The sequence below is a fragment of the Rhipicephalus microplus genome, chromosome 6 (assembly GCF_043290135.1).
Source record: "Rhipicephalus microplus isolate Deutch F79 chromosome 6, USDA_Rmic, whole genome shotgun sequence".
Lineage (NCBI taxonomy): Eukaryota > Metazoa > Arthropoda > Arachnida > Ixodida > Ixodidae > Rhipicephalus > Rhipicephalus microplus.
In genome coordinates, this window is record NC_134705.1 from 191442448 (window position 1) to 191724793 (window position 282346).

At 47.5% G+C, this 282346-nt stretch overlaps 11 protein-coding genes and 1 pseudogene across 18 annotated transcripts; 7 read left to right on the forward strand and 5 right to left on the reverse strand.

Annotated features, from left to right (window-relative positions):
- Window positions 1-2990: 2990 nt before the first annotated feature.
- Window positions 2991-8250, reverse strand: LOC119166744 (tetraspanin-33-like). Its single transcript, XM_075867957.1, has 5 exons — window positions 8137-8250; window positions 7023-7280; window positions 6251-6334; window positions 4695-4913; window positions 2991-3020 (listed from the first exon to the last, which is right to left on the reverse strand). Exons 1-5 carry the CDS (start codon window positions 8248-8250, stop codon window positions 2991-2993), a joined length of 705 nt encoding a protein of 234 aa, XP_075724072.1.
- A 463-nt stretch (window positions 8251-8713) lies between these two features.
- Window positions 8714-11227, forward strand: LOC142766110 (neprilysin-1-like). The gene has a single exon (XM_075867958.1). The coding sequence runs from the start codon at window positions 8714-8716 to the stop codon at window positions 11225-11227; it is 2514 nt and encodes an 837-aa protein (XP_075724073.1).
- Window positions 11228-14046: 2819 nt separating this feature from the next.
- On the reverse strand, window positions 14047-20105 carry LOC119166743 (PI-PLC X domain-containing protein 1-like). 2 transcript variants are annotated; one of them, XM_075867342.1, is made up of 3 exons: window positions 20035-20105; window positions 16870-16951; window positions 14047-15639 (listed from the first exon to the last, which is right to left on the reverse strand). In XM_075867342.1, exons 2-3 carry the CDS (start codon window positions 16949-16951, stop codon window positions 14375-14377), a joined length of 1347 nt encoding a protein of 448 aa, XP_075723457.1. In that variant the 5' UTR covers window positions 20035-20105; the 3' UTR covers window positions 14047-14374. The 2 variants fall into 2 exon arrangements, with proteins under 2 accessions (XP_075723457.1, XP_075723456.1); XM_075867341.1 differs by lacking the exon at window positions 20035-20105 and adding an exon at window positions 19378-19596.
- A 13313-nt stretch (window positions 20106-33418) lies between these two features.
- Window positions 33419-58926, forward strand: LOC119166742 (xaa-Arg dipeptidase). 2 transcript variants are annotated; one of them, XM_037418070.2, is made up of 6 exons: window positions 33419-33772; window positions 49983-50128; window positions 53810-53959; window positions 56064-56205; window positions 57418-57660; window positions 58482-58926. In XM_037418070.2, exons 1-6 carry the CDS (start codon window positions 33541-33543, stop codon window positions 58703-58705), a joined length of 1137 nt encoding a protein of 378 aa, XP_037273967.2. In that variant the 5' UTR covers window positions 33419-33540; the 3' UTR covers window positions 58706-58926. The 2 variants fall into 2 exon arrangements, with proteins under 2 accessions (XP_037273967.2, XP_037273965.2); XM_037418068.2 differs by having other exon boundaries at window positions 33422-33772; window positions 58487-58926.
- A 4836-nt stretch (window positions 58927-63762) lies between these two features.
- Window positions 63763-80415, forward strand: LOC119166741 (xaa-Arg dipeptidase-like). Its single transcript, XM_037418067.2, has 6 exons — window positions 63763-65044; window positions 71365-71510; window positions 71875-72024; window positions 74079-74220; window positions 75701-75943; window positions 78949-80415. The coding sequence occupies exons 1-6, from the start codon at window positions 64816-64818 to the stop codon at window positions 79269-79271; spliced, it is 1233 nt and encodes a 410-aa protein (XP_037273964.2). The 5' UTR covers window positions 63763-64815; the 3' UTR covers window positions 79272-80415.
- Window positions 80416-81418: 1003 nt separating this feature from the next.
- LOC119167832 (uncharacterized) lies at window positions 81419-95908 on the forward strand. The gene is made up of 6 exons (XM_037419342.2): window positions 81419-81637; window positions 82983-83171; window positions 88490-88852; window positions 89802-90052; window positions 92798-92912; window positions 94984-95908. The coding sequence occupies exons 1-6, from the start codon at window positions 81419-81421 to the stop codon at window positions 95323-95325; spliced, it is 1479 nt and encodes a 492-aa protein (XP_037275239.2). The 3' UTR covers window positions 95326-95908.
- A 4084-nt stretch (window positions 95909-99992) lies between these two features.
- Window positions 99993-127522, forward strand: LOC142765756 (uncharacterized). Its single transcript, XM_075867347.1, has 7 exons — window positions 99993-100299; window positions 103147-103487; window positions 115715-115861; window positions 117109-117334; window positions 117774-118033; window positions 119361-119475; window positions 127101-127522. The coding sequence occupies exons 1-7, from the start codon at window positions 100267-100269 to the stop codon at window positions 127452-127454; spliced, it is 1476 nt and encodes a 491-aa protein (XP_075723462.1). The 5' UTR covers window positions 99993-100266; the 3' UTR covers window positions 127455-127522.
- Window positions 127523-129353: 1831 nt separating this feature from the next.
- Window positions 129354-172964, forward strand: LOC119168157 (xaa-Arg dipeptidase-like). Of its 3 annotated transcripts, none has more exons than XM_075867349.1 (7): window positions 136550-136683; window positions 150974-151259; window positions 152717-152862; window positions 153755-153904; window positions 155083-155218; window positions 157295-157537; window positions 172838-172964. In XM_075867349.1, the coding sequence occupies exons 2-7, from the start codon at window positions 151031-151033 to the stop codon at window positions 172927-172929; spliced, it is 996 nt and encodes a 331-aa protein (XP_075723464.1). In that variant the 5' UTR covers window positions 136550-136683; window positions 150974-151030; the 3' UTR covers window positions 172930-172964. The 3 variants fall into 3 exon arrangements, with proteins under 3 accessions (XP_037275459.2, XP_075723464.1, XP_075723463.1); XM_075867348.1 differs by lacking the exon at window positions 172838-172964 and adding an exon at window positions 159177-159976; XM_037419562.2 differs by lacking the exons at window positions 150974-151259; window positions 152717-152862; window positions 153755-153904; ... (1 more) ...; window positions 157295-157537; window positions 172838-172964 and adding exons at window positions 129354-130023; window positions 132803-132948; window positions 133734-133883; window positions 135450-135591; window positions 139871-140523 and having other exon boundaries at window positions 136441-136683.
- LOC142765149 (uncharacterized) lies at window positions 165562-167144 on the reverse strand (annotated as a pseudogene).
- LOC119166740 (ribonuclease Oy) lies at window positions 172816-189402 on the forward strand. Its single transcript, XM_075867350.1, has 9 exons — window positions 172816-173063; window positions 174975-175209; window positions 179089-179135; window positions 181000-181066; window positions 181681-181751; window positions 183439-183552; window positions 184408-184456; window positions 185850-185924; window positions 188816-189402. Exons 1-9 carry the CDS (start codon window positions 172993-172995, stop codon window positions 188939-188941), a joined length of 855 nt encoding a protein of 284 aa, XP_075723465.1. The 5' UTR covers window positions 172816-172992; the 3' UTR covers window positions 188942-189402.
- A 4678-nt stretch (window positions 189403-194080) lies between these two features.
- LOC119168155 (xaa-Arg dipeptidase) lies at window positions 194081-204264 on the reverse strand. The gene is made up of 8 exons (XM_075867959.1): window positions 203985-204264; window positions 203021-203306; window positions 200891-201036; window positions 200043-200192; window positions 198745-198886; window positions 197926-198171; window positions 194766-194950; window positions 194081-194377 (listed from the first exon to the last, which is right to left on the reverse strand). Exons 2-8 carry the CDS (start codon window positions 203247-203249, stop codon window positions 194222-194224), a joined length of 1254 nt encoding a protein of 417 aa, XP_075724074.1. The 5' UTR covers window positions 203250-203306; window positions 203985-204264; the 3' UTR covers window positions 194081-194221.
- A 176-nt stretch (window positions 204265-204440) lies between these two features.
- On the reverse strand, window positions 204441-224398 carry LOC119168154 (xaa-Arg dipeptidase). 4 transcript variants are annotated; one of them, XM_075867344.1, is made up of 9 exons: window positions 224217-224397; window positions 224097-224153; window positions 220999-221235; window positions 217772-217917; window positions 213702-213851; window positions 212431-212572; window positions 209420-209662; window positions 207316-207603; window positions 204441-205138 (listed from the first exon to the last, which is right to left on the reverse strand). In XM_075867344.1, the coding sequence occupies exons 3-9, from the start codon at window positions 221231-221233 to the stop codon at window positions 205116-205118; spliced, it is 1227 nt and encodes a 408-aa protein (XP_075723459.1). In that variant the 5' UTR covers window positions 221234-221235; window positions 224097-224153; window positions 224217-224397; the 3' UTR covers window positions 204441-205115. The 4 variants fall into 4 exon arrangements, with proteins under 4 accessions (XP_075723459.1, XP_037275456.2, XP_075723461.1 ...); XM_037419559.2 differs by having other exon boundaries at window positions 207279-207603; window positions 224217-224394; XM_075867346.1 differs by lacking the exon at window positions 209420-209662 and having other exon boundaries at window positions 207279-207603; window positions 224217-224398.
- Between the last annotated feature and the right edge of the window lie 57948 nt (window positions 224399-282346).

Below are 282346 nucleotides of genomic sequence, written 5' to 3' on the forward strand. Positions count from 1 at the left end.
CATAAAAGAAGTGACCTGAGAGTAGTCACCACTAGAATCATGATTATCATACTGCAAAAATTGCCTCGTAATTTACATATTAGGGAAGCTGTAAGTGAATATTGTGTCCGCTGCGTTTACGGTGGTAGCACCACCACATATGCGTGACATAGTGAACAATACGCGCCAATTGGTATATACTTGAGCACTGCTTTGAGAAGGCAAAGCGTTCGAGTTATGCAAACGATCCTCACTTTCAAGTACGTAGCGACAATAAAATGGATTGACGTGGCAAAAGTGACGTTAGCCACAAAATTTGCACAAGCTTAACTTGTCTGCCGCCACTTGTCTTGAAAGATCCTGTTTTGAGAGCAGCTTTGAGCACTGTTTTGAGAAGACAAAGCATTCGAATTATCCAAACGATCTTCTCTTTCAAGTACGTAGCGGCAATAGGATGTATTGTCGTTGCAAAAGTGACGTTAGCCACAATATTTGTGCAAGCTTAACTTGTCCGCCACCACTTGTCTTGAAGGATCCTCAAAACATCAAGCTACTAAAAACTCTTCGGCGGATAATAGGCGAGGATAGGCTGCACCACGTAGGTCGCCATCACGGGAGATGCTGGGGACCTGCACAAAGCAATTTTTTTAGTTGTTCCTCATAAATGTTGTGCAGCAATATATTTGCAAAAATCTAGCATGAGAAACTATAACAGCATCTAAAAGACCACTTCTAAAAACCGAAACACAGATAGCAATGCACCTAACAGCTATCAATGGTTCGCAGTTTTGTCAGGCCTGTAACGCAGCAAACATTTGCCGCACTAATTAAATTAATGAGCATGCTACGAGCACAACACAAAAAACATGGATACATCTCACCGAATCCCCTAGCCTTATCAATGCTGGTGTAGCTAACGGCGCAAACATATGTGAACACGCGAATCTAGTTTCGTCTGCCTTCCAAGTGCTGCGCCTCAGGTGTCTGGATCGTCGAGGTCAAAGTAGCGTCTGTGAGCAGCGCCAAAACTCGAGAAAACATTGATGACAAAGCATCTGGTGAAGTAAGCAAGCCAGAAGAACATTGTTATTTAATTATTATCTATCTGCTACATATCTACCTGTCTGACCATGTTAGTACGACAACATTAAAAGAGCTCGTTTCTTGAAACTTCTGGCATCGGAGTTGGTGTCGTAGGTTGGGAGCGAAAAAAAAAAACGTTGTACGCGAGTGAAAATTAGGAAATAGTCGCAAATGAAGAAATTTAGAATGTTTGGCTCTGGTGGGAATCAAACGCAGAAAGAATGCGTAAAGCATGCAGGTGGTGTACCACAGAACCACGCCCGGGCTCGCAATCACTTTGGGAAATAAACACTATGTAAATGTTACGTAGTGCGAGGAGTCTAATTAGCGCGAGTAATATTGCGTGACAGAAGCGTAAAATCACACCGGGCGTCAAAACATGTCAATTGCGCAACGGGTGGTTGACTTGGAGACCCGCCAATTACAAATAACATAGGAATAAATAATCACCAACAACCGCGTGAACACTTCGTGCTGGTGCTGAGTGGGTGCCCCGCCTACTCGAAAGCGGAATAACGATGTCAGAGTGTACACTACATCATTGTACATATATACAGTAGATATTCAAGGGCGGATCGAAGTTACAAGTGCACAAAAGTTTCTTTTACAGTGTCATGGTTCAGGTGCACATCGACAGGTGAAGCCGGGATAGCGATTGAGACGGCAATGCGAACATGGTCTAATTAGGCAACTTACTCTTGAACACGAAGCACAAGCATCCTCGAAGTTTTATTAGCTCCTTCAGGGGCATAAAATAGCATGTGTACCTTTATATTGCTACATGCATGTTGACATTTTGTGGGACGATGTGCGTGTGTGTCTGACGAAGAGGACGAAGAGTGGTCTCCGATCGGTGACCGGTAGATCAGACACCGAGCGGAGACCACTCTTCGTCCTCTTCGTCGGGCACACACGCGCGTCGTCCCACAAAATGTCAACATGTTGTATCAATATCGAAGATAAAACTCACGGGCCGCGGTTGTCCGGGCTGATGGCGGGAGGCGAAACGTGCGCCGCCGTCAACCAGGCATGGCGAATGCGGTCCCGGTGCGCGGCCTTTCGCTGATGGCGGTTGTAGCGGCGCGCGATGCCTTCGATCTCTGCCTGCACCCGGGCCGCCATGCCCCTGACGAGCACCAACATGCACAGCACCACGATGCCCGCGACGGCCAGCGCGATGGACTGCTGCTGCACGTACTTAGTGAAGCTGTTCACGCAGTTTCGGGTGTGCACCTGCGCCCGTGGAGAGGGTCATGCATTGCGCTAATACATGATAATAAGGCGGCGATGGGTGCCAATGGGTACGTCTTCATGCTTGAGATGCGCTGCAGGGTGTGACACAAACCAGAAAAATGAAAAACGATACAGGGTGACGTGCAAACTAACCACTTCGTTATTTCGTTCATGGACAGCCTTATGCACGAGAAAGAAAAACGAAAAGAGGGATGAGTGTTATATCTTGCAGCGCATCACAAGCATGAAGTACTTAATCGTACACCATCTGTATGAAAAGCCCCGGAAACGCTTTCTCACTTGACATGACAGCACACTGCAGCGTGCTCACATCGCGAATTCACTGCGGTGAAAGCACGCGACCTTAAAAACGCGCTAAGAGTCAATCGTCACCTAGCACTCTCGCCAGCTATATATCGTATATTTAGTGCGCCCCTGTCAACTGACTCAGTGCAAGCGCGAAGTGAAGTGAAGGAACTAACGTGGATAAAACAGAAAATTTCGTGTGCGCTTGATGATGCTTTACTGCCTGACGATAGTAAGCGTTATTCTCCGACCTGATTACAGCCTCAAAGTGGCGCCAGCAGGTGAATTTATTTCCGGAAATGAAATCCTCCCTCAAACGACACCACCGTGGAACATTAATTGCTGTCCATGAAGCATGTACATGTGCCGCAATGACTTTCCGACGTCCGTCATTGGCAAGCGTCTGAGATGTAGAAAACCTGTTGGCAAAAGTGGACCAAAGCTCAACGGATCAGCTCTGAAGTTGCTAATACAAGTTCTTGCAAGCAAACGTTGCGTGAACGTTTTCGCGATACTTGCGCTCCAAATAATGGACGTGACATCTTATAGTAGTAATATTCGAGGTTTTAGATGCCGAAATTGCGATATTGATATGAGGCAAGCCGTGGTGGTGAGCCGCTAAAAATTTGGCCACCTCGTGTTCTTTAACACGCGTTCACATTGCACACTATATACATAGACCTGTACCATTTCGGCGTAGCCGAAATGTGTCCACGACGGCCGCTATTTTTCCCGCCATACCCTTGAGTCAGCAGCAGAGTATATCATAAGCACTGATTCATCATATCGGACACGACTTTCTGCGCAAATTACGCTGGATGAAGCTGCTCAGTGTTATTGACAAGAGCATCGCTTACCCATACTCATAGACAGAACATCATAACTTTAGCCACCGGTGTGAGAAAAACGACGGTGAGCCTAGGTATTGATATTATCTAAGTTTTCAAGATGCCGTTAGGCGAACTTGCGCAACAAAAAAAAAAGTTACAATACCGTCGTATCGTATGATTATGAGGGACGCCTTAGTGGAGTGTTCTGGATATATAGACCATCTGGTGTTCTTTAATGCGCGTAGACATCGTGCACTCCACAGGCCAGCGTTCCGTCCCCATGATCGGTAGAATGGGACCACCACAGCCGGAATCAAAGCTGCGACCTCAAGATCGGCAGCCGAGCACCCTCTTGCCAACGATCCTCTGTGGCGGACGCGTCTGCTTCGATATAATTACCTAATGTTTAGCAATTAATAATTTTGTTTGATACAAAGTAGTGTGAACAAAAGCTATACCATCAATCCTAAAAAATAGTATAGGCTGGAATCTGGTTTAATCGGCAGGGAGGGGTGCGTGATGTTTGCAGCATATATTTCACTTTGTGGATTGCCACTTTTGCCCCAATGAAAAAACTGAACTATTTTGAAATGATTTTTATTTTCAGAAACGAAATCAATTAAGGGATAACTTCGAAACAATGTTTTCTTCCTGCGATGTTTTCCTTTTATTTGGGGAGGGGGGGGTGAGGTTAACATATTCTATGTGCTTTGTTCATCATCTTTCCACACATCGGAGTCCCCGCCGCGGTGGTCTATAGTGGCTAAGGTACTCGGCTGCTGACCCACAGGTCGCGGGATAGAATCCCGGCTGCGGCGGCTGCATTTCCGATGGAGGCGGAAATGTTGTAGGCCCGTGTGCTTAGATTTGGGTGCACGTTAAAGAACCCCAGGTGGTTGAAATTTCTGGAGTCCTCCACTACGGCGTCTCCCACATTCATATGGTGGTTTTGGGACGTTAAACCCCACATATCAATCAATCAACCACACGACGGAGTTGACTGAACTATGTGATATTGTTCTTCAGAATGGACACCCGTCAATTATACTGACTGTTCTATTTATTGAACTATATTGAGAGCTGCTTACGGGCAATGACGTCTTCCAAACAAAAGCTTGTTTGATTTTGTTCTGGTTCGTTTAAACGGAGAACTTCATTAAATCGAAAACGCTCACAGAAATTGTGACGAAAGCAATAACTACGCGCGAAATGAAGCGTTGTTTCAGTAGAGTAGACGAAGCGACCCTCGTCTTGCCCACCAACCTTCGACCAGGCCTCGGTTTCGCCCATGGATAGCACGTTGCGGCCGCAGAAGCGCCGCTGGAGCACCGACTCCAAGCTCTGCTTCTCGGGTTCTCGGCAGCAAGACGGAGGCACCGAACAGCGCTCGGCGCTCGGGTTCGTCTTCGAGCAGTTGAAGTAGATGTTGCTGTTCCAGTCCAGGTACGCGGCCTCGGTAACGCCGCAGCACTTGTACTGGGACTGCACGTTGCGTCAAAGGTGCCATTAGACATCCCAGTGCAGCCTAACGGGACCCTAAAGAACTTATGAAATAGAAATAGACATCTATATACAAACAACCTGTTCGTACTGATTTAAGCAGGACACTTTAGGCCTAAGTAACCATGGCTGCCAGCAGCCCCGTTTCAGATGCCTTCGTTTTCACAGTCTTCAGTTCAGGTCGCACTGGTGCAATTTTGTCGCGAAAACGGGTGGATAAGAACAAAAATGCTTAGTGACCAAATTCGCCGTGACATTACGTGGTTATTTCGAGAAAATGCGCCTACTTCACGTTATACTAAAAAAATCTGAAATCGCTTTTCAATCCATCAGTACTCTACACACGCAAAACATAATTTTTGATGTGGTTGGGTGAAACTCCCCTTTTAACAGCTCCCTTTCCCACTATAGCTGCGCTCTAGTGCCTTGGCGAGTTTAACGACATTATTTGCAGTTATAACAGAACAAAAAACGAAATACGAGTGAAAGAAGCAGGAAATGGTGACATTGTCATTGTATTTTTCCTTGGTCCTTCAGTTTTTTTAAGCTGGCTTAACAGAGCGTATATGCCAAAAGTTCCGGTTGATGATTTCTAAAATGCCCTTCAATGGGTACGAAACATCTGCGTGACGACAGTGTTGAATAGTTACACATGACGGTGACATGGACATCAGACCTTTAGCAGATCTCTTTTGACGTTTTTGCCAATAGGTAACGCGATAAGTGCAGAAACGAAGGCACGCTTTTTTCCTATATATTTGAAAATTCTAATAAATATGCTTTTATTTGTTCGCTCTCAGTCAAAATTTGTCACAGCGTTCCCTGCAAACGCGAAAAGTTCATGCTGTGGTCAGTTTGTAGTGTCACGTTACCATCTGATTTTCAACTCATTCCTAGTGAAGTCCATTTTTCATTCTGTGGTACAGAAATGACTAAAAAAAAAAGCTGCGTTTAAAACAATTGGGTTAGTTCGTAGCCCCATAAAAATTATAAAAATAAACTAAACAGTCGAATGGGTATACAAGCACCACGGCAAACATGACAATGTGACATTTCACTGGCACTGCGCTACGACTGGGCGTGCACCACCTGGAGGTGGTTCTTTAACGTGCACCTAAATCTAAGCACGCAGGCCTAAACACACAGGCCTAAATCTAAGCACCCAGGTAAATGCGGCTGCCCCAGCGAGGATTCGATCCCGCGATGTGCGAGATCAGCATGCGAGTGCCTTAGACACTAGACCACCATGGCGGGTTCGTGTGATAGGTATAAGTCGAGAAATCGATATCAACGTATTAGTTCATTAATTCGCTGCTTACCTGAATATAGTCGACGAGCCGCGTAAAGTCTGCATTGTCTCTGTAGCGCTCGATCAGTTCAATGCTAACGACACTCTGCAGGTCCTGCGATGAGGAACATTGAAGAGAAGCTTCAGGCGTGGTGATGTTACGATGAAAAGTAAGGTGCCATTTTTTTTATCCAAGAAAACCTATCTCATGTTCGAGAATAATGTAGCTATCATAGCAACAGGATATTCACTATGATCTATATAGTGAATTCGCCGTATTTATAAAAAGCCACGAAGTAACTCGTGAATTCAACTAAGACGACTTGAAAGTGAAAGCCATGTTCTTTTTCCTTGGTTTTATCTTTTTCTGCTCTGTCCTTGAACATGTCTTTTCAATGCATTTGCATGCAACTCCTACGTTGTTTTTCAGTACTTTAATGGAAGCTAGTTCTTGTTGTGTATTGCTTTCAGAGATCAAGATTGACACTTTTCGTTTAAAGCAAGTATATCAGTGACCGCTTCTTCTTCTTTATTTTCCTTCCTCCGAAAGATTTCTGCACATTACGTGGTTATGTCTGCTTCCATGCAGCATTGCCCTTCCCCCTTGACTAATTAAGCAACGATATCACAGGACAAAGCCATAGTTTGTCGTCACGTTATTTGACTTTGTAGTGATGACATGGTGACGTCACAATGACGTGAGAAATTTCAGTGTCCGCGACGTCACGTGATCTCGTCATCACATGACGGGGATGAGTATGACTGTTCGCGTCGACTTCGCATCGCGAATTCACGTAACGCACCCTGGTGGCGAGGAACGGCATGATGATGAGCAGGACGAAAGCCACGCTGCAGGTGCACATCATGACGAAGAGCATCCAGTCGTAGCAGTAGAGGCAGCAGATGTTCTCCCTCAGGGCTCCCAGGAAGCCGAGCGAGGCGACGAAGCTCAGGTACGCGACAAACGCCAGCAGCGGCACGTCGACGTTGACCACGAGGCTGACCAGCGGCGTGCCGCGGCCCACTGACACGTCGTCCCATCGCAGGTAAATGGAGTACACCTGCACGACGAAACAACGGAAGCAGCCCCGAGTGCATATGTGAAAGGTGCGCTAGATTTGATTCGTTTGACTGAAGGTAATGTTCAGTCTTAGTAGAACAAGGACTGTAGTTATTGTCGGCATTACCCGCCAAATAAATTCAACCGCGTTCAGAACAAGCTTTACCCTATTTGGAAAAAAAGAAAGACCTCTTGGCTTATCGGAAAAGTGGAAGATAAAGCTTTGCGCGTCTGCGGACTGGACGTATTACCCTTCTTTCTTTCTTTCCTCTCTCCTTCTTTCTTTCTTTCTTTCTTTCTTTCTTTCTTTCTTTCTATTTTTCTTCTTTTATCGCAATGCCCAACACTTGCTTTCAACAACACCATGTTTTTTTTTTCTCATTTGATCTTCATTCATCAACGAGCTTAGTTAACGCAATGCTTCAGTGGCTGCCGGAAACTACAAAGGCCGTGAATTCACCTTCAGGCAACAATGAAATATACCAATAAAAAATGACAAGTAACCTCCATAAGAGATAAAACTACCAAATCAAAAATCACTGCTCGTGGACAATCCCACTATCAAGAAAGCATAAATTATTAGGAAACGCCGTATACGAATACACATGCGACCAGCGCACCTTTTTGGGTTGCATGCCCGTAGATTCGCCAATGCATAGATTTCCGCGTAAGACTGTTACACCGCAGTTGTCTAATAGATAGATAGTGCCGGGACCGCTGAAAGCTCTCGCCTGAAAGACATCGTATCCCAAATCGTCGAACATTTGTTCTAAACACTTAAAAAACGAAAAAACTTATTATATACCGAACTGAACCAAAATGAAGAAAGATCGAGTAAAATTGGGCTATGAACTTACACACATGCAGACGAACACAGTGGCGATAACAAAGATGCCCAGATTGACTAGGATGACCGGGTACCGAGTCCATGGATTGACTTCTGTCGGCGTCAGTGAGTCCTGCCTTGGCATTCTTCTGTGTTTTGCCATTTTGGGCACGCCAATCTTCCCTTAATGAGCAAGACAGGCCGAGAGGCTTTCTTCTTCTATTGCTTCGTCTGACGATGATGATACTGGTGACTGAGCCTGACCCTCTGCATGGGCGTTAATCTTTATGTTGGGCATATCCTGTTGGTGTTATGTCCAAGGAACCAGTTAAAATTTTGCACGTCTGTTCCTTTTCAAAACATCGCTCATGTTTTCGCTTCACTACAATCTACTTTTTCAACTTCTTTCTTTTCTCACGTCTTACGGCCACATGATACATGGCCGTTCCCCAGTGGTGGGTCAAGCCATTCTTGTAGAAACGAGCTAGCCAACCAATCAGGCGCAAGCAAGCGGGCCTCGAGCGGCTCGTGGGTACACTCCGCTAAGCCGACAAGAAGAAGACAGCAGCCGTACAGGCAGCAAGGATCCAGCCAGCCTGCTTCAAGATATGAAGGACTCAGCAAAAGGACGCACCCCGGCAAGAGATCCGAGAGCTTTCTCGCCTCTCTCGCGTCCACTATCTCCCCAGGCCCGGACCTGGAACCCGAGGCTCCCAAGTGGAGCCAGCACACCATGGTCACCGGCGACCGCCACCAGGGCACGGCGGCCGAACGTCCTGTCACCTAGAACTCCCGTACGACCACGGCAGGACGTCCGGGTGGCAAAACTAGAACCTCCTTCTCGGGCGACGGGGCGATCCCCGCAAGGCAACAGTGGTCAGACACCCTTGTCTCCAACCCCAGAGTCTACTACGCTTCACCAGACAACGGACGCCAAATCCACTGAGCAGAGCAAGTTGGCCGAAAATAAACAGCGCCTCTTCTTTGGTATTTTCGCCGACGACGAAGAAGGCTCGCTCGAGTATTCGGTCCACATGGCGGCCTGCACAATCGGATTCTCCACGGCGCTGTTCTTTATCACGTTCGCCGCGAGCGCCTACTTCCCGCACTGCGACGATCCCGTGCGCTGTTTCGACCTGGCCAGCGAGCTGCACGGAAGCAGAGATGTCGACGTCGACCCCTGCGACGACTTGTTCGAGCACGTCTGCGGCCGCTGGACCAGCATGTACCCCGAGCAGCAAGACCTGTTCGAGATCCTCAACAACAGGCTGCGAGTGTCTCTCCTCGAGCACGTCGAACGTGTAACTGCCGATTCCAACAGCGCCGTCGACAAGGTGGCCGCCGCTATAACTGCGTGCATGAGCGTTCCGGAAGCCGGTATCGATCACAGGCAAACTATTCGCGACGTGCTACGGCAACGCGGATTAACGTTTCCATCCCAAGAAGTCCGCTCTACGCACCAAGTGTTTGGAATCCTCGTCGCGCTCACCCTACAAGACCTTTTGGGTGTTTTCTTCCAACTCAAGTTGACGCCCTACTTGAAAGAACACGACAGGCTTGTCTTTGAGCTCAAGTACGCCGAGACCATGTATAGGTACGTGTCGGAGGTGGAGGTCCTGGAACGGTGCATCCTTGCCTATGAGCCTAATCTACAAGACGTCCAAGACTTGGCAGAGAGGCTTCACAACGTGGAGACCGACGTCAAGACCATCACTATGATGCACACCAGTGACAATGAGCAGCCACAGTACCGCAAGTTCTCAGACATTGACGATATTTATGGCAGTAGGATTCAGCAGGATACCGGCATGAAGGCGCAGTGGTGGGTGGATGAAATCAATGAACACATCCCTAAAGATGCAGCCATGACTTTGGAATCCGACTTCCTCCTGAGGCACCCTTATGCCTTACTTCTGACCTTTGATGTGCTGAGGGCATATTCCACCAGTAGCTTAGAGCTTCAGACTTACATAGCCTGGAAAGTCATCAAGTACCTCTCTTACGCTGCGTCAAGCAAGATGTCTAGCTGCCACTTCCCAGAGGACACGGTGCACTGGTCGAGCACTTTCGCGAAAACACTCCAACGATGCACCAACTACGTCAAGCTGGTCGCACCCCACGCCCTGCTCAAGCTGCAGACTCAAAGTGTCCTGGACGACGAAACCATAAACTACACCATCACGATCGCTAACCGGATCCAACACCATTTAGAGCTGTCGTACAATTTCTCATGGTTCGACCCAGAGTCGGCATTAGGCGTGATAAACCGACTCCGCTCCGTCCACCAGATCATCGGCATGGCCTCTAAACTCCGAAGTAACGCAGCGCTCAATTCCTACTACAGTCATATACCGAAATATGAAGCACAGCTAAAGTTTGTGGAATGGTTCGTCCGTTCTTTGCGCGCGGTCGCGGCGCACAAGAAACGCTTCTTGCAACCGACCCCCGGTAGTCCGGCAGCCTCAATTAACAGAGATGACTGGGATTTGTCTGCAATATCGGTGGGCGCCTACTACGTCATAGTATACCACATAATCTATTTACCGGGCAGCATACTCATGCCACCGTTCATGGTTCCGTATGGCCCAGACCCGTACAACTACGGTGCCATCGGAAAGGTCATCGGTCATGAACTGACCCACGCATTCGATCCCAAGTTCATTGACGTCAGCCCGAAAGGCGAGAAGCACATCTTTTACTCGCCTAAATTTGCTCAGAAGCTCGCGGAACTTCAGGAATGCATCATCCTACAGGCCAACAAGTTGACCGAGAGCGCTGTCGCCGGAAACAACTCCGTAAGCGAGGCGTTTGCCGACAGCGCCGGAGTTGAAGTGGCGCACTTGGCCTACAGTGCGCTGCCGGAACCGGACCGCAAGGCTGGAGCTGGCCAGTACACGGCGGACCAGACTTTCTTTGCCGGCACCTGCTACATGTTCTGCCAGGCATCGGCGGAATACTCGGAGTTTAGTATCTACTTGCCGCACAGGATTCGCTGCAAGCAACCCTGCCTCAATACGCAGGAATTCGCGAAAGCTTTTGGCTGCAAAGAAGGGTCGCCAATGTTTCCGCGCCACCGGTGCGACGCGCACGACTTCCTTGGGTTCGCGCAAACAGGACGCTAGCACTCGGTCGACAGTTTTCTGTGTTCTTTGAATTCGGGACACTGTGTTTTGTTGGTTGTGTCGTTCCACTACCATTTTGTTTCGAATGCAGGAGGTTCTTACAAGCCCATTTGATGAATGGGCTTGTAATTCCCCCCACAATAACAATATTGTTTTAACTTATGATTGACTATAATTTTCAGCTTTAGATGTGATTATTGCAATGAGGGCGCGTTCATTGTGTCTTCTGCGCTTGTAAATGTAAATACGCAAAGTGCTCCACAAAATCTATATTTCTTCTGGGTGTCTGTATCGGTGTTAACATATCTGGATGTTATCCATACCGTCATCCATCACTTGCCTTAGTTGGTAATCACGTAAAGTCAATGCGAATTTCACCTAAACCCTAATTCCTTGATATATATTTGATGACCTCGTATAGCGAAGCAATTATTCATTGAACAAGTGGAGTGCAGCATTACGTGCGATGGGCTGGTTGCCGTTGAAACGTAAGGCTGCAACACAGGGGGACGCATTTCGGCTCTGCAAATGCATTTTTCATGAGCCGTCAGCCTTCGCACAGCACTATCAATGCGGGCTTGCTGTTATGTCTGAATTGCCAAGCACTGTACTTAAGGCGAAAGCTTCCGCGCTGACTAAGACGGACCACGAAGAATCGAAGAGACAAGTACTTGACAAGTATAAAACTTCTAGGCGCGTAAAACTTCAGACAACTAACATAAGAGACAAGGACGAGCGCAGACTTTCAACTGATTTTATTACTACTACGACACACATATATATATTAGAAAGAAGATAAGCAACACACAAAAAAGGCGAAAAGAGAGATTGCAAAAAAACATCACACAAAATCAAAAGGCGAAAAGAGAGATTGCAAAAACATCACGTGCTCACCCTGGGCCCTCACGTGCCGAATTTAAAAACGCCAATTCTTTCCCAGATAATGCTATCGATGGTTTGCTGATACAGCTACCTCGAGCAATTGCTGCAGCTTCAATTACAAGTCTTGTGCCTTCATTAGGGTGGGACGCGAGAACCCTTGTCTGTTCGAACAAAGGCTGGCATCCACATTCGGAACAATGAGCGGCCAAAAAACCGTCCCGTCCTGCATTTCTTACTTTCTGGCAATGTTCTTGAAGTCTTACATTGAGGCACCTGCCCGACTGACCGACGTACTCAAGTCCACAACTTGAGTACGTTGAGCACAACTTGAGACTTGTAATTGAAGCTGCAGCAATTGCTCGAGGTAGCTGTATCAGCAAACCATCGATAGCATTATCTGGGAAAGAATTGGCGTTTTTAAATTCGGCACGTGAGGGCCCAGGGTGAGCACGTGATGTTTTTGCAATCTCTCTTTTCGCCTTTTGATTTTGTGTGATGTTTTTTTGCAATCTCTCTTTTCGCCTTTTTTGTGTGTTGCTTATCTTCTTTCTAATATATATATGTGTGTCGTAGTAGTAATAAAATCAGTTGAAAGTCTGCGCTCGTCCTTGTCTCTTATGTTAGTTGTCTGAAGTTTTACGCGCCTAGAAGTTTTATATGGATTACCAACTAGCCCAATCCCACACTTTACTTGACAAGCACGTCTTTCTTCGCAGTTTCGCACGGAAGTTTTAACCTTATCTTCTTTGCGTGCCAACTAGGCCCAACATAGTTTTGTTAGAGCATTGTACAGTGCTCAAAAATAAAATACGGAAATGGCAAAGTAAAGAGTGTAATTTTGTTTCCACCGTCTCCAATTCGTATCACACCAGCGCAATTTCAACTCTCGCAAGAAAGATTACATTATATTTAGCGGCACGGCCAGATTCATAACAACAGAGCCCGGTTATCTCGAGCGATATGGCGTACCAATCATTGTACTAACTTTTATGTCACGTTTTAATTAAGGAGCTCTGTATACTTATTGTAGTTTGATGTGTCCCCCGTGAAACGGGGCGTCAAAAAGTAGTTCCTCAGGAGCAAAGTAACGTTTAAGTCTGTCTGTCTGTCTGTCTGTCTGTCTGTCTGTCTGTCTGTCTGTCTGTCTGTCTGTCTGTCTGTCTGTCTGTCTGTCTGTCCATCCATCCATCCATCCATCCATGCGTCCTTTCATCTGTCTGTCTGTCTGTCTGTCTGTCTGTCTGTCTGTCTGTCTGTCTGTCTGTCTGTCTGTCTGTCTGTCTGTCTGTCTGTCTGTCTGTCTGTCTGTCTGTATGAAACAAGGAACTTTAAATTTTATTCTATAAACCTTCTTGGTCTGAACAATAAGGTATGTATAGGCTATTTTACCCTAAGACATGTTGGCGCCGCCATCTTAGGTTATTAAGTCGATTATTTGCTTGCTCTTGTATGCTGTGATGTGAATCAATAAGGTAAAGAAACATCGTATGCATCAACTCGGCCATTTTTATGATTATGTGCTTCCGCAACACTGTTCGTTTTGTTGAAAAAGATGCACAGCACAAAAGTTCACAGAGCAGCATGACCGCACTGGAACCCCTTCGTAAAATGGTCTCTAACGTAGACGAAACGCGTGACGTTTGCTACTTGTATTACAGCAATAACTTAAAAGAAACGAATAAGTTATATTGCAATAAACTTGCATGTGATGTGCGGCTGCAAAGAATTCAGCATTTCTCGTTAAAAAACAAGGTACTGAATTTGAAAGAAAAAATATTCTTTCTTGGTTGAACGTGCAATCAGGGCACTCAACGAGGAACTTCATCTTAACTTTCTCTCTTCAACGTAATCTTGAATTTGTTGCATATTTTTGATCTTCATAAGTGTTCGTTTCCTTTGAATGTAAGGTAATACAATATTCTTGAAGCAACTAGGAACAATGAAACATCACACTTGCATTTTCACATATGAAAAAGGTGCATCATTTTACTTACGAACGCCAATTCACAATTTTCAGCACTTTTCTGCAAAAAAAAAAAAAACATTGTAGGGGTTCCTTTAGCGCATGCAGTTATTTCCCGTGAAATTCGGTCAGGCCCCCATGCGACGTAAAATAAATCATTTAGAAAAAGACTGCCTTTTTACAAGTGCGAAAAGAAGTGTTCTTTTGTTCCTGTTACGTTACACGATAAGACACACCAGCGTTTTTCCACAGCATGAGATCACCACGCTCTTCACTTAGCGTTTGGCGAATGCCGTCTCTAGTCATAACCTATTAGTCGATAATCCTGGCTGCAACCCGTGCTCGCATCTGCCGAGTCCTCCTTTTAACTTTCCCCTATACTTGTTAGCTTCAATGGCCAGTTCAACAGTGCCGCTGCCCAGGAAGTAATCGTTCGTCACTATGTTCGTGCAGTTCCAAAAGTGCTCCCTGAACAAGTTCGTCACGTTGAAATTGACAATCTCCGCGAGCTGGCGTATCGTATCCATTTGGGACGGAAACTTGGCCGTCAGCTCAGCTTGCGCGGAGGACAGGGTTCCGGGAAACTTCTTGCAGGCATTCTTTTCCAGGTACTCTACGAGGTAGTCGAGGTCTTGCGCGTTCGCCCAGTTCTGAATCACTCCCGGACAGAGGAACTCGGAATTGGGACCCATGTAGTCGTAGTTGTACATGATGAACACCGTCGGCCTACGCCACCTCGACCATGCACCGCAGCCGCCGAGTAAGTCTTCCAGCGTGCTGTTGAACAGCTGCCTGTGTGCGACGGCTCCTGTGAGAGTGTCCACTATCAGCTGGACGAGCGTTCGGTGGCGTTCTTCTACTGGGTCGATGTGACGGTTGAAACCTAGCGTAAACCTGTGGAAATCGAGTATCACAACTTCTCCCGTCGTTTCGACGAAGGTCCTGACCTGCCTCAGCACTGTGTCTAGGGACACCTGAGCCTTGAACTTGTTGTGAAATATCCAGAATACCCCGTCAGTGAAACCAACTCTCAAGTCCAGTGACCTGATGCCGAAGGCAAGCTGGTGGGCGATCGTCTGGTCCTGGGTGAAGATAAAGTCACCGACGGGCCAGTCTCGTTTCAAGCCGTACATGGCAGAATCGTGGGTTCCCGGAATGAACATCTCGTCCACTTTGAGATTGTAAAAGTGGCAGCAGTTCTCCTGCATCCACCTAGGATGACCGCGAAAGCACGAGGAATCCACGACCGCGGCGTTGTTGTCGCCGGAGACGTCGTCGACTTCCAGTAGGACAGCCCAGTAGTCCAAGCAGTTTCCGGTCATGGCGAGTTGCGTGCTGTTCTTTGGGAACTTGACGTGAGTCGTCACTCGCCCCGTGCTTTGTTTGACGGGGTACAGTTGCGCGTTCTTCCAGTTGTGGGAGTTCGGCGCTTCCGAGAGCAGAGCAGCGAACGTCCTGTTGAGGTGGTCGACGTCCACGCCGTACCAGTTGACTTCGAAGTGCCCGGGCAATCGACGTGGCCCCTCGTACGAAGACACGGTCAGATACACACCGCGTTCTTTGAAACCTGAAATTTGGGTGCAAGAGAAAAGAAACGCATTCTACTAAACTGAATAACCGAATCAACGAGTAAATTGTGACAAATAAATATTAAGGCGAAGGTCGTAGATGCCTCATCCAATGCGACTATTGACTGTCGGCGTACCACGGGGTCTGGGAGGAGATATGATAAAAAGTAATCTTCGCGGGATGACGTCACCTATACCGGCGTCATAAGGTCACACGTGACTAGATATTGTGACGTAATAAAGACGTCCCTGGGACGTCATGTGAGGCAATGACAGTGACGTCACAGTGGCACTGTTGCATGACGACAAAAACAATGATTATCACAGGTACGATGCCAGGGATGTCAACCCATAAAATAACTTGGTCAAACCTGTGCTGATTACGGAGGCAATGTAAAAAGAGATGAAACACTTTTGTCTTGTAAACACCGTGAACCTGCGTTAGGTGCTGAACGCTTTTGGTGGGTGGCGGGTGGGATGATATTATTGACTGGAAAGAAAAAATAACATGGCCTTCTCGTTCAAGCTGTCCTAGGGGAAGGCGTGAGAGACTCTGCAAGGTTTTGCATGATAATCTCCTCATAGATAACTTACTTGGCAATATCATTTTTTATAGTTTTTTTTCTCCAAGGAGGATGCTTGGTAGTGTTTCACCTTCGTGCAACACTGAACAAGTATGCTCTTGCAAATCCCCTCGGTCGATGTTTATAACATGTTAAACGACAGCATGTCTGATTTGTGGGGAAGTAAACGTGCATACGTAATACAAGACGTATCAAAACTTTTTTAGTCATTCAGAAGAGTATTTTATTGATCTTTAACAGCGAGGCGAACGCTCATACTACCTTCAACAACATTTATTTAACGCCCCTCCGTGGTGGTTAGTGGCTAAGGGACTGGGCTGCTGACACGTAGGTCGCGGGATCGAATTCCGGCTGTGGTGGCTACAATTTCGATGAAGGCAAGTATGCTGTAGGCCCACGTGCTCAGATTTGGGCACACGTTCAAAATTCCATGTCGTTGAAATTTCCCGAGCTCTCCACTATACGGCGTCTCTCATACTCTTATGGTGGTTTTGGGACGTTAAACGCCGCATATCAATCAATCAACATTTATTTAAAAGTTTTAATATAAATTAATGTTGTCGCTGATCTCGTAATAAATACTGAAGCAGTTAAGTTGCGCTTGATTTCGAAATTTCCGTGACCTGTTAACTACAAAACACGAACCTGTGCTGTAGACGGGAGCTGACGTCAGCAAAAGCGTGCAGGTTGCCCGGACCAAGATGTGGGTTTTCATATCACAGGACATCTGGAAGAAAAAGGTGAGGTAATTTGGTATTGAAAAGCACTGAGATATTGATGATAATCACCCGCATCGTCGTTCATTGTCAGCAGCATTTCCTTTTACACAGTGGTCATAAAGTTTGTGAATGTTACAAAAGCTGTAAATTCGTAAAACTGAACTATAAATCCCGGTTCCGAACACGTTCAATCTGCGACATCTCGCCCAAAACTTCATGTGAGACTCACTACTTTTGTAGCAACCAACGCTCCAAATGTAGTCAGGTGTTCTCAAATTCACATAAATGAATCGAGCAAGATCTTCTGGTGGTATATATGGTGCAATCAAACAAGCACAAAAAAAATCTGCTTCGTTCACAAATGAAGGCTTGTCCTAAGAACAGGGAGGCGCGTCTTCATTAAACCGATCTGACAGGTTTCGATAGCATGACGTAATAAAAAGTGTCTGTGAAGTCAGCAAATCCACGTGTTATAAATTCAATGTGTCCCCCTAAACGATTGTGGCAACGTACTTTAATATTTCAATTTCGTCAGTCAGCTTGAGTTCATCAATAAATAAGTTAATAAGTAAATAAATAAATAAATAAATCCCCAGCAATGGCATTTTCAGTTTTAATGGGGAGACACGTACGACTAAAGCCTGATGTACAGATTACCGAAGCTTCTGCCCCCTCACGCAGTTCACAGAAATGCATCGCGAGAGGCAACGCCTGAAAACAGTAAAATGACGGCAACTGAATGCAATTTCAAGTGAACAAAAAAACCATTTTTCACACACAGAGAAATACAGAGATATTCACTTATACACTAAGAAATAATTACAGAAATACATTATGCGCACGTGCACATGCATACCATACACATGAGCATATGCGCGCAGATATTTATTATGTACACCTTTTGTGTGTGTGTGTGTGTGTGTGTGTGTGTGTTTGTGTGTGTGTGACACATGCGGGAACACTAGGAAAATGGGAGAGAGAGAATAAGGATGAAATAAAGGCAGGGAGGTTAACCGTGGCTGAGTCTGGTAGGCTACCTTGCACTGGGAGAGGGTAAGCGGAATAAAAGTTAGAGAGAGAGAGAGAGACGGAAAGAAATGTCACTCATACCGTCGAAAAAATGGCAGTTATGTGCTTAACATCACAGATGGTGAGTCACATCCGTGTCTTAATCAATTGAGCACATTCATCGCATTAACTTGTATGCGTGGTTCCATGCACCCAAAATCTTGCCGATGGTGAAGCCATGATGGTGCCGCTTGCGTTCTCAAGCAGCAGACTTCTGAAGGCTTGCGAGAACAGGAGTGATGGTGTCAAGCAGTTGCAACATGCTTTGAGCTGTCGGTGTCTGCATCTTGCTCAGCAGCACGCGCATAGCTCTGATCAAAGTACTAATCATGCCGATAAGTTGTCCTTCGTCCGTCAAGTTATGAGGTACCGATGAAGTGTCCCTCACTGTGGAAGTCTGATGCCTCTCATCAGGCGCATGTATTTTGGGGAGTTCGGACACTCCTGGCAGAGGCAGCATTTTCCTTTAAAACGGCTGCGTTCTGACTGCAGGTAATAAGGATAAAGCGTCAGCTCCACTGCTAGCAGAAGCACATTTGTACTTGGAACCGACAACACTTGGCCAGAGTGGGGAAGGTGGAAGTGGTTTTGGACGTGCTTCGTGAGGCGACGAGGTTTTAGTGGCTTTGGTGCAGCGCCTGCGACGGGACCGTCGCCGCGTAATGGATGCAGCAGCTTCTCGGTATGAGATGTCATCTCTGGCCCTCTTCTTCAATATTGTTAGCTCCTTTCGAATAAAAGGACAGTCCTTCAAAGAGGCATCATGTAGCTCATTGCAGTTTGACCACTTCGGAGTCGCGGCCTGGCACGTGTCCTTGTTGTGGTGCCCAGTGCAACGGGAACAGATAGTAGAGTTCGTGCACCCACCACTTACGTGCCCTTAACTTAATGCACTTTCAGCACTGAAGTATTTTCGGTATAAAAGGGCGAACTGCGTGTCGGAAGTGGCCCACTTTTACGTGTGATGGATGTGATTCGCCCTTAAATGTAATTATTACGCATCGTGATGTCCTGATGCGACATATACTTGTAATAATGGCAACTTCGGAAGCCGGCCTAATCAAGGCTGGTAGGTCCGAGTTGGTACAATGGCTTCGGCAACATATTATATCACCCCAGTGCTCACTTATTTGTCCAGTGGTATTTGAGAGTGGACTTTCATCCCATTAAGTTCCGTTACTTCATGCAATCTGTCAAGCGCACTCACATGTTTGACGTCAATCGCTAGGTTGTTCTTGCGGCTATTCACTCTTACTTCCTGTAATTCATTCGGCACCAGTGCCTCTAGCTGTGCAGACACGGCTTGCCGGTTAAGGCGTCTCATGCTGTGCGTCGCGAGAACTGGCATGAAGAGGATGGTTAATACCTCGGTATTCCGCGAAGATCGCATGGTGGGCTCACTCGTATCAGGTGACGTGCTCAGAAATCGTCTCTTTCCTTTGTGGTTTCTGACGAGCTCGAATTTGTCTTCCCCTGATTCATCACTGCTGACGTTGTAGGGTTCGGTGTCATCACGGTCAGTGCCACTCTCGGAGCTGTATCGCTTCCTGGAAGCAACATTCGCGGTCATTCCGGGATCCGGTAGTCTTCCGTAGGGCTCTACCTCCATTGCACAGCTGCTGGAGACCGCGCTCGACAGGCGAAACGAAACGGAAATTACACCCTATACCATTCGCTTATCTGGCATAACGGTCTTGGTGCACGATTTGTATTGAGCAGAGGATGGAACTCTTCCTTGGCAAGCTTGTTAGTTAGCATAGCTAACACAACATCGCTGTAGTGTGGGTTAACGATCGCTTATCGTGGTTTATGCTAGGCGTATACGGGCACGGCATTTATTGCGAGTTCTTAAGGTGTGTATACTATAGGTGCACGGACAGTGGAGTCAAGGGCGCTAAAGTGACGCTGACGGCATCTGCAACGCGAATGACCTTCCTAGTAGTGTCGATAGAATAGTTATGCGCAATTCTGTAGATTTGCATGCTTATTCTAGGTAGAGGGAAAAAAAACCGTATCGACCCACCTTGAGACGATTTCGGAGAGAAGGTACTCGCACTCCCTTAAAACCACGCGTGTCTGGTCATCGTCTTCCCTCTGCAAACATGTGCAACGCTCTTATCTCCCCGCCGATACACGTCGTTCGATCTCGTGGACGTCACGCACCGATTGTTATCTGAAGTGGGAGCCTTCGAGGGCAGGCAGAAGAAGGTTTCGTCTTAAACGCGTGGTACTTTATCTCGAAATCACGTGCAGTGTTTTTTGCTCAACCGTGATTATTCATAATTATTCATTAGCCAGCTCTTGCGATTATTCGTGCCGAATTTCGCCGTAAGACAGGATTACCGCAGTGTTTATTTTGTGTAGTGCGCTTAAGAAACGTCACGCGTTCTCCTATGTAGCTGCCTCAGACTTCATAAATTACGAATCTTTGTGCTCAGATTTGGGTGCACGTTAAAGAACCCCAGGTGGTCAAATTTTCCGGAGCCTTCCACTACGGCGTCTCTCATAATCATATGATGGTTTTGGGACGTTAAACCCCACAAATCAATCATCAATAAATTATGAATCTTCACAATTTTCTTCTCAGTCAATTGTACTAATCCCTCCTGGTTCTAAGTTTTCTCCACCCAAACTGGTTTTGCACGCGCTCAGAGATCGGTGGCCTAAGAGATCGCTGGTGGACATCTAGGCCCACCACGTATTTTGAAAGGCCTCCGGGATCATCCCTTTATTGTTCGAGGAGTGATGTCTTGCAAATAATGCCATCATGTCACGCCACATTTTGTGATGTGACGGTGACATCCCAATATTGCAGCTTGTGACATCGTGATAATGTCAAAGGGTAAGCCGTCACATTGTGATGATTTTTCAGATCACTCGTGTTGATACCAACAGTCACTTTTCGCATTTTATGTGGGATTTAGGGCTTTCGCATTAATAAGTGACCGTTCAGTGCAGATGATATGCGCGTTCTTTTGATAAGCCCAGTCAACTTGCTACAAATTATAAAGATTTGTAGCGCAAATAGTATGGTTGCGTAATTTTGTCCAAAATATGTAGGAAACATTAATTCTATTGTGAATGTTACTTGAATAAAGGCAATTCTTTCCAGACAAATGCATGTTTCAGTTCACCTACCTGGTGACTGCCTCTTCAAGATATGTTTAATTACTGCAACCATCGGTCACTTTTTGGGTCTTTTGAGACATCTTAGACAGATTTGCATGCGTAATCTACCTTTAATATGAATTACAAATAATTCAGGCACACAAGCTTCCATTTATTCCTTGTTCTGAACCACCCCTAGAGTCAGCTGTAGTTCGCAACTGTCAGTGTAAGGGTACGCAGTTATAGTTCAGAACTGCAGGTGTGGATTATCAGCTGAATTATTCATGTGACATGTGGCTCATGTAAGTACGTGTTTCGCTGATGGTTGCCCAAAGCCATCTTCTGGCGTGGTTTCACTCATGAGAGTTCGTAATAAATTGAAGCTTGTTTTGGGTGTACTGGCCGTCGCAAACTTAACTGGGGCCGGAAAGCTCGGTACGTGGTAGTTCTCGGTAAACGACGATAACGAATTGCTGACGACGGGGAAAAAAAACTTTGAAAAGAATTGCTGAAGCACCTGTAGTAATCACTGCACATCTTAGTGCGCGTGGTCTCCAGACGGCACAGCTGCCGTAAGCGGCCGCGTTGCAGTGTTCGTCCCACCCGAAGCGCTTATCGCAGCGCTTACATCGCTGTCTTGACGATGGGGCCGTTGACACGCGCAAGAATTCCAGACGCTGGCGTCTTTTGACAAACTTGTGCGCAGTATAAAGGCATTATACTGCCTAGGTGAGGATGCGAACCACCGTGACGGTATGTAGAGTACTTAAAGGGTTGTTTTGAATGCATAATTCTGTAATTACTGGCATGGTAACAAGCGGTGTCCTTAATTTTGTGCTGGGCACACGTTAGAGTCCTTTAGCATGAAATGCCGTAGGTTTTTTTTTTTTTAATGCAAAGCGTTTCTTAGCGAACTTCGGGGACTTTGAGCGTATCTGTCTATCTATCTAGCCGCTTACGTTTGGGTGCTCTCGTGGTCACCCCATTAACGTGGCGTGAACCAAAATTAGCATGGGAGGGTAAGATCATTTGACGAATGGGACGCGCTGGTCAAGACATGAATAATGTCACAATCCCATCGCGTACGTCGTCAAACACTTCCCGCCAGACAGTGGCACATACCCAGGGGCGGGTATATGCCGCTGGTATGCGGGTATGTGCTACAGGTGATTTACACTTAGTATCTACCCTCGAACGACGACAACACACATGGGCAATTTTAACGCACGAGCGTTAAGAAATACCCAACATCGGTAGCGTCGACCCGACGAATGCAAAGAATAAATATCAGTGTCCCAGCTGGAGTCGAGCCCAAGCATTCTGCGTGGCAATGAAGCATTGTACTACAGAGCTACGCCAGGTCTCGGAACTACATGTCGAATAGACGATAATCTTCGTGAAACGTCAGTAGTGGTTGCAGTGCTGCCTACCCAATTTTATAAACATTACGCATGTACTCCTTTGATACAGCCGTCACGTCAGGTTAACGTCAATTGTGGTTAGTTGCGATGCACTGAAGTTGATTCATGTAGCAGCGTCCAGGGCCAGCGTCCTCGTGAGCATCAGCGCTTCATATTAGCTTCTGGTGTTGCTGATACGCATGATCCAGTTGACATCGTTGCGCAAGTGCAAACAACTGATTTTATAAACATCTTCAACTCTTCAGCATATGTCTGTGTGTGCGACTTTTGTACAATAATTTAGTGTCATTTCGTGACGTGTCGCTCAATAAAAAAAATTGCAACATGGTCACCTTCTTTACGCATGCTTCGCATAAGGTCGATTCCCAGGTACGTGGGATCTGCCGATTGTTTTTTTTTTTTTCTGCGCGCGACTTCCTTAGATGATATTACTGGACTCCTCGAACTCGCATCAGACTAGTGAAGTTAAATTAACTGTCAATTCGTAAAAATAACATTTCTTGGGGTTTAGAGTGCTAAAACCATGATTTGATAATGACGGACACTGTAGTGCAGGGCGCCCGAAATTTAGATCAAGTGGTGTCCTTTAGAGTGCCCCTAAACCTAAGTGCATGGGTCACAAGAGTATTGTCTCCATCTAAATGCGCTCCTCTGCGACCCTCTTGCCAACAGTCAAGTATCATAACAGTTGGACCGAAGCTAATGCGAAGCTCGTTCATAGATTGATTGATTTGTTGGGTTCAACGACCCAAAACTACCATATGGTTATGCGAGACGCCGTAGTGGAGGGCTGCGGAAATTTAGACCACCTGGGGTTCTTTAACGTGCACCCTAATCTCAGTACACGGGCCTACAACATTTCCGCCTGCATCGGAAATGCAGCCGCCACAGCCGGGATTTGATCCTGCGACCTGCGGGTCAGCAGCCGAGTACCTTAGCCACTAGACCACCATGGCGGGGCTCGAAGCTCGTTCGAGCCACCGGCTGTAGTGGTGGCACCGATGTGCCCTTTCAGAGTGGATCGCGACACGTCTTCTTCATGACCACGTTTTTGCTGACGTTGTACGGACCATTTGATCTGCCGGGCCACTCGTGAAGCATTGCATCACTTACAATTCCTACACAGCTCTTATCGTCGCAAAACATTCATTCACCGTTTCCGACAGGTGTCAGTCGATAGATCCCCCTGCTTCTTACAATCTATTTTTTTATCTTATCGATTGTGCGGCTCCTAGAAATGAAGTGAAACGAACTAGACTCCCCTTCATTGCGCTGTTCCCCGTTCCGTGTTCATCGTGCTGCTGATTGCGAAAGTGACTGAAGTGCCGGCATCTTCCTGCAGTGAGTCGAGGAGCACTCGAGCTTGACGCATGATGCTTCAGAGCGTATCTGTCACCACGTTTGCGCTGTGCTTGATCCTCAGAGAGATCAAACTACTCCGAAAATTATAACAGCGAAGTCATTTAAGCTAGCCGGAAATACTTTGGTGTGTACTACAAAGGGACGGTTATGTACCAGAGAAACGGAGTGGATTGAACTATACTTACCGTTACTCCACTAAAAACGATGGTAGCAATAGGAGAGCGGCAAACACCAACTATGACTTCTAGGTACGCACAATTTGCAATTGAAAAAAAAAGTTATTAAACCGTCGGGATTAACCCAGTGATGCACACCGTGGCCGCATGTTTGAGCTTTGCTGAGGCTACATGTAGAGTTCTTCAGGAGTACGTACGAGGTAATTTATGGGAAACGGGTAAAGCCGGCTCTTACAAGACCCCGAAGCGACGGCAATCTTACGCCAACTACGACGTGCTCGTCGATCTATTAGAGTTGCGAACGCGCGCCAGTTTCTTTCTCAGGACTGTGAACATCCGAGTCGTGTCTGTGACTTTCTGCGTTCTAGCTGGAGCCTCTCTTTGCTGAGAAGCAACTTAGAACCTACGGCATCACCCAGCGAAAGCCTAGCATTGATTGATTGATTGATTGATTGATTGATTGATTGATTGATTGATTGATTGATTGATTGATTGATTGATTGATTGATTGATTGATTGATATGTGGGGTTTAACGTCCCAAAAACCACTATATGATTATGAGAGACGCCGCAGTGGAGGTCTCCGGAAATTTAGACCACCTGGGGTTCTTTAACGTGCACCCAAGTCTGAGCACACGGGCCTACAACATTTCCGCCTCTATCGGAAATGCAGCCGCCGCAGCCGCGAAAGCCTAGCAACAATCTACAAACAGCCAAATTAGACTTCCAGATAGTCCAACATCGCTTTTTCAAGCCTCGCGAGATTTAGTAGATGCTCCGTTATTTTAACTCGGCGTTTGTTTTCTTTGAACTTCGCAAGAAAGATATTCTGGCAAACGGGAACACATGCGCACATGCTACATTTTTTAACCAAGTATTCGTGATACAAGCATACTCACCAATAATGTAAAAAAGAACAAAGCACTGGGCTGCGGAGCTAGCATCGAAGCCACGCTGCCAAGCTTTGCAATAAGCTGTGCACTTTTCCACAAAACGGCATTGATGAGATTCCATTTAGCATGATCTCATCACGCTGATGCACAATTCTATCAACGGGAAAAGAGCCGTTTCGATCTGTCTGGTGTTTCTGTTTGCCATAAATTAAGAAGCAAGGACGACCAGTACGATATGCTCTTAACAGAAAGCATAGGTTGTTGATTGATATGTGGGATAGGTAGATATGTGGTGTTTAAAGTCCCAAAACCACCATCTGATTATGACAGACGCCGAAGTGGAGGGCTCCGGAAATTTTGACCACCTGGGGTTCTTTAACGTGCACCCAAATCTGAGCACACGGGCCTACAGCATTTTCGCCTCTATCAAAAACGCAGTCGCCGCAGCCATGATTCGATCCTGTGACTGGCGGGTTAGCAGCCGCGTACCTTAGCCACTAGACCACCGCGGCGGGGCCAAGCATAGGTTGCTGACCAAGAAACTAAATATAAATTATAATTGGTGGATTTTTATCCACAATATAATAATTGGAAATACTGCAGCGAAAGACTTCAAAAATTTCTACCACCTGGTGCATTTTACTGCGCGTTTAAACTAAGTACAGATACTTCTACTATTTTGTCTGCATCAAGATAAAGCCGTCGTGGCTGGGGTTCGATCCCCCGATCTTGTGGTCAGCATCCAAGCATCCTGATTACTAGAGCACATCGGCTGAAAGGCCATTCAGAAGTATTGCTGGTTTGTAGCAGCCGATGCGTGTAAGATGAGTGCCGAGCAGTACACTGTGTCAATGCAACTGGTAATTAAACAAATATAGACACCAAAACATGACCTTGCGGTCAGGCTTTATCGTAGGCTGATGTTCATACATTTCCTCTGTGACTGACACAGTATGACGCGCAGCAATTATAAGCGTAAAATAAGGACATAGCTGCGCTCAACACAGTTTTGTCTGTTTCCTTTGGTGTCAATAGTTGTTGTTATTCTATCTCGTACAGCTTACTCAGCTGTTACTCTATCTCCTCGTTACAGCTTATAGCTTGTGTTATTCAATTAGCCTTAGACACGAAACTTGTGCAACTAACTTTCACTCCACATTCACGAGAGCTAACAGACAGTGATGTCAGTAAAAGTACATGGGATGTTAATAGCGGTAGTCATAATGTGAATGTAAATAAGGAAAATGGACAAAAAGCTCACAAGTTCAGTCCCAGGCAGTGGCACGTTATCTTTCACCCACTTTTTTTTCATTCACATTTACCTTACTAATATTACTAAAACATATCCCATATTTGTCTCTCATTCACTGTTTGTTTGTTATTTGTCTATATATTTGTCTGTTACCTCGAAAAAATATTGTGCATAACACATAAAAAAGAAACCTTTAACAAACCAGTTCTTTCGTTAACTTCCACTCATTTTTTTTTTTTAATCGCGGACTCGATGCTGGACCCGGTGGTCACATCTCGACGGAGGTGAAACACTCGAGGCCCATGCACTGTGTGGTGTGAGTGCACCCTAAAGAACACCAGATGCGCGAAATTAACGGGGCCCTCCACAACGGTGACTCCCATATTCACATCGAGATTTCGCGACGTAAAACCACACATATTATTTATTTATTTATTTATTTATTTATTTATTTATTTATTATTTATTTATCTATTTATTTACAAATACTGCTGTCCCATGCCTTGGACATTGCAGGAGCGGGTACAGAAAATCAACGAAAGCACAGAGACAAACAATAGTGCGCACAAATTTATGTCACTAACACATAAAATTTTTCCCGAACTCTACAGTGTTCAGTCTACGCAATGCACCATCAAGCTTGTTCCAAACTTATTATTAATATCAACTCAATTTAATCCTGATTTTGTCCGAAGCAGTTTTTCCTTTTCGGTTCAGCGTACGGTTTCGGCCCGCACAAGTGACGGCGCATGTGACCGCGACCAGGCGTAGAACTGTCAAATGATCAGTTCTCTTTGTGCACTCATTACCGCATGCGCACGTTGTTTATTTATTTATTTATTCATTTATTTATTTCTTTATTTGTTTTTTGTTTGTTTATTTATTTTGTAATACTCTCCGGGCCAAAGGCATTATGGAAGCGTGTGAAACACAATTTTTTACTCATACAATGTAAGCTAATAATAAAATATACAAAACAAAAAGAACAAAATATAAGCATTGTGTGCAAACAGAACAAGTAAGTAAGTGTGGGCGTTTATACAATGCTAGTTAGCGCCGAACGAAACAAGTGATGATCGGTCAAGATGGCCACAGATCCGGGAAGGTGGTTCCAGTCTACAGATGTTCTGGGAATAAATTAATCGCTGCATGTTTTGGTTAGACAAGACGTAACACCAAGTTTATTAGGATGTTAGATCCTAGACGATACGAAAGAAGGCTGAAAAAATAAGTGCCTCGCAAAGAGTTGGAATATGATGATAATTTTTGTGAAATAGACAAAGGCGGAAGAGCACACGACGAGAGGCAAGAGACGGCAGTTCGAGTGAATTTTTCATGGCAGAAACGCTATAACGTGACGACTGTAGTTTTTTCTAAATAAACTGTTCAGTTTCTAAAGTAACCGATGGCATTGTCTTGAGCTGTCACTTGCTTTGTCACCCTTGTGTAATACAGAACGTTATCATACGGTTAACGTTTAGTCGGCTTTGACCCACAAAAAAAAAAGAAAGAACGCCATGCAGTTCTCGCAACTCATAAGGGCGCCACTGCGGCACCACAAACTGAAGGCAGGTGAAGGACATTCTCGTGCACGCCCTTGCCGGTCACACACTTAACTTTTACACGCTTGACAGATTAGCTAAAAATAGGGCCGGATAAGATGTAGCCTATCCAAACAACGGAACGAATTGCCCTCACTGACAGTCCCTTATTTTATTTTTTTTTCCCCATAGAGCTCTCGGAACTGAAGCACGCGAAATAGGCTCTCCTCCAGACAGTGTCGATGACCACAAACAAAAACGTCGTGTGCGAAGCGCTGTTGTACAAATGATATATATTTCAAGTTTCGTACACAGCGAAGAAAGACTACAGTACAGACTTACCGTAGAAATTGATGGTGGTGGATCTGAAGGATCTTGTGTATAAAGTCGTCGAGGCCAGCTCTCATGTTTTGTGGACACTGAGTCGCTTCGTCTGGCAGCATCTCGAGCTCGCCCTGAAAGAATTGCAGTTTCATGACAAGGCTCAAGGAATTCTTGGAACGGCTTGGCTTCGAGGTGACGCGTAATTTACCTGCTGGACACTGCGTTCAAGGCGGAATTCCACGCTCCCGCCGGTGCAGGAGGTAAGAGTAAAGGGGGTTTTCCGTCGTCGTTCAGCGTGTGTCGCACGATGAAAACCTTAGTAATCTTTTTTCTTTTGTCTTTGCTGTGACGCATACGACTGTCATTACGCATCTTCCTCCCTTTACGTTTGCGACGAAGTGACGACATCAGCACTGAAGCGTGGATGTAGCCGCAACAAAAACGAGATGGGAAACGCTCACCGATCATTAGCATTCTGTTCACTGTTGACCTGACCTGTTGCAAAGCGCACGTTCATCCACCGACACTGTGGTTACACCCGTTGTTTCTTGTTGCTGAGTGCCGTGAGATTGCGCCTTTCAACTTGTAACAAAGTTCGTAGTCTACGTGTTTGTGGGGCCCTGATATCGGTAATTAAGTAGCGTTCACGATCTCTTCACTCTGGCTATAGTAATAATATCTTGGGGTTTGCGTCCCAAAATCACTATCTCATTATCATTGTTTATTCAACCGTTAAAGTCCTTAGCCACAGCACTACATAAGGAGGGGAAAGCAAATAGATATCATACGGATGATGCCATTATACAAATGCAGTTATTAAGGAATAACGGTGAAGCAAATATATATTGTGCAGTGTTCAATATAAGGATAAATCAAAGACGCCTTAGTGGACAGCTCCGAAAAATTTGACCAGCTGGTGTTGTTTATCGTTCCCTAATATCGCATAGTGCATGGACTTCGACCATTTCGCCTCTATTAAAATGCGATTACCGCGGCTGAAATTGAACCCACAACCATCGGGGGTCACCAGTGAAGCACCATAACCACTGCTACACCGCAGCGGACACGCGAAGATTGATTGATTGACTGATTGATTTATTGATTTATTGATATGTTGGCTTTAACGTCCCAAGACCACCATAAGGACACGCCAGGATAATCATGTGCACCGGGGGAAAGAAAAGCTAAGATAGTCATAGCTTAAACATCTGAAACTAGCGAGACCAATACGAAACATTTTGGAAACACCTATGTGTATCGAATATTCTGTAACGAGGGTTTGCTCTTGTGATAACAAAACTCGGTTTTTTGTATGTGATTTTAGTTGCTTAAATAGAAAGGTACTGGCAGGAGAAACTTTATATATTTTTTTTTTATTTCATAGCCTCAAGTGGAAGGGGCCAAGCCCTTGGGAACCTTGAAAAGGTGCTCGTAAGCGTGATTGTGCCCTGATCAGTTCATTACAAGATGCTTTCAAAATAAGCTGTTCCAATTGGTTCGTATACTGTAACATGGCGTCACAACACGGTGTGAACTTCTCGCCACGTGCTCACGCGAAATAACGTGCCGTTTTCACGGCCGTTACCCTCTCTGTGCTGCTTTGGTGTCGGCTTCCCGGTGATTTCAAGAATCCTCACTAGATGGCGCGCCACCGCTCAGGGCAGCTCTCGCCACTCTCGGCACGTGCGCTTCCTTTCTCTTCGCCGGGTGTTGACGCGGTCTTCGTTACCGCTCGGCCGCTTACCCATCTACCAGCGCTCCGGAGCCTGGTGGAGTTCCTGGACGAGACAGGAATTGTGGCCTACTGCTGAGAATGGGCCCCTTGCCACCCCTACCCTTGCTTCCGGACTGCTGTTCGTGCTGAAGACGACCATGCCACTGCTCACTTAATCTTTTTCTCTTCTTTCCACTTTTCTCCCTTTTCCCTTCCCCGCAGGCACTGCGCCGTGCTCCCAACCGGGTTGCAGAAGTTAGGTGCCTTTTCTCATCTTCTAACCACCACCACCACCACCATTGGCATCCCAGAAGCCAAGGCAGCACGGCGGGCTCGCAACCCAGCAGCAGCCGGCTCGGGCTCGGTGCCAAAATCCCTCGGACACAGCCCGGGATATATAACAACGTTGTCGCGTCTGGTAGGAGATGTGTACGAAGGATTCGCGGGTTACCTGATCATCTCAGAGCAAGCTCCTCTAACATCATTCACTTTGTGGATATAGAGGTGATTTTCGTTTGTTTGTATGAAGGGACAATACTGAAGTGAACCCCCTCGCCAGACGCATTGAATTGAGGACAAAAGTGCTGCAGGTATGCTAGGTAAGCAACTTAGATAAGATTTGTACAGATAAGCAAGTAAGAAGGGTGCAAGGTGTTTCTTTTTATTTATACATATATAACTGAACGTACTCGGCTGCTGACCTGCAGGTCGCGGGATTGAATCCTGACTGCGGCGGCTGCATTTCCGATGGGTGCGGAAATGCTGTAGGCCCGTGTGCTCAAATTTGGGCGCACGTTGAAGAACCCCAGGTGGTACAAACTTCCGGAGCTCTCCACTACGGCGTCTCTCATAATCATATGGTGGTTTTGGTACGTTAAACCCCACATATCAATCAATCAATTTCATAATTTAACAATGACAGAGTCTTGTTCTGTTATTTTTCACACGACGTGAAGCAATCGACAACGTTCAAACACCGGCATGTTTATTCTCGAGCAGCCCTCCACTGGGCATGCAGAACCATGTGACTGACTGCCGAACCAATGGAGTGGCCGTGGTCGAACAATCATGTTGTCGACAGGGTCATCTCTTATCGCCCTCTCACATGAGCATATCTTGTCATGATAAGCAGAACCATGGGGAAAGCGCGGGTAAACATCCTCGAGACTTGTTACGCTGCATAATTCTACGCAGGTAATATGCAGCGAGGTGTATTCTCGTGGAGCATCAAAAAAAAAAGTCTTTCGCACTTATCGCTGCTCTGTTAGCGACGATTGAGATTTGGCAGGGTGCGCATACTTCACATTTCATATCTGAAGCTCAAGTACACGGCGAAGGTATACAGTAGCGCGTGATAAGAAGGTTCCCGCAGCGAGCGTCGACCAAAAAGTATACAACCGCACCACTTCCCAGAATACTCGTTCGAGGAGAGGGTGGTGCACACAAGAATTCACTCACTCATTTTTCTGTTCCTTAAGCTACGATCACTCCCGTCTCAGGAAGCTGATTAGACGAAGCAGTGCCAGGCACCAGCTTTCGCGTGCGCCTTTCCCAGCAATTCTGTAGTCACCAGCGGAGACGAGAGCCCGCGAAAAATACGCTTGATCGCAACGACTGGAAGGCTCAGAATAGAGAGAAAGGCTGCAGAGTTCGTTGGTTGCAATGGTGATTGTTGCAGCACGGAACAGCCAACGAGTAAGGGAAGAATGCGCAGTCTCGACCATGGCCTGGCTAGAGGAGCGGCGCCACTGGCTAGAGGAGCAGCGCGCGCGCGCTCCTTTAGCCCGGCCGTGTCTCGACCATGGCCTCCGAGATTGCGGGCGCACGGTGGGTACTCCACGGGCCCGCAATCTCGGAGGCCATGTCTCGACTTTCGCAGATGCGATACGTGCCGCTAGGCCTTTGGAACGTTAGGCAGGGGTGCTATTCTGGACATTGTCGAATTCCGCCACGTTGTCAAATTTTGCTATTAGTTGATGCTAATTGGCCAAGTGAGCTGCTACGACCTCTCTGATTGGCTTAAAATGCCGCAATTGCGAAAATTGACAATATGGAGGATTTAGACAGTGTCCAGTACAGTACCCCTCTTAGACGCTCATGGGATAACCTTGACATCGTGCGCGAATGTACTTTTCTGGCTTCGAAAAAAGAAGAGGCTGCGGCATAGCTCGTCTAGGCACGGCTATGTTAGCGATAGCGTATTATAAAATTGTAACCGTAGGCGTACTCACGAGTGGGACAGGGGGCGTTAGCAGCCGCACCCCCTAGTCCCCTAACAGGGGTAGGGGTGCAAAATCTGTTCCGTACATTGACCATGGGAGGGTGCCTCTAGTGACTTAAGGCGGGGTGGGGGGGAGGTGCCAAATCTGCCCTATACATTCACTTATTAAGGAGATGGCGTGCTGGGCGTGCTGAGACGAACTTTAGCCCCCTCTGAACGGAAACCCTGGGTGTGCTGTGATTATAACCGAGTCTCGTTAGGCTTGTTAACCCCCGTAGCTGAAGCACAGTTTGCCAGCCTAACGATAAGGTGAATGACTCTTTGCGCAAAAAACACGAACAAGAAGGGTAGAAGGCACAGACAGGCGCAGGCAATCAACTGGAAGTTTGTTGTCGAAAAAAACACTCATAAAGTAAAGCCAAGGACACGTGGTTAAACTTACAAGTGGGTGTTTACATAATCTGTCTCGAGTTCGTGCAGGTTCACAATGCAATACCAACTTGCCTAACGCTCGGTTCTTCTCACGATATGGTTAGTCAATGGGAAGTTGACAGAGAATGCCACAAAACCAAGTGCCGTTTTTTTGTCATCCCAGTGTGTGTGTGTGTGTGTGTGTGTGTGTGTGTGTGTGTGTGTGTGTGTGTGTGTGTGTGTGTGTGTGTGTGTGTGTGTGTGTGTGTGTGTGTGTGTGTGTGTGTGTGTGTGTGTGTGTGTGTGTGTGTGTGTGTGTGTGTGTGTGTGTGTGTGTGTGTGTGTGTGTGTGTGTGTGTGTGTGTGTGTGTGTGTGTGTGTGTGTGTGTGTGTGTGTGTGTGTGTGTGTGTGTGTGTGTGTGTGTGTGTGTGTGTGTGTGTGTGTGTGTGTGTGTGTGTGTGTGTGTGTGTGTGTGTGTGTGTGTGTGTGTGTGTGTGTGTGTGTGTGTGTGTGTGTGTGTGTGTGTGTGTGTGTGTGTGTGTGTGTGTGTGTGTGTGTGTGTGTGTGTGTGTGTGTGTGTGATAGAGAGAGAGAAAGAGAGAGAGAGCAGGGCGTTTGCTCAAAAATAGGAAGTGACTCTCTTAAGTAAGTTCGCTCAAGTGATTATCAGTGAGCGAAACCCACGCTTGGCCTTTCTCATCCAGTCGCTTCATTCTAACCTTCCTTCGCGCTTTCGTTCTATTTCGCGCACTGTTCAGTCTGCGTTCTTGGCTCCCGTCCTCGTCTGAAGTCCCTTAATCTCGTCGAGATAAGAGCGCCCTCCACGATAACACGTGCAGACGGCAGAAACACGAAGCCAAGCAAGGAACTTTGTCGCAATGTCGTTGGCGTCAAAGCATCTGTTGCGATTAGAATAACGAACAAGTCAAATACAAAAAGAACGCGATATCTGCCACCCCCCTCGCCGCTAGCGGCGCGCCGACTGCAGAGCGGTAGGCAGCTGCTGTCGCTTCTCGCAAAACAAAATCCGCTGTTCCAGTCGCTGCGCGTGCGTGTACCCAAACCGTAGCGTTCGCTTGGACGGACGTGCTAATTACGCGGAACGATGTCAGCCACGGACCTTGAAGAGGCGGTGTATCGCGCGGTCGACGAGAACGCTACGGATCTGCACGGCCTCAGCAGATACTTGTGGGAGAATCCGGAGCTTGCGCTGCAGGAGGTGAAGTGTCACAAGTGGCTGACGGACTTCCTCGAAGCTCGCGACTTCAAGGTGACGAGACACTTCCTGCTGGACACTGCGTTCAAGGCTGAATTCGTCGCTCCTGGAGGTTCTGATGGTGCGTGATTTCGTTTTGTTTTGCATTAGGTAATTGTGTGTGTGTGTGCGTGTGCGTGCGTGTGCGTGCGTGTGTGTGTGTGTGTGTCCGTGCGCGCGTGTGTGTGTGTGTGTGAGTGTGTGTGTGCGTGTGCGTGCGTGTGTGTGTGTGTGTGCGTGCGCGTGTGTGTGAGTGTGTGTGTGTGTGTGCGTGCGCGTGTGTGTTTGTGTGTGTGTGTGTGTAGATGGGGTTGTAGTAGGCCTCAAAAATCACAATGTTTGCGACAGGGAAGCCATAGTAGAGGGCTCTTCAGGAATTTCGACCACCCGGGGTTCTTCAACGAGCACCTAAATCTAGGTACACGAGCCTCTAACCATTTCGCCTCCGTCAAAATGCGGCCACCACGGCAATGATTCGATCCCGCGACCTCGAAGTCAGCAGTTGAGCACTATATAACCACCAAACCACCTTGACGAGTAACCGTTTTCTTTTTGTTGTTGTTTCGCTTTATTTGAGTGAACTTGTCATCATCAGTAAGACGCTCGTAGCTGTCTAGATCGAAGCGTTCATTGTGGTCTAAAGATTTCTTGCTCGTGTCCTTGTCTTAGAGCACACTTTAATTTATAAAGACTCTTCGCACCATAATCTATTCACAGTCAAAGTCACAGATGACCCTCTGTTGTGGCCCAGTGGTCATGATGCTCGGCCGCTGAGCTGACGGCCGCGAAATCGTATTCCTGCCAACTTCCCACGCAGTTGATACCAGGTGCTCCCGTGCTCATGTTCAGGTGCACGTTCAATAATCCTATACAGTTGGCATATCCGAAACCCTCCACTACGGTGTGCCCCTTTGTAATATCGGCGTTCACGTTGTTAATTATCACCATTGCAACAATTATTATATTTGCATAAACAGTCTCAGATTGTAAAACTGTATACCGTGAGCTTGCGCTCTGGTAGTGGAGTGCAAGTTTGTCGGGCGCTGCAGTTTAATTGCAATATCGAGATCTACTTCTACGTGAACACAAGTTCAAAGCCGCTAAGCGTTACACCGTAATGTTTTTACTATTAGCGCAGCCTTGTGTGAGGCATGGTCAGTTTCAACGCACTTACTGAAGAACTGGTGTTGTTTTGCGAAATGTTGACGCACCTTTGATGGAAATGTGTATTTCAGTTCGGAAAACGGAAACTGTAATGAACGATACTGTTATAACTGGGCCACACGAGGACGCTATTTTGAAGTACAGTTTCGAACTCATTGCCACGGTATAATTAGTAGCAAGTTGAAAAAATCCCAGATGGACTGAAATCCTCCCGGGATCCTTCCAGAGCGACATGCCTTATAATCATATCATTTTTTTTTTATTATCGGCACCTAACTGGTGGGTATTATTACGTGGTGAGTCGGGATAAGTGGGAGGCTTAAATATTCTGCACGTCACTGTTCAATGGCGGTGTAGCAACGAAGGACTAATTGTGCGTGCACGCACGATCGTCACACCTCAGGAGCGTAGGCAAAAACTTTATCTGGGAGAAGGTGGGCACCCCCTCGAAATGATCGTTTTTCGCTCTGTTACACTATGAAGGGATGGAAAATTTTGGGAGGGCACGGGGCCGGTGGGCCACCTTCTGGCTACTAACCGATGGCCACTAACCAATGCCTAATACTAATCGACGGCTCTCGACTTGTTCAATGCCACGCGGCTATTTCAAAGACAGTATTCATATGTCATTGAGCAATCTTTTACCTTTCGAACAAGAAAGAAACGATCGTGATAACTGCGCAAAAGACTGTCGTAACGCCATGACCACTGAAGGCATGTGGTCCACCACGGCGGAATAGTGACTATACGGCGCTCGTCTGCCGTCTCGAAGGTCGCAGGTTCGACCCCAGCAGTGGCGGTCGCATTTCGATGGAGAAGAAGTCTTAGAGAACCATGTACTGTGTGAGGTCAGAGAACGTTAACACCAGATGGTAGAAATTTCTGAAGCTTCTCACAACGGTGCGTCCCCATAACGATATCGCAGCCTTCGAAACGTAAAACACTAGAAGTGTGGCAGCTTGGGCTAGTTGGTATGGCATGAAGATAGTTCTAGCGCGAGAACAAAACGACCACACTCCTTCTTGTCCTTCTTGTCTCTGTGTCGTCGTTTTGTTCTCGCGCTATAACTATCGTCAAAACACTAGACAGTATATAAGTAGACTTAAGGCCCATACGGAACTTCGCGTCGAAGATGTCGGCTGCCACATTTCTTTACGGGTATTGAGATAGATCGAATTAAAATTTACTTCTTCAGGAGGGGCGGCATTCTCCTGCAAATTCTTGCAGGAGTGGTGGCAGAGGCTGAAAGCGATACAGCCTGCAGACAACACGTCACCGCTCCTAACTGCAGTGTGTCGCACAGGCCACTTAACTACCACATTATCGTATGTGACAAGCATGCTTGCTGTTACTCAATGACACAACACGAATTAGCATAGTCTTGCACGGTTTGAAGTAAAGTATTAACAGGTTCATCACATATTCTGAATTCACGAATGTGTTTCACAAATGTGTGTTTCACGAATTCACAAAAATGTATTACGCACCAACGTGGTACGTAAGAAACGTGAAAGAGTGTCCATACGTTAAGGACGCTATACACACACAAAGGACTATATAGGCACAATGTACTGTAAACAGCAAAAGTTTGCGGGGTGTGCAGCGCGTGGCGAAGTGCCGGAAAACTAAAGTGCCTTTACGGAAAACCGCATTGCTGCGCCGCCTACCGTGACGCGCACCAGGGTGTTGAAGTTATCGGCCATTGTTGAAGTTATCCAGCAGCTACGCGTCGCCTAAACGTGCCGTTGCTGATTACAGAGACCGTGTATACGGTAGCCTGGACACCACGCCGGGAACAAAGTAGGCGGCACAGCAGTGCAATTTTCCGCTACACGCTGCAGAACCCGCAAACTTTTGCTGTTAACAGCGCACGTGTTTAGAAAAAAGTGGTTAAAGATTTTGAGTACTAGGTGCTTATGGGAGAGTGAAACTTTGGGCTAGTTGGTATTGCATGATGAAGGACGTACAGCGCGAACACAAGACGGGAATACTAAAGATGGGACACAGACAAGCGCTGCGACAGACAGCGCTTGTCTGTGTCCCATCTTTAGTATTCCCGTCTTGTGTTCGCGCTGTACGTCCTTCATCATGCTTATGGGAGAGCATGAAGGCGTCCCGCGGGCTTCGCACTCGATGAGGCCCTGTTGCCAAAAAAATGTTAGAATTTGAAACACGTGAGTTTTATTAATTCTTTAACTGGTCAACAATAAGTCACCAATAAGAATGACCTCAGAAAAAAAAAAGGCCAGTAAAGAACACACATTTGAACTCCCATTCTTCCTCGCTAAATTTAGGTTGAATGAGACTACAGGTCTTCAGTTTGGTTGACAAAATAAGGAACCGATGACGGCATCTGCTCTGTATATGACTAAACGGGTATTCTGGTGCAGAACACCAAATAAACGTTTTGTTCTCCCTCTAAACATGGACATTTAGTTTGGTCGTCGTCATCCTCCAATCGCTCGTACTGTGGTCAATTGCGCCGCCGGAGAAGGCATCTTATGGCATCTAAGCAATTTTATCTGTGTAGTAGGGGACCACAGGATTTTCTAAAGTTTACTTGCGTTTACAAGTGCTGAAGATTGAGCGAGTTCGTTCGCCGTACTTGAACCGGTGTTAGAGCACTACGGTAAAGAAGAAATGGCTGAACCGACCGACAGAAGAGCACTCTGTACTCTTGTGTCGGTCCGCTCGGTCATTTCTTCTTTACCTTAATGCTCTAATGCCAGTTAAATTGCTTGCGTTTGGGTAGTTAGAAGTGCTGTTTGACAGTGGTCAGCAAAATGGCGGATCTTCAAGTTCGGGGTAAAATGACGCGCTCTTCGTATTACCTGATTTGCTGCTGTCTGCCGACATATTATGAATTGTTTGACGACATATTGTGAATTGTCTGACGACATATTGCGAATTGTCTGACGACATATTGTCTGCCGACAAGTGTCTGCCTACATATTGTGTAAGCTGTCTATGGCTTTTTTCTTTCTTTCTTTCAAGCTTATCGATGGAGAAGATGGGGAAACGAAGGGCATATCACTGGTTCCGCTTAATTCGAGAGATGACATTTTGATGAAGACTATTCTGAAAATCTCGTGTCCTAATGATTCGTGCATCTACACTAAGATTACAGACGCCTTGATTGATGGTTCTCGTAGCGCACTCCGAGTACGGTCCTTTGTAGAATTCGCCACCGTTGCTTCAAAGGAAGCCAAGAAGGACTCCTGTGGCCGATAAAGCACATGACGCTGTAGTTTGTAAAAAAGGAAGGCATTCCGGGAATGCAAAAATAAACATGGTAGAAAAAAAAAGACATGATGAGCAAATCCCCCCATCTCCCCCCACCCCCGCCCGAAATGCGTGCGGCTCCTAAAGTGGCACTTTTCCCGCAAGCGTAATTCCGCCATTATTTAGGGATTGCTTGAGCCCGTAAATTATGAACTGGTGTAGCTAGAAAGTGAGAAAAAATGTACTCTTTTGAGAAGTTTTCACCCCCCCCCCCAAAAAAAAAAAAAACAGGCCTGTGCGGAACGTGCTGCAAAGTGAAAGCGAAAGTTGGAAGAGCGGCCTTGCTAGCCACCCCCACCCCCGCTCCTCTCTTTTTTTTTTTTTGAAACACTTTTTGTCTAACTGCTACAGCACACTTGCAAAGTATCCGCTACGCTATGAACCATGCATCACAGTTCCTGTGCAATAAAGCCATTATTCGTCATTCTTTGGAGTAACATCGTACTCGGTATACATACTCCTAAGGTATTATATGCGCTTCGCTGACGATGTGGCTTATCGGTGAAGAAATCAGCCTTATGGGTGCACGTTAAAGAAGCCCAGGTGGTCGAAATTTCCGCAGCACTCCACTACGGCGTCTCTCATAATCAAATAGTGGTTTTGAGACGTTAAACCCCACAAATCAATCAATCAAATCGAAATCAGCCTTATGCTTTTGTAAGGCTTTATAGAATCGGATGACCAACTCGTTACGCACGTCGCATTGTTTTGACGCCTGCTTGTTTCTTTACTGCACTAAAACGCCTTATTGCACGCGCTAGTCTGCCTAGGGTGAGTTTGGAGCCGAGTTTGAAGCACCGGGGTATATAGCTCAGCGGTTGAGCACTGGGCTATCTTGCCGAGGACTCCACTTTCCTGCTCTATCGGTCCTCAGTATTTTTTTCTTTTTAGTTGATTATTATTATTTCGCGTGACAGCTGTTGCGAACACCCGTGGCGTCGGCTGATTATGACGGTGCAAAATCGGTCCTTGCTGCGATTTCATAACAGCTTTCACTGTAAAACAGGAACGGGATCCACAGCAACAGATCACCGAATTTTGCTCGTTTATCAGGCAGATCAACAAGATTTAAGGTTTGATATTTCCTTGTTAACATCCCGAAGCTTCTGAAACTTCGCTTCGTTGCGCTTTTGGATGACCGAGAGTCGCTTGGAAAGACGGAAACAATCATTTCGTGATTAATTCACATCTTTCCAGTAAATGTTTTAAGCATACTGAACGGCATAATGGGTCGAGACGGATTTTCTAATTGTGTCGCAATGCATCACATCTGACGTCGTGTAGGAGGAGGAGGAAGCAACAAAAGGGAGAAGGCAGGGAGGTTAACCAAAAAGACATCCGGTTGGCTACCCTACACTGGGAGATAAGGGAAGGGGACTAGAAAGATGAGAACGAGGGAAGAGAGGGAAAAGAAAAAAAAAAAGAGAGACTGGCAGTCTAAATGGATGAACAAATTATCAGGCATTCAGTATTTGTTTTTCTTGATTGGAAACATAGTGCACGTGCACACAAGTTTCATTTACAATGACGCACATCCACTTGAGAATGACTGGTGATTGGATTGGATTGGATAAACTTTTATTTGGTCCTCCAAAACACAGATCACTGTGTTGCGGGCAGCTCCCACGTGGGGACTGAGATGCCAAGCTCCTCAGCCGCCTCGCGGGCTTGGTGGACAGCCCAGAGCTGATCTGCCAAGGACGAGCTGCGGATTGCCGCCTCCCATCTGGCAGAGGTGATGTGCGATAAATGAGCGAATTTGGTGCACTGCCAGAGCATGTGTTCTAATGAAGCTATTTACCCACAATGTGGACAAAGATTACTTGGGTATAGGTCAGGGTACATGATGTGTAACATTTTCAAAGTAGGGTATATCCGCGTTTGCAAAAGCCTTAATGTAAGTGCTTGGGGCCGGGTTAGGTTTTCGTGAGGTGGAGGGAAAATCCTTCTAGACAGGTAGAAATGTTTAGTGAGCTCGTTATATGTTGTAAGAATTTCCCGGTTATCCCCTTCACCGGTAGAACGCATCTCCGGGGAGGCGCGGTTGGAGAGTTCTCGCGCCGCCTCGTGTGCTGCTTCATTAAGATTGGGAGGGGAATCGTTGATTTGTCCAAGGTGAGCTGGGAACCAACTCAGAAGATGATGTGTTATGTTCTTGCCTTGCAGTATTTTCAGCGTTTGTTCACAGATCGTCCCCTTGGCGAACGCCCGTAGTGCTGCCATGGAATCACTGTAGACGACTTCAATGTTATCCATCTTGAGTGCTAAGGCGATGGCCACTTGTTCCGCAATGATTGGGTCTTTCGTCCTGACCGTCGCTGAGTTGACGACATGGCCAGCCCCATCGACTACCACTGCCACAAACGCTTTCCCATTGGCGTAGGAAGCCGCGTCAACAAATACGACCCCTCGTTCCTCGTTTGAGACTTGACGAAGTATAGTCCTGGCCCTCGCTACTCTTCTTCCGACGTTGTGTTCTGGATGCATGTTTCTCGGTATAGGAGATACCGTGATAGTCTCCCTGATGTTGTCAGGGATATCATTGTAATTGCGTCTGATTGTTATTGGGTGTTGGCCCAGCTCCTGCAGGATCATTCTCCCCGACCTTGTAGTAGATAACCTTGCAAACTGTGCTCTCTCTTGGGCTTCTGCTATTTCTTCGAGCGTGTTGTGTATGCCAAGCTCAAGCAGACGCTCGGTGCTGGTATGTATGGGTAGGCCCAGGACCTTCTTGATAACTTTCCTGAGGAGCACATTCAGTGTCTCGGACTCTGCTCTTGACCAGTTGTGCATTGCTGCCTCGTATGTGAAGTGACTTAGAACAAACGCATGCATCAACCTGATGAGGTTGTCTTCCTTGATCCCATTTCTTTTGTTGGCCACTCTGCGTATGAGGTGCACCGCACTGTCTGTGTTCCGAGTTAACTTGGCTATAGATTTGCTGTTGGCGCCGGTAGACTCTATCAGCATTCCCAGGACTTTGATGGAGTCGACCCTATGGATGGCATCCCCTTGATTTGTACGGAGATGAATGTCTATCTGGTTTAACGGCTTCCATCCCCTGGGCTTCAGTCCCCGGCGTGCAGTCCGATAAAGCAAAAGTTCTGACTTACTCGAGGAGCACTTGAGCCCGGAAGGGCGAAGGTAGTCTTCTACGGTGTCAATCGCCTCTTGCAGAGCGCTCTCAATCTGCCCCTCGCTTCCACCTGTGCACCAGATGGTAATGTCATCTGCGTAGATGCTGTGCTTCAATCCTTCAATGCTCGATAATTTCTTTGACAGTCCAATCATGGCAATGTTGAACAGCATTGGTGAAATCACTGCCCCTTGTGGCATGCCCCTTGCTTCTAGTTCGATTGCTGCGGTCTCGATATCTGCAATCTTCATCACGGCTTTCCGATCTGTAAGAAAGGACCATACGTAGTCATAGAAGGCTTTCCCTAGACCAAGCTTGGAAATTGCTTCGACTATGAATGAGTGGTGGATGTTGTCAAACGCTTTTTCTAGATCTAGGCACAGAATGGCTCTCACGTCTCTGGTTTCATTGTCAATGACCTGGTGTTTGATAAGCTTCAATGCATCTTGTGTGGATAGCCCTGCCCTGAATCCAACCATATTGTGTGTATATATGTTATCTTCCAAGTACTTGTTTATCCTGTGCAGTATGGCATGTTCTGCGACCTTGCCGATACATGATGTCAAGGATATTAGTCTCATGTTGTCCAAGTTAAGGGGCTTTCCTGGCTTAGGAATAAGGATCGTGCTGGCCAGCTTCCACTGCTCTGGCACCCTGCCTTCTTTCCATGCTGAATTGATCATATCTCTCAGGGTTTCAATTGAATCGTCATCAAGGTTACGTAAGGCCTTGTTTGATATACCGTCCGGGCCAGGGGCCGACCTGCCGTTGAGATCATGCAAGGCTCTTCTGATCTCCTCGATGTTAAAGTCGCCCTCAAGACCTGGATTTGGCGTGCCCTGGTACTGTCTACTTGGTGGTGCCAATCCTCTTTTGATTGGGGGGTACTTATGCACGAGCTGCTGGACAACTTGCTGTTCTGTAGTGCGCCCTATCTCTTTATGCAAAATTCGAGCGATAACATGCTTTTGATTTGTTTTGGTGGTGTTTTCGTTGAGGAGATGCTTTAACATATTCCATGTCTTGCCATTGCGCATCTGACCATCGACGGAGTTGCAGATTTCGTTCCATTGCTGCCTCGATAGTGCGCGACAATGTTCCTCGACTGATCTGTTTACCTCAGCTATCTTCTTCCTCAGTCTTCGGTTCAGGCGCTGACCTTTCCAACGGTTCAGTAGTGCTTGCTTTGCCTCAAGAAGATGAGCGAGCCGGCTATCCATTCTTGCAACCGGAAGATCTGTGGTAATGGTGGAGGAGACGGATTTGATGTCAACTTTAATCTGTTTGACCCACTGTTCCAAGCCTTGTCTGTGGCCATCTTGTTCCCTTTCCATCCTTATCTTCCTGAACTTATCCCAGTCTGTGAAGTGAAATTCTCTCTGCTTTTTACGCTCCACGGAGAAGGTAGTGGCAAGAATGCAGTGGTCACTCCCTAGGTCTACAGCAAGGTTCATCCACTGGGCCTTCTTGATGTTCCTTACAAATGTAAGGTCCGGGGTGGAATCCCTGCAGCAAGATGTACCAAGCCTTGTTGGTAGGCTGGGGTATGTGATTAGGGTGAGATCAAGTTCACTGGCACTTTGCCAAAGTCGATTTCCTTTCCCAGTGTTGTACTTGTAACCCCAAGTATGATGAGGGGCGTTGAAATCACCTGCTATGACGAGTGGACATTCCCCGGCGATATTAACAGCTTTCTTTAGAACCGTCTTGAACCCTTGCTTTTGTTCCTTTGGACTGCTGTATATATTAAGAATGAAAATGCTCTGACGGCTGCTGGTACCCGGCACGATCTCTACCAAGACGTGTTCCAATCGGCCTGCTTCTATCTTGAGGTCATGGGTTACGTGCGTTAGTTTGTTCCATACGAAGGTGCAGACTCCCCTCCCTTCAGTATCCCCTATTACAGGCCGGAATCCAGGCAACGTTGCTTGCGATGAAAGGGTCTCTTGTAATAATATAATATGAGGCTTTTCTTCGCTGCTCCTGATATACTGCTGCAGGGTTGCCTTCTTTTTAAGGTAACCTCTACAGTTCCATTGCCAGATACGAAATGCTTCACGTAGCGCTGCCATCATGGTTATTACAAGGGCGGCCAGAGCCTGATGCTGCACCTGTCGACAGGTTTGGTACCACTAGTATTGGTGGCCGAAGGGGTGAGCTTGGTGCATGAGGAGGCCTTGCTGTGTTGTGCAGATCTGCTTCGAGCTTTGTAATGCGCAAAGTCATATGCTCTTCCAGTGCCGCCACGCTTGATTGTAGCCTACCCATCTGCTCGCTAAGATTGACTACTACTTTGCTGAGCGTGTCAAACACCTCTTTCATATCTGACATGGTCGTTTGGTTGGCTTCCACGTGTTCTGCCATGACTGCCCTCTTTTTCGCGGTTCTCGAGTCCCCCACGTTTTCAGCCACAGGGACATCAACTGGCTGAGGCATTGGCTGTGAAGATTGCGCGCTGGTTAGCTTAGTGAGAAGAATTTTTATTTCCTTTAACTCAGCTGATAGCCTCTCATTCGATTTTGTAAGTCTCGCGTTTTCTTGCTCTAGCTGTGCAATTCTATCATGCTCTGGCAGCTTACCTGTCATCACCTCTGCCCCGCCGTTGCGCACTCGCTCAGCCCAGCTGCCTTTCGAAGTAACTGCAGGCGTCCTCCCCGGGTGTGAAGCCGTGATCTCGAACTGAACGCCAGGCAGCTGGCCATTCGGGTGCCGCCCAGGCTGATCCCGACCGTGATGGTGACCTTGAGAACTCGAGCGCCCCCGTGATTGGGAGCGGGCCTTGGGTCTAGAACCTCTTCTGGAACGCGACCTCCCCCTGTAGTGGGGCCGCCTTTCCTGTTCTTGTGTAGTCGGGATGCTCTGGGTCCCGTAGGCTGGAATAAGCTGCTTGTCATTGATGTCTGGACTCGATGTGATTGATGCGTCCCGGGCTTCTGCGGCTGCTCGCGATCTTTCCCAACGTCTGCGTCTGACGACGTATGGCACTAAGAACCTGTTCTTGCACTCCTTGTCTGCCGTGGGATGGTGACCGTCGCACAGCCTGCATCTTGGATTGCACTGGTGCAGGCTATCTGGGTTCTTGATCTCGCATCCTCTGCAGATTGTTTCAGCTGGGTTCTGACAGACGTCAGACCGATGCCCCAGCTTTCCACAGACGTAACAAATATCGATGTTCTTGCGGTAAAGGGAGCACTGCAAAAGTGAAGGTCCATATCTCACGAATCTGGGCACCTTGTGTCCTTCGAACGCTATGATGATTGTCTCGGTGTCCTTGATTCTCTTCGCCTGCAGCGCGAGCGGGTTGTTCGCGTTCACAATCTTTCGGGTCAAAATGTCCTGAGTATCGCTTACGGGGATCCCGCGAATCACTCCTTTACAAGTGTCGTGGGGTGCCGCGGCGTACGCGCTAACATCAAAATCTTTGCCTCCAATGTCAATTTGCTTGACCTTGAGGTATCTTGAAGCTCTATCTTGGTCCGGAGTGCTTGCCACCATGATGTTCTGCTGCAAGTTGGAACAGATGATGTCCTGCATGGCCTCTTCCTCTTTGACGCCGGCCGCCAGTACTATCACGTCTGCCACGGCTCCAGTGCCAATTCTCGAGATATTTAATCCTCCACGTGGTCGTAGCACAATTTTGCTGAAGTCCTTAGGTAGTGGCGGCATGCGTCCAGCTCGCACGATTGTATGCTTGGTGTCATACCTACTACGACTGGCTCGAGCGTCTCCCGCAACGCCGGCCTCGGTCGAACCCTTGGCAGCAGGAACGCTAACCGCGGCTTGCTTATTCCTTGAGCGTCTCGTTTCGGCTTCCTTCCAACCCATTTCTTCCGTGCAATCCTCTGGAGAGATGTCCTCTCCGTCTACTTGGTATTCCATTCTCAGTTGCAGATACTGGAACGCGTTGAGCGTTGAGTCGCGTTGGCGCCGGGCCGGCGCATCGGCGACAATCACCTCCTTGGTTAGGCCTAAATCCCCCGGTGGCGTTGCCGTGTAAAAATGTCCCAAAAAACGGTTGAAAAGTCCACTCACCGGCACAAAGGTGGTATCTGCTGACCTCTTGAGAACTTAGGCACACGATGAGAGTAAAAACTCGGCGACAAATTCGTGAATACCACAGGAAAGCATTCTTGTAAGCAGGAGCCGATCTTCGCGCGTCCGCACTGGTCGGCACCTAGAGCGTCTCCAATGACTGGTGATGACAGTGCCGTACAACCAGAAGCCGCCGAATCACGCACGTGCTTCAGTCAACAATATCATGAGCGCTATCGAATGACCTTAACGCAACTGGGTTAGACAAACAGCCCCCGCATGGTACGAAACAATAGCAACTTGTAGAAGCTGATACTGCGGGCAAGTTCACCAAGCGTATGCAATAAGGTTTAGATTACAGGTCTGCTGTCAGAGCACTTTACACAGCACAGGCATGTGAGTGCTGCGAAATAACTGTCATTCACAGGAAGCCTAAAATGACGATGGTCGTTGGTGGCTGAATATATTGCGCCGAATCGACTACTGTGCGACCTTATTTGGTGACATAAAAATTCAGATTGGCTCCGTAGCTATTTTCTTGCTGCTATGAAATTCCACGTTGAAGTATTTATTCCCAATTTTCTATATATTTGCCGCTAAATACTTTGTTTCTGGTAATATATGAGATTTTACGTCCCAAAACCACAATATGAATATGAGAGACGCCGTAGTGGAGCGCTGTAGAAATTTTGACAATCTGGCGTTCACTAACACGCTTTGACGTCACACAGTTCATGGGCGACGTCAATGGAACACCTGTTCAAAATGTGCCGGCAGCATGATCGCACCGGAAATGACAGTACGTGAGTGAACAAAAAGAAAAGAATCATGGTCAGCCTATACGGTACGTCATACTATTGTGGAAAAGGTTGTGACACTATAAAAGCGAAAAGCAAGTAAATAAAACGCAATGCTTCTCATTTTCTTGCCAGGGTCAAGGCCAGGATCGTGAATGGCAGCCGAGACTGTCGCATTCCAACGTGTATGAAACATCCGACAGAATGGACGTTTTTGGACTTTGCTGTCGGTGGAACACCACGGGAGATATAAAAAAATAAGGTTCTTTCTACTATGAGATTCTTCAGGCATATTTTATGTATACGTTTGAAAGGTAAACTCGCCGCTCAGGTCTAATGTTTGTGTTGCTTGACTGCAAGATGGCCCAAAGGTCGAGGACTCGAATCCCGATCGCGGCTGCTCGACTTCGATGAAGCAGAAATGTTGGAGGCTAGTCATGCACGTTAAAGAATGCCAGCTGGTTAAAATTTCCACATAATTCCACTTTGGCGTATCTCATAATATCGTTGCTTCGGGACGTGCTCCACAGCTGTTATTATTTTGAATCATAGCAATCTGTCTTTGAGGCATGACAAAAGCCCGTTTAAACCATGTTTGAATTTCGCGATCAACGTCTTTGGAGGGCGGCTGCTATGTGCCTGCTCAGGCATTGCAGAAAAGGCGCCAACTTTGAATTATCATCAATATGAAATTTTAATTACGACTCTGTATTACGCGAGAATTTCGGAGAAGTCATTGCCTTAAACATCGAGTCGTTTGCTTCGAAAGATTCAACAGGGCAGGCTTGAGACAGCATAAAAGCAAATAACTTTGAAAGCTCACTCATAAACCTCGGGGTCCTGAAACACACGTCAGTCAATATAAAGAGGTGGAATTTGAGTGAAGATCAAGCATCCATCCACATTTCCAACGAATCGTGCTAAAACACAAGTCTCTGTCGAATCTTTCACCATAGCCGGTCATAGGACCGCATGGTTGGTCGTAACTAAACTCGCTTAGCGGTTCGATGCAAAACATACCTGCACACGTCTAACATTAAATTCCACATATTTCGAGTTTTCTACACTTAGACAGTCAGGGACGGCTTTCAGCTCTCCCATAGTAGAGTACTGAGTACTCAAATCGTTAACCTCTTCTTTCAAACACATAAAATTACACAGCGAACAACATTCTCGCTGTAGAGTACCTTGTAATCTCAATCGTTAAACATTTCTTCTAAACACAGTTGGATAATTTCGCGCACGCTTTAGAATGGCTTTCCTTTCAGAATCGGGACGGCTCACTCCACTCCCATGGTTGAGTACGAAGTACTCGGAATTGTTACACTTCTTCCAATCACAAACGTTGCCTTAGTGTAGCAGTTTAGAGATTTTTGCCCCCCCCCCCCTCCGATGGTCGATTATCAGGTACTCTAAATTTTTTAGCACTTTTCTTAAATAAGCCTACACCAGTACCTTAAACTGTACGCTTATATTTACAATGCTACGGCTGAACAACGTCGATAATAAATGAATTCTGACACGATTTTCATAGATTTTCATACCATTGCTTCAAATAAAAACGGCCGGTTCGATCACCCAACAGAGGGTCGTGGTGACCCCAAAGTTTCGGGTTCGACTCCAGCCGTGGCGATCGTCATTCAAGGGAAACGAAAATGCTAGTCGCCGACGTGCCTATTCATCTAGCTGAATTTTAAGAACTTCAAGTGCTCCAAGTCATGCGCAGGGCAGAGCTACGGGGAGAAAATAAATGGTATAAAACGGAAGGTAGGCGTGTCTTATAATCATGTCGTGGTTACGGCATGTAAAACTTTGATTTCATACTCGATCGGTCATCTAAATTGGTGAGATTAGATAGATATTCCACATGTCACTATTTAATTGCAACACAGCCACGAAGGAATATTTTGCGTTCACACGAAAATTTAGTGGTAACGTTTCCTCGCAGCTTTAACCCAGGTTGGTGCAACGCACTAAAGCAGTTATCATATCGGCCAGTCTGTTCCATTCCTGGTATACGAGAAATCAGCATTAAAATCCATTCAAACATATTTACTATGCCGTCAAGACCAAATGCACGTAGAAATTTGTATTGTAGAGGACGTTCGCAATATTTCTTTGGGGAATCGAAGTTTATTTGTCTTGCTGGATTAGAAATCAAAGGAGATACAGCTAGACAAGAGGCCTTTGCTCATAATCACAATTTGACACACATGCGGCTGAACGCCACAATATTATAGTACATGACAAGTGCACTTTCTGTAAAGTATACTCAATACCACACCAAATATTAGCATAGTCTTGTTGCACAATTTGAAATGGAATATTGACAGGTTCATTAACACGTCCGTCTGTCCATCCGCTTTTCCGTCCGTGTGCCCGTGCGTCCGTGCTTCTGTCCGTGTGTCCATTCGTGCGTCTCTCTGTCTGTCCATGTATGCTTCTATGAGTCCGTCCGTGAGTCCGGCCGTCTGTTCATGCTTCTGTTCATCCGTCCATGCGTTCATTCGTCTATGCGTCCGTCCGTCTGTCTGTTTGTTTGTCTGTTTGTCTGTCTGTCTGTTCATCCGTCCATCCATCCGTTGATATGTCTGTCTGTCCGTTCGTCCGCCCATGTGTCCTTCACTAGCGCCACCACCTGAGTGCGTCATACAACTAGGTGGTTACGAACCGATCACAGAGATGCGTGGACAAACGCACGGCTTTAGGAGCTTCGCCCCTAAAAGACATGCAAAAGACAGTACTTGGTACTCTACTATGGCAGAGCATAAAGCCATCTCAAGGACCTCGCACTTGATCAGACCATGTTGGCAAAAATTAGTGACGACGTAGTGCTCACTATACGCAGCCACATAATGAATCGGAAAAGGCTGTGCGTTGAAAACAAATGATCGACAATTTAGAGCGCGATGCACTCTGCTATGGGAGAGCAACAAGCTGACCCAGTTTCACACAACGAGATCCCGTTACGCCTTCTGTCTTGATTCCGAGTGAATGTACTCATGAGCGAGTTTGCCGACCTGTGAACGGAAATGAGCAAGTGTAGTGGCACGACCGTGGTAGTTGGGTGCAGCATCTGCGCAAACTTCATCGGGGTCGGCAGTGGTGGCTCGGGCTGGAGCTCGTTTTTATTCCCGGGTTTTATTATAAGGCCCCTTAAATCGCCTCGTGTTCAAAGGCGAGACAGAAGTTTCTGTCCCGCCTTCATTTCCCTTCCTGCAAACGCTATTTCCTTCTCGCCACTTAACTTTTTGTCACAGCACTAACACCCGTATTCTAGAACGTCCCTTCACTCAACACTTCACCTTCACTTGATAAAGCCGATAAAAGTGCCGCCTCTAGGCATGGCAAGTCACTGCATATCGGCGGTAATCTGCTGCGATTCTTGAGTAGCGCAGTGTCATTTTTGAGCCGAGCTGTGGTGCAGTGCTCAACTCTGTCAAGTGAAGGGTGAAAATCGAATCGAGGAGCGTTTGTGAATAAGGCGGTACGCGTCGAGCCGTTAGGATCTCGTGCTTTTCGGCTACACGCTTCTCATTCCACTCGCGCAGTCGCAAACGCAAGAAGAGTGGAATGAAATCAGTTTATCGCGCATGATAGTCTTCAGAAAGGGCGTGCGACTCCTTTGTAAATAATACGAAGCAATTCACAGCAGATATTCACAGAGAATACTTGTTTCGCGTTGACGTCATGGGAGCGGACTGATGACGTGATGAATTGTGTTGCGAGAACGGGACACGCCGAAAGACAATAAGTCGCTCGTTTTTTTTTTTTTTTTTGTATTATTGGAGGCTCTTTGGGGGACCTTCTAGCGACTGTAGTAGAATATATGCTTGTCCCGGCAAGTTTTCCGCGACGAATGACTGACCCTTGTGACGCAGGTCCCACGGTCGCCTTCCTCGCCGAGTACGATGCCCTGCCGGACATGGGGCACGCATGCGGTCACAATCTTATCGCCGAGAACGCCATCGGAGCCGCCATTGCCGTCAGGGAGGCCATGAAGAAGTATAAGAGTGTCCGCGGCAAGGTAAGCTTAGCGGTCATTTGTTTTTTTGAAGACGATAGTCTTTTTGGTGACCTTCGAAGCGAAAATTTTGATCTGTCTGTCTGTCTGTCCCTCTGTCTGTCTGTCCCTCTGTCTGTCTGTCCCTCTGTCTGTCTGTCCCTCTGTCTGTCCCTCTGTCTGTCCCTCTGTCTGTCCCTCTGTCTGTCCCTCTGTCTGTCCCTCTGTCTGTCCCTCTGTCTGTCTGTCTGTCTGTCCCTCTGTCTGTCCGTCTGTCTGTCTGTCTGTCTGTCTGTCTGTCTGTCTGTCTGTCTGTCTGTCCCTCTGTCTGTCCCTCTGTCTGTCTGTCTGTCTGTCCCTCTGTCTGTCTGTCTGTCTGTCCCTCTGTCTGTCCCTCTGTCTGTCTGTCTGTACATTTGTATGTTTGTCCGCCCTTAACAATACCCCAAGCGGCACCAAACGACACCCCAAATGGCCGACCCCATCCACTGCGCCCACCAATATTGCTCAAGATTCAGCCTTCATACTTGTGCGATTGACAATTAATAAGCAATTATTGTGCATATCTGACGCACCGTTACAACACGTCAATATTATGTCTGTGTGTCGTTTCACTAGAAAAGGCATACATAAGAAATTCTAAGGACCATAGCGCTTATCACGCTGCGCTGAAGGTGCAACGCTTCCACGAAAAGGCCGGTGTTTCCAACGCTTTGCTAAGACGACGCGGTGGTGGCACCTACCCGTCGCCTTGCGTTTTACACCTTATCGCCTCCGAGACGGGCGCGCACGCTGCGCGCTTCGTTTTCCGAGATAACTGCCAGATAGCTCTCATGTCTCACGTGTGACGTGACTTGATGCTTTCGTTCGCCTCCGCTCCACGCTCGAGGCACTCTGACGCAGTGCCTCCAGAATACCATTCACCGATTTTCTTGCGCAGAACATCAAATAAACGTTTTGTTGACTCTCTACAGACGCAAGACTATCGTCTTTCGGCGGCAGTTGCAATGTAACATGCAAATACGAGGCCCTTTTTTTTATACCGTCTATTTAGGGTGCTCTGAAGCATTGCTGCCTGAAAGCTGCGCTGTGATAGCAGTAAAGAATGACCATGAAGAGGTATCGTTGCTGGTATAAAGAGAGAGAGAGAGAGAGAGAGAGAGAAATATTTTAATGAAGAGCCGGAGATGTTTGGCTGGCTTTTTACCTGACATGCTACTCCAGATGGTGTGTGATGATCACTATTAAGTATACAGTGATGAATGCGCGACGCGTACAGCCACACACGTAAACTACACTATATTTAAAACCTTTATTCTGGCTAGTGGCCTGCAAGAAAGTGAGCAGCGCTTTCGTGGCGCGTAGTGCACTGCCGCTGCTTTGCCATAATGGCATACTGGAGACCGCAAAGTAGGCATGGCATATGGAACAAAGCACGCAGTACAGGATAAGAGCCATAGTTTGCGCTGTGCTGATTCCATCTCTGTTTAGGGCTTATAATTCGCACTGTACAGTATGCCAATATAAAACGTTGCTTTCATTACCGCGATTAGACGCTCGCGAAGTTCGTTTCCTCGGCGTCCGCACTGGGCACGTCTCTGGCGAAAATAAATAGAATAAAGAGAGCTCAGTAACCAGTAATAGATTGGTTCCATTTACAGAGAACTGGTCTATTTTATAGCTGGACGTTCAATGAAGGAGGTGTTGTCGAGCTTCGGCTGGTCTTGCTCTCAGAGAACAAAACCCCACCGTTGAAAAGCTGTACTGTTCTTTTTATCTTACTGCCATATATAACTTTTCTTATTCTTCCACGCTAAAAAAGAGTGAATTTAAACAATCCAAGAAAGAGTCTACGGAAACTGAAGCTGGACGTGGCACTGTAGCAAGTGACGTTTTGTGACGTCATTGGTTGGGTTGTTGCAGGCACGTCTGGGCAAAAGTAGAAGTGTTAGAAACATCCTCGAACATTGGGCTCAGACACTGTTAGTGATATGTGGCTCCTGGTGTCGAAAATGGTCGACAATGCACCACAACCGTTGACGCAAGTTTCAAAGAGCTTCAAAGAGTATGTCTGACTACAAAATTGTCGAAACGGAAATAACCCAGAGAACTCCATAACAAGACTGATTGTGAAGGGAGCGAAATGCTCAGAGCCAAAAGCAGTAAGTGGATCAGAAGGGCCCGCGTTTCTGATGTTTGAGAGAGCTAGTGACGTTAAGCGTTTAAGTGAACACGTACAGTCTCTGGCGCCAACGTCTTGACCATCGGTGTTGTCTTCTTGAAGGCCACAACTGTCTACCTTAGAGCGCGTGTGAGTGTGCCTCGTACCCCCCCCCCCCCCTTCCTCCAACCGAAATAGGAGACATGGTGACATGCAGGTCGCGGGATCAATTCCCGCCCGCGGCTGCTGCATTTTCGATGAAGGCGAAAATGCTCGATGCCCGTGTGCCTTAGGTGCACGTTAAAGAACCCCGTTCAGGGGGTCGAAATTTCCGAAGTCTTCCACTACGGCGTCTCGCAATCATATTGTGGTTTTGAGATGGTAAACCCCGACAAATATTACTATGACACAATGGGAGAGGTGTAGTGCGAAAACAGGAGTGGGATTCGGATAGCCGCTACACAAGCAATATCCAGATTTTGCTGTTATTCGGTATTTATGCAAAGATTCATCACTCGCTAAATAGAGGATGTGTCGAGATATCGATATCACTAAACGGGACGCTAAAGTGAAACAGTGAATCAGTTTAGACTAATGAGCTATACTCTAAAGTCCCAATTATTGTTAATTTCACCATCACAGGCTCATTCATAAAATAGAAAAATGTTGATCAAAGTTTCATTTCTTAACTTTTCCAAAACATTCGCACGTCACGTCGCGGATTTCAAAATGTTTTACTGGCATGTCGCCCACGCTGTCTCTACAAAATTTTTGATGACTCGGCGTGATAAATCTGTGCCCCCACCCCTTCTCCCTTCCCAAAGAAGGCAATGCACCTATAAGTACTCTTTATAGGAACTACGTAATTTACAGCTGTAATCTACGCCACGGTGACTGGTGTGGCAACGTCAATGTGGCGTCGTTACACGCAGTTTCTCTTTGCGCGTTTTCTTCCTTACCGAGCTTGTTATAGCGGCAAGCATGGTGTTGTTCGGTAACTTAGAAGTGTGGCAGTTTAGGCTAGTTGGTATGACATGATGATAGTTATAGCGCGAGAACAGAACAACAGAACAGAACAGCACTCGTGTCCTTTTTGTCTCTTCGTCGTTCTGTTCTCCCGCTATAACTATCGTCATGTTGTTTGGTATTGCGAAAAGGTAATTTGTTAATACGAAAAAGCTACGTTTCTCTTCAGTGTCTCTTCATTGCTGCGTGCTCAGTGTGGAACATGAGTGAGTTACCTAATATGTTACTTAGTACGCATGCCTATCTATGGCCCTTATCTACTCCTTTGTTCACAAATTCTCTTAGTGTACTGTTTCTGCTGCCGAAGGTCCATAGCTTGCAACGTGCAAAGTACCACACCTAATCAAATGCTCACCGATGTACAGACATTTATCTTGAAGTACACTGCAATGTTTACACTGCGATCGCTATTAACACACGGCATTCGCTAACGAGTGTGTGTGTGGGGGGGGGGGGGGGGGACACTTATTTCATGTGCAGATGCCAAACGTTGGTGAAGTATGTATCTTGTGTCGCAGATTGTCGTACTTGGAACACCTGCCGAGGAAAGCTGCGGCGGAAAGCAACTCCTCGTCGAAAAGGGGGCCCTGGAAGGCATCGACGCCGCCATCATGTGCCACCCTGGTCGGAGAGACGTGCTGAGGCTGGCCTTCACTGCAACGCAACAGGTAATGCACGTTCCTAGGCGAGGCCAACGTTAACCAGAAGGGTGTTTAAGAGTCGCACCTTCACCCCTTCTCCCCCCCCCCCCACACGCCCCCCACTCGGTGTTGGTCGAACCCGAAGGAAAATGGGCGTTCCACATTCGAAGACCTTAAAACCAAGTGGTTATGTGCTGTTCACAGTGGCATTCTTTTGATTCGTGTGATTCGTTACACAACTGAGGAAACAATTCACGAAATGCAAAATGAACAGCTATAGGCTACCATTGTCAGCCAAATGCTGCATGGACATAAAACTGCTCCACAATGACGGGCATGCCACACTGCGTAAAATCATAGGGCAAGCTGGCCCCTTCTTCCTCCCTTTCCATAGGTCTTATTGTCATTGTACTTTGGTTTGGCATGGAATATGAGGAAGCCACGTACAGCAGTGAAATTTCATTATACAACAACAACAAGAACAAGAAGAAGAACGACAATAACAACTTAGCAACAACAATAATAATAATAATAATATTATAATAATATTCTTATTATTATATTAATATTATAATAATATTAATCTGTACTTGAACTTCACAACTTCGAGAAAGGTAGCGGAGCTAAAGGTGAGCAACGCCTGACAGGGGCTCCGGCACCCGTAACGTGCCACAACGACCTGTCATGTCCCGTCACCACACGTAACATAAAGGCAGTTCATTAGCAGTGAACAAAAATATAGAAAAAATCTTTATACATTTGACATACAATGCATTAGTAACTCTTACGGTAGCTTTTTAGCGCGATATAAACACGGAAGACGTACAAGCTCAGAAGTGTTTATTTCGCGCTAAAAGCTACCGTAAGAATGAACCTACTCGGCAAACGAATCACTCTACTGCACCACGAACACAGTCTTTCGCATTCGTACGTCCACATAGCTATTGTGCTATTGTTTTAATAGACAGTGGCTTGGGATAACAAAATAGTGCTAATATCAGCACACAATCAATTGCATGGAATGCAACATACGCACGCACACACACGCACGCACACACGCACGCACGCACGCACACACACACGCACGCACACACGCACGCACACACACACGCACACACACACGCACGCACACACGCACGCACACACACACCCACAAACACACACACTCACACACACACTCTCTCTCTCTCACACACACACACACACACTCTCTCTCTCACTTACACACTCACACACACACACTCTCTCTCTATCTCACACACACACACTCACACACACACACTCTCTCTCACACACACACACACACACACACTCACACACACACTCTCTCTCACACACACTCTCCCTCTCTCTCACACACACACTATCTCTCACACTCACACACTCTCTCTCTCACACTCACACACTCTCTCTCACACACACAGTCACACACACACACTCACACACACACAGTCACACACACACACTCACACACACACACACACACTCTCTCACACACTCTCTCTCACACACACACACACACTCTCTCTCTCACACACTCTCTCTCACACTCACACACTCTTTCTCACACACTCTCTCTCACACACACACATTCTCTCACACGCACACACACTCTCTCACACGCACACACACTCTCTCACACGCACACACACTCTCTCACACGCACACACACTCTCTCACACGCACACACACTCTCTCTCACGCACACACACTCTCTCTCACGCACACACACTCTCTCTCACGCACACACACTCTCTCTCACGCACACACTCTCTCTCACAAACACGCACTCTCACACACACACACTCTCTCTCACACACACACACACACACACACTCTCACACACACACACACACTCTCTCTCTCTCTCTCACACACACACACTCTCTCTCACACACACACACACACACACTCTCACACTCACAATCTCTCTCTCACACACACACACACGCGCGCGACGCTTCGTGCGCATGTCCCCAAATGCTGGTCATGAATGCACAAAACGCTTTCAGTTTTATTGCTCACACGAACGCAGTGTACGTTTCCCACCCTTTGAAACTGCCCTGAGACCATTCGACCTCTTGACGTCGTCTTCAGTATACACTGACAGCAGCTACGTTTATTCGTGCAGATGGTGATCCGCTTCAAAGGCAAGGCGGCTCACGCTGCAGCATCACCGTGGGAAGGGCTGAATGCCCTGGACGCTGCCGTTGCCTCCTACCTTAACATTGGGCTTCTACGCCAACAGATCAAGCCCACGTCGAAAATTCAAGGCACGCATTGCATTCGTCACGGATTCATTTCTTTCTCCTTGGTTCGGCTCGCACAAGAGGGGAAAGTGATTCGTAAATGAAAAGAAGAGAAAAGTGAGCCCCGTAACTGTCTCTCAGGTGGAGGACACCTCAACAGTAGCCTACAAGGGATGGGGGTAGAGAAGGGATCAAAAGGATAGGAATTAAAGGTATAGAGATAGAGAGAACGGAAGGAGAGAGTGAGGGCAGGGACACACGGAAGTAAGGAGAAGCTAGGAAAGTCAGACATCGCAGGAGTTCGATGATGGGGCACCACACGGCGAGAGCTCTTGTCGGCGTCAGGAGATGGCGTAGGGCGAGCCCAGTCGGCCAGAGCTGCACTGTAGTCGGAGATCGCGGGGGCACAACCGGTCGGCACTAAATCCAGAGAGCAAGTCCCCTCGCAAAAGAAGTGTGTTCCACACTCCGTGACATTTTCGCTTTACCGCTAAAGAAGACAAGTGCATGATAGACGACAGGACTCGGGCGCTTCCTGTCTCGTCTCTAGCGCGATCGTCTTGTTTAACAATAAAATCGAGATGTCGGGAAGGGTTAACATACACGCTTAGCAACAACCTATGCTTAGATGATGTTCCGCACTGGCCGCCACTGCGACAATTTTAGCACTGACTTAGTCCCAGGATTACGCGCACCGAGAGAGGAAGATAAAAGAAATGTTAAAAAGGCCGGGATGCTAACTATAGTATGTCTAGTTTACTATTCTTTGCATGGGGAGTGGAATAAGGGGTAAAAAGTGAGACGGAAAGAAAGGAAAACCATGTTTGCATGCACGGATTTTAGAACGCACTCAGTACAGGTATATGACAGGTAGGCCCCTGATACTGTGGTCACGCTCCCAAGATCTTTCCTTCAGTACATGGCATCGTAGCGTCACGTCAAGAAATCTGTGAATGGCTTGAGTAATGATTCAAGGTTATGAGGATGACAATTGGAGTTAGAGCGCGGAATTCTAGTGCGTCAAAGGCGTTCACAGAGACCCTAGAAAGTCTCGACATGGAGAAAGAAGACAGTTTGAAAGGAGCACAGCGCAGCGTGAGGAAAGAGAAAAAAATAACTGCAGTATATCAGCCACACACACATCAACTGTTGTTTGCCCCCACTTTTCCCCAATGGCAAAGGCTCCTAAATTTTTTCGTGATGAAGTCATACATACCACCTCTTTCATTGCCACAGGCATCATCGTGCACGGCGGAACGTACCCCAACATCATACCCGAGGAGAGCGAGCTCAAGTACCACGTGAGGGCGCCCACCACGGACGAACTGGTCGATCTGGTGCACCGAGTGGAGAACTGCTTCCACGGAGCCGCTCAGGCGACGGGCTGCTCGGTGGACATCGAGAAGGGGACCATCTACAAGCACGTCATACAGAACGCAGCCATAGCGAGGGCGTACAGGAAGCACGCGCAGGCATTGGGTGAGTTACGTTATTATAGCGGCACGTTCACTTAGCCGACATCTAGCGAAAGAAAAGGACGTGGGCTGGATGCTTAATGCGTCGGAAAGATAACCGGCGGACAGAGCAACAAAATGGTTACGAAGATAGGGATGGGAAACGTGGTCCACAAAGGCAGAGACTTTGCTGGTGTGACGAAATTAAGAAGTTCGCGGGAATAAAATGAAATCAGTTCACACAAATGCGCAAAACATTGGAAAATGCCTTCGTCTTGCGCTGGACCTAAATAGACTGAACATGGTTATGACAAGCTGCTGAAACGCCCGGCTGCGCCTCTCGCCGCTAAAGAGAGGACGCCGTCACCTCGGCAAGTGCCTTATTTCAGAAGTGGTATTAAGCACGTGATTGCCAAGGGAATTTGTGAGTCGTCATTGCTAAGAACCTCCTCAGGTGTGAAAGCTAAGGCGATGCGGTAGGCATTGGAGGTGTGGTGTGTAGCGGAAAGCTAAGGAGGTGCGGTGTGTAGCGATAGGCATTGGGAATTATATTAAGCAAAGGATTTAACACTGCACCAAATCACATCAGTGAGCGCGGGATTTAGAACTTCACCACAGCCTGCACGAGAACTCTATTAACCCTACGTTAGCTACAGAATTAGCGCTCGGTGATTGCAGATTCAGTTCTGCAATAAGCACTGAATTTAGTTCTTCTTCGTTTAAAAATGCTCTTGTGAGGTAATGCAGCTTATTTATAAGGCCGCGGTTGTTTACATGTGCAGCACCTTTTGTTGTCTATGTTTTCGGACGGATCATATTCATTCCTCCACATGTGCTACTCCCAAGCGCAGGCTTCGAGTTCCAGGACGCCGACATGTCCGAGCAGCCGCCCACCGGTGCGTCGACAGACTGCGGCAACGTGTCGCATTGCATACCCACCGCGCATCCCGTCTACTCGCTGGGCATTGGGGCCCGCAACCACACGCGGGAGTTTGCAGTGGACGCCAACTCCGAGAAGGCCCAGGAACCCACGCTCAGGGTGTCGAAGGCCCTGGCCCTTACAGCGCTAGACCTGCTCACCAACCCGCAACTGATGGACGAGGCGCGCAAGAACTTCGCGGAGCACGGTCGAACCCCGTAAGATATCGTTACTGCTGGTCTCAAGAACGGAACTCGGACTCATGCTCGTTCTCTTCGAAATGCCCTAAACACTTTGTTTTCATTAACCCAGAGACCCTGTTTCTTTTCGTCGTTGTTACGTCTGTTGTACATTAAAGTGTCGTGGAACTTCGTTCGGTGACATCAGTATGTGATACACTCAGCAAAATTTATCCAACGCCTCCTCTATCTGAATGCTGCCACATGAGAAAAAAAAACAGCTGCCACACTCTTTCTCTCCTTTATTTTAGAATGTTGTCGGTCGCTAGCGTCACTTGTGGCGGACGGTGCAACAATGCAACTTTTTACATAGCCTCCGAAATAGTGGTGTACAGTTGCCGGTCGCAAACAACTCTCGACTGAAGCGCCCCTATGAGCCGCAGGTGAAAAGCGCTTGGCTGGTACCGCCCGCCACTGTGATGATAGTGTCGGTCGCGAGCGCCACCGCGCGGGGCTTGCTCGAAACTGAAGGCAGGCCATCTCCGCTGGGAGCGCGAGCCATTCCACAGGAATCTTTCAAGAGGAGGCGTTGGTTTATCCTAAGGTTTATTCTCCTCACTGCCCTAAGTGTTCAGCCGAAGCAGCACTGCATCATGTTCTGTGGCCATGTCAGACAATCACTGCCACACAACAAATACAACACCCAACGGCGTATCTGCGCGAGAAACTGCTGGCCAGCAAAGAGCCTGAACTACCAGCTGAGCCTGACTGACCGGGCTCGCTGAGGGGCAACGGCAAGCGGAACACTGGACTCAAAGTACATAACTCCAAGTGCTCGGAGGTTCTTGAATTCACTTTTCCCATTTTCCCGTACTGCGCACTGCAGTTTTCGTGGAGCTTTAGTAAAGGCCGGGCAAACTTGGTATTGCTAGAACGAAGTCTTCGGAGATCGGGAAGCGTTTCGCGACTTTTTCAGCTATAGGGGAAAGGTGTGCATGTGCCGTGGCATCGGGAAGATGGTGGATTCCACCTTTCGGAATCTGCCTTGGGGAAACTGTTCATTGGAAAGCTATTCGGAAACTATGCATACACAAATGCACACTCACCAACACACACGCTCGCACACTGTACCACATACCCGCACACTCGTCGAGAAATTTCAAGCTACCAAAACTGGTGGTAACAAGAAAGAATAAAGAACCTTCTTTCATCGCTTCTCACATAAATGAGTTTGAAAACAAACTACCCAAGAGCCAAAGTCGGATATGTGATAGTATGCGCCCAAACATACGTTTTGTAAGGTCAAACACAGAGGGAATGCTGCCGATAACGAAGGCACTGCAATAAAACGTGAGTTAATTTTTTTTAACGCGACCAATCTCTTACAGTGGTGCAAGCATGAACATGAATTCAGTAAAACATGTGACATGAACGCATATACATAAGAAAGTAACGTACTGAAACGAGAATATTGTTTACCTATATATCACATTTACTGCTGTCCTCGGCCAGCATAACGATCAGTGCAACACGCTAGATAAATGCGAGTCTCAAACAGGTGAAGAATCAGCTAGGCAGCTCGTTGTAACGGCCGCGTAGCGCACTGAATAACGTCTCCGTTGTTATTGCCCCGTGGCCCATTTGCGGCGGATGCACTATTACGGATGTGTTTGCTCACTGTATCACCAGTTGCACACCACTCTCGCACAAAACACGATTAGACCAAGCATGCCGTCAAGGCACGTAGCGTAAAACCTGTTAAAATCGATGAAACAAATAGGCGCCCATAAGCGCAACTTCAAACGCCACACCAACCGCCTTGAATTCGAATTTTCTTCCCGGCGTAGACCTCAAGCTGTGCAAGGACCTGGAGAGATGATGCCATTGCTCCTTCGGTGATGTTGAAGCGGTGCTGGAAGACGCGACGCTTGCGACTCACCGCGAGCTCACGCATATCTCTAGGCGCACTCACTGGAGCGGTGGTAGCTCGTTCTTTTGTGAACTTAGCGGCAACGTTTTCTCTTGTTGGAGAATTGATGACGGTTAAGCGTGTATGGTGCAATGTTGTGACGTCACGTTCGCTGTACTTTAGAGCCAGCGCATAATTACGCGAATAAATTAAACGAGACTACAAGAAAATTTGGATAAATTGTATTGTGTGTCTTGGAATGTAATTTTTTGCACCACGTGATGGTTATTCGATCGCATCATTTGTTGAATGTTGTTAATTGTTGTGTGATCACAGCACTTTATCGTGTCGCAATTGAACATCGGCTATATCTTCGCTGTAAGTGAAGCTTCGAAAGGGTGAATAAATTAGTCCTGTAGCCTGAAAGCTAGATGAATATGAAAGCAACTTAAAAAGTTAGTTATCACGAGTGCTTAACCAACATAGGGAGGTACTTTATTCATGTCCATATGGGCAGAAGTTCATGTCGGTTTATGTCACTCCTTCAATTACGTGTTTTGGAAGAGGGCTAACTTTATTGAACTGCAGTTTGAATCCATACCCCACCATCACTTGCCACAGTATCCTGTAATTTAAAATCGCTGCAACAGTGATTTGCTTGTGTGCTCTCAAGACCCGTTATTTTTCTGCTTTATCCACTGTTCAATTACTAAAGTCAGCATTCAACAAGAAATAGCGCACTTTGACACATTCATAAAAATAACTTCAGCTCCATTGTGTATAGGTCCCCTGACGAATGAGTCATTGCGCTTTTATAAGCACTCTAAAGGTTGCAATCCTCATCTCAGTACTTTACCTTTCGAAATAGAATACTGCCGTCATTTTTACGTCTATGTGAGAGGAAAGTGAAGAAAATACAATAAATTGCTGTAACAGCCATGTAGCTTATAAAAAATCGCAACATATCCACGGAGTGAATGATGATGAGTGGGGTGAAACGTCCGGACGGAAGCACAGACGGATGGAAGCACGAATGGACAGGCAGGCGGGCGGACCCATGGACGGAAGCACGGACGGACTGATGGACGCAGGGACGGACGGACGAAAGCACAGATGGCCAGACGGACAGACCGAAGCATGGGATCGTGCAAGGACGTGTGGATGAACGGAAGCATGGATGGACTCATGGACGGAAGCACGGGCGGACAGGCAGGTGGACGGATGGAATAATGGACGGAAGCATGGACAGGCAGACGGACGGATGGAAAAAAGCACGGAAGTACCGCCATCTAGTTCTATAACTTCTCTTTATCAACTACAAGTACCGCCATCTAGTGAACACTCCATGAACTAAACTAGAGGTGGCTACATACTATCATAGATTGGAGGATGTGCAGACTCTAGTAACGTTGGTACAGACCCACGTCCCAAGGAGCTTCGCTCCTAAAACAGTGGCGCATACTCGGGGGCGGGTATGTGCCACACGTGATGGCTACGTACTACATACATCGGATGATGTACAGGCCCACGCCCTAAGTAGCTTCGCCCGCAAAATACAAGTTACTTGCCATTGTGACATTTCGTAAACGTTACCACGATTACCACATAGGTGGCACCAGGGTATGTCCTTGAGGCCAATACGACAGACGAAGCCAGCAGAAGATGGCAGCAGCGCACGTGCCAGCCCTGCATGCGCAACGAGCAGCGACCGAGGTACCAGCATTCGTGAGGGAAGGCGAGGTTAGAAGCCAGTGGCTCGCTATATCGACACACTCCGCGTTAGCTCTCTTTCGTCCTCGTTCGCTATCTTTCGTGCTCGTTTGTTCTATCGGTCTTCTTACTTACCCCTTCTTTGCCGTTAATGCCTGGGCGTCGGTTGCCACGCTCCAAATGGGCGAACAAGTGCAGCAAGAAACGAGTGGGTTAGGATCGAGGAACGCATAGCGTGCTCATCTGCCTGTCAAACTTTCTAACGCAGTCACGTGCTGCGGATCGTTGCTTTCTCCCAATGCCAGAGCATGGTCCCGTGCTTCATAGACGCAGTATCGAGATTTAAAACCGCTGTCCATAATACCATCCCGTGCACGTTGCGCTAGGCGTCGGGGATGATGGCTCCACATGCAGGTTACTCTAAAAAAGGGGGAGAAAGACAATACAATAAAAAGCGCTTGAAAAGATAGAGCCAAACGTGACCTAACTGTCTCGTGAATTGATTAGGTTGTGCCAATAGCAAAGAAACGATCCCTTCTAGCAGCTCTTCTTTCGTCCCAACTCTGGGGAGGTGATCGAGGTAAGCGCGTGCCCCTAAAGTTCACGGTATTGTCATGTACTTTTTTCTAGTGCTGTCTTGGCCATCATAACTTGTTTTTTTAACTTTCATCCTAGCATGTCTCCTTCTTTGACCCCCTTTTTCACTTACCTGCGTACTGAATAAAGGTGATCGTTTTTTCCGATCAAATGTATTGCACAACCAGTCTTTCCGGTGTGGCTCCCCATATTTGACTGCATTTTCTCTTCTTTTATTTGCTCGAGCACTCGCCCACTGCTCTTTGCAGATGCGACATCATCAACGCCCCAAAGGCATGACAGTGAAGCAAAAATGAGTAAGTCATCCAAAGTCAGGACAATATTCTGACACACTGAGTTTGATCCTTCAGAACGCTCGTTTCTGGACTAGTACTAAAAAAATAAATGCAAAGAAACATTCCAATTTTCCTACACACCTGATTAGAGTTTCGAGCTCAGATTTGGGTGCACGTTAAAGAACCCCAGGTTGGTCTAAATTTCCGGAGCCCTCCACTACGGCGTCTCTCATAATCATATAGTGGTTTTGGGACGTTAAACTTCACATATCAATCAGAGTTTCGAGCTGTTAGGGAATGCTGCAATAGTTGACTGATGTCCGACCAATTAGTGACTGAGTGCGCGTGTGTGTGTGCGTGCGTAAACCCCGCTGAATTTCTAATCTGGTCGGCCCATTAAACTTTATTTTAGATCTTGTCGGTTGCCACACTGGGTTTTGCCTGTAGGAACCGTCCAAATTTTTCGGTGATCCAAATATATTTTTGCACGAACGTGCATTCCGTCGCCCTCTCGCATGTAGTAGTTTCCTTCTCGCGTGGGAAATGCACCGAGCACGAGCTTTTTTTCCCGGGTGAATGGAAAATACCGTAACAAGCAGCTGGCGCGTCTGCGTTTCTAATACGTGCGGATTGGTCGCAGCAGTTGACCTCCATCCCCACTCTCGCGTACCTTCCGCCCCGTACGCGCACGAACAGCAACAACAAAACGAGAAAAAAAAGATGTCATGCCCAGTTGTACGACTATAGCATTTCGAGCGATAGCAGCGACAGTGGAACGCGCAAACGTAGCCGTTTTGGGGCACGGACGGGCAGTTTCCACTGCAGAGCCCGAGCACGCCGCTACAGCGGTGGCGTCAGTCTTCTAACACACGTGCAAACGCGTGTTTTCTCCTGTCCTTCTATTCCGCAAACACAAACCGTTCCCACGTTAGAAGCAAGAACGCGGGAGAGAAAACAAAAACGTAGCAAAACGAAATCCTTCGCGACGCGAGACGACCTCCTTGCAACGCTTTGTGGCACTCGGAAGGCGCGCGTCTCTTAACGGGACGCTCGGTGTTTGTTAAACTACGGTCCTTGGCACTGGCTCGTGGGCTCGCGTCCAAGTGAGTATCGCAGCACTTCCGTCACCTTCTCAAAGGCCGCCAGCTGTGCGACCCAGTTGCATGCGACTCATCGTGCCAAGCGCAAGGCCGTTCCAGTACGGTCTGTCACTCTCGAGGGACTCATCGTGTTGTTCGGGCTTCGGAGAGATAAACGCGTACTCAATTGAAAGCAATTAAGCTTTGCCATTGAACGACGAGTCTCCGTTTCCCACACAACCGCAGCCGTAGATATCGCCGGAACGATGGGAGTTGTTATTAACGCGCCGGCGTAGCGAACAACCCACCGCATCGGACGCTGGCTGCGTCGTTCGTGTGATTTCGCCGTGTGCGTTATTTCAGCGCGTCTCGCTGTCGCAAAACGCCTACCGCGCGCAACGTGAAAAGGTACTACGCCACTCTCTACGAGTGTGCATATTTGTCAGTTCGCCCGCTTCTTGTCTGGCTCGGCCCCGGTTGCTCGAAACGGCGCACCTGCACGAAGCGAGAACATGGATAGACCCTTCAGCAAGATCGTCAACAACGTGATCGAAGGAAAGTCCGTGGACTTCTGGACGCTGTCGCGGTTCATCTGGGAACACCCGGAGTTGGCGCTCAAGGAGGAGACGGCGCACGACAAGCTGTGCGAGTTCCTGGAACTGCGGGAGTTCAAGGTTCACAGGCACTACCTCCTGAACACGGCGTTCAGGGCAGAGTTCGACGCGCCCGGCGGGACGGACGGTGAGTAGAGGAACTTTCACGGATGCGTAAGGAAAATTATTGCACAACATGTACTGGGATTGGAATTGTTGCGCATTCGATTGGACGAACGCAGGAGGGAAAATACAGAGTGAACGTAAAGATCGCGAGCTGTCAACTGAGTGCAAACTATCAAACTTGACTATCAAACTTGAGTTGATAGTTCGCGCTCTTTCCGTTTACTCTGTCTTTTCCCTGCTGCGCTCGTCCGATCGAATGCGTAATGATTCCCATCACAGATATGCACCCATTCACCAAGCAAGAAGTTCTTCTAAACTACTTGCATAACTTATCATTGATAATTGCTGGAATACTCGGGAAACAAACACAGCTAGGTTTTACAGGCATGACGAGCGTGAGTGAGTTAAATAAATTTATTGAATGCCGTCCTATTGAGGCCTGAGTCTGTAGGCCAAAGTCGGAAAAGAAGACCCTGTCTTACAGCGGTATCTTCACGTGCTCCCTGAATTGGTCGTACTCATTCATGCAATCTCTACTGATTGGCATGCTGTCCACCGCGTCTCAAGCTGTTCTTGGGATGCTGCATTTCCATCCTCTACATGTGAAGATTAAAAAAAAAGGGGGGGGGGGGGGGAAGGGGGTTCTAAGGTGGCCTTCCATACAAAAGAATGTGTGGGAAGTTTTCTGCGGAAATGGTTTGGCATGTCCAACAAGATGAATGTGCATAATTGGAGTTGTACATGATATTGTCGTTTTTATCGGTATATACGAGCATGTGTCCACGGAAAGCACTTATGGGTAACATTTACATTGTCTTGTTTTGCTACGTGTGCTTCGAGGGGGAGGGGGGCGGGGCAAAGTGGGACCGGGTATTGAGTGAGGTGCCCCGTGAACCCCTCTTACGCGACTTCTGCCACCCCTTTTCCTATCATGTTCATATCCTATAGTGTCTGGTTGTCAAAGGCTTGAGACATTCCGTGAAACGCACAGGAATTAAACAGGAGATTCCAGTGCCGGATTGTGCCGAACCGTGCGGTCGCATAAAAACGAAATGAAGACAAACGAAACTGTGCATACTAACGAGAGGAATAGTTCGCGCACGTCCTATAAGGAATTTGGCAGCGGCCCTCATCGGCAAGCCAGAAGAATTGAGTTCTGCTCTCACACACACAAAAACAAAAGTCATGCAATCGCAAATGTTATGCGCTTCTATAGCGTGGAACTTGCTAGCCGACTAATCAGACGCGTCTCACGAGAGGAATAAATCCGCAGAGTCTCGTCTTGTTATCGATGAATATATTTTTCTCTTGGTGAGTTTTACAAGCGCGGTATTCATATTGACTATCCCAAAGAAGAAAAAAAAAATCGCGTATGACGCGAAGTACTACACGGGTACGCGCTCATTGGCGTTAATTCTGTCTAACGACGTGAAACGCTGTATCAGACGCTTTACTTATGAAAGCCTTAGATATGTCTCCTGAAACACGAAACTCGACCATCAACACGAGTGATGCAAGAAATGTGGTCACTATACGTTATGACGACCCCGTACCACGCAATAGATCCCAAATTTTTTTTGTGACGTCACACGATGACTTCATCACACGACCCCATCGCTTGGTCAAATGTGGGCGAATCACGGAGGCAGTGCTAATGCAGGTGAGGTGCGTAGGGCTAGAAATTGCTCCGATCTTGGAGGCACTGCCAAACGACACTATGGAAAGACTATCGTCTTTAACTATAATAACGGGGGTCGTATACGTCCCAACACCGCGATAAGATTGTGGGAGACGCCGTCTTGGAGGGTTTCACAAATTTGGACAATCTGGTGTTCCGTAGCGTGCACCAACATCGCTCAGTGCATGGGCCTCTGCCATTTCACTTCCATCGCAATGCGACCGCCAAGCCCGGAATCGAACCCGCAACCTTCGGATGATCAGCAGAGCACCGTAATAGCTACACCACCACAGCGGACTACAAATCCATGAGGGACCCTGTGAGTATTACACCGGATACAGGCGTCCTTCTCGGTAGACACCGTACACATCTCCACAGGCCTCGCATAGATACACGCCCCGCCGCGGTGGTCTAGTGGCTAAGGTACTCGGCTGCTGACCCGCAGGTCGCGGGTTCAAATCCCGGCTGCGGCGGCTGCATTTCCGATGGAGGCGGAAATGTTGTAGGCCCGTGTGCTCAGATTTGGGTGCACGTTAAAGAACCCCAGGTGGTCTAAATTTCCGGAGCCCTCCACTACGGCGTCTCTCATAATCATATAGTGGTTTTGGGACGTTAAACCCCACATATCAATCAATCAATCAATCGCATAGATACACAAGTGAACATATTACGATATCGTTGGAGCGCATGACCGATAAAAGCCTTATCACTGGTGTGATACGTCGTACAGCCGGCACGCGCCGAGGCGAAAGCGTACGCCGTAGATGTAACCGCTGAGTGATAAGAGAGTGAATGAGCACTAAACTGAACGTCGTGTCCTTGGCTCCATGGCGCGCCTACGAGCGTGATACGAACGAAAGCAAAACTTTTGCGAACGACTTTTTTTTTTGTTACTTCGATAACGTGCAGCTGCCCGTAGAGCCGTCAAGATTTTCTGGTACTGATTGCTTCGCAACCACTGCCTATGAGGTTGCGAAACATTTGGTAAAGGTTTCCGAAAATTTTCATAAACGTTTTTACTCTTCTTGAAATAGCTATTGCACCCGTCGAGGTGGTTTAGTGGTAAGACAGATGATTGAGCTTGTGTGTCATTGGGAATCAACATATTTGCCGAGCCCAAGACTACGAATAGTTACGACGTAACTACAGAAGAAGAGACAAGGAAGCGCTCTTTCTGTCCTTGTCTCTTCTTCTGTAGTTACGTCGAAACTACTCGTAGTCTTGCGCTGTGCAAATATAATGGTTTAGTGGCTATGATATTCGACTGCTGACTCCGCAGGTCGCGGGATCGAGTCCGCGCTGCGGGCTGCTGCAATTTTTTATGGAGGTGAAAATGTTTGAGACTCTTGTTTCTGGGTTTAGGTGCACGTTAAAGAACCCCAGGTGGTCGAAATTTTCGCTGCCCTCCACAGCGGCGTCTCTCATAATACCTCGTGGTTTTGGGACGCTAAACCCCAACAGCAACAATAACAGCAACAAGATAGGCATTGCCTGTTTTGTTACGAAATACTTACGAAATCATATGATATTGAACCATTTCCAGTGTTCAGAGGAGCCCAATTGTCACTGCATCTTAGCTGCGTTGGAGCAGTGATTACGCTGCTGCGCTGCTGACCCAATATAATGACGCGGCTGAAGCATTAACCACGGTAGTGGTGTTTTAGCAACTTTTAGAATAGCGTATGCTAAGTTTGCGGGCCTAGCATTTGCGTACGAGTGCCACTTTAGTTCTCAAATAGCGTCTGTTCCCGCAAACTCTGACGAACGCTCATGGCAAGATGGCTCACCGCGAAGGGGCTTTGCGGGTTGTTGCGGGCCGCACGCTATTTCTGATTTCTCGCGGGCCCACCGCAAACGCGAACGGTGGTTTGCGTTACGAGGCATGCACAGGGGCAGCGACCACACCGCAAAGGCTTGCGGTACGCTATTCTAAAACTCCTTTTTGATGGAAGCAATATGTGAAAGGCCCATGCACTTCGCGATGTGAGTAAATATTAACACAAAAGAATTATTATTTCATATATATATATATATATATATATATATATATATATATATTCCTGTTCACGGCTGGTTATTTTTTCACCCACTTTTCTTTCTTCTTATTGACATTCCATTTGTTCTAATAACTTCCCCTATACATTCCTTGGCATTACTGTCTGTTAATCTCATTAGTATTGTGTCAAAACACGGAAAAACGAGCCCTTAGGTATACACTTCTCTCCCACATATATATATATATATATATATATATATATATATATATATATATATATATATATATATATATATATATATATATATATATATATATGAAGGCCAGACTCTAGGCCGAAACGTCGAAATAAACCACGTTGTGACCGCTCACGGAGGATCTACTGGACTATATGCAACGCTACGGCCACTCAACCACCATGCCTGCCTATATATATATATATATATATATATATATATATATTCACACGTTCCGTGATATGTCTCCAGTATGTTCAAATAAAAATCACACAAACAATAGAGCAAACGTCGACATTTTATCACATCGGAAGCACGTGCACTTGGAAAAATTCATGGCTCAACGCTAGGGGGACGTGCATTTTACTTTAGGTGGACGCTATAAAGGAGCACAAAACGGTGCGAGGTTCCGGAGCCCTCCACTACGGCGTCTCTCATAACAATTTCGTGGTTTGGGGACTTAAAGCCCCCCAAAAAAACGGTGTTCGTGTAGAACGTTCACTTAAGGTCGGCACATTTCACGCTGAGCGCACAACTTGTGCGACGACTGTCACAGGTGTTGTAAATGTAACAAGAAAAATAGACTAGAGCGCATTGCTTGTGTCACACAGCGAGGCCGGCGTTTTTGTATCCGCTGTGATGAGCGATGCACGACAGCTGGAACAACCGTCTGCTAGTTTGCAGCCAACGTGTGGTAACTGCGGCCACATTTGTTGCATTTCGTAGCCCTTCTACATCTACAGCTGCCCTGGAGACCTCTATACCAGGCCACGCCACTTCCCGTTCCGCCTGTAGTTTTCAACAAGAATTTTCAATGAGAAACGAAGGCTTGAATTTCTTCAGTTACCTTGGTAATTACGGCACAGAGTGCGACATTGTGTAACAGTTCTGCGCACAGTCAAATTTGTCACCTGGTCGGCTTTGATTGATCCGGAGGATGCTTAAGGCCTCGCCGATTAACCTAAAGGGAACCTAAAGGCAAATAGCAATTTATGTCAGAGTGAAAGCTGTATGCATAACGTCTAAAACGTCAGTATTATAAACAGCAGTGCCATACCCACCGATAAATCGAGACAAATGTATCACACGTCGTGCGCCAATAGTTGGAGCTTTTGGAATTGGTCCTTATGACGTGAGAGCGTCCTACTACGGTTATTTACTAGAAATCAAACTAGCTGCAAAAGCATGACATATTCGTGAAGTTGATGGTGATGAGTGGGCGAAGTAGTGTAATCGTTTGGTGTCACTGTAAATTACCCGTGAGATGGGCCACTCACTCATGTAAATGAGTACCAAAGTGGTGTACAGTTATATGCAATGTTTATTGGTCATAAATTATATGTTGTGCAAATTGCGAATTTCGCTTTGCCTTCATTAATACTGCTGTGTTGTGTCAAATCTTGCCTGAAGTTGGCAAATACGAAGTCTGTAAACGTTGACGTGGTGGTGTTGGTAGTTTCCAGTCATGCGAAATGCACCGTAGAACATGTAGAGACGTCATTTGGTGCACAAGCCAGTCGTCTTGTCTTGTCTTGTCACCTAGAAGATCTTGGCTCATACCCACAAGGGGGATTGGCCACACCGTACCTTATAATGGAAATTATTTATACAACGCTTGCTAAAAAGAAAAGAAAAAAATAGATAAGAACAATAAGAATGTTCCTTTGAAAAAACAAAGCCAGTCGTTGTCTGTGATATTCATCGTCATCGTCTTGGCGTATAGTAGGTATACCTGGTATGTACTGTGCCGTGATGGCAGAATGGGAATGTGTGGTCTGCAACGCGCTTGTTGTTCATCGCCATCAACGCCATCGTCATGACGAACAGTGGGTATCATCCATGGGCTGTGCCGACATGGCTCGGCCATAAGCCTCGATGACGGTTCGACGATGGCGGACATGGCTCGACCCGAAAGAGCTTCACCCCTAATATTTTGTGTGCATGTATGGTTATGTCTGTTCCGTAATACCGGTGCTTGTCATCAATTGTGACATACCCGAGCCAGCGCATCCCCTTTGCTGGCCACGCCCACGGCGATAACTGAGGTAAAGAGCCTCACCCCCGTATTCTAGAACGTCCCTTCACTCAACGCTCCACCTTCACTCGAGAAAGCCGATGGGAGCGCCGTCTGTAGTCACGACAAGTCACTGCACATCAGCGATAATCTGCTGCGATTCTTGAGTAGCGCAGCGCCATTTTCTGCCGAGGAACGGCGCAGTGCTCAACTCTGTCAAGTGAAGGGTGAAACTCGAGTCGAGGAGCGTTTGTGAATACGAGGGTGAGAATCGTTTATAGTTGCTCTGAGCGCGGATGCAAGAGTCGGAGATAATCTGATTTTATCGAAGCGATTAGCTTTTTTGTGTGAAAGCGTGTTGGTTCAGTTCGTTCTTCGATGCTCTCCTTCTGTCATCATGCGTGCCCGTTCGACGCAGGTCCCACGATAGCGTTCCTCTGCGAGTACGACGCCCTGCCCGAGGTTGGCCACGCGTGTGGCCACAACCTGATCGCCGAGCTGGCTGTAGCAGCCGCCATCGCCGTCAGGGACGCCATGAAGTTCTCGCACGCGCTACGCGGAAAGGTCAGTGCTAACGGTAGATCCTCTCTCTGGCCTGGACTACCAAGTGCCATTGCCCGCCACGGTCTCCCCCCCCCCGAAACTTTTCTCAATGGCATACAGAGCGCAAAATAACCATTTGCCCACCTGGCCCATACCTCAGATGTAAGAGGTCTCCCCCCCCCCCCCCCCAAAAAAAAAAGTTATGCCTACGCTCCTGCTACCAGTCCTGATGTTCTTGAGTCCAGTATCGCATGTAGCTAAGGTGGCCAACATTTTTGCTGCCTAAATGAAGGGCCTCCATTGTGACGGTGTTCACATAAATCCACGATGTGTTTCCACAGTAGTAAAGTATAACTTCGCGATTGTTCCCATTTCTCCCGTGCAGGTCGTCGTGCTGGGAACCCCGGGCGAAGAGAACTGCGGCGGAAAGCAGATGCTCATCGACAAGGGCGCCTTCGAGGACATCGACATCGCGCTCATGTCTCATCCCTTCCCGTATGAGGCCCTCCGGACGGGCTTCACTGCAAGGCAGCAGGTACCGCTACGTATCGAATCGAGCTTGATCCGTACATCTGGTGCGCTTTTGTGCCCAGATGTACCAATAGAGCTTGAATAGATTTGCGAACGAAGATGTACGAAGAGTGAAGCGCGCGTAGCACTCATAAAGATGCCACGCGAGCTTCACATAGGCCCTTGATGCACGTCTAATGGCAGGAACAGGCTAATACAGCTGATGACCTTTGCTGATACCGGGAGCAGTGCCAGATTTTTTTTTCTTTTATACAAAAGAGAGAGACAGAAGGTGGGGTGATGGTGGGGAACTTGTATGTGGTATTTTGACTGTGCGTGCTTTTGAAGGGTGGGGGGCAAGCGGAAATTTTGGAGGTGGGGGGATGCTGCCGTCCTTTCAACCCCCGGAAAGCACCGTCTCTGAATATGTCAAGACAAAATGTCACAGATGCATTGTGACTATAATGCACAAGAAGCGTCAATGGGATAAATAGGTGTGCAGTTCTTGTGGGGCTACTTTATGTGACGCCACTAGCAAATTAGTTGAGCATAAGGGACAGATGAGAGAGAGACGGACATGGAACGAAAACCACTACTGGGTGTTCCATTCGGCCAGCACAATTTCATTCATACACTCTACAATAGACAACAAGACATGCATGGAACCACAACTGTAAATGAAAACGAAAAAAAAACACCGATATATGTCATGGATTTCTTCGTGAAATACGGGGGAAATGGTATTGCTGCCACATGTCCGACCTATATAGTATGTGCGAAATGTTTGCTTTGTTGGAACTGTCATATGACATTAAATGAGTCTTCTTTTTCTGTTTTTATTTGGGGCAACAGCTCTCGCATGTCTACCAATGTCTTGTGAATTACTTAGGTCGCATCTTCCCAGATTATTAAAACATTGGGTAGTGGCACTCATGCCATCTCCTAAGCTTGTGTCTGACCTAATTCGTACCCATAGTCTGGCTGCTAGAATGGATCCGTGGTTATAATACATAGAAGACAGTAGTCAGAGGCATACAGTCATTGAAATTAGGCCACATTTAATGCAAGTAGCCAGGCTTTTAGGTGTCAAGAATTGCCAAAGAAGTGACACTATGCTTGAGTCAATATCTTAAATTGCGTAATGCACAAAGTACATAAAAGGAAAAAAGAAAGAAACAACGTAGAGTGAAGTAAAAAAAACGGCCCCGTATCTGCATGTTACACTGTAAATGTCGTCGAAAGACGATAGTCTTGCGTCTGGAGAGAGTGAACAAAACGTTTACTTGATGTTCTGCGCAAGAAAATCGGTGAATGGTATTCTGGAGGCGCTGCGTTAGAGTGCCTGGAGCGTGCAGCGGAGGCGAACGAGTGCATCAAGGCACGTCACATGTGAGACATGAGCGCTATCTGGCAGTTATCTCGGAAAACGAAGCGCGCGGCGTGCGCGCCGGTCTCGGAGGTGATAAGGTGTATAACTCAAGGCGACGGGTAGGCGCCACCACGCAAAGCGTTGGGAACGCTTGCCTTTTCATGCAAGCGTTGCATGGTCAGTGCAGCGTGATAAACTCTACGGTCCTTTGAATTATTTATGTACGCCTTTTCTAGTGAAAGACACACACACAGAATATTTACGTGCTGTTATGTTGCCTCAGATATGCGCAGTAATTTCTTTTTTATTCACAGTCGCACAAGTATGAACGCTGAATCTTGAGCAACATTGGTGGGTGCTGCGCATGGGGTCAGCCGTTTGGCGGTATCAACTGGTGCCCTTTTGAGTACCGGTAAGGGCGAACAGACAGACAGACGCCAAACTTTTTTCGTCAAAGGTCCCCAAGAAAAACTATCGTGTTTAAAAAAACCCTCCGCGTTGTTATGGCACCGTGCGCTACCCATTCGCTCTGACATAATCAGCCAGCAAAGACGTAGGACGTCTTATTGCGAAATTTCAACTGCGCTGACTAAAACTATTCCACCTGTGTTCAACAGTTCAATAAGATGGTGCCTTATATGTCTAAATATGAAGTATTTGCAAATGGTGTCGTCCTATTTATGCGGCCTTTCACATACTTGACGCGATAGGTGACGGTCCGTTTCCGGGGCAGGTCGGCCCACGCCGCTGAGTCCGCCTACAAGGGCCTCAACGCTTTGGACGCTGCGGTGGCCTCCTACATGAACATCTCTTTGCTACGTCAGCAGATCAAGCCCACCAGCCGGGTTCATGGTGAGTGACGTTCTTCGTACAAGCCTGCCTCCGGACTGAGATAGAAATTATAAGAACAGCATGGTATGGGCTACGGCCATACCATGCTGAATTCGCCGGTTCTCGTCCTTCGATGGGTTCGCGCTTTCACCGTTGGCGCCACCGTTACGTTCTGTCCGAATTGATAGGCTCACCCCACGCTTCACATACTCTACGTGCAAGTAAAAGCCAGCGGACGCAGGCGACGAACGCGTCTGAAGCGAGGATGAAACGAGCCGGCCATCTCAGTCACAAGGAGGGCGCATGCGATAACGTATCAGTCCGCGTCCGAGGCCTGCTATCTTTTACTCATCAAGAATTTCTCCACCTTTCGCTACATAGTTTCCTAATATACACTAGAGGGAACTCTGGAACTTAGTGTCTATAAGAGCTGCAACGCACGGCGCCTCAGCGAGCATGAGAATGATGAGTAGTACACAGATTTGTCTAATCTTCGTACTTCCGGCCTGCTTCTGACTCCGTGTGTGTTCGTGTGGCTTGCAGCTGTTTTCTCACGAAACAAAAAATTAGCAAACGTTCAGCGTTTGTGCTTTACCACCTTATTTTTTTTAGGCTTACCATTTCGAATCGGGTCACGAATTTCAAAAGGGTTCGTTCTTTCCTTCGAAACGAAACCGAAACACAGCCATAACCGAAGCCGCAAGTGCGATTCGCCGCCCGCAAGTACGAGAACTAGGCAAATCTTTGTACTACCCATCATTCCCATGGTCGCTGAGCAATCGCAGCGCCGGAGTCCCCTCTATTAATTTTACTAAACTGTACGTTTCGCAAGGAACATTAAAATACGCCATAGGAAAAGGAGGTGGAGGGTTCTGCGTCGCTGGAAGGGCGCGGTCACCCGCGTTATGTATGCAGACATCGGGAAGCGGCTCGTGTACACTTCTAGCCTTTCTACGTGTTATTCTCTCACCACTTCGCGTTAAGAGTACAATCTACGAGAAAACTTTCTCCCTCCGTGTAGCGGCCGTATTCCCTTACCACAGGTGGTAAAGTTAAGTGAGATGGAATCCAAAAAAAAGTTAGCTCCTAACGTTACTTCGTATAACATTACGACTTATTGATATCGAATTGATTATTTCACCCGACACAGCCAGTTACAACGGCTGGATACATGAAAACAGATTCCACAAGACACTACTTCACTTCATACACAACACCGACCTAACAGCACATCTTTAACAAAAATATCATGCCTTAAAGGCAAGTATTTGTTGCAATGAAAAAAAAAAGAAATCTAGATTCTTCTCGATTTCACTTCTTCTCTAAAGTACGAAGTGTAGAGGACGGAAGTGGCACGCATGAAGACAGCACTAACCAGCAGTCGCATGCCGTGGCGGTCGGTTAGTTTTTTTGTCCCGCCCATCTCGTGTGTGCGTCGTTTTTAGGACTTGCGCCAATACTCACAAAGCAAAGGGTGATGGTGCAACGTGTTGCTGCGCAGGCGTGATTCTCCGGGCGGGAACCTATCCCAACGTGATTCCGGAAGCGAGCGAACTGAGCTACCACATCCGCGCCGTGACCCTGGCTGATCTCGAGGAGCTTGTGGGCCGCGTCGAAGGCTGCTTCCGGGCGGCCGCCCTGGCCACGGGCTGCAGCCTCAACTTCGAGTGGGGCATCCGCTACAAGAACCTCGTGCACAACGTCGCCCTCACCGAGGTGTACCGGAAGCACGGACTAGCGCTGGGTAATCCCACTTCCACGAAAACTCGCACAGTCCCAGAATGCATTCTCTTAAGCGAGTTCGTTCGTTCGTTCGTTCGTTCGTTTGTTTGTTTGTTTGTTTGTTTGTTTGTTCGTTCGTTTCGTTCTTTCTTTGTTTTGTGAAGAAGATGTGCCTGCAGCGAGCAGCATCGCCAACGCCAGGCTCTCTCGGCTCGTGCTTAGGTTCGCTGCTGTGCCGGTCTTTGCTGGACGGTTCATCACGCTGTCTTGCCGTTGTCGCTAACGACTAATAAACCTCTTCACATTTGGTGGAGGGTGCTGTTTATCCCCGTCGCTTCACCCTGGAGCTGCGAAGTCGCACGCTATCGCCCGTCATGACTGACAACGCCAACCCATCGGCGTCGTCGCCCCAGTTCAACTGTCCCGGCCATCCTAGGCTACGGGACCCTAAGGTCTTCAGCGATGCGGATGGGACCGACGTGGAAGACTGGCTCGAGCCCTACGAGCCGAGAGAGCCTGGCGTTGGGGATGCTGCTCGCTGCAGCCACATCTTCTTCACAGTTTGTTTGTTTGTAGCCTGGATATACTGTGACAAAAACTCGAAGGCGAAGACCATCTTCGATTACTTCCCAGTTCATGAATTGATCCATCTCCACCCCCGTCCGAAAGCTATTTCCACCTAACGCGGTTGTGCGCTGCTATACCAGGGTGGCAGGAATTGCAAGCTTGCTGAGCCTCACGGAGTTCCCCACCGGCTTCGTGATCGGCCTATCATTGGCTAAGCGATGGTGTCACGTGATGTCGTCATCACGTGACGCCATCGTGACGGCCTAGTGAAGATGGTGTGATATGGAGACGTTGTCACGAGAGGATGATTTTTTTTGCGTAACTTATGCTGATGCGTAGGCCACCGATGGTCAATTTTCGCTTCCGATTAGGCGTATGACGGTCTCGCCTCAATTAAGATACAGAAGTTCATTAAAGATGGATGTTTTACGGGAAGAAAAATTATTAAACATGACTTGTCGATGTAATCAAACGTTTCGCGAGGTGGTCTTTGTTTTATGAATGCAGCGCAAGTGTCTCGAAAACGTTGTCTGGAAAAAGTCAGCACCATTTGTCGAAATAAACGTTGGCTCCACTGACGTACGCCTTTAGTTAAAAGATTTTCGTGTGTGTAATCCGGCTCATTAGGCGTTCTAGGAAAGTATGCAAGCCGGACTGAGAGAATCGGTTTCATATGCGAGAGCGTGCGCTGCCCAAGTTTAGAAGATAAGAGCCATGACAGTACGTAAGGTGTCGACCTGCTAAGCTCGACAACGTGAGTTCGATTCCCAAAAACGGCGGCCGCCTTACGACGGGATAGAAGCGCGAACACCACCGATGTGCTTGGATTCAGGTACAAGTTGAAGAAGTCTTTGTTGCCTAAATCAATTCTTGGCTCCCAAATAAGGTGTGCCTCATGATCTTATCATGGTTTTGATATTAAAACACTATCGGTTAGAAATAAGCTCACAAGACTAGAGCCGATTAAACAATCTGGTTCATGACGCGATGACGTGATTTGTGTGTCGTACTTGTCAGATCAGATGGACCGCGAATTGCCGGGTTGAAGTTGCCGCAACAAAGAGTACACAGTTTGAAACTGCTCCGACCCGGACAAAAGAGAGGCAGAGAAACGAAGAGGAAAGGCAGGAAGGCCAACCAGGCCAGCCAGGCTTTGCTTCGGTAGAGAGAAAACAATCGGACATGACAAAATAAGGCGCGCAAAATTCTGTTCACTACGGCTGTTACTTCAACGCGTTTTGTTTTACTTAAACGAGTTACGTGAAATAGGCAAGCGCTCGTTCTTAATTTCTCTTCTAACTTGGTGTTCGACACATTAAAACCGAATCCAACAAATAATTGCATCAAGGAAGACTTGGGGGCATCGATTGTTTCCTTAAACTGCAGCGTAGCAATTGGGGTGTAAATTGAGAAGTTTTACGCTAAACGAGAAATCTCCTTTCTCGTCGGTGGCATCCGAACCCGCAACATGCGTATGACGTGTTCATGAGTACCCATTAAAGTAGACAAAAAGCTCCTTGCGTCATGACTAAATTGGCAGAGAATTGGACGTGTAAGTCAAGTGTTTTTGTTGTTTTTGTGGTTGTTGTTCCAAAGACTCACTGTGTTTTCATCCGTTTTAATCAACTTCGTTTTTCATCATAATTAATAAACTAAAGAGAACAATTATTGTGTTCAAGGAGTTTTCTGGCCCAATGGTTTTTTTTTAATTCACTTGATTGCGTTTAACATAGCACCGAGTATACCTTGGGAAAGTTAAATGGTCACTTATTCTTAACGCCATTGGAAGGTGAAAGAGATTCTTCGTCCATAAGTTCTGCTCGTCTAACTCGGCTTCAGCTGCCTCATCAAAGGAACCGAAAACTTTGCGCACATCGTCATCATCATCATCATCATCATCATCATCATCATCATCATCAGACTGACTACGCTACTGCTGGCCAAAAGCCTGTCTCATTTTCCGCCAATCAACATGTGCTTACTGCTTCGACGTTGTATCTGCAAGTTTCATCTGCCCACCTAACTTTCTGTCCACTCCTCACGCCTTTACTTTCCTTCGGAATTCAGTCACCCACCCCAAATGACCTATCCTGCCTTAATGTTATCCTGTCTAAGCGTGATGGGCCCGGCCCACGCCCATTGCTTCTTCTTGATTTCAACTACTGATTGACTTTTGCACGGTAATGGTCTTGCGATGCCTCCGTGATCAGAGGCCCGTATTTGACCAAGCAACGATGTAATGTGATTGCGTCCTCTTGTCACATCACGTGATGTGCCGCTATCATGGTCATAAGACTTTGCAACCTAGCTGTGACGTCATGATGTCGTCATTGTGGGGCGCAGCACGTCCCAACTTTATCACTCGTGTTTGACGCCCCGATGCCGACGGTTACATTTTGTGGTATGCGAGACATCTAATAATGCCTGCTTAAATAAATCTGTCGTTTTCTTACTAACTAGGCGTGGAGTATCTGGACGCCGACATGAAAGAAGTGGTGCCCACTGGCGCGGCGACGGACGCTGGAAACGTTTCGCACTGCATACCGACTCTGCACACTGTGTACCTGGTCGGCAACGGTGCTCGGAACCACACCCGTGGATTCGCCGAGATGGCGGGCACCATCGACGCCCAGGCGCCCACACGGCGAACGGCCAAGGTGTTGGCGCACACCGCTATCGAGTTGTTCTGCGACCCCAACCTGGTGCAGAAGATCAAGGACGAGTACGCCGACTGGCGCAGTAGCACAACCATGTCCCCGGCAACACCACAGTCGAAGAAATGAACTGTTCCATGTAGGGTTGTTTGATTGAACTGCTCTAGGCAGTCCGGGAACTACCCGGGACCGGGAAATTTCCCGGCAACCCCGGAAAACTGAGCAAGAACCCAGTACAGAGCGGATAACACAGTTAGGAGTCGATAGCGAGGCTGCAGAGGAACGTGTACTGAGGTGTCCCGGAAAGTTTTGTGCCAGCCTGGGAGCCGTGCTCAACTCTCATTCGCTGAGAACACTGCAGCTTGGACTTTCTGAGATCACCGTGAACGAAACCTGAAAGGACGCTCAGTACGGCTCCTCACCCATTCAGTCAGTGTTGAAGAGAGGCTTCGCAGTTCATTTCAAGCACATGGAAGTGAAGGGCAACTCTACAAGTTTCTTTTCGTCTTGCAAGATTCCTTGTGGGTCGCTTTTAGTTGTTCCTGTTGCTGTTTTTTTTTGTTTTGTTTTTTTGTGGTAAAGCGGTAGCACATAGACGGGCATGTGTTACGCACTTTTGACTGACAACGCTATGCCATGTGATACATCGTCTTGAAGGGTGTTTCGAATGCCATTCTCACTTGAAATTACTGGTCGGCAAAAGTTTGCTCTTTTTATTGGTTCTGTTTTACTCTGTTTTACCTTTTAGTTAATACTAAATGTGTAAACTTCATAACTCACGTCTTTCATCGACGTTTACTAATACTGTACACTGCAGGCTATAGCTAAAGAAAGTGTTTCCAACGTTCTAACTTGGACGAGAAATTTGCCGAATCTTAAGTTGTGTAACGTTGCACACAGCGTCTATGAATCGATCGTTTTGTCCATGGCCTATTAATTATTTCGATAGGGACCACTAGAGATAATGCTCTAAAACCACACTATTTTTCCTTGACGCAGTAGTTCCACGTAATAGAGTGGACGCGCTTAAGTGTTACGTTTGACTGAAAGACCGCAGTTCCGAAACTAAAATGGAGAGAAACGTGTGGTTTGTTCGTCGAATTGCCATATCGAGGCTTGCAAGAGGGTGCACTGCACGCAACGCATAGCTTTCCACTGTCTTTCAATGCAATTCCCTGTGCCAAAGTATAGGTAATATGTAAAAAAAATTTCTCTCGCACCGAGTTACAGTGATGCATCTGTTCATGTTTTCCAATAAAAGATATGCGCGTCACGCCTGGAGTCCACTTGTGTGCTACATGCCGTGCGTTTTGAGCCTGATCTCGTTTGTAGAAAATGTATTAGCGAATTACGAATCCTCTACGGTATTACATTATAGTCTTTCCGGGATATTCCAAGTGGTAAACAAGTGAATTGATTTTAGAAAATGGCTATTCATTTTGTCAAATCGAAAGAACAGCTGTGAATGGCTATCCTGTAGTTGACTACTTACTATTTTCTATTACGTGTTGACAACCGTAAGTTAAAAGTTATTACGCTGTTTAACTATAATAATGCTCCAGCGTCCATCCATCTATCCATCTAATTATGACATCAAGGTAAGTTGCCCTACAGTGAATAAGCGAGCGAAACAACTCCATTTGGTCTACAATAAGCGCGAGTGAACTCGACGTCACCTGACTAGGCCAACTCTGTCAGAAATATTTTTTAATCCACCCGTTAGCTGTTATCTCCTGCATTGGGTGTGATCCATGTTCAGAGATCCACTAGAGTGGCTTACTTGGTAGTCTAAAACTTGGATATCTTAAAAATCCTTTCCAGTTGACGGTGTAGCATCTATCAAAATTGGAAAGAAGATTAGGGATATATGTAATCCGCTCGACTCTCGACTGATCTACCTGAGTGCATGTGTGTCAATCATCCCAGTAGCATAATCAAGTCAAGTCAAGTCAAGATCCTTGACGATGTGGCGCATACCCACGCTGGGGGATTGGCCAAGAACAGGATAGCATAAGAACCGGATAGCATAATCATCACCATCACCATGATCATCGTTGTCGTCGTCATTGCCATCACGAGACGCACGTGGTGTATCAGCACGGGCTGTCCCGGATCCCAGGCGAGCATTACCGGCCATTCGATTTGCTGCAGCTGCTGCGTCTCTGTTCTACAGTTTCTTGTCAAGCTAGCCGTGGGTGGGCAGTCTCCCGACCAGTTCATCGATCTCGTCTCTGTGAATTCTAGTATAGAAGACTCTGAATCTCGCCCCAGTGATCATGGCGATGTCCTGGAAGAACTTTCCCTTCTGGGACCTCTCCAAGTGGTATCGCTACTCACCGCCACACCCTGAAGAGGACTTCTTCGGGAATTCTGCCTCCAAGAAGGCATCGCAAAAGCGCAGAAAACGAACCAAGGCCGTTTCGAAGCGGGCTTCGCCGAACGAGCCAGCATCCCGAGTCGGGTCGCCGCAGGAACTGCTGTCGCATGCGACGCAGGTATGAATTCAATTGGTTTTTTGAAATGGTAGTGTCTATATTGTCGGCAGCCGGTATAGTACATCGACCGACCGCGTTACGGCAGTTCATTATCATAGGAGGATTTCAAGCGACGTTCTCAGGGGATTGTGCCGAGACGCTGGTCTGCCGCTGCCGAACGGCCAGGAGCGGCACAGGATAGAGGAACTTTTGCGACCTAGGCGTGATATTGTCCGCCTCAGAGATGCTCGTTTCACGACATGAAGCACACTTCAAACAAGTTGCACTGCGAACTAGCCGCATACTGTCTGGACAATGCCTGTGGGGCGAGTTAGGTTAGGTTAGGTGTAGGCCTTTTAGGTTAGGTTAGGTGTAGGTTGGGCCTTATGAATTTCCCAGAAGGCAGCATACAAGAAGAGGGGGAGGAGGATAAGTTGTGAGGAACACAGCTTGCGACATAACTATAGTTGCCGCGCCTTGGTGGTATAGTGGCTATGGCGGTCAACTGCTAACCTGAAGGTAAGCGGTATGAAATCCCGGCTGCAGCGGCTGCATTTTCGATGAAGGCGAAGATGTTTGGGGTCCGTGTACTTAGATTTAAGAGGACGTTAAAAAAAAACCCAGAAGGCCGAAATTTCCGGAGCCCTTCACTACTGCGTGTCTCATTACTATATCGTGGTTTCGGGACATTGAATATCAGAATATAATTTAGATATAGTGTATGAAGGTCGAAGTGCCGGGAGAGGGACATGACGCGGCGCTAACTTCATCTGCAAATTCACTCATGGAAAAACGCACGACTCAAGAGATGCCCAGAAACCTGCAAAGCCAGGGAAAAAAATTCACTTCGAAAGCTTTCTCCTACAATCACCTAAATTCTTTTCGCAACCTGCTCATGACGCGTCTAACTCTACATAGTTCAATGCGTTGATGAGCACCCCGATTTCTTTAAAGGTATTCTTCATTGCTGGAGCCAGCAATGGAGAACTTACGTGCCTATGCAGCGTGTTCCTTCGCCTTGTACTTTGCCTCTTTTGCAGTAATTAGTTACGCCTCTGAGCAGATAGTGCCAACCAGCCCAACTTTCATCTACAGTACGGGAACACAGCACTGAGACAGAAAAGAATGAAAAAAATTCTTTTAAATGCTGAAATTCGAGGTTCCTGGTAGATGAAAACTATAGGAGAAACTCTAGACAACTGTCCAGCTTTCTTTCGAAAGCTTCCGTGTATCACTGAAAACAGTTTTTGTATATGGCGTAGTTGGCCTTTATTCAACCAGCTTTGGTAAAGTATTGACCTTTTTTTATAAACAGCTTTCGTATTTTTTGGGTTAGCATTACTGCACTCGTAATAATTACGTGCAGACCGAGAACGCTAACGCCCACCTGGCGAAGCGAGTGTACCCGACGCCGGCTGCTGCCTGGGCTCCCCCTCAAGCGGTTCATCCTGCAGCGGTGCCAGAGCACCCCGAAGAGATCCCGATACACGAGTGGCCCGGCCACCATGCTGGACAGCCCGGGACCTACAACGATCCGCGCCTCACTGCTAATCAGGTTGGTGGCTGCCATTAAAATACTGTTCAGAAACGGAGAGGAAGACTGGGTCGATGCTCAGAACCTGCCAACATCTTATTCCATATGGCCCTATTCATTTTGGGTGTGGTCATATGGGATATTCAGTGTGTTTTTGCATACCATTCACTATATAAAGCAGCTGTCCGCAATGTGGGGAGGCTGGATCCGGTACAAAAAGACATTTTTAGCTTACATCAGGAGCACAAGGCTAAAAAGGTAACGGCAGTGAGGCGGTACAGGTTCCTAGCCTTACGAAGTGAAGTCAAAGTATACGTTACACGAAGTGTCTTCAAATGATGTCAAGTTCCAATCGAGTAAGGCATAGTCTCCTTGGAGCATTTCAGCCTTACTACGTCGTGTACTACTTCAAACGAGTTGATTCTAGCAGTTTCACTTGGCAGCACTCACTATTCCTTGTAACCGGATTCGTCATCGGTTGCACCAAACCTTTTTCGGTCCGACATGACGATAGTTATAGCGCGAGAACAGAACGGCAACAAACGAACAAGGAGAAGACTATAGCGCTATTCTTCTCCTTGTTCCTTTGTCGTCGTTCTGTTCTCGCGCACTAACTAACGTCATGTCACACCAACTAGCCCAAACCGCCACGCTTCTAAGTGTACATTTCTTCGGTTTGCCATGTCGGCGGCTGGTAGCGCGCGCTACTGCAGCGAGCCAATTTTATGCGGAGTGAACGCAAGCGTGCGCCGTTTACAGAGACGCCAGGTATTGTGCTACCGAGCTGTTGCGCGCAGTGTCCTGGCAGGCGGACTGGTGACGGAGCAGCGGTCTGGGCTAAAGAAGCACGTGCTGTGCAACTGGTCGCTAGGCAACGTGTGGGGACGTCATTTGAAGCGGGAAGTGTCTCTGTTGGCGTTAGACCGATTGCGACAGATTTAAAGAGTCTTCCTCCATATTGATCTGATGGGAACATATTACCGCATTTACCCAATTTCAGCGCGCTTCCGATTCCAACGCGCATTTGGTTTACATGACCACAAAACAAAAATACAGCTATGGGGCAGTTTAAACGTATGTACCTGAATCTGACGCACACGCGATTTTTAGGTCTATTTCTCCCGAAAAAAAAAGGGGTGGGGGTGCACTTTGGAAATGGGTAAATACGGCATTAGGATTCTTCAGCACAGTACTTTCCTCGAACGTCGATACACTGCTTCCGACGCTGTTATCCCGCTGCAAGTGCTTGCTAACGTCCACTGCCGCTAACTCTATCATGTGCTATGACTGCCCTTAGGATGACAGGAACTACATCGAAATGGTGACCTTGCGGGTTTCACTTTCTTCTCGGATGATCGCTCATGCTGCCCTCATTCAGTTCTTCACTTTCCCGAAGCTCAACAAATGACAGAAAGGTAATCGTTTCGACTGTGTTCCCTCGATCCAACAGGTTTTCAAAGAGTATCTAATGGAGGTCGCTGGAGTTGAGCTTCATGTAGCCTTCGAAGCATAGGAAGCGTATTCAAATCTGTGTATATATAGACAGCTGAGGAAATGACTTCGAAGAAATTTATTAGTCCTGGTAATATCGACCAATTCTTGGTGCCAGATCAAGTTTCAATACTTTACGGACGGACCATGTATGCTTTTTCGATTATATTTTGAACCTTCATCCCGGCACCACCTACATGTGCTGTTAAAGCTTCAGGCAAGTTCTGATTCACCACAACTCGTTTTTAAATATATCATCTTAAAGTTCTCTTTGGCAAAAACCACGTGCCAAAGCGAGTCAACACTGCATCAGAACGCGCGTACAGCGATGAACGACATGTAGTGACATCATTCGCATGAGATGTGTGTCATGCGTGTCGTGACTTATATTGCGTAAATGACGATGTTCTGTGGTGCTGTTATGGCGGTCTATAAAAGCCGTGTCGAGACATGAATTGCATAAAATGCATGACGCTGCCTCCTGATGTGATCATCTTTTGAATCGAAGATCTCTTTAGGAGAAGCAGTAGTCACCACGCAGGTCACGTTACCAGATGATGGAGTAAAAGAAATCGAAAGTAATGAGGATGGGGATGTTAAGGTACGACGATTATTACGATGATGACAATGGGGATGTTTGAAATTAGCAATCGCGTGTATATGAAACCTAGCGGCGAATTTACGACCTCACGTGACCTCGCTGGCCAATCACGTGCACTCGTGTGCGCTTACAGTTTTGCCGTCCGATGCTTTTCACGGCGTATAACTGCCTAGAACTGTGGATGCATCTCACGTGCCGTGATCACGCTGCGAGTAAAGCGCTCAATAAAGGCCGTAACAAAGCTATCAACGCTCGAAACTGGCTTAAAATTACTAGCAAAGCCTAAAGTATTATATTTAACGAAAATAACCAAGAAGAAATCATCATAACTAACTAAAAATTGCTAAACACTTTTCCGAAACCTGTGGCTGACTCCGGGATCGCACCCGAGAGGGCGCCACCGCATGACCGAGTGAGCGAGTGTTCCTCCCGCTACTCTTCTCCGGCGCTGCGTTCACTACATCTAGGGAGGGAAGCGACGTGACCGACCTCTGTATATACCTCGCGTATCTCAACTGCAGTAAAAAGCAGCAACTCGATAAAGTGCAGGGAAAAGTAGCGCACATGTCGCACACTGACCTGGCGACTCTCTCCAAAAGGATTCTACTCGGGCTGGTAAAGTCGTACAAGCTTACCTAAAACTACGGCGTCATCAGCGCTGTGGTAAACGGAGCAGTGGGAACTGCAAGAACAGGAATCTCTGGGTGCAGCGGAGCTTGCGTGTGTTTTAGATGTGAAGCAGCTTGTGGCGGAGCTCAGTCCGGCGTGCGGCGTGACCACCCTTACTACGCATTAGCCAACTCTCCTTCCTTCTTCCTCGCGTGTGTGCAAGGAAGAGGGAGGAGGTGGCGAGGGCTGCCTCCACTTTGTTTCTCCTCTCCCGTTTATCTCACTGCCACAACTGTGCTCTCTTATGCAGCGCCGTGTTTGTGTCTTCATCGTCTCCAGCCTGTTCTGGCGCTGTTTCTTCGTTCATAGTCAGTATGTACCAACCAGCCCGATTCAAGACGCTAACACAGCTCTTATGTAATGCTGCGCGTGCTCGCTCAATTGCACACTAATGGCAGCGCTGGGTGTTCATTTTCGGGCACACACACGGCAATACTCACAAATGGGAGTGGGGTAACATAAGCAGTACACAACATATGCACGAAGGGTGTAAGGGTGTAAGGCAGGGGGATACAATATCCCCAATGCTATTTACCGCCTGCTTGCAGGAGGTTTTCAGAGGCCTAGAATGGGAACAGTTAGGGATAAGAGTTAATGGAGAGTACCTTAGTAACCTGCGCTTCGCCGATGACATTTCATTGCTGAGTAACACAGGGCACGAATTGCAACTCATGATTTCTGAGTTAGACAAGGAGAGCAGAAAGGTGCGTCTTAAAATTAATTTGCAGAAAACGAAAGTAATCTACAACAATCTCTGAAGAGAGCAGCGCTTCGAGATAGGTAATAGTGCACTTCAAGTTGTAAAAGACCATGTCTACTTAGGGCAGGTAATAACCACGGAGCTGAACCACGAGATTGAAGTAATTAAAAGAACAAGAATAGGGTGGAGCTCATTCGGCAAGCACTCTCAAATCATGACAGGTAGATTGCCACTATCCCTCAAGAGGAAGGTATATAACAGCTGCATCTTGCCGGTACTTTGCTATGGAGCAGAAACCTGGAGACTTACAAAGGGGGTTCAGCTTAAATTGAAGACGACGCAGCGAGCAATGGAAAGAAAAATGGTAGGTGTAACCTTAAGAGACAAGAAGAGAGCATAGTGGATTAGAGAACAAACGGGGGTTAAGGATATCATAGTTGAAACCAAGAAGAGGAAATGGACATGGGCCGGGCATGTAGCGCGTAGGCAGGATAACCGCTGGTCATTAAAATAATTAACTGGATTCCCAGAGAAGGCAAGCGGGTTAGGGGGAGACTGAAGGTTAGGTGGGTAGATGAGATTAAGTTTGCGGGTATAAATTGGCAGCAGAGCACAAGACCAAGTTGACTGGCGGAACATGGGAGAGGCCTTTGTCCTGCAGTGGGCGTAGTCAGGCTGATGATGATGATGATGAAGATATGCACAACTCCACACACAAATGAAAAATACACGGAGACATACAAATGGGAACACTTGGCAACACAAGTGAACACCAGCGCTGCTTCGCATCCCCAAATGGTTCGGGGTAATTTTTTTCCTTTTTTTTTTTTCAGCAGGCAACGAACGTTGCCACTGTAAGTCAGTACCCCGGCGCCTACGGTCGGGAGCCCTACGGGTCTTACCATGAGATCACGTCCGTTCCAATACAAGAGCAGCTGTTCCGAACTCGCGACAAGGAGCGCTTTCTCCGGGCGCGCTCGAACGAAGACCACTTCACTCGCACTTGCGTCCTCGTCGCCATCTGCGTGATGAACGCCGGCATCGCAGTAGCGATGATCTTGCTGTTTCTGGGCGACGCCGCGTTCGAATTGCCGACGGCGTCACCGGTGGGCTCGGATACTCCGGATACCGTTGTCACCATGAGTAAATGGATATACAAATACAAAACGGCGAGCCCACCGACGCCGTACGACTGGTACAAGGTACGTTTGGACATGCCCGGTACATCCCTCTGTCGGCCATTTTGGGCAGTTTTTCTTTTAAAAGCATTATTCCGTTTCATACTTAAAATGCAATGCCGTAGAGGCAACAGAAACTTCCTTCGTTCAGTGCACTCGTACCAGCGTATGATTGAAAGTTTTACTGCCCATAAATGTAAATAAAGCACCCATTTCGGCTAGTTAGTAAAGTTTAACGTATGGTACAGTTTTTTACATAGGTTTGAACCAATTGCTATGCGCACCATACATGTTAGCCGTTTCGCCACTCTGCTTTGATTTATCCCATTTTTTATCCCACTTTCACCCCTTCTTCTCCTTCTTTCTTTCGTGGGGCTGGCCCAGGTAGCGCCACACGAAAGATTCACAAATGATAGTTCACGCTCCCGTGTTCTGATTTGCGCGTGTGTGTGTGTGTGTGTGTGTGTGAGCGCGCGTGTGTGTGCGTGTGCGCGCTCGCCTTAGTGAGTATTCCACCCTTTAGGCCTATGCAAACCAATACTCCGCAGCCTGTGTTTTAAGCCCATGAGGGTATTCCTTTTTCTAGAGGCGAAGCTTCTGAGGATCTAGCCATGAACACTAAAGAATAGGTAACCAATGCCTCCTGTGGAAGAGGTGCTGTTATAATAAACTGCCACGATCGTGGTTCTATGCGTTCCAGGTGTTCAACATCAGCGACTACAGATACAGAGATCCCTACCATCTGACTGCGTGCGTTTTCCACGGGTCTGCCGACGGGCTCGCGATATCCAACGATGGCGTCCACTTCGGCCTTTCGCGCTTCCCTTTCGCCTTCTGCCGCCTGGCGATCTTCTGCTGCCCGCCGCTGGGCGACAACCTGGAGCCGCAGGATGCCAACGACCTCGCGACAAAGTTCGCCAGCCGAGCGCTGCAAAACAACCCGGTCGTGCACGTCTTCATGATGCTGGGAGACGGTTCGGACGCCGGCAAAGATCAGTTCGCCGCCCTGGAGAAAGATCTGACCGCAGGTTTTTTGGCTCCAGACGTGGGCAAGCGCTACAAGGTTGGCGTTCATTGTCACTTTATTCCTCACGAAACAGCATTGTGCACTCTCGACTGAGTGCGAGCATAAGGAATAGGTGGTTTCACCGCAAGGGAAATCTTTTGATAGTGATTGTTTGATATATGCATGCGTAATGCTCCTATTTAAAGGGGGGTAATCTCGATTGGCATTGAAGCAGCGTCATTGGAATGTCATATATGTGAAACATGTATGATACTGTATTGTTTACGTCATTTCCCTTGTATTTCATACTTACGTCTATAGTTTCTGCAAACAGTTTAAGTTTGGTGTATGTAGACAAGCTAAATAGTACTGCATGGTAACTTCAGGCAAACTCAAAAGTTCGTGCGCGCTTCCGCGTTAGCGATGTTCCGACCGCTGCACCGGGCAAGTGGTTATGAAGCGTGCTTCGGATGACAATATGCTAGCGTATGACACGGCAGGGGAAAAGCAAGGAAGATGCATACACAATGCGGTGTCTTCTCATTGCCTTTCTCAAACCTATTTCTTCACAATATCGTACAAAAAACGCTTCGCAAGCCTAATCAACGCCTCCTAGAAAAACTATGCCTGGAACGTCGCTCTCTTTTCAATTGGGAGCCTCCTGCAAGCACGCGATCTCGGAGGCCATGCCTCTTGCCATGTGTTGCGACCGGCAGCCGCGTGAGACCGCTCGCTTCCGTACCGTTGAGTCACGTGACATTACCGTACCACTCTGTCAAGTGACATGACGGCTGCTCTGTGAGGCAACTGTGAGAGCATTTCTGTGTTCGCAGGAGTTGGCCGTCAGAGACGCTCGCGTTCGTACCGAAGGAGGAGGGTAAAATCAGAGGATTGGGCAGCGCGTTCGCGGCTCACGTTCTAGGCATAACTTCCTTTATGAGGCGTTGGCTTAATCGATGTGAAGCGACCAACCGGGTGCCTGATCATCTAGCCATCGTGTTCCCAGGCGTGGAACTACACAGGCGTTGTCCTCCGCTGGCCAGAAACCACGTCCTCGGTCACGTGGCACCGGATGGCGCCGCTGCTGCGGGAGCTGGCGAAGCAGCTCGCCTCGCCGAGTCGCGGTCTCAGCTTGGGTGTCGCGCTGCGCCAGGACAACTTGGGCGCAGACATGGAGCGCGTCGCCGCCAACCTCGGCGAGACGTACCTGTTCCTCTTGCCACCCACCGTGGATAACAATAACCCCCTCGCGCTACGGTATGTACTATCACTCCTAACGATGGGACAGTCTAATATATAAGACGGTGTATTCTTGATAATATTTAGTATAATTAGTGGTGGTGGTTATTGCAGTAGCAATGCTAGGATTAGTGGCATTAGTAGTTATAGTAGTAGTATCATTAACAGAGTTAGTTGTAGTAATAGAGTAGCAGCATTAGTAGTGTACACTAATAATGCTGCTACTCTATTACTACATCTACGTCTGTTAATAATACCACTACTATAACTACTAATGTCACTAATCCTAGCATTACTACTGCAACCACCACCACCGCTAAATATTCTAATTATTATCAAGATAGCAGTCATGATAGTAGTAGTGGTAGTAATAGTACTAGTAAGAGGAGGTACACGAAACGGGGTGATATCACCCAGCAGCAGTAAATGGTAGCCGTGAAAGTGTAATTGCAATGAGGCGGTAGTGTATTAACGCTGTATTTATAAAATATATAATTCACAGCCGTCGGTTTGCAACAAAAAGTCACAAAAAGCTTCGTAGTTGAAGCAAAATCGGTCCTGGACCAGGAATTAAACCCGGGACCAGGACGAACCATTTTTCAACAAATAATAGTTCCTTTCCGAGGAATGCAGATTATTTTCACTGAAAATTCATCTGCTCGTTTCGCAACTACTCGTTTGTAGCCCGAAGCCACAGTGTAGCATCGGGCTGCAGACGAGTAGTTGTGAATTATCATTTCACAACGCCTCCGCCATCTTGCGGACTCGCACCGAACTCATTCGCATTGACGCAGCCGCACCCAAGTGGCGAGGGAAGTAGAGCAAGTTGGTAAGAGTTCGTTTTGGTCGAACTACGCAACGGGACTAGACGCGAAGAAAAATGCAAGACAGATAAGCGCTGACTAACAACAGCAAACTAGCAGTTCCATGTACGATCAAAACCGATGAGCGAAGCTCCGTAGAAATGGAACCCAGAGGCTATGCGCCCAATCTCGCTACTGGTTTTTATGAAGGCGGTAGAGGGGGACAGGAGAGAGAGGAGTGGGCGTTTGCTGTGCTCGGTGGCGGCAACGACTGAGCGAGTGCGTGTGTGACGTGCGCAGTGCAGCGCGCGCCATCTGCCGGCGCGCCTGCGTTTACCGCATGCGCCGCGCAGCGGGAGCGCACTTGTTCTTTAGCCCGGCGCGTTTGCGCGCCGCAAGGAGCTCCGGCGACGGTGGTGGTTACGGCGACGGTGGAGTGTGGGCCTAAGGAGCTCAACTTTTAATAATATGGTGACTGTTAAAAAGTTGCCTTCATCCTTCAATCGACCCCGTTGTTAGCCTCCGCTTGTTTGGCCTGCTTCTTTCTCCACGTTTCGTCCCACCACGCAGTTTGGCCAAAATACGTGCCCAAGTGTTCTACTACAACTACGGTAGTATGGTGCGATTGTAATAGCTGCTTTATATGACTAGTGTAGAAGAAAATGAGACATAATTGATGCTTTTAAGCTCACAATAGAGCGACCTGCTCGCATGTGTATGTCGGAAAGCAATTGTACGGGGCAATCAGCGGAACGTTGTAAAGACAAGAGGGTAGAAGGTGCAGCAACTAACGAAACTCATTACATGAATATTTCGTACAACCTCTGTCTGCATACAGGGTGTTTCAGCTAACTTCCTCAAAATTTACCTTTAATTTGTTGCTCTCTTTAGTTTCTTGCCCAGCTCATTGGAGTGGCAGTTCGCAATAATGAAATACTCTGATATTTAGGAACATGTGCTACGACTTTTGCATTGCAAACTGCTCGCTAGAATTTATAAACATTAAGTAATCTTTGCTAATTGCCCAGCTGGACAGAATGAAAAATAAACATATTGATGTGGTACGAGTGGCTCGGAACAATACAGTGCCAATTATTCATGCGACGCTTCTGTTTTTTTTTTTTTGTAATACGAAGCGCAAGTTAAATGGAGCAACTTCCCTAGTTTCCTTGCTGCTAAGTCACTTTCCCGAGAGGCTGTCATTCACTGTACGCACAGCGCCGCCACATTTTTGTTTTGCCTGAAGTGCTATGCAGGGCCGCCACCACTTTGCTGCGAATCCGCGTGTTGTAGTGAAGTGTTTTCCCTATTCTATAGAGCTTTTTTTTAAGTACTTTATAGGAAACTCTGGCCCTGTCAATGCAATCCGCAATGTACGGCGCTTCAACCAGCATGGGTATAATGGGTAGTACACAAACTTGTCTAATCTTCGTATTTTTGGTTCCGTTCGGCTCCCTGTGGCTTGAAGCCGCTTTGTCGTTTTGGGTCTGTGCGCCTCGGAGTCGCTTTGTCACGAAACGACAATCGGCAGATGTTCAAGAGTTGCACTTCAGCACCTTAAACTTGTAAATTCACCATTTCTAATCGAGTCGCGAAGTTCTAAACAGTGCGTTATTTTTATTCAAAACGAAACCAAAACACAATTAGCAGAGCCACAAGTACGTTTGAAGCCTCCAAGCAACAAGACTAGGCAAATTTGTGCACTACTCATTGTTGTCGTGGTGGCTGCATGATTGCAGAGCCAGAGTTACCCCTATAGTTAAATTTATAAAGCTATTTACCCTATTTAGGGGAACATATATATAGGACTCGTGTACGTGCGTCTCAGCAATGTCTGCATGCATGACCAGGTCGAGGGTTCGCGGGAAACTTGTGGCAGCCACCGTCCTCCTTATTGCATCCTTGCCTCTTCACAGTTCTGTAAGGCAGTGCTTGTGTTCCCATTGTTTCATTTCTGCAGCTACTACAGCCAGAGAACCTTGGCCGCCTTGGGCGATCTCAACCTACGCTTCTTGAGCCGAAGCGTGCGAGGCCGCCAGTGTTACCTGTTCCCTGCGGACACTTACACTTACCGGGTAAAGGTCACCGGCTCTCGTCAGTATACTTCGGGCTATGGATGAGGCTGCCATGACTAAACCAGAGGGAGGTGGTCTTGGCAGCTCAACAACCCCTCTCCGGTTTTTCAATTTTTGCATGTCCGCATATACAAGCTAAAAGAATTCATTGTTGGGCGATTCCACGAGAGATCGACACGGGTCGAAAAGTTGATATTTTAGATTTGATTGTTTATTTTATATTTTGTGCTCATACCACCAAGTAGCCCGAAAGTGCACCTCGTTTTTTTTTTATTACTTGAACAGTTTAGGAGAAAAAAAGTTGAACCTATTTTGTACAGATGGACCGATTTCATTCCTTGTCATTTTCGAAAGTTAACGACGATATAAAACACAAGTATTAGCTTGATGAAGACGATTTTCTTCCAGTAAATGTACGCGTAATGAAAAGTGAGTGAAGCACCATTGTTGAAGCTTGTATGCTGAAGCAAAGTGTTTCGGAAAAATATCTCATCAGGTGACATTTTTTTTAAAGTTGCTTGATTTGAGATTTTTTCACTCCGAATATAAACCAGCTAGTGTTTTATAACTTGGTGAACTATTACAACATAATGCTTACAATATTGTCTGTCAATACCGTGGCTGTACCTCAAACACATGATTTTATAAATGGTCTCAAAATTTGAAATTCGTCGACAGTAAAGCCTATTGAAAAATTAATATTTAAATACCCCATCTTCAATTTTTCTTAAAATCTTATAAAATGTTCCTCACAGATGATGGAAAAGGAATATTAAAAAAATATTGCATTATTTTATTTTCAGTGACAATATTACAGGCGGAAGTTCCAGCTTTTCGAGCATGCACTTAGGTGATCAACGCATGAGAAGTCGTTCTCTCGCAAGAGTACGAAATCCGCACACACGCCCTCCACACAAGTGTTTCTTTTAGAAGTGGACCCGTCTGTACATCGTCCGGTTATCTGGTATTACGCTCTTTAAGAAGTGATCGAGTAAACAAAAATTGGCCGCGTATCGGCATGTTGCACTGCAAATGTCATCGAAAGACGATAGACTTGCGTCTGGAGAGTGTGAACAAAACGTTTATTTGATGTTCTGCGCAAAAAAAATTGGTGAGTGGTATTCTGGAGCCGCTGCGTTGGAGTGCCTCGAGCGTGCGGCGGAGGCCAACGAGCGCATCAAGTCACGTCACACGTGAGACATGAGCGCTATCTGGCAGTTATCTTGGCAAACGAAGCGCGCACACTGCCAGATAGCGCTCATGTCTCATGTGATAGCGTCTTGGAGGTTACAAGGTGTAGAACGCAAGGTGACGGGTAGGTGCCACCACCGTGTCGTCTTAGCAAAGCGTTGGAAACACTTGCCTTTTCATGCAAGCGTTGCATGGTCAGCGCAGAGTGATAAACGCTATGGTCCTTAGAATTACTTATGTATGCGTTCTGTAGTAAAAAACGCACATACAGAATATATACGTGTTGTTATGGTGCCTCAGATATGCACAATAATTGCTTTTTAATTGACAATCGCACAAGTATGAACGGGGAACCTTGAGCAATATTGGTGGGCGATACGGATGGGGTCGCGCCGCGTTTGAGGTGCCATCTAGCCTCTAGGATACCGTTAAGGGCGGACAGCCAGACAAATGTACCGAGATACAGACCAAAATTTTTGCGTCGAAGGTCCCCAAGAAATACTATAGTCTCTTTTTTTAAAAAAAAGGGGGGGGGGGGTCTTTTTGTTTCGCAACAATATTTGCCATCTAGCCTTGTTGCATTTCCTTCCTTGAAAACTCGACGCCAGCCTCTTTCGTATCAAAAATGCTATGTCACGCTGATAACACGCATGCCATCCATGACCTGAAAGAGGCGAACGCGTCGTGATAAATCAATGAAAGACACGTAATACAGATGACGATTAATGTTATGGGACAACAAGACACCGTTTTTTCTCGACAGTTTCTTGGAGTGTGTAGGCCGACGCCAATCCGTGTTTCGAAATACGAGGTAAACTGAAAACGCTGTGCTTTCACTCCGCCTATACTATTTCTCACCACCGTCACTCTTTGCGTGCAGATAAAGCCGCCCGACACGACGCACTCCCTCGGACCGGGCGTCCAAGGTCCCAGGACCAATCGCGCCGGACGCATGGCGTACTTCGAGACGTGCCCGATGGCGGACTCGTACTCGAAGCTGTTCACGGACTACGGCGTCGAGGCGCTCCTCAACGATTCGTTCCTGGTGTACACGGAACCGCAGTTGCTCGCGCGCTTCGCCGACTACATGCACCAGTCCCTGTCGGCCACTTGCATGGGCGTCTGGAACCCGCACATGGACGACTTCGGCGGCGTGTGTGGTTACGGAGTGTACCCTCTCTGTGGCGCCCTCTTCCGCTACTACAACGACACCCACGAGTAGTGTCCAGTGGGCGCCAAGACATGAAGGACCACTGTCATATGATGTTATTTTGAATACATGAATACTTTTTAGTGAACGATAGGGATCATTTATGCTTATGCCTGGCCATACGGCGTCTACACATACTTAGCATACATGATAGCGATGTCTATTTATTCCCCATGACAAGGCATACGCGTACGTTGACCGTTTGAGAAGTTTTCGAATAGCGTACGCTAAGTTAGCGTTCGCTGCGGTCACCCGCTATTTTCCGTCCCTGAACGGGACCCTGCAAGCGGTTAGCGTACAATGCATGGGCGGTGGTGCGAAACGCTAACGCAATTATTTGCGTACGCAATTCAGAAACTCCGTATTTACTTTCCGGTCTTTTACTGCGATCACAAAAAGAAAAACGTAGTATTGCTTGCAGATGTAGACATCCATTTTTGTTTCCGTTACGATATATTTGCAGAATTCTTCGTCTGAGCTTATGTCTATCCATTAATTTCTGCCAACTTACGTTGAAAGTGCATTCGTGATGAAGTACGTGCAATAAGTGGATGTTATTTTTCGCGCGTAACAGTAAAGTTTATTTTGAAATCCCTTTTTGCTATTATTCTTCCTGTGTTCTGTTTCGATGGTAATTATATCGGCACTAACTGGGCATTCCAAGGAAAAATTGAGGACGCAGTATAGGGCACACTGACAATCACGAACAGAAGCGCATTCGGTTATGGTTTCCTGTGTGCCTCGCTTTATACTTGTCTTTACCGAGCGATTCCGAGTGTAATATTGCACGTGTTTCCATAGCGAAGTCGGGATGGACCTATACCAATGTTCATTTTCTTTGACTCTGCACTTCACTGATGATGATATTTAGGACGTTTCCTTGTAAAGGGACTAGTGACATTCACAATATCAGCTTAAGTCGCAATGTTCCGCTGCGTATGCCGAAGCCTAGACCGTTGCCTTTTTTTTCTGCTTCCCATTTGTAATAATGTAGTGTTACCCACTCCTAAAACCATTATAGCTTCATCTTTGTTGTGCTCTGCTTAACCTCTGAGTATTCTAAACGTATTTTTTTTATATTAAGTAGTAACCATTTAACACTCCTATGAGCTTGGACGGTCAGCCCATCAGCACACACTATAGGATATATCTTATGGTAATTACTCAGTAAATGTCTTGAACAATTCACTGCGATTTTGCATAGAGGCTCACTGTCAAAGCTGCCCCGCCGCGGTGTTCTAGTGGCTAAGGTATTCGGCTGCTGACCCGCACGTCGCGGGATCGAATCCCGGCTGCGGCGGCTGCATTTGCGATGGAGGCGAAAGTGCTGTAGGCCCGTGTGCTTCGATTTGGGTGCACGTTAGAAAACCCCAGCTGGTCAAAATTTTCGGAGCCCGTCATTACGGCATCTCCATAATCATATGGTCGTTTTGGGACGTTAAACCCCACATATAATCGAGCTTTGGATATGACGATGTATGCTTACAAACTCTGCTTTCTTTATTTTCTTTTAGCAAACTTCAGGTGTAGGCGAGCGTCCACCTTGGCCGCAACGTTTGCTGTACTGCATTTTGGTTCTCTCAACTAATTCATAACGACATACAAACTGTTACGTATATAATTCGTCCTAAACTACGCAGAGTTATCGCGGTGGGGTGGTCACGTGGGAATACTTGGCCCCACAGTGGGTGGGTGCCACAGTTAACAGGTGAACAAGAACAAGAAAAGCGAGAGAAGAGACAATGTAACGTTCGTTTACCACACTATATAAAATAAATTATATTCATTAGACCAAGCACCATAACTTACTAAGTAATCTGTTATCTTTCTAATAAATATCATTCGTTATTCTAAAACTTCATACTAACTTTAAAAAACGCTCAATTCTTGGTCAATCCTCCACAGTGGGTATGTGCCACCGTTAATTTGGTGAGCAAGAACAAGTTCGTTTACGCTTGTCCGCCATTACCATTACTCCCTGGTAAAATGAACTGGTCTCGGTACTCGGACCCCCACAGGTGGCACGGAGCAGGCTTCACGATGGAAAGTGCAGATTTCGACGACAGCGCCGCAGACGTCAGAACTTACGCAACCGCGACCACATCGTGGGAGGCAACAGTGCGAGGAGTCGGACATAGCGTTTCTGCGTCGACTGCAAGCGACACCTGTACGTCGGACAACGCCGTTCAACAAAAGCACACGGAGCCATGGTGTCAGGCGGAGTCTGCAGATGTTGCACGTCTTTTACGGTCCTCGTCCGCTCCGATGCACGCAAGAGGTAACGCAGGGGCTGTCGTCCCCGTAACCTTGGTACACTTGTATAGAAACAGTCGAGATAGTTCAAAAAAATAACGAGTTTACCTTAGATGTTCGAGCTCTCAGTGCGCACCACAGGGGCGTGCCAACGATATCTGAGTGCACTGTGATTGTGAATGAAAGTTTTAAGATTAAGGGACGGAAAATTCTGCAGATCCCTCACACTGTAGTAGTCCATGTCAAGTGAAGCAATATTGTCGAGTAGTGGCCAATTATCAAAGTAACATTAAAAATTTTAAAATTTTCGCATACCGCACTTTTTATTACATTGAGACAAGCATTGCTACAGAACAGATTCCTTGTGCACTTTGAGTAGTTATGACTATTTCATGGACAGATCCATGGCGAGGAATATTTTCTTCGGGAAAGAAGGGGGCCACTTGCTGATAGCCTTAAGCATTTGAAAAAAGTATTAGTACTTGAGGAAGGAACTGCTTGTCAGGTTGGAGGGGGTCTTTTTACCTTCCCATCCTAGCTACGGGATTGATCATAGGCCTGCCAGGGAGGCTGACTACACTGACGCCAAAGCGTATCCTAAAAGCTTCGTGCTAAACATTGTATGCACTTACACTAGAGCACCAATTTCACCGAAATGAACGGAAGGCTAGCTATCATGCGAAGAAGTGCATATCGTAAGAGGCTGTTTTCGCCTTACTCCACTGTGTTGAGCAATGTTGATCATATATCGAATGGCGAATGATAAGAGGCAACATTTATTGTTCATTACATTGGTATAAAAACCGATAGCAAACACCGCAATCACTCTTAACTTTGCAGCGATGTCACGCCCTTATAGGGCCATTTTAGTATGCAGTTTCTAACAGCGGCATAGTTCTCTACTAATATGCTTGACAGCCATGCAGAATTCATGGGCTTGACTCTAGCTTGAACCGTGATTTTCGACCTTTCCGTCCCTGCGACTTTTCTTTCAACCTTTCTGGCAGTCCGACTTTTCCATACTGGCCACGCCGCTAACATTTGCTCCACAATTTCCGGAATTCATGCTCCATAAAGATTTTCCAATGAAGGACGGTCACGTGTAGGTGCTCCATAAAGGGCGATCGCGTCAATGTTTTCGAAAGTCCGTTATCGCTGTTCCTGGGTTGATGCAAACTGCTAATCGACTGCGGCTTATACCCGCATTCTTTGGGTCATGGTATAAACGGTACATGGCACAGGTGCCTGACCTAAATAAATTCGTGACGCACACGACACATATGTCGCGCTATTCGAGCGACGAAGGACCTATTCGTGCGACGAAGGGCCTGTTCATCGTGCTCTTCATACACTAATGACCTCTCATGCATGGAAATGGTGGCGTGCGTCATTCGAAAGAAATGACAGCGAGAGCGCCCATACGTAGGTGGCTAGTTATATAGAATTATACCTAGATATAAGCAGTCAAAGTGCCTTTAACTCGCTGGAAAATGCTTCGCATTAAAAAAAAATCAGAGTATAGGCCAGGGAACAAACGAGTGTTCATTGAAATCAGCTTAGTTGAAGTCAACAAGAAGAAATTGTCCTGGGCAGACCATTTAAAGAGAGTGCAATATACCCGCTGGTCATTGAGCGCAACAGACTAGACTTCAAAAGAAAGCAAGAGCATAATGGGGAGGTAGATAAGATGAGGTCAGCGGATGTAACGTAGCCGCATCAAGCACAGGACCGGGTTGATTGGTGGAACATCGGAGGCCTTTCTCCTGCAGGGGGCGTAGTCAGGCTGATGATGAGGGTGGCGGTAGTGGTTGGTCTCTTACTACAAGGGACAGCACTTCGATACGACATGCGCTAAAGGCAAGACCTGGATGCAATAATGCAAAGGAAGGCACAGTGTTTATCGGAGCACGTCTCCACCATAATCACCGGCTGGTAAATCACTGTGTCGTTTTTGAAATTTAGATTTTAGAAATGTTCTAGTGTAGTTTTTGATTTCGAAATCAGCGTTTCTCCATCTAGGGGACGGAATATCGGTGTATGAATAAAGCGTCTCGATTGCAGTGCTCCTTCGCAGGGAGTGGCGACAACATCCACGGACTGACCCAATATGGCAACACCATGCAACGCGCCAGATTTATTTTTCACCCAATATTGCAGCGGCGTGGTCAGTGGGCGTCCCCACCCTGTGCAAAGGAACGCTGGCATCGAGACGTCCTTATCGTCACGAATATAAAACTCGTTTGCGCGGTGCCAGACCAGGCCATTTTGTTTGCCTCGGGGCTTCCGTCTTACTGTGCAGCAATTCCTTTCTTCTTTGTCGTCGGTGTCTCTGTTGGTGGCCACGCGGACACACCAATTTATAGAATATTTAAACCGGGTGAAGCACCCTTCAAACAGTACCTGCTTTTTCGTGATTTTACAGAACCGCACAGCACAGCGTACGGCGCCTATCCGCTGTGTAACCAGTACCACGGACAGCACCATCCCCACCTATACGTTTCCCCAGCCGAGCTTCAGCGCGGTAATCGAAGTGCCCTGCATGACTTCTGCAGTCCGACGGCGGTGCCGGTGGTATCACCGTATTTGCAAACGTCCCAGCGGGGCTCAGCGTTGTCACGGGCTCAGACGAGGTTCAGCAGGCCACCGATACTCAGCGGACGGGTTCAGGCCACGTCAGGCGCGATACGACAGCCACCGCAAATGATCATCCTTCGTGGCAACGAGAACTTGAGGGTAACGGACGTTTTATACATTCCGCGATTGCGTTAGGCAGTTGTCTTTAAGTTTACACGGCCCGTATTTGTTACACCGAGGCTTCTGCGATCATAGATTTTCGCGGAGATAGTTTGACCGTATCGGAAGCAACTTCATGAGTGCTGTCAGGCCGTCACTTGAAGTCTCCGTTCTGTAACACTAGTGTCTCAACTTTTCACACCATTCAGTGAAGGAAGCGACGCTGCAGACATCCAGTGGCGCTGCCTAGAGTCACGTTTATTCATTAAAGGTGACTCTAGGCTGCGCCACTGGATATGTGCGGCATCGCTTTAACGTTTGCCCTCGCTGTGTTTTCTGACTCAAAACCAGCGTTACAGTGCCTGATATCAGTTCTCCGACGCGGATGCCACGACCAGTTGACCTACCAAACCGTGAAACTTCACCACCTGTTAATACAAAAAGGCCATGACATCGTCTTTCAGTGGTTACCTGGGCATAGTGGTATAGGTGGCAATGATTCTGCAGATCATGCTGCTCGCACGTCACATAAAGAAGCGAACAGCGTTCCGATACCGCTTTCAAGAGCAGATGCGGCGAGGCAGATTCGTCAACTGGCCCGCAGTCTCACACTGACTGAGTGGAACACACCAAGCATACGACGTACACGACTGCACGAGCTCGACCCTTCACTACAACTCCGGCCTCCACCCGGCCTACATCGACGTGAAGCTTCGCTTCTCTATCGCCTTTGGCTGGGAGTTGCTTTCACGAAAGCTTATACCACGTTAATCAGAATTACTGACAGTGTGGCGTGCGATGTTTGCGGCACCGACGAAAATATCGAACACCTGCTGTGTCATTGTCCTCGATTTGCCTCAGAGAGACAAGTACTTGCCAACGCAATGCGGCGACTGGATGATCGGCCTCTTTCCGTGCAGGTGCTATTACAGCAACGTACACATGCCTCGACAGCCCACAAGGCAGTGAAAGCCCTGCTGCGTTTCCTGAGAAAGACAGGCTTGTGAGAACGCCTCTGACATGCGGTAGAGTTCTACACGCTGCCGTGAAATTACTGTCAGTCTCTCCCCCACCCCCTTTTTTCCCTCTCTTCCCTCTTTCTCGTCTTTCTTGTCCCCTTCCTTTATCCCCCAGTGTAGGGTAGCCAACCGGATGTCTTTCTGGTTAACCTCCCTGCCTTCTCCCTTTTTGTTGCTTCCTCCTCCTCCTGCCCTCGCCAGCACAGTCTATTGTCATTATCCCCGCGCTCACATATTCAGCGTAGTCCGGTCTTCCTTGCCCCTCTCTGTTCTCGTTTTTTTTTTTTGCGCTTTTCTTCATGATTTACATTTGCTGTCACATATTTCCTGAACTCGAGACAAGGATACGCGTGTTTCAACTGTGTTAGGTGTGCCGCGTACCTATTCTTTATTTTCTTTCTTTATTATTTATTCATCGGATACCCCGCAGCGCCCGAAGGTGTTATAGCAGGGGGGTTACATCAATAAATGATGTACATCTCCGTTCACACACACAATACAACTTTGTTCACACATAAGTAACTGAAATACCTTTTCGTTCACACACATAATAGAATTTTGTTCACACATCAATACATCTTCGTTCAGGTTACAACTCGGGTTTACAGCAGTGAATAAAATATACCTTCGTTCCCACTATGTACTTGCATTTCAGTTAGCCTGTTCCACTGTTTAATCGTTCTAGGAAAAAATGAATTGGCATACATGTTCGTTTTAGCTTTTATTTACTTTTTATTTTCGCGATATCAATTGTATGGACACTCATGCGTCGTTTGGGCAGTCGCCATATATGATGTCCAACTCAATACGTCATCCTGCACCTAGCATGTTCTCTGTGTGCGTGAAAGCTCTCGAAAGCTGCTGACGGGGCACGGCTCAAGCAGGCCCTTCATGCTCGTTCACCTGGCTCCGTCGGGTGAACGAGCATGAAGGCGCACCAAAGGGGGGCGGGAGGGGGGCTGCGGCGCGCGCGAAAGTACGTCGAACTTTGATTAACAGGGCATGGGCGCGCGGGCTGGTGTGTGCGCTGTCTCGACCGGCGAAAACCAGCTCGCTCGTGGCAGCGGCCTTCCTATTTCCATTCGCCAGCGTTCTGTAATATTATGCTAGATCGTATTCTAAATCAGTTAGCCGTTGTACTTCAATAACGCTCCCATTTGTTGTTATCGCATTCAATGCTTCAGCCATGTGTAGAAACAGTTACTTTCTTTTTTTTGTCCCTCGTTTTCATTTTTTTGCATTTCTGTTATGCTCATTACTTACAGAACTGAAAAAAGCGTAAGCAGTGGCACAACACAAAGTGAAGACTCGAGAAGCCACTGAGAGTGTAATGGGTGCTCGAGGTAGCGCGAATGCACTTTTCTCATTGTGCAGATCCAACGCACGCGTTGTAATCTACGTGAAACCTATACCCTCTCGAAGTGGTCCTGCTTTGCGCACGTGTTTTCGTTAGTTAGGTCGCACGAATGGAATTCGTGATGGTCAACCGCCAAGTCCGTGATGATCAACTGAGAAAACTTGATGGAAAACAGTGCGAAAAAAAAGCTTGGGATAAGACGGAGAAATCTACAGTATGCACTTGTCCTGCAGTTTTTTTTTGTCTTCTTGTTTTCACTGTTCCTTGTCGTTTTCCTTTTCTGTCCTTTCTAACGTTTTTCTCGCTTTTTTTTATCACGATTTATCAACTCGCCCTACAGTATATCCCTCTCAGAAAACGTTTCTTTAAATGCCCCACCATTCAAGCTCGAACATTCGGCTCATTCATCCAATAGCAGTGCTTCGAAATAGCGGGCATTATCAGTCCAAAGTGATGCATCTTTTAATACAGGTTCCACCCGGGGGTGTCGTCAAGGACAATAGGTTGTCGCAGTCATTTGTGTTCCCCTGGTGCAACGCGCTTACGGAGGCGGCTCCACAGGTCGCCCAATGCAGGCAGCAATCCGAGTTCGACAGAGGGCCTCCAGCGGGAGCCGAGGGACGCATTAATTGGCCGTTCGTTCTCTTGACCGTAATGGTGACGATGGTACTCGTCGCGGTGGGTCTCATGACGTCGTCGACAGGCTTCAAGAGTTTCCTCGTCTCCGACTACACGTCTGCACCGAAATTCACGCCCTGGGCACTCCCGGAGTTTGAACCATGGACGGCCCATGTCAACGCGGTCCAACCCTGGTACGTTCCCTGTAGCTCCTTTCAATATCCCGCATATTACCGCTATATATCACTAATAGTTTATCGTCTGACTCGTAATAGACTTGTAATAGATTTTCGCATACGTGGGGCACAGACCAGGTTGGCGAAACTTTTTAACCACCCAAAAGTAATATCTGGGGTTTCGCGTGTCAAAACCAAGATGTATGATCGGGAAGCAGCCGTAGAGAATGGCTCTGAAAATTTTCACCATCTGGTATTCTTCAAGAACACATCGCACAGTACGTTTGCCTCTAGCACTCCCCCTTCATTTAATTGCGATAGCCGTAGCCACTATCGAACCGACAACCTTTGGGTCAGCAACCGAGCACAGTAAATGCCTTACCCCCACGATGGACCGCGCCGTCTCTCAACAAGCTGCCCAATTGTTGGCCGTAGAGTGCTCTAGGAGAGACACAACTTTCCCATTTAGTTATATGACACTCAATAACATTGCCGCGAAGGGAGGCAAGAGACATTCAAACAGGAACATGTTAGGTGTCATCCCTCTTTTGCTTGTTTCTGTGCGAGTGTGTGTCTGGGGACGGAGGTTTCGTGTGTTTGCATGCGTTATGAAGTTGCCCACATGCCGCAAATTTGCAATTAACCAAAATAGGTTGCAAGAAAAAAAAATGTCTGAGTGTAACTTCAGGAGCTGAACGTTCTCAGCAGCTCGCGAATATCTGCATCATGGTTGTTCATCGACATACGCACCAAGTCATGAAGTCGTTCGTCGGCTAATCGAGAACACAAGTTTTATTTTTTTCTCGTGTCCTATTGTCACTGGACCCGTTAATTAGGGAGGCGATCGCCGGGCTAATTCCAAGGGCCGAAGTTATCGGTCCCCCAAACTGCACCAAGAAAGCGCGGACAATTTAGAAGTGGTCCTATTTGGCGCGCCGTCGGAAGCCGGATGTGGTCCAAATAACGAGTCAGAGCCGAGAGTCGATAAACAAAACAAAATTGTATTCTCAAGTATGGCAGATTAAACGATACACAAACATTCACACTCGGCAATAGTTCAGTACAATATTTCACACATCAAACAATGAACTACCCATTACAATCAGCTACACTCGAAACAACGGACACAAACAACAATACGCGCTACAATGCAAACACATGCATCAAACAAACAAGACACTTAAAGACTAAAGGGTTCTAAAACTTATTCAGTCCATAGTCCTTGGAACAAACTCTGAATGACACTGTTCCAAGAATCACCCACTCAATATCCAGTGCTGTTGTCGGTCCGCTGCTCCCGAAGTCTGTCTTCCAGGAAACCGCGCGTATTCATTTGGCTGCTCTCCAAGCACCAAACTTCTTCGCCGGTAACACGTCGGCTCCCCATGCGGAGCTGCTGCCACGCGTGTTCACTCGCGGGTGGTAGACACACTCTTCTGCTTGTATCACAAGTCTTCACCCTTCAGGTGTAAACCCTCTTCATTACCTGCTTTGTCACTGACGACAAAGGCCTTCGCCGACACGGCAGAATGGCCCTACGCAAACTTACGCAAAGCTTCCTTCATCTCCTGCCTACGTACACTGGCGTAAACTGTCTTCATCCCCTGCTTTGTCACTGAGCACAAAAGCCTTCGCCGACACGGCGGAAAGACCCTACGCACACTGGCGAAAACTTCCTTCTCCTGATCTCCCTTACGCGAAGTTCGCTTAAATACCTTCCGCGCTAGATTCCAGAAACTTCTAATCGTTTCATCGGCGCGATGCACAGCCAAGGCTGGGGAAAGAGCGAGACGTTTCGAGGACCGTCCACGACACGTGACGCAACTCTACGTCACTACGCCCCTTTTCTTCCAGATCTTTCCAGGGCTTGCTCGGCGGCTGATGTGAGGAGGTTGGTCAGCGAAATTACGCTTCCGAGGGGAAGAAACGGCATGCCCGGGGAGTCTGGATGCTTGTTTTCTTCTTTAGCGTTGACCTTGAGGCGTCTCTCTGGTGCTTGGTGTCGTCACTGTCGCCAGAATTCGGCGGTGCGCTCTTTTCTGAGCGCTCGTTTGTGACACCTATACCCAGCATCAAATCAAAACTGCCACATAAACTTTCCGATAGAACGTGACAAGGGGAGTATATATATATATATATATATATATATATATATATATATATATATATATATATATATATATATATATATGTATGTATGTATGTGTGTGTGTGTGTGTGTGTGTGTGTGTGTGTGTGTGTGTGTGTGTGTGTGTGTGTGTGTGTGTGACGTAGGAAGGCAGTGACTTGTAGTAGAAGCCGAGGAGGAAGAAGTCAGAATGGAATAAACATGGGGTATGCGCCAGGCCACGTCACCCATTCATCATAGCGTCACACGAGTCGACAGGATGAAGACCTGGCGGCCACTTCATCAACCGGCCACCATCTTCGAACGTCTCAGCAAGACGCAGTGACCGAACGTGGACCACGAAAGTGCATCCCAACTCTACACCAAGACCAGCATCATGACAGCACCATCAGACGACCTTGACATCCCCAAGTACACCGGATCAGCGGACGACGGACCCGTACAAGACTGGTTCAACCTTTTCGAGCTCCACGCTACCGCTGCATCCTGGTCAGAACGGGAGATGATCACAAACTTCACTGACTACATCTCAGGTGAGGCATTCAAATTTTACCTCACCCACATCTTCGAAAACGATGAATCCTGGGAAAAAGATCAAAGAAGAAATGGTCAGCCGTTTCAAGGAATACGATGAAGACTTGTCCATACTTCATCAGCGGAAAGCTTTTGAACTCGCCCATCAGAGTTACGCGAAGTCTTCCCGCAGTAAGCCTATTTCCCAAACGAGACCTCAGAGAAAATATACCACCATTGTACCATCATATGACTCTTCCGAAAAAACGTCACGCATTCGAACACCGACTGGTAACTTGCACGTCGCAACAGACAAGGTAAAGCCTCCGTATACCGAAAGGAATCTAGACCATTTCGGCAAAAGACTAAACCTAAAGCCGGCTTTCCCAAGAGCAATGAAATCGGCATTTTCAACGTGTTCACTGCACCACAACACTTCACATTTTACTGAACCACCCGAATCCCTTGATGCTTCGTGTCACACACAAGGCCCAGACGGTTTCGAGCGTGCGACGGAATTTACGCGTGACGAGCTGGTGAATCCTCACCATACCAGCCCCTCCTACCCTGACGTTCCGGACCAGGGTCGTTCGACAGACATTGTCAGCCTAACTACGCTGCAAAAAGAAAAACATACGCCATCAGAACCACCTGAAGCCATGTCTGAACTCCCACTATATATATTGCCACGTTTCATTTCCCAAGTTTTTGTTATCGTCCCAAAACACCACGCGATACTCAGCGCAAACCGCGCCTGCAGTTTTCTAGAAGGTTCCGGACTGTAGTAGATCATTTCGATAAGATCACGCCCACTGTGCGAACGGTACAGATTGTTCTGGAAGCTACGCCACCGCCAGCGATAACGCTAGAACATTCGACGGCAAGAGTATAAATGCCGACGCGCTTCGCCGCTTGTCAGTTGTTGATCGAAGGCCGACGCTGCGTTCGCCGCTATCAGTCCGAGACTGCTATCTGTGCAAGACTGCTGCTGTAATTAGACTTTCCCTTTACCGGGCACAGGTTCGCCCAAATAAACAGTTAAACCCAACACGAAGTTTCCTGTCTTCGGCCACGTCACGACCCCGTGACATCTGGTGGAGGTGCTGCTTCGTTCATGTACCGGACGCCCCCGTCAAGCCGTGAACCCAGCCCCCGTCGCGGAGAAGACACCGACGCCAACCAAGAGCAGCGAACGAGCCGCCGACAGCAAGGTCTCCCACCGGAGTACGGCCTTCTACAAAACAAGGCGCGGAAGACCAAGACCATGACCTCGACTGCAGCGACAATGACAACCGGAGCGTCCCAGCCCGCGATCGTCATTCATCAACCCAGGGAACCACCAACGTTCCATGGCTCATCGTTTGAAGACCCGGAATCCTGGCTAGAAACATACGACCGTGTGGCCGCCCTCAACCACTGGGACAACGAAGAAAAGCTCCGTCGTGTGTACTTCTACCTGGAAGACACCGCAAGGACCTGGCTAGAGAATCGGGAGTCCACGCTCCGAACGTGGGATGTCTTCTGCAGCGCATTTCTGCAAACGTTCGCGAGCGTCGCTCGCAAAGAGAGGGCCGCTGCTTTACTCGAGACCCGGGTTCAGCTACCAAATGAAAAGGTTGGAATTTTCACAGAGGAGATGACCCGCCTATTCCGTCACGCTGACCCAGACATGCCTGAGGAAAAGAAAGTTCGTTTCCTCATGCGAGGGGTCAAACAGGAGCTCTTCGCGGGACTAATGAGGAATCCACCGAACACCGTCCAAGAATTTGTATCCGAGGCGACCACCATCGAAAAAACGCTGGACATGCGCACAAGACAGTATAATCGTTGCCTGACTCCAGAATGCGCTGCTGCTCAAGCCAGTGACTCCGACGACCTGCGTGAAACGATCCGAGCGATCGTGCGGGAAGAGCTGCGCAAACTGTTGCCTTCGGCGCAGCCTCAAGTGGATTCGATCGCCGACATTGTGCGAGAAGAAGTCCGGCAATCGCTTCGAATTCCCGAAACACCACCGCCCGAGCCAGAAACTATGAGCTACGCCGCTGCACTGCGCCACAACGCTCCTCCCCGTCCACGCCAAAACGCCGCCCCATCGCACTTCCGTCGACAGACGTCACCGCCGCCACCACCCCCACCGACGTCATACCGTTCGCCAGCGGCCCAGCGCAGTGCACCGAGGAAGACTGACGTCTGGCGCACCCCTGACCATCGCCCGCTCTGCTACCACTGCGGCGAGGCCGGACACACATACCGCCGTTGCCAGTACCGACAGATGGGACTGCGTGGCTTCGCCGTCAATGCACCGCGTCCACAGCCAGGAGAACGACCACGTGACATCGCCGACTACCTGACAGGAACTCGGTGGACACCACGAAGCCCTTCGCGTTCGCCGTCTCCCAGCCGCCGCATGTCACCGCACCCCCGGCAGTACTCTGGCCCAACGCGGGGCCGGTCTCCTAGCCCGTATCCGGGAAACTAAGGGCAGCAACCGGTGGAGGTGCGGTTGCTGTGCGACGAACTACCGAAGATCCTCCGACGACGACGACGCCGCGACGGAGCTTTCCGAACACAACGCCAAACAGGCAAAGCCCTGACGGCGAAAGCTCACTTACCGAAGGTGGCCTGACGACGCAACATGGAAGCAGCGGAACAAGCCGACGCAGCCGTGACCCGACGCCACGCCCTAACTGTAATGCGAGACGGCGAACTAGCGACCTCGACGTTCTTATCGACGGCCACAGTGTGACCGCTCTCGTCGATACTGGAGCCGACTATTCTGTCATCAGTGGGTCGTTCGCCGCGAAGTTAAAGAAAGTTAGGACAGCTTGGAAAGGCCCTGAAATCCGCACAGCCGGAGGTCATCTCGTAACGCCTGCAGGAATCTGCACAGCGAGAGTCACCATTAACGGCCGTATTTATCCTACAGACTTCGTAGTTCTACAGCGTTGCTCGAGAGATGTCATCCTTGGCATGGACTTCTTATGCCTCCATGGTGCTGTCATCAACCTAAAAACAGAGTCGATAACGTTATCCACAGAAGAGGCACTACCGCCGCGCACGCCGTCAGGACACCATGCCTTGAATGTGCTGGAAGAACAAGTCACCATTCCGCCTCGCTCAAGCGTCATTATTTCAGTCGGCGCTTCTAAATCACCTGACTTGGAAGGCGTCGTTGAAGGCAGTCAGCATCTGTTGGTCACCCGAAATATTTGCGTCGCAAGAGGAATCGCAGAGCTGCGGGGAGGCAAAGCAACGGTTATGCTCACGAATTTCAGCAATGAGTACAAACATGTGAACAAAGGAACAACGGTCGCATACATCGAAGAAATTGTCGAAGCCACCAGTGCTTTCGCCCTCGCCGATTCTGCGGAACCTGCTCAGAGGAACCAAGCCCCTCCCATAGCTTTCGACGTCAATCCCAGACTTCCGAACGATAAGCAAGAACAGCTCAAGGCCCTGCTCCTGCAATACGAAGATTGCTTTTCGTCGTCATCGAAAATTCGGCAGACCCCAATCACGAAACATCGCATCATAACCGAAGAAAATGCCAGACCACTCCGTCAGAGTCCGTACAGGGTTTCGACGCGAGAACGTGAGGCCATGAAAAGACAAGTTGATGAAATGCTGCGGGATGACATTATTCAGCCGTCCAAGAGTCCATGGGCATCCCCCGTGGTGTTAGTGAAGAAAAAGGATGGGACCCTACGTTTCTGCGTCGATTATCGCCGCCTGAACAAAATCACAAGAAAGGACGTGTATCCTCTCCCACGAATAGATGACGCACTTGATCGGCTCCATACCGCCAAGTACTTTTCGTCAATGGACCTCAAGACTGGCTATTGGCAAATCGAAGTCGACGAAAGAGACCGAGAGAAGACGGCGTTTATAACACCGGACGGCCTCTTCGAGTTTAAGGTGATGCCCTTCGGCCTTTGCTCAGCGCCTGCAACTTTTCAACGCGTTATGGATACAGTACTGGCAGGATTGAAGTGGCAGACTTGCCTTGTGTACTTGGACGACGTCGTCGTGTTTTCCTCGAGTTTCGACGAGCATCTTCGGCGCCTTGAAGCTGTACTTCAAGCCATCAAGACTTCCGGACTCACACTGAAGCCAGAAAAGTGTAGATTTGCGTATGAGGAGCTCTTGTTTCTGGGGCACGTTATCAGCAAGTCTGGAGTTCGTCCCGATCCACGGAAAACAGCCGCCATCGCCGACTTCCCGCCACCCACTGACAAGAAAGCCGTGCGCCGATTTCTGGGCCTGTGTGCCTATTATAGGCGGTTCGTGAAAAACTTCGCCCGCATCGCCGATCCTCTCACTAACCTTACCAAGGCCGACGTGGAGTTTAAGTGGGAAACGCCGCAAGAACACGCTTTCCAGGAGCTTAAACATCGCCTCCAGACGCCTCCGTTACTTGCCCATTTCGACGAATTCGCCGAGACAGAAATACATACTGACGCTAGCAGCGTAGGTCTTGGCGCCGTTCTTGTGCAGAGGGCTGACGGACTTGAAAGGGTTATTAGTTACGCCAGCCGATCGCTATCCAAAGCAGAAGCAAATTATTCCACAACAGAAAAGGAGTGCCTCGCCATCATCTGGGCTACGTCAAAATTTCGCCCCTACCTCTACGGCAGGCCCTTCAAAGTTGTGAGTGATCACCACGCCTTGTGTTGGCTAGCCACCTTGAAGGACCCTTCAGGTCGCCTCGCACGATGGAGCCTGAGACTTCAAGAATATGACATTACTGTCATTTACAAGTCCGGCAAAAAACACTCCGACGCTGACTGTCTCTCTCGTGCGCCTGTAGACCAACCGCTACCCGACGACCCGGATGACGACTACTTCTTAGGAACGATAACTACCGACGACTTCGCTGAACGACAGAGGGCCGACCCGGAACTTAAGGCCCTAATAGAATACCTCGAAGGCCGGACCGCCGAAGTCCCGAAGGTATTCAAGCGCGCACTTGCGTCGTTCTTTCTACGAAACGGTCTTCTACAAAAGAAGAACTTTTCACCGCTTCGAGCTAAGTACCTCCTTGTGGTGCCTTCAGCTCTGCGACCAGAACTCCTGCAGGCCCTGCACGACGATCCGACGGCAGGGCACCTCGGTGTTTCTCGCACGCTCGCGAGGATACAAGAAAGGTACTACTGGCCACGTCTTACCCCCGACGTCACTCGTTATGTGAGAACATGCCGGGACTGTCAGCGACGCAAGACACCGCCGACAAGGCCAGCGGGACTTCTGCAGCCAATTGATCCACCTTGCCGACCTTTCCAGCAGATTGGTATGGACCTACTGGGGCCGTTCCCGACGTCGGCTTTCGGAAACAAGTGGATCGTGGTAGCTACCGACTACCTCACCCGCTACGTCGAGACAAAAGCCTTGCCAAAAGGCAGTGCATCCGAGGTAGCTAAGTGTTTCGTCGAAAATATCGTCCTACGTCACGGCGCCCCGGAGGTCCTTATCACCGACAGAGGAACGGCATTCACTGCCGACTTAACTCAAGCGATCTTGACATACAGCCAAACAAACCACCGCCGGACGACAGCGTACCACCCACAGACCAACGGCCTCACCGAGCGGCTTAACAAGACGATCGCCGACATGCTGTCAATGTACGTCGATGTCGAACACAAGACGTGGGACGCCATTCTTCCGTATGTGACCTTCGCATACAACACGGCGGTGCAGGAGACGACGCAGATATCTCCATACAAATTGGTCTACGGAAGGAGCCCGGCAACGACGCTCGATGCCATGTTACCCAACGTCACCGACGAAGAAAACCTCGATGTGAGCGAGTACCTTCAACGCGCCGAAGAAGCCCGACAACTTGCGCGTCTCCGTATCAAGAATCAACAGACGACCGACAGCCACCGTTACAACCTTCGACGACGCTTCGTGGAATACCAGCCCGGTGAACGTGTTTGGGTGTGGACGCCGATACGCCGACGTGGACTAAGTGAAAAGCTTCTGCGACGGTACTTCGGACCGTACAGGGTGGTTCGACGTCTCGGCCCACTTGATTACGAGGTTGTCCCCGACGGCATCACGAACTCTCAACGACGCCGATCGCGACCTGAAGTCGTCCATGTCGCGCGCCTTAAGCCGTTTCACGCGCGTTAACAAACGGAACCAGTGTTTTTTTTGTATTATTGTTGTATCGGAATTTATTCATTGTACTTTCTTGCATTATTATTGTACTTTCATCTTTAGTTAAAGCATCGGGACGATGCCTTTTTTTCAGAGGGGGGCAATGCCACGTTTCATTTCCCAAGTTTTTGTTATCGTCCCAAAACACCACGCGATACTCAGCGCAAACCGCGCCTGCAGTTTTCTAGAAGGTTCCGGACTGTAGTAGATCATTTCGATAAGATCACGCCCACTGTGCGAACGGTACAGATTGTTCTGGAAGCTACGCCACCGCCAGCGATAACGCTAGAACATTCGACGGCAAGAGTATAAATGCCGACGCGCTTCGCCGCTTGTCAGTTGTTGATCGAAGGCCGACGCTGCGTTCGCCGCTATCAGTCCGAGACTGCTATCTGTGCAAGACTGCACACAGGTTCGCCCAAATAAACAGTTAAACCCAACACGAAGTTTCCTGTCTTCGGCCACGTCACGACCCCGTGACAATATATATATATATATATATATATATATATATATATATATATAGTGGGAGTTCTCACGTCGTGCCGCGGGCTGCATGCAACCCGTGGGCCGCGTATTGCCAACGTCTGGTTCAGACCATCTAGCATTGGCAGTACGAATATCGTTGATGCATTAAAGTGTGGAAGAGGCCTTATCACTTTCACCCACGAAATGGCGGAAAACTCTACAGGGCGTCTTTCAGCTCGTCTTTCGCTGGAGTGAGAATGTGCACATCCGGCACCGTACCTTGACCTGCAGGGCGTGGTCGCAAGTGCTCGACGCTAAACCCTTGAGAGCACTGGCTTATAGCTTTCTACGTGTTGCGTTTTCACCGCAAAGTTAACATCGAAGGCCACTTCACTGACTGCGGTGGACTCGTTTAATAATGGTATTATTGAACGGCCAGCCTTTCCTCGTGTGACATTGCAATTTCCTGGTGTCGCATTTATTACTTCCCCGGTGCAGCGCGAAAAGGACTTTTAGATGCGAGGCAGCTTAGGGTGGAGCTCAATGCGGTGTGCGGCGTGACCACCCTTACTGCGCCTGCGCGTCCCCTACTCCTTTCACTCCTCTCCTACACTCCCCACTCTCTCTTGCGGGTTGCCAGCGAAGGCAACTAAACGCTTCCTCAGCCGTGCGGCGTTCACACCTCCACTGCGCATCCTCCTCTCTCCTCTCCTGCGCTCCTCGTGTAACGCGTTCCACGTTTCTGTGAGAGAAAGCGCGTCTGCGTTGTCCGTAGCCGTTGATGGTTGGTCTTGTGGCGTTCCACGTTTCCGTGAGACGAAGAATGCCTGCTTTGGCTAGCACGGGATCCCATTCAATGCCTCTGCCGTCTGCGTTGAGGGACCGGGTGTTTAGCAGTGCTATGGTCATGGTCACTGGCAGCGATGGTCACAGGCATCAAGCGATGGGCACCGGCAGCGTTAGTCAAGTAGAGGTTCTGAATGGTGGTTCACGTGCTTAAGGCAACGTAGACGAGTTTCTGTGGCTGCCGTTCACCATCGGCCCACTGCTTCGCATTTACGCACGATTCCATTATTCAGGAGATAGCGTAGTTTTTTCAGCTGGTCCTACACAACACAGCGCAAGCAAGCGATAACTTAAAGAGGAATTAAACCACACTGAGTTCAAAAGTGAGTCAATGGTTTCCTTCTCGCCACTTGTTTTTTCATAAAGCACGCGTAATGTCAGCACTGTGTGTTTCATCATCATCAGCAGCAGCAGCCTGACTACGTCCACTGCAGGACAAAGGCCTCTCCCGTGATCCGCCAGTTAACCCAGTCCTGTGCTTGCTGCTGCCAATTTATACCCACAAACTTCTTAATCTCATCTGCCCACTTAACCTTCTGTCTCCCCTAACCCACTTGCCTTCTCTGGGAACCCAGTTAGTTACCCTTAATGAGCAGCGGTTATCCTGTCTACGCGCTACATGCCCGGCCCATGTCCATTTCCTCTTCTTGATTTCAACTATGATATCTTTAACACCCGTTTGTTCCCTAATCCACTCTGCTCTCTTCTTGTCTTTTAAGGTTAAACCTACCATTTTTCTTTCCATTGCTCGCTGCATCGTCCTCAATTTAAGCTGAATCCTCTTTGTAAGTCTCCAGGTTTCTGCTCCGTAGCTAAGTACCGGCAAGATACAGCTGTTATATACCTTCCTCTTGAGGGATAGTGGCAATCTACCTGTCATAATTTGAGAGTGATTGCCAAATGTGCTCCACCCCATTCTTATTCTTCTAGTTACTTCAATCTCGTGGTTCGGCTCCGCGGTTATTACCTGCCCTAAGTAGACATAGTCTTTTACAATTTCCAGTGCACTATTACCTATCTCGAAGCGCTGCTCTTTTCCGAGGTTGTTGTACATTACTCTCATTTTCTGCAGATTAATTTTAAGACCCACCTTTCTGCTCTCCTTGTCTAACTCCGTAATCATGAGTTGCAATTCGTCCCCTGAGTTACTCCTCAATGCAATGTCATCGGCGAAGCGCAGGTTACTACGGCACTCTCCATTAACTCTCCATTAAGTTGGAGCCTCCGCCTCGCATGCAAAAGGTCCGTGGTTCAAATCCCGGTGCCGTGCAGTTCCCAACCGGATAAAGAAAATCCGCGTGGTGATGGAACTGCATTAAAGGCCTGGGGTACGGCCTAACCGGTAACCATCGCCGGGAACGCACTCCCTCACCAGAGAAGGATTGGCCACCCTGGTGCAGTATCGGGTCACTACCTCCCACATGCATACGTCACTGTGTGTTTAGCCAATCAATATTTTTGCGCTTTTAGACTACATGCTGTTATTTCCGGTTGCGCAGTCGCAAACGCAGAAAACTAAGTGAAATCGGTTTATCACGCACGATAATCATGCGAGACAAGGCAGAATGGGCGTGCGACAGCATGCATGGGAAAACATGGCACGAAACAACTCGCAAGTGATTCCTCTTCAATATCTACCACCGGAAAGCTTGCTTCCGCCTGACGTCATGCAAACAAACTGCTGGTCACGCATTGCGCTTCAAAAATAGGGAAATCTGTGACAGAATAAAGCACTCGTTGATTATTTGATTGATTGATTGATTGAATGATTTATTGGTATGTGAGGTGTAACGATTGATTCATATGTGGGGTTTAATGAGAGACGCCGTAGTGGAGGGCTCCGGAAATTTCGACCACCTGGTGTTCTTTAATGTGCACCCAAATCTGAGCACACGGGCCTACAACATTTCCGCCTCCATCCGAAATGCAGCCGCCGCAGCCGGGATTCGATCACGCGATGTGCGGGTCAGCAGCCGAGTACCTTAGCCACTAGATCATTGCGTCAGGGCGTGAAGCACTCGTTTGCCATAGTTTTCGCGTTTATTTAGGGGGCCATTCAAGGTACTACTGAATCGCACGGGTTTTTTGGTACGCCCACATCACTTGTCTTAGCACGAAATTTGTAAAATTGCAGGTACCAAGCCGTGAATGCCAACGACTCCCTGTACTCGGACCCTGGGCACCGGATCGTGTGCGTCTTCCATGCTGATTCGGTGGGACTGGTCGTGCCTTACGCTGGTGTCTCCTACGGCCTTGCGCGCTTCCCGTTCGCCCTGTGCAGGTAACTCAATAGCGCCTGAATAGGAGCCAGTTGGTACGCATTCATCCGTAAAACATCGCCAATAAAACATTCTTTATTCTTTATTCAAAGGTTACCCCGCATTGCCCAAAGGCGTTGCAGCAGGGGGGTTACAGAAACGACATAAACAATTCTTCATTCTTACAGCACACATAGATAAGGAGACGCAGAGATAGCGCTCACTACCAACTGTTAGGGTTTATTATGAGAACTTCGTAATATACGTTAAATGTGTAGACGTAAGGGTGGGGAAGTTAACAATTGAACGCTCAGTTACAAGTAGGGTCGTATACGGACATTTTTTTTTTTTCGGGAAGTAGGGAGGGGGGCCACAGCTTCATTTTCAAATGGTCAAGTTTTCGCGCTGTATGCCAAGGCTACACATAATTTTGGTAGGCAAGGGGGCAAGGGCTCCGTGTGTTACCCCTGGCTACGCCACTGGTTACAACGTAATAAAAAAAAATTCACCTCCAGCTACACTCACGGCTTGACCAATCAAAGATAATTTGCGTAAATGTTGCATCATCTAGCGCTTACTTATTTTCGGAAACTCTAGTACGTCTCAAGTGTTTCAGATAGCTTACCTTATCATAAATAGTCCTGAAGTGCTTTAGATCAGAAATTTGATACCCTCGTAAATTAATGTCCTTACATCGGCAGAGACGTCAAGGATCCTGACATGGATACACGTCCAAACGTTATGTTATCCGTCATAACGATGTCCACTGCAGCGGACCTGTGGTTGCGATGCTCGGCCGCTGCCCCGGAGGTCGCAGGTTCGATCCCTGCGACAGCGGTAGCATTGCAATAGAGGCGAAACAACAGACGCCCGTGTATTGTGTGATGTCAGAGCACGTTAAACAGCGCCGTCGAAATTTCTCCGTTTTGGGACGCAAGACCGCTTATAATATGTGGAGTACTAGCAGTTCGAGAGGAGGCCACTCAACAGTGCTGTCTTCCCAAAGCGCATAGCGAGCGCTTTGCGGTTAAGTCGAAGGACCTGCGTTTCTTTTTCTTTTTTTTCTGGTTTGTGAAGAACTGGAGTGACGCATGCTTCAAAGAACAAATCTAGTTTAATCAAAAGGTCAGTAACAGGTATAGGGATGTTTCTAGTCGTTTATATCTAACCAAGCTGTGATAACGCATGTTGTATGTTTACATTTCGCATCCAACGGTGCCGAAACTTCACTTGCGGTGTGCTCTTTGTAACTACGCGAAACACCGCGCAGCGTGGTCTTGTTCTGCTGTCCGTCGCTGGGTGCTAACCTCGAGCCCGGCGCCGATTATCCGAAGACCCTGGCGGAGGAGTTCTTCGGACGAGTGCTCAAGAACCGGTTTCCGCGGCCTCTTCTCATGCTGGGCGATGGTTCGGCCTCGAACGGGCCGCAGTGGAACGACTTGCTTACACGGGCGGAGGCCGGAAACTTGCATTGTACGATCGGTGCTTGGTACGAGGTGAGGGCATATTTTCGGCCACACTTGGACATAGGGTACAAAAACAGGGGGGCAAAATGCCCCCACCTCCCCGAAGAGAATGGTGAGGAAATGTGAATGCATTGCAGAGCGTCCATAACAGCGTTTCGCACGTGAGAACCCAGTGAGCGAACAATAATGTCTTTTTTTTTTCTTGAACCGTGCAGCCAATAGCGTTGTTCGCCGCACGTAGCGTTTTTCTGTCGCGAGAAACGCGGTATGCGTTTCCAGCTCTAGTAGCTAGCGTGCGTGGTTGAATAATGTCAGCGTCTCTTGCCTTCAGGTCGTCTTAGGTAAATGTATCAGGAACAGCGTGAGTTACTACCGATGACGAGAGTTATTGTTCGTCACATCCATTAACCTCCCAATCAAGCAACGTGCACTATATTGTATCAAACCCCTTCTCGCACTTCTATTGCAGGACCAACTGTTTGATGGCATCGTCCTTCATTGGCCCGATTTCGCACTCACTCGAGCGACCTGGTCGAAGCTGCCTGTGGCCTTGAGCAATCTGCGCGCGCAGCTATCTACCATTCGTAACATGAGCCTGGGTGTTGCCGTCAGTCAGAACGTGGCCAGTGGACCACACGTGGCGGCACTGGCATCTGCGCTGGGCGCGGCCTCTGTGTACCTGCTACCGCCGGTACTCGGGGCCATCGACTACTTTGGCCTCACCTTCAGGTCAGTAAGCAAGTGCGGTTCTCTCAGCTTGTCACTCGGATGACTTTATTGAAGTCCTGCGGAGCGTATTCACCATCAGTGGCGAGGTTCAACTGCGAGCCGCACCCACGCAGGCAGGGGCAGGGTAAGACCGGCCGACAAGTCGTGGGCCCTCTGGACAGCACGAAGTTGGACGTTGTAGTCTGTCTTGGTGAGCGGCAATCGCCAGGCCTCAGAAGAGTTGAGTCCTACAGCCACCATCATGGTTACCTTTAGCACTGGAACAATGAACTGAAACACACTTAATATCTTTGTATGGTGCACATTATTTCGGAATAAGTTCACTAAGAAGAAGTCATAGGCGTCTAGATAGATAGATACGCTCAAAGTCGCTGAAGTTCGCTAAGAAATGCTTCGCATTTAAAACTGAGTGTATTCAGAAGAGTAGCCTGCTGGGCTCTGTATTTGTGGGGTTCTTTCCTTGGCCCTGTTTTTTTACCCTAAAGTGTTCTATAAATTCATTCCTTGGGTAACCAGAAAATTGGGTAAAACCAGCAAGTCTTGGTGCACTTTTTTTTCTTTACGGTGAAGTCAGGTGCTTATAGCATGATAGTGAATGTAACGGGTCACACATGAAGCCGATGTCACGTTCATTCTCGTCGCTTCTTTTGCGTCGGTGCACAATCCTACGAAGCCGCCACATCATTACCTTTCTTTCCATTCAACTCCGTATTATCACCGTACGCTCTTATTTTTCAAACGTCACATATCAGACGACCCAGCCAATTCTGCACGACGACTTGTCATCAAGGGCCCCTAAAGAAGATCGTTTCCAGACTCTGTGGCACAATTCGTGACGCCAGCAGGTTCCTGTGACGTCAGGGCGAAATAAACTCTCGAATGGTCGATACACGAGAGCTTTGTATTGATAATTGCCTCCCAAACTGCTTTGCCGTTCCGCCTTGTCTCGTATAACTGTCTTGAACGATCAACTGATTTCCATTAGTTTACTGCGTTTGTGACTGCGCAAGCTGATATAGCAGCGTGTATTCGAAACGTGTGAATTCCTGACTGGGTCGATGCTTAGCGCAGACTTTCCTCGTGCTGTATGATGAAGTGAGTGTCGAGGAGGAGATAGAACTTGTAGGGAGGGTGGCGAAAGCGAGGAAGAAACTATGGTCTTGCCTTTGATCTCGGTGTAGTTTAGGGGCCCTTTAATCGAAGCAAAAGCTGTGTTTGAGTGTCTGAGCCCCGTCAATTGATGCTCTGATAAAGACGGGTCTTCTCGTTTACAAGCTGCTGATCTGTTCAAACGTTCTCTTCGACTGGGCTTTTTTTTTTCGTGCAGTTACTACGACGAATCAACCCTGGAATTGCTGTGGCGCCACGTCGGCATGTTTCTCGGTCAGGACGCGCAAAGCAGCGTCTGCTACTTGCTGCCCGCGGACGTCCTCAGCTTCCGGGTAAGTCAACAATCGATCTAGGTGTGTCAAAAGGGCGGTGGATTACGTCTTAATTTAAGGCGAAGAATTCTTGCGTTTCACGTCCAGGAACTACTTTATTAGAGAGTTTTAGTACTGCGGAATGGTGCTACGTACGCATCACGCAACCGCCTTGCGTTACGTGGCGTCGTTCGCCACTAATCGGCTTTTAGTACGCCGTAGTACCCGCGTACGTAACGAGCGTCAAGCATGTTGCGTCATCTGGTAGATCAAAACAGAAGCACGTGTTGTTGACAGCCAATGTGAGCCAATCCAAGTGTTATAGCCAGATTATGGCCATATTTTAAGCCACAGAGCCGGTCGGTGCTTGCCTTCGATGCCGCCATTTTGCAAAACGAAGTCTCGCGCTGTCGCGAACTTGTTCGAGAGCGGCGCGATCACGTCGTACGTACGCACGCACGCATCTCATGCGTGCGTACGTAGCAGCTGCGTACGTAACGCGATACGTGCGCGTTGCGGTCTGCGCATGCGCACTACGCAGAACGTGGCGTCCTTACGTACGCAACGCCGCCACGTACGCAGCGTACGCAGTACTAAAACTCTCTATTATTGCGAGGGACGGCTTAGTGAAAGGCTCCGTAAACTTTGATTATTTGATGCTTTCTTAACGTGCACATTAATGTAAGTAGACCGGCCTCTAGACTTCTGTCTTGATGGAAATTAAGCAGTCGCTGGACATCGTCCACATTTCCAGGATCACGACATGTGGTCCTACAAATCCAGAGGTCCAGGACCACGACCTGCGGGTTGTTGTTCGAGCACCACAAACAGTAGACCACCACAGCGTGCCTATGCCTTAATGTAGAACAGCTTTCGATGTGCTAAAGTGGTCGTAATGTGTGGGTTTACGGTGTTGCATTGCTCCCGTAATCGGGCAAGTTTGTACAGGATAAGTTGTCTGCACTGCTAACTCGTTCAGCTGGGTTTTGTAGACGCCCGCGTCTGCACAATACGCACAAAAGATGATCGCAAGCGTCCACTTATCCTATTCAAGTCTCGTTGAATCGCACGCTGTACGCTTATACCACTGCAGATTTCCTACAAGTGTTCTATTCCCGCCGTGGCGGTCGTATTACGATAGAGGCGAAATGTCAAGAGGCCCGTGTGTGACGTCAGAGCACGTAAAATACCTAACACCAGGCGGTTGAAATTTCCTAAGCCCTCTACTATACGACGCGCCTCGTTATCGTATAGCGGTTATGGCATGCACGTGAAAACCTAATTACTATAATTATTGTTGTTCCATGCAATGACGTACTTAAGCGGGAAATAATACTGTGCTTCGGCACGACGTAAGCATCACTGCCGCGCGAAACGCGGCAACAGTGACGCACACGAAGCATTGTCAACTCGTGTTCATCCTGCCTGCTTTGCATTTTACCAATCATAATGAATCACCAAGAATCCAGACTTCCAACGTGAAATGCAATGTTTAGTGCTGAACCAGAAGATGGGAGACACTTAATCTTTGCCCCGCCGCGGTAATCTAGTGGCTAAGGTACTCGGCTGCTGACCCACAGGTCGCGGGATCGAGTCCCGGCTGCGGCGGCTGCATTTTCTATGGAGGCGAAAATGCTGTAGGCCCGTGTGCTCAGATTTGGGTGCACGGTAAAGAACCCCGGGTGGTCGAAATTTTCGGAGTCCTCCCACTACGACGTCTCTCATAATCATATTGCCACTTGGCCGCTAGTTACGGCGAGCGCAAGCCATGGCTGCCCGCGAGAATGGAAGACGTTGTTCTGGGGCAGCGCGTGCTTTGGCTAGTTGTTTATTATTGAAGCAGCCATCTTGCCAGTTTTCGGTGCGTCTCCCCGCCGGCCCAGTTCTTCCTAGTTGAAGACCTTTTGTAGTACGTGACAACTGGTGGAGCTGCTGGGTAACCCCCAGCCGATGTTCCAAACGCCTCCAGGTAGCCCTGTACCTGCAGAGACAACACCTGTCCACCGCTCAAGCCGAAGACTCTGAGGACTACCTCCTGAGCGTGAACCTCTTCCCGAGATGACGTCTGTCACACCCCCGAACGCTACGGAAGGCGCTGCAGCCACGCATCATACGCTGTGGAAGCCACGTGTGCCGAAGGTGTTCCACGGTTCCGTCTTGGAGGATGTCGAAGACTGGCTGGCCCAGTTCGAACGGGTTTCGGATTACAATGGTTTGACCGACTTCGACAAAATGAGTAACGTGTATTTCAGCTTGGAGGACGGCACTCGTAGTTGGTACGAAAACGGTGAGCCTTTTCCCTCGTGGAGCGTCTTTCGTCGATACCTGCTGCCAAGTTGGGCCAATCTCGATCACCGCGAACGAGCCGAGCGCGCGATTCAGTCGCGCCTGCAAATGCCGAGTGAAAGTGTCATGATGTACGTCGAGGACATGACGAGCCTCTTTCGTCGAGCCGACCCCGACATGGCAGAAGAAAAGAAGGTCCGTCATTTAATGCGAGGAGTGAAGGAGCAGCTTTTCGCTGGCCTCGGTCGCTGTCCCCCAAAGACCGTGGCGGAACCTTTGACCGAAGCCACAACCATGGAGCAAGTGCTGCAGCAGCGCTCTTCTGTGTACGACCGGCAAGTGAGCGCCGCTTCATCAATAGGTCAGATTGGAGGTGCGGCAGGCAACATCAACATCGAGTCTCTTTGCGATCTCATTCGATTGGGGGTGCGCGACGAACTACAAAAGATTCAGTGCCAGTCCCAACCTACTGCAGGGTCTATTTGCAGCCTTGTCAGAAACAAAGTACGACAGGCTCTCCAAGTGCCGCCTTCCAGCTATGTCCCGCCGGTCCCGGCGGAGCCACATCGTGCATCATATGCAGAAGCTGTAAGCCGATATATTCCTGCTTCACCGTGCTTCGTTAATTCTATGCCTCAGGATGCACTTCCTCGCTGCAGCCAATTCCGCACTTAAAAAATCGACAGCCGCTTCCCAGAAAATCTGAAGTATGGCGCACACCGGACAGACGACCACAGTGTTACCACTGTGGTGAAGCTGGACATGTGTACCGGGAATGTCCCTATCATCGCCTCGGACTACAAGGTTTTGCCGTCGACGCACCATGGCCGAGATTTGGCGAAAGACCAAAAGCTATTGAAGATTACCTCTCACAGCAGCGCATGCCACTGCGGCGGCAGTCGCGGTCCCCATCTCCAAGGCGATCTTCTCCAAATTATCGGAGCCTCCCAGGAGCGACGCCAGCGCGGTCGCCAAGCCCTAGGCGGGAAAACTAACGACAGCGACCTTCGGGAGCGAGGCCGCTGACACTCGACGCAAGCAAGGCCTCCCACCGACGCAAGCACGGACACGGAGCGGTTCCCCGACGACAGCTACGAAAGCCACAAGCAGATTTTCTCTTGATATACATGTGGTAGTCGACGGTCACCACGACGTTAGTGCATTATTGGACACAGGTGCGGACTACTCGATCATAAGCGGGAAACTAGCAGCGCACATAAAGAAAGTTGTAACGTCTTGGTACAAAGTACAAATTCGTACTACCGGCGGGCACGTAGTCACCCCAATCGGCATGTGCACTATCAGAGTGAGCATTCGGGGACGTACGTTTCTCGCCAGCTGCCTCGTACTTCGTGACTGCTCCCGAGACCTAATCCTCGGCGTCGACTTTTTGCGGGAGCACGGCGCTATTATCGATCTTCGAGAGCGTACCGTGACGTTTTCGACCGCTGGATCCTCCGACAAACCTGACATCCGTGACAGCACGCTTCGCGTTTCTGCCGACAACATCACGTTGCCTCCGCGTTCAAGCGTCCTAGTTGATGTGGTGTCTGACAAGTTACGGGATGGTGAGGTTGTCGCCGAAGGCAATTTGACGCTTTTGTTCGCGCTAGGTGTCTGCGCTGCACGCAGCCTCGTCACGCTTTACGACGGACACTCTGCTCTACTTGTGACTAATTTCAGTAACGAGTACCGCACCTGTTTCGTGACACCACCATCGCTTTCGCCTACCCTATCGCAGACGTTTCTGAATGCTTCGCATCTACATCAGCCAACGACGGGCTTCGACCGACACCAGGCGACTTGACTTCAATACTTGAAAAAGTTGATGTCAACTCGACCCTCTCGGAACAACAGGCCAAGCTACGTGAACTGCTATCTCCATTTAAAGAGTGCTTTGCGTCCACCTCGAAGGTTCGTCAGCCACCGATCACCAAACACCGAATAATTACATATAACGACGCCTAGCCCATAAAACAACACCCTTACCGCGTTTCGGCAAAGGAACGTGACGTGATAAATGCTCAAGTCAAAGAGATGCTGCAAGATGACATTATCCAACTTTCGAAAAGAGCCTGGTCATCTCCCGTCGTGCTCGCGAAGAAAAAAGATGGATCACTGCGCTTCTGCGTAGACTACAGGAAACTTAACAGCGTGACTAAAAAAGACGTCTACCCGCTGCCTCGCATCGACGATTCCCTCGACAGACTGCGGCGGGTCAAGTATTTTTCATCGATAGACTTGAAAAGTGGCTACTGGCAGATCGAAGTTGGTGAACGAGATCGTGAGAAAACTGCCTTCGTTACACCGGATGGCCTATAGGAATTCAAAATGCTTCCCTTCGGCCTCTGCCCCTGCGACATTCCAGAGAATGATGGACACTGTTTTTACCGGTCTGAAGTGACACACGTGCTTAGTTTACCTCGATGATGTTGTGTTTTCTGCCACCTTTGAGGAGCACCTGAAGCGTCTGCAGAATGTGCTGGAAGCGCTCCGCTCTGCTAATCTGACACTGAAGCCAGAAAAATGCCACTTCGGTTACAAGGAACTTAAGTTTCTCGGCCATGTTGTCAGTGCGGATGGTATTCGACCAGACCCTGACAAAAGTACCGCCGTGGCCTCGTTTCCTGTTCCACGTGATAAGAAGGCAGTGCGTCGCTTTCTAGGGCTCTGCGCGTACTATCACCGCTTTATAGCCAATTTTTCTAGGATTGCTGAACCGCTCACTCGTGAAGATGTTCCATTCGTCTGGGAGGAAGAACAGGACGCAGCTTTCTCTGAACTACGGGAGCGTTTGCAGACACCACCAGTCCTCGCTCACTTTGACCAAGACGCTGATACTGAAATTCATACTGACGCCAGCAACGTGGGTCTTGGTGCTGTCCTCGTACAACAACAAGAGGGCACAGAGCGAGTGATAGCGTACGCTAGCCGCACTCTTTCCCGCGCCGAGGTCAACTACTCCACGTCATAGAAAGAGTGCCTCGCTGTTGTATGGGCCACGATGAAATTTAGGCCTTACCTTTACGGACGCCACTTCAAGGTAGCGACCGACCATCATTCGTTGTGCTGGTTAGCCAACCTACGGGACCCGTGTGGGCGTCTGGCACGATGGAGTCTTCGTCTGCAGGAATATGATTTCACGATCGCTTACAAATCGGGCCGCAAGCCCGAAGATGCTGATTCATTATCCCGTGCACCTGTCGAAGTTTGTGGCCATGACACCGAGGATGACGATGGTTTCCTTGGGGCCCTTACTACAACAGATCTGATTACGCGACAGCGTGCGGATGATGAATTCGCGCAATTATCAAAAACCTTGAAGGACGCAACTCGTCCATACCTCGATGTATTTCTCGAAGTCTGTCGTCGTTCTGTCTGCGAGATGGGGTCCTGTATAAGAAAAACTCCAATTGCAGTGAGAGAACCTATCTTCTAGTTGTGCCAACTGGCATGCGTGACGACATTCTACTTGCCTGCCACGATGAACCCACATCTAGTCACTTAGGTTCCTCTCGAACTCTTGCTCGAGTTCGACAAGCATACTACTGGCCTAAGCTTTCTGCATCTGTTAAGCGATACGTGAAAAGTTGCCGGGAATGTCAACGCCGCAAATCCCCGCTACTAAAGCCCGCGGGGCTTCTTCAACCAATAGAACCACCCAGAGCGCCATTTGATCAAATAGGAATAGATTTATTGGGGCCCTTTCCGCTATCATCTGCCGGCAACAAGTGGATCGTAGTAGCCACCGACTATTTGACAAAGTACGCCGAAACAAACGCACTACAACGCGCTACGGCTTCCGACGTCGCCCAATTCTTTATGGACCAGATCGTTCTTTGACATGGCGCCCCCTCGTGCGTAATCACAGACAGAGGAAAATCATTCATGGCCCAGCTCATTCATGACGTATTCAAGCTCAGCTACACGAGCCATCGCAAGACCACGGCATATCATCCGCAGAGCAACGGCTTGACAGAGCGACTCAACAAGACCATCGCTGACATGTTATCTATGTGCGTAGATGTTCAGCATAAGACCTGGGACCAGGTGCTACCGTACGTCACATTCGCGTACAATAAGTCCGTCCAGAAAACTACGCGGTTCACCTCTTTCCGTCTTGTATATGGACGTGAGGTCCAGACCATGCTGGATGCAATGCTTCCACACAATTGCGATGCTTTGATCACTCCTGATGCTGTACAGCTTACCCAGTACGCCGAAGAAGCACGCCAGTTAGCACGCCTACACATTACGCACCAGCAGAGTACAGACGCATACCACTACAACGCTCGCCATCGACAAGTTGAATACCATTCAGGCAATCAAGTTTGGGTGTGGACTCCAATCCGATGCCAGGGATTGTTAGAAAAACTGCTTTGGCGCTACTTCGGACCATACAAAGTCTTGCGACGCGTGAGCGATGATAATTACGAGGTAGTATCTGACGGCGTTTTCTCACCACGACGGCGAAGGCACTCCTCGGAGATTGTCCCCGTGGTGCGCCTGAAGCCATACTTCCCGCGGTAGTGCGACTGCGCATGAACCATATCGCTGTTTTTGTGTACGCGCGTATTTTCTGTTGGTTCGCCCCGACTTTGCCTTTGTACTTTCCGAGCATCAGAGTGATGCCTTTTTTTTTCTCAGAGAAGGAATAATGCCACTTGGCCGCTAGTTACGGCGAGCGCAAGCCATGGCTGCCCGCGAGAATGGAAGACGTTGTTCTGGGGCAGCGCGTGCTTTGGCTAGTTGTTTATTATTGAAGCAGCCATCTTGCCAGTTTTCGGTGCGTCTTCCCGCCGGCTCAGTTCTTCCTAGTTGAAGACCTTTTGTAGCACGTGACAATATGGTGGTTTTGGGACGTTAAACCCCACACATCAATCGACACTTAAGCTTTGCCTTTAAATAGTTGCACGCCATCGCGATATCCGCACTCATGCACACACACACGTACGCACTATCGGCTTGTCAATCAATGGCAGCTGCTATTTATTATCAATTCTCGCTTCTGGATGGAACCTTAAGGTAGGCCTCAAGGGAAGCTGAAATCAAAACATCCTCCTGTTGCTGTTGTCACTCCCGGCCAACGCTGCTTTTTCGCTCAAAACGAAACGCGCCGCCTCCGACACCAGAAACGAGCTTTTTAACGCTGTGTCACTAATAAAGAGCACGCGTTTTCGGGTTTTGACTATGAGGAGGAGATCTTAGACCGTAAAAACGAGTTTGCTGGAATTGATTCGTGAGTCAATAAACTCAGATGAGGATCGAAGTCGTAGGACGGTTACTTGCAAAAGTGTTGCAGGGCCTCTGTAATCCGGCCCTTCAATTCGTAAACATGAAGGCCGTTTCATTTGTACCAGGTGACGCAACGTCACGAGAACGGGTCGCACTTGGTGCTACCCAGCGAGGACGGGCGTGGTTTTGGACCCGCCGGTAGCGCGACGGGTGTGCCAGGCCGCATGGCGTACTTCGAGGCGTGCCGATTGGTCCGGGAGGGCTTCGACGTGCTCGACCTCGAGTACGGCGTCGTGGCATCTCGGGACGACGTCTGGCTGTCGTACACGGCTCCCCAACAGATGAAGCACTTCGCCGACGCACTGCGGGACAACCTAACGGCCGGGTGCCTGGGTCTATGGAACCCGCAGTGGGACGACTTCGCCGCCGCCTGCGGCGGTCTCGAATACCCTCTCGCTAGGGCTCTCCTTCCGCACTGAAGCGGCACTTAATCGCGACTTTTGTGTCTCGTGCAATCAAATATTTGATATGAGCGGCGCTTGCGTTATATGGGCTACTTGGCCGGATTCCTGTTGCGGTACAATTAAATGGAATAGATGTTGACGATGACCAAACACAAAAAGATGTTCTTGCAGCAGCCGATTGAGAATAAACTGCAGGCTGAAGCTGACATCGAATATTTACCACTGCAGTGGAAGCTTCAGAAAACGGAACTCTCAGAAAAAAACAGCAGATGCCTGTTGATTACTATCCTTTCTATACCAAATACTTGTACAATACTCACAGATTGAAGCATGACGTTACTTTTCCTTACACTTTAAGCAGAAATAAGCCGAGATGGCAGTAAATGACTTGTCCTCTAGTGCATGCCCCGATGGGGGCATGCACTCTGAATATTCGAGCAGCGCAACCTATAGAAGTAATTGAATGCATGTGAATATGAATGTGAAGACGTATGAACGCACTATATGTTATCACTCTCACATCAACGTCCTCGCATTGCAACTTTTCTACGTGGTAGACACAAGTGGGTCATCTCGGTGATGAAACATCGGAAGCAGCTTAAAGCACTAGTGCGTTTCTGCGTTTCAACACTTGACTGCCACTCGGACTGCGCGGGTTTGATTCTTGCTTGAGCCCTAACGTTCATTCTCCCCATTTAGCAGGATTTTTTTCGCTCGAGAACAACGCCGCAAACATTTTCTGCGACACGGTATTATTAACAATATCACGTGTATTAATACATCATCTAGGCGTACGTCTGCAGTGCGGCAAATTAAACAGAGAAGTATATTGTCAGTGGAGATTGTGGAACTACAACATGACAACGCTATCAATGTAAGTATATATACCCTTGTTTTTCTTGCGCACCCACTGTCGGACCGGCAAAAAGTACAGTGATCATTTAAACTTATATAAAGCTATGAATAGTGTTATATGGGAAAGGAAATTTACCAAACAACAGAGGGAACTCTGGCACATGAGAAAACATGAGTAGAAAAGCTAAAGTTAAAAACGATTAATTAGGCTAAAGTTAAAAAACAATAAATTCATTAAAAATCTTATGTACGTATACACACAAAAAATATGAACGCTGCTTTCGTTTGTTTTTGTTTACATGTAGCCTGAAAAATGTGGCACGTACCCACTCTTGGCGATGAACCAAGAATTTGTATAGTAACCCATGAATGGTAACCGCATTGTTGCCTACTAAAAAGTAATTTAAGAAAAATAAAAAAAAGAAAACACTACAAATGTAAGGAGAAAGAAAGCGCAAAACAAAATAATAAAAAATAAGCGTGATTGCAATAAGGATAAGTTAAATTTTGAAGCTGATCAGGCAGGTATGTTTGTTTGACCCGAATAAATTGCGATGTACGTGTCGGATTTCATCACATTTTAAAATTGCTTTGGGAGTGTTTTTCCGGTATTCATCAAAGTGAACATTACGTTGGAGTACGTTTAGTGGTTTAATAAAATAACACACCGCATGAAATGCGTATATGCGGCAATATCTTAAAACGGAGAATGCGAAGATAACAGTTGATGCGGTTAAGCCTGGATAAAGGGGCCATCAAGCAATTAATCACTCAACTTGAACGTAGCTTCGCAAACGAAATAGCTAGAAGTGTTTTTCTAACTAATTATTGATTACGACATGATGCAACATAATGTTCAACCCTTATTGGCAATGAAGGGAAGTCTATGGATCGAAACTGGCCGTGCGCCACCGCTGAAGAATATTATCACACAACTGCGTCCGTGTTTTTCGTGCGAATATTATAGAAAACTTTTTTCTTACTTTCATTATGGGGGCGCCACTTTCGGCCGCTGGCGTTCCAGGATGCTAAGCACGTGCTGGACCACGTCTCTTTGATTGCCTGGTTCTCGGCTGATAATTTTGCTGCTTATGGCAGTTGGCATTACTTCTTGGTTACCCGGCGGTGGTGCACAGTGCCAGAGGAGGTGTCTCTGGGTGGCTCGCGCCTTCTTGCAGTGTTGGCATACATCAGTGGTTTGACGCGAGTAGGTTGCTGCTCCGGGACGTCCGAGCACGCTAGTGTCTCGCTTTAGTCCCCCTACCCCTTCCCCTTTTATGCCAGATCGTCAATAAAGTTGTTTCACTCACTCACTTACTTTCATTATTCTTTTTTTTCTGTCGATCTCGCGTTGTGGGTTTATGCCACACCATTGCTATCATCGCCAACAACTTGCTTTTCTTTTTCGTTGGCACTCTCGTTCTAGTCGTATACTTCGGACGCGATTTCTTTCCCAGCTCCCAAGACGTAATCCGTTTCCGACCGACGTGCCCCGCGATGGCCGGCGCGGATTATTCGCCCGCCGTCTGCAAGGCTGTCGACGAAAGCGCCAGTCAGCTTCGCCAGCTGAGCATGGATCTCTGGAACAATCCGGAGTTGGCGTTCAAGGAGGTCAAGTCTCACGACCTGCTGACTCGGTTTCTTGAGGTACGAGGACTCAAGGTTCAAAGGAACTACCTCCTGGACACGGCGTTCAGAGCCGAGGCTGTCGCCCCTGGAAAAAACGATGGTGAGTCGGGATACGTGCGGGATATTGTGGCCACATGCTGCACACTAACGTTACGTGAGTAGTAATGAAACAAAAACATAGTTTTATCTTATTACCCAATATACTCTTTCGCAAAAAATATTTTTATCCTATTACTTAATCACTCTTTCGCAATTTCGATATCGTGATTAAATCTCCGGTTGGCGTCTGCGCTTTTCGATGGAGGAAGAAACGATGTAGGCCCATGTGCTCAGATTTGGGTGAACTTTAATGAACCTCAGGTGGTCGAAATTTCCGGAGCCATCCTCTACGGCGTCTCACATATTCTTATGTTTTTTTAGGGGGGGGGGGGGGGGAGTGTTAAACCTCACATATCAATCATCAATTTCAATATCACCACGCTTACAGCAAAAAGACGCTTGGAAAACGAGAAAATGTGCAAAGAAAAATTGCGGCAAGTGACGCCACCCAGAGATTTCCGTGCCAAAGGCTGTGACGTCACACGTTTTGACCACGTCTTCTAGCTAGGTCTTACGTTGCTACTAATAGGTAAACATTAAGTGCGTCATCGTCGGAAGTGACCACCGAAATAAGATAGCACGTCTCAAGCAATTTAATGGACCCATTGTCAACAAATGCGGAAAAGAGGCTGTCAAACCAGTCGCGTCACGCGCGAAGATTAAAGTGAGCTATGTAAAACTTTGGCGTGATCCTTCTCCTGTATTAATAAGCTTATAGTGGTGAAATTAGCAACACTAGTATTCAAACTATTATATAGCAATCAATCTAAACATATTCCTTGTTTAGTTTTAGAGTGTTCTTTTTTTACACAGTAGTTTAACTACTTCTATTGCTGGAAATCAACGATGGGATCTTTTTTCTTTTTATAAGAATCGCCAGTTCCGTTTATTATGAGTGGATCTGGGCTCATCTTTCCACCCAGTCTTCTGCACACTTCTGCAGTCGATTGTCGTGTTTATCGAGCCTATTTGCACTCGCATTTCCGATGGAGGCGGAAATGTCGAGGCCCGTGTGCTCAGATTTGGGTGCACGTTAAAGAACCCCAGGTGGTCAAAATTTCCGGAGCCCTCCACTACGGCGTCTCTCATAATCATATGGTGGTTTTGGGACGTTAAACCCCACAAATCAATCAAGCCTATTTGTACTCTTCCTGCAAGTGCCTATATCATCCTTGTCACTTTTAAAGGCCGTTTGTCGTTGACATTGTGTTGTCTAGCTTAGAAATCAGACGTACTTTGCAGGTGCGTATCTTAGTAATGTCATTCGAGCACTGGAAAAGTGCATTGAAGATAAGTACGTTACACTGAAGACTGTTTTAAAAAGTAAATACGTATTTTTGATCATATAGTTAGGGCTCGCTTTAATAACAATTATAATTATCTTCTTACTTTCACATTTTCGCAACGTTATTACTGTAAATTGTAAAGTACTTTAAGTAAAGAGAAAATCTGTTAAGATTCTGCTTTGCTTAAGGTGATTATTTGGTTGTTAAATTTGAGGCATCTAGCAAATCTATCTGTTGTAAAACAGCAGCTTTGAATACGCTGAAATTGTAAGAGCTGCAGAACGTTGCTATGGCGACATAATCAGTTGCGCCTTCATAAAAATTGAATATTTGAAAGGGGGCAAATGATAGCCTTGCAACCCACACAATTTTTATATCCATCGGTTGACCTGGTACGTTTCAAACAAAAAAAAATGGCGTTGTTTCGTGAAATGGCGTATGCAGAAATTTCTTTCGGGTGGGAGGGGGGGGGGGGGGGGCACATCTTCGATGTGAAGCGGCAGCCGGGCAGGCGAGTGGGGTTAGATAGGATTTTGTGCTCCGTGTCCAATAGCAGAAAGACATTTCGGGAGCGGCACCTGCCCAGTGTGCCACTCCCTGGCTACGTCACGGGTTTAATGAGACGCAACAAAATCTGCCCGCACAACGAGACAGATGGAAGCAAACAGCGGTATTCTGCTTCCAATGTTTAGTAAGCCGCTAGGTGGCAGTTATGCGATGCCATCAATAGGCTGATGCATTGTTGAGTAGCGACGGCTGTTGTACGGATACTCGGATCCAATCGAAATACGTCACCGCTGCCACTCCGCAACCTAGAAAGAGTTGTATACAAAAGGGTGTGATCGCACACGCTGTTGCCCTTGCTATCCCTACAGAAGTCAGTATAGACGACTCCTTCATACTTCATACTTGCTATCTCCTCACTTCCTACTTCGCGCGGAGGCAGCAGCACTCTAGTCGTTTTGCCTTTTGGAGCTATGGTATTTAAATGCTCCCGCGTTTTTTTTAGAGTTACGTGAGGTGGAATGTTCAAAAAGTCAGCTGCTAGCCTTACATCGTATAACATTCAAATTTCTCGCTGTTACATTCATGACTTCGCGCTTGCAATGAAACTCCAATCTCTTTCTTGTCAAGGTTATCTTTAATATTTGAAGTTTTCCGGTTCTTTACTGTTGCGGCCTGCCCCGCCGCGGTGGTCTAGTAGCTAAGGTACTCAGCTGCTGACCCGCAGGTCGCGGGATCGAATCCCGGCTTCGGCGGCTGCATTTCCAATGGAGGCGGAAATGTTGTAGGCCTGTGTGCTCAGATTTGGGTGCACGTTAATGAACCCTAGGTGGTCAAAATTTCAGACGTCCTCCACTACGGCGTCCCTCATAATCATATGGTGGTTTCGGGACGTTAAACCCCACATCGTCACTGTTCTGGCCTGTTCGGAACGGTCACAAAAATGAAACGTTTAATTGCCTATATCCTAAACCTGTTTCATCGTCGAAGGTCCCACGGTGTGCCTGATGGCCGAGTACGACGCCCTTCCAGAGATCGGCCATGGCTGCGGCCACAACCTGATCGCCGAGGCATCCATGGGTGCTGCTGTGGGTGTCACGGAAGCCATGAAGAATTTCAACACCATCGGCGGCAAGGTATGTGCTCGTTGGTTTCGAGAAACATGGAGTGCCCGTGGGTCGCATGTGGCAGCTTTGCACAAGTACGCAATGTGCGGAATAGGCACGTCGCTTAGACGCTTTCTGTAACGGGTGGCACAAATGCAACACGTACTCTACGAAAGTGATAATTGGGAACAACGCATTCGTAGCACAAAACCGCCACGAAACTCATATGAATGACAGGAAATCTGATACGGGTGACAGAGTCACCAGGAAATTCACGTGGGTGGCAGAACTGCAAAAAAAAATCGCAGCATATCTACGGAGTGAATGATTATGAGTGGGGCGAAGCTTCTGTTGGTCTGTCCGTTTGTCTATGTATCTATCTATCTATCTATCTATCTATCTATCTATCTATCTATCTATCTATCTATCTATCTATCTATCTATCTATAATCTTTCTGTCTGTCTCTCCGTTTGTCTGTCTTCAAAATAGTTGACTGCTGAGCGAGTTGGCGCTTTGACATAGAAACCATTGTGAGGACGCAACTGTAACACAACACACAGGAAGAAACAGACGAGAGCAGGCACAAACCACCAACCGGCTCTATTAAAAGAAAATCCACACCTTTATACATCAACACTCTGCGCAGGGGCTCCGCCGCAACATTCAAGAGTGCTGAATTCGAATTTCTTCCTCGCCTGTTTTGAATTTTCTTGGATATCGATATATCAGCTTATTAGGTTGTTGATTGGTGATGTAGTATAACGTACTATACAGTAAGTCGACATGAACCAAGTGAAATATTCTCGTTTGCAAGTTGGTCGTCCTTGGAACACCAGCCGAAGAGAGCGCCGGGGGAAAGGTACTGCTGCTCGAGAAGGGAGCCTTCAAGGACATCGACGTGGCCCTCATGGCACACCCGGGTCTTCAGGACGGGCTCAAGATGCACGTCAACGCCCGGCGCCAAGTAAGGATCGGCCGGATTAATTCGTTTATTACTTTGTCGGCTGATGAAATTGTGACGTCAATTGGTGCGAGAGCCATGCTGATTTTACCAAGGAGTATTTGAAGTGGCTTTAACGTGATGTAATATTCGTCTTTTATGTTGTATTTAGCTTTTTGGTACTCTAATGAGGTGAGTACAGTATGAAGACGATTAGAGAAACTTCAGAATACAGCCGTTTCGTAAAAGTGGGACATGTAGCACTCTCTGCAATGCATAATGGCGTACTGACACGAACGCTTTATGTCGCTTTTGTTTTTGTGTCAGATAAGTGCACAAGCCCTCGAGAGTCCTTAAAATGTACTGGTAAACATGACTGCACCCTGAAAAAGTATTTAGTATGTTTTTGAAAGCTAGTTTCGCTTCCTATTGTACTCTGAAGTCTCGACACTTTGTGAGCGTCTCATCAGGCGCAAGTTATCGTGGCGTTTCCAAGGCCGCTTCAACTCATGGTGTTACGTTGGGGACGCACAAGAGGCCAAACTGAATGTCTTGGTAACTCACGTCATGACAGTTGTTTGTACTGGCGCGTGAATTCACCAGAATTAGCGCTGTAGCCTGAAGTCATGGTAGTGTAGATTCCAGTCGCTGTAGTATCATCAAGGAGTCACACAATTAAAACTAATGAGTGTGTAATAGAAGTCATTAGACATGATACTTGGAAACTATCTCAGCAGACTAAAACCTAATTAAGAAGCGTCACGCCATAAAAGCCTCAATTGCAACAGACAGAATAGAGCTTAGAAGACAAAAATGGACATAATCAATAGGCATAAGGTAGCCGCCGTAAGAAGGTACAACATTGAGAGAACTTAAGCGTGCTCTAAAGCACAGAAGAAGCCACAAAGCTGTGAAGACCAAACATTGCATCGGTAAAAAATCTGATGTATGCATTAAGGGACAAAATCACTACAGATATGGATAGGATAGTAGTGGTAGCAGAGGAGTTCTACAGAGATCTGTGCAATAGCCGAGACAATCAGTATGATCACGTAAGAAGCAGCAATTATCGAAATGAATCGCACATCCCGCCATAACTATAGCGAGAAAGTAAAAAAATAATTAGAGGGATTGCAAATAGGCAAAGTCGCTGGTGAGGATCGGCGTACATCAGACCTTTTGAAAGACTGTGGAGAGATTGTGTTAGAAAAAACTGGCCACTGTGTATACAGACCGTGTCTTGAGGGGAGGGTACCAGAATTTTTGAAGGAATATCAGAATTTCCCTGAGCCAGAATAGTTGCTGTCCACAACACCTGAAGCCGCTGGGAGGCCAGGGCCATATGAAATATTCAGAAAATAATGTTGATTCCTCCTGCTTCTCCACTCGAAGGACGCCACATTTCCTCTAACCTCTTCACAGAACGAGTGAGTTATGGCTTTCATCCTACTATTATCAGCTCAGTTTGTTCCGGAACGCTGCGACTTCTACGGTTAAACTATGTACTACTGTGTCCACTGTTTAGTGACGAGACTTCAAATATCGGCGCACAATGCAAGTTTATTGCCGTGATGGACTCTCGTTCCTCAGCTCAACGTCCGGTACGAGGGCAAGGCGGCACATGGTTCAGACTCGCCTTGGGAAGGTTTGAACGCCCAGGACGCTGCGGTCGCAGCCTACATCAACATGTCCATGTTGCGACAGCATACCAAGCCAGCCGATAGGATACTTGGTAAGTTACGGTATAGGCTGGCACATGTACGTCGGTTTGAGCGACATCTGTCGCGCTATGTTGAACAAACAGACTCATGGAGTATGAGAGATGGTAGGCGAGGAGGTGTGTTTCCACAAGAAGGCTTATTAAAAGAGAAGTCTCTTCTTCGAGGCATTGGTGCCTGCGACATTTCTTTCGATGACTTCGCAACGCTTGAAGCCTCAATGTGCCCCTGACTTTGTCTTGTTTGGTGTTCTGCCATATTGCGGGTAAATTTCTCAAAAAAAAAAAGCAGAAAAGGTTTTCCGTTGTTCAAAAAGCACTGATAAGGAGAGCTGCATTTCTTTTGTTGTTGTTTTTTCAGCTACAATAGCAAGCTAATGACCCACTTATAACGGCTTAAAAGTCCATTTCCTTGAGCGCTGAATGGTTAATTACTTAGAATTGGTTTTATAGCGCTCGGTCACAATCTGGACGGCAGCCGCGTTTTTAAGGGGGGTGGGGGCAAACTGCAAGAACACTCGAACGATGCGTTCTGGGCAAAATTGACGCCGTTTGCCGATTACCCCTGTTTTCAAAAAGCCTGATCGGTAGACTGCATTGCCGCGTAGGATGAATTCTCAGGCGGGGTCTATCTCAAACTACTTGTTATCGCTATGCATGGCACCGGAGTGCGCTAACACACGCAGGAACGTGGCGCATTAGCGTTATGGACAAGTGTATTGACCTCTGTACTTAGGTTTAAGGGTGCGTTAAAGTACTTCGGGTGGTGTAAAGCTATGCCGAAGTCCCACATTGCATCATACTCCATGGCCATGTTGTTTATTCGTGGTTGTACGCGGTAATTTATTTGCGAACACAATGCAGGCGTCGTGAAGCAGTTCGGCGAACGAGCAAACGTCACCTCCGAGTCCAGCAAGCTGGTCTACCACGTCCGGGCACCCAAAGACACCGAGAAGGACGCGCTCGTCGCGCGAGCAGAGAAGTGCTTCCAGGCGGCCGCACGGGCCACGGGTTGTGGAATCGACATCGACAAAGGCATGGAGTACAAGGAGCTCATCCACAACGAAGCCCTTATCGAGACCTACAGGAAGTACGGCGAGGCTCTTGGTAAGAAAGTTTTGAAACTTTTTTCACTCTATCTATTTTCAACATTCGGGATACTGAGGGTGACGGTCAAAAAGCCTCTGATGGGCTTGACTTGTACAACGACCCCTTACGTTATGTTCCATGCTGTTGATTGATTGATTGATTGATTGATTGATTGATTGATTGATTGATTGATTGATTGATTGATTGATTGATTGATTGATTGATTGATTGATTGATATGCGGGGTTTAACGTCCCAAAACCACTATATGATTATGAGAGACGCCGTAGCGGAGGGCTCCGGAAATTTCGACCGCCTGGGGTTCTTTAACGTGCGCCCAAATCTGATCCATGCTGTTGAATAGTACGCGGTACAAGGAGGAGGATCAATTGGTGGTCAGTATTAACGCGATAGCGTTAAAGAGCTCGTGTTGCAGAAAACTCGCCGCCGGCATCGGCCCCGTTGGTTGTGAGCGAAAAATCGTCTGTGCTTCTGTGACCTAAAATTCAAGTTACCGAGATAGCCGCAGGAGGCCGCTACTTGTCCACGTGTGCATGATCACACTGCAAAAGCCGCGTATTCGAAGCAAAAAAAGTGCTTAAGGTCGCGAGGCGCGGTAGTTTCTTTGCCCTGCCACACCTCCCTGCTTAGCTTCGAACGCTTCCATCGGGACGGGAGAAGAGATAATGCAATTGCAGCATGCGACAAACATTTGTAACTCCACTCGCACTGGACAGATTCTTAATTTTTTTTTATTTTAAGAGTGATGATAGATACCTACGAGACGCCTTTCTACCATTGCTGTCATTTTGTGTCTAAAGTTTCAAATTGATAGCATGGGCAGCGTGTGTTCAACACGCGAGTAAAAATCTCGTGAACACTGGCGATACGAATGCTGCTGAACCAGGGACGAAACGAACAGACCATCTCCGTCGCACGGAGGGCACAAGTGACTACATCACGCCACGTGCGAGGCCTACCTTCAATTGCTCCTCAAGCAGAGCGAAAACAACCCGCTCGTCTATGGCGGAGCGAAGGAGCATGAAGTGAAGCCGAGAGAGAGGGCTGCGTTGCTCGAGCAGCCATTGGGCAGTTTGATAATTCATGTGTGGTCACTGGCGCCGGCCCGTTCGCTAACTTAGCCTGCATCAGCAAACGGCCCGTTTACTTCACGTTGAGGCGACGGACAGAATGAAAACCGCTTCCCCACGAGGAATTCATTTACGGTAGCGTTTTGTAGTTACGCTAGATGGGATTCAAGGGCGTTAGCTGGTAGTGTCACCTTTTATACACTGCAATTTGTTTCTATCACGTTCATATCTTCTCCCTGGCGTCGAAACTGTGTTTTTTGCGTGTGTGAAGAGCCCTGAGCGTTGGCAAGACGACCGGCGAAGAAAGTAGCACTTATAGCACTATTACCCATACCATCTTCGTCTGTCGTCTGTCCTGTGTGATATAACTTATTTTAAGGTGGGGTTATCAAGTTTTTTTTTTTTTACTAACAGTCATCTTTTCGGCGCTTCAGGATGGCTTCGCGGGGAAAGTGATTATTTCCGTCCAGAAAACGAGGACCAACTGTTTTTGCCCTATTCGACAGATGTGACAAATTCATAGCTTGTCAGTTTCGAGTGGCAGTGGCGATTTTTGAGATAGGAAGCCATCCCATCCCCATAAAGTTAGAGGCTGCATAACGCATAGTTTCTGTTACGTGTTCCATTTAGCTTATCGAGGCTGTCAGCACAGGTGCGTCTTTGACTAACAATACGAAAAGTCTAAAAAAAGTTGACTCTTGTGGGGTATTCTTTTTTTGTACTTTGTATTCACGGCACCGATAAAATGTAGTGTCAATATTTTCACGTTGTGTAATATTCGCCAAACGTTTTTTTTTTTCTTTTACTACGGTCGCGTTACATCCATCCATTCATTCCGAACGCAGTGAATGAGTTGGCCGCCATCACTTTCGTTCCTGTCCGATTTCACTTAACTTAGAGTAGTTGCGTGGGTTGAATGTGGACTTTTTGTGAAGCGTATATTTGTTCGCGGTGGGCCCCAACATTGTTCAAGGGAGAACCCGTAAGTCCTAATGACTTAATTTTTTTTTCACGGAAGAGGTATGTACGTCATTTATCTGTTGACATTTGACTACGGTTTCAGCAATGTTAGTTTGTGCAGGTTGTTGGAAGTACCTTGGTATCTTTATGACGCACGATGTATCATGGTCCAAACATATTGATTTCGCATGAAACAAATACCTTAGAAGCTTATGTTATTTACACCGTACGCTCCGTGTTTCTGCTCAGGAAACCAAACTGCTTACCTACAAAACACTTATTCGACCCATTCTCGAATATGGTAGTGGGGTTTGGTACCCCCATCAGAATTGTGACATCAAAAAACTAGAAGTCGTTCAAAAAACAGCTGTGCGCTTTGTATGCAAAAGATATGACAGGCTATTTTCTTCAAAGCCTTCCCCAGCTACAGGTGTCACTACAATCGCGAAACGTCGCCATGTTAAATGCCTAAAACTTCTGCACATTTCAATCATTTTTTCTCGCTTCAGCACTCTCAAATCATACCTTAAATTGTACAAATCTTCGTCTACGAGGAGAGACGATGCCCTTAACATCGCAACTATTTTCACCCACGCTGACAAGTTCAAATACTGCTTCTTTCCCTTCACCTATAGAAGCCTGGAATTCACTGCCCGGCAGTGTTCGTTCTCTACCCCTTCCAGAATTTCTGGAAGTCTGTTGATGAATGTTGACTTGTTCTTGTTGTTTTTTGTTTCTTCCACTTCTGCAATAGCCTCATTGAGGCTGCAGCAGGTAAAAATGAACAAATAAGTAAAATTTGTGCAAATGTGTATGTATGCGTGTGCATGTATGTTAAGTGCGTGTATGTGTGTTTTGATGATGAAAATACGCTCATGGGGCGTTCCCCTCCCTCACAACGTCCTTGTTGAAAGTTGGACGAGTTCCTGCGGTATTGTCTTTCAACAGACTGCGCCGCGGAACTGTACACAATACAACGAATTTCAAAAAATTACACACCAGAAAAATTATAAAAACTTCTGTAAATGTTCTTTTTTGTGTGTGTGTCTCGTTTCGCGGCGCTGTTTGGTAAAATATGAACCTTGATCCTAAATACTTGTGGAGGAAACCTGCCCTCAACCCGCCCCGCTTGCTGTCCGTTAACCGTGGCCACAGGTGTGTCGTTCGCGGACGCTTTGCCGGGCGTCACCATCCGCACCGGCGGCTCTACGGACGCGGGGAACGTTTCGTACGTGCTTCCCACGCTGCACGCAAGCTTCGGCATCGGCGGCGGCGGCTCTGCCGTGCACCACACGAGGGCGTTCGCCAAGGCAGCGGCGACCGACGACGCCCACCAGGCAGCGCTACGCGTCGCCAAGATCCTCGCACTCACCGCGCTCGACCTGATGTCCGACCCCGAACTCGTGGCGCGCGCCCGGAGCGACTTCGAGACTTGGAAGGTCGCCCGTGGTGCGCCGTCTAAGTGAACCCTTTGCTACTGCCATGGTCGATCGTGTGGGACTTGTACACGATTAGTCTTCTCATCGGTCGCCTATAACACTCTCAGCTGTCCTCGTAAAACAACTTCAATGAGGCCAGTCGGAGGAGCGACATGCCAATGTTCTCATTGTGAACAAGGGCCGCAACGAGGCCGAGAACCCGCCCCAGTTGTCCCACTATCCGGGCTCACCGAACCATGGGCTTATAGAGCCTTGATACATACCGGGCCGAAATGGTCGCCTCAAAAGAGGAGGTCGTCGCAGGTGCACGAGCTTCCAATAGTTCGTTCTTTATGCACGAAAAGGGAATACAGTGCAAAAATTAGTTATCTTACTAATTACAAATGGCATCGCGCGAAGCGATAGATTACTGTATCATTTTTATATTTTTTCATATATATTGCGAGTTACAATAAAGAAAAAATGCAGGCAAGCAGCGTGTTACGTACTCATGTCTGTCATCGCGAGCACCCAATTTCAGTGTGGTTACGCTGTCGCATTCGGCACTTCTACTTTTTAATTACGCAGACCTGACTTCATGACGTCCTCTCTACCTAAAGGTGCAGTGAAAAAAAACCACTAGAAGACATTTTTTTTAATGTAGCAAAACGGTCATTTGGGCTAGTGGGTGACCATTGTTACGTTTGGCCCGGCAGTTCGTCTTAGCACACGCCATTGTGTGTGAGCCAGTCTGCGAGATGGCTTTCTCTCCGATTTCGGCACCCGGACGGAAGCGAAAACCACGACGCTGTCCTGCAGGTGGGCTCGGCAGTTTGCTGCGGTCGGGTTACGAGGGATTCGACGGAACCAACGCGAACAACTCTTTCGTTGAGCGGAATCTCGGTACAGTTTCACCCTTCTCGTCATGTAAATGAACCTTCGTTCTGTCTCTCAAAGAAAGCGTCTCCTCACTAGCAAAGATCGGCAATGTGGACCACGGCGGGGAGCCAGTTACCGCAAAGAACCACTGCGGTACCTGCCATCGACCTCGAACCCTTTGCACGATCCATTCTAAATGCGACAATTGGGGCGCAGTGCGGAACAGAGACAAGAAAAGAGAAAGCTTTGTTCTTGTTCACCTTCTGCTGTGGCTCACACCTACTGTTGTAGATCGCCAAGAATTGAGGGGTCCTATAAATTCTTACGACGGAATTTTAGGATAATGGAGGGTTAGGGCGCCTGTGTTTCCACCCTATTCTCTTGTCACGGCTCCCTACTGCGCATCGCTTTTTTATATTTTGTTGAATCGACAGGGAGAGAGAAAGTATGGAAAGTTGAAAATTTTGTAGAAACCCCAACAAAGAACTCACTGACGTATGCTGTCGGGCTAGTTGGTGTGTAGCTGCGTAAAACATCGTTGGCGCAAACTTGAAAGAAGAGTCCCTTCCGTCGTCTTCTTTCTAGTTTCCGCAAACGATGTTTTACACACCAAACAGAGAAATAGATTACTGGAAGTGTCCCTTAATTCCTATCATTAAATTTCCTTTACATGTTCAAAGTTCTAACAACGTTAAGGCTTGGTGCGTTACTTGTTCTTTGTGCTGTAGACCCTCATTACCTAGCGCAACCCATTCTGGGAATCGACCATTCAACTAGCAATGCCATGTTTCATAAAAACATTTGATTACGATGATGATCATGCTCATTGGAATATTGATTGAGTAATTTGTTTCAGCAAGCTGATTACCCGGGCTCTTTTTTTCTTTCAAACTTCCGTATTCATTCAAAATTGTCCATATGTTAAACTCAATGCCTACTTTTATGATATATCGTATATTCAACATTGTGTAAAGAGGTTTATTGGGCGAACCAAACGGGCAGGTGGGAGATTGGAGATAGCGACAGGACGAGGAAGATGGAGGAGCTCGAGTGCCGATCTCGTGGTGCCTTACTCTGCGATGATGCTTGCTGTTCCCTCTTGTTGTCATCATTCCTTCATTATAATTGCCCCCGTCGAGAAGGATCAAGCCATCCTGGCGATCTAACAAGTAGGAACGAGCGGGTCGAAGTATGGCTTCAAGCGGTCCACGTGAACAATATCGTGTCCACGCCGACGACGGTCACCGGGTGGCGTGAACGGTTCAATGGCGTAATTGACGGGCGATGTGCGCTCTACCACGCGGTATGGGCCATGGTAATTTGAAAGTAGCTTGGTAGACAAACCCGGTGCACAGGGTGGTACATACAGCCATACAAGGGTTCCAGGGGCGAACTTGGCGGCAGGAGGGTGGTCGTCATCGCGGGCCTTTTTCTAGCGTTGCTGGTCAGCCGTAGTAAACTGCTTCGCTAGTTGGCGGCATTCTTCGGCGTGACGGGCGGCTTCAGACACGGTCGTGCACTCAGATACATCTGGTGCGTATGGCAGCAAAGTGTCAATTGTGTGCGATGGTTGACGTCCGTATAGAAGGTAGAATGGAGAAAAGCCGTTGGTGACTTGGGTAGCGGTGTTGTACGCGTAGGTCGCAAACGGAAGGACCAGGTCCCTGTTCGTTTGGTCAGATGCCACATGCGTCGCGAGCATGTCACCCAGGGTCCGATTAAACCGCTCAGTCAGGCCATTCGTCTGAGGGTGGTAAGCAGTACTCATCCGGTGTACAATATGGCACTGACGGAGAAGTGCTTGGATTACGTCGGATAGAAATACACGGCCCCGGTCACTGAGGAGCTCGCGAGGAGGGCCGTGACGCAACACAAACCGATGGAGGATGAAAGATGCGGCGTCCTGAGCGGTCGCCGTAGGAAGAGCAGCGGTTTCGGCGTACCGTGTCAGGTGATCTACAGCAACGATAGCCCACCGGTTACCTGCTGTGGTCAATGGCAGTGGTCCATAAAGGTCGATTCCGACGCGATCGAATGGGCGGTCAGGGCACGCAAGCGGCTGTAGTGGAGCTGCTCCTGCATTCGGTGGCCGTTTTCGTCGCTGACACTCGTGGCAGCCGCGAATAAACTGTCGAACAAAAGTAAACATCCCACGCCAGTAGTACCGCTTCCTTAAACGCTCGTAGGTCTTGAAGACACCGGCGTGAGAACATTGCGGGTCGGAGTGAAATGATGCACAGATTGTAGAGCGCAGCTTTCGGGGAATAACGAGCAGCCACTTCCTGCCGTCTGGTGAGTAATTGCGCCGGTACAAGAGGCCACCTCGAATGGTGAAGTGCGAAGCCTGGCGTCGCATTGCTCGAGTGATGGGAAGTGTCGGTACCCCAGATAAGACGTCCAGAAGCGAAGTTATCCATGGATCATCGCGCTGTGCAGAGGTCATTGTGTCGATGTCAAGAGCGGACAGCGCGTGTTCCATAGAAGATATAGAGGCAGCCTCAGTCGACAGTGGCGATCGCGAGAGCGCATCAGCATCGGCATGTCATCGGCATCAGCATCGGCGGCCGGAACGGTACACGACGCGGATGTCATACTCTTGAAGTCGCAGAGCCCAACGAGCAAGGCGACCTGATGGATCCTTCAGCGACGACAACCAACATAAGGCATGATGGTCTGTAACTACAGCAAAGGTGCGGCCATATAAGTATGGGCGAAATTTCACAATTGCCCAAAGTATGGCTAAGCACTCTTTTTCGGTAACACTGTAGTTTACCTCAGCCTTGTTGAGCGTTCTGCTGGCGTAGGCGACGACATACTCAGGAGATCCAGGCTTGCGTTGAGCGAGAACTGCACCGAGACCGACACCGCTGGCGTCTGTATAGATTTGAGTTGCAACCGTGGGATCATAGTGGCGCAATATAGGCGGTGATGTCAGGAGACGGCGAAGAGTGGTAAATGCGTGATCACATTCGGAAGACCATGATGAGATGTCGTCGGCACTGCTTAAAAGTTGGGTCAAAGGGGCAATTATGGAGGCAAAGTTGCGCACAAACCGACGAAAGTAGGAGCACAATCCTACGAAGCTGCGTAACTGTTTTACAGTCGTTGGTTTGGGGAATTCAGCAACAGCGCGTAGTTTAGCCGGGTCGGGAAGAACACCATCCTTTGATACGACGTGACCGAGAATGGTGAGCGTCCGAGCAGCGAAGTGGCATTTCTTGAGATTCAGTTGGAGCTGCGCATTCTTCAGACACGTGAGGACATGTTTCAGGCGTACAAGGTGTGTTGCGAAATCGGGTGCAAAGACGACGATATCGTCGAGGTAGCAGAGGCATATGTTCCATTTCGAACCCCGCAGAACCGAGTCCATCATGCGCTCGAATGTGGCCGGCGCATTGCAGAGGCCGAAGGGCATGACATTGAACTCATATAGCCCGTCCGGTGTCACGAATGCTGTTTTTGGACGACCACCATCTGCTAAGGGCACCTGCCAATACCCCGAACGCAAATCGAACGACGAAAAAAACTCGGCACCTTGTAAGCAATCAAGGGCGTCATCAATCCTGGGCAAAGGGTATACGTCTTTGCGAGTGATCTTATTTAAGCGCCTGTAATCAACGCAGAAGCGAATCGTACCATCCTTCTTCTTAACAAGAACGACAGGTGATGCCCATGGACTTTGGGAAGGTCGGATAACGTCGCGCTTGAGCATATCGTCAACGTATTCGGTGATAACCTGACGTTCCGTGACGGAAACACGGTATGGTCGCTGTCGTACTGGCGCGTTGGAACCTGTGTCGATGCAGTGGAAAAAACTGGAAGTTCGGCCAAGGGTAGGTTGAGCAACGTCAAAGGATTCACGAAACTGGTAGAGCAGCTGAAGGAGCTCAGAGCGTTCAGATGGCGATAGTCCGTCGGCAATCGATGAATCGAAAAGCTCGCAAGGTGGTATATTGGAAGGGTTGAGGGCACTGATGGCGTCGTAGTCACCGGGAAAATCTGGTGGCATGGTAAAAATTTGTTCTTTATCAATGGCATGCACGTGTCCAAGAGATTCACCTTGAAACAGTTCGACGGGATACGGAAGGGGATTGATGAGGCAAAGAGCACTGTTTCCTTCAGAAATAGAGAGCGCTGAATAAGGCAGAAGAAGCGATCTTCGACTAAGGAAGAGGCTTGATGGCTCAAAGAATGCAGCTTCGTTCCTAATGCCGTCACAGAACACGGGGAGCAACACAGCTGCTGTCGGAGGAATTTCAATGCCTTCTTTGACGACGAGTTTTTGTACGGCGGGCTGAATGCGGCTGGTTGGTTGGTCGTAAAACGGGAAAAGTTCAAGCTCCGATCTTGCACAATCAATAACGGTATGGTTACGCGATAAAAAATCCCATCCAAGTATGATGTCGTGTGAGCATGACGAAAGGACAATAAACTCAACAGTGTAGTGGTCCTTCGCGATCATCAGTCGGACAGTACAGGCGGCTACAGGCTGAACCGAGTCCCCATTCGCTGTTTGCAAGGACATCATATTAAGAGGCGTCGTCACTTTTCGGAGCTTGCGGCAAAGTTTAGCGTCTATCACAGAAACGGCAGCACCAGTATCCACCAGAGCATATGCTCGAGTGCCTTCTACAAAAACTTCGACAATATTCGACGGCAATGTCCGAGGACTTGAGCATTTCGACAGCGCAGTTCTTGCCCCCTGAACTGCGGCGGTTAGTTTCCCTCGTGTTCAGGAGCTGGCCGACGACGCATGGGTGACAGGGAGCGACGACGGGGTGAAGGTGAGCGACCAGACATAGTACGCGGACATTCCCGTGAAGACGAGCTTGACTGAGGGTCAGAATTTTTCAGACGGGATGGAGAAAGGTCCATGAAGCTGTTCTGTGTCCGGGCGTCTGTGTATCCCGGCACGCGACGACGGCAGTAACGGGCGATATGGCCAGGGCCGCCGCACGCAAAACAGATGGGCCGGTTATCGCGCGTTCTCCAAGTACTGGCGACGAGGGGACCAGTCCATGTGGCAGACGGGTTAGTCGAGGCTGTGGTGGCAATGGGAGGAACCCAGGCGGTGGACGGCTGAGTCGGGGCTGAGGTATACGGCAGTCCCTGGAACGGCGGGGGGTGGTGTCGCTGCTGCCGCTTTAGTGCCTCAGCGTAAGTAAGAGGCGCGTTGACGGGGGGCTGCTGCAAGGGCACCGGCACAGCCTCGGAAATCTGCTCCTGGACCACATGTCGGAGCATGGGAGCCAATGGTTGTGGGTGTCGCAGTGGCTGTTGGTGCGAGAGCTCCTGGCGTTGAGCAAAAGGCAGCAGAGAAAGCTGCCGAGCCACTTCCTCTCGCACGAAGTCTTTCATTTGTGCGAGAAGGTTTGTCTGGTCAGTCATAGCGTCCAGTGCGGTCACTGGTTGGATTGTCTGGAATGAGCGTCGCGTCTGAGCTCGTTGCCTCCGCAATTCATCATATCTTTGGCACAAAGTCACTACTTCTGCCACAGTGCTAGGAGACTTCGCGAGAAGCATCTGGAAAACGTCATCGTCGACGCCCTTCATAATGTGCTGTATCTTCGCACTCTCGCTCATGGAAGCATCGACGTGCCGGCAGAGATCGATCACATCTTCTATACATGATGTGAAAGTTTCACCTGGCTCCTGTGCCCGTGTGCGCAGACGTTGTTTGGCGCGTAGCTTCCGTAAGGCAGGACGACCAAAAACGGCACATATGGCCTCCTTGAAGGCGGACCAATTCGCGAACTCGGTTTCGTGGTTCGTATACCACAGCTTGGCCACGTCGGTGAGATAAAAATTGACAGTGCCTAACTTAGCAGCGTCATCCCACCTGTTGGGTCCACTGACTTTCTCGTATGACGACAGCCAGTCCTCGACGTCCTGGTCTTCGGTGCCGGCAAAGATCGGGGGGTCTCGCTGATGAACCGGGCCGGGGCAAGTAGCGGCCGCGAGAGGTATTGTTTGTTGGGCAGCGTCAACTTGCATGGTCGACGGCAGGGTGCGGGATCGGAGTTCCAGGTTGTAGGCGATGTGGTTACCCAGAACGATCCACCACATGTAAAGAGGTTTATTGGGCGAACCAAACGGGCAGGTGGGAGATTGAAGATAGTGACAGGACGAGGAAGATGGAGGAGCTCGAGCGCCGATCTCGTGGTGCCTTACTCTGCGATGATGCTTGCTGTTCCCTCTTGTTGTCATCATTCCTTCATTATAATTGTAATTTGGTGCAGGTCGCGGGATTGAATCCCGGCAGCGGCGGCTGCATTTCCGATGGAGGTGGAAATGCTGTAGGCTTGTGTGCTCAGATAAGAGTGCACGTTAAAGAACACCAGGTGGTCGAAATTTGGGTCGTTAAACACCACATACCGCGGTTTTGGGACGTTAAGCCCCACTTATCACCTCAATATTGTAATTTCGTATATTTTGCTGTACCTCTTGGCTTAATGAGAGTGAAAAAGCCCCTGTTGCCGGATACCTCGCCCAGCACATTGCTTACTTGCTTGATTCTCTCTTTTGTGGCTCTCACCCACTAAGGGGGATTGGCCAAGAAGCCGGTGGTTAATGCAAGTCATTACCTTCAGGTTTTCTAGACTAGGGAATAGGATTACTTTGTTTTAACTGTGAAATCAATTTGGCGCAATGTAAAAAAGAAAGGGGGTGGAGGAGGAGAGAAATAATATCATTTGCTGAATATCTGAGGTGTAATCGTTATATGGAATTCTTCTGAATGTTAAATCATTGCAGTGAAACAGCTAAATAAATAGTAGATTGGCTAGTAAAATTCGAGAGCTGATCAATGGCTCAGCAAGGTAATCTTCTTGTGCTATATAGGAATTCACAGAGAGCCCCGCAGAGGTTCCTGTCACTGTGTCCCAATGAAGCGGCCCCAAAAAACAAAATATTGGGAGTAGTAAGTGATATTCCTAGTTTTTTGAATAAAATTTCGAAGCAATCTTTTTTTATTTTTGAAACGGTGACAGGTGATAAGAAAATGGTCGATATGTTCAGGTTCGTTACAGCTTGAGCACAGAGGGGATGACACCAGACTAGACCTGTTTAAGTAGAAATTAAGAGGTGGTACACGGCGACGTAATTTTGTTATAGAGACTTCCAATTTACGCGTGAGACACCATTTATTATTCCATGCGAAGTACAGGTACGAGAAATCTGGGTTTTGTATCGTAATTTTTTATCAGTCTTCAAGAAGGGAAAGTTTTCTAAACATAAGCTGTAGGAGGCATGATTGGCACAATCGGAAGATCAAGGGATGTTCGCGCGAGTGTGTCAGCCATCTCATTTATAAGTAGGCCGTAAGTGAGGCCATCACTTCTACGTTTGAAAAGTAATCAAATTATCTAGAAATCGCCAGAATAAAAGTTCATGATGGTCTGGAGTTTCGAGGGTCGTCGCCTTTCAGCAAATCGTTGGTTTCGCGTTCGAGAATGGGGTGGCTTTGCTGGGACCCTGCCTTATCCCCATGACGGATTATTTGGGTAGTCTCTTGGAGATTGGTTCAAGCCACCATGGAGGATATGCCACAAATCTCGTGACACTAGTACTTTGGCAAATAAAAAAAAACTAACAGGCTTGGCACTCCAATTAGCTTATTTTTGTTGTTGTTTTCTTTTCTTCCATGATCAGCCTAATCGTTGCGCCTTAAAGAAGGGGAAATTGTGCATTTTATCCAATTTATTTGGGAGAAGTGAGGATAAATGTTCTTTAAGTCACTGAAAAAAAAGTGTCGTACGTGTAGTACGAAGAATTTTATTCCAGGCATCCTAACAACGAAGCAGTTCTTTACATCAACAAACTAGCAGGCCACGCGAGTAATTCATCGCATAACTCGTTGCAGCAAAAGGTAATTTATATACTACACCGTCAGTACTACAACTTCATCGCTACCGTGTCTAATTTTTACATTCGTTTGATAACACAAGAGCGAGTATTTGTTTACGTGTTTCGCGAATGGAGCTCTTTCTATATTTTGAACAGGCTCGAACCTTCAGCTTAGAGCCCAATTTACGAGAATACCACAAAGCATTCACAAAATTATTGACCTTTTTTTTTTATTCACTAGGCATGGCTGACTACCGTTGTCGAATGATGAACGTTTTTCTTTCGTATTTATAGTTGCTTTCTGTACAGCTTCTGGGTCCCTACCCGTAGTGGGTTACTGCCACCCCTACAGAAATCATCATCATTCGTTGCACCGTTCCAGGAAGGACTGAACGATCGTTCAAGAGAGCCGCGTTCTATCCAGCTCCACACACAACTCTTCCGAGGTACGGTACCTGACGTCAATATTACCGCATCGCTCAGTGAAGGAGCGATGAACAACACGACAGCTTAGCGATGGTTTAAGCACTGATAGACTCCGATGACGTTATACAGCCGAAAAAAAAGGCGGGGACAGCGAAACGCACATCCTGTCACATTCCTGTCACCATTTTTTTTTTCTTTTGAGCATTAAGCCTTTCTTGAATGAAACGACTGAGTGAACTTGCCCAGGCGTATGCACGGGAGGCAAGTGGGGTGCCTTTAAGGTGTACCCCCCCCCCCCTCCGCCCTTATGTAAAGCGTACCCTTCATAACCATGCACACGCTAACTAGCCCGCAAATCGCCCCGCCGCGGTGGTCTAGTGCCTATGGTACTCGGCTGCTGAACAGCAGGTCGCGGGATCGAATCCCTGCTCCAGCGGCTGCATTCCCGATGAAGGCAGAAATGTTGTGGGCCCGTGCACTCAGATGTGGGTGCACGTCCAGTGTTTTCGTCAATGTCGTGACCACGTGATACTTAAAATGTCAGTCTTTCGATTGAACTTTCAATAGGCAGTACGCGCTTGTCCTTGTACTTAGTCCCTGTGTACACAACGCACTCGTATTTCAAGTAATCATGAATCTCTAAGAGGCCGTCACAAGTCGTCCGCCACGGTGGAACAGTGGCTATAGGGGGCTCGCCTGCTGACCCAAAGGTGGCGGATTCGATCCTTGCCACGGCGATCACACTTTGATGGAGGCGAAATGTTAGGGGCCCGTGTACTGTGCGATGTGAGTGCTGGTTAAAAAAAAACACGAGATGGTCAAAATTTTTCGGCGCCCTTCACTACGGCATTTCTCATAATCATATCCTGGTTTTTGGACGTAAAACCCCACATACTATTATTAAGCCGTCGGAAGTTGTACAGTCAACCACAAAAGTTTACGGACCACGCGAGTGCATGGCCGAAAACCTCTTCGCGACGCTTCCGTATACGTCAGAGGTGGGCGACAGCTACCGCAACGCTCTTAAAGCGCCTCTCCCCTAATCGATGGCCTGTCTCTTTTCTGTCTTGGTACAAAGTATTTTCACCTTTAACTTTTTAACGCAACGCGCTTTCGGCGTCTGCGTCTACGAGCTTCTGCCTGGCCAGCGGTCTATGAGCATAACTGTTATCAGTCGCAACCTTTATCACAAAGTGACACCGACTAGTCAACATAACGCCATTTGCGGCACGCCGTGAAAGTTTCGATCCTCCTATGAAAACTGCAATGTGATGGTCATACTGCAGATAATGATTGATATGTGGGGTTTAACGTCCCAAAACCACCATATGATTATGAGAGACGCCGTAGTGGAGGGCTCCGGGAATTTCGACCACCTGGGGTTCTTTAACGTGCACCCAAATCTGAGCACACGGGCCTACAACATTTCCGCCTCCATCAGAAATGCAGCCGCCGCAGCCGGTCATACTGCAGATAATCGCTTCGCGTGAAAACCGCGAACGAACTATGTGCTACGCGACAGTAGCAAAGAAAGGCCAATGTATAAGAAGACGACCCGTTTCGGGCCCAGAACTGCGGTCCATGGTACATGGCGCCTCAATAGATGGCGCGGACAGGCAGTTTGGCACGCGCTCGCATGGTCCGCAAACTTTTGTGGTCGACTGTACATATGTCTATGCGTCTGCCGCAGAACGTCGTTGTCGTGCCACGTGACGTCAGCGTTCACCGAGGTGCCCGCCCAAGCGCCATGGCTCTTGCGCTGGGAGCGAGGGTGCACCAGGCGGTGGAGAGTTCCGCCGGAGACCTGTGGGACCTGAGCCAGTTCCTGTGGGCCAACCCGGAGACCTCGATGAAGGAGGCCACCGCGCACATGAAGCTGTGCGATTTCCTGGAGCGCAAGGGCTTCAAGGTCACACGGCGGTACGTCCTGGACACGGCCTTCAAGGCGGAGTTCACGTCTCCCGGGGGATTCGATGGTGAGCGCGAGTCCGTGTCGGGTGGCATCGCCACAGGGCGCTTCGTACCTTTTTGCGACGTTCGAGCTAGCGTGTTCTACCATCGTTTACGAAATGGTCAGAACGTGAGCGTTGCAAGGGTAGTTGTTTAGGCAATGCCGAACACAACACACTCCAGAAAAGCAGCGCCAGTCTTGTGCCGTCTCCAGTAGGTCTCTTGTACTGCGCTTTTTAAACGTGATTTTTTACGAACTGGCCAAAGTCTGTCTTTGGCCCCGTTGCTGCTCGTTGTCACGAGGGTGTGACGTTGAAAAATACTGCAGCCAAACTGGTGAAGATTGAACCCTACCCGTCGTTTTACCTTAGCAAGCTAAGGTGTCGCGTCTGAGTGCTGGGTCATGGGTTCTAATTCAGACCACGGTGGCCGTGTTTCGAAAGAGGATGAAATATAAGAGCAGATGAGTACATCATCATTATCATCATCATCAGTTTGACTACGTCCAGTGCTGGACAAAGGCCTCTCCCATGTTCCGCCAGTTAACCCGGTCCTGTGCTTGCTGCTGCCATTATATACCCACAAACCTCTTAATCTCATCTGCCCACCTAACTTTCTGTCTCCCCCTAACCCACTTGCCTTCTCTGGGAATCCAGTCAGTTACCCTTAATGACCACCGGTTATCCTGCCTATGTGCTACATGCCCGGCCCATGTCCATTTCCTCTTCTTGATTTCAACTATGATATCCTTAACACTGATTTGTTCACTGATTCACTCTGCTCTCTTCTTATCTCATAAGCTTACACCAACCATTTTCCTTTCCATTGCTCACTGCGTCGTCCTCAATTTAAGCTGAACCCTCTTTGTAAGTCTCCAAGTCTCTGCTCCGTAGCTAAGTACCGGCAAGATGCAGCTGTTTATACTGCCGAGTGCGTACACGTACGCAAACATGGTGTATCGTTGATGTGACCTCAGGGCGTTTAAAAGCGCTAGAAAAGAGGCCGATACGTTCTTATTAGCCTGGCCAACTGTTTAAGCCCGTCAAACTCGGCAACAGTAAAAAAGCGAAGTACGGTAGGCTTGTCAGTATCTTGGAAACTAGAAAATGACACCGAATATGACACCGAGGGGGCAAAATACGAGGACATTGCATTGACAGATCGATTATTGCTTTATGCAAACACATACGGACACTTTTACATATTTCTCACATTGCTGTCATTGTACATACTATACTTATATATCATACTCTTGGTTCACTTTCCCACAAAATGAGGAAGGAAAGAAGGAGCGCTATGCTTTGCATTCTCTCACTTCGTCCTGTTATGTGTCATCATTTTTTTCTTCTTTGAGGATGGGTACATATGCATGCATGTATCATCCCTGAGGCGAGCGAAAGTAATCTAAAATGTCGGACTGAAGAAGCCAGCTACATAGCACCAAACAGACGCTTAACGAGCCTTGATCGACTTGGTGCTGCAGGCCCCACGATAACGTTCATCTGCGAATACGATGCCCTGCCCGAGATTGGCCATGCCTGCGGCCACAATCTGGTCGCCGAGTGTGCTGTCGGCGCCGCTATTGCCGTCAAGGAGACGATGAAAGAATTCAAGAACATTCACGGAAAGGTGAGGGAGGACGATATACTCGACTTGCGATCACGAAACCAACTTTGCTTCCGATATGTTGGACAGAGTGCGCTAAGATGTTCGCGGACAGAGCTTCTTCGTGAGTTCTCGACACCGCGTGACGAAATTCAGTGGCGGAATGACCACCGGCCAAAAGACAAATCCCCGTTTTGTAATAGGAAACGCGCCTTTTGAGCGTTTCTCAGCGAATCAAGTTTACGGGAAGCACATAAAGAAAAGCAACACTATCCGATGTTGAACTGTAGGCGCACTGAAGGACAACAGAGTGACGCTACGTAGAGACGCACAGGATACGTGCATAGTAAGCTAAATGCACTTCGATTGCTTAGCTGTATGACATTGCTCTGTTACGGCTAATCCTGCAACAGCCTGTCATTATGCATTACATGACAGAGTTTAGCCCTTGTTCATAAACTAATGCTTGTTTTGATGTCATGATTAGAGGGACAATAAAATTGTAGACAGCAAAGAGGCAGCCAGCCAGAATGACATGGTGATAATAACTGAATCCTAGCACAGAATTTTCTAACGATCAGTCCATTGGTGTGTCCTATCATTTGAATAATCACCCAGATGAAGTGTGCTCAGCAGATCACGCGACGAGTGAAAATCAACTGATGTAACTCGCCACTTATATGACTCTCCGTCTTCGGTGTCATCGATGAAGATGGTGTAATAGGCTGAAAACGTTAGGGTAAATTATCGCTTCTTTCTCGCACTGTGGCTGGTTGTCTCGAAAAAAAATTGGACTTCCATGAATCACTTAATACTTCATGAATCACCAAGTGTGCAGCGTGATATCGCCTTCAAGTGTTTTGGAGTGTATATACGGGCAACCTAACTCTTGTTTCCTCGTGGTCCCGGACGTTAGGTTGTGGTACTGGGCACTCCCGGTCAGGAGAACTTTGGCGGCAAGGAGATCCTCCTGCAAAAAGGGGCCTTCAAGGAGATGGACATCGCTCTTCGGGCACACCCGGCGACCTTAGACAGTGTCAAACTGCCACTTGCCGCCAGTCAGCAGGTATTGAGGACACAGCATGTTCATCCACAGCATCATTCTTTCGATGCACCCTCACGCAGCTTAGGTTATTTGCAAGGAAACCACAGATTCAAGGCGAAGGTTATCTTCCTTTTCTGCTCAGTCGATGTATTTGTCCTGATCAACTATATTACTTGAACATGGCTGACTGTAAAACGAATGTTAAGGGTAAGGCATAAAGCAGAAGAATATAAACTTTATTGCCGAATCAAGAAGTTTGATTCCAGTGCCTTTTAGTGGGCATCGGCACTCACTACGGACACGGTTCTAACATCGTGTCTCGAAGTGGCTACCTTGGCCTGCTAGACAGCCCAAAGTTGTGCTGTCACTGTCAGGTTCGAGCCGAGAAGTGTGGTATTACAGCGCAAGCAAAGGCTGGTGGGGGAAAAGACAGATGAATCGGTGCTGTTTGAACTGTATTTTAGGTATTGACACTCGCACAGCGTGTCACTAAGATTGGAAACCTCACCGCACAACGCGCATCTGTTGGTATAGTGTAAATGTATAGGCACATGGCGTGCATGAGTCAGGGCTTTCTGTATGAAGCTGTATGTCATTGTCTGTAGTGTACCGCCTGCATGTGATTTAACCCAGCATGAGGGGATGCGTATACGTGTCTCCGTAACAGGTACTGTCTGGTGATATCGTGAGACCTGGTCATACGATCCCCCCGCGCCCAGACGTTTGCAGTATCCCGCTGGGACTCCCTGTCCTATCACTCAGTGGTGGCGCCAGCGCCCCTCCCCCAGTGGCCTCCAAGAGGGAACATAGTCATAACACAATGTTCGAATTCCCCGCCTCTCAGACCCCCCCCCCCCCCGAAAGAACTACTATCCCCCCTTGGTAAAGGAATCATGGCGCTGCCCCTGCTACGATGATGCTTGGGGAGTAAGGAATTCTGAATATTATTGAGCGCCGCCAAAATTTGGGCTTGGTACATACTGACGGCGAGAAATAGCGCCGAATGAACGGAGACACAGGCGAAGGCACTTTCTGCATGTGGTCATTGGCACACGCCGGAAATTCAGCGCGTCCACTGAAGCGGGCAAGCATAAAGCTTTTCTCTTTTTTTTCTCTCTCGCGAGTCTAAATTTTGAAGCATCGAGAGCTTCCTTTATTGAGAGCTAATCTTCTTCGGTTCTTTTTCTGTTCATCCACAGATCACGGTACAGTTCCAATGCAGCCCCCGCTACAAGTGTCCCTGGGAAGCGGCCAGCGCTCTGGACGCCGCCGTCGCGTCCTACGTGAACATAGCGCTCCTTCGCCAGCAGGTCAAACCTCCCAGCAAGATTACGGGCGAGTATCCCATCAATTCATGTATTTATTAGACGCGAAGCATCTTGTGGTGGAGTTAGATCCGTTGTGCGGTGTTAGGTTTGGCCTGGAGATTCGTCTCTCAATCCCTTCGGCGCCCAGTCTGACAGACGCTGTCGAAGATTTGAGCTATTATCCAGACCAAGCAGCAAGCAAAGGCGAGTCCTCGTCCTTCAAATGCGGACCCTTTTGTCGTCCCTTCAAGCAGCAGCGTGACTGATGGCCTCGGCGACAGAAAAGCTGGCGTGACCGGCGCCAGAGCTGACGGCGGAGCGGCGCTTCTTTAATCCTCAGTCAAGTAGCCGACCGGCCGACTGCCTATGCCCGCCAGGCATTGTCCCTGCTGGCCAGCGGAGGAGACGTCGTGTCGCCGCGACGCCACGACGAAAGAGGGCAACAGGGACGGCGTCGCCCCGCTAATTGGGCGAGCTGTGCGGCGGACCCTTTGATGTACGTTTTCCAGATCGTGGGAACTCTCGACTAGCGGCACACACACGACGAGGAAGAGCCCTGCTGGCGCCACCTTGCAGTGCAGTGTTCACGTGGACCGTGCATGCTCGTCTCCCTCACCTGTGTGTGTGTGATTGGTGGTCCACTCGGAGAGGAGGAGCCCAACAGGGCTTAAAACAACGCCGCAGAGTGCTGGACGTCGCTCTGAACTATGTAACGTTCAACCACCACGCTCGTGGTTTGTGAAACTACTAACTTTTCCTTTCTGTAAATATGTGTAAATAGTGCCGTAAACCCTGTTTTGTTCTCGTATCCTCCAGCGACCTTTTTTCCGAACCTTTACAAGTGGTGGCAGTGGTGGGATGCCATCAGCGACCTTCCTTCCGAACCTTTACAGCGGCGTGAACACCCTTACTGCTCTTGCGCGTCCCCTTGCCCTCTCTTTTCTCTTTTCACTGCCCCCTCTCTCGGCTCGCATGGACGACGCAGGCAGCGTCTGCTGGCCTCCTCTATTCTCTTCTCTGGACATCCATCCCCGCTGCGTTCACACCCCCATTGCGCATGCGCGTCTCCTCCCCCTCTCTCACCTCGCAATACCGACGCAGGTACAGGCCCTGAATCTTGATCGCCAATGTAGGGCGATTTCTCCCACCAGACCTTCCTTGGAGGAAAAAAAATGCACCACGTGCGCCTCGTGACACTCAGCACTTTTCTATTTTTTTCTTCGAATGCGCGGCTTCTCAAAGTGATTCGCGCGTGAGCGCGTGGACAAGTCGCGGCCTCCCACGGCGGCCTCAGTAACGAACGAGCACGCCATTCTCAAATCAGCCAATGACCGATGCTTCGCTTATGACACAGTGGCTTTTGAGTCTGTAGCGTCATTTCTCGAGATGAGAAAAAGTGATATTTAGATTAATTTGAGAAGTTATTAGGGGCGAAGCTCCTTAAGGCGTGGGCTGTGCGTCCTTTGTATGTAGCCACCTCTCGTTTAGTTCTTGCAGTGTTCACTAGATGACGGTAACGTCTCCTGTATGTATACCCACCTCTCGTTTGGTTCTTGCAGTGTTCACTAGATGGCGGTACCGTCTCCTGCATGTATACCCACCTCTCGTTTAGTTCTTGCAGTGTTCATTAGATGACGGTACTTGTAGCTGATGATGAAAAAATGCCAGATGTTATAAACTAGACGGCGGTACTTGTAGTTGATGATGAAAGATGCGAGATGTTATAAAATAGGAATGATGTCACATATGGCGCGTGTCATTGGTGGAAGGCCGTCGTTCGATTTAGTGCGGCGACGTACGCTAGGGAAGCGTTGTAATAAAATCGAGTGGGCAAAATGTACGGAGGATTCATGGTTACCAGGTTTACCTCCGGAGCTTCGCCCACTCATCATCATTCAATTCGTGGATATGGCGGCATTTTTGTCAGTTCCCGGCTGCTGGCTTCCCTGAATTATTTGGCGTGCGGGTTCGTGGGTACCTGGACTACCGATCGGCACCGTTGCAGGGCCCGTTGAAGGGCTGTACCTCTCTGTTGTTTTCAAACGAATGTATTCAATTCATCAATCAAACATCGTAATGATCAAACGCTTGCTCTCACCGGCAGGCGTGCAGCTGGAGTCCGGGCGTAACGTGATCGTGATGCCGGAGACGAGCCGGGTGGTGTACCACGTGCGCGCCCCCACTGTGGCCGACCTGGCCGAGCTGATGAGGCGCGTCGAGGCCTGCCTGGAGGCGGCCGCCGAGTCCACCGACTGTTCGCTGGTTCAGGAGAAGAGCATCCTCTACAAGGACTTCGTGCACAACAACGCCCTCAACGCCATCTACGCCAAGCACGCACGTGACATGGGTGAGAAACTTCTTGCAGAAAGGGGCTTGGTTGTTGTTTATTATTGTTCTTGTTTTAATCGTACTTGGGAGTTCTTGAGTAGCATCGATTCGCTGGCTGATTCCTTGTTACGCCATGAGTGCACTCTCAAGAGGAAGAGAAACATTACATGTTACTCTGATATTTTACCGCTCAATTCAAAACGCGGTTTGTATTCGCCGAGATAATAATCCGAGATGATTTCCGTCATGGTTTTCTTCCTGAAACACACTAATTCTGCTTGTCGGGTCTGTAAGCTAACTGCGAATTACTATTGTAGTTACTGCAGAAGTCGCAGCTTTGCCGCAAAGGTGAAGCAATGAACGCGATAGCAACGAATTGGAAGATCACGCGCAGAATGGCACGCAAATCGAAACGTGCCCCGCGTTTCTCAAGCACAAAGGACGCACGAAACGACCTCACAGGTACAAATCAACGCGAATAAGCGTCTCAGTTGGTACTTCATTATGTGTGAAAAGCGCGCCCTTTTCGCAAACGGAGGCTGTGCAACGATTGCAGAGACCTTTGTGCGCCTGGTAACTACAACAGAATTGTTCCAACGAAACTCAAAGGCTAGCCAAGACGTACGATTATCCCCACTGCAAGATTAGGGCGCGCGATCGAGCGTGCACCCCCCTTACTTTCTACACGGGCCAAAGTACGCGTGAAAGATAAGAGCCTCGCGCACTCACTGTGCCATCTTGCTGACAATGCTGAAAACACGATAATCCCCGCCTCCCGAGATGCCCGCAAACAGCTGTTAGTGGTAGATGTGACCAATCTTGCTGATAATGCTGAGAACACGATAGTACCCCCCCCCCCCCCCCCCGAGATGCCCGACAACAGCGGTAAGGGGTAGACATGAATAGCTTGTCGTTTGAACGTTGAAGGGGGTACCTCTCAGTGGCTCAGCGGCTAACGCCTCGCATTCACGACGCAGACGTCCCACGCTCGATTCCATGCGTCGGAGTCTTTTTTCTGAAATTTGTTTCCTTTCTTGCGTTTTCATATATATAGATACGTATACATATACGGTGAACGACATCGACGTCGACGCCCATGCCGGCGGCGCGATCCAGCCGAGTGTCCACATAATTGCTATCGCAATAAAACTACCTCGAAATGGCAGTGCACTAGTGCCACATATGCTCTTGAAGTCTTTTAGTAGTAATAGCCTTTGGGGTCCTACGTCCCAAAACCATATGATTGAGATGCCGTAGAGGAGGTCTTCACAAATTTAGACCACCTGGGTTCTTTTTAACGCGCACCTGAATCTAAGCACGCCGGTCTTACGCATTTTGCTTATATGAAGAAGTGACCACTACGGCCGGGATAACGGAACATCACTCGCCAGCTTCCCGAACGGCGATCGTGCAAACGCATTTGGATCTCCCATGGTTGTCGCAACAAAAGCATCCACGTATGTACGTAGAAGGTCCACAGTACTACTTGACTGCTTATAACGCAAACCGGATCAGAGACAAGAAAACGCGACACACACGTATCTCGTCCCTGAAGTTTTTAAAGTATAGCTGTTCAATGGAGTAACAACTAGCCCACGCAAGCAAGCACCTTGCCACAGTACAACAAACTTGCGAACGTGGATCCATTGTTTGCGCAGGCGTAACGTTCTCCGACCCTGACAACTCTCTCGTCGCTTCGCTTGGCGCCTTCTCGGACGCGGGGAACGCGTCGCAAGCGCTGCCCGTCCTGAACGCCACGTTCTCCATCCCCAGCGCTGGCGTCAACCACACGCGGAGCTTCGCCTCGGCCGCGGGCTCCCACGAAGCGCAGAAGTGCGCCCGCAGGGCGACCAAGTTGCTGGCCTTGACCGCTCTGGACCTGTACACGGACCCCAAGCTCCTGGCGAGTGTCAAGCAGGAGTTCCAGGACTGGAAAGCCAAACAGCCGCCCAAGCAGGACCAGCGACGGCATCTGGTTCAGGAGGAGCTGCAACGGCAGCAAGTTCAGACGAACCAGCAACAGCAATAGCGCGTGGCCGAAAGCGACATCTATGGGCAGTGTATCGGAGCCAAGCATGCGGCAAATATTTTCGAGGTCTGCAACAAACGCAGCTCCAGCTACAGTTGATACACTGCCGTTGTGGTGGTCTCAGCAGCATACAGCTATTGCTTTAAACTGTCGCTGTAAGCTGTCGCTACAGTAACAAGTACGGATGTGTACCAGATGATTGCGGATGCAAGAACAAACAAGTGAGAGATCATCAAGCATCGCTATGTCAAGAGCCACTTGGGCAACACGTAACAGAACCGCGGTCACGTGATCGCGGTCTATTGATGGCGGTCTATCGTGGTCACGTGATCGAGGCCGCTTCTGAGGATTGTTTGTTCTAACGTACGTTCCTCTTTTGCAGCCTTCGTCGGGAAACGCCGATAACAATAAATGCGTTTCGAAAAGCAAGATCGCTGGACCCTTTGATTCTCAACCAATGGTGATTAAACTTTTGCCTACCACAGAGACGTCCTGTATCACACGCATGTAATTGTAATAATCAGAACTAACAGACAATCATGCCAAGGAAATCTTTCCTTGGCGTTATTGTCTGTTGAATCTCATTAATATTGTGTCGAACAAAGAAAACAAGCCTCTTAAATGTACTTTTTTCCCTTCACGCACGTGACTGGTCATGTGTCACCATGATCATCTGATTTGCGCCCACTGCAGGTCAAAGGGCTATGTTCCTCCAGCCAACCCTGACCTGTACTTGCTGTGGTCACGTTATTATAGCCGACTTCTCAATATTCACAGCCCACTTTATAGCTCCCCTTCTCCCACTTACCCTATTTTCTTGAAACTCAAATTGTTATTTATTATGACTACCATTATGACCAGTCTTCGATTTTTACTAAGGTGTTCATGACGCACGTTGGCTTTCTCACAGGCTCTGAGCCCTTTTTGCTCCAAAAGGTTACCCCTATCACTTTTCTTGAGTTATAGCTTGTCAAACTAATTTGAGTGGTTTCAACATCCCCTGCAACTGAATATGTTATGAACTAAGAGTAGTGGAACAAGAGAAAACTGGGCTATATTATTTTTCCGCGAGGCTTAGCATATGTCAAGGCAATACTTCTCGGTGGAGTGATTGCCTTCGCAAGTCCCGCGTGTTTAAAGGGACACTACAAAGAGGAAAACGACTTTTATCGAACAAGTGAACTGCTCTTTCACGATACCTAAATCACCACGCATGCCGTCAGAAGACGTTTGGTAAGTGAGAAAACACTCAAGAGGGAAATTTATCATGGTGGCGTCACCTTGAAATTTCGGCACTAACAGCAATGATGTCGTACACTCTGACTGCGCCTGCCATGGTCTACGTAGTTCATGATTGGCGAAAAAATTATTTATTGCCCTCTAACCCCCGTATTCACAAACGCTCCTTCACTCAAGGGCTCTCCTCGACTTGAAAAAGTCGATGGGAGCGCCGTCTCTTGGCAGACCAAGTCACTGCATGTCGGCAATATTCTGCAGCTATTCTTGAGAAGCGCCGCGTCAATTTCAGTCGAGCAGCAGCGCAGTGCCCAACTCAGTCAAGTGAAGGATGAAATTAGAGTCTAGGAGCGTTTCTGAATACGGGGGTAAGAGTGCCAGGTGCCGCGAAATTCCGTTGATGCAGTGTCGCGAAAACACGAAAAAAAAAAAGCCATATTGAAATTGATGGCGGGACGTGTGGAGAATTTCGACGCGGTACTTAAACATGAATCTATGGCCCCAATTTCCCCATTCATCGCTAAACCAACGGTACGGTAGGTTTCTGTCCATCTATAGCCTGATTTCGTGCTTCACATCGGTATAATTAAGTACCTTTCTGCAGTGTCCCAATGCACTCGGCATGCACCGCTCTCGGAGATAATTATACGGTCGGCCACCGTGCGTGCAGTGCCCTAAACGCGACAAGCTTTCACTTACTCAAGGCCGAAACGACGGGCTCTGTGATATCCAGCGACAGATAACCCTCGAGGATCGCCGCTGAATATTAGAGCAGCGATTGCGCAAGCAGTGCATGCGAGAGCGGCGGGCAAGAGTTCACATGGCAGCAACGTGTTCTTCGCCGTCGCACTCATGGGAGCGAGTCGAGCAGCCGTGTGGCTATCAAGTCGCACCCATTCAGCCCAGCGCCGTTTTATCACCTTCCGCCGAAAAGGCACCGCTCAACTAATTCAGTCGAGGGCAAAGACCTCACAATCGGGTTTCTTCTGGTGATCATCATGACACTCATTTCGATAGAAGCGAAGGTTAGTGTACCATGTGCTTGGGTGCACATTAAAAAAATTCTAGGTTGTCGAAATTTCCGGAGCCTCCACCCCCCCCCCTCCACGTACGGGGCATCCCTCACAATCATACCATTGCTTTCAGGGCGGGAAGCCCAAACAATTATTAGCCCCGCCGCGGTGGTCTAGTGGCTAAGGAACTCGGCTGCTGACTCGCAAATCGCGGGATCGAATCCCGGCTGCGGCGGCTGCATTCCCGATGGAGGCGGAAATGTTGTAGGCCCGTGTGCTCAGATTTGGGTGCACGTTAAGGAACACCAGGTGGTCGAAATTTCCCGAGCCCTCCACTACGGCGTCTCTCATAATCATATGGTGGTTTTGGGACGTTAAACCCCACATATCAATCAATCATCAAACAATTATTAATTGCTACTGGGATGATGATTATCTCCTGACATTGCTTCTGCCCTCGTTTGGTTGGCGGGAAATTGGACATCTGAATCTTTAGATAATGAAAGTTTGCGCAATGGTAAAGTAAATTAATCCATTTAAAAAATGAAGGCAACCCATACCGTAGAAACTGAAAGAACTGTGTAACTGTCGAAAGTTATTTTGAGTTTGGAAAACCATATGCCTTCAACTTAAACATCCTGCCGCCCGGTTCTCGGCCAGCCACCTTGTGTTGGTGTGCGCCAGAATACCAAGGATCATCATCACCATCATCACCATCATCAACAACAACAACAACAACAACAGTAGTGGGTATGCGCCACTAATAATAGGAGAACAACAACAACAACAACTGTGCAGTCAGACCAGACAGCCTAATAGCAATCTTCAACAGAACAATATGAATAGAGATGCCAGAATGTAACACATTTTCAGAATTATTTTTAACCATATGAACACTCGTGGAAGAAGGAATTCAAACTGAATACGTTGTGTGGCGGGAATGAGTCCGCATCGGTGGTACAATGATCGGCTTCTGAACTTAAAGTCGCGGGTAAGGCCCCCCCCCCCCCCCCCGTGTCAGTCGCATTTGTATGAAGGCGAAATGCTAGAACCCCATGTACTGCGTGACGTCAGAGCAGGGTCGAGAGAGAGAGAGAGAAAAAACATTTATTTACGCATCCGGCGTGCGGGAAGTCACCGGCCACGCAGGGCGTGGGTATTGAAACATCTTCCTAGCCCGTCACCGGTTCGCTATTCCGAGCGAAAGAATGATATTACCACTTCTAAAGCTGCGTCCAAGGTTAAAGAAACGGGTCATTATTTCTTTAGGAGGGCACTATACCGGGATCCAGCAATCGGGGTTTTTTTTTTTTTTTTCGGCAATTTATAATCGAGGCTAGAAGAATACCTTGCTAAATTCTGCTGGATTTTAATATTTTATTACTCATAATTCATAATTCAAAACAATGTATTATTCAAAGAATCTAAGATCATTACCTTATAGAGAATATTGAAAAAAATTCCATTCTATACTCGACCAATCCCCTGAATAGCTTAATGGCCATGCTCAGAGACGACGGCGACGACTACCAATCGTAGGTGTTAGCGTCCTCTATCCCGCTTTTGGTAAAATTTAGGGTGTCGCCGGTATGGCCGTAAAAAGGTGAAAATTGATAGAAGACACAACACACGACTCACGCACTGTTAAGAAAATGAAAACAAAAGAAGGCTTATTTAATTAAAAAAACTAGGTTACAATTATTACTCGCGCATCCGTTCAATTCCGCACATCGCACAACGCACAACCGCTCAAGTCGCTCGCAATTCGCAGACTCTCGTTCGTTCGCCGTTCTCGCTGCGTCTCTGGCTCTTCCCGCGCTTTCTCGTTTTCTTCTCTCGACCACAGATCCGAGCACACATACGCGCACGCTGACACAAACGCGCACGCACCACACACACACACACACACACGCACGTGCACAAATTGTTCCACGAAGTCAGTGGTAGAGGTCCGTCGCTTAGCCATTCGGGGAAACAGAGTCGAACGTCCCACAGGCCACGGATGCACAAAGGGACATGTTTCTCTCTTCCTGCACCCGAACTGGCAAGGTGCATTAAAGCGGGCCGCCGCCTTTGTGCTGACCCGGCGCCCGCACGTCTGGAAGGCTCGCCGATCGCTGCTGCCCGTAAACAAGGAGGACGGCCCCCCTCGAGTGACCAACGGACACTCGCAAGGCACAACACACGCAAAAAGAAAGAAATAAAACAAAACTTAGAAGATTTGAGGCAGTCGCGTACACTCGGTCGTCCTGACAGTCATTAACGTCCTCGTTAATGGAAAAAAAAAATCATAAACAAACCTACACGCCAATACACAAACAGAATTGTTTCCTTCGTCGAAGAAGACAAGAAAAAAAAAGCAACTGTTTAAGTACGCACAGTTCACTCGGTAAATCCCGGCACGCACTGAAGTTCTCAACAGACGCCAACGCAACTATGGCTCACTCGCATAGGGATGGGTCTTGGCGCAGCTACGGGCCGAACGTCTCAGTCGCTGCACCTCACATTCGGGGGCGTCCGACTCCTCCGCAGACTCTCCGTCGTCATCAAGGTGGGAATGTGGATTTGTCGTTGTTTAGCACTTCAACTGCGACACGTGCGCAGTTGTCGCGAAGCGGCTCGCCCTTGTTTCGTCAAGGTCGGCAACTCGATACGTGTCAGCTGGCAACACTGCCGTGATTACAAGGGGGCCCCTATATTTTGGCTGGGCTTTGGCAGGCCTTCCCGTCTGTTCTGGAGCCCTCGTCATGAAGACCACGTCACCGACACTGTACATTTTAGCCGGGAAGTGGCGTTTGTCGTAAGCGACCTTCATCTTCTTCTGCTCGCTCACGAGGCGCTGCCGTACACGTTCGCGCAGCCCGCCAGGCTCCTCCAACTCTGACGCTTTAGATTCGACCATGCGCTTCAGTGCCACGCTGTGAAATTCCGGTCGATAACCGTGTAACATCTCGAAGGGAGTCTTCCCAGTCGTCTTGTTTACAGCGTTGTTCAAGCTGCACTCTGCCTCACTGAGCTTTTCGTGCCAATCTCGCTGCTCTGTATCGACCATCGATGTAGTAATGACTGGGCTCGCATACTCGGAATGTGTCTCAGTTCCGATTCCCTCTCTTTTTCGCTCTCCGACGATGTCATGTATAGCCTCTCGCTTTGCTGCATTCGTGCGGTAGGGCCGAACAGCCACGGGTGCGCTACCAGGTATCTCCTGTATGTCCATCGAAAGGGCAGGTGTGCAGCCAAGTTCGCTGAGATTAGCGGCGAAACAATCGCGGTACTCATTTAGGAGGCACGCGAGTTCAAGACGCTGCTCCTCTGTTACGGAGGGGTCAATTTTAATTTCCTCGCACCCAATCGGCCGTCGCGCCTCCGTAACCAGAATCTGCTCTGGATTCGCCGCGCTGCACTCCTCTCTGCACTCATTTATTTCCTTCATCTCGCAACCCGGGATGTCCACCTCTGTCGCGTGGCCAAGTCTTCGTCCTTTACGTCGAACCACGTCATCATTTCCGCTCGTAAACACCGGCACAGTAACCTCTCCGCCTTCCATGTCAACAAGAATTTCGCGCCCACAGTTGTTGAATAGCACTGCACCAGTGACGTTAGACTGCGATGACAGTCTCACCCAATTTATAACATTGGCCTGCAGTGGGGTCTCTTTAGCAGTTTCCAAATGTAATTTCGGACATGAAACGAAGGGTTCGAGATGTGAGAATGGGCACTCGTCTCTATGCCAGAATTGCAAGCTGCCGCCCAGCTTAGCGTAGGTCACATATGGCAGTTCGGTAAACGTGCGACCGACAAGCAAATCGACCGACTGGGCCTCGTCGGGTACAACAAGTATCTGTATATTCTTGCCAACGATGCCATCTATCGACAAGTCGGCCCGGCACCTGCCAATCGCACGAGCAGCTGGAACGCCCTGGCTGCCGAAACCATACAGAGCTGTAGCATCTTCCAGCATTTCCGCTCCGCACCGCACCGCCGCTGATTCGCGCAGTAAGCAACCGGAACTGCCTGTGTCTATCATGCCAATCAAAGTCTCATTGCCATTCCATTTAACGTGCTTAAAAAGCACGCCAGGGTCAATTTTCTCTCCAGAGACAGCGTTGGTCTCATTTCTGGGGCCTTTTGCTTGGCAGTGTTTTTGGGTATGCCCAGTCTTCCCACATTTTAGACATTTTTCTATTCGTATTTCCTCTGGGCAATCCCGCGAGATGTGTCCGAATTCGAAACAATTATAACATTTTCGCTCACCGTACTGATTTGTGATAGGTGGTCGCTGGTCCCGCCTGTCGTACCCGGACGCACCCTGCAGCGGTGTCTTGGGTGCAGGTTGCATACGAGGTGCATCGCTCGTCGCTCTTCGCTCAGCCGCTGTCCCGAAGCGTTCTCGTCGCTCACGGTCGATCCTCTCAAATTCCTGAATGTCGTGTAACAGGTCATCCGCGTCTTCGTGCGACCTTCCAAGAAGCATCGTGCATAACTCCCGCGATCGAAGACCGATCAGCACCTGCTCCCTCGTATCACAGAAATCTAAATGCGCCTCTCTGCAAAGGCGCACCTTCTCGTGGAAGTACGCAGCCGTGTTCTCATTTCGCTGCTGCATTCGCTCTTGCATACGCCTCCATCGCTCCGCCGCCCGTGTCTGGCTGTAGAAAGTACGCCCGAACATCCGCTCGAAATCGTCCCACGATGAAATTTCGGCAGCTCTCGAACGGTACCAATCTTTTGCGGCGCCGACCAGGTGACACTTGGCAGTTTCGAGCAGGAATGGCGTTGGCCACCGGTGAAGCGTAGCCGTCTGGCGCAAACCTTCCATCCATTCCCGGGCTGCTGACGCGCAACCATCACCGGAAAAGTCTGGAATATTTCTGCTCAAATCGGGCATCACCTGAAACGTGTTGATGGCCGCCTGGTGTGGAGCCCCCGACGACTCCGGCTGAGGCAGCCGCCGCAGCAGGTCCGCCAACAAGCGGTCTTTCTCGCGCAAAGCGTCGAAAAGTTCCCGCTTGGTGAGCCCAGCACAGTCGTCGTCATCACGGTGACCACTCTCCTCCGGCGATGATCCGTCCAGCATGGCTGATGTTAGATCTCTGGAAGTGCACGCTCACTGGAAGTCCACCATTTCTTTGTTCTCGCACTGACGCAATCGCACTCCTCGCTAAGATTTTCCAAACTCGTTCCGAACGTTTTCTAAAATCGGTCCAATCCCACTTCTGATGAATGTTAGCGTCCTCTATCCCGCTTTTGGTAAAATTTAGGGTGTCGCCGGTATGGCCGTAAAAAGGTGAAAATTGATAGAAGACACAACACACGACTCACGCACTGTTAAGAAAATGAAAACAAAAGAAGGCTTATTTAATTAAAAAAACTAGGTTACAATTATTACTCGCGCATCCGTTCAATTCCGCACATCGCACAACGCACAACCGCTCAAGTCGCTCGCAATTCGCAGACTCTCGTTCGTTCGCCGTTCTCGCTGCGTCTCTGGCTCTTCCCGCGCTTTCTCGTTTTCTTCTCTCGACCACAGATCCGAGCACACATACGCGCACGCTGACACAAACGCGCACGCACCACACACACACACACACACGCACGTGCACAAATTGTTCCACGAAGTCAGTGGTAGAGGTCCGTCGCTTAGCCATTCGGGGAAACAGAGTCGAACGTCCCACAGGCCACGGATGCACAAAGGGACATGTTTCTCTCTTCCTGCACCCGAACTGGCAAGGTGCATTAAAGCGGGCCGCCGCCTTTGTGCTGACCCGGCGCCCGCACGTCTGGAAGGCTCGCCGATCGCTGCTGCCCGTAAACAAGGAGGACGGCCCCCCTCGAGTGACCAACGGACACTCGCAAGGCACAACACACGCAAAAAGAAAGAAATAAAACAAAACTTAGAAGATTTGAGGCAGTCGCGTACATAGGGTACAATGTTTTTTTATGACATCTTTGTTCCTTTCTTTCTGAATCATTCATATTAAAATGACGTATAACTGACTTGTCTTAGCTTTCCCTTTTTTATTATTAATATGTAAACCTTAGTCGTTTGTTTTTGTGGCATCTTTAATAATTCAGTGCGGTCCACTGCCATCATGGGTATCAGCCAGTTATTCAAACAACAACAGCATTCTAAAGCGTGGCCGAGTTGCAAAAGTGAGTAGCAGAGGTTTACTTAGACATAAAAAAAGCAACCAACCAAATTTGTGAGCACGATTTTGTATTCGCATTCAAGGCAACACTCTCCGAAGTTGTTCCACGTCCCGTGCTTGCCAAAGCGCTTTTAAAATCCTGAACAAGAATGCTGTTTAATTTTTCTCAATTTGCTTCGAACCATCCCCCGGTTTACCAGCGAGAACGCCTCATAGTTTCGGGTCGAGTTGAGAAACTCCGAAGTAACAGTTTGCCGTTGAATTTGTGACTAATGTAACATTGCGCGTTCTGAGAAATTTCGTATGGAACACTCTTTCTTGCCAATAGCGGCTGCGCAAGGGCTCCCATTTCAACGTTTCTGAATGTGAAGCCGACAATTTTGATATCCTAGATAGTATCCTCATGCATATGGAGATCCTGACGTGAAATGACGTTCACAGCTTTTAGACGTTTAGAACATTTTGTTCTTTTTTTTTCACCGAAAAGGCACCGTGAAATTTGCATAGCTGTGTAATGAACACATACGCCCACCACGTTGACCTATTTGGTAACGGTACTCAACCGCTAACACGAAGCTTACAAACCCGTGGCACAGAGGTCACGGGTTCGAATCCAGACGACCGCGTTTCGATGGTGGAAAAACGGATCGAGACCCGCGTGCTTAATTTAGGTTCACGTTAAAAGACACGAGGTGGTCGAAATTTTCGGAGCTCTCCCCTATGAGGTCTCCTATGATCATATCGTTGTGTTTGAAACGTAATACACCAACAATTATTGTTATAGTTATTAACGCATGGCGATGCATCGTATATCAGCGCATTTATTCCTTAACTCGAAGGCACTAACACAATAAGTCTTCCAGTTTTCGCACAGGGGACATCGCTCTCTTGCTTTAAAATTTGCGTGGGATTGGTTGGTTCGGTTAGCTTCTTTTGTTTTTGTCTGTTTTTGAAGCTTTCGTGGCGTAATAACTTCTTTGTTGTTTTTGTTTGAAGAAATGTGTCTCGCGCCATTTTGTGCACTTCATAGTTGTTCCAGCTGGTGCTTGTATTGCCACTGAAGTCATTACTGTGATTCATGCCAACTGAGGAATTTCAAAGGAAAATGGAGAACAAATGACAGAACCGTATATCATTGAAGTGTCTGAATTCATAATCTCACGAGGATCTTATACCATGTCTCAATTCATAGGTTTACGAAGATTTTGTGCCATGCTAACAGCATGCTGTTGAAAGTTCATTCTATAGCTGCTTCCATAGCCTCCGAGATTTGCCGGTGGCGTGCCGTTGCTGGGGACCGGTGCGCCACCAGCTAATCCCGGAGGCCACGCTTTCTTTACTCGCTCTTCGGTTATTTGGCGTATGTTTTATGTCCTAAGTAACCCGGTGCGAAAAACGAGACCACGCAGGCGCACAAACTGGCAGTACGTATGTTTCCGTGTGTTCCTCGAGCGTCGTATTTTTGGCGCGGATTTTACCACCGCTTTCTTTACTTGTTCTTGTCGCTGTAGAATGTCACTCACTTTGCTCGCACAATAATATGTGGGGTTTAACGTCCCAAAACCACCATATGATTATGAGAGACGCCGTAGTGGAGGGCTCCGGAAATTTAGACCACCTTGGGTTCTTTAACTTGCACCCAAATCTGAGCACACGGGCCTACAACATTTCCGCCTCCATCAGAAATGCGGCCGCCGCAGCCGGGATTTTTGCTCGCACAAGAACACCGTGGTATCAGATAAGTTGTCGTGGTGCTATTGCTTACGGTCGCGGGTTCGACACGTGCTTACAGTGGCTGCTTTTGATGGCGGGCGAGAAAAAAAAAAAGCTTACCTATACGTATAGGTGCGCACCGAGGTGTACACATCACGAAATAAAAATTAATTCCGAGTTTCTCACTATATGACGCGCTTCATAGTCATACCTTTTTTTTGTTAATAACACGTCGTAGATAGTTATTTCATCACAGCTTATCTTGTATATATGATTCTCGTGTGGATACACAATGCATCATTTTGCCGTCTATCAGTGCTGTGGCGAGCGTTATCAGCTTTAATTACGAGACGAGCTTTTATGCCCACGTGCGCAGCACCCTGGCACACTCTTCACCTATCGCAATGCTGGCTTTTCCAGTGATCATTGCGCAACAACACCAGGCCTTATTGTTAAAGTGAAGTATTTCCGATAAGCAGTGCCTACTTTGCAACAGGTGGCAACGGATAAGGCACTCTGTCTTTTTTCATCTCTCCCACCCGATGCATAGGCGTCAGCAGGCTTCGAAAATACACTGAACGCAAGGAAAGTTACTCCCCACACCGTGACGGTTCCGCAAAAACGAATATTCACGACTACAATAGCAACCGAAGACTGGTTTGGAAGTTTGAAAAAAATGCGAGAATGAGCTTGTTGGTGGTGGTACGTGGCGGAACTTGTAGCGTGCAAGAAACACACAAACAAAAAAAGGCTCTCCTATCGTCACTTGCTTTGTCCGTGTTTGTTACCAGTGTGCTAAAAGTATCACCGTGGAAGTTTATTTTCACGTTCATTACGCAACGTAGCGAAGGAAGTAATGGCGCATACAACAGCGAGTGAGCGTAGAAAGAAATTGGCAGTATGAAAAAAAAAAAGAGCGTCTACTTTCAGGTGATTTTCGTTTTTGCCATATTGATATCTGCAAAATAATGTTTATTGGTGATGCGCAGCACGCACTGTTGGCGTGGTGAAGGAAGCAAACAAGAAGCAAAATAAAACGATCTGATGACATGTTGCGCGCGTGTGGTAGTTCACCATGTGTTTTGCGTTTTATTTATTTAATAATACTGTCAACCCTCGCTTGAGGCTCATATCAGGGAGGGAGTACAATATGAGTACAAACAGAACGCCTAAAAAAACCACTAAGCAATAAACACAGGAAAACAGAATGGGCTTCAACCATTACCAAAATAAGCATCAATTTCTCTGTTAAAAGTTTGTACATCGGTACTATTAATAACATGTTGGGGTAAAGAATTCCATTGTTCTATAGCATCCCGGAAAAATGACCACCGAAAGATGTGCGTAGATATCTCCTCCATCAGTGCGCCCCCGTCACATCATTAACGTGCGTTTGTGAGTGCGCTATGTTTGAGACTCCAACCTGATGAACAAGCTTGTGCATCGCGCCCTTTCGCCTGACCTCGGTATTTTACTGGAAAAGGCTTGTTCGACGAGTACTTCAGTTACTGAATCAGTGCGATCGGCGTGATCACGTGGTGTCAGCATATTCGGCTCACTGTGTACATTCTTGGCCAGAGGGCATACGGGTCGTCTTTTGTAACTGTCACTTTAGGTTTGATTAATATGCGGGGTTTAACGTCCCAAAACCACCATATGATTATGAGAGACATCGTAGTGGAGGGCTCCGGAAATTTCGACCACCTGGTGTTCTTTAACGTGCACCCAAATCTGAGCACACGGGCCTACAACATTTCCGCCTCCATCGGAAATGCAGCCACCGCAGCCGGGATTCGATCCCGCGACCTGCGGGTCAGCAGCCGAGTACCTTAGCCACTAGACCACCGCGGCGGGGAATCACTTTCGGAGTTATCATCGTCAGCGTTCGTGAAGGCATGGTGGAAAAATGGCGGGGTCAAGTCGAAGCACCAATTATTCGACCATTGGCGTAGCCAATGTAGTATGTGATTCAACACCGCCACATCATCTATTTTTTTTTTAATTTTCAGTACACGCGCACGAACGTACTCAGGTAATGAAAAGTTCGCAGGCCATGCTGCCATAAGAATGCATACGATAACGGTCTGTGAACGCATCCACCTTCTTTCCTCTTTGCATTATCAGTGACTGCATCCATAATGAAACATTGGGAGTGCAGACTAACGGGACACAAGGGAGGAGACAAACGAGCCCTTGTGTCCTGCTAGTCTGCACACCCAATATTTCATTACGAATATATACCAACTATCCCACCTATCAACCCTTCTACAGGGATTTTATTACCCCCCCCCCCCCGCCTTATGAAATTTCTGCCAATTCATACGCAGCTATACACTCGCCGGAAGTGATTCCTCGTAGTATGGTCCAACTATAGCTTGACGATAGTTGACGATATAGCATGACGATAGAAGGACACGAAGGACACGAAGGACACGAACGATCGTGTCCTTCGTGTCCTTCTCGTCTCTCTCGTGTCCTTCGTGTCCTTCTTGTGTCTGTGTCGTCGTTCTGTTCTCGGGCTATACCTATCGTCATGTCATACCAACTAGCCCAAGCTGCCACACTCCCAACTATAGAAACACGTTGCTTGTATACAAAACAAGTACCATGTGTCCTACAGGGGCTGACCCGCGCTGTTCAGGCCTGCGTTATCTCAGAGGGCAGAGCACGGAACCACGTGGAAACGAGGATGTTCCGTCTTCGAAGTTCATTGATTCATTTCCTGCAGCGTGGGCGCACGTGCTCGGAAAACTGTCGGGGGAAGCCCGCCTGCTGGGTCTCTTCCTCCCAGTCTTCTCTTGCTTTCTGTGTTTAATTTGCGCGCACTCTCGTAGCCCTCGCTGGGACGGCCCTCGTCGACGTCGGCTGAACGAGTTGGGACGCGGCGAAACCGGATCACCCTCTCGCTCTCAATTGCGTACACTTCTTTGATGTACGTGTTTCTTTCGTAGGCCTCTCTCGATAAGGCGTGAAGGTCGTAAGGCCGTCTTGAGAGTCGTTTAGCAACAGCCCCTCCCATGTGTTCGTTCACTCTCTTCTTACTCGGGTCTTTCTATACGCCACACTTGTGTCAGCCCTCTCTCTTTCTCTTTCTCACCTTCTCTCTCTATACTATCCAATTATCTTACCCATCCTACCCTTCTCTCGTAATGCACTTCTCGCTTTGAGGACCCTCGCAGATTCCGCGTCGACGTGTAGTGCCGCCAGGGATCGACGAGAAACCGACGACGACGGCGCCTTCAAACGACGCCGTTCGCCCGAGAGCGAATAACCAAGGAAGTTGCGTCTTTGAAAGCGTCCTCTAAGAGAGGAACGCGTCCAGTAGATCCGAAACATGGCGTTGACAAGCCGGAATCTTGCTACGCTGGTGCTGCTGGCCGTCCTGGCTTCGATGACCGCGCAGAGGTAAGCTCTTGAAGTTAATATATAAGGAGGGCGAGGGTCATACTCGCCGCTGAGCTCTAGTAATAATGGAGCTCGAGCCGGAGGCTGCGGGAGCGAATCCCGGTCGCGGCGGTCACGTTTGCGGTGTAGGCGAAAATCCTCTCATGCCAGTGATTAAGGTGCACGTTAAGGAACTCCGGGTGGTGAAAACTTCTGGGGTACTCCGCTGCGGCGCCCCTCATATTCGTCTCACGGTTTTCGAGACCTATAAGCACAACAATCGTTAATCAGAGGAGTCGAAGCGATGTGCGAAGGGCGAAGCGTAAAGTGAAGTCGGATAGTAAAGTTCATGCGAAGAGCGCCATTCTCGAAATTTCACGCGTGGCAAATTTTGACAGACGCTCACTAATGCGCTCGCCTTTCACTCGTGCAATGTCAATAGAACAATCGAAGCAGTAAATACGCTGTCAAAAGAAAATCAAAGGAAGTTTATCGCCGTAGCAGAGCTTGACATGCTCAGGCAGAGTTTGTTTTAATAACACTTCCATGCAAAATTTGTTGTCTACCTATGCAGCATAACTTCGTCCTGGAAAGTACCTTTTTGTTTTTATATATGCTACCAGCTATCTTTTTACATCTCAGTAAATAAACAGGCCGCATGCGTAGGATAATCTGTAAACTTATATTTTTTAAAACGTATAGGCGAAATGAAACTCTCGTTCAGATAGATGAAGTAATTTTACCGCTGCATTTTTCTGGTGCATTTCTGCAGCAATATTTTTCTATAGTTCTTCTATATATTTCATTCAAGGTCTTTTTAACCCTTTGAGACACCATGTACACAATTGTGTACACCACTCGTTTTCGTTATTTGCATCAAGTAGATGGTTAAAAAAAACAAGATCTATCGTACACTCGATGAATTGAACCTGCTGCATAATTAATTTGTCTTAATTTAACCGCATTTTGCCGTGTACTGATACATGTGATCACTTTTCTGAAGGCACTACAACGTTCGACGAGTCGTGCAACGTGCCGCTTCCCGCAAGCAATGTGAAAAGCAGGCATTTGGCTTGTTCACAATTGTTATAACAAAAATTAATGTGCACTATATTTCTAGCCTGAGATTAGATTATGTTTATGCCAAAAGTAAGCATCAATGGCTTCGGGTTAAAAATATATTTAATTGCAGTTTAATTAGAACGAGTTACTATAAACACATAGATTCAACAATTATCTCATTCTTCTTGTTGCCCCACCGTGGTGGTCTAGTAACTAAGGCACTCGGCTGCTTACCCGCAGGACACAGGTTCGAATCCCGGTCGTGGCGGCTGCAATTCCGATGGAGGCTGAAATGTTGTAGGCCCGTGTGCTCAGGTTTGGGTGCACGTTAAAGAACCTCAGGTGGTCAAAATTTCCGGAGCCCTCCACTACGGCGTCTCTCATAATCATATCGTGGTTTTGGGACGTTAAACCCCACAAATCAATCAATCATTGTTCTTGTTGCAATAGAGTATTGAGTGCCTTGAAGTAACTTTGTAGTGATTTGACACATATACAGATAGTCCTTAATAGTTGGCGTCTGAAAGGGTTAAGACCTTGTTTTTGTTTTTGTTTTTTTTTACGGGAGAACATGACTGCATTGGTACTCCTTTCAATGTGGTGTCAAAAAACTGCTGTATTCATTTTTCACATTATAAACGTGCTGCCTGGCCCGGTCATTAAAGCAGTAGACCTATACGTGCAACCTAGACTTTTCATTTTTTGCTTCAAGCTAAACGTCAACGCTCGTTCCTACCTATAATTGTCTTCCCAATTAATTTCGTGCTGCACGTGCCACGCTTTCTCGAATCACACGCTATACGTCGGATCACCAACGACTTGCTTCCTCTGACGCAACCTTCTTCTTTCCGACGCTGCACGCACGCGAAGCTGGGCGCAGAACGCTCAGCGAGCTTCAAGTCCAGCGAGAAATCCTCACGGTGCGGGTCCGGCGTCGCACACCCGGTCGCACTCGCCCTCTCGCGGCGGCGCTGCAGACGCCAGGACCGACCGTCGAAGGCGTCCAGAGCGACCGCGCACTCCGGCCGGCTCGCCGAACGCCACTTACGACTACTTCATCCTCAGTCAGCAGTGGAGCCCCGGAATATGCGCCGTCGAACCACAGGTACCCACTATCTTTTGGTTTTTCTTTCGTTAAACACTATTCATCACAATCCGTGCATGTGCGCTCATTACGTGATCGAAAGGCTGAGAAATATTCATCGCATACTGTGCATGGGTTCTTAATACTAAGAATATTCATCACATCCTGTGCATGTGTTCTTAATACTACTTCATCCTCAGTCAGCAGTGGAGCCCCGGAATATGCGCCGTCGAACCACAGGTACCCACTATCTTTGGTTTTTCTTTCGTTAAACACTATTCATCACAATCCGTGCGTGTGCGCTCATTACGTGATGGAAAGACTGAGAATGTTCATCGCATCCTGTGCATGTGTTCTTAATACTACTTCATCCTCAGTCAGCAGTGGAGCCCCGGAATATGTGCCGTCGAACCACAGGTACCCACTATCTTTGGCTTTCTTTCACTAAACACTATTCATCACAATCCGTGCGTGTGCGCTCATTACGTGATGGAAAGACTGAGAATGTTCATCGCATCCTGTGCATGTGTTCTTAATACTACTTCATCCTCAGTCAGCAGTGGAGCCCCGGAATATGCGCCGTCGAACCACAGGTACCCACTATCTTTGGTTTTTCTTTCGTTAAACGCTATTCATCACAATCCGTGCATGTGCACTCATTACGTGATCGAAAGACGGTCACTGAAGCAAGTGTCTCACAGATCGCCCATAGAAAGCCGACCCTTTTTGGAATAGAAGCTTCTGGGTGCTCGGAACGCGTAGACCACGTCCAACTCTGGTGGCGCCCTAGACTATACGCGGCCTTTTTCAGCGCGAGAGACCGTCTTTCGACCTTCCACGATATAACAAATCACTACCGCCTACGGCGCACTATATACCCCCCCTTACATCACGGAGCTTCGCGCTACCATGAAATACAATGGCGCCAGTTACAGACGCGTACGTTTCCTACCCCATCTTTTCGCCATCTTATACACCCTGAGATATACCGCTCCCCTTTGTGCATTTTCTGTCAACAAAGAGCTAACCTAGACCATATCATAAGGGGGTGTACTGGAAACCCACCACCCAATTCTCTACACATTAATAGTAAGGAGCAGTGGGAGGCTGCTATGTGCAGCTCGGCGCCCGAGGTCCAGGACCAGATCTTGGATTGGGCCAAGAGGGTAGCGGAGACCTACGCTGGGTAGGCTCCTCTGACACCCCACCACCGCACCTTTCCCTCTTGGGATTAATAAGTTTTTCTCCTCCTCCTCCAACGCAGCGCAAAGGGCTTTCTCGCGTTTCTAAGTGAGACAGGTATTAGAATCCCGTCTTTTGAGCATATGGTTATGCAGTTAATGCATAGAGACTTTCGTGTGCATGCCGCCCCGCCCGGGTACAGTGTGTGAAGTGACTCACTGTGCTATACCATAGTCACCTCTTGCCATGTCTCGCTCTTTTTTTATTTGCCCTTACCCCCGTGAGCTATAGAAGTCTAGAAACCCGCTTTACAGGCTGACCTATTCTCCTCTAATTTAACATCCTCTTTTCCACTTCTTCTTCGTTAAAATAAAACACTGGACGAGTTTGAGGAGTTCTTAAAGGTTCGTTGTGACTACAGCACAACAGGCACATTTGAACGGGCAAGGAAACGGACACAACATGGCACCGACCTTCAATTGAAGTTTATTTGATGAACCACAGATACACAAAACGCACGAATGAGACAAAACCCAAAATTAAGCGTGCAGAGCAGATCATCATTAATTCAAAAAAAATAAAATACTCAGCTAACATAAGAGATAACACAGTCGACCGTCTAGGAAAAATCCAGTACTGAGAAACCAAGGACGAATATATTTAGCTCAATGCAAACAAATTCACTGACACGAGACAAAAAAATCGTCTTTACCCAATATTTATTTTTAAAAGTTCGTCATCAAGTTGCGAAGAAACGAAGGGGTGTGGCGGCCCTCAATTTCGAGTACTTTTCCTGGCTACTTATTTATCAGATTGCTTTATATGAGGGTAAATAACCAGCTGGAATAGTAGGCCAGAACCTGCCTTACGGCCCTAGCTCCACTGTTTCATAAGACTAAGTAGATGAAACGCAACAACTGTAAATCAACGTCCACATAGTGCCCTCCAAATTCGAAATATGTACAAAGGGAGGCTTCAAAATTCAGAAAGACATCAGAAAGACATCATAATCAATGTGAGACACGGTCCCACAACACGTCATCGTTTGAGAAAACGTGTGCTTTTTTTTTCAGCTTGCGTAAGCATGTTTAATGTATTTGAAAATGAATAATGAATACCTGGGCATTTCTAAAAGTTAACTTCAACATTCGTTGACTTGAATCAAAATTTATTAATGAGTGCTGGTGTGTGAGCCACTTGATAATACTTATTCGTAAAGTATTCTTTAAGACTGAACAGAAGAAACGAGGAAGGGTGGTGTGCACTTAAGTCAAAGCGAGAATTCGAAATGAAATGTTACAACACCACTGTAACCGTGTCGGCGAGTGATTGTGTCTTCATCAGCGTAAGAGACGACATATATATTCCGTGAACTACGCCTGACGATACGTCGAAAGAAGATACAATTTGTGTTACACCGCTCACCTAGAATTTAGCGATGATTTACCAGCACAGTTTTCTTGCACAACCATTGGGAACCTTGTCAGAGCTTGACGGAAATTGAGAATTAAAAAATACTATATTTACCCGCTTGTTATGCCATTCCACGAGCAGTTTAAATAAAAGCTATATATCTTCTACTGCTGTCCTATGACTCCGTAAACCTATTGTTGCTACTTTTTGTAAAACTAGCCGTCTTTGTCAATTATCTTTGTACATATGATTGTATAGTGATTGTATATTTGTATATATGATTTGTATATATGAGATGATTTGTATATATCTTTCTATATATATTATCCTTGTATATATGACTCATATGATTTCTGCCTGTTGTGGCGTTGTTAGAACTCCAGTTTTCTGCCTAAAGTGCAAACTTCCGTTCAAATTGATTCAGTGGTTATCTCATGAAAGCATTTCTTCATCTCAACACGTCTTTGTGGGGATAGCAGAATAAACCTTGAAGTAAGCGCCCTCTTAAAGGCTAAAGCGAATGAACTCTGATGATTTTGTAGAACCTTTCAACTCTTCCTTTATCTGTCATAGCCCCGCTGCATTCGTATATTGTGGCATTTCACAATGTGTACAAACTGTGCTAAAGACAAAGATTACGCTAATGTTTACTGTGAACACACATGAGCCTGCTTTTTCCCGAGTTTCATCATTCGGAGTTTCGAAGCCATCTACTATTTCATAAAACACTGATAGTCACAGTCAAGGCCTACAAAAAGCAGCCCTTATTGAAGTTCAAGCGCACCGTCGATCCCGGCAGTGGATGACGGTGTTTTTGCAACCAAACATTTATTTAATTTAACGAAGCACTTGCAATAAGCAGATCACACTTCTTCAGCTACGCAGTTATTTTACATAGTTTGCTTACATGGTCCTATAGCCGTAAAAAAGACAGCGGCATTCTACCACTCTCGAAGGACGCAGTTTCGTTTTACAACTTAGGTTAGCGGATGAGCAGTTAAGTCACGTTTTACACAATTCACAACAAAACACGTTCACTTTGTCTCTAATCGTTGGATTCCGTAAAAGAATTTCCGTTCAGAATTTAAGTACGAAAGCTGAGCGTAATTTTTCTGTTTTTTTTTCAATTTTATTTCTATTTACTTGCACGTAGACTGAACTGATAATAAAACAACTAGAGCCAGATTAACTATACCCGACTAAGGTCAATCATATTCCAAGATATTCTTCCGCCAAATATGTCATACAGCAACCTAAACAAAAGACCGAGATGCACTGATAAACTACTCGTATATTCGTTTCCAGTGCATCTCAACGAGCAAGAAAAACTACTGGACCATCCACGGCCTCTGGTAAGTGCGAATTTCACGCGCATGTCTGGCGCAACCGCATTTTTTTTCGCACAATTGGGTCCGGGGGTCTTCACTTGGCACCAATAAGAGGATCCCGTGACCATACAACCCGCATGGCCTGTCTTCCGTGATGCCTCGTTGCGGCAACAACTTGCCAGAGCCAGAAGAAACTCTGTGACGTCCTTGGCGTGTACTCCTATATGTACGGCTGTCACAACGCACGCGCATTCAAGTGTCGTAGCGAACGGGTGCAGGCAGCTGCCCTGCAGCGGCAAACATTACGACACGCGGTGTTGTTGCGGATCGTCACGCATTATAACACAACCGACAGTCGGCCTAGTTGGTCTCAATTCATCTTGAGTTGACGTGCGTACTGCAGAATGCCACACAACACTTCCCGTGTGTGTTTCTTGCGTGCTGTATAAGAAATTCAATAATGTTACGTATAGGTGTTGGTGCCAGTGTCAACTAGAGGACGCTTCTGGCCATGGAGGGGTTGAAGTGTCTCGGGCTCAGAACCGATTATGTCGCATAAGCCTTTTACTTAAAGATCCTGCCACCTGGTTCTTGGCCGATCCCCCTTTGTGGGTGTGCGCCAGAGTAACAAGAATCATCATCATCATCATCATCATCGCTTGCCTGAGGGCGTATGCAACTTCAACTGCAACTGCACGCGTATCATTATGCTGGGTGCTGGGTGCATCTCTACGGAAGTCGGAACTGGATCTCCGCAGCGGAAGTCACATCGGTTCCGCTGCTGTGGCTAACGGCAGTGTACACCGACCGCTTAGGCACCAGTGCAATACGAGACGCCTCCGCTACGTTACCCGGAAGCCTTCACCGACACTGGCACTAACACCTGCGTGACTCTATAATAACAGAGGAGTAAACCATGGAGTATTTCGGGGTATATAGTGTTCATTCTTGTAAAAGAAACAGAAAACTAAGAAACAAGCACGTGACGGGATGAAGTGCGACTAGGAACAGGATGCGAACTTTGATAGAATTTCTTATTTAGTACCTCGTTTTTCGGGGTTTCCTTTCGAATGCACCCTTCGTCGTATGATGTCAGTGCAAAGACGGTATATTATTTACGTGCACACAAGGAACACGATTGGATTGGGGAAAACTAAAAAAGAAGTGTGTTGCTATATTGCATGACCACCGCACGTGCATGGTACCGTTGCCCCGTCGCTATAGTACATCTGTTAAAGTGACGGGCCTTTTCTCCGTAGGAAATTCCAAACGAAAAAAAAAAAAAACTGGGAGACATCCGCCTTGTGGACGCAACCTCGCGCATGCTTCAGAGAACCTTTCTTCTCTTTTTGTTTTGTTTTTTTATCACTGTAATATTAAAAAAAGCGCTGACACAACACTCCTCTGCAGCCTCGCGATCTCGCAAGATTATGCAATCTCACGTGCCATCTGCGAATTCGCCACTCTTGCAAAGTAAGTGGAAGCATTTCAAATCGCTGCCGACATCCGTTGCAGTTGAATGGCAAACGCGGAACATGGTTCTCCGTAGTTAATTGCATTCCACTCGAAGGATTCCTTCGAATGAAAGGCTAACAACAGTGAAGGATCGTCAGCGACAATGTTTCAATTAAACAGCTAAGAGTTGAAAGCTGTTGCATTTGAACATCACAAAAGAAAAAAAGTGGCCTGCATCCTAAGCTACGGGGCCTTCTATGACTAAAGTCCTTTCTTTTCACTTCTTTGTGTGCCCACTAACGTGTGGAAAGTTGCTTGTTGTTCTACTTCGAATGCGTGGCTGCACCATTGTCAGTGAATTTTATTTAAGAAGCGCAACGTAAAATATCAACTGCGTCGTATTGTGTGTACTCATTGATTCCTTCGTGTGCAGGCCTGCGGGAGACAACACTTCGCCAAGCTTCTGCGTAGACGAGCAGTTCAACGGCCGCGTTCTTGACGTGAGTGCTAGCGAAAAAAAATCTTAATTTATATTTTTCGATTCACATTTGCATTTTCTTTCTCATTTGCGACTCCTACTATGCGACACAGAAGCGTTGACTGCTGATCCAGTTGGGGCATCATTGTGAAATCTCTAGGTAACACAAAATGATGTATGGGAAGAAACGTAATAGGCGGGGTCAGGGGTATAAGCAGAAATTTTTAGGGAAGGGGTGGGGTGGCACCCTTTTAAAATGGTCATTTTTTTCTCTGTATGCCATGGCAACAAAAACTCAAGGAGGACGGAGTGCGCACTGGCCTGGTGTACCACACCCTGGCTACGCGACTGGTTGGGTAGACCTGCCTACAAGGTTTACTCTGTGTAGTTTTTGGTGTTAGTTGACGAATAAAACTATGCCGCGCTAGTGACGAAATGGGTACAACGTGTCTAAAATGTAAAGTGTTTCGCATAATTGCATAGAGCTGGAGAGGCGTGTTCTAACATTCCTTTCAAGAAAAAAAGTAAAAAAAAAACAGGGCCGGCAGAAGTGCAGGTATTTGCGTTGTTGCAATGGTGTCAGATGGACGTAGCTACATGTACATTTTTTTTTCCTTTCCACCGTTTGCCCTGCAGCCGATCAAGAGAGATCTGAACAAGTACTGGCCTTCTCTGACGAGCGCTGAAGCACGATACTTCACATTTTGGTGAGTCAGCTGTCCAGCCTGTACTCCTCGTAATAATTTGAAGTGGTATCGCCACTTTCAATTGCCTTGTAAAGGTGCCCTCAAACGCTTTTTTTAGCGTGGTCAGAAAACGCTGCTGATCGGAGGTCATCGATGTTCCGGGGGACATCCGAGCATTGAGAGCATGGCACGCGGACTGGAATTGACAGTTAGTTCTGAAATTAAGCTAGGAATCAAGTCCTTGTTTTACAAAATTGGTGTCGTATACCTTGTAATTGGCTTATCTGAGCATCAGGAGCCACATAGTTACAGAGGCTGCCGAGAGAGGCCACCACGTATCCTGCCACACTCGCGATCGCGCTGAAAGTAGGCGGTGCGTTCGAAAAGAAAACAAGGAAAACTGGCCAGGGTCATGAGTACCTCCAAATGTAACGTTTTTCCTTCATGCCATTATTCGCGGCTCAGCTTCCAGCGTGGTCGTGCGGTCGAGGGAAGGGCGAAAACAATTGCAAAGTGCAACAAATCTCTGTAACCCCACTCGCACATTGCAGATACAGAAAATTTTGTGGGGGCCAGTTCGTGAGGTGATAATTTCCTTTGATAAGGCTATTCAATGTTTTCTTCGACATTTGACGCAGTGCCCCTTAAATCACAACAACCCCAAGCCATAATAATTTGTCCTAACAAGCCGCCACAGCTTGCTGTCTACACGGCGTTGCACTGAGGGGCTCGATATCGCAGATTCACTTCATGCTTGCATCCGATATGTAACACGGCGCTTTTAGAAGGTCGAACGTTAGCGGTTATTGCTCTGTGAGTATCGTTCGGCAAGGCCACGGCAATATATAAAATTCATAATATAACAGCACAACTACTTATATGAGAGGTAGGGGGAACTTCTTGGGTAGATCTAAGCAGTGCCACCCCGTGTTGAAGCACGATTCACCGTCCTTCCTGTTAAAAACCACATGCATAACGCAGTGTATCGCAGCGAACCACTGCCACAAAACCCTGGTGTAGAGACACAGCCATCATTCACCAAATACCTTCAGCATGTCCCATTGGACTGTGGGTGCTCTCTTTGAGTCACAGGATCGTGACGTGGACGAAGGGAGCAGACTCGATGTTCAGATGAAACTGTTTGTTCGGCCGAACTTGTATAGCCAGAAAACTGAAGGGCAGGTAACAGCAACACACGGGCACTGATAGCAGCGAACTGAGCGTCGGCCGTAGATCAACTGACAAGCGGCGAAGCACATCGGCATTTATACACGTGCCGTCGAATATTCCAGTCTTATCACTGGGCACTAATAGCGGTGAACTGAGCGTCGGCCGTCGATCAACTGACAAGTGGCGAAGCGCATGGGCATTTATGCACGTGCTGTCGAATATTCCAGTCTTATCACTGGTCGTCGCGCAAGCTCTGGAGTAATCTCGAGCGTTGGTGTCTTGCACGCAATCTTAAGAAAATGATACTATGATCGCGAACCTTCTCGAACAATGAGGCGCAGTTTGCGCTGAACATTCAGTACAGGCTTTGGGAGAAAACCGAATGAAGCAAAGACAAGTTTGAAACATACGTGCCAATGTCATCACGCTATAGTATAGTTGGATATATGATGCAATGTTCTAAGCTTCAACCATGCAGTGGGCTAGATGGCACTGAAACAGACTTTCTTTTCCGATTTCGGTGCTCTATACTTTTCAGGCGTCACCAGTGGCAGAAGCACGGCACCTGCGCCGGTGACGTTCCCGCGCTGAATGGCCTCTTCAAATTCTTCAACTCAACGCTCGCCGTCTACAAGAAGTACAACATATTCGAGTGAGTTCTTGAAGGAACAACAGTGCACTAAGCGGTGTCGTCGTCTTCGCAGCTGCTCTGTTATATATAGTTTGAGCCTTCCTTTCACTTTCAAGGCTTCAAGGCTGTACAATCTATCAAACATGTTCCTTTCTTTTTAAGTCAGTTCGATATGCGCAAATTTGACTGTATACCAAACCAGCCATCTCCTGTTTTCTATTTATTGAAAGTTACGTGCCAATTTTTGTTTGTTTCACGACATCTGCTTTTTTTTCTGACGACTTTGTTATGTCCTTGCGCTTCGCTAAAAGGCGCTACTGCAGTAGTTGCTATACTGCGAATAAATCTCGTTCTACGCATAGGCTTAATGCCCTGAACTCAGTGCCTTGAGAGAGCTAATACCTTCAACTTACAAGGTTCAGGTATTCATGAATTTAACGCTGAGCGATATCATGAAAACGTTATTAAAAAGGCTTCGAGCAAATATTTTGCCGTTTAACGTATCTTGCAGGGCTAGTTGGTTCATAGCAATATATATAGAAGAGAAAAAGAACTAAAAATTAAGAGAGCGAAGGAGAACAGCTGGCTGTTCTCTTTCGCTGAATTAGCTTTTTTTCCCACTGGTGTCATCTTCCAACTTTGTTGCTTTTTGCACAATCGGCATGTGAACAACTCACTTGAATTTCACCATTCCTATTGCACCACTGTTTTTTTTTCTATTATGTGTTTCAGTACGCAAAGCCTAAGACCCACATGAACACAGGTTGTTATTTGCATGCTACCGCTAACGTCCATCAACATAATTATTCAGATCACACTTGATGTCACTGTTTATTCACGGGCTATCACTGGCAAATGTTTTTCGTTATTTTTCAGGTTTCTGTCCAACAGCCTTATAAGGCCAAGTGTCGTCAGAACGTACTCGGTGAGTACCGGGAGGCTTTAGTCACTGTACAACCATCTCGTATACGAATAACATCGCAGAAGTATTTGAGAAAAAATATTTCACATCAATTCACTCGCAAGCTTACGAAGGCTGCTGGCGCTGGGTGTTTGAGCAACCACTTTAGTAAATAATATATCACGCAGGAATTTCAGTACACTATACACTGAGTCGAGTCCAATAATAAGACCAGTGTGGAAACATTTTCCCCGCTCAAGCGCTGGTTGGTTCCCACTAACAAGGAAAAGTGCTGTCGCATTAAATAGGTTCACCAATCCACCTGTTTTGGCACGTTTATAGTCAATATTCAAGAGAACTAAACGCACCAAAAGAAAAGGGGTATATGAGTCCTTTTTTTGCTTCTATGCTTTCCATGTACTTTGATTTCTCTCCAAATTTAACTTATAGGCGTTCAGCTTTGCTTTAAGCATTTTTTAACGGCTTCAAATTAGGTCGATTTTCTCTTAGTGTCAACCATGAGACACCATTCACTTTTGCGTAAAATGCAAGCAGACACTGTCGAATTCGGCCAGCTTGATGACGCGGCTTAAATGAAACGGACTGCGTTCCAAAGTCATCAAGCTCAGCCTCTTCGTTTCAAGTAAATTGCTACTATCACCTTTGGTTGTGCTAGAGGCTAGTGTACTTAGATTTAGGTGCACGTTAAAGTACGCCAAGTGGTAGAAATTTCGGGAGCCCTCAACTATCTCACATAATCATGCGAAGGCTTTGGTACGTTGAACTCCAATAATTATTTTTATCACTCCTAGTTGTCCTGGGTTAAATGCAAAAGAATTTGAAGTACGAGAAAAAGAAAAGCCTGGAAGAAACACTGCGTACTATATCCGAGTTGGTGACACTCCCACAAGGAGTGGGTCTGTTGAATATGGTTACCTGCAAAATTCAGCAAGGCTTGGTAAAACTGAGGAGGGCTATTTATGCGTAAACCTCCGCACATGACACCTCGACAATCAAACGTACCTCACTTGCGTGACTCCGGGACAACATAGCGTTAATCTTAGCAAAGTGCAGTATCGGCGTAGCGTTTGTGTGTGTCGCATTCATTTCATTCCTTGTCAAAAATCGCTTTGCGCTAAAACCTCATCGGGGTGTTCAACACGGGCTTCCGACAATGGGGCTCTATTTTTGGGGTTGGAGTAGTACGCTCAAGGTGCAAACTTATCTTCGGGGTGACTAGTTCATACTTTGATGTTGTTGTTGTTGTTGTTGTTGTTGTTGTTGTTGTTGTTGTTGTTGTTGTTGTTGTTGTTGTTGTTGTTGTTTGTCTGTCTCTCTGTTTGTTTGTTTTTTTGTTTGTTTGCTTGTTTTCGTTCAAATCATTTCCTTAATCCTGATCTTTGCAAATCGCTTGCAGGCTGCAGAAATTCGTAACGCCCTCTCGGACGACATTCGGCAGAAGGTCAACATCGTCTGCAGCCAAAGAGTGCCGGTAAGTTTGGCTTGCCCCTTTTTTTCTCTGCTGCCTCAAGGTGTGAAAAAGAAAACAATCAGCAATGAATTGCTAACTGTTCATCATCATGTCTAGAAATATTCAAAACCCGTGAATGAGTTTATGGGACCAGCAATTCCGCAAGATAACTAACATCGATGTGCTTGCACAACACGATTCATCCTATTCTCTATTTAAATAACGCATGCAGTATTGCAACCTTCTAAAGCAACCCAATAACTAACGTCTACTCACTGCAACAAGTTTGGCACCTTATTCAAAGCACAGCCAAACGTCACACCTACTAATATTCCTGGAAAAGTCGGCCCTAGGTTTGCCCTTTAATGAACACATGCATCTGGAATCTTCATTAAACCTTTTTTGTGATAACTGGCTTTGCGAAGCAATTTGAACATCTATGTAGTGTAGCGTGTACAGAGACGAAAGTACACGGTAATAATAATCATGAAAGTTTGACGACATGTTGTAGTTCTTTATATGCGTACTTTGTTTTAAACTTTTTCTTACATGTTAACGTTACTGCTCATGCTACTAATGACGGAATTCCAGTTGTAGCCTATACTAAGTGTATACCGCTTCTATCTTTCATTTCTTAAAAAAAATATCTCTTTAACGCGCCCGAGATTGCTATGGTGTGGCGCTAAGGATGAATCGCCAGACTCGTTTCGATTGGTTGTACTCACATATTCAACGCACGAATTTGCTTTCACAGTGTAAACGGTGCAAACGCAACAAAAAATATCTCCGTAAGAACGTAAGTACGCACTTGAACCCGATGCTGTTTCGTTCCTCCCTTGTTGGCTTTCAAAACGCTCTACTGTAATATCGTGTATTATCAATGCTGTACTTATGAGGTATCGCGCACGTGCACGAATTTACCTTTTGCAGCGCGGAAAGGACGTCAAAAAGTATCGCGCTCAGAAACAAACCGTAAGTACTAAGCAAACGGTTATTCCTTTTCGTCCGTTAAAATCGTTGCTTGGCCCACGAAGAATGTGCGAGAGTGTGGACCATCTGTATGAAAACTGACATATGAAGCAGAGTAAAATTGTGACACGTATACGGTTGTTACATTCCACGAAAGTGATTGATTGATTGATTGATTGATTGATTGATTGATTGATTGATTGATTGATTGATTGATTGATTGATATGATGGGTTTAACGTCTCAAGACCACCATATGATCATGAGAGACTCCGTAGTGGAGGGCTCCGGAAATTTCGACCACGTGGTGTTCTTTAACGTGCACCCGAATCTGAGCACACGGGCCTACAACACTTCCGCCTCCGTCGGAAATGCAGCCGCCACAGCCGGGATTCGATCCCGCGACCTCTGGGTCAGCAGCCGAGTACCTTGGCCACTAGACCACCATGGCGGGTCCACGAAATTGAGTGACGTTTGTGCTCTCGTGTCACTCAAGTATGCAAGTGTATTGATAGACGCACATGCGGCATGTTGAGCGGGTCGGAAATGTGGCACGGTATTTGTATAACAATGCAAACAATACACAACGAAATTGTGACGCGTATATACGATTGTTGCATACAACGTGAGGGGGTGATGTTTATGCTCTCATATCACTCAAGTACGCAAGTGTATTAATAGATGCACGGCCGGCATGTTGAGCGGGTTTGGAAAAGTGGCAGGGTATTTATACAACAGTGCAAGCAATATATAACGACATAAAAACGTACATTTGTGTACTGTACTGTTTCAGACCGCCCTGTTGCCTTTCAAAACGCTCTACTGTAATATCTATACTGTTTATTTTTCAAAGTATCAAATGTCACCTTATCCAATTTGTACCATGGGGTATTTCGTGTAATTAGGCCCCTTTGTTCGTGGGTGTAGCATAGTTTACGCATAGGCGAGAAACTAAAACATATGCATGCTTACAAAAAAAATAAAGTTAATTCGCCACTCCACCGACAGTTCCCCTTGTTGCATCTGTAGGCTGTTCGTACGCGCTGTGCTACATTGTCTATATGCACCAAGTGAGCGTGGTTCAATAAGTATCAAATAAAGAGATTACAATCGCCTCCTTAAAGCATCCGAACCCGCCGCCATGGAGTGCGCACATTTACAAAAGTAGGTGCAACCGCAATCTTAGCGTGCAAACCACGTCATGAAGTGGGCTTTATTACAAAAGTGAGTGCTATAACTAAAATAGAGAGTTTTTCAAGAAGGTACCATGAGCGATAACTTTAAAAAAAGACTGTAAATACTACTGAATGAGAACGCCAAGGTATACTTTAGTGAATGCCACATGAGAATGAACACTTCCGCCTGTGCTCTTCATGACGTTGGCAAAGTAATCATGGAGTTTAATTACGTCTCATAACTGATTATGACCGGCGCCTTGGTGAGAGGCTATGCGGGAATTTATACCACCTCGCGATATAAAATGTAGGCCTAGATGTAAGCTGATGGGCCTCTATATAGAACCTTTTCAAAATTGTATAGTTTGCTTTCCTGCGATGCAGCTTGAAGAAGTAATGGCGGCTAGTCACTTACTCCAAATAGCCTGTTCAAGCACGGTTCGCTTGATGACGGGCGCAATGTAGTGTCGGTTCTCTTGATATAAACGCGCATAGCAGATAAGACCCAGAACGTACAACTACAGGACCGCGCCTCCATTTGGATCACGACAGGTGCCTCCATTACTTGTGCAATTACGCAGTGCAGAGAAGAGCACTTGCAAATTATGGAAAGGCTCCATTATATAGCCTCTTTCGAAATGTCGCCGTCTTGTACAGAATTCCTTCCCGTGCCCATCGGGTCAACTGTCAAAGTGGCGGGTGCCTTGCCTTAAGGGACTGTCAGTATTTGTTAACGAGTGCCGCTCGTGTGTTGTTGTTTTTTTTTCAGAACAGGGACGCGCCTGTCCTGACTGAGATTCGATTCTGCCTCGACAAGAACCTGGAGCCAGTCAACTGTCAGGGAAAGAACGGAGGCTGTGGACGCCGAAACTACTACCTACCGTCGCGGCCGTGATTCCTTTTCCTCGACCTCATCACCATCATCGTTGACGACTGAGACCAAAGATAAAGACCGAGAGACGGACCACTGATTGCTTGCTGTCCGATGTGGACACTTGTTCCCAGGAAATACTCCCGATGAAATGTGCGCTAAGTTGCCGGAGCTACGAGCTGGACGGGTAGTGGATGCTGAAGTTTTTGCTCAGTTTCGAACATGTTCAATCAGGGTATCACACTTAGTATAGCTTGACGAAGCTTCAATTGGAGATGCGTCGTATCATAATCACAATGTCTCTCTTTTGTGTCACTTATAACAAGGTCAGATAAGTTACTTGCCCAAGAGGCAGTGTTTGTTCGGGAAGCAGTGGAGGGCTGGGATTGTAGTTTAATGCGCATTACACTTTTTTTTACCTTATTTGTAAAACTTTGCTCAACTGCGATTCTACCTCTTGCTTATCATTAAACACTGTTCTTATATTTCCTTGCGTTGGGATGAGTGCATTGCGAGATTCAAGAAAGTAATGAATTGGGCTAGTTTGTTGGTTGCTGATGGTTCCTTTCGCACTGGGTACTATCAAACGAGTACTAAAAACAGGGACATTATAAAATGCTTTAGGGGCGTTGGTTCATTCTAGACTAGATTTGAGTGCGAATGGACAACACAAATGAAAAGAGAGGCGACTGTACGGGCTCTTACTATGTACAAACTGGTTTTATTCGAAAAACACATGGGAAAACAAATGGTGTACCGAACTTCATATTCTCCTGTGTTTTGCGAATAAAAACTGTGGGTATAATGAGTGCTCCCGCGGTCGTCCTCTCTTTCTTGTGTGTTGCCCCACATGCATGCGTGTGTTGTCTATTTGCCCTCAAATCTATTCTAAACGGGGACACGTTGACAACGGATGTGAGCAGAACCTGTTTGTTTTTTAAGACGAAAGTTTTTCTTGGGGACCATTGACGCAAAAACTTTGGTCTGTCTGTCGGTCTGTACATTTGTCTGTTTCTCCACCGTTACCGTGAACCGGGTACGCTAAACAGCACCAGCCGATACCCCGAACGGCCGACCCCATCCGCAGCGCCCACCTAGGATCAGCGTTCATACATGTGCGATCGTCAATTAAAGAGCAATTATTGCGCATATCTCAGGCACCACAACAACACGTATATATTCCGCATGTTCATCTTTTATTAGGAAAGGCATACATAAGTAATTTTAAGGACCGTAGCGCTTATCGCGCTGCGCTGACTACGCAGCGCTGGCACGGAAAGGCGAGTGTTTCCAACGCTTTGCTAAGACGACACGGTGGTGGCACCTACCCGTCGCTTTGCGTTCTACACCTTATCACCTCTGAGACATGCCCGTCTCAGGGCCTCGTGCTTTGTTTTCCAAAAAAAAAAACTGCCAGATGGCGCTCGTGTCTCACGTGTGACGTGACTTGATGCGCTCGTTCGCCTCCGCTGCTCGCTCGAGGCACTCTAACGCAGCGCCTCCGGAATACTATTCACCGATTTTCTTGCGCAGAACATCAAATAAATGTTTTGTTTACTCTCTCCACACGCAAAACTATCGTCTTTCGGCGACATTTGCAGATTCCATGCAGATACGGGGCCAATTTTTGTTCATTTGTTTCTTTTTGCAGTGAAACAATCTTGCTGACAAATTTTCAGACCCGACGACAACCCCCCCTTTCTCCCTTCCCTTATGTATACAGAGGACCTTACGCACGCTTATGAACGTGCCATATGACGTCGACCTCATGCGGATAGCTCTTACGGTCATCATTTATTAGTTGTTCCACGAGGCAACAGCGATGGCTGACGTATGTGTTCATCCACGGCGCGTGTTTTATACGCCGGCCTACGGTCAGCGGAGCTGAAAAGTGACAAGATTGCAGTTATATCGGCCATGTCCGATAATTTTTCGTAGTATCATTGCGCAGCGTAAGCGTGCGTACGGGCGTGGCGACGGATGATCGTGTTTACTACAGTGAGCTGCGAGCCATTTTTCGGGTGGCATCCGTTCGAGCGTGTTCATCGTGTAGCCACATGGCGTGCCTTCGGTCGTATTCCTCGACCCGAAGTGATCGCCGCAAACCCGTAGGCCTGTGGTGCGTACACTTCGCGTTCTTCGTGGTTGCAGCATCGTTCGCAGCATCGACGCGGGGAGGAAGACATCGTTGTATCCGGTATTTATAGAGGCATATAGGCTATCCTACGGATGGCTTTTGATGCTGTCATTTTTTTATTGCAGCCTTGCCGCTTTGCGTCTTTAACGACTAAATGAACAGTGCTACGGTATACATGTATATGAAAATGGCTGGGTATGTATTCGATGTTTCACGACTTTCATTGATTCTCTTCGGGGTATATACCAAAATAACAAAACAGTTATTTAGCACAGTTCGAGGTCGTGGCGCACGTGTCTTATGTAACGGAATCCAGACCAGAGGTCGGCAACCTTTTTGATGTCAAAGGCAGAGTTTCACGAAGTCGTCACGGTGGCGGCCGCACGGCCGATCAAAGTAGGCGGGGTGGGGGGGGGGGGGGGCGATTGAGACACAGGAACAATTTCGGCGAATTGACATTGGTGTACAAAAGTGGGACGTAAATCGTGTTTATTTTCGACGCGCATGTCACAAGGTTTCAAATCGCGAACGTAGATTGCAAGCAAAAACACCGTTTGAGGTCGAAACTTTCATGTCGGTCTTCAAGGTAAAAAAATAGGGTGTCACAAGGGAGAGAGCGGAGTTTCTCACGTCGTCCCGGGGGCCGCATGTGGCCCTCGGGCCACAGGTGACCGACCCCTGGTCTCGATGCAAAACTTCACGAAGGTTGCTTACATGCGTGTTTCTTTTCTGGAAGTGTCATATTGTTTTAACTGCATGTGATTCGAGAACGTGAAGTGTGCGTATTCTCTGCTAGCGAGTGTTTGCCTATCATCATTTTACGCTCGATGAAAACGCTGTGCTCGGAACGAATGGTTGTCGGCAATTTTTGCACGTCCGGTGAACGCCATATGCTCCCGAGGGAGGGGGGAAGGGGGAGGTTGACCAAGTACTTTCGCATCACGTCGCAGGAGCGCCACATTTCCGTTTACGGATTATTTGCGTCTATTTCACGGTGGCAGTCATCATTAGGTACGAAGTAATAAGGGTTGCAGCGCAAGCACGGAAGTGCTGGGAGAAAGGCTAACGAAAGGCGAGGAACGGAAGGCAAAGAGGACAACACAAGCGCTGCCTTCCGTTCCTCGCCTTCGGTTTGCCTTTCTTGCAGCACTTTCGTGCTTGCGCTACAACCCTTATTACAATGGAATATAAACAACCAGCCCAAATAGCCGTTCCTTTTTAGGTACACGTCGCTCCAGAATTGCGTAACGGACTATATAGCGTGTTACTTATATATATATATATGATCAACGAATCGACTGTAGCGATGATCCGGTATACAATCACGCTGTCACGAGTAAAGCGATGCACGCCTGATAATATGCACCGTGTAGTGACGCCACCATGACGGCCATGTTTGAGAGCTAGCGCTGTTGAAAGCAGCCTCCGTGACGTCACGTGAAAGCAATCAATGTTTCCGACGATTGCCATTACGCGGCGCTGCCATCGGCAAAGCGGTCGCGTGTTCACGCTAACAGTGCTCACTGCTATAAATGAAGCTCACAAACTCAATTAACTGGAAACCAGACTTCTATTGCCCCATAGTTCTCCCATTCGGCTGATTGACGTCAAGCTCACGCTGAAAGCTCGGTGTTGTTCCTTGAGCGATTGTTGTTCCCTTAACGTCCTGAAGCTGCTCAGCATGAACCAGTGTCATGCGCCGGAGCGTACACTACGAAATTAGGCTGCCTAGTGTTGTTGCATTTATTTTATAAATGCAACAACATTCACGCGGTTCATAAAGTCACGTTTCAACTTCCGTCCGCTGTCACTATAATGTACCGCAGCCGGATCTGAACATAACTTCGGATGCATTTACCAGCGCAAAAAGACGCTTAAGAAACGCACACCGCTGAACTCGCAACTGATTTATATTAGAGACTTCAGCTAGGCGGGTTTACGAGCGAGCGGAGCGAGCTCCGCTGCCCTCTCCGCTTGCCCACACGCTCGTAAACCCGCCCAGCTAAAACTCTCTAATGACTCGAACGCGGGGCCTTTTTTATGGCGCACGTCGAAGCAACTGAAAAATGACATGCTGAGAAGAAGCGGTGAAAAAACGCGTCACAAATGGTTGCCGGAAGCGACAATCAACCTAAGGTGATTCGGCAACCAGTTACCATGAGTTTTTTTTTTATCGCTTCTATTTATTATGTTATCTTTCTGTTGCTTCGATGCGTGCTAAAAAAAAGTCCCACGTTTGAAGTAACAAATCAGTTGCGACTTCAATGCGGTCTGTGTGTTTCCTCTTTATAGTGTTATGGCTGCGGTACTTGTCAAGCGTTACGTCTATTTGCGCTGAGAAAACTCGCCTAAGCAGCAGCTTTGGCGGAATCGAACTTCTTATTGCGTCCTTCTCGGCACGGCGTCATAGCACTGTGCAATTACGGATGATCCCGAAGCATTAGCACGTGGACAACGTTGGGCAATCAGGTAAGGGTGTTACGAATGGCCACTTGGATTCCACTTGTCGAAACCTTGGCTCATCGCTTCAAGCGGCCCCCTTTTAATATCCTGCTATTTCCGCTCAAGTTCCTCGTAATTTAGAAATTTAGTTCGGTGCGATAGTGCAGCAGCTGCCTCTAACGCCGTTGGTTCGATCATGGCCGTGATGGTCGCGTTTCCATGAAGGTGAAATCCCATAGATTAAATGTGAGCGCTCAGTCCCCTAGTCTTTCTTTTTCGCGCTTACGTAAGTAAGCGCGAAAAGGTGTACTGCGGTGTACTGCGCGATGTCGGTGCACTTCAAAGAACACCAGGTTGTCAAAACTTCTTGGGACCTTTACTGCAGCTCCCCTCGTAATCATATCGTGGTTTAGGAATGCAAAACTCCAGCAATTCTTGTCATGAAATTAAAGCACACGACTATTCCTGCACTCCAGATCCCACGACCTTGGCGTCAGCAAAACGAATAGAGCGATAGTCGTGTATTCTGTCAGATAAGAACGATGTCGAATTTACGAACGTAGATACCAAATAGAAGGCTAAGGTAGTTTTGATCTCTAAACAGTTAACTTTATGATCTACATTGAAAGTTTACACATTTTATACGAAACACCGGTCGCTATGCTTCCCTACTGTTCGTTATACATAGGTATATGCGTCAGCTAAAATAACATTCTGAGCGTCATTCAATCAGAATTCAAGCTAGAGTCCCCCACACTGGGGCAGGTGCAGGGTGGCTGCCTGGCCGCCTTCCATTTTCTCAGGTCCTTTCGCGCATCGGACAGCAGTTGCGGGTCGGCGAACACGTCCAGAGCAGTCAGAGCCAGCAACAGGGTCACCCTCTGCATCAGAGTCAACCATTGGAAATTGAAGGCCCTCCAAAACCACTCCTCCGAACTCTAAAACGATATAGAGTGACTTCTCTCTCGGCTTCATCCCCCTTACTACACGCGTACTCTCCTTCTCGCCACTTAATTCTTCATAAAAGCACGTGAATAATGCCTGCACTAAAAGTTGAGCCTTGCATGGCCTCCAAGATGGCGACGCTGCGTGCCCGTACGATTCGCCGCCCGCAAGTACGAAGACTATGCAAATGTGTGCACTAAGCATCATTCCCATGGTCGCTGAACGATCGTAGCGCCAGAGTCCCCTCTAGTTAATTTCAGGAAACTCTATGCCCGAAACTTCCGACACTTCCCCGGCTCAGCCAATGGGGAAGGGCAGTCGTACCCTTGTGGGAGCCTGGGCTTCCTCGGATCCTGCGACGCGTGCGAACTCCCTCGAGTGGCTGGCTTCAACCGGGCCGATGGCGAACTGTGGAAGCAGCGTGGGCACTTCTTGCGACACGTTGGCCGAGTCGCAGGCGCGTCTCGCGTACACCGGACAGGTCCGGTCCATGTCCACGAAGGACACGCCTGCGTTACACGGAGTCCCAGTTTGACGTTTGCGACCCGAGAAGAATGGTCCGCCGTGGTGGTGCAGCAGTCACGGTTCTCGGCTGCCAGAATAGTCCGCCGTGGTGGTGCAGCAGTCACAGTTCTCAGCTGCTAACCTGAAGGTTGCGGCTTCGATCCCCGCCTCGGTGGTCGAATATCGATGGAGGATAAACGCGAGAGGTCCGTGTTACTGTGCGACGTCAGCGCAAGTTAAGGAACACCACATGGTCGAAATTTTCGAAGCCCTCCACTTTCGCTCACGCGTAATCAAATCGCGACTGTGGTTCGCAGAGGTCTACATATTATTATTATTTATACAACCTCAGAATGAATAATAGCGTGTAATAATAGCTGGGGTATTAAGTCCCGAAGGAGGTAAGAAACAGGATAGTGACTTTTATGCTCATCCCTTCCATCAACATTGTATAGGCGAAAATAAAAACAGTTATTATCAGTATTATTATTATTATTATTATTATTATTATTATTATTATTATTATTATTATTATTATTATTATTATTATTATTATTATTATTATTATTATTATTATTATTATTATTATTAAAACCATGATATGGTTATGGAAGACGCCGTAGTGGCAGGCTCCAAAAATTTCGACCCTCTGGTGTTCTTTGACGTGTACTGTCATCGCACTGGTTTTATTCAAATGGGACCACCAAGGCCGGAGTCGAACCCGCGACATTTCGGTCAGCAGCCGCGCACCCCAGCCACTGTTTCACCGAGGTGTACTTGGGAATAAATATGAGCTTTCTTTTGTGGGCCATTTGATTTATCAACAGTGGGGCAGAACAACGCAAGAACGCGAGATCACGAACGCACAGGACGCAGCGCTGCGTCCTGCGTTTAGCGGTCTCGTTTTCTTGCGTTGTTCTAGAACGAAACAACTGTGAACTCGACCAGCAACTGTGAACGTTGAACAAAAGAGTGCGTTCGCGATCACTGGTGCGCACTATCTCTGTGGGCATCAACGCACGGCTCGTACACCCTTCTATGCGTACTGCGCTTCTCGGTGCGAAGGGGCTGAGCGGAGTACGTTTCTCTCATTTGAGCAGCGGTATTTTATTATGCCAGCGTTTTGTAAAGTTACGCGTGATTGTATCTAGAAGAGTTGTCAGTTTCAATTCGCATAACATTACAATTGGTTGTTTTCGCGCTTACTGCTTAGCCTTGCGGTGGAACTGGGATTTTTTTTTTCGTTGATAATACTGCATCTAATGATAAGAATTCTCCTCCCTTCTTAATATTGTTTCCCTGAGAGTTCCTGTCGGAATGGTCGGAATGCTTGCTAAAATTTGCGATAAAGTTCAAGTTTCTCAACCGAAACGAAGAGATGCTCATGCACGAAACGGAAGGAGGATGGCTATTTTTCTGTTCATATTGTCTCCACCGCCAGGTATCTTTAAAACAATGCGATATATCTTTATGTCTTACAAGAGAATCACCTACGTGGAATGCTCGAGCCGTGCCTTCGGGCATCACGGAAGTGCGCATGTGCCATTAAATGGGACACTTACGGAAATTTTCTGTGAGCAGCGCTGCTACGTCTTTGGGCTAAAGTTACATTTATTCGTAGAATGTAACCGACTTTGGTACGGTGAGGTGCGCGATCATGGTACGAGAAGCTGTACAAAAAGCCTATGTCGTCCCGTTCTCGAGTTCACCGTAAGTTCAAGTGTGACAAGATGCAGCTGTATACGCGCTCCTTAAGCATAAATGGAAGCCTCGGCTGACCAAGGCGACTGCTGCACTGTCGAGTACAACTGCTCTCGCCGTATTTCTTACACACACACATGACAGAACTTCAATTACAAATGGGCTTATATAGTACACAAATATATGTACGGCTCTTACAGATGACCCGGTGACAGGCTATTTCCTCAATGCGCCACTATTTAAAACAAGAAAAACGGGGCTTAAAACTCTTTTCTGCAACAAGAAAGTACATCCAGTGGCATTATTAGCTTAAGGGGAGATGCAACTCGAAAAACGCATTTTTTAATTGCATTTTATCTTGCTTTCGCAAGCCTAGCTAATATTGTGAGCTTAAATTAAGCAATCAGTATGGGCTGAGCGTGTCAACTTCTCACACTACAATTTATTTGTTTATGTAAATGTTTTATAACGCTTTTTAATACTTATTTGCATTCTACCGTTCATGCGAAGCATCATGAGTTATTAATGGCTCATAACTATGAAAGTTTAGTGGCAGAAAAAGTCTGTCCAAAAAGGGTCATATTTTACACATTGTGATGGTACAAAACGAAAACTATGCAACTTACTATAAAATGATCGAAATATCTGAAATAGGCATACAAGTCTATGTCAATAACAAATATTTCATCGCCCTAGGCTACAGATTAATGAACTTTTTTATATCTATCTCTCCCTAAAGGGAAAGGGTCATTGTCAGATAATACTGTATACAGCGGACCACGTATATAATATTAACGTTGGTTTCTCACTACGCTAATCCTTTGTATACTCAAAGCACAAGTTTCTTCATTTAGTGGAGATGGAGGGGGGTAAAAAATATTACCGCAAACTCCCCTCCCCCTGCACCTTTCTCGCGGTCGGTCGAGTCGGAAAGGAAAACAGCTTTACAGTGGATTCAAAAACCGAATAGAGGTGATAACGTCCTGATTTCATAACGGCCTGGTCGACCTTGGCGCCCAACTTTCCGCGTACCAAAAAGTGGGAAAAGGCGGAGACCAAAGTTTGGGTATAGTACGCAGTTTTTCGAGCGCAATATGTCAGAGGTGCTTGGCCACCGTTATCATTGAATAACAGCGTGTAATGACGCTACAGGTCCGCTTGAATAATGGCATGGGGTATATTGGCGCTCGTCTTCATCAATAACTTAGTGAGGGCCTCCCGAGAGACCCTCACTAAATTATTGGGCCTCGCCAGGCCTTACTCAGCGTTCTTCCAGTACCCATTGCCTTTCCGTGAGTCATGTACGCCCTGACGAGCGCGTCGTTGTGCGCGAAGAGCCTGCATCGGCGTCCTCGGGCGATGGTCGCCTTGCATCCCGTGGCGTGGGCGGCCGCGGCCAGACAGCGCTCGGCCCGCGCCTGCAGTGTGTCCAGCTCGTCCTCGGGCTCTGGCGTCAGTACGCTGCACACGAGCTGGCTGGACTCGGCGATGACGTTCGGGTACTGGCCGCAGTCCTTGATCAGGGCTGCGCAACGACACACGCGCGCTGTCAGGAACAAAATGTCGAAGTCAACGAGGCAATGAGGAGACACTTCTATGCAGAAACACCGGAACGGAGAAGAGATGGCCACAATACACAGTAAAATTAGAGTAAATGAAAAGAAACGCACGGAAAAAGCAGGCAATGATGCGTTGCCTAGATAAGCTATAAGATGGCTACTTCCTTGCCATTGTGCATCTACCTTACTCCATCCCCTCCCCCTCTCTGCTAATGGAGAAAGTCTGAGGTCGACTATAGTCTGTCCTGCTGAACTGCGCGCGAGTGTAATGTCAAGTTGTGTCGGGATATAAGTGTCACGGCCATAGTTTTGAGTTCAACAGCACACGATCACAGCCACTGTGGTACGCGTTACGGTGTACATGTCACTGAATATCCAATAGCAGGTCTTTCGAATGGACGTCAACATCCAATCCCCCTCTCGTCTGAGTTTTTCCCGGTGGTTCTTGCGGTCCGCACGACTCCACAGTTTTTTAGTGCCTCAAAAAAAATTTCGTTGACCGACTCACTCACTCACTCAACGAAAACCGTACTACTTGCCCAGTACGCTGTCCGTGTCCCTGATGCGACGCCTGAGCAGCACTAGGCCGAGATAAGCCGACACAGCCGCGTCTGCGGCGTTCACGCCTTCCCAAGGACTGGCGGCTGAGTGCGCCGCCTTGCCCGTGTACGTCACCGTCAGCTGCGAGCACAAAGCGACGTTAAACCGCCTAGGTCGTCCAGTATTCCTTTTATACCAGTGCCAAACCGACACTTGTGGTCGCGATTGCATTTCTTGATCGCTATCTCACTGTGATTGCTGCTAAAAGCTGCAAACAAGTGTGGATAAAGTTTGGCGCAGAGCTCAGCCAAACCACGATCAGGACTTCCAGATCGCCGACGGCCGTCTTCTGGATACCCACCAGACCTTATGGCGATTACAACTTCACCTGCATATCTCCCCATGAGGACGTTTTTAAAGCGGAGCCGTTCACAACCCACTCTACTTCATTTTAATCTGCCGGAACTGCCCAGCCCAGCCTTATTTTGACAACATTGTTGGCTGAATCATGGGTAGTGTCTGCTTCAGATGCTGGCTGATAATGGCTAACGCTGTATAATATTTCCTAAGTAAGGTTACGCCAGTGATTGCTAATGTAAGATAGTATTGGCTATTTGCTATTATAACAAACGCATATACCGTACCGCATATACCGAGGGGTGCTCTCGCATATACAGGACAAGAAGACGAGTTGGCTTGGAGCCCAAAGAGACGCGGGCCAGTTTCACAGACATGAATCCAGTCACTTTAGATAAGTAGGCTAACTTCGATTTGAAATCCTCTTCTTGCTTCATTATTTCCCGAGTAATCATCAGCACACTACCATCCGAAAAACGTTTCGTATTACTGGCCACATGCTCATAAAAATCAGCTTCATGAATTTCTCTCTTATAAGCTTCGTGGAAATGTACATGCTAAGTTGTGCAAAAAAAAAGAGCTTGGTGGTGGTGGTGGTGGTGGTGGTGGTGGGACCACCACCACCACCCAAAGAGCTTGGCAGGAGTTTAACGCGTGTAAATCTGTAGTTATCACGAGCAAAGTTATTTAGCGCGCCGAAGACTTTGCCTGCTCACGTGATTTTACAACAGCGAGGCTCCAAGCTAGCACAGCTGCGACACCTCTCTTAAGCTGATTACGCGGCAAGACGTCAGTACGACCACACCTGTGCTCCGGTGGCTCAAGGTCATTGGGACGCGATGTATGCTATGGGAAGCAATAAATTTAATTAAATAGTTATTATATTACATAAATTAATCATTTAAAGTCGCACAGGGGTGACGTCCCTAAAGCTCCGCACCTTCTGGCTGGACGAGAACTCCATCCTCAGTACGTCCCGGGGACCAGGGTGCGCCATCATGGCCACGTCGATGTCGTCGAAGGCGCCCTTTTCGAGCAGCGTTATCTTGCCCACTTTGTCCTCCTCAGCAGGCGTGCCGATAACCACGATCTTCAGCATCGATCACTGAGTTAGTCATCATGCAACAGCGAGTTTCTCGCGCACACTAAACAAACGGTGGAACAGTAATCCACTAATTCTTTCTGAGGTGTTCTTTCTTGACCTTGTCACCTGGTTACACGAGCACTAACAGTGGGGTGTAAAAGATGCATGCCCCCCACCCCCCACCCGCACACACAATATCTTGCTGAGGACCATGCCCAGATCGGTTCATGTCTTCGGAGATGGGCTTGTACTCTCTTACACAAAACCGCCATTAAGTGCCATCTTTTAAATTGATAAAGATTGAGATGGCAGAAGCTGTGACGCCTTTCAACTCACCTATTTAAACAGCCTGCAGGTTTCGAACGAGAAGCTGGTAAGGCATATTCTTTTCATTATTTACTTCAGTATACTGTAGCATTATAAAAGCATCTCCGGCTTACCGTACGGTTCATCTGCAGAGGTGAGAGGTGCCTTACGGCCATATTGTACTAATTGAAAAAAAAACGAAAAATACGTATTGTCTAAAACAGGAACAATGCCTAGTAGTCGTTGTCAAGTTCTCACGTGTGGATTCATTCTTATGCGAAAGAAGCCATTATAAAAATAATAATGTAATGGGAATATCTCTCGAATGAGTTGCTTTCATGAATGTCTCATTCTTCTTTTTTTTTGAACATTTCGTACCTGCTGACACCATAGCGTACCTTTCCCTTGAGGTGGGTGAACTTGTCCATGGCTTCCTTGACAGCCACGGCGACCCCGAGAGCGCTCTGAGCAACCAAGTTGTGACCGCAGCCATGGCCAATGCTTGGCAGGGCGTCATATTCTGCCATAACAGCCACCGTGGGACCTATGAATAAATACAGATAGCGCAAAGCATTACGATTACGCAAACCTTTTTAACGTGGTCTCCCTGACTCATTCAGCAATATATAGAGCTTGCTCAAAAAATTGTTCTTTTGTAGCAGTTGGCGTAGTTCGAAATCCCGGACAAATTGGAGCTCTACTACTACAAAACTTGACCACAGGTCGCGGAATCCAATCCCAGCTGCGGCGGCTGCATTTCCGATGGAGGCGGAAATGTTGTAGGCCCATGTGCTCAGATTTGGGTGCACGCTAAAGAACCCCCGGTGGTGTAAATTCCCGGAACTCTCCACTAGGGCGTCTCTCATAATCATGGTGGTTTTGGGACGTTAAACTCCACATGTCAATCAATCTACTACGAAACTTGAAAAAGTAGGAAGGACGGGCCCCCCAGCGTTTCCCTTTCATACAGTTCCACTCAGCGGCGTAGCCAGGAAGTGTATTCGGGGTACTTTATGTATTTCGGTACATGCGTTTGTATACGTGCATGTATATGTGCGCAAGTAAAATTGAAAAACTAAGACATTCAAACCTCTCCAATTCCCCCACCCCCACCCCCTATTTATTAGAATGCGTTGCAGAGCGAGTTGATGCGTTTACGTAAAAATAGTTTTGGGACGTCAAACCCCATATATCAATCAATCAATCAGTTACGTACAAATAAAAGTAGGAGGCAAAAAAGACGAGCCACAGAAGCCAAGTAGACAGAAACGGGCACTCACTACGCAGCACCTCCCCCCCCCCCCCCATTTGGCTATATAAGCCCATGGTTTTCATTGCTTCGCTTACCAAGGCTTCGATGACGCCGACCCAAGTAAGCGAGGTAAGCAAGTATGGTTTCGCGGGCACAAGTAAAATCTTGTCGGGGATATTCGCAAACTCGCTCGCGACATGTGCGCACCTTCTCGCTGCGCTTCATCGACTTCATGAATCGTTACACGCACAAAGCTATGAGTGGTCTGCTAGTCCCCTCCTACCGCGATCCCACATTTCCATTGAGGGAACAGCACCCATCACAGCTGTCTCGTATAGATGGAATCCGTTCACGCTTAAGTGCTCTAGAAGAACTTGCTTTCGGGGGAGTTGGTGCCTTCGTTTGTCGCTATACTAGGAACATGTAAACTAGGGGAGGGAATAGGTTATTTGGCACTCGTCTGTCTATTTCCTCACCTTTTTTTCGTGTTCCTGTCTAGCGCCAGTTACAAAATGTTCAGCAGAAGAATGCTAAAATGCTAAAGAAAGCTAAAGAATGCTGATTGTTACGTCACTTCGCGTGTCTCGCTATGTGCGCTGACATTGTTCAAGAAACGCTTCACGAAGTCCTGTTCGGATAAAAAGTCCGAGTTCGCCAGTAGGAAAACCAGTCGTTCGAAAGTGCTTGTACTGTGTGTATCTCTGCTCGTCCTCGTGTTTTTCGTTGTTCGTAAGCATAAGATGCATTTCATGCCGAAAGCACGCAGCACCTACCCCCCCCCCCCTCTTCGTCTCCCCCACCACACCCCTTTGCCGTGTGGCTCCTACCACCATCAGTACGCTACGTTGGGCCAGTTGGTGCATTGTTTTTGGAAATACGTGGCACAAGGTCAGAAAAACTCGGAAGAGACAGAAAGAGCGACATGGCGTTCTTTCTGATTTTTTTGTTGGATCTTCCCAGTCCTAACCTGGTGACACGTCTTTTAAGTATCCCTATGATCCTTTTGGACAATAAAGACAACAGGATCACTTCATCTCTGATCAAGCAGCGTCCGTTATCAAGTGGTCGCGAGCGCTTTCACTCGTGCTTAGAATGGCGATGCGTGGGGCGATCCTATAGATTACGGAACATGACGGCGACGGCGACAAGTACGCCTTAAGAGTCCATACAACTGCAACGAAATGAATCTTCAAGAGAAACAAGCTATTTTTGGCACCCAGGAGGGGCATGTTCTTTAGCGGCTGCCGCCGAAAAACCACAGTTTATGTCGACATACCATCGGTGCCCCCCGGCGCACCATACTCGGCCCTGAATGCCGTGTCCATGTAGTAATGTCGGCGCACTCTGAAGCCCTGTCCTTCGAGAAACTCGCACAGCTTGTCGTGGGCCTTGGTCTCGCGCATCGCTGTCTCCGGGTTCTCCCAGAGGAACTTGCTGACGTCATGGAGCTCCTTCGCTTTGGCCTCCAGAACGCTTCGCAGCAGGGACGAAAAATTTGCTTCCATTGCCGGTTAGGCCCTCGTGGTTGGGTACGTTGAACCGTTCGAACGATTGTAACACCCCTGCAATGTCATATATGGCACGGAATGATAAATAATGCACCGTTCAACGCGGCCAAAACATATCCTCTTTGTACAAACTCACAGCTTTACGCTACGACAGTACAAACGCCATGTTGCCTCAGGGAGTTATTCAAGCTCTTTTTATATGTTTATACCCATAAAAAGCCTGTGCATTGCACATCAGTATTGATTGACTGATTTATTCATTGATTTATTGAATGAATCGCAACCCTGTGCTGCGTCATTTACGACTTGTTTGGCCTCTCTCAGTTCAGACCGTAATCGACAATTCGAACTCTAAGGTCTAGGGTCATGGCCCTCTTTAACATTAATGCCACGTCGCTCATTCTCAAACAGGTCACCCCTCGCGTGGTTTCTGTCTCCACCTCATCGTTGGCTGGTAATTTCGCCGTTGTTCAGCCGTAAATTACTATTGACAAAGCACCGTGTCGTTCTCCTTTCTTGTTTCAGTCCCGGGCGTTGCTAAGTTTCTGCCCGAGGCCTCCCGCACGTGCTAAAACGTATTCGTCGCTAAACCAACACTGAGCTTCTTTGCCCTTCAGTTCAATATTTAGTCAAAACAAATATTTTTGCCGACCCTTTCCCCTCTGATTCTACTAAAATTTCAATTCATTCAGCTTTCGCGAGAGTTCTTTACAGCAAGATTTCCCGACTTGCCTTGCAATCGAAGGGTGCAGTTCCCGAAGTTAGGACAGGCCTTGTGGGCTGGATCGAGGAGGTCGCCGACGGTCGCGGACTCCACCAGGACTCTATACTCGGTAGCTTTTCATCAGAGTGTGACGCCAGGTCGAGTTTCTCAAGCCTCATCGGATAATGATGATGATGATGAAACTTCTAACTCATACCCACTGAGGGGGATTAGCGAAGAACTGAAACCTAATTTTAGACTAGGAAACACACGACACTGTGTAGCATTTGAAAATTAAGTAGTAGTATCCTCGCGCTGATTCTATTGTGGAATCGGAAGTATTGAAATAAGTGATGATGAAAAACAGCGCTGAATGAAGAGGACACGAAAAGAAGACGCACAATACTGGCGCTAGCTCACAACATAGTGTCTATTACCACACTCGCTTTATCTCCCGTAAAAAGAAAGCACCACATGGCACACGATTAAAATAAAAATTAATTTATTAAAAATACGGTTATTTATTTCTTAACAATAAAGCTGTGCTTGCCCATTCTTTAAACGACAGCCCAAATTTCAACAGTACTGGAATAAATCTCGGCCCCGTCAAGAAATGCTTATGAAGTAACTGTAACACAGTATAAGTTGATGCCACAAATGAAAATTCATGCAGATTTTGTGTTAATTTTTGTACGTAAGTTTCATATCACAGATTTTCACAGATTACAAGATTTTCATATTCTTGTTCGTTTCTTTTTTGCTAGTATAAATCAGTATTCTGGACCCCCGAAGAGACATCGCTAAAAAAAAAAAAAACGCAGTTAATCCAACTGCCTTACGTTTTGTTTATTTATTTCGATCACGTGCGTTCAGCACAAATACCACCGCTTTGAAGCAACAACATTTATGGTGAAAGCTCCCAGCGAGGTTGTTGAATGTAGGCACCCAAGATTCGATGCTCCAAGGAAAGCGGGCCAACTCCTTAAAGAGGGTTATGTTTCCTGCATTTAATGCGGAGCCTGCACACCGGCAGACCCTTGTAGGTCTTGGAAGAGGTGTTTTCTTGTACCTTTAGGTCAATATTTTTCGTAAGAAGCGTGTAAACACCGACGGCAAGGAAGACCCGACACAGCAGGGCAGCAGTGGTGGGGATGAAGAGGCTATGCAGCAGGATTTTGACCGTCTGTGTAAGAACATAAAGAAATTTGCATGCAGCGATTAAAAGTAAAATTGCCAAATTGTACTGACAGCACTAGATTATTAAACTACTTCATCAGTCATAATTGCCTACACCCACTGCATCGTAATATTAACTTTCACTCGTTATATTGTAGGTTCTCTACTATTTTCAATGAAATACAACTGAGGTCTTAGAAGTAACGCTTTAAAGTGGTTACTCCGTTATATAAAATATATAAAATCGTTTTTACCTGCGATGTATTTCGTTTTTACCTGCAATGTATTTCATTACCTGTTTTCTGTACCACTGTTTGCTGCATCAATTAATTTTTTCTATATTCACTACTGTAGGAGGTCCCAATTCAGTCTCTGACCTCCTTCTGTATACACAATTTTTTGTAATTGATTTGATGACAAAATAAAACCATTTCTGATTCTGAGTAAAAAGAAGAAATTTATTTTATTGACACTAAAATGAAATAATGCATTAGTATATAATGATAAATTACATCCCGAAAACTTTGTTGTCGTTTATTTCACCACCTTAGCATACTTAATTCATCAGAAAATAAATGTTGAAAGTATTACTTCAGAACTTCCAGCCAGATTTTTTAACGGTAACGCCGCGGATTCGGAAGTTTCTTTTTTTTTCGCACTTTGGCCAGATTGGCTTTACAACATTTTTCGTAGCTTGGCACGTTAATTCTCTGACTTACTCAGAATATGATGTACTTTAATTTTACGGATTATATAAGCTACGCAAGCCCTACCAGATGCCGTCAAAATCGTGGTGATTGGTGCGCGAACTTCAAGGTGACGTTGCCACCTGCATTTTAGTTTTTGTGCACCGTCTCGCTTATGTGTTATCTTATCGTGGGGAGCGTGAAGATTTTTGGTGTCGAGAAAAGTAATTAAGTAATGCGACGAAAATCGTTTTTTTATTTACTTAGTGTTCATTTGGGCATACGATATATAAGTTTGAATATCGACGCAAGATACAGTGGGCACAAGTACATTTCTCTAACTTGTTTATAAGGCACTAGTTAATCCATTTCAGCTATTTAATTAAAGTGCACTTTTTTTAACTGTACGTGACAATATGCACACCGCAACGCTACTCGATGTCGAAGTTTTCACTGCGATGACTCAGTATGAAGATTCATGCTTTTTGACTCCATCGTGGAAGATTGCACTGACTGCTTTATTAAATAGGTTGTATCTAACTGGGCTTAACACATTTTCTTAATATGGTTGGTTGGATAGTTTGCAAAGTGATCAGTTGTTTGGCTGATTAGCGGTACATATTGCGTAAGATTGTTATTTCAAGCAGAATTATTTGAATAAAACAGTAATAATCTTGTAACGGCTACCTTGTGGCAGACGAACATAAGCCGAGCAGCTGAATGTTGCAGAGTCCCTGCTGTGCCAACTATAACATACACGTTCTACTGCAACCGATTGCGCCGCCTCATGCTGCACTCAATTGCAAAATACTGTCCCGAGGGGGGAAAGGGAACACTTGCTGTATGTACGACAACTACAATCGCTATAGATCGCTGAGAGGCTTGCTGTACCAGTGTGTCCCCAGTAAGAACTGCCCTCGTGAGTGTTGCGGTGGTGGCGTCCGAGAATCGGCACAAGCTTGAGGTTTAGACTTGCGAGGCATATCTAGCACATTAGTAAAAAGGGCCAAAAATATTACACCACCTCTTTCTAAAGGAAATCATGTGTAAATGCGAAGCTGCGAGCGCTAACTCTTACACTGCAGTGATCACTGACGCTTACACTGTTAGATTCATTAACAAAACCACATTTCTTCAATCATTAAAAAATATTAATGCATAAACGGTATGGAAACGGGACAGCCTTACTAGAAGAAGACTTTCGTTATCTTGCCGGACTTTGTGGCTAATAAGATTATGGGTTGATACTTGCATCATTATGCACAAGCTTATGTCCACATTCTTGACCCGTTTCATTTCCTTTCCTCTGTTCCGCATATAAGCACTTCTTCACTCACATAAGACTACTTGGAAGTCGGCGCCGTTTTACTGTACTTTCCCTGTCCCTTTTTCCTCTTCGTGTACGCGTTGATTAATCTCTTGTAATTAAACTTAACTTTCCGTCTGTTAGTGAATCCTTACCAATTCACCCGAGCCTTCGTTCGGACAAGCTTCTCACCCCGTCCATCCTTCCACTGGTCAAACTCCGCCTTGACCTCGGACACCAACGCGGGATTCCTCAACAGATCCAGTGCCGTCAGCGCCATGATCTTGGCCGCGCGTAGCGTCGGCGGCTGTGCTTGCGGCGAGTTGGCACCCTGGGCGAACGCTGGCGTGTGGTTGATGCCCTCGGTGGGGATGGCGAACACCGGGTGGATCAGGGGCACCACGTGCGACACGTTTCCGGCGTCCGTCGAGGCTCCGCAGACCTCGGTGCAACCGAGGTCGACGTCCGTGAATTTCACCCCTGCATTTCAGTGCGTGAGAGGGCGGGACAGTTAGCAGAGCATCACTTCACACTCGTCCCGATTTTTGTGTTTAGAAAAAGTGCGTAACAATTCAGAGTACTGAGTACTCTACTATGGGAGAGCATAAAGCCGTCCCGTGATAACAAGAGCATACCAATAATTAAGTCATCTACGCATATCCACGAAGTGAATACTGATGATGGGTCGAAGCAGTGTGCATTGGATTCGTGAATCGTGGCCATCTATTTTGCTCTGATTAAGAAGCCTTTAATTTCCTTATTGTAAGCCTTTTTGTTCAGTCACGTGCTTTCATCAATGGGTGGCTAAATGACGGTGTTTCCGATGTTGTGGGCTTTTATTTTCATCTGGTTAACAACCTTTTGATAACTCTTTTGTTGTTCCCAGATGTTTCGTTTTATATCTGCGGTCGACACCGCAGGCAGCGATTCATGGACGGAGGGACATTGTGCGGATTCGCCCCTTAAACTTAAGAAATCGTATTTCCTCGAACCCACTGCCACACTACGCGGTAGTTTACTTGGGTCATGCGATAAGGCATCGTCCCCATTATGCATCTCATAATGAAATATTGGCAGCGTGAACGGGACGCAAGCGAGGATATGAATGAGCGTGGACTGAAACTTGGTTTATTCAACGAAGATAATATATACCAGAAAGTCAACGAAGATAATGTCCCGTTAGATTGCGCTTCCAATATTTCATTACGAATATGTACCAACCAGTCCGCCCATCAACCCTTCATATTATACATACTTCATTCCTGTGAGAACTCCTCATTAAGCGGAATGTACCGAAATACGAGTGTTATAAAAAATAGCAGCCGTTTGTGTCTGTGTGTGCGTGCATGTGGAAGCGACTCTTAAGAGAAAATCAATTTTTCACCTATTTAAAACAGAACTTCTTAACACCCAAAGCACCAATCTCACCGCGAAAATACACTTGGTAGACGAGAAAAGGCGCAAAAATAAAGTAGGGTGACGACTCCAGCTTGAAGTTCTCGTGCCAACTCCCCGTGCCGTCATAGATTTTGGAGGCGTTTGCTAGTACCTACGTCATCGTTTATCGGTAAAAATTGTTTACACTTTGTTCTAAGTGACTTAAAGTCATTAGATACAAAGTTTCAGAAAATTTCACTGAACCAATGAAACACTATAGGCAGGCGTAGAGCTGCCCGTGTGGAAATTATTATAGAGGTTGTACTGCACGAAATAGTACGTTACCAACTACTATCCCTCGACCTTGGTACATTTTGTGTAAATTTGCAAGCTTTTAGTGCATCTGATGGTATCGTATTTATGGGGCGTTCACTTTTAACTCGATAAAACTATCAAGCTGCCTTTCCCACGTTGAGGAATTACAGGAATGGAATTGAACTGTCCGGCCATTCCCGGAGTGGGAATGGGCTGTTTTTTTTCTTTTTTGTTCCAACAAATTGAAAAAATTGGAATTCCGACTAGCAATAATTCTCCGTAATGTAACCACAATGTAACCACAATGTAACCACAATGTAACCACAATGTAACCACAATGTAACAGCAGTGTAACAGCAATGTAACAGCAATTCAACAGCAATGTAACCGCAGTGTAACCGCAATGTAACCGCATTGTAACTTCAAAGTAACCGCAATGTAACCAAAAATAAATAGCAATGTAATCGGAATGTAATCGGGATGAAATCGGAATGTAATCGGAATGAAATCAGAATGAAATCGGAATGAAGTAGGAATGAAATTGGAATGAAACCGGAGTGAATGGAGATGCCCATTCCGCAACAGGGATCTGGGTAGCACTCACCAAGATTGTGACCGTGCTTCAAATAGATTTTCGAAAGGGCCACGTTGTGGACAACGTCCATGTAGACGACGTCTTTGGTCAGGGTCAAGGTGCAGTTGGTCGCCCTCGCTGCCGCCTCAAAGCAGTCTTCGGCTCGAGCTACCAATCGGTTCATTTCGTCGACCGTTTGGCCGCGGATGTGGTATTTCATCTTACTGGCTTCTGGGATGATGTTGGGATAGCTCCCCGACTCGGTGATGATCCCTGTGTTTTTGGATACCACGTCAAAATCACGTGAACTACAGAACTTCCATGTGTAAAAGTCTACGGGGAATGACGAGGATCAAAGGAACTTTTCAGCCAGCTCACGTTGCAAATTGCAAAGCAAATTTTGATTGATTGATTGATTGATTGATTGATTGATGTATCCACTCATTCATTCATTCATATAGATCAGCAGAACAACAAAAGCAAACTATTAGGCAATACTGAAGAAAATGAGGCTATTGTTGCTTACATATTTAAATATGAGAACTCGTTCATTGCTTTACCACTGTATATACTCGACCAGTTGCTACACGTTCTATCTATCGGTTTTGCCAGCACTCACGAACGTCAGGATTGTGAGAGTAGACGTGAAGAAGCGCAACCAACATATTGGGTTCTTGTGCTTTGAATAGCATGGGCCAGCCAGGTCTCCTAAAGATTTTCTTGAGTGACTGTGTGGCTAATTTTCATCACGGCCTTCACTTTCATTCTTATAACCAATTTGGTTACTGTGTGATCCAGTATCATGTCTGGCGTGCGCACGGACTACTTTTGGTCTGCATGAGTCAATTATTAAGCACTTTAGGGGGCGCGGAGTTTCGGCCTCTGTGTCTGGTCATCGCTAGTCATGCTAGAAGAAAAGTATAATATATGCATGTAGAGTACAACGACAGGACTGGAAAGGAGTGTGGGGGAGCAGAGGGGTGGGAGGAAAGAAGGAGGAAAGGGGTAGTGCATAGCGTGATTGTCTACAGCATCGTCATCATCATCATCATCAGCTTGACTACGCCCCCTGCAGGACATAGGTCTCTCCCATGTTCTGTCCGTCAACTCGGTCCCATGCTTGCTGCTGGCACTTTATACCCGCAAACTTCTTAATCTCATCTGCCCCACTAAATTTCTGTCTCGCGCTCCACCACTTGTCTTCCCTTGAAATCCAGTCTGTGATCCTTATTGCCAGCGCTTATTTTGCCTCCACACTTCGTGCCCTGCCCGCTACCATTTAATCTTCTTGATTTCGACTATGATGTCCATAACACCCGTTCGTTCCATCATACACTCTGCTCTCTTCTTGGCCCTTAGGGTTACACCTACCATTTTTCTTGCCATTACTCGCTGCGTGGTCCTCAATTTAAGCTGAACCCTCTTTGTAAGTCTCCAGGTTTCTGCTCCATAGCTAAGTACCGGCAAGATGCAGCTGTTATATACCTTCCTCTTGAGGGATAGTGGCAATCTACCTGTCATAATTTGAGAGTGCTTGCCAAATGTGCTCCACTCCATTCTTATTCGTCTAGCTACTTCAACCTCGTGGTTCGGCTCCGCGGTTATTACCTGTCCTGAGTACACGTACTCTTTTACAGCTTCAAGTGCACTGCTACTTATCTCGAAGCACTGTTCTCTTCCGAGGTTGTTGTACATTACTTTCGTTTTCTACAGGTTAATTCTAAGGCCTACCTTTCTGCTCTCCTTGTCTAGCTCAGTAATCATGAATTGCAACTCGTCGCCCGAGTCCCTCAGCAATGTAATGTCATCGACGAACGCAGGTTACTCAGGTACTCTCCATTAACTCGTATCCCAAACTCTTTCCATTCTGACCCTCTGAAAACCATGCACCTGTAAGCACGCGGTAAATAGAATTAAGGAGATCGTCACCCCTTGTCTTACAGCTTTCTTTATTGGGATTCTCTCAACTTCTTTATGGAGCACTATGGTGGCAGTTGATCCGCCGTAGATTTCTTTCAGTATGTTTATAAGTGCTTCGCCGACACCCTAAATTCCGCAGTGTCTGCATGACTGCTGATGTCTCAACTGGTTCAAATTCTTTCTCGTAATCTATAAAGGCTCTGTAAAGTGATTTGGTGTATTCTGCGCATTTCTCTATTACTTGATTGATAGTATGAATGTGGTCAATTGTTGAGTAGCCTGTACAAAATCCTGCTAGACCCCTTGCTTGATTGAATTCTAATGTTGTCTTAATTCTGTTTGCAATTACCTTTGAAAACAGCTTGTGTACGACGAAGAGAAAGCTGATTGGCCTGCGATTCTTCAAGTTTTTGTCGTCCCTTTTACTATGCATTAAGATGATGTTGGCACTCTTCCAATATTATGGTACCCTCCCCGTCAGGAGACACTTCGTTATCAAGGTGGCAAGTTTTAACTAACACAATCTATCCTCCATATTTCAGAAGATCTGATGTTACCTGATCCTCACCAGCTTCATTGCCTTTTTGCATCCCCCTCAAGGCTTTCCTATACTTCTGTCATTACTAGTGGGATGTCATCCGGGGTACTGCTATAGTTCGTACATTATGGTTGTGGTTGTCCCGGCTACTGCATGCAGATAACATTGTCGATCAAAAAACAGAAATTAAGCGTATCTGAGGCGCAACATCAACACGTGAGTATTAAATGGTGTTTACCTTTATCAGAGAATACATACATGCGTGATTCTGAACAACCTAATGTTTCATACCGAGTGCTGTAAATGCCCTTCAATGCACGAAAAAGACGGCTGGCGGAAAACTCGGTTTTCGGCGACATTCGTAGTGAAGTACGCAGATACGCGGCCGTTGTTTGTTTGTTTGTTTGTTTGTTTGTTTGTTTGTTTGTTTGTTTGTTTGTTTGTTTGTTTGTTTGTTTGTTTGTTTGTTTGTTTGTTTGTTTGTTTGTTTGTTTGTTTGTTTGTTTGTTTGTTTGTTCGTTCGTTCGTTCGTTCGTTCGTTCGTGACCCCGTTTGACTGTGAAGTCTGGATGCGCACACTGACCGTGTATTCGGCATGAAGGCTTCGTCTGTTGTCGCAGCAGGGCCATGTTGACGTACGACGCCACAGCTGCGTCGAGTGCGTTCACGCCTTCCCAGGGACACGCGGCGGCATGGGCAGCTCTGCCTTCATACCTCACAGTCATCTGCGACAGGAAGCGATAACGCGACAGCAGCCGCTCAAGCTGCTCAGCGAGGTCGTAGCACGATTAATTCAATATTGTAGGCCCTGCTCATAGTACGCATGTTGATAAGCTGCTTTACGAGGTCATAGGACGGACGCTTCAATCATTCAGGCCCTGCTGATAACACGAATGTCGTTGAGCGCGAGATAGAAATGTGAGAGTAGTAAGACGGTAATTTGGGCCAGTTGGTTGGGATTCATCGTGAACTTACAGCGCAACACCAGAAAAAATACAGGACAGGAAAGCAGCAAAAAAGACAGAAAATATGGCGCTTTTCTTTCTCTTTTGCTCCTTCCCTGTCCTGTATTTTTTCTCGTGTCGCGCTGTAAGTAAGTTCACGATGTGAGAGTAGGCATGAATATGGTGCACGAGCAGTTCAAGGCAGTGTGCATGCCAAGTAGAAACTTTTAGTTTACGTTAGAGAGGCTGGAAGACAACCATCGTAGCTTCAAGAGACCTCCACAGTACTGTTCTACACACAGTAGCCTACAGTATATATTAGCGGCCTACTGTATATAAACGTGCCCAGGGTTCTCTTTCAGATTGCGTAGATGGAAGACATATATAGGCCAGACTTGCGTACCATCCTCCTTCCTCCCCACCCCTCCTGTGCAGACACCTGTGGTTCAACGTCTTAAATGTGCCTTAATTTTCAATACTTTTGGACAAAAAATTCAATATCAGTCTATTTCTGTGTCATTGGTTTTAATCATCTCATTTATTTTTGCAACAATCTTTGCTTCGAACAGTTAATATACATATAAACTTGTCACTGAGTGTTTACCATTCAACGCGAAATTTGAAGAAAAGGTGTGGCCAGTTTTCTTGAAGCGATCAAACTACATAAAGAGCAACAGGAGATAGTCTTTGTATAGTTCCTCGCACGAGTCCCGTTTAGCTCACCAATCGTTATTTGCCAAGAATCATCGGGCAAAGCGCAAGCTATTTTTCGGCGCGCATTGCTTCAGCCGAAGGTTATTAAAAAAAACTATTCAACGTTCCATTTCAATCTATTTCACTTTTTTACGCCGTTGTGTGTGGGCGGATAGGCAAGTCACAAGCTTTGGTTGGCGCATGCGCGCTGACATACCTGCTGCGAGGCGTTCACGGCGAGTCTGAGCGTGTCCTGGTGCATCGGGTGAACCATCATCGCGACGTCGATGTCCTGGAAGGCGCCCTTCTGGAGCAGCATCTCCTTGCCGCCAAGTTGCTCTTCTGCAGGCGTGCCGATTACGACGATCTGCGGGTATCACGTCCTTAACGGGACCGACAACCAGTCTTTACGGCACTTGCTTTCTTTGGTGATGCAGAAAGTATACTGGTCACAAAGTCTAATGATAAAGTATTAAGGCAGAAAACGCCCTGAAACATCTTTTTTTGCCAATAGAGTTAGAAAAGAAAGCTGGGCTAGTTTGTGGTTGATCATTAAATAGGAATGAGCATAAGGTAGTTAAGATAGTGGAGGAGCTTTACAGAAATCTGTGCAACAGCCAGGACAACCACGATCATAAAGAAAGAACAAACAATACCCCAGGTGACATCCCACCCGAAATGACAGTAGTCAGGAAAGCCTTGGAGCGAATGCAAACAGGCAAAGCTGTTGGTGAGGATCGGGTAACATCAGATCTGCTGAAGGATGGCGTACAGGTGTTAGAAAAACTGGCCACTCTGTTTCCTGTGTCTCCTGACGGGGAGTGCACCACAATCTTGTAAAAATACTTACATCATCTTAATTCATAAGAAACGGGACGACAGGGACCTCAAGAATTACTGGCCGATCAGCTTTCTTTCTCCCCGTCGTATACAAGCTATTAACGAAGGTAATTGCTAGCAGAATTAGGACATTAGAATTTTATCAAACAAACAATCAATCAAGATTTCGTACAGGCTACTCAACAATAAACCATATTCATATTATCGATCAAGTAATAGAGTAATGCTCAAAATACACCTGAGTTGACTGACCAAGTTGACTGGTGGAACATGGGAGAGGCCTTTACCCTACAGTGGGCGTAGCCAGGCTGATGATGATGACAATGATTAAGTAGAAAAAAACAGTGCTTAATATGGATGAGGGCAAGTGAAAACACAACACAGGCACTGAACTCGGAACTAAAAATTTATTGGAAGATGAAAGCATGCATATATAAAGAGACCGACCTCGTCACGTGACACACGGTTGCATCCGTGCAGCAGAGCAGTCGTCAAGATCTACAAAAATAACCATTCATGGCGAATGAAAACATGTGAGAGCACATTCGAGAACAAAAAAGAACCATCTAGAGGCAAAAACATGAGTATCAACGCCTGTGTTGAATTCAGCGGGAGTTCAGCATCTGTGTTGTGTCTTTACTTGTCCTTGTCCATTTTAAGCGCTCTTTCTCCAACGGAATTTTATCGGTGATTTTTTTTTGCGTGTGTGTGCAGCACGCAGTATGTAGCACGGACAACAAATACTGTAAATGCTGGAAGTTGGGAGCAACAGTGGTTCGTGCTGCCGCGCTGCGATTCAATGGGCGCTCCGCACGTATTCGCAGCGCGCAGACTAAGCACATAACTTTTGCTATTGTTTCTAGCGCGTTTGAACAGCAAACTAGGTTCAACAATTAGGACGACTCACGAGCTACGACATTTGCTCCCCTCTATAAGGTACTCGGCTGTTGACCCACAGGTGGCGGGATCGAATCCCGGCAGCAGCGGTTGTTTTTTTTGATGGAGGCGAAAATGCTGTAGGCCCGTGTGCTCAGATTTGGGTGGAAGGTAAAGAACCCCGGGTGGTCGAAATTTCCCGAGCCCTCCTCTACGGTGTCTCAAAGTCATATGGTGATTTTGGGGCGTTAAACACCCGAAATCAATCGATCACATGTGCTCGCCTGGAACCGGATATGGCAGGTAAAGTGATTTTCAAATGCAGAATAAAAGAGTACAAATCGTATTCGAACCGGTAAACAAATGCTTGGTTTGGCCACTATAATTTACAGACTTACCATTCCTGCTGTTCATCCCGTTATATATCAGATAACTAGAGTGCAACTTAAATACGGCTGTATTTTTTACGCGTTGGTGTAAAACATTCTAAACAAACTTAAGTAAATATGTCGGCTATGGCACTTTGCATGGACAGCTTTCTTCCTAATAACTCTTCAAGGAACATATGAGGAAGCTCTTTATGGGCGCAGTCATTCAATAGCAATAAAGGTGGGACTCCACCATGGCCTACGACACTCTGCATCATCTCAGAGATGTTAGGTGGTTCTCTTTATATTGATTGGTGTGTAGGGTTTAACGTCCCAAAACCGCCATATCATTATGAGAGACGCCATAGCGGAGGACTCTGGAAATTTGACCACCTGGTGTTCTTTAACGCGCACCCAAATCTGAGAACACGGGCCTACATCAATTTTGCCTGCGTCGAAAACACGACCGCCGCTGCCAGGATTCGATCCCGCGACCTGCGGGTCAGTAGCCGAGTACCTTAGCCACTAGGCTACCGCGGCGGGGCTCCCTTAATATCGGAAGAAATACCGGGGCTCTCGTGTTCTTGGTGAGGTATCTTGTCTTGCGCCTCCGGCTCAAGACTGTTTCACATGCTAGCGATTTTGCCCCAGAGCGGATAAGCACCATGTGAAACAGGCTGAAGAGTCATGACATCTCCTCTGCCGGTTTCAGTAGTAAAAGTGGCTACAATTGCAAGCTCTGATTCTTGTCGCTTCCGGGAGTAGTTAAAACGTAAGGTTCTTTTGCGGCGTTTTTTTTTTACCAAGATTTTGATATATATTATTTTTCGCGCAGTCTTTCCTTTTTTCCGACGGTCTTGAACAGTTCGGTGGAAAGGTAATTTCATTGGTACAAGACTGAACGCAAGACAAGACTGAAGACAAGACTGAACGCAAGGTGAAAGGCAAGGCTGACCTGGGCAATTCTGCTCAGTACATTTAAAGCTCCTTAAGGCGTAGGCAAGTCCCGCGTTCTCGTAGCCACCTATAGCTCTCGGAGCGCTCTCTAGATGGCGCTGTGTCACTCACACCACGAGTACCCAGATTGCTAACTAGATGGCACCGCGGTACTCGCTCCACTCTGATACGTGCTGTTGTCAGATAGAAGACCGCGTTCGCTCTTGCGTTAAAATGCGTTCGCTCTTGGCGCGCTTCCTCTTTCGCTGGTAGTCGGTGTGCTTCGAGTATGAGCGATGAAGACAAGGCGGCCGAGCAGTGGCTCATGAAACAGCTGCAGTGCGTGCTCGCCGTTTCTACATGATGATCAACTGGGCGAAAATCTCGGAAGACTCACGGGTACGGTTGAAGCCTCTGGAGCTTCGCCCACTCATTATCATTCACCCCATGAATATGCTGTATTTTTAACATACTTCGTCGGAGATGATCCGTGCTTTCACATTACCCGATCAGAACGTCGTGAAAGAAATGGCTTCGCAGAGATTTTACTGTTATGCCGTGCTACGCAAGGGGGTTGCTCAAACATGTGGGTGCTCATGCATGCTGGTGCTCGAGCATGCTGATGATCGAGCATACTCAGGCCAGCGTGCTTCCCCATCATCCCCATCAGTCGTCCCCTCACAAGGTATTAAAGCATCTGGTGTGCCTCTTGAGGACGCCAGCATTGCACACTATATTATACTCGGACTATACTTGTGCGATCTCCCACATGTCATGGCGTTATCACCTCGTTTCCTTCTTTCTGCCTCTCTCTCTCTCTCTCTCTTAAATCTGTCCCCTTTCGCAAATCACTAGGGTAGGGTAGCCACATACTGAAGTAGAGCTCCAAGTACAACTAGTTGAATGGTACTCATCGTAAAAGCTTTTCACTGGGAAAACAAGCGCGAACACAAGAAGCCGCCTCTAGTTCTCGAAGCGCTGAACTAAACGGGGAAAGTGAACGTGCGCAGAATTACCACAGATTTTTAAATAGAAGAAAGATGACATGTGTGCCGGGAACTAGACAGGAAGTAGGCTGCGTACGTCCACTCTTCTCTCCTCTTTTTGTGTCCGCGTCTATTAGCACAGTTAAAAGCCTATGTGGTAGAGTGGCCAACCACACGCTTCTATGGTATACCTCCCCCTGTCTTTTCCCCTTTCTGTTTCGTTCCGTTGCTGCAGGCGTTACGTCGAGGCGTGCATATTCTATAGGGCTTCTATTGCGCACCTTGCCACGAAAAATGGAACTCTTCTTCATGACTTCCATGGAGGCTACGGCAGCGCCCACGGCGGCCTCGGCGATCAAGTTGTGGCCGCAGGCATGGCCAATCTCCGGCAGCGCGTCGTATTCCGCCATGATGGCGACCGTTGGACCTGGGCGAGTAGAACGGAAAATATGCACGCAGAACTAGCGCTTCCCGCTTTAAAAAAAATGCAGCAAGATACGGCGAGAGACAATTTTGATGCGTTGTATTTTTGGGACATGCATCGTGTATTGGTTCCGTCATCTGTCGCGAGGTCCTGTCGAGTCTCTGTTGAGGCGACAGGTTTCCCTAACTTAAAAGAACTAAATACTGGTCGAGTTGTAAATCCATGCTGGAAATGAAAACCACAAAAAAATGATGAACGAGAAGAAGTGCACAACCCGACGCAAGTCTAACAATCGCGTTTAGTTGCATAAAAACAAAAAAATATATATAGCACCATATCAAACAATGACAAAGTGACCTAAATATTTATGGCTGGAGAGACTGTCTCGGAACAGTAGAGCTTCATCAAAAGGGCATGCCTGCATTCAATCCATCACTACGTTGCAAATACTGGCACTGCCGTCGGACACCAAGGTACCCATGCATCATGACTGAACAAGATAAATCCCCGAAATATTTATCTTTCATTCATAAATCGGGTGCCACGTGTGTTGTGAAGCCTCGGTGTCATTGCATCATTGCGAGATTGCTTATGTGACCCATTATTATTCAGCCCAAGTTGGGATTGTTTGATATGAAACTGGCATATTTTTCTTTTCTCTGTTTTTGCATTGAACTCAATTGTAGAATCGCGGCGGTTTCGCAAGCTTCGCGATCAAGAGTATAAAGTGCGATAGCGTAGTCGGGAGGGGGGGGGGGGGGGCATTCTTTTCTCGAGTGCTTGTTTCGCCTCGGTTATCGGTGCATGCCTCAACCATGTCTTAAGTGAATGAATGACTATGCGTGTGATTGCCCTTTTCAAGCTATCCCAGCTTTCCCACTGCAAGTTCATGTGCCCGCTATGTCGCGATTTCTCCCGAGCCTGCCCTCATCCTTGGGATGAAATGAAATTGAAATTGAATTGAATTGAATTCTTTATTTTTGCCAATGAGCGAAGTGCTCACTACCCGTCCATAAGGCAACACGTGAACCTACGCAGCTGCTCCTTGTTTTTGTTGCACTTAACTTGTGGCTCATACCCGCTGTAGGGGATCGGCCAATAATTGAGTGGTCTTGTAAAGTATTATTTGATTTTAGAGTAAAGGAAGTTACAAATGAAAAGCGTTACAAATTTTAGAATGAAATTGTTATGATCACTTATCTGTACTTACTATAAAGATTGTGTAATAGTGAAAGGTAATAACCCCGATCCTTCTGTTGTTGCTTTTGCGGCTGATGATGATTGACTATGTGTCGGCGCGTTTCAACGGAATAACCTTTAAAACGTCCACACGCCTGAACTCGGGTGTTTCGACGCCTCGAGCGATTCTATGCTTTTGCCACGCAGTGTTGCATGCGTAAAGGAGATTCCTCTTAATACGTGACATTCAGTGTTGTTGTTTTCTTTTCTTTCTTTCTTTTTTTTATGAAGCCACTTCGGCCATGGTGTCGTGGCTCTGTGCTAGGGCACCTGTTTGTCACGCAGACGTTCTAGGTTCGATCTTCGCTTGCACCGAACGTTTTCATCATTCCTTTTATTTGCATCTTTCGCGACTCTCTGATCACGGACAAGACTATTTTTCGCTCACAATCAACGACGTCGACACTGGCACCGACGCCGATACCAGAATTTCTGCGAAACGAGCTTTTCGACACGCTTGCCATTAAACTAGAACTTGCTCTCCAATTCAAGCAACAATTCCGACATCACTGCTTAGTAGGCGTGATATTGTAATAGGCACGATTTACTTTTTATTTTTATGGGTTGTATCTAAATTAGCCCCGAAAAGTACTTGGAGTTAGAACTGAACACACCTAGCACTGACTCTTTCGCACGGGTCAATCATGAGCATGGTGCAAGTCTGGGGGCGGGGCCTGTGTTTATTCTTAGGTTGCAGTGGTATACCCAAAGGTTGGCGCACCAAGCACATTTCCCTCTCTAATTTTACAGCGAAAGCTGTTATGAGATCACTTTTTGAGTCACGCGCACTTGTCCGCCGCCGCCGCCGGTGTCCGTTACCAAATTGCGCGAATTTAGGGAAAAAAAACTCGCACTAATGACGTAATGGGGCTTGAAAGCGGGTCCACTGCGTGTCATTTCAATATTCTACCACTGAGTAACGCCGGTGCTTATAGCTTGTTGTCAAACTTGCCTTAAGCAGGCATGACCTAGCACCAATGACCCAGTGGGGCTCGAACCTGAGTCCGCGAGGTGCCAGACCAGTATTCTACCATTGAGCTACACCGGTTTTTTTTCTTTGAATGAAATTATCACCAGTAAAGTACACAGAACATACTTCATCGGAAGTCAGGCAAACACACACAAGCGTCAAGAACGGGAAGCCACTCCGGAACGGGGTCAAAAGTATCGACAACACTGCAGCTGAGCTACACCGGTACTTGTGACTTGTTGTCAAACTTGCCTTAGGCAGACTTGATGTCGGGAAAGCAATCGCGTAATACGACTTATAAAGCGTTTTACAGCAGCGAAAGAACAACCAGTCGTCGCACAATGCGAATAGCGTAACGAGTGGGCTGTCCAATGCTCCAAATCAATCAGAAAAGCTTGTTCTTGTTCCCTTATTAACTGTGGCGCATACCCACTTCAGCCATAATTCCTGATCGTCGTCAGCCACTGCATGGACAAATGGCACGAAATTTCTTGCAAGTATTTAGCGGATACCACGCTTCTCTGAAGAATGACAAAAAATAGCATAGCGAATACCAGCCTACTACCCAAAAGTTTATTATTGATGCCCTAGTGGGTACCAAGCAAGTGTGCTTGTAGTAGTTACCCAATGAGTGTTTTGAAAAGGCTCTGCAAGGCCGCTATTCTAGCTTTCGCTGTGACTGTGCTGCGCCTACCACGCAGGCCTGGCGTTTTTTGCTGTCGTGTGAAAGAGGGCACAAAAATTACATTCGGCTACACTAGCTTGCACAGTCCCCACTTCTAATCAGGGGCGTGCTCCCATTGAAACGAATTTCGGCCTACGCCACTCTTGAGTTTTGACCAACTGTATAGCACACGAAACTTCAGAATCGATACCATCGGCTCCTCCAGGAGCTTGAAACTCGGCCCGGAACGCGGTGTCCAGGAGGTGCCTTCTTCGGACCTCAAAGCCTCTGCCTTCCAGGAAGTCGCAGATCCGGTCGTGCGCCTTGAACTCCCTCAGGGCCAGTTCCGGATTGTCCCACAAGAACCGGCTGAGTCCCCAGAGCTCTTCCGCGTTGCATTGCACTGCCTTCTCTACGAGAGGAGTCAAGTCTTCTTCGCTGGACATGACTGTAAAAAAATGTGAAGTTAAGAACTGGGTGGTACGGGATTAAATCGAAATTTCTCCGTTCGACGCTGGGACGAAGTGGTTAGCTGTTGTAGCTGAGACCTCCAGCTTTGGGATGCTTTCGTTGCACAGGTGTGTACTAAAATGGGAGCTTCGTTTCAGGTTGCCACTAAACAAGATTAAAACGCGCCCGAGCTCAAACAGGCCGCACTCGCTTTCCCAACTGCAAAAACATATGCACCGGTGCATCTTTTATTAGTCTTTTTTTTTCTTTTTTTTCTGAAGGATCCCGTATCCACTCTCTCCAACGTTTGAGCCGGTTGTCATATGATTGTAAACTGAGCATCTGTCGCGTTTATTTTTGTCTGTGCTTTCACTCCTACTCTTTGTTCTGAGCTTGCTTCAAAAGCAGCTGCCACTGCGTCCGACTTGCTATCAGATGGCTGCATAAAAGTAAACGAAGAAAAAAAAAGAAAGCTGACAGACTATCTGGTCAATTAAAGGACTCGCTGGACCATTAAATCTGTTGAAATTTGTGGCTAAACGGAAAGCTGCCTCAATACCTGTGTAAATCAGCTATCGCAATGCGTATTGGTCAGTATACAACCTCGGATTCGTGGCAAAACACATTTGCTTACACTGCTGATCTTAAACCGTAAATTTTTTATCACGACGGATGTGGGTAAGAAAAAATGAGACACTTCACTGAAGTTCCATAGCACAAAAAAATCATGCTACACGTGTAAAAGATACTCATGCGTAATTTCAATTGTTAGCACAACAGGATTGTAGTAAAGCAGTGTCCACAGTAAAGCAGTGCAGAATTGTTTTTTTTTCATTATGTGTGACTGAAAATGGGCCTCAGACAGAAGACTGGACATACAGGCATGACTAAAATTACGGCGTGGGTGACCACCGACAACCGTAATTAATTATGTGTGACGGAAAACAAGTGTCTCAGACAGAAGACTGGGCACACATGCATGACTAAAATTACGGCGCGGGTGACCACCGACAACACTAATTAACTAGGGGGAGAGGGGTGGCAGAGGGAGCCATTGCAAGTCTCTTTTATACCGTAATTCAGTCTGGCTTGTAAATTTCAGTGTCAAAATCGCCAAGTTGTGGGCACGGAAGTTTTTCATGGCGAATTGGGGGCCCAGGAAGCGTGGTCACAGACTCGTAGAATTGATAATTTCCAACATTTATTAACGGACTGCAGGGGGCTAAAGAAAGGCTGCTGTGAGAAGCGAGTTATTGCTTCATTTGCATTTTGGCATTTATTTCTAAGCTTGTACTTTTCCGCACCGTTCGAATCATAAGGGAGTTGGAGGTACTGCGGAGAAGCGTGCCTCTCCTCCTTTTTTATGGTGTACCCTCCAGACGTCTGTCTTTGCGTTGTCGTCTAGATTGATTTAGTGTTGTCCCGGGTTTATTCATTGCAGGCACCGGAAGAACATTGAGCAGGGGGAAACGTGCGTTCTTATAAAACTTTCCTACTACTGCTTGTGAGCGTACACATGTAATGAAAGGTAAATGTAGCGGTTTCATACGAGCTCCATCACAAAGCAAACTCGTTTCGGCAATGCGGTGGAACGAATAAAGAGAAATTGTCGGAATGCAGAACGACAGGAAGCGGCTACGCTCGTAGGCTGATTATATAGGCATGCAGATGTTGCGTCTCTTCTAATAACACTGCCAGAGCGTCTGGTATAACGCCAATCAGCACAACACGATCGGCAATCACTCCCGGATGAACATGAGTTGGTGCTATTTCGCTCAATCACTCGTGACGACTAAAGGCTCTCATTTGGGCACTTTTGAACTGATATTCTAATAAGCTTTCCCACAGTTCGTTTCATTCGAGCAATGATGCGAAAATATGGAGTGTCAGAGGTCGAACTGAATTTTCTTACTCGTAGTTACGAGTACGTTGCCAGAATATTTTTTTTTTCCTGAGGGGGGGGGGGGGGTCATGAAGGGGAAGGGGGAAAATGGAGGTCTGACTCTCATATGTGTGTGTGATATGCAGAAATAACGAGATATTCCTGGCAAACAGTGCATTAACCGTAATAGAAGTGGTATATAGAAAGCGGTCGACTTCAACTTTTGTGACAGCATCTGAGATCATTAGATTGCGTGTGTTTCTTTTTTTTTCCTCTAATAGCACCACAGTTTGTACGGTTGTTCACGGACCAGGGACGAGATTTCAGGGCACGAGATTAGCAGCCACATCAATTGTGCGCACACGAGAGCAGCAGATTCTGACCCGCAGGTCGCGGGTTCGATTCCCGGCTGCGGCGGCTGCATTTCCGATGGAGGCGGAAATGTTGTAGGCCCATGTACTCAGATTTGGGTGGCCCCGCCGCGGTGGTCTAGTGGCTAAGGTACTCGGCTGCTGACCCGCAGGTCGCGGGTTCAAATCCCGGCTGCGGCGGCTGCATTTCCGATGGAGGAGGACATGTCGAGGCCCGTGTGCTCAGATTTGGGTGCACGTTAAAGAACCCCAGGTGGTCAAAATTTCCGGAGCCCTCCACTACGGCGTCTCTCATAATCATATGGTGGTTTTGGGACGTTAAACCCCACAAATCAATCAATCAGATTTGGGTGCACGTTAAAGAACCCCAGGTGGTCAAAATTTCCGGAGCCCTCCACTACGGCGTCTCTCATAATCAAATGGTGGTTTTGGGACGTTAAACCCCACAAATCAATCAACCAATCGAGAGCAGCAGATTTATGCAAAAAGAAAGGTAAAAGTTAACTGAATTGGCGATGCGATTTCGCATAAAGACCACGTTCATTGGCCTATATTCCCGCCGACTTCCCCGACATGAGATGCGCTGAAAGTACTAAACGAACTTACCGCTTCCGATGAAAAGACGCTGGAAAGTTTGTTTTTGTTTTTTCGTTGGCTCCAGTTCTGAAAAAGAAGCAACGCCTTTCCCATCACCCAGTTCTAGCTTAAGTACAGTAGACCACAAACCTTTGCAGACCACGCAAGCTTGGCTTTTCCACGACACGCAGGCGAGTGTCACTTATAACAGTATACCGCGGCGCTGCAGAGCTAGACGTGAGCCTTCTTGTTGTTCACTGTCACATCGATTTTCAACTACTTGCAGGGCGTTCTAATTTGGTTGTTTTCGCGAGAAGCATTTATCGGTGACTGCCACACTTCTGCTTTGATGCTGAATCGGAGCTATCACGTCGTGCCCCGAAAAGTGGGCCATTTACTAGATAATCCTTCGTGAGACAGACTGCGGTTGATAACATTAAGGCTGACAGGCTGATTTCGAGACAGAAGCATGCAGCCACGGCTGCAGAAAAGTGCGGTCGGGTTTTAACAAAAAAGCTGATACGTAGAATACTGATGTGCTCAGCGCGAAACTATAGCGAGGCCCTCGATTAAGGGAGGGCGGAGGGACAAGGGCCTTTGTCAGGCTGTTCGCCTTTAGCCCTTTGCCCCTGCAGTGAGCTCTGTATCCGGCTTACTGTAAATAAAAGTACTAATACTACTACTACTACTACTACTACGTTCCGTGCGTATAGCACTGCTGTAGATTGCCGCTGACGTTGCGGAAATGTCGCGAAGATCGGGGCTCTTGGTCCGTAAACTTTTGTTGGCGTTTGCACCTTCTATGTTTGCAAGGGGGGAGGGAATATAGCTGAACAATATAAAACAAGGGGGAAAACAATAAACACTCTCCAAGAGGCCACACGGCACAGCCTCGTTCTTCATTTGGCCGGCACGCACCAGTAGTGCCAGCAGATATGCAAATTATACGCATGACGGTCGACATGCAGTCACTGGTACTCCTCTTAAATAACTTTGGTTATCAAACCACGCGCTTTGCCACAGTGGGACAGAAAATGTCCTTTCAGATAGATCATTTAAAAGCTACGTTAAAAAGTTTTCTAAAAGAATGCCGAGTAGTCAAGTAACGTTGTCGCCATCAAGTCCTTTGACGAAATATTCTGTCGCTAATATAAGTAATGTATCCTTGGAGTTTCATTGACCCAGGTTCGATATGATTATGAGGGGCACCTTAGTTTTGTGTTGCGTCAATTTTTATCATCGTAAGTTCTTTAGCGTGCACATAAGACTACACAGTTTACACCCGTAAGGAGGTTTCAGCATGTCTATAACTAGCAGCCTTACACATTATGAAAAAAGCTTTCATGGATCACAATTAACACCCATATCATGTCGTGTTACCGATGGCCCGAACACCCTTATCCCTGAAAATTCGTGAAAAATAAAGCCTACAGCAGTCGAGAAATATGCAATCACAGACGACATCCGCATAGAAGGTGCACGTATACGCGCTCCAACATACACAATAAAACGTATTTTATTATGCATGTAGCGCGTAGACAGGATAACCGCTGGTCATTAAGGGTAACTAAATGGATTCCCTGAGAAAGCAAGCGGGCAAGGGGAGACAGGTTAGGTGGGCAGATAAGATTAAGAAGTTTGCGGGTATAAATTGGCAGCAGCAAGCACAGGACCGGGTTAACTGGCGGAACATGGGAGAGGCCTTTGTCCTGCAGTGGACGTAGTCAGGCTGATGATGATGATGATGACGACGACGATGACGACGATGACGATGACGACGATGACGATGACGACGACGACGATGATGACGACGATGATGACGACGACGATGACGACGATGATGACGACGACGATGACGACGACGACGATGACGACGATGACGACGACGACGACGACGACGACGATGACGACGACGACGACGATGACGACGATGACGACGATGACGACGATGATGACGATGATGACGATGACGACGATGATGACGACGATGATGACGACGATGATGACGACGACGACGACGACGACGATGATGATGATGATGATGATGATGATGATGATGATGATGATGATGATGATGATGATGATGATGATGATGATTAGGCACCCCATAGAATGAGCGCTTGTGACATGGCCTTATGGTATGTATAGTCATAGTATCTTGAGCCACCGTGTAGTGTCAGTTGTGATGTTTTGGTTCTATACAAATGAACACTAAGCATTAACAATAAGCCTAAATCCATGGTGTACTTGCAGATAGCCTTAACAAGACCAGTCTTGATCTAAACTTGCTAAATACGTACCAACTTTTCATTAGCGAGTACCACGTATCACCTGGCACGATGCACCACAGGTTTTATATAGCCGATAACATCCTTAGCTTCTAAAGGTTGTATTAGGTAAAACAGTATACCTTTTAAACGCCCTCATGTTTGCAAATTGTAGTTAGGCAAAATATTGTTTTGCTTGCATGACACCGCCTGAGGGGTTCAAGCTGCTTTGCAGTGTTAAGTACACTGGTCTGTAGCTCTTCGCCTCCGTCAAAATACGGCCAACGTGGCGGTGGTCGAACCTGTGATCTCTGAGTTAGCAGTATGGCTCGATAACCATTAAACAATCACGGCTTTTGCAGCCGCCCGTCGCAGCACGTTCACGAGAACGTGATGATCGTACGTGGGCCGTACATTGTCTTGCACACGAGTTTGGGTTGCGAAATACTTTTCGCACACAGAATCTGTTGATCGAAGGAATAGGTCATTCCTCGGGGGTGTCCACGTCCGCAAGATCGCCGTATCTTAGTGCACAAAACGAGAGGATTTCCGTGCACGTCTTGTACGCCTCATGCAGAGTATAGTAAAAAATGTATTTAGCCACTGTGCATTTAGCCACTATGCATGATGATGGCTAGTGCATCTATCTCTCTAATCTATATGCTTGCGTGACGATTTTTATATCGCGACATCAGAACGACGGCAAAGGGATAAGAAGACGAGTGCTTCGTCGTCTTCTTGTCTCTTTGTCGTCGTTCTGATCTCGCGCTATAACAATCGTCAAGTGAGGCCGACTAGCCCAAACCACCACGCTTATATGCTTGCCTCTTCGAAAGCCCTTGCGCTTTTGTTTACCGTTGTATTTCGACGATTGTGTAGATAAAACAATGGATCGTTCTGAACTTCCGTCATTCGATTTGTATTGGTGAGCCTGAAAAAGATCAAGGTGGTGAAACGAAACTGCTGAACGTTTGCTGAACTTCCTCGTGCGGCCCCGCCGCGGTGGTCTAGTGGCTAAGGTACTCGGCTGCTGACCCGCAACTCGATCCCGGCTGCGGCGGCTGCATTTCCGATGGAGGCGGAAATGTTGTAGGCCCGTGTGCTCAGATTTGGGTGCACGTTAAAGAACCTGAGGTGGTCGAAATTTCCGGAGCCCTCCACTACGGCGTCTCTCCCAATCATAGCGTGGTTTTGGGACGTTAAACCCCACATATCAATCGAACTTCCTCGTGCGACATGGAAACTGCAGGCTATACACGAGGCCGAACGGAGCCGTAAAAACTAAACTGAGGCAAATTCATGCACTATCCTTTATTCCCGCGCTGACTGAAGCACCATGCATTGCAGGTTCCGTAGGCACTATAGCACCAGATTCCCCTATTGTGTATTTTCACGAAACTCTATAGAGTGAACGCATTAAAAGAAAAAAAATAAACAGTGTAGGTACCGGCCTGGAACCGTTCTTTCTCCCCAATGCAACTTTTGTACTGAAGCAGGAACAATCGAGCACTTTTTTATGGAGTGTCGCAGATATACCAAAAAATAATGCAGAGATTTCTGAAGACATCTTTTTAAAAAAAGTGTCCTTGAGCTTTGCACATTGGCATTACTCTCCTTGGAGGCGTCGGCATTGTAGGGCACTGCAACAGCGTCATTTATGATGCTCTATCTAACTTTTTTAATAATCAAAGAGAATGCCTTGTAATACAATCAGTACATCTAAAACATTACCTTTCATTTATTTATTTACCTTACATCTATAAACTACATTGATCATGTGTTTAACTTCACCTTATGTAACATTGCATTGAAATGCAACAAAATTATCGCCAAAATTTTTGCTTTTCTACAGATTATCTTTATCGCATATCGTCCCCCCCCCCTCTTTTTTCTCCTCGCGCTCTCTATCTACTTTTTTGTTTCTTTACTTTGCTTCACAAATTAAACTGCTACACGCCTCATGGTCGATCCCCAGTGGCGGGCTGTGACAGTTTTAAAAGAATCATCACCATTATAAGCACCAGCACCAGCACCAGCAGCAGCAGCAGCGCACGACGTACTTTCTTCGCGCTTTCGTCGGGACGAGAGAAGAGAGAATGCAGCGAGCGACAAATCCGTGTAACTCCGCTCGCACTGGTCGGAGTTTAGAACTTATTGTGGTGGTCAATTCGTGAGGCAATAATCTTCTTTACTGAAATCATTTCATGGCTTTTTGGGAGAGTGCCCCAGGGCTTCATAAAAAATGACGCCAAAGACCACGCCTAACGATTGCGCGAGCTCTTTTCCGTCATTGTTTTGCGTGAACGCAATTTTATAGTCACTATACCTAAATTCATTGAATATATTCAAATCGTACGGTTTTCACACATTTTGGAAGTGTCTCACCAAAATGCTTTTTAATTTAATTACTGCCACGCGTTCCCAGTACATATTCCTCTAGTGTTCTGGAATATAAAATCTGGTTTTTCTTACGATTATTTTCTTATTCCCCAAAGTTCATGTACTTCCTTGGGAAAAAAAACCAGGCCTGCGCGGAAGGCTCGTGCAGCACAGTCACAGCGAAAGCTAGAAGAGCGGCCTTTAAGAGCTTTCTCTTAACATTAATTGGGTCTCACCTGCAAGCACACTTGCTGGGTAATCACTACGGCATCAATAATAAACATTTTAGAAGAGAGGGCCGGCATTTGCTATGCTATTCCTCGTCATTCTTCTGAGAAGCGTGCTATCCGCTAAATTATTGCGAGGAATTGTTCCTGTAGTGCCTGACGACAATGAGGAAGCGTGGCAGCTTGGGCTAGTTGGTATGGCATGACGATAGTTATAGCGCGAGAACAAAACGACGACACAGAGACAAGAAGGAATTATGCCTGAAGTGGGTTTGTGCCACAGTTATAAGAGGTGATCAAAAACACGCTTTTGTAGTGGGTTGGAGCATCGGATGACCCACTCGTTACACTGTTCGCATTGTGTGAATCCATGGTTGTTTCTCTGCTGTTCTAAACCGCTTCGACAACAATGTGCGCAAGAATATTACATCTAAGTTCTATAGCACGGCCGAACCAGAAAGGCGCTTTGCGTTTCCGGCTGAACGCTCGCACACCTTTCCAGTCCTGTTAATGGTTTCAGCACTTGCGTGAACGCACGTTCGCAGGCTAGACGCCGCAAGTCACTAAAACCAACTATATCACATGTCGTGACACGAGTAAACTTCAACATCTGGTGTAATCAGCGAAATATTAAACGTAACACAAGATCCATAACATCATGCACCAGGTCACGCATCTGCACGAGTTCAGCTCGTTTGACCTGCGACCTCTCCCGATGACGTCAGAAAATTTCTCGAATGACGTCGAAAAGAGGTAATCAACAAGGCGAGCAGTAGTGGGTGTCGTTGTAGCGCCGAAACACCGCGCTCGCGAGCGGGTATTGCTGGTAACTGCACAGCGCGCCGAAGTCGTCGAACTGGGGGTTCCACAGGCCCACGCAGGTGGCGGACACGTCGCCGTGCAGGCTGTCCAGGAAGTTGGCCAGCTGCGGCGGCTTGGTGTAGGACACCCAGTTGTCCCGTCGCATGGCGACCAGGCCGTACCGCAACTCGAGCGTGCTGGACGCAGGTGCGAATCGGCACGACTCGAAGTACGCCATGCGTCCGGCCACTCCGGTCGCGTGGCCCGCGACGCCGGGACCCGAGGACGGCTCGACGGGTCTGGGCGCGTCGGCGGACCTCGGCGCCACCTGGAAAGAACGAATCACTATCCGGTTTCTTGATGTTCTTACAAGTCTGTGGCATAGCGATCGGAAAAGTGAAGAGGACGACGACCGAAGATAAGACTGGCGTGAGCTCTTGGTATTGACAACGCTGCTCGCCTAACCAGTCGTAAATTCGTGCGTATTCCCTCAAGTTTATGTCTTCCGAGTCTGCAGTCTTCCCCGTAACAATGTATCTGTCACAGCTCGCAGTCTCCCGTATAGAGTGCCTAAGATGACTCGAAAGTGGAAGCCATCATCATCCACGTCTCCGGAGCTTCAAAGCTTTTTGAATCGTAATATTAAATGTTAGGATTTAACGTCCCAAAACCACAATACAATTATGAGAGACGCCACGCACTGGTGGGCTCCAGAAGTTTCGACCACCGGGAAATATTCTTTAAAGTGGCCTAAATCTAAGTACAATAACCTGAAGCATAAAGTCGCGCTCATCGAAAATGCGGCCGTGCGCCACGTTTTCAATGTCAGCATCCATGTCTGTGTTGTGGATTATGATGACACTTATGAGATGGTTTGGCAGGTTTTAAGCACACACTAGTGACTCGATTCACGAGATGTGACGAGTGGCTCGATTCTATACGCTTCTACCAAGCATTATTATATCAGTTTGCGTCGCAGAACACCCGAGGTGACATCTGTATAGTATTTTTATCCAAAGTGTTTTTATTTTCATGGCATTGTGGTAGAATACATGAATGCCACACCGAATAATGACGTTAGATTATGGCCTGAACACTTAATTTACAGTGATACTGTATATGGCACTGTGATCGAAATTCTTTGCGTCCTCCTATCGGCGTACACGAATACCTAGTGTACCTTAGGGAGCAGTGGAAAAACTAATGCGCAGATATGTGTAAACAAAATGAACACCACGACCTCTGTGGAGTGTGTGCGTGGGCAGGCGAGGCCACTGCATTCACTCGAACATGCCCTAGGGGCTTCCTATTCTGGCACAATGCTGCTTGTAATCGCACGGGTGTGATATGCACAAGTTATTACTTGGCTTCGTGTGTTAGTGGTTTTCGTATAAGGATATGTTAGACGAGCAGAGAAGATATACGGCCCAATTGTCAGACACTTACGTTAATCTAAACTAGAGATGCCCCTAAACAACGCGAAACAACCTACATAAGCTGACGTCACACTCTGCCTATACATAACCCAAAGTGCCTGAAATGAACCCAAAGATTGCTTTCCATTGCAACAAAATTTTCCTTTTGTTCGACAATTTCGATATTTTACTAACCTGAACAATAGAGATACGCGGTGAAACTGGCTCGAGGTTAAACGAATGGCTTGGTGCTTGAAACGTATAAGTATCCTTCCTTAACCCGTAATAGTCCTTCAAAATGCGTAGCAGTAATTCGTGTCAGAAACACAACCGCTGGAATTCAGTCGCGGTGCGGGTTACCTTAAAGGTGTATGCATCGGCGGGCAGAAGGTAGCAGACTCTTTCAGCGAGATCAGTGCCGTTCGTACTGTCTGGCGCAAAGTATTTGGTGTAGAGCTGCTGTAGCTGCGTCAGCGTCGACTCGCTGAAGTAGCTGAAAAAGATATGATCGCCGCCAATTCAAGGCATTAGGTCACTGTTCCCTTCCTTCCTTTAACAGGTGACTAAACTGTCTCGTCTCCCCTGCAATCTGCTGATTTTTTTCCATAAATTTCGGTTGTTCAAGCATTGTCTGTCAGGTCTTCCCTTCTGAACACTTCTTTTTTTTTCTGCGCTGCGAGTATCTCGACATGTATAGTATAGATTGACTACATAAATAAAGTGTAATAAAAACAAAAAATATATCAGTAGCTCATGTAACCCCTATATCACAGGTTTTCGAAGTTATATTCAGTTTTAGCATACTGAAAATGCTCCGACGTAACCTTAGACTATCAACATTCACAAAGGTTACATTTTGGTTGTACTTAAATCCCTTAAAATTTACTTTGTATGTGCATAAGTAACAAGGTATCCTTGTATTTTATTGGCTGCTAAGTAACGTATAAATGTGATTTTCCGCACCCATAGTAAGGGTTCTCGGGTTTAGAGTGGCACAGTGTCATTTCACTCATGACTCCCGACCACACATAGGCAGACCGACGCCGCAGTGGCTCACAAATGACCTTGCCGCTTTCTAAAGTAGACATCCAAACTGAAACTCTTACCGCAGTGTATTACGCATGGTGTATTACCAACCTAACACAGCTAAGGCCCCTCTACCTGATCGCCTGTCCTCGGTACTTGCTGGCTGGCATGCTGGGTGGCAGGAGGAAGAGCGACACCGGTCCGAGGCTGGACGCCAGTTGCGCGAAGTCCGGCCCCACGGCGTCCTGGCGCAGCGCGACGCCCAGCTCGAGGTCGACCGACTGCGACAGCGTCTGCTGCAGCCAGGCGAGCAGTCTGGCCATGCGTTTCCAGCTCTTGTCCGACGCGGTCTCCGGCCAGCGAAGAACCACGCCGGCGTAACCACGCTCCTGCGCAGGAGGAAGTCGGCGAGCAGCGACTTGGTCATTCATCAAAGACTTGCATTCATCAAGGACTTGCATTCATCAAGGACTTGCATTCATCAAAGACTTGCATTCATCAAAGACTTGCATTCATCAAAGACTTGCATTCATCAAAGACTTGCATTCATCAAAGACTTGCATTCATCAAAGACTTGCATTCATCAAAGACTTGCATTCATCAAAGACGTGCATTCATCAAAAAACCTGCATTCATCAAAGACGTGCATTCATCAAAGACGTGCATTCATCAAAGACGTGCATTCATCAAAGACCTGCATTCATCAAAGACCTGCATTCATCAAAGACTTGCTTTCATCAAAGACTTGCTTTCATCAAAGACTTGCTTTCATCAAAGACTTGCTTTCATCAAAGACTTGCATTCATCAAAGGCTTGCAAAGACATACGGTCATTCATCAAAGACTTGCAGTTTACTCAGCGAGACGAAAACTTAGGCGACGCTCAAGCGTGTCATTCCAAGGGCCCCTAAACCACCCCTAGTTCACTAACGAGGGAGCGTTTTTTGTGTCGCCTTAATTAGCCTTCTTACGTGTGGTATACCTGCTTTTCGCTACTTACTCCTTAATGAACACGTCGACTGGGGCAGCACAAGCATGGGGCTGATCAGAATTTCACGCTTTTCTCTTTTCGATTACACGCTGATCACCATGTGTGAAATAAAAAAACGTGCATAGTGAAATTAGTTGATCATGTGATATTCATGCGATACAAGGCAGAACGGGCGAGTGACGGTGCGAAAAAGCTGGGTACACGATACGGGTCGCCCTTCATAACTCTCGTATATATGCATCGATCGACTATCTGATCGCGATGTCACGTGAACAGACTACTGGCATCATTAACTGCGCTGAAAATAGGGGAAACGCCAGGGAAGAATAACGCACGCGTTATTTGTATTTTCAGAGTTCTATTAGAAGCCCATTGATACCTACCACCCTTTCATTAGTGCTATAGTATTCCTCTATGTTGCCAGCTATGTTTCTGTGAATTCGGAACCCCACTTCCAGTTCTCCTCTGTCAGCCAAGACCCGATAGCAAAGGGCGTGCCCATTCTGTAGCACCGTATAGGCCTTATCTGTCCTCCTAACCTCACTGAGCACTATTATATTCCATTTAACACCTTCTAGCTCGTCGAATAGTACAGCTAGACTTCCCTCACGAGATAAGGTTCTAGCGTTAAACGTTGCCAAGTTCAGGTTCCAATGGCGGCCCGTCCGGATCCAGACTGCATTGCAGATCTGACCGCCGCCGTGGTCAGTTGCTTTACAGCTGCTGGGGACTGAGGGCCGTGAGTTATTTGACGTATGCATGTGGGAGGTAGTGGCCGGATACTGCACCAGGGTGGCCAATCCTTCTCTGGTGAGGGAGTGCGTTCCCGGCGGTGGTTACCGGTGAGGCCGCACCCCAGGCCTCGTAATGCAGTTCCATCACCACGCGGTTTTTTTATCCGGTTAGGAACTGCGCGGCACCGGGATTTGAGCCACGGACCTTTTTCATGCGAGTCGGATGCTCTAAGCACTACGCCATCGCTGCTGTCATTGATAGCGGAACGCTATAGCCTTTCAGCCCACCCATCGTCATCGCCATTCCATCAACCTGCTTTGGTTCTCTGTGGGCAGCTTTACAACGCCGTCAGGGAAGTGCGTGCGTGTGACATTGGCCGTTACAGGCTCCTCCAGGGTTCACGTCAATGAGGCAACACGCGCACCTGCGTAGCAGATGACTTTAGAGCTAAAAATGTATGAGCCTTTCGCTTATTGCTGTGAAGATACTACGCGTCCTACCGCGACCAGCCGGTCGATTTGCGCAGTTCCTGTCGAATTTACGCCCCCCCCTCCTATACCTTTCATGGTCCTTTCGCTTGCCGAAAGATGGTCGGTGCACTTCATCACTTTAAACCGCCATTAACGGTCTTCGCACGCTTTCACTCACGCATAAACAGCAGGATGCAAGGAGGGTAACTGCACCTTGGACGTAACAGACCCTTACGACGACGCCAACACCGACGCCGTAACGGTCGATATAATAGCCGTATAAGTTCTAACGCAACCACAACCACACCTTATACCAGATTCCCACGATGTTGGCCAGGCTCTGCGTCTCGAGATCGTCGAGCAGCTTGTCGAACTGCGGCTCACTGGCCGAAGAGCCATTGCCGAGCACCATGAAGACGCTCAGGAAGGGGTTTCCCTGTGCGCTGACGACGAAGCTGCGCATCAGCCAGTCCGGGTGCTCGGGCCCGGGTTCCAGGTTGGTGGCCAGCGAAGGGCAGCAGAACAGCGCCACGTGGCACAGCGCGAACGGGAAGTAGGACAGCCTGAAGGTGACGCTGCTGCCAAGGCGTTCGCTGCGCACCGTGAGCCCCACGGCATCCCCGTGGAACACGCACACCGTCTTGTGGGAAGAGTCCGTGTACCGAGGGTCGTTCGGGTTTAGCACCTGCAGCAGGGAGTGCCGACAGAACGTATGAGGTTCAGCGAAACCGACGGTGTGAAACAAAAGGGTAGAAGCTACATAAGTGGCAAGTGTACGATGCCTTCACGAAACTGCTGACGCACGGCGTCGCAAAACAAAACGCAGGCTAGGTAACTATGGGTGCACGTTTATAACGAAAGGACATTAGACACAAACGGGTGCGATTTCATGTCTTCTGTGTCCCTGTGTTCCAAGCGCGCAACCGTAGTTATACCTACCAAGTATGAACCAATTCACCCAGCACTTTACTTATGTGGTTATACAAGCGAAAAAGAGAGAAAAGTCAGTCCCGTAACTGTCTGCATCTGGTGCGACGCCTCAACAGTACCTCACAAGAAATGGGGGTAAGGAGGGATTAAAAGTATACGATTAAAGGTAAAGAGAGAGAGAGAGATGCGCAGGGACAGCGAGCGACGACGGAAGTAAAGAGAAGATAGGAAAGATGGAACACGTTCGCAGGAGTCCGAGGACGGAGCACCATGGCGAGAGCTCTTGTCGGCAACAGGAGATGGCGTAGGGCTAATCCAGTCGGCCAGAGCTACGCTGTCGTCGGGGACCGGCGGCAGGAGGTGGCGTAGGACCAATCCAGTCGGCCAGAGCTGCGCTGTCGTCGGAGATGGCGAGGGCACAACCGGTCGGCATGGTATCCAGTGAGCGAGTCCTTCGCCCGGCAGCAAGTTTTATTAAAACACAGGGTCCCTTGGGCATTCGCCCAAGGCGACTCGGAAGTGAAGGCCGTTTTGTACGCCAGTGCACCTTATTGATGCTGCTGATGTCTTATGTACGAACCACTGGAGTCGGATGATCATAGAGGTAATGCAAGTATAAAGCGTGACAGCACTGTGTATTGCTGGCATGAACAGTGTGACAAGAACAATTACCTCCCCCCTTTCTTTTCTCTCACTAGTATAGCTTTCACCGCGCTCGTAAACTTGGAGTATACGAGCGTGGTAACGTTTACTAAAGGTAGACGGTTGACGCAATTCAGCCCCGCTTTTGTCACGCAATTCACGAAACATTCCTACGTTCATAGCCATTGCCTAAGCGAGTACGCAATTCTCAGACAGGTGCTGTCCACTTCTGTTACGCTTCTCTAATTGTGTTACGCTTCCCCGATTCCGGCCAATCAGAGCGGATGAAATAGTGAACATGGTGGAAGTCGGCGAGGTCCAATGAATGTTGGATTTTAACATTCGAAAACTTTTATACGGTTATGAGAAAAGCCGTAGTGGAGGGCTTTTAACGTGCATCTAAATTTAACCGTTAGTTCTATTAACACGTGGGCCTCAAGCCCTCTCCTTCAAAAGAGAGGCTGTGGCGGTGCTTTTAAGTACACTACCAAGTAAAGCCATATTGTTAAACCTTATGACGGCGGCGCTTCAAGCCAATAGGAGTGACCGCGGCAGAGATTTGGTCCAGTCGGTATTGAACAATGACCGAGTTAGACAATGGCCAGGTTCGCCTTCCAGAACAGCATCCGCATACGCAACGCCACCTTTTTGATGCCCCATTATAGCAGTAATTGTTGTGGTTTTACGTTCAATTGCTACGTTACGATTATTTTTATGAGTTTCCTAATATACACCAGAGAGAGCTCTGGCGCTAGTGTTTATGGAGGTGCAACGCACGGCGCTTCAGCGAGCATGGGAATGATGGGTAGTACACACATCTGTCTAATCTTCGTACTTCTGGCCTGCTTTTGGCTCCGTGTGTGTTCGTGCGGCTTGGAGCTGCTTTCTCGCGAAACGAAAATCGGCAAATGTTTAACGGTTGCGCTTCACCATCTTAATCTTTTAGACTTACCTGTCCAAATCGGGTCAAGAAGTTCAAAAGGGTTCAATCTTTCTCTCAAAACAAAACTGAAACACAACAATAAACGAAGCCGCAAGCACGGTTCGCGGCCTGCAAGTACGAAGGCTAGGCAAATGTGTGTACTATCCCATCATTCCCATGGTCACTGAACGATCGCGGCGACAGAGTCTCCTGTAGTTAGTTTTAGGAAACTCTATGATCGTAAGGACGGACTCTGGCAATGTCGACCACGTGGGTTCATCAACACGCACCTAAATGTAGATACTCGTGCTTCTAGTGCAGCCTCCACGGCCGTGACTCGATTCCGCGACCTTGGCTGAAGTGCCAAATCCCTCGCTTTTGACGAAGCGAAATACGCAAATGGACGTGTTGTTTCACAACGATTCTACAGTACTATAGGGAACATAGGCAGCTCTATTCACTTCCTCATAGCAAGCTCAGCGCTGCGGAGGCCACAGCGCTAAGAAGAATACAGACTAACACTTACATAAATCTGCTCACTCTTCACCTGATCTACCCCATGGCGTAGAGAGATATATGCCCGTGGTGTGGAGCCACCCCAACACTCTTTCACATTATGTGGGAGTGTGCAGAGCACGACGAAAAACACGACACCACTGGCACATTGGAGGAATGGGAGGCGCTGCTGTCTAGCCCAGCCCTGGTGGATTAGCTGCGACTGATCCACAGAGCTGAACGGATGACTCGCGCCAGTGGGGCCCTGAAACAGGGGCACCACCCTGCCGGACACACTTCGCTCTTCACCCTGTATATTCCTCGGGGCACTGCAGTTCTAGCCTGTCTGAATTATTTACATAATGAAGATTACTTCTTCTTCCTCTTCTTCTTCTTCTTCTTCCTCTTCTTCTTCTTCCTCTTCTTCTTCTACCACTACCACTATCACTATCACTACCACTACTCTACTACTACTACTAGTACTAGTACTAGTACTACTACTAGTACTAGTACTAGTACTAGTACTATTATTACTATTACTACTAGTACTATTATTACTATTACTACTAGTACTAGTACTACTAGTACTAGTACTACTATACTCTACTATACTATGCTGCTGCTGCTGCTGCTGCTGCTGCTGCTGCTGCTGCTACTACTACTACTACTACTACTACTACTACTACTACTACTACTACTACTACTACTACTACTACTACTACTACTACTACTACTACTACTACTACTACTACTACTACTACTACTACTACTACTACTACTACTACTACTACTACTACTACTACTACTACTACTACTACTACTACTACTACTACTACTACTACTACTACTACTACTACTACTACTACTACTACTACTACTACTACTACTACTACTACTACTACTACTACTACTACTACTACTACTACTACTACTACTACTACTACTACTACTACTACTACTACTACTACTACTACTACTACTACTACTACTACTACTACTACTACTACTACTACTACTACTACTACTACTACTACTACTACTACTACTACTACTACTACTACTACTACTACTACTACTACTACTACTACTACTACTACTACTACTACTACTACTACTACTACTACTACTACTACTACTACTACTACTACTACTACTACTACTACTACTACTACTACTACTACTACTACTACTACTACTACTACTACTACTACTACTACTACTACTACTACTACTACTACTACTACTACTACTACTACTACTACTACTACTACTACTAGAGGGTCTGCACGTGCCTTTCGCAGTGAATCCGGCAGTCGCGCCGTACTACGGGGCGTCGACTTTTCCCGGTAGAGCGGATACACTGTGCCGAAGGAGACGTCTTCGTCGCTCGTGGCAGTGTACGTCTCCTCCTCGTCGGAGGGAATGGTCAAGACCGTGGCGACGTACAATGTCATGAGTATGGTGACAAGAGTGACGGCAATCAGTCCGGCCGATATGAAGACGCAGTACTGGCCCCAGGGAACGAACGGTGCGTCGTAATGGGGTCGGTCGCCGTCAAGAAGGCAGAACTCGTATTGAAGCGCAGGCGGGAACTCGCCACCCGCGATCGGCTGGTACTGGCTCATTTCCATCTCCTGCGCGCGGCGAGGCACAAATATTTTTAGTTTCGGGGTACCAAAGCTGCTTGCCAAGTTAAGACCTTGTTTTCTTTTGTATTATCCTTGAGTGTGACAGCGTATATAAAGGAACCCAAGAGCGTGCCTATACGAAAGTCATCTGAGGTTTCGCGGCACTAAAGCTGTCTAAAAGAGAGCTTTAGTGCACGGGCCCCAAGGCGACTTATGCACTCAAGCCATTGCGCTCTCTCGAATCCGCCTTGGGCATGGCTGGGAGCACGCCCAAGGCGGATCACGTCCAAGGAGTACGCCCAAGGAGTACGCCCAAGGAGCACGCCCAAGGAGCACGCCCAAGGAGCACGCCCAAGGAGCACGCCCAAGGAGCACGCCCAAGGAGCACGCCCAAGGAGCACGCCCAAGGAGCACGCCCAAGGAGCACGCCCAAGGAGCACGCCCAAGGAGCACGCCCAAGGAGCACGCCCAAGGAGCATGCCCAAGGCACGCCCAAGGACGGGGCATGCCCAAGGCGGACATGAGCACGTGGGCAAAATACTTGGGGTCAACTAACAGCTGTGAAGTGGAACAGGCCGGCCGCTGAACGCCGCCGTGGTGACATGACACGAACGGTGTACAGGTGAACGGGAAAGCGCGGAGAGTCGTCAGGGGAAAGGAGAGTGAAAATCGAAAGGAACAAAGAGATGTGATGGTACAAGATGCTTTTGATTAGCCCGTACACTTGTTTGGGTGCTGACCGACAGCCCTGCGTGATTATAGACCCGGCCAACACAAGGCATATACGCCGAAACTTGAGAGACCCAGTATGTTGATGGGCCTGTGGACGTTTGACTCAGCCTGCTAAAGATTAAAAGCAGGAACCGCACACTGCAAGCCAAGCGGGAGAAAGAAAAATCCACCTTTTACATTTTCTTGTCCTTTCTTCGTGCATTGGTAGTTTTCGTAGGCACCGCATCGTCAGAACGAAAGCCTCCGAGATGAAGAAGCATTTTGCTACTTTATATACTATAGTACTATAGGATACGGGTGCATGAGCTGTCGAATAGAGCGAATTTCCCGCTACGTTCAGTGTATATCGACTTTGTGCCATCAAAGTAACCATTTTTTTTCTACCGCTTGGATACAGGTAATGCACGTCTTTGTTTTGATATAATTTGCATTTGTACAAAAGAAACGGTTATTTGCTACATTCGCAAAGCTGGAGGCCTAAAACGTGTTTTGTGTGCATATTACAGGCACCGAATGCTCGTCTCTCAATGCCTAAATGCCGAGTAACTAACATACATACTGCTTGCCTTCATCTCGTCCACGCGCTGTCTGTCCATTGCAGCGACCATTTCGGGAGCCGGTTTCGCCGCGGCTGGCGAGGGCAGGCGTGACGGCGCCGCTGAGGCTGCCATCGAGGGCAGCCACGAGGGCGCCCATGACGGACGCGCCTGCCTTCTTCTGGCCTTGCCTGCGTGGGTCGATTCGTGAACATTACGCAGCAAAGGCGAAGAGAAAGAGAGAGACGAACTTTTAAGAGCCAAGCTCCTAAAGGGGTCATGACACCGTCACCCAATCATTTGTAGTTTTCATTGAAAACTAGAATTGGAGGGTAGATTATGCATATGCATATATTTATTTATTTATTTATTTATTTATTTACAGTACCTTACAGAGCCCTCGTGGGGCATTGTGTAGCCCCGCCGCGGTGGTCTAGTGGCTAAGGTACTCGGCTGCTGATCCGCAGGTCGCGGGTTCGAATCCCGGCTGCGGCGGCTGCAGGCGGAAATGTTGCAGGCCTGTGTGCTCAGATTTGGGCGCACGTTAAAGAACACCAGGTGGTCGAAATTTCCGGAGCCCTCCACTACGGCGTCTCTCATAATCATATGGTGGTTTTAGGACGTTAAGCCCCACCTATCAATCAATCAATCATGTGGGGCATTGTGTAAGGGGGCGGTACAGATAATATGTGAGAAAAATATATATACATATATATCTACACATACATAGGCAAATATTGAATATAACAGAAAACGCAGTTCAACTTATGAACAAGTAAGGAAAATACATACTAGAAAAGCGAGTTACAGTATGTGAAGGTGAAATACAAAAAAAAATATTATGACAGTAACTACAACCTAGCAATAGTGCGAAAACATTGGCAACAGTCCTATAAACACCGATGATTACGAAGATGCGATAGAGCAGTTTTTGGTGCATAAGTATTTTTTAAGAGTATGGTAGAACTTTGTGTTGATATGACAAGTATAGGCCACTAAACAATATTTCATTACGAAAGAAACCCTAGAAGTCACCGGTCATAAACCCCGCCCACCACGGGCTAGTGCGATTTTACCATGGAGCATGTGACGTCACGTGCTGGAAGGAGCGCAGTCGTCGTCTCCTGCCGAAATTTCAGCGGCTGCAAATCGTTCAATTTCAGCGCCAAGCTGAAGAAAGCTAAATTACCTCGATTTTACGCGCAGCTGATCACGGGACAGTATTGCTCGCTGGAATGCAGACGTTCTCGCGGTTGGTCTTTGTTACGTCACGGTTAACGAGTGCGCCAGTATTGACCGACTCTCAGGGTGCTCGCGTGTTTATAAAAAAAATTTAACTATAAATCAAGTACCCAACCAATTGCGGTGAAATTTCGCCAGTTTATTTGTGGGCGCACGAGGATTAACCCGCCACCCGCCTAACACAGATTATGAGCGAAAAATTGGATGCCATGGCCCTTTTAAAGTTCGCGCCAAAACGTCCTACGTTTGCAGATAGAAAAAAAAAGACGTCCGCGCATGCGCCAAAGAACAGCCAATCCGCGCTGGAGACAGCCCGCGCAGCTGCCACGCCAAGCTTTCTCGGCGTGGCGCGTGCCGAGCAAGAGTGACGGAAGGGCCGCCCTTCTACCAAAGGGGCAACACGTTAGTTTGTGGCCCCGAAGTTCTGATATTCTTGCAGCGTCTGTGGCGGTAGACTTCACTCTGTCCTTGACATCATTCTTCTTACTAAGCACAAGTTTGCCGCACGAAAAAAGTTTAGTTTTTACTGTCTTCAAGTGTGCGTCCTGAAGCCATTCCAACTACGCGACAATACTGAAATGCAACGCTTCAAATTCTTGCAAATGCTGGATATAACCAAAGCTCTCACTGTTATAGGATTTACCAGGATTGTACATTTTTGGTCTTGGCTGCTCGGCAGCAGCCTAGCGTTATTTTTTTTAGTATGTTCGTTCATGTGTATCTTGTTATGCGGACGTACGTATACGTTCGCGAAACTAATACTTGGGGGGGGGGGGGAGGATGTGGGGGAATAAACACTACGAACTATCATCTGGATGCACCGTTACTCAAGGCGACTACACTGGACACATCCAGACCTCACCCTTACGGGGCACGGCGGCTCCCGAACTTCATGCGAATATCAGACACGGGAATCACTCTTACGGGCCTTTCCCGCGCCGTAGTCGAGGTCGCTGTCATCCCGCTTCGGCGAGTAGCGGTACCACATCTTGTACTTTTTGAACATGGCTGGTCCCTGGGAGAGGATGAACTGTCCTCCTTGATTGAAGGCGGTGCAATGGTGGCAGTCTGCGCATTTTCGGTTTCAGTTTGTTGGTTACATGTGCATCAGTTACAAAATATATTCCATCGTGAACGACGCTGGGCCTCTTCGTATTGCATAACCAAAGCAAAAAAAAACGGCGCTTAAAAGGCAGGGACAAGGAAAGAATGACAAACAATGCTCTCCGCACTTTTCTTCGTACAAGATGCTTTCTATACGAGGTATTCACAGAACTCTTCCCGCCAGGCGGCGTAAGTGAGGGCACCACCGTATACCAGTGATTGATTGATTGATTTGTGGGGTTTAACGTCCCAAAACCACCATTTGATTACGAGAGACGCCGTAGAGGAGGGCTCCGGAAATTTAGACCACCTGGGGTTCTTTAACGTGCACCCAAATCTGAGTACACGGGCCTACAACATTTCCGCCTCCATCGGAAATGCAGCCGCCACAGCCGGGATTTGATCCCGCGATCTGCAGGTCAACAGCCGAGTACCTTAGCCACTAGACCACCGTGGCGGGGCACCGTATACCAGTGATCCGCCAGTGATACGGCATATGACAGTTTGATGCTTGGCGGTGATGCACCCCACCAAGTCGTTTCCTTAGAAAAGTATCGGCATAATATGTGCTGCCGGAATCGGTTGGGCTCCGACGATATTGTTCCCGCGCGAGACCGCAAGTATGGCGGCTGCCGCACTAGCGCCCCTTGTGGAAGATGTCGTGTGAATGTCAACTACACGGCTATCGCGAAGAGTTTTAGCACGGCTTGTTGAAACTCACGTAATTATGACAAAAAGGTGACGCGCGTGTGCACAGCATCGCTATCCCTTAGTTTGGAAGTAAAAACAACGCAAAAATATAGACAAAAACAGAGGAAGATATATGTTTGCGCTATTTTTACTTCCCAAGTACGAACCACCAACTAGGCCAACCTTCGCTATTATTGCTATACCTTAGCAAGAAAGCAATCTGCTTCTTAGATGATGTTTAAACTTCACTTGCACCAATATGCTTTTATTTCGTTAATATTCACCGTTTGTAAGTTTCACCGTTGTGATGAGTATCGTTTATCTTTTTTTTAAAACTTCTCGTTTTCGTTTTGTTGATGACGAAGGTATCTGCGTACGTGCTAGTAGGCTAAGTTTTATATATATATATCGCCCTACTGCAATAAAAATTGTTGTTAGTAGAATATCGTATGCCCTTTTTTATTTATCCTTGTTTTTTTAATCATCGTTGTCCTCCTTTCGCTAAAAAACATTTGCAGCGTTCGAGAGCATAAATATTGGAAATGGGACCCTCAGTTGTAAATTACTATAAAACTGAACTCTAAAACTGGCAGATAGACAGGCAGTTAAGACAGCTGAAGTACAAAATGAGGCAATAGGAATACAACAAAATAAAACGCGGAAATCGAAATGCGATATTCAAAGCAACACAATGAAAAATGAAACGCTATGCCGTAAGAAACGTAGATCACGAAAATGAAAACAAGAGCAAAGAATCAGGACGAGCAATAATTAATATAGTATAACGCAAATCAATTCAACTTCGCTTAGAGGTACCGTACAACTCCCGATCCAGATAAAATGTCCGGCTCGTGCTGCTTCTCGTCAGATGTAGGTTGTTCGCATGTGAATGTGCTGACGGATGCCGCAGGATTGCAGGATGGTCTTTCGGGCTGGTGGTCGTCGTGGACGATAAATCGCCTCGGAATTCCAAGCGCCGATGCGACGGTGTCACGGGCGATCGTGCTTCTCGTGGAACGCGGATCACGTGAGGGTTACGACGACAACGATTCCGAACTAAGGCGCATACCCACAACGGGAAATCAAAACAGTAGACCATTTCCATTAAGCCTCGTTCTGGGGGTATAGCAAAACGCGGACGACGGACTAAAAGGAACGGAGAAAGTGCTTGTCTGTGTCCGTCCATTTTAGTCCTCCGTTCAGGTCACACTGCCCACAGCAAAGTTTGGTTACAAACTTGACCAGCTTGCCGTTCTCATTCATTTCTATTAACTGCGAAGAATTTGTTTAGATGTGAAGCAGCTCATGGCGGGGGTTCGTCCTTCCCTCTTTCTTGCGGCATTCACAACCCCACTGCACATAAGCACTCGCTTCCCCATCTCTATGTGCTCTCCTACGCTCTTCCCCCTCTCTCTCAAGTCGGCGGCGAAGTCAACGAAACGCTTCTTCAGTAGCGCAGCGTCCCAGCCCCACTGAGCCTGCGCGTCCGTCTCTCTCCCCTCTCCTACGCTCCCCCTCTCTTCGCCAGTCGGCGGCGAAGGCAATGAAACGCTTCCTCAGTACACGTGATCACTTCGTAGTAGTTGATCATCAGTCTTACGTCGTTTCAGGTTTCCGTGAGACAGAACAAGTCTACTTTGTTTAGCACAAAATGACGTCCAATGTCCCTGGTGTGTTCGTTGAAGGGCAGCTTTTTAGCCGTGCTAAGTCATGGCCATCTCCGCATTACGTATGCACTTTTAATATACAGGCACCATATGTTAACGTTATTTGTATACTTAAGCACCAACCGCTGAAGTTGGTCTATACGTTGCACTAGTCAGGGCAACCACACTCGAAAATATAAGTGCTACATATCAGCTTACCGCTTCTAGTGTTCGCTATACCCATGTTGCTGTTGACAACGTTACGTGACCCGCAAACAACTGGGTATATAAAATATATGCGATGGTTCAACAAGTGTATGTGCGTACATCTTTCGTACATAGTGTTGGCGTCATTTTGTAACATCTCGCTCAATTAAAATAGTATACTCCTCGACCAGCTCCCCAGCATGCTCCCCATAACATCTATTCCCATATGGTACGTGTTATCTGCGGCAATTTCATTCTGTCGCCGTTATTCAAACCACTGAAAAAAAAACGGTAACCTTTAGCACACCTTCAGAATATAGCACTACCAGTAAATATTGCAGTAATTTTATCATTAGGCGGAATTACATTAGGCTATAGCCGCTAGCATGTCTGCCCTACTTGCCCAATTTCAAAAATAAAAAAACAGACAACGCCTCCTGTAGTTTTTAATGCCAGCCAGATGCGCCAGACCAAGCCGTTCACCAGCCTATTTTCTAGCCCTTTCCTGCTCTCGCCTAACGCCTAGCCTTCGCGGTTATGAGGGAGAGCCCATCATGTGGTGCCTCACGATGAAAATCATATCAAGTATTTCTTTTTTTTTTTGCTTGGTTGTGTGCAGATTCGTAGGGCGGCGTCATAGAGCATTCCTCGTGTTCACAATGTTGGCGGTCACGCTGGCTCAGTAAGAGATACGGTATTTTGAAATAGTGTGGCGCCGTTCATGGTTCTATGCTGGCAACCAATGTAGAAGCGTCGCTGGGACGCTGCTGAGTGCGCTGACATTAATATTGCCGTGATGCGGTGGTGGCGGCAATGCTTCGTGCGACATAGAAGGAGCGCGAAGGAACAAATCGGACAGACTTGTGATAATGGAGAGGGAAACACGTCAATCGCATCTCCGTGGGAAAGCGCTCGGAAGCATGGTGTGACGCAAGCAGCTGGACCCTTCATGTGGCGTCACATGACGACCACTCCCTGAACTAAAGCGGAAGGACGGCTCCCGTTGAGGAGTACGCGTTTGCATTGACATTTACCAAGCTTTTTGTGTTAGTCTGTCTTTATTTCTTTGTATTCCGGGTTCCAAGTCTATCATTATACATCCGACATATTTCACATCTGATATTATGACTTCTTGCTTGCTATGCATTTCGAAATTTCCTGTTTCTTTTCTTCGATTCATAGGTACTAATTTTAGGTGTCTTCCGATAGTTTTTCAAGATAAGTACACTCTGCCATATATATGCTGCGTGCATAGACGGCTCTAAGCAAGTCTGAAGCTCAGAATAAAGTCAATTTTCCTATGGCGCACACGCCAGCATCGACACAATATATCTCACCGTCAGGCTACAGTATCGATTCTGGTTACTCCACGCAGAAGTCTGGCTATTTTTATGACGTCAGGGGCCAAAGCTTCCAAAATAGCCATTTGCATTGTGCATCACCAACGTATCCAAGATGCCGAGCGACCGTGTAAACATCCCGACATCTCGCGGGAGCATTCGACATGATGCTAGTACCGTGTTGTGGCGTCAGGACGCGGTAGGAATCGAAAGTAGCTTTTGAAAACATACTGCAGTTACTTGCAGGCTGCACTCACACTTCGGAGTTCATTGTCTAGGCTCTTTAGTGATTGGCCTTTCATGTAACACAAGAAAACGAGCAGAAAATTTTCGCGTCAGTATCTCTTTAATCATCCATCCGCCCAGCCCTTGGCCCACCTCCTTCGTGGGCGATAGCCACTTTGTAGAAAGACATCATCATCATCATCATCATCATCATCACCATCATCATCACCATCATCATCATCATCATCACCACCACCACCATCATCACTGCTATTCTTTGTCTCATGCATGCTAACTTCACTCTCTATCCTCCAGTGCATGACTTTGTAGATTTGACACGCCATCTTAGGACGTAGACAACGAAAGAGCAGAGGCACGGGTGCACGCCGGGAAGGCAGCCCCGAAGCAAACGAAAGGACGCAGCCGACTGCCGAGTGAAGGCCCAATCTTATGGCACATTCTGGTGGTCGCTCGTTTAAGAGCCCTCCGACCGCCACAGCAGAGAACACTACAGACACCCGGTACAAGTAAGACTGACAGGGCTTTGAGCTGGCTCACAATATCCAATATTTTTGTCTGTCTTTCTTGTAGCGTATATCTGCGCTGTTCCCTTCCGTGAATGCAAACCGGCAACCTCAGGTTTATATCCTTTCGTATTCTGGCCCTGCTTGAAAGTGGCGAGTTAAAGTCTCTACACCGAGAACAAGCAGGTGTACAAGCCATGTTTTTCATTACTCATTATATCCTCATATTTCAAGTGCGTCCTGTACGTAGTAAGCTCGATTTCGAGAGCACGAAGGAAACTACTGCACAGCCACCGTGAAATGCGGAAACTTGCGGCGTGATTTTTCTTATTGCACCGACTTTTTTATTGCACCAACTTACTGCACCGTAATAAGGGCTGCAGCGCGAGCACGAATGTGCTAGAAGAAACAGACAAAGTCGAGGTACGGAAGGCAAAAGAGGACAACACGAGCGCTGACTAACTAGCCCAAATCGCCATTCTTCTTTTACTGCACCGATTTTGTACCGACTTCATATCTCCTACCAAGCAGCCAAGATTGCGGTTCAAGAGGTGTACATTTGTCATACAGAAATAGTAATTGACTGAAACCAGACAAATCTTTTTCCGCGCTCCGATGTCTCAAGCTATGTGAATATAGCGTTCGCTCTCACCCTCCCTTGAGCCATATTCGTTTACAACGGGACGCGAAACCCACGAGAGGGCGCTCACGGACAGTGCCAATTTTACGGTGATCAGCCCAGAAGAGCACAACTTGCATTGTTTTATTCAGCGGATGAAAACGCCTAAGACGTTTAACGAAAGCAAAAAGGCCCGCAGCTACCATGCATTGCCAGAATAGATTGGATATGCAGTCCGCGGATGGTGGCCAATGACGAATTTTTCGCTTTGAGCGTGGTGTTGTGAGGAGCACCGACGAATTTGTGCCATTTTCATTATTTGATTTCTTTGCTTGAAAATTCAAGATATAAATTCAAAGCATGTTGCAGTGGAAGGCTCGAGAAATTTCCACCGAATCTAAGCATTCGCACCTCAAGCAGTTTACCTTCATAAAAATGTCCCCGCTGTGGCCGGGAGCAAACCAGACCGGAAGTTTTACCGAAATATATGAGCTGTTATAAAATTTTCGACGCAGTCAGCCGAGTACTGTACAGCTCGCTGTACTTTATTCAAAGGACGTGGCTGCACAATAACATTCATAACGACAACGCTAATATATCGTCATGAAATAACGTATACAAAATATGCTGTTCAGTTCTTGTAGAATGTGCGCAAGGATATACATCTAAGCAAGGAGACCACCGACAAACGCAGTAGTATGCAGGCTAGCTGCCCCTAAAGTAATTAAACGTGATGATATAAGGTGTGACATCACTACTATTCTGAATCATGTAGCGCAATCAGTAAAATATTAAATATCACGCATTGTCAATCGCGTAACGCCACGTTACGCATCTGCCCCAGTTCAGACCTAGGCGGCTGCCAGAATCGCCAGGTTTCGACCTGCGACCTATTCGTTGACGCCATACAGTTCCTCAAGTCTGCGAAGACGTCGAAGAGGTCCCTATACAACGCATCTATACAACGCACGCGCGCTAGTGAGTGTCGTTGTAGTGCCGAAACACCACCCTCGCCAGTGGGTACACACGGGTGCCGCACAGTTCTCCAATGTCGTCCCACTGCGGATTCCAGAGGCCCATGCAAGTGGCCGACGCGTTGTCGTGCAGTATGTCCAGAAAGTTGGCGAGCTGCTGTGGCTCCGTGTAAGACACCCAGTTGTCCAGCAGCGTCGCGACCGTGCCGTACCGCATCCTGAGCTTTCTGGACTCGGGTCCTAGCTGGCACGACTCGAAGTACGCCATGCGTCCGGCCACTCGCGTCACGTTGCCTTCGACGCCAGGACCGAAGGCCGGCTCGGTGGGTCTTGGCGGACTGTTGGGCCTCGGCGTCACCTGGAAAAAAACATAGCATCGCGGCCGCCGGTTATTGATCCTAAATCTGTCAAAACTTGGAGTGAGATGATAGCGAGGCTATGGACCCTTTTTCAATAGAAAGAGAGGAGTGGTCTAGGTCCGATCAAGAAAAGTCAGTTCGACGCAGCGAAAGCTGCCTACACAGCGAAGCGCTGTCCTACCTACTCCCGCTACAGTTCACAACGTACTGGAAGTCTTGCACATCTTCAAAAAGAGTGCGGTCCACGTAATTCCTTGCTCTTATACTCCTATGGCCGGTCACCTCTTTACCATGCCTCTAAGCTCGCAGAAAGTGTGGCCTCACCTTGGTTACCGCCTCTCAAGCACGCAGCATGAGACATTTGGTTAAGTCAGTCACGTTAGCTACATCGTATCAGAATTGAATCCCCGTCTCAACCTACACGCACAAGTTGTTAATTAGCTCAATATATTAGCCATTTTCGATCTGTTAGTGCAAGTTTTGCATTTGTCGAGTAGGTGTTAAATACGATCCGATTTAAAGGGCACGTTTATTCTTACTGGATCTACCCGAATACCAGACAACCTACTTTAGACTCGCATTGCGTACTAGCTTAAGCTAATATAACCTGATCAACCTAATCGAATACTTGACCGGACGCACGGAACCTAATCCAACCTAAGACATTGCCTGCCTACCTCCAAGTAACGAAAATGACCAAAAAAATATTCGAAACTCAATGAGTTCCGTTTGTTCTGCAATCTTGGCGTTTCCATGATTCTCAACGTACAGGAAATGAGGTTAAACTATAATACAAGTGATACAAATTGCTATTGCACTTGAAAGGCATTAACCGTGCGCTAACCAACAGTTCCAGGCACCCAACTGCCGGAATTCAAGCGCATAGCTGGTTACCTTGAAGGTGTAGGCATCGGCGGGAAGTAGGTAACAGACGCTTTGAGCGAGTGCCGTGCCATTCGCACCATCAGGTGCAAAGTAGTTGGTGTAGAGCTGTCCTAGGTGGGTTAATGTCGACTCGCTGAAGTACCTACGAAAGAAACGATCGCAGCCTATATAGTGCACTGTCCCTAGAGTGTGCAAAAAAAAGGCATAAGTTAAGAGGAAGACTCGGGTATTGAGAGCTTAGAAACTGTCGAACATGAACTGTGCATACGAGCCGATGCCGTGGTGGCGCGACAAATAGCTCTACCGCATGCAAAAGTAAACAACCGTGAAGCCTGCGACAGCTACTGCTATGCACACTGTGAATTTTTGTAAAATGGAATACGCGAGCGCGTGGCCTGCGTGCTCCGGCGGCAGCTTGCAGCGAGTTCAAGCGGGATCGAGAGCAACCACAGCCTCTTGTATAATCACCTAGTGGTGAGCGAAACAACCAGTCATTGGCGATACGAAACCTGATTCCCTCCCTCTTCAAGGCGATTGCGCAAGAGGCGTCTCTTGTAATCACCTTGAAGGGGGAGGGGGTTGCAATCTTGCCGCTGGCTTCATATCATTGTCTTCGGTTTTCATATACCCAATGAGTGGTTCTTCTTCTCGCCACTAAATGACGCAACAAGTAGCTGTGGTTCCTCTCATTCCCGCTTGAACGCGCTGCAAGCAGCCGCCGGAGCCCGCAGGCCACGCGCCCGCGTGTTCCCTTTCATAAAAATTGAGGCACTGCGCCGTGCTACCGGCCAGGTTGCAGAAATTAGGTGCCTTTTCTCATCTTCTAACCACTAACACCACCACCACCATAAAAATTGACAGTCTACATAGCAGCCGCATTGCTTGCCCATTCCGCATATCAGCCACGAAATGGCCCATTGACGACTTTAACACTGTTCGTATACCTGATTGTGCGTCCTCGGTACTTGCTGGCTGGCATGCTGGGTGGCAGGAGGAAGAGCGACACCGGTCCGAGGCTGGACGCCAGTTGCGTGAAGTCCGGCCCCACGGCGTCCTGGCGCAGCGCTACGCCCAGCTTGAGGCCCACAGACTGGGACAGTGTCTTCTGCAGCCAGGCGAGCAGCTTGGGCATGCGATTCCATGTCGCATTCGAGGCGGTCTCCGGCCAGCGAAGGACCATGCCGGCATATCCCCGCTCCTGCCCCACGAGTCGGCAAGCAGCCATCGAACAACACTTGGTTGAAAATGGTCGCCAAAGATGTGTAGATCAAGTCAATGAGCAGAAAGCTAGTGACAAAGACAAACATTCAGTGTCGCAGCAGGGACGAAGCAGTGAAGTGGGATGTGACTATGACCAAGGCTAACGGGCAAAACTCCATCATCTCAGCATAACATTCGCGTGAGCAAATGCAGCCCCTGCATCAATGAGCGAAGCAATGTTGCGTTGAAGCGTTAGACATCAGGTAAGTCGCTTCCCTCGATCTACATCCAGTCTAACGCTTCAAGACAAACTCGGTGGTGGGAAGAATGCAACACGTCATTACTGTCACAGTTACGTACTGTACTTCGATCGGCCGTATGTGGTCACATGCCCCCTATTCTCATAGCGATTAGCAGAATACCTACATGTTGTATTGTTCTTAGCACTGTTAGCGCTGAAGCAGCCAACGTGTCGTCTAATGCTTCGATGGAAACTGAGCAGCGAGAAGAACAATGCACGTACTAAGATATGAGCCATCTGCCCACCCCTGTCAGGATAGGGTGCACGCAATGGTGACTGCCCAATCACCGCGGGAGCGTGAGGTCAAGCATACAGTTGAGATTTTGCAGTGGCGCCGACCGTGACATGTTCTCGAGTTACCAGGGAAGGGTTTGTCTGTTACTGCGAGTGCGCATTGCCTTGTTTTGCTTTGTGTTATAACTTATCAGCTCCGGAAATGACGACTACTATCTTGGCTTGACGCTCAATCTTCGAATTTTCTTCAGTAAAGCTAAATAAACGGCCAATGCTCCCTAGCAATAAAGGAAGGTGAGGATGAAAGCAAGTGAATTGCAGTGATGCGCGCTAATATTGTTACGGGTAAACCATCAACGAGAATTGTAAGAAGGTTGCACCGCTGGTCGGGAGTAATCAGAGGATTTGCAGTCCGAGTCGTGTATGCAGCGTCACCTCCGGGGGCTGCACCAGCTAGTTTTCCGAGCGACGGTCGCAGGGAGACCAAGAACGGCGGGGTTTGGGCGAGCGGGACTGACGACGCACGGGCGATGGCGAGCGGCTGGTCCGACGTTCTGGATTATGATCTGCACCTGTCTCTGCACGGTAGGACGGGGCATAAGGTGCACGTTCGGAGCGAGGCCCCCAATCATAGAAGCTCGGTCGACGTGATGAGGTCCAACGGCTGCGGCAATGGCGAGCGATGTGTCCTATCCGATGGCACCGATCATCATGAGTGCGCCATTCAGCTGGGTTTCGTCGCGGCGCGAACGTGCGGTTCGGAGTGGCAGCCGCAACGACTGGAGCCGAGCTAGAAGTAGCAGGGACATTTTGATGAGGTGGCGAAATGCCCATATTCGCGATCTCTTGGCGAACCACGGCCTGTATCATTGAAACAGCATCGAGGTTGTGTCCTGGCGTGCTGACGCTAGACATAGCGGGTGCCATAGCCTCGAGTTCCCGACGGACTATTCTGGTGACGTTTTCCGGCGCTGGTGGTTGATGTAGTGTGGGCAACTCTTCGCAAGAGGACGTAGCCGCCGTGTTGAGAAGGTGGTCAAATCGGTGAACTATGCGCCTACTTTTTGCCTGTTCGAAGCGACGACATGCTTCGATGACCGACTCCACCGTCGGGCAGTCCTTGCACAGGAGAAAATTGAAGGCGTCATCGGCAATTCCTTTCAGGATGTGCCCGACTTTGTCCTCGTCGAGCATGTCCTTGTCGACCTTGCGGCACAAAACCAACACGTCCTGGATGTACGCGATGTACGGCTCTGTGGATGTCAGGGCACGAGTCGCAAGCTCTTTCTTTGCGGCCACTTGACGTCCGATAGGTTTCCCAAATAGCGCAATTTCTGCTTACAGACGTCCCAGCTAGTCAACTCTTCTTGATGTGTCTCGTACCAGAGTTTTGCCATACCATGCAAGTAGAAGATGATGTTCGCCAACATAAGCGTCGGATCCCAATGGTTGCTGCTGCTGACGCGCTCGTATAGAACCAGCCAGTCATCGACGTCTATGCCACTTGTGCCGTTTAATGGGCCTGGGTCACGAGGTTGGACCACAACGATCGGTTGCGGGGCTGACGGATCTTGTTGACATTGAGTAGCCTGGTCAGTCATCGTGGTAGTTGCAATGCGCCGTCCGCTGCGAAGATCCAGCTCGTTGGGCTGTATAGTGGTCAGTACCCCGCACCTCCACCAATGATGTTACGGGGAATAAAGTATAAACTGACGAGCAAATGCGTACTGGCGAATATACTGGCGAGCAAATGCGTACAACGCTGCTGCAGTTCGACCACGTTCACGTTCAGCACTTCGTCTTCGTCATACTCGGGCATCTACTTAGCCCGTGACATTATGAATGGCCAAACTCTTTCTGTACGACTTGAAAACATGCCACAGTCGGCATCACAGTTGACGCTGGGCCACGTGCTCGCTGGGTGTAGGTCATACAGAGTGCGATAGTATACGTCAATTTGCTATCGCAACCACGTTGTCCCCACGCTCCCGTACTTGCCCTGCATATCTACATGAAGCAGGCGTTATATGGAGGACGAAAGTTGTACGTAATCGTTTCCTAGCTCAGTTTAAAAAGGACTAAAAAAACAAGACAACCGAATGGGTGTATCATGAAACCTAAGTGGTCGACCATTGTTCCGGTGATTCCCTCATTCATGCATTGGCTGGACCCATCGATTTTATGTAAGCAATAATAAACCAACGTCGCACCTCATACCAGCTACCCACGATGTTGTTCAGGCTCTGCGCCTCGAGATCATCCAGCAGCCCATTGAACTGTGGCTCGCTGGTCGAAGAGCCATTTCCGAGCATCACGAAGACGCTCAGGAACGGGTTTCCCTGCGCGCTGACGACGAAGCTGCGCATCAGCCAGTCCGGGTGCTCGGGCCCGGGTTCCAGGTTGGCGGCCAGCGAAGGGCAGCAGAACAGCGCCACGCGGCACAGCGCGAACGGGAAGTAGGACAGCCTGAAGGTGACGCTGTTTCCGAGACGCTCGCTGCGCACCGTGAGCCCCACGGCATCCGCGTGGAACACGCACACCGTCTTGTGGTAAGGGTCCGAGTACCGAGGGTCGTTCGGGTTGAGTACCTGCAGCGCAGAGCCCCGGCAGGACGCAAGGTTCAGCGTCCTTCAAGGTGTGCGAACGGATGTGCTCGACGAACAGAAATTTTGTAGAAGGTTTTTGTCTGCGCGTTAATCTGTCAAGTAAAGGCCCTGCACTGATGAAGCGTGCTTCGTCTGTGCAGTCCAGCTTTCCCGTGTTCTCAGCTTTGCATAGCGCTGCATTTACCTACATAGCCCTCACACAAGTTCTTTATCTTGTCAAAAGCAAAGCAGAGTACCAAATAGCGCGTTTTTATTCATTTATTTTATTTAGAGAGTTCCTGCAACGCCGTAGTGGCATTACTGCAGGGGGGTATACATACAAAGTCCAATATGGTTGCTAACACTTCTGATTAGTACACCTTAAACATTCTGGAAAATTATAACATATAACTACAGCACGCAATCAAAAATATTTTAGACAATATGGCACCTGACAAACAGATACTAAATGTGAATAGGCATGCCACAATGTCGCAACGATAAAAAAAAGCGCTGTTGTCTCTCAAGTTTACGATATCTTCGGGAAGTTCATTCTAGTCTTTAGTTATGTTTAAAACGAAGGAGTTGGCAAAGGATGTGGTTTTAAAAGTTGTGTTCCTTAGCTATGAAAATTTTAACATAAAAAAACTAGCTAACCCTAAATCTCTGTCCTCCCAAGCCGAGTACCTTAGGCACTAAACCACCACGGCGGTGCCTATTCTAAAACTGCCTACTGTCTAATTCCAGCACGTTTACAACTACTGAGACGAAGGCTATAAAGAGACCTGGCAGCGTTTTCCCAAATAGGAATTGATTCAGTAAAGGAGCTTGTTGCCTGTCGAATTTAAAGCCGCAAAATGTTCAGAATATCATCCTGTGTGAGTGGAGTTACAGAGATTTGTCGCACACTGCAATTGCATTCTTTCAGCTCTACTCCCGACGAAAGCACTAAAAGCTAAGCAAGGAGGGATGGCACCGGGACAGAAAATACGTAACGCGCCTCTCGTTACCTTGAGCCCTTTTTTCTCCCCTATTTTTTTTCTTTGAATACGTGACGTTGCATTGGGATCACGCACGCATGCATGGACAAGTCACGGCCTTCTGCGGCGTCAGTAACGACCAAGCGCGCAGCGCTCAAATCAGTCAATGGCTGGCCTGGGACGTAGTCGTTTTGAGCATGTAGCGTCATTTATTGAGAGAAGAGAAAGCGATATTTAGCTTGCTTTGAGAATTTGTTGTTAATTCGAGGTCTCGTGCTGACCTATTGTGGGCTCGCGTGTCCTCGGGAGCCTCAACTATCGATCGGCAGCGTTTTCTGGCCATCCGTGCTCAAGACGTGTTGCAGGGCCCCTTTAAGCTAACCAAATAGGGTCGGTAACGTAGCATTCTGAGCGACTTGGTTTATAGTGGTAGGAAATGGTAGGACTTGGTTCATAGTGGTAGGAAATGTGAATAGGCATGCCACAATGTCGCAACGATAAAAAAAGCGCTATAGTAGGTTTTTTTGTCTGCGCGTTATTCTGTCAAGTAAAGGCCGTGACACGAGCTATACACAAAAAAGAACCAGCGAAAAGCCACACGAAGACAGCGAAGAGCAACAACCCAGCGCTTGTCCTGTGTGGTTGTTCTTCTTCACTGTCTTCGTGTGCTGATTTTTTTTCTCCTATAACCTAAGAGGCCTTCGCAACCCTTAGGGCCCATCAAAGTCAATGGCAGGGCGAATTCGACAACATGGTGGAAGTGTAAATGGGTAGATCAGTAGATAGATGGAGCTCTACGGTGTAACCCGTCGAATTGGGCGGTGGAACATGCCACCAAGCCGTAACACGTAATTTGATGCTAACCTTGGGCCCTGAAAAACTAAATTCTGCCCCCGTCTTGCTTTCACTTCTGCAACTAATCAGATGAACTTTTCTTAGTTATTCTTACCAACCTAAACTATATTTTTGCCTTCACTGTCCCCAAAACCGCAATGTTTTAATAAACTGAGCCCCATTGCCTACGACTGTGGTTTGAAGCCATTAACAAAACTAATATCAGTTGCTCAGACGTTTCCTCTTCCTCTCCAATACAGCCTACAATGCATCCACAACAGCATTTGCGGGTGACGTCGGCAAACTGAAACAGCCGCAACGGCCACCTCTCTGAAGCGCCAAGTCCTTCGCTTTTAACGATGTTAAAATACAAAAACTGACGTGTTCGTTGCACGTGCCTTTCGCAGCGACGTCGGTAGACGCACCACCGGGGCCTCGGGCGTCACCTTTTCTCGGTAGACGGGCAACAGCGTATCGGGCGGCGAGTCGCCCTCGCCGTCGTCTTTGTTCGCAGTACGGTACATGTCCTCTTCGTCGAGGTGCATGATCCAGAACGAGGCAGCGTACAAGCTCACAATTACGGTGATCACGGCGATGGCTAACATTGTGGCGGACATGAACATGCAGTACCGGGCCAAGGGACCGAACGGTGCGTCGGGACGGTTCCGACCGGTAACGGCCATCATGTTGCGCTCGAGTCGATATTGGAGCGCCGGCGGCAACTCGCCAGCCGCGACGGGCTGGAACCGGCTCATTTCCATTTCCTGCTCGCGATGGGGCAAACAACAATGATCGTTTTAAAGTAGCTTTACCTTTTATTGCGATAGCAATAAAAGGTAAAGGTAAAATATTGCGATAGCAAGCGTTCATATAAGAATGCCCACATTATTGCTATCGCAATAGTGTGGGCATTCTTATATGAACACTTGTCGTTGGTGTCGCCGTCATGTTCCATATAAATTTAAAATCGATAACATCACCGCGCATATCGCGTGTTATACTCGCTCGTGGAACAAAGCCGCGTTCGTCGCCAGTGCTCTACAGTATTGGCGACGAACGAAGCTGATGGAGAGATGAAGAGAGCCGCTTTCTTCATCGCTCGGAGGGCGCATGTGAATGGTACAACACCAGCCCGAGTGCGAGGCCTGCCATCGATTGCTGCTTAAGCAGAGAGGAAGCGCATCATCCGTACTTCTTCGGGGAAAGAAGCATCAACAGACGCCGATTGAGAAGGCGGGGAAGGTCATCGCTCGTGCTCCAAGTGCCAACTTGGGTCATACGAGCGTTATCGCGCTGGCACGCCCTTTATCTCGGCAGAAACCAACGGCTCGTACACCTTTCTGCGTGCGGCGTCCTTCCCCTCTACGTGTTGAGACGACGAACTACACAAACACCCCTTCGGCGCTTAGCGGCTGTATTCTTTTACAATAGGGTTTCGCTTACAACAAAATTTCGTAGAGTTACGCGAGGTGGTACAGAGTTAGCAGCTAGCCGTGTTTTGTTTAAGGTTGAAAGTTTATTATCACATTCATTGCTTCGTCGTTGCGGTGAAACATCTTTTTTGTGGAGAAGCGTATACGCATGTGTGGCCTGAGTGATTGGTCAAGGAGCGTGAAAAAAAACGCACGTGTCATAAGAAGTTAACAAGTACCGAAGTCTAGTATTGATTGATTGATTGATTCCGAGGTTTAACGTCCCAAAACTACCATATGTATATGAGAGACGCCGTAGTGGAGGGCTCCGTAAATTTCGACCACCTGGGGTTCTTTAACGTGCCGCCATATCTGAGCACACGGGCCTACAACATTTCCGCCTCCATCGGAAACGCAGCCGCCGCAGGCGGGATTCGGTCCCGCGGCCTGCGGGTCAGCAGCCGAGTACCTTAGCCACTATACCATCGCGGCGGGGCTTGAAGTCTGGGAAAGCATAGGAAATTTCTTTCAAGGTTCTTAGTCGAAGTAGAAGTGAATCCATTTTATTCGAGTCATAAAAGGCATCGGGAGCGTAGCAAGAATTTTTTACAGGGAGTTGTAGGCGGGGCGCCCGAATACGTATATTCGCACACATATACACACCCACGTACAAAATGATAAGACAGTTGTGGTGGACTGCTAGTCTGGCGTAGCGGTATGGCATAAATGGTATAGTCATGTTTGCACGTCACCCACGTCATGCATGTCGTAGGTATGTCATGTCAAGCGTGCCCTCAATCTCATTTATGTTATACCTGCATGTCATTGACGCAATCAAGGTGTGGAAAGGCTAGAGGGGCTGTAGCCCTCCCCCTTCCTGTTTCATTTCTCAGTTTTCTATGTGTGTACACAGAAGTCCCACCTGCCACGAAAATAATCTGTTATATTCAAAAATTACTGATAAACGTATATATGTGGCACTGTAGCTGACAGATATTCTTCATTTACTTCATTAATCAGTCAATATAAATGGGTTCGTTATATCAAGATTTGAGTTATACACGCACGCATGCATGCATAACGAATGCACGCATGCACACGAGCATGTATAACAGATGATTTAAACATCTCTACCTTTATATAGTCAAGAGTGCGACGGAATTCCGTCTGGTCGGGGACAAACATAATGCAAAATAACAAAAACGCCGACCAAGGTGAAATGCACAAAACTTAAAAAGACGTTTTGGCTCCCCACACGGGAGCCTTGTTCACAGTCTGTGAACAAGGCTCCCGTGTGGGGAGCCGAAACGTCTTTTTAAGTTTTGTGTATTTCACCTTGGTCGAGGCTCCCGTGTGGGGAGCCGAAACGTCTTTTTAAGTTTTGTGTATTTCACCTTGGTCGGCGTTTTTGTTATTTTGCATTATCTCTACTTTTAAACCTCTCCCCCACCCCCCACCCTCAAAAAAAAGAAAGTTTCTGGCTACGTCACTGCACCATGCTGTATAATTCCTGCTCGATGTCACGTCATATTGATTACGTCATACATACCCATGGTACAATTAGTGCGATAATATTTCCTTCCCTCATGCGATATGTGAACGAGAGTTGCCTTATCGCAACGTAATGTATACCACAAGATAGCGACCATATGCGAAACTCTGCCTTCCAGTTCCAAAGCAATGAAGAATATGGGGTTCTGGCTGAAGACAAAGTTTCGGCAGGCGGACTGTTTAGGCCGCAAAAAGTTGCAGCCTTGAAGAAGCCTCCCTGTGTTCCAAAACTAGTCTTCCTCAAGGCTGCAACTTCTAGCATCTTTCAAGAGGAACAGTCCATTCGTCGAAACGTCTCAAGCAGCAGCCCGTCTTCCAAGGATCCTTCATCGCTTCAATATGCCGTCTTATCCTGAGATTCTACCATATTTGGAACTCCAGAGAAAGCCAGAAATTCTCATATGACTTCCGATTCATTGGTTTGCAGAGAGAGCCAGAGTTGCACATAGTTTCGCACTCTTGCAATCCAGAAATATGGCTTCCCGTGAGAGCCACAGTTACGCAGAGAGTATGGAGGTACGCCGGGAATTCGAACTCTAAGGTGAATGAACATTTGCACTGTTGCCCGCCAGAACTAAAATTTCACTGCGAGGCACTTAGTTGTGCAGAGCTCCGAAAATTTCAATTCGCGGTTGTTTAACGTGCGCCTAAACCTAAGTACACGAGCCTCTAGCAGTTCCCTTCCGTCGAAATGCAACCACCGCGGCCGGAATTCCAACCCGCATCTCTTGCGGGCAACAGTCGGGCACCATTACGATAGAGTTTCCTAAAATTAACTAGAGGGGACTCTGGTGCTGCCATCGTTGGGCGACCATGGGGACGATGGGTAGTACACGGATTCGCCTAGTCTTCGCACTTGCAGGAGGAGGTGAATCCCACTTGCGGCTTTATTTATTGCTGTGTTTCGGTTTTGTTTCGAAGGAAAGAACAAACCCTTTTGAACTTCGCGACCCGATATGAAATGGTAACCTGAAAGATTAAGGTGGTGAAGCGCAGGCGCTGAACATTCGCTGATTTCTGTTTCGTGGCAGAAGAGCTCCAAGCCACGCGAACACACACGGGGCCAGAAGTACGAAGAAGACAAATCTGTGTACTACTCATCATTCCCATGCTCGCTGAAGCACCGTGCATTGCAGCTCCCGTAGTCACTAGCGCCAGAGTTCCCTTTAGCGGATATTTAGGAAACTCCGTGACCATAACCCCTACAGCACCAGTGGATGATTTGTCCCATCTCTGCGTTGCCTTTAGTTTGCGCAAAAGCTTTCCCCTAAAGAGTTACGTACCAACTAGAGTTAGAACAGCAAACCTTTATTGCAGTGATAATGACATTGCTTGCCTGCATTGCATCCGGCCGCTGTCTTTCGCCTTCAGCGGCGTCCATCAAATCGCGGGCAGGTTTCGGCGCGGATGGCATCGTCGGTGAGGTAGCGCGTGAGGGTGCCGCCGAGGGAAGCCGTGAGCCAGGCGCAGAAGGAGGCCGAGAAGGAGGTCGAGAAGGCTGCTGCGCAGTAGCAGTGGCCCGCGAAGTCCGCTTCATTTTGGCCTTGCCTGCATGGATAGAGGCATGGCCGTTACGCCCGAAAGGCGAACGGTGCAGCGTGCAGGCTTGCTTGGGAAGAAATCTTAAAGGGCCCCGAAACAGCGTCTGATAATACGAAGAACGGGCGCTGTTGGAAGAGAAAAGAAATAAACGTGGGCAGGCTAGTACTGCAGGAGAAGAGGAAGAAGTTGGAAACAAGAAACGGTGTTCGGTTTGGTCTTTCACCGATCGATAGTTTTCCTTTACATCGTGGCCGCACGAGGGTTTCGGCACCACGATGTAAATGAAAACAATCGATCGCTGAAAGAAACCAGACCAAACGACGTTTCTTGTTTCCAACTTCTTCTTTTTCTGCTGCAGTACTAGCCTGACCACGTTTATTTCTTTTCTTTTCCAACATACTCCCGCCCCCCAGTAGCGTCGCTCAATTTCAGCCAATACAAGTTTTGTACTGGTTTTCTGAAGAGGCGCGCTGTTCCCTCCGTAGCGCTTGCTTTGTTTTCGGCCCAATCAGTGACGCCAGTAGTCTGTTTACGTGACGTCGACATGAGGACATAAGCTCTTCATTGGTCCTTATACGAGAAATGTAGTGTCTTCACGTCCCCTACCCTGCTTTACAAAGCGTAACAAGCTAGCGCTCACAGATAGCCGGGCTAAGCCACAGCTATTTTATTCTTTGTACGTGTTCAAGCGTCCACCTTCGCATGAACTGCCTTATTTGGAACTACTGGACCCACAGAAAGCTCGAACTTACGGGGCTTGCCCCTCAGCACAGGGAGGTATTAAAAAATGTTTTCATCTCGCGCCTTGTTCCTGTAGTCACTCAACTCTGCAACACTGGAAACATGCCTAGCTCACACTAAACAAATCGTTCCTGCGACGCCTAGTGCAACAACGGACCCTCACTATTCACTATAAGAATACCGGACGCAAAAATCACGCTTACGAGCCTGTCCCGCGTCGCCGAGGTCGCTCTCCTCCCGCTTCGGCGAGTAGCGGTACCACGCCCTGTACTTGTTCGACATGGTCGGTCATCCAGGCGCGAATGAACTGTCCTCGTGGATAGAAGTGGGTACGGCGGTGGCAATGAAGGACGTTGTTGGAGATACCGTATAGCTCCGGGCGTAACACCCGGCTCGTGCTTCTCGTCGCGATGACTTTAGCTGTAGCGATAGCACGCTGGTGAGCACGCTGGTGAGCTCGCAGGCTCACACCGCTGAAATTCTGCAAGAACTTTAGGGACCAAGATTGTGGTCTTACACGACCGACTTGCATGGAACGCCGAGCGCCGCAGAAATTGCGCGAGGGATCATCGAGCTTCTCGTAGAACGCGGATCGCGCGAGGGCGCGATGATGATGATGATGATGATGATGATGATGATGATGATGATGATGATGATGATGATGATGATGATGATGTTGTTGTTGTTGTTGTTGTTCTCCTATTGTTAGTGGCGCATACCCACTGTGGGGGATTGGCCAAGAATCGAGAATCGATGATGATCCGCAGTCAAGGATGATGAACATGATGATGATGGCATCTATGTGTGGCTCACACCTGCTTTAGGTGATTGACCGCCACGAAACGGGTAGTTCATAAGTAAGAGGGGTTATATAACCATTGTTTGACAAATAATTTTCAAAAGTTAGAATAAATTAGTGATGTCAAATTAGATACGTGAGATTTAAACCACTCTGATTCATTTAAAAGTTTTGGTGCCGCAAGACAGAGATCCCGGTGCCAATGGCCTAATGAGGAGGACCCTAAGGATAGAATATTTTAAATAACAAAATGCAGCCTAACTCGATTCAACGCACCCACTCTGGGGGATTGGCCAAGAAGCGAAAAATTTATAGATAAAAGTGATCGCATAACAATTGTATCGCTAATCAATCAAAAAACAGTTTGAATAAATTAGTGACGTTAATTTAGACACTTGATATCAAAGCCACCCTGAATCATTTTAATTTTTTATGGCGGTACAGAGATCCGGTTGAATCGGTTGCATGAGGAAAAATTGTAGTAGTAGTTTGTTGTCCCTTGAGAACGGCTCCTATAGGGGAATGGCCTAGCAGTGTTTGGATTTTTAAGAGAGCCCTGGATGCCTTAATAATAGCGAAAGTTGGGCTAGTTGGTGGTTCATGCTTGGGATGTAAAAACATCCCAAGATGGATGCTTTATCGAACGCATATGTTGGCCGTTTGCGAGGTCAATACGAATTGTGTGATAGAAAATTTGCACGTGGTGGCGTCATCATGACGTCAGGCTGTCAGAATTTGTTACCCGATGACACCATCACATATCATCTTTTGGTCTTCTTCTTTTTCAGCTGAGGTGCGCAGAGATTGCAGTACATCCGATCTTCGAGGCAGTAATAAAACCATATAAGGTGCAGAGACTCCTCAGGGGCTGCAGAAGATGCTCGATAAATTAACTAAAAAAAATAATCACAGCATGTCCACGGAGTGAATGATGATTGGTGGGGCGAAGCGTTCGTCAGTCTTCCGTGCTTTCGTCCGCCCATTCGTTCTTGCCTCCGTCCGTCCACACGTCCATCCGTGCGTCCATGCGTCCGTCCGTGTGTCCATTCATCCATGTGACCGTCGGTGCATCCGTCCTTGCGTGCGTCTTCACGTGCGTCCATCCGTACGTCCGTTCTTCCGTCTGTCAATCCGTCTGTCCGCGCATTTGTTCGTGCGTCCGCACTTTGTCTGTCTGTCGGTGCACCCGTCAGTTCGTCCGCCTATCTGTATCTCCGTCCGTCCGTCTATTTAGTGAACACTCCAAGCACAGCCATCTCGCATCTTTTCATCATGTATTCATCATGTACAAACGCAGCCACCAGCGGACATTCTAAGGACCGCTCTTTCGGGTACGTGAAACTGGTGGCTACATACACCATCGGAGGATCGATAGACCCACACCTTAAGGAGCTTCGCCCCTATATAATGGCTTTGCCTTCAAGTGGTTTTAGGCAAGTGCATAAGAAATTTTGTTTGTTTGGTTGTCACGTGCCCCCTATTGGTCGGTCGTCCTTTAGACAAGCCTCGTGACCACTCCTGTGGCTGGTGCAGGAGAGGAGTGCTTGTGAGCTGACGCGGTTTTTGTGTGACCCTACCGGGCCTCATCGCATGTTTCGTCGCATAACTTCACGTTACTGCGATAATCAGACCAATGGCAAGCATACACAAGCATCAAGTGAACGAAGGAATAATTTTCATGCCTTCTGCAATCAAAACTGTAAGCATATAGATAATTCAGGACACTTACCTGCTAAAGAAAACGTGACAGCTCAGATGACGCAGAACCATCATTAGCTCTATTTATTTATTTATTTAAATAATATCAATATTATTACCGTGTGCGTGTCGTCCCATACAGTACTTGTGCCGAAGAGCGATGATATCGGTAAGCTATGATTTGTTTCGGGGTTTCAGGAGACCAGAGCACTCTCTAACGTAGAGAGCAAAATCTACATTAGGCTATTTTCACGAAGACTACAAACTGTGTTTCAGAATATCGTGGGGCCTCATAAAACCAGTCAAATAAGAGGTTGGTCCGTTTGCTATCAATATCAATTCTAGAATGTTGTCATTTTCACACGATTCTGTTGCCAACACGCAAATCAATGTCGAAAAAAATAGTTTGAGTGTGTCGGCCGTGCAATTTCGTTTGCTGTTTTAAAGCATGTTAACGTCGCTTCTGTGTTCTGCGAAGGAGGGGCGCTGGCGTACCGAAACTGCCCGATGAGGTTGATCGTAAGTAATAGTATGGAGGCCCCCTTATGTATGCAACGTTAAATTTGACAGAGTTGCCCCCATTTACCTGTTATTCTCCATAGATGTTGTAACTTTGTGTACGCAAATTAATAATAATGATAGCATTTTTGGTTCGCATTTACAAGTAGCCAGCGTGAAGCTGCTAGCATATGCAAGTAATGTAGCTATTTTCACACAGAATCAGCGTAGCTATCAAAACTGTGAAATTATTTAATTATTTTCCCCCGTCTGGACGCTTTGTTTGTGTGTGGATGGGCGTGAATGTGTGTGTGGGGGGGGGGGATAGCACGTGTGCCTGACTTTTCAAATACCTCCTAATGTTTGTAATAATGCAGATGTTGTGTACGTTAACGTAATTGTAATGTGAGGGAATATGGTAACCGTGCGTAGCTCCCAACAATTACTCGTGCTGATCCCATGCAATCAAGAAGAAAACAAAAAACAGCATGTATGTGTGGTAGAATACTGGGCTGTCACGAAAAGGACCCAAGTTCGAGCTCCGTTTTATCTTGGATATTTTTGTTTATTTTAAATGGTAGTGGCTACGGACACCGGTGGCGGTGGTGGCGGCGGCAGAGGTGGTGGCTGAGGAGGACGAGGAGGATGACGACGACGACGACGACAACAACAACAACAACAGCAACCATTTTTTGATCTCGTAACATCCTTCCTTGTCAAAAATAACACTGTTATGTTGTGCGTAGTTCGTAACAATTACTGGCTTCATTCTATGCAATAAAGAAAACCAGCATGAGGAAGCGGAAGAAACGGCTGTGGCTCATACCCCTGAGAGGGTATGAGCCATATTTAAGACGTCATCATCGTTGTCGTCATCGGCTGTGTTCAAAAATTATGTCCGTTGTAAACAGCGTGTCGGCCGCAAGCCGAGGTTCATAGACCCCGTTTCCTGAGGAAGACGCAAGCTATGAAGTCGTCCTACCACGTCTAGCAACCGGTATATAGTGACGTTATCAATTCAGTTTTCCTCCATGCGGACTTGGATGGCAGACCATAACGAGCCCCAGATTTCCGTGACGCTCTGGTTGAAGTATATACTACTGCGGACGATAGGTGTGGGACAGTGTCGAATGAGCCACGTATGTATGCTTACTTGTGCAAGTAGAATTGCGAAGCAGAAAGTTGTCACCCGTGGCGAGCTTTGTTTGAAAAAAGTAAATGCATGATGATAGATCCGGAGACCAAGGATATTAAGCTAAAGCTGCTATGGCTTCCGCCTCGCTTGGAAACTAGATGTGCGGAAGGGGCCTTTCAAGCTTATGGCTTCGTGAAGTACAAAGAGAGAGAGAGACATGGAGATGTACTGGTATGGAGCAATGGACGACAACAAAACGAGATTTGGCCTTAGAGCTCAAGGATGGCGTCACTGCCAGCTCAATACCACACACTAAGACCATGTCTGGTCATCATCATCAGCAGCAGCAGCAGCAGCCTGACTACGTCCACTGCAGGACAAAGGACTCTCCCATGTTCCGCCAGTTAACCCGGTCCTGTGCTTGCTGTTGCCAATTTGTACCCGCAAACTTCCTAATCTCATCTGCCCACCTAACCTTCTGTATCCCCCTAACCCGCTTGCCTTCTCTGGGAATCCAGTTCGTTGCCCTTAATGACCAGCGGTTATCCTGTCTACGCGCTGCATGCCCGGTCCATGTCCATTTCTTCTTCTTGATTTCAGCTATGATATCCTAAACCCCCGTTTGTTCCCTAATCCACTCTGCTCTCTTCTTGTCTCTTAGGGTTACACCTACCATGTTTCTTTCTAGTGCTCGCTCCGTCGTCCTCAATTTAAGCTGAACCCTCTTTGTAAGTCTCCAGGTTTCTGCTCCGTAGCTAAGTGCCGGCAGGATACAGCTGTTATATACCTTCCTCTTGAGGGATAGTGGCAATCTACCTGTCATAATTTGAGAGTGCTTGCCGAATGTGCTCCACCCAATTCTTATTCTTCTAGTTACTTCAGTCTCGTGGTTGGGCTCCGCGGTTATTACCTGCCCTAAGTAGACATAGTCTACTTAGGGCAGGTAACATGTCTGGCATGTCTAGACATGTTTGGTCACCAGTGCCTAATGCATACTCCTGGTAAGCCTCCCCTCTGTCTCCGTTGCAAGCTGGTGGGACACGTTCGTCGACAGTGCAAAACACTGAAGTGCTTGCAGTTCCATCGCGTCGATCATTTGTCGGATGCTTGCGTGTCGACCTAAGCAAGCGAGCTGAGTTCTGGCCACTCTAGCACACAAGAGCCTCATCTCGACCATCTAATGGATGCCACAGAGGTAGTCGACGCGTCCGGAGAAGCAGTGGGTGGCATCAAAGAAAATGAACGCTTATCCATGTGACGTCTCTTTTAATTCTAAGAATTGGATGTTTGTGTCTATGCTCTCTCAAAAGTGAATAAAACCAATACCTTCTTCCTGTCCTTAGCTTCGTTGCTGAACACTGGTTGACATTTCATTGTGTTAGGGGATTTTAGTTGTGTTTGTGACTCTAAGACACACTCATATTTAACAAACCGTTATGATGCGAGTGCCGCTTTACTGAATCAATTAGTGAATGACAATAATCTAATAGATGTGGGAGAGCATGTGCCTACCTCATTGAGGTTTACGCCCATTTAGGGCGTCTCTCATGCTCGGCTCGATCGTGTTTATTTCTCCATGAGCCTATGGTCGCCCGTTCACAACTATGCTGTAAAGCCTATATTTTTCCCAGACCATTGTTTAGTTGCCGAATTGAAAATTATGTAAGCAAAACGTATAACTCTTGCACGAGGAATGTTTTGGCAAAATAGTCAAAGAATTGTTCCACGTGGTAACCCAATATCGACAGCTTGCCCACTTCTGCTCAATGGGAAATGTTCAAAGAAAAGGTTAAGAACGAAGCGATTGGTGTCTCATGGAAGCTAGCACAAAGGAAGAAATGTATTTTTATAATTTACTTAATAAGCTGCATGATTTTGAGAGCCAAGAGCCGGAACTGTACGAGGAAGAAAATATACAAGTTGAGCAGAACTGCAGAAATATGATACAAGAGCATACAGAGGAGCAATGATTCGTTCTCGTGTTGTTCGTTTCACTGAGTACGAGTCCACAAAAAGAGCTATTGGCGATAAAAAGCGATACGCACTCTACAAGCAGATATTGCAAATTGAGTGCAATGGCTCCGTATGCACAGACACACAGCAAGTAGCAGCCGCATCTGAGCATCATTACAAAAGTCTGTTCACGGCTGAGCTTACGGGTGACTAGCTGAACGATTTGTTACTTTAACGCCGTGTTTGCGGGAAAATTATCGGCTCACCATTGATGGACCAATAACTAAAAAAGGAAATTAGGATTGCAATCAGAACTTAAAAAAGAAATCGAGTTAAGCAGACTGTGTAACGAGCCTGAAACGGTCGAGCATTGTTTTATTCATTGCTGTGACACATGTCATTTCTGGGACATTCTTAAGAGAACCACCAAAAAGGGATCTCCTATTAAAGCTCATGGTGTTGGGTTCCAACCGTTCAAAAGAAAACATCAACAATACTGCATCATACTATTTAACTATATTATTGGGCCTTTATTCAACATGGAAGAGCCGCATGATTGACAGACATGCCAAGCCACCTCGCTAACAAGATCTGTTTTCCGAGAAGCAGCAGCCAATGTGCGTAGTGTTGTAGAAACTTTCGACCCTCTCTTGGAGTGGCTTGGACTTATAGGCATGTGTGTTTGTTTGCCGGACTTTTGAAGGTTCGTTGGACTGTATATGAACTTGTCTTGCGTATGTGTGCATGCATTTTGAAACGATGAATTGTATATATGAATTGTAAAGGTATATGTGACAACATTCGATTGCATTATTTCCATGCATTAAAGAGAGTAAAAACTAGCATGGCTCTGTAGTAGATTACTTGGCAGCCACAGAAAGAACCCAGGCTCGAACCCCGTTCTGTAGTTGGTGTTCTTTTTTTCGTATTTTGTTTTTATTTCACTCAATAGTGGCTACGGACACGGACGGCGACGGCAGCGGACAACTACGGCACCCTTGTTGTGATCTGATAGCAGCTTTGCCTACCGAAAGTTTTACTGGACCCGCACAGCGTTCTCTATCTGCATGAGCGGACGAAATAAAGATGGTGTTCTTTCGACGCAGTTTTGCTGCCGGGTCTCCATTCTTTGTGGAGATCGCCAATAGCAGGCTACCACTTCGACGAGGATGCACGGCCCCAGCGTGCGTAATTCAGTGAAAGCATTCATTGGCTTCAGAAAGTACACGAGAGAAGGCTGAAATACGTGGCGCAAAGTTGACAAAGAGAAAAAAAAGACGAGAAAAAAGAGCGCCATTTTTTTTTCAACTCACAACTAAGTTTATTTTCATGAAGCATTCACAATATATAGGCTCTTGGAGGACATGCGCAGACCACTTTATTCACCGCACGTGCAGGCATGAACATTTTTATGGTGTAATAACCGATAATTGCACTCGTGATATCTGGGAACCAGCAACAAACAGATATGCCTAATGTAAAGACGTATTTCAGCCTAATATGTACCAACTAGCCCAACTTAACGTACTGTTACACGAGAGAAAAACTGCAGTGGCTCAAGAGTAGAGCTGCTGGTTACACACAATAGGCGAATTTCAACCAGACGATGGCAGCACGATGCTGGTTAGCTACCGAGTCACTGTAAGTACAGTAGGCCTATGGTGGTTCTATAACCAGCTGTGTGTCAAGTCTTTCCACCACGTCTAGGCAACAACGATAGAAAAGTTCGTGTTCTGCTCAGTGGTTGAGGCACTCGCCTTCTGAGCGAGAGGGAATGGGTTCGAATCCCGGTGGTTTGGTGAAAGGTTTTTTCTTTTTGTATGACAGTCATGAGGTTCATATGCAATAACACTGAGGAAGCGTTGGGGCTTTTGAATTTCAGTGCTGCAATGGGAGAGTTTTGGGGGCGAAGCTCCTCATGGCCTAGGGCAGTCCATCCCTCCAATGTAGCCAGCACAGCATATCCTCGGACGGACGGACGCTTCACCCCACTCATCGTCATTCACGCCGTGAATATGCTGCGATATTTGTTTCTCGATAGGCACCATTAACAGGAATCACATGCATTTGCACTGCCGAAGCGTTCGTGCTAGCAAAATGGTTACAGCGTTCGCCTTCGAAACGTTAGGGCGCAGGTTCGAATCCCCGTGCTACCATAAAATCTTTATTTTTTTTTCTCTCGCTAAAGAGCGTTCATAAGCTTTATGTGCAATCGAGTGAAAAGAGCACAGCATATCCACGGGGTGAATGATGGTAAGTGGGCGAAGCTCCGAAGGGGATCATCGGTAAACCGTGAATCTTCCGTGTAATTCGCCGAGTCGATCACCGTTTAAAGACGTGAGTACCGCTGTATGTGCATGCCGTGTCGCTTGGGCCTCCCGCTCTCGTGTATACGGCACGATCTTGGCAGCGATGTCGCGCAGCTTCACAGCGCACCAACGGCAAACGAATTTTATTAGAACGCTCCCCCTAGCGTACGTCGCCCCACTAAATCGAACGATTGCCTTCCACCAGTGGCACGCGTCATATGTGACATCATTCATATTACAACACCTCGCATCTTTCATTATTAACTAGAGGTGCTGCCATCTAGTTTTATAACATCTCGCATCTATTCATCAATTACAAGTACCGCCATCTACTGAACACTCCAAGACCGCCATCTAGTTTCATAACATCTCGCATCTACTACCGCCATCTAGTGAACACTGCAAGACCTAAACTAGACATAGCTACCTACTACTACTACAACTAGTTGCCTCCATAGCAAGGTACGACGTCACACAAAAGTTGAGCCTTATCAGGCGTGATAAGGGCCTGAACTTTTTCGGCTAGTTTCGACCATCTATTGCGGGAAAGCCAACGCACCAGGACCCTTCTAAGCTCGCAAAAAATTCATACTACGCGCTCCATGGCAAGGTGTGACGTCAGACAAAAGTGTAGCCTTATCAGGGGTGATAAGAGCCCCAACTTTTTTTACCAGTTTCGACCATCTGTTTCGGAGAAGCCAACGAACTAGGGGCTGTTTCGTTCGCAACAAATGCATAGTACGCCCTCCGCTGCAAGGTGTGACGTCAGGCAAAAGTTTAGCCTTATCAGGGGTGATAAGAGCCCCAAATTTTTTTAGCAGTTTTGAGTATCTATTGCGGAGAAGCCGACGAACCAGGGGCCGTTCCGTTCGGAACAAATTAATAGAACGCCCTCCACTGCAAGTTGTGACGTCAGACAAATATAGAGTCTTATCAGGGGTGATAAGAGCCCCAACTTTTTTACCAGCTTCAACCATTCATTGCGGGGAAGCCAACAAACTAGAGGCCGTTTCGCTCGCAACAAATGCACATTACGCCCTCTGTGGCAAGGTGTGACATCAGACAAAAGTTGAGCCTTATCAGGGGTGATAAGGGCCTGAACTTTTTCGGCTTGTTTCGACCATCTATTGCGGGGAAGCCAACGCACCAGGGGCCCTTTAGCTCGCAACAAATTCATACTACGCGCTCTATGGCAAGGTGTGACGTCAGACAAAAGTTTAGCCTTATCAGGGATGATAAGGGCCCCAAGTTTTTTCACCAGTTTTGACCACCCATTGCGGAAAAGCCAACGAACCAGGGGCCGTTTCGTTCACAACAAATGCACATTACGCCCTCCGTGGCAAGGTGTGACATCAGACAAAAGTTGAGCCTTATCAGGGGTGATAAGGGCCTGAACTTTTTCGGCTTGTTTCGACCATCTATTGCGGGGAAGCCAACGCACCAGGGGCCCTTTAGCTCGCAACAAATTCATACTACGCGCTCTATGGCAAGATGCGACGTCAGACAAAAGTTTAGCCTTATCAGGGGTGATAAGGGCCCTAACTTTTTTTACCAGTTTTGACCATCCATTGCGTGGAAGCCAACGAACCAGGAGCCGTTTCGTTCGGAACAAATGCATATAACGCCCTCCACTGCAAACTGTGACGTCAGACAAAAGTTGAGCCTTATCAGGGGTGATAAGAGCCCCAACTTTTTTGAGCAGTTTTGAGTATCTATTGCGGAGAAGCCAACGAACCAGGGGACGTTTCGTTCGGAACAAATGCATAGAACGCCCTCCACTGCAAGGTGTGACGTCAGGCAAAAGTTTAGCCTTATCAGGCTTGATAAGAGCCCCAACTTATTACACCAGTTTCAAACATTCATAGCGGGGAAGCCAACGCACCAGGGGCCCTTTGTCTCACAACAAATTCATACTACGCGCTCCACGGCAAGGTTTGACGTCAGAAAAAAGTTTAGCCTTATCAGGGGTGATAAGGGCCCCAACTTTTTTTACCAGTTTTGACCATCCATTGCGTGGAAGCCAATGAACCAGGAGCCGTTTCGTTCAGAACAAATGCACATTACACTCTCCACGGCAAGGTGTGAGGTCAGACAAAAGTTGAGCCTTATCAGGGGTGATAAGGGCCTCAAATTTTTCGACTAGTTTGGACCAATCTATTGCGGGGAAGCCAACGCACCAAGGACCCTTTAGAGAGGAACAAATGCATACTACGCCCTACACGGCAAGGTGTGACGTCAGACAAAAGTTGAGCCTTATCAGAAGTGATAAGGGCCTGAACTTTTTCGACTAGTTTCAACCATCAATTGCGGGGAAACCAACGTACCAGGGGCACTTTAGCTCTTAACAAATTCATACTACTCGCTTCACGGCAAGGTGTGACGTCAGACAAAAGTGGAGCCCTATCAGGGGTGATAAGAGGCCCAACTTTTTTTACCAGTTTCGATATTTCACTGCGGGGAAACCAATGAACCAGGGGATGTTTCACTCGGAACAAATGCATAGTACGCCCTCCACGGCAAGGTGTGACGTCATACAAAAATTGAGCCTTATCATGTGTGATAAGGGCCTCAACTTTTTCGACTACTTTTCGGCATGTTTTACGGTGAAGCTAACGTTTCTGGGAAAACTTTAGCCTGGAAGTCACGCAGCTAGGTCTGTTTCTGCAAGGTGTGACGTCTTGCAAAGGTTGAGCCTTATCCCGGGTGATAAAAACCTGAACTTTTTCGACGGCTTTTCGGCACGTTTTATGGTGAAGCGAACGTTTCAGGAGGTGCCTTTGATGAGGATGTCCAAGAGTGGAGTCAAGTATTGTAGTGTTATTAAGAAGTAGAACATTGCAGAAGAACTTACTTCCTTCTGTGACGTAAGACTGAGCTCGAAAAAGAAGCAAACACGTAAAGAAATCACCGTGGTGCTGGCTTTTGAACCTACGACCTTATGCTCAGAAGCACGGCATTCTGTCCTCTGGGGCAACACCGGCGCCTGGAGGACGCGAGTATATCTGAACAACATTGTTGTGTTTGTATTGTCGATGCAAACAAATGTCAATACGATCACTTTTAGACATGCAAGCATTTTCATGCCGAATCAACCAGAAATTTCTACTTACCCATTCATATCAATGCCACATAGAACCATACGGCTATTATAAAGAGATTTCCTTAGCTGACTTGGGAACCGAACCTGTCCCCTCCACGTCGAAGGTGTCTTGAGCATTAGACAACGCACTAACACTTGCTATGCGTGAATGCATCAAGCCATGTCGCGTTGTACCGGCGATCAAAAATATTTCTCGATCATCTCAACGAAAACACTGTGAGTCCGCCCGTCATCTTTCACGTACCACCATGATGACTACAAATAAATGCATTAAACAATGAAGAGCTCTTTAGGATGACTGCCAGTTGGGCTTGTAAGTATAAGTTCATGATGACAAAAGCGCTAAAAAAATATACAAACACTCAGCAATCGTCTTGTGTCCTTTCTGGGTGTTTGTATTTTTTTTAGCGCTTGTGTGATCGTGAAGGAAGAGCTCGTTTCACAGAAGTTCTGCCATCGGCACGCTTCGTAGTTCGCAAAAATTTTCACATCATGCACACGGAGTGAATGATGATGAGTGGGCGAAGCTCCGGAGGTACATTGGTAATGCCTGAATCCTCCGTAAATCTTGCCCAGTGAAAACGGCGAGCACGCGCTGCAGTCGCTTCTTGAGCCCTCCACTCCGCGCCTTATCTTCGTCGCTCATACTCGAAGCACAGAGACTGCCCACGAAATAGGAAGTGCGCCAAGGGCGAACGCGGTTTTCTATCACACGAGGGCACGCACTGAATGCAGCGTGCGCCCAAGCACCATCTAGTGAACAATCCAAGTACTAGCGGTGCGAGCACAACAGCGCCATCTAGTGAGCACTTTGAGCACTAGCGGTAGCTACTACAACACTGTACTTGGCCACGGCTCAAGAAACTTCGCCCCCTAAGAAATCGAGAGATTCAAATAAATAAAAAGAAAAATATTCCGTTACAGTCGAACCCAGACCTTCGGCGTGGCAAGGTTCTTTTCCCTATTGACCTTCTGCAACATCCAATAAACGCACAAATCGAAAATGATATTTTCGATGTTCTTGATTACCGGTCACCCTCCATTGCTCGGCTAGAGTACTTGGTTAGAAACCTTCTATTAAGACTAGTTCATTCCAGGGAGCTGCCCACTCGGGTTTCTCCTTTACGTCGAACACTTCTCGCAAGAAACAAATGCTGCCGACAAAATGTTCTTTAGCAGAGCGAGTGACAATGTGTTCACGTCTGACGTCCACGCGCATTTCCCACGGGCTACGTAACACGAGTGCCACGAACATATCACAGAGGGTGCCACCTTCAATCCCGATAGGTTGCGCAAACACACACACTAGAATGAACTCGGCACATTACACACGCCCACTAACAATAGAACGTGCGCACGACGGCGGAAAAGATAGACGCGAAAAGTAATCTGCGCAAGCCCATGCGAACTTTTCAATCTGGCACACACGGGGGTCAATGCGAGAGATAACAGGCAAGGTATTTGATTCCATCGTTACGCAAGTTAATACACGGGTGCCGCTACCAGTTTCGTCGACATGCCATGCCTCAATATCAGACTGCTCCTTCCTGTACCGGCACAAAGTTGCGCATTCATCAAACGTTGGCATGCGCCGATATTCTCGACTATGTGAAGAGAGTAGAACGTGAGCTTCTGATTAGCGATCTCTTATGATCCAATAAACTCTGGTTTATTATAGAAGCCGCCCAATGATGCAGCGGCCACTGCTGAAACTAGCGGCTAATATTGGATGAATGCGCAGTTTTTTTTTTTTTTACCGGCAGGGCAATCAACAAACGCGTCTGATGATTGAGGCACGGCATATCGATAACAGTGGTACGCATGGGTGAGCCGACCGTCTATTAACATGCATAAAGACGAGAGCGAATGTCTTAACAGTTATCTTTCACGTAGAACCTCCCGGGTGCCCAATTGTCAAGTGCGCATATAAGTTTCCGTGCCATCTCTTTTCGCCGTTCTGCGCCCATTCAGTTTTCAGTGGGCGTCTGTGGTGTCCCGATTTCCCTCTTTTGTCAGTGTCTGCACGCCATTTATAGTGAGACGTGTATTCTGACATACTTTTGCGTTTTTGTTTTGTTATTTCCATATAGTGTGCGTCGTGAGCGTACAGTGTGAAACTTGTTTCCACAAATGTTCTTTGTACATGCCAGATATGTAACCGCAACTCCTGTCTTGGCCCTTGGGCTGACACTATGAATAAATAAAATTAAAAAAACTGTCCCGCTGTCAGGTCCCGAAAGGCTTGAAACAGGCGATTCTGAATTCTGGTCAGGTTGCTCCTAGGCTTCGTCTGGGTGGTGCCTGGTCGTTTTCGGCTTGCTTCTGTTACGTATTCGGCGGCTGCACGACCGCCAGCCGAAGGAACAGACAATGCGCGCGGTTCCAGGAAGACAAATGCCAGTTTATTCCTTTCGATACGCGTTCTTGAGCGCTACGCAGCCAATCTGAGGGTGGCAGGAAAGAAAAAGCAAACAGACAACACAGCAAGGGGGGGGGGGGCAATCATATGTGACGGCTCCGAACGAGGCCAGCACCGCGAACATTACAACTCAGCCAGAGCTACCCGTTCAGGAAGGCGTTGGAGATTATGACACTCCATGAGCGACAGCGGGTGGGAACAGGTAGCCAGCGTGGAGGCTAGTTTGTCCAAGCACAGCACTGAAAGTTTCGCACGGTCACAAGACATCGATTTCGTGCTTCACATCGCACGAAGGCGCCGAGGTGCACGATGGGCGGACCGTCGAGGTAGCTTCCACAGAAAGGACGCAGATGGCGTTGTGCGTCTTCCGGCTGGAGCAAGCCCGCAGGAATCGCCTGGAAGGGCCAGGAAGAGGAGACGTTCAGAACGCGCCCCGGCCGCCGAGTGTCGTGTGCCTGCCGATCAGGAGATGTCAGCAGACGCCTGGAGCAGGACTGATCTCGCCAGCCGGTACGACAGGATCTGCAACGACAGCGAACGAGCAGAAGGAACACGGTAACTAGGCAGATGCAACCAGGCGCTTATGTTTAAGAGAGCCCGACAGTTCATTTCACTGGAGCTAGTTCACCAGAAACCCGAACACGAGAATAAAAAGAAAGTACTTGCGCAAAGCCACCTCCCACCAAGCTCAATCGGGCACAGGCCACCACTTTGCGTCTACTTCAAACAAACACGTACCCCTCACCTGTCCGCCTTCACCTCGTATTCCCATGGGTGACTGCGGAGGCTACGTAGCAGCGGCGTCTGCTACGTAACCTCCGCAGTCACCCCTGAGAAAGGAAGTCGGTTGTGAAACGTCGGGTTTCTTCAAAACTTTTGGTTGGAGTCTAAATCATCTCCCAGTTTCATAACCAACCAGACAGACTTCTGTCAAATGTTTACATTCAAGTCATTCATATTCCCACACGTGTACACAACTTCCCACTGCCGGTGCTGCGGCACTCACCCGGCTACGCTTCCGCACAGGCTGTGCGAGTGCCCGGCACAGCACAGACACTAACGCCACGACCCTTTCGTCGAAGCTCCATGAGGCTCTGCGGAGCCCCGCTCTTGACTGCAAGCAAACGAACGAAACAAACAAGATCAGCAAGTTGGCTTAAGGCTGTTGGCGTTGGCCTGCCGTTTGCCTTGTTTTGTGGCGCACTGAGAAATCAAATTGTTTAAGCGCTGGACTCCACCGCATCATGCACCATTTTTGTCTGACATTAGATTTAACTACACTAAAGGGGGGCGATCAGATTTAAAAAACAGGGGAAGAACCTTTCAGATAACACGGGAGCTCACAGACTAAGTATGTACATTCTTTTTCTGTTGTACTTTGGGCCAACTCCCGTGGTGTTGGCTTTCGACTCGCGCAGATAACATGATGCTCCTTGGCTAGCAACATGGGTTCAGGTGCCTTAACGACGTAAGGACTATTACTGCTGTTAGCAAGCACCACTCAGACATCAACTTCTTAAAATTAGCGAAGTCATCATCATCATCATCATCAGCCTGGCTACGTCCACTGCAAGACAAAGGCCTCTCCCATGTTCCGTTAGTTAACCCAGTCCTGTGCTTGCTGCTGCCAATTTATACCCGCAAACTTCTTAATTTCATCTGCCCACCTAACCTTCTGTCTCCCCCTAACCCGCTTTCCTTCTCTGGGAATTCAGTTAATTACTCTTAATGACCAGCGGTTATCCTGTCTACGCACTACATGCCCGGCCCATGTCCATTTCCTCTTCTTTATTTCAACAATTATATCCTTAACCCCCGTTTGTCCCCTAATCCACTCCGCTCTCTTCTTGTCTCTCAAGGTTACACCTACCATTTTTCTTTCCATTGCTCGCTGCGTCGTCCTCAATTTAAACTGAACCCTCTTTGTGAGTCTCCAGGTTTCTGCTCCGTAGCTAAGTACCGGCAAGGTACAGCTGTTATATACCTTCCTCTTAAGCGATAATGGCAATCTACCTGTCATAATTTGAGAGTGCTTGCCGAATGTGCTCCACCCCATTCTTATTCTTCTAGTTACTTCAATCTCGTGGTTAGGCTCTGCGGTTATTACCTGCCCTAAGTAGACATAGTCTTTTACAACTTCAAGTGCACTATTACATATCTCGAAGCGCTGCTCTTTTCAGAGGTTGCTGTACATTACTTTCGTTTTCTGCAGATTCATTTTAAGACCCACCTTTCTGCTCTCCCTGTGTAACTCCGTAATCATGAGTTGCAATTCGTCCCCTGAGTTACTCAGCAATGCAATGTCATCGGCGAAGCGCAGGTTACTAAGGTATTCTCCATTAACTCTTATCCCTAACTGTTCCCATTCTAGGCTTCTGAAAACCTCCTGTAAGCACGCGGTAAATAGCATTGGGGAGATTGTGTCCCCCTGCCTTACACCCTTCTTGATTGGTATTCTGTTGCTTTCTTTATGAAGCACTATGGTAGCAGTTGATCCCCTGTAGATTTCTTCCAGAATGTTTATATATACTTCATCTACGCCCTGATTCCGCAGTGTTTGCATGACGGCTGATATTTCTACTGAATCAAACGCCTTCTCGTAATCTATGAAGGCTATGTATAGTGGTTGGTTATACTCTGAGCATTTCTCTATTACCTGATTGATAGTATGAATGTGGTCAATTGTTGAGTAGCCTGTTCGAAATCCTGCTTGTTCCTTTGGTTGATTGAATTCTAATGTTTTCTTTACTCTGTTAGCAATTACCTTTGTAAATAGCTTGTACACTACAGAGAGCAAGCTGATCGGCCTGTAATTCTTCAAGTCCTTGTCATCTCCTTTCTTATGTATTAAGATGATGTTAGCGTTCTTCCAAGACTCTGGTACCCTTCCCGTCAGGATACACCTCGTAAACAGGGTGGCTAGTTTTTCTAACACAATCTGTCCTCCATCTTTCAGCAGATCTGACGTTACCTGATGCTCACCAGCAGCTTTGCCTCTTTGCATGCTCTCCAAAGCTTTTCTGACTTCTATCATTACTGGTGGGGTGTCGTCTGGGTTACTGCTAGTTCTTATAGTATTAAGGTCGTGGTTGTCTCGGCTACTGTACAGATCTCTGTAAAATTCCTCCGCTATTTTAACTATCCTATCCATATTGGTAGTTATTTTGCCTTCTTTGTCCCTTAGTGCATACATCCTACTTTTGCCTATCCCAAGTTTTCTCTTCACTGCTTTGAAGCTTCCTCCGTTTTTCAGAGCGTGTTCAATTCTCTCCATGTTATACCTTCTTACATAGCATACTTTACGTCTATTAATCAACTTCGAAAGCTCTGCCAGTTCTATTTCGTCTGTTGTACTTGACACTTTCATGGTTTGACGCTTCTTAATTAGGTTCTTCGTTTCCTGGGAAAGCTTGCCAGTGTCCTGTCTAACTACCCTGCCTCCAACTTCCACTGCACACTCCGTAATGGTACTCGTCAGATTATCATTCATTGTATCTACGCTAAGGTTGGTTTCCTCACTAAGAGCCGAGTACCTGTTCTGCAGCGACACTCTGAATTCCTTTACTTTCCCTCTCAGTGCTAGCTCATTCATTGGCTTCTTGCGTATCAGTTTCTGTCGTTCTTTCTTCAAGTCTAGGCGAATTTGAGACCGTACCATTCTATGGTCACTGCATCGTACCTTGCCAACCACTTCCACATCCTGCACAATTCCTGGGTGTGCGGTCATTATAAAGTCTATTTCATTCTTATTTTCGCCATTAGGGCTCCTCCATGTCCACTTGCGGTTTTCTCGTTTTCGGTAGAAGGTATTCAAAATCCGCAAATTATTGCGTTCTGCGAATTCTACTAGTAGCTCTCCTCTGGCGTTTCTAGTGCCGATGCCATAATATCCTACTGCCTGGTATTCAGCGTGCTTCTTCCCTACCTTTGCATTAATGTCGCCCATCACTATAGTATACTGTATTTTTACCTTACTCATTGCCGATTCCACGTCTTCATAGAAGCTTTCATCTGAGGCGTCATCATGGCTGGATGTAGGCGCGTAAGCCTGTACTACCTTCATCTTGTATCTTTTATTCAGTTTAATTACAATACCTACCACCCTTTCATTAATGCTATAGTATTCCTCTATGTTGCCAGCTATGTTTCTGTGAATTAGGAACCCCACTCCCAGTTCTCTTCTGTCTGCCAAGCCCCGATAGCGAAGTCAACAAAACGTAAATGCCCCTAAGGCTTCCAGTGAAGTCGAGAAAGTCGTGCCCTCACCAAACTGGACGCCAAGGCCGCCTTCGACGTGCGCTACATACCGCTGCCAGCAGCTGTTACACATCACCATCCTTAGGAACAGATGACCCACGCGGTGCCAGGAAGACAAATGCCCGTTTATTCACTTCGCGACGCATTTTTGAGTGCTATGCAGCCAATCAGAGGATAGCACGAAAGAAAAGGATATCGGACAACACAGCAAGCGAGCCAATATATTATCTGAACAGCGGCGGGGTTGCAAGTGCTTGCCAAGGTATATGTGAACTGGTAGCGTAACTTCCACAGAAGCCCATGTTTCCAGTATACTCGGCGGCATGGTTGTCACCGTCGCCATCTACGAATGGAGGGGACAACTAAAGGCAAATATAACATATGACGTCACAACCGATCGCGTATTTATGGCGATCTTATTGCGCCTTTGTTGCTGCCCGATCGCGTGCGCGAGAGAAAAGGATTTGATTGATTGATTTGTGGGATTTAACGTCCCAAAACCACCATTTGATTATGAGAGACGCCGTAGTGGAGGGCTCCAGAAATTTTGACCACCAGGGGTTCTTTAACGTGCATCCAAATCTGAGCACACGGGCCCACAACACTTCTGCCTCCATCGAAAATGCAGCCGGTATTCGATCCCGCGACCTGCGAGTTAGCAGCCGAGTGCCTTAGCCACTAGACCACCGCGGCGGGGCACAAATGTCAAGCCAGTGAAGAGCAAATAAGCAAATAAGCTATGGATACGCACGCAACCGCCACGCAGAAGTGAGCGATGCCTCGCTGACCCGGCAATGCACCGAACTAAACACAAGCTCCGATAGCAGGTTGCCTGGATACGCCCACCATTTATGAAAGTCGACCAAAAAAATGAGGCAATCAATCATTATTCAAGTGTCAGGTAAAGCTTCAAGTAAATTTGAGTTAACTTTTACATACATATCACGCTTTAATCGTCATCGGGCGTTGATGCCTGTGCTAATAGGTTTTCGACACTTTTCGTTCCAAGTTTTGCGACCAATATAATTTGACGATGTACTTGTTAACAAGTAAAGCTTCACAGTAGTCCTGAACGTGCTACTCAGAGTTTTTTTTTTAGGGGCGAAGCTCCTTAGGGTGTGAGTCTGTCTTTCCTACGATGGTGTATGTAGCCACCTTGCATGCAAACATCCCACTACACCCCATCACCGATACTCCATTTCAGCGACCATAAAGCCAATACTGTTGAAGAAGTAGCCAATATGAAATGCAAGATGGTCGTGCACTAGTACCCAGGTGCGCGTTAAAAAAGCATAGATTTTCCCACTGTGTCCATCCCTTGTTTCTACGTGACCGCCTGTAGTTCCGCCTTTGCAAACTGCCCACTACACTCTAAGGCAAAAGGGTGTTAAAAGAGTGTGTGGTTCGTCCTTTTGGGGACTAATGGCGCTGCAACAATCATTACTTTATTTAGGGACTAACGGCACCAGGTCTAACAGTTAGTCCCCACAGATCACCTCAAGGGACTAACAATTAGTTCTCACATTTACACCTCAGCAGGTAACCGTTAGTCCCACAAATCACCTCAAAGGACTAACATTTAGTCCTCACATTTACACCTCATCAGGCAACCCTTAGTCCCCACATGTACACCTTACCGAGCAACCGTTAGTCCTCACAGTTGCACCTCGCCGGACGAACGGTTGGTCCCCTCATATAGTATCAACTTTTTATGCCCAGTTCAAATATTGTTTTTCTATTTATTCTCCGCCAGGCCCACGATGTTAGAATAGTGCCCTGGACACAGCTATACAAATCAAATTCGACGCATGGCACCTAACTACAATTGACATTAACCGGCTGTATCACAGAAGTACATGTGTAATGTAATTGGCGTTAGTCGAATCCATCACAGGTACAGATTAATTCTTATAAAATTGGATAGACAGCACTGCAACAACTGACGTTTCACTAACATTATGAATTATTTGAAAAAAAAATTGGGGGACCATGAAGCTTCGCCTTTTAATGGTTGAATGCGATAGCGATATTTTGTTCCAAGTGCGCACTTCGAAGACTTAGTGCATCTTTTCGAACTTGCTACGCACCCCAAACATGGCCTTAATGGTGCCGTATCGTGTGTGGTTTTTGTAGTGAGTGACTGGCTTCAAACTATGAAGTCATTATGATAATCCCATGTTCTGACGCCCCACGGCAGTGCACGCTTGTACCACGCATTATTACGGCAATATTTCATGTCGTATTGCGAAGCATGAATACAGGATGCGTACGTTCCAAAGCATGAAAGCAACTCTCACTGCCTTTCTAAGTAGGTGAACTTATTTTCACTGTATTCGCAAGCAGAGGCATGACTGTGTGGTCTGCACGAAAAACCGCGGCCGCCGTCGGCCGCTTGCACAGCTGTTAAACGAGCCTGCAAATTTAAATTACGCGCGCCGGGCACAGCGTTCGATCGTGGCGCCCTACTGGTGGCGTCATCGCAAAAGGGACCGCATTGGTTTGCTATGAATACGGCACGCTACCCTATTCTAGTACACCAAAGTGTAAAGGCGGCTCCTGCATTCATGCGTGCACCGCACACCAGCGACAGCTTCATCTCAGTAACAATTGCCGATCTTGAAGGCTATTTATTACCTGGCTGCAGATGCCGAAAGCCGATGACCGCCGTGTTTAAACGTATCAACGTAAAAAATTTCAACTTCAAAAAGTGACTATGCTTTAT

Coding starts and splice junctions, on each gene's coding strand:
- LOC119166741 (XM_037418067.2), top strand. CDS start 64,816: ATGGATAGACCCTTCAGCAAGATCGTCAACAACGTGATCGAAGGAAAG. Junction 71,511..71,874: donor CGCACGCGCTACGCGGAAAG/GTCAGTGCTAAC, acceptor TCTCCCGTGCAG/GTCGTCGTGCTGGGAACCCC. Junction 74,221..75,700: donor GCCCACCAGCCGGGTTCATG/GTGAGTGACGTT, acceptor GTTGCTGCGCAG/GCGTGATTCTCCGGGCGGGA.
- LOC119166744 (XM_075867957.1), bottom strand. CDS start 8,250: ATGCCAAGGCAGGACTCACTGACGCCGACAGAAGTCAATCCATGGACT. Junction 7,281..8,136: donor CTGTGTTCGTCTGCATGTGT/GTAAGTTCATAG, acceptor TTCGTCGTGCAG/GTGTACTCCATTTACCTGCG. Junction 3,021..4,694: donor AAACCGAGGCCTGGTCGAAG/GTTGGTGGGCAA, acceptor TTTTGCCAACAG/GTTTTCTACATCTCAGACGC.
- LOC119168154 (XM_075867343.1), bottom strand. CDS start 221,233: ATGTCCAGCGAAGAAGACTTGACTCCTCTCGTAGAGAAGGCAGTGCAA. Junction 217,918..220,998: donor AGCTCCTGGAGGAGCCGATG/GTATCGATTCTG, acceptor CTACTCGCCCAG/GTCCAACGGTCGCCATCATG. Junction 212,573..213,701: donor CCGTGAACGCCTCGCAGCAG/GTATGTCAGCGC, acceptor TTCCTGTCGCAG/ATGACTGTGAGGTATGAAGG.
- LOC119166743 (XM_075867341.1), bottom strand. CDS start 19,581: ATGACCGCGAATGTTGCTTCCAGGAAGCGATACAGCTCCGAGAGTGGC. Junction 16,952..19,377: donor GATCTTCGCGGAATACCGAG/GTATTAACCATC, acceptor TTTTTCTTCCAG/ATGTCCTGTGATATGAAAAC. Junction 15,640..16,869: donor AGCTCCCGTCTACAGCACAG/GTTCGTGTTTTG, acceptor CCCAAATTTCAG/GTTTCAAAGAACGCGGTGTG.
- LOC119166742 (XM_037418068.2), top strand. CDS start 33,541: ATGTCAGCCACGGACCTTGAAGAGGCGGTGTATCGCGCGGTCGACGAG. Junction 56,206..57,417: donor GCCCACGTCGAAAATTCAAG/GCACGCATTGCA, acceptor TCATTGCCACAG/GCATCATCGTGCACGGCGGA. Junction 57,661..58,486: donor GAAGCACGCGCAGGCATTGG/GTGAGTTACGTT, acceptor TCCCAAGCGCAG/GCTTCGAGTTCCAGGACGCC.
- LOC119168155 (XM_075867959.1), bottom strand. CDS start 203,249: ATGGAAGCAAATTTTTCGTCCCTGCTGCGAAGCGTTCTGGAGGCCAAA. Junction 200,193..200,890: donor TCACCCACCTCAAGGGAAAG/GTACGCTATGGT, acceptor TCGATGCTGAAG/ATCGTGGTTATCGGCACGCC. Junction 194,378..194,765: donor AAGCCCAGGCTCCCACAAGG/GTACGACTGCCC, acceptor ACTCTGATGCAG/AGGGTGACCCTGTTGCTGGC.
- LOC119166740 (XM_075867350.1), top strand. CDS start 172,993: ATGGCGTTGACAAGCCGGAATCTTGCTACGCTGGTGCTGCTGGCCGTC. Junction 173,064..174,974: donor GCTTCGATGACCGCGCAGAG/GTAAGCTCTTGA, acceptor ACGCACGCGAAG/CTGGGCGCAGAACGCTCAGC. Junction 185,925..188,815: donor TCTGCAGCCAAAGAGTGCCG/GTAAGTTTGGCT, acceptor TTTTTTTTTCAG/AACAGGGACGCGCCTGTCCT.
- LOC142766110 (XM_075867958.1), top strand. CDS start 8,714: ATGAAGGACTCAGCAAAAGGACGCACCCCGGCAAGAGATCCGAGAGCT.
- LOC119168157 (XM_075867348.1), top strand. CDS start 151,031: ATGGCTCTTGCGCTGGGAGCGAGGGTGCACCAGGCGGTGGAGAGTTCC. Junction 151,260..152,716: donor GTCTCCCGGGGGATTCGATG/GTGAGCGCGAGT, acceptor TTGGTGCTGCAG/GCCCCACGATAACGTTCATC. Junction 153,905..155,082: donor CACTTGCCGCCAGTCAGCAG/GTATTGAGGACA, acceptor GTTCATCCACAG/ATCACGGTACAGTTCCAATG.
- LOC142765756 (XM_075867347.1), top strand. CDS start 100,267: ATGATCATCCTTCGTGGCAACGAGAACTTGAGG. Junction 100,300..103,146: donor GTGGCAACGAGAACTTGAGG/GTAACGGACGTT, acceptor CTTTTAATACAG/GTTCCACCCGGGGGTGTCGT. Junction 119,476..127,100: donor CGGACGTCCTCAGCTTCCGG/GTAAGTCAACAA, acceptor CATTTGTACCAG/GTGACGCAACGTCACGAGAA.
- LOC119167832 (XM_037419342.2), top strand. CDS start 81,419: ATGGCGATGTCCTGGAAGAACTTTCCCTTCTGGGACCTCTCCAAGTGG. Junction 81,638..82,982: donor TGCTGTCGCATGCGACGCAG/GTATGAATTCAA, acceptor AATTACGTGCAG/ACCGAGAACGCTAACGCCCA. Junction 90,053..92,797: donor AATAACCCCCTCGCGCTACG/GTATGTACTATC, acceptor TCATTTCTGCAG/CTACTACAGCCAGAGAACCT.